Source organism: Lithobates pipiens, unplaced genomic scaffold (assembly GCF_037356315.1).
Source record: "Lithobates pipiens isolate NorthernLeopardFrog02 unplaced genomic scaffold, aLitPip1_a1.2 Scaffold_13, whole genome shotgun sequence".
NCBI lineage: Eukaryota > Metazoa > Chordata > Amphibia > Anura > Ranidae > Lithobates > Lithobates pipiens.
The window spans coordinates 361,931,906-362,220,263 of NW_027507718.1; the positions used below are offsets into that span (position 1 = coordinate 361,931,906).

At 42.9% G+C, this 288,358-nt stretch overlaps 2 pseudogenes; one reads left to right on the forward strand and one right to left on the reverse strand.

Moving 5' to 3' along the window:
- The first annotated feature begins 2,473 nt into the window (after positions 1-2,473).
- On the forward strand, positions 2,474-2,985 carry LOC143976125 (transcription initiation factor TFIID subunit 13 pseudogene; annotated as a pseudogene).
- Positions 2,986-166,854: 163,869 nt separating this feature from the next.
- On the reverse strand, positions 166,855-166,973 carry LOC143979387 (5S ribosomal RNA; annotated as a pseudogene).
- Between the last annotated feature and the right edge of the window lie 121,385 nt (positions 166,974-288,358).

The following is a 288,358-nucleotide window of genomic DNA, read 5'->3' on the forward strand; positions in this document are numbered from 1 at the left end:
TTGTAGATGTGACAACTTTTGCGCAAACCAATAAATATACAGTTATTGACTTTTTTTTTACCAAAGACATGTGGCTGAATACATTTTGGCCTAAATGTATGACTAAAATTGAGTTTATTGGATTTTTCTAATAACAAAAAGTAGAAAATATCATTTTTTTTCAAAATTTGCGGTCTTTTTACGTTTATATCGCAAAAAATAAAAATCGCAGAGGCAATCAAATACCATCAAAAGAAAGCTCTATTTGTGGGAAGAAAAGGACGCAAATTTTGTTTGGGTACAACATTGCATGACCGCGCAATTACCAGTTAAAGCAGCGCAGTGCCAAATTGTAAAAAGACCTCTGGTCATTGACCAGCAAAATGGTCCGGTCTGAAAGTGGTTAAGCGGTAATAAACCGTCAGCTTTATTTTTAAACCTCCGAGGCAAAGGCTTCCATCTTCACGCGGTCTTCCTTATGGGTTGGCGGGGTCTGGTCCTTTGATTGGGCGAGCCGTGATGACGCACGGAGGCACTGTTCACAGCACAGCACAGTGGGTATACTGTTCCTTAAGAGCTTCCCAAGTGCATGTTTAGGAGATATTTACTGTACCTATAGGTAAACCTTGTTATAGGCTTACCTATATGTAAAAATCAACCAAGGGAGTTTACTCCCACTTTAAGGTATTGTCATGTGTAAGTTTGGAAAGTAGGCTACCTATTTTCCGACTTTTAGAAAGTCGGAATTAGCATAAGCAATTAGAAAACTGAAAGAATGCACTGTTTTGAAAATACTACTGTACCTGTGTCAGTGAAATTAGGCTGTACGCAGAGCACACAGTAAAATATCATGTCTCTAATAATAAACACATTCCATCTAATGATATAATGCATCTTACCTAAAAACCCACTCATCTAAGTAAACAGCCATGCCCATCCTTAAGTTCTCAGCTCCGTCAGCATCCCTGACTCATACTAGCCAGCTTGACCTTTTATTATCACAAAAGCTTTCACAAACAGTAAGTGATGGCTCCAGCAACCTTCAGCATCACATCTTACATCGGAAGTGACATCACAGGATGTGATGTCCACAGAATAAATTACCATATAAGCATGTGACAATATAGGGAACCCTTACAACAGGGTTCATTAATACAAACAACAACACGAGTAATAAAAGACGGTGGTATCTTTTGTATTCTTTCAAAAGAACCAATAGCAGACATGTATACATTCAAATAGACTAGCAGTGACGTTTGCAAATGATCAGGTGCAGAGCCATGCTTTCTGTGAGACAAATGCCGCGTACACACGTAGTCAACTATCCGGTGAACTTAGTCTGGCGGACTTCCCGCCGGACTGTCCGCTGGACTTTCTGAATGAGCTACTTGCCCACACACGGCACTTTTTCAGTGGACTAATACGGCATACTAAGTCCGCCGGACTATCCGCCGTACTTTTGAAAGGAACGGACTCGCCCACACATGCGGAGGAAAGTCCACTCATTTTGAGCGCATCTCCAGGTATGGAGTTAAAGGGTAATCCCTATGCTGAAAAATTGGCGTGAGGGTCCCCCCTAGGTCCACAACAGACCCTTATCCGAGCACGCTAGAGACGATTCAGTTCGCATTGTGCGCTATACAAGTATTTCATTCATTCATTCATTCACGCTACCCGGCCGGCCAGGGAAGGGGGTGGGGTCGAGAGAGCGCCCCCCTCCTGAGCCGTGCCAGGCCGCATGCCCTCAACATGGGGGGTGCCTTGGGGAAAGGGGGGGCACGCGGCCCCCCCACCCCAAAGCACCTTGTCCCCATGTTGATGAGGACAAGGGCCTCTTCCTGACAACCCTGGCCGTTGGTTGTGGGGTCTGCGGGCGGGGTGCTTATCTGAATCCGGGAGCCCCCTTTAATAAGGGGGCCCCGAATACTGGCCCCCCACCCTATGTGAATGAGTATGGGGTACAATGTACCCCTACCCATTCACCTGTAAAAAAAAAGTAAAAAAAACACAACACACAAGGGTTAAAATAGTTTATTGCACAGCTCCGAGGGTCTTCTGTCCATCTTCGGGGGTCTTCTCGCCGGACTCCTCCGCTATCTTCTGCTCTTTTGCTAGCTCTTTCACTAGCCTGGCTTTCTTCTTCGCCGCCGCCCTCTTCTTCCGACTTCGGGGGTCTTGTCCCCCTCTTCGGTTCTTCTTGCTGGGCCACCGCGCCTTCTTCTAGCTCTTTTACAAGCGGTGGCCCCGTCTTCTGTCGCTGCTGTCGCCGTCTTCTGTTTTTCTCTTCTCTTCTTCTCTTCAGATGTTGCCTCGTTGCTGTCTCCACTCACAATGACAGGGACGCGGCACGCGGCGACTTATATAGGGACATCACCGGATGATGTCCCCACCCATTATGATGTCACAGTCCCAATGAATCCTGGGACTGTGACATCATAATGGGCGGGGACATCATCCGGTGATGTCCCTATATAAGTCGCCGTGAGCCATGTACACCCGGAAGTAGGCGAGCGAAGGAGCTGTGGGAAGAAAGTAACGATGGCGGATGAGGATGAAGATCAGACGTTTGAGGAGGAGAGCGAGGAAACGTCGGGAGGAGCGGAAGGAGGACTCGGCAGGAGGAAGAGGCTCTTCACTAAAGAGTTGCGCTGTATGATGTATGGATTCGGAGACGATCAGAACCCGTATACAGAGTCTGTGGATATTCTGGAGGATCTGGTGATATAATTCCTCACTGAAATGACACACAAGGCCATGTCCATCGGGTGTCAGGGGCGGTTCCAGGTGGAGGATATTGTGTTTCTGATCCAGAAGGACCCGCGGAAGTTCGCCAGAGTGAAGGATCTGCTGACCATGAATGAGGAACTGAAACGCACCAGGAAGGCGTTCGATGAGGCCAACTACGGTTCCTGAGCAACCATTATGGTGCATTCGATTTATCGCATGTTTGAACAGTGTGTTCCCAGTGTGGGGTATGGGTAGGATTTTTTTTTTTTAAGTACATATTGTTACAAGGTAAACCCAATGAACATATTTTTATTTGTCTTTTTATTATTTATTTGTTTTTTTTAAGTAATTCCATTTACATTTATTTAAAGCCGAAGTGCGCCCATAAAAAAAAAAAAAAAAGTCGCCGCGTGCCACGTCCCTGTCATTGTGAGTGGAGACAGCGACGAGGCAACATCTGAAGAGAAGAAGAGAAGAACAGAAGACGGCGACAGCGGCGACAGAAGACCAGGCCACCACTTGTAAAAGAGCTAGAAGAAGGCGCGGTGGCCCGGCAAGAAGAACCGAAGAGGGGGACAAGACCCCCGAAGTCGGAAGAAGAGGGCGGCGGCGAAGAAGAAAGCCGGGCTCCTCCGCTACTGAAAGAGCTAGCAAAAGAGCAGAAGATAGCGGAGGAGTCCGGCGAGAAGACCCCCGAAGACGGACAGAAGATCCCCGGAGCTGTGCAATAAACTATTTTAACCCTTGTTTGTTTGTTTTTGTACATTTTTTTCACAGGTGAATGGGTAGGGGTACATTGTACCCTATACTCATTCACATAGGGTGGGGGGGCGGTATCTGGGGCCCCCTTATTAAAGGGGCTCCCGGATTCCGATAAGCCCCCCGCCCACAGACCCGACAACCAACGCCAGGTTTGTGGGGAAGAGGTCCTTGTCCTCATCAACATGGGGAGAAGGTGCTTTGGGGTGGGGGGTTCGCTCGTCCCCACCCCCTTTCCTGGCCGGCCAGGTAGCGTGCTCGAATAAGGGTCTGATGTGGACCTGGGGGGGGACCCCACGCCGATTTTTCGGCGTAGGGATTCCCCTTTAACTCCATACAAGGTGACAGGGCCAGCGACGCCTCCTTCGCTGGCCCCGGCTACCTGGAGACGCGCTCAAAGTGAGCGGACTTTTCTCCGCGCAGGAAAAGTCCGCTCATTTCAAAAGTATGGCGGACTAGCACACACATGGCCGTACTGTCCGCCGAAAAGCGAGTCCGGCAGACAGATTGGAGTGCAAAAATACTTTCTTAGTCCACCAGACTTTTGGGTAAAAAAAAGTCCGCCGGAGGCTACACACGGGTGGATTGTCTGGCGGACTTGAGTTTGCCTGACTTTTCCACCGGATTGTTTGATCGCGTGTACGCAGCAAAAGGAACACTAGAAAGATGTCTCTGCACAAGACCGTTTGCAAACTGACTAAATGCTTTCAATGATGTGAACCATACAAAACTAATAATAATATACTACTACTAATAATAATTTTCATATAGTTATGCTATAGTTCCCATGTATGCAGATCTGTTTGCTCAGAGTCCTTAATGAAGTCGCCAATAAGTGGCCAGTATCTTGGTGAGGCATAAACGAACATCCTTAAATACTAAATAAACATATCTTCAGTGTCCACAGGAAGGTTTTTCGCGGCCAATGGTCTTCCGCTGATGTCTGTATGTGTGAATATGCTCGCATGAGCACATTACAGGAAAACTGACACTGGGGGACATCTAACAACATACATTTCTAAGAATTTCCACAATGCCTGTAAGCATCACAAGGTTGCATGATCTCAGCTCTAAGCTTTGTAGTTCTTTAGACTAAATGCAGGTTAACTTTTATTTGCAACATCACCCTATTTTTTTTTATGTGTTTACGTTTTATCTTTAGCACCCAAATGCTTATTGGCCCAAAAACAAACCAAAAAAATTAAATAAAAGAGTGTAGCCTATCATGATATAAAAGGATATATTTTAAAATATGGCTAAAATGACCTTCATACAAAACATAAAAGGCAGCAGGCTGTTGGCTTCAAACCCTACTGCTGGTAAGGCGATCAGGCTTGCACGATGTCGTCACTGTACCTTGTGCATATCTGATGTTCCTTGTCACAAAATAAATCAACTGTTTGTATTTTCTTGAATCCTTTTTCATACCACCAAAACTGGTTTGAAAACACATTCAGTCTTGGTTACGCTTGCTTCAAAACATGGCTTCAGACAGGCTTTTCACTAAATAAAATGGTTAGCTTACAGTCCTGTTTACACCTTGCTTTTGCTTTGCTATGCTTCAAAAATTATACCCCATGTTACTTTAATGGTGCTGCAAAGTATCTTCAAAGCCTCCATAGAAGTCTATGGCAAAGCTTGCTTGAAGCACCTGCAGCCTTTGAGAGGCTTTAAGGCTCCATTCACACTAATGTGTTTTTGATGTATTTTGCAGAAATGCATGGAAATTTTTTAATATGGGTTACCATGGATCATGCTCACATCAATGCATTTTTGTGAATCTGCATTTTTTGAACGGGTCAGGGACTTTTTCCCACAAAATGCAGCATTTTGCATGTAATATACTTCAATGTACCCACATCCAAAACGCAAGTACCATGATTTTGATGCGATTTACGTTTTGTGGTTTGTTTGTTTTTTTAGCTGTACATTCACTGTATATTACTGGTTGCTAAGGAGGGGGCCGGGAGGCCAGCCGCTGCATCCTTAGCAACTGATGAGTCATGCCTGAGTCAGGCTTCCCCGCTAAATGTAAAGAAAAGAGTTGGCGGCAAAAAAAAATTGTGAAAAAATGGCAACGGCCCCCTCAGGTCCATACCAGGCCCTTGGGTCTAGTATAGATTTGGAGGGGACCCTCCATGCCAAAATGTAAAAAAAAATTATGTGAGGTCCACCCCAAAATCCATACCAGACCCTTATCCAAGCATGCAGCCTGGCAGGACAGGAGCGAGACCCCCCCTTCCTGAATCATATCAGGCCGCATGCACTCAACATGGGGGATGGGTGTTTTGGGGCGGGGGGGCTCTGCAACTCCTCTACCCCAAAGCACCTTGCCCCCGTGTTGATGGAAACAAGGGCCTCTTCCCGACAACCCTTGCTCGGTGGTTGTAGGGGTCTTCGGGAGGGGGGCTTATAGAAATCTGGAAGCCCCCTCTATGTGAATGAGTATTGGGTACATTGTACCCCTACCCATTCATCAAAAAATAGTAGTGTGAAAAAATACAGTAGACAGTTTTTGGCAAGTCTTTTATTAAAAATATCTTCTTCTTCCCTACTTCTTCCTCCGGTCTTCCTCCATCTTCTCCCGCATCTTCCTCCTCCGGGCTTCCACTTCTTCTTCCTCTCTTCTTCTTTCTCCTGTCTTCTTGTTCGATGTACTTTTTCCTCTGCTGCCGCTCCTGACGACAACCCTCCTCCGATGCTGTGTCTCACTGATCTGGACATGCATGTGTTAGATAATGATGGGGAAAGTGACCATCAGATGATGTTTGGTAGGGCATGGTTCAGGAGGGGGGCACTCGTCCCTTACCTTTCCTGAACTGCAGGGCTGCATGCTCGGATAAGGGTCTGGTATGGATTTTTGGGGGACCCCACTCCATTTAAAAAAAAAATGGTGTGGGGGTTCCCTGAATCCATACTAGACGCAAGGCTTTAGTATGGACCTGGGGGGACCCCACCAGTGGCCGCCCATGCATTGTGCCCATGTGCCTGGTCCCTTTTAGCACGCCAGACGCATGGGCTCCTATGGTGAGGTGGGAGGGGATGTTTTTTAAGCACCTGCTTAGAGCCAGAGGCTCTAATAGGCTTCAAAATTGGGTGGACTTGGGGTGCAGAGAAGGATCCCACTCAATTGTGTGACCATAGCGAATTAATTTTCGCTTTGCTGTGGTCACATAATTGAGTGGGATCATTCTCCTAAATTCTCGCTATTTTCACACTGCAGGGCCTCGCCGCCAATCAGGAGGCAGGTCAGTGAGACTTGTTTCCCAATTGACCAAAGCACTGGGAGGTCCTATTGGATGCTCAGCGCTTAGGAAGAGGAGACAAGCTGCTGTCTGCTGCCCGCACTCTTGAGGAGACACAGGAGGAGAGGACACCACAGCCCTGTAAGTGAAGGGTCAGACCTCCTTCAGAGTACCATGAGTACCTCGAGTCCTGCGAGCCTCGCAAGGGGGGTGGTTGCTTTCATAGTATCGTGAGTACCGCGAGCACAGCAGCAGGGGATGGTTGCTTTCAGAGTACCACGAGCCCTACGGGGGGTTGCTCTTAGTGCCACAAACCCCCAGCTGCCCCTGTTCAACCAAGTCCTGTGTGTTGTTACCAGATGAGCTCTGCACAGGGACAAGGAGCATATACATCTACACAGGAGAGATTGATTGTAAACTGCTGGGATGAGGTGACATGAGCATGGCGACAGGTGACTGGAGCAATTTGATCGGCACACCACTCATCTCATCCACAGTGTTCAAGCACACAGGGCTGGTAGGATCATACAACCACACTAGTCTGATCATAGAACCACACCACTGCAAGTGTCTTTTCTAAGTCTGATCACCAGAGCTGTACAACCTGGTCTGTAATTCTGAGCTATATACCATGATCTGCTAGGCTCGCTATATATCATGATCTGTAAAGCTGCGATATATACCATGATCTGTGAGGCTGCAATATATACCATGATCTGTGATGCTGAGCTAAATACCCTGGTCTGTGAGGCTGTGCTATATACCATGATCTGTGAGGCTGAGCTATATACCATGATCTGCAAGGATGCACTATATACTATTATCTGCGAGGCTGCTCTATATACCATGATCTGTGAGGCTGAGCTATATTCTCCGTCCTGTGATGCTGACCTATATACCCTGATCTGCGAGGCTAAGCTATATACCCTGATCTGTGATGTTGAGCTATTTACTCTGTCCTGTGATGCTAAGCTATATACTCTTTGCTGTGATACTGGGGCTGTATACTATGTCCTGTAATTCTGGGGCTGTATACTCTGCCCTGTGATGCAGGGGCTGTATACTCTGTCTTGTGATGCTGGGGCTGTATACTCTGTCTTGTGATGCTGGGGCTGTATACTCTGTCCTGTGATGCTGGGGCTATAATGAGTGGATAATATAAGGGGTGGGGCTTATGAGAAGTGGGAGGGGTCCAAAAGGAAAGGCAGGGTCTAGTGCCCCATCCTAAAACTTCACCAGCCTCCTATGGACCCCACGCTGTTTTGCTTTTTTTACTTTTTTTTGCCAGCAATTCTTTTTTCATTTTCATTGGGGAAGCCTTCTGACAGCTGATGACTCATGGGTTGTGGCAGCCGGCAACCAGCTATATACAGTGTTAAAAAAATGCAAATTGCCGTAAAACGCGTGTCCAAAAAATGTGGCAAGCACCACAAAAAGCACTGCAGAAACGCTCAAAAGCAACATGCATAGATGTGAATTGAGCCTAATTCAGCTTTAGTTTCTCTTTGTTTTGGAGAATTTGCAAGTATGAAATATCCACACACACAGGGCATCTTCCAAGCTTCATTAAAGCTTCAAAAAAGCACCACCGAAGCGCCACCGAAGTGGAAACAGAAATGTTTTTTTATAATCTACAACCTGTGAAAAATCGGATTCAGTTAAAAACAAAATTCAGTTGGAGTGTCACAAAGCTTCAATATACATTCAGTCATGACTCAGGCCACTTTACATAAAAGACTATTTATTCTAAACATTCCTGTAGACATTCTGGGGCAAACATAGCCACAGAAACAACAATTTTCTATTATTTGCCTTAAAGTGGTTGTAAACCCTTACAATACACTTTTACCTACAGGTAAGCCTATATTAAGGCTTACCTGTAGGTCCAAGAAATAGCTTCTAACCCTATACGGTTTAGGAGATATTTGCCTGAAGACAGAGGCGCGCAGGCGCACTGTCGGCTCCCGTGCGCATGTATGGGAGTGCCGTCATCGTGGCTTCGCCAAATGACAGCGGCGGAGCTGCGAGACCCCACCGAGAAGATGGATGCGCCGGACTACAGGGGACAGCGGTGACTTCGCTGGCTCCTGTGTCAGGTAAGTGACACATAATGAACTACTATGCGATGCATAGTAGTCCATTATGCTTTGCCTTTGCAGGGAATGAAAGAGGAAGTAAACTCATCAGGGTTTACTTCCTCTTTAACAGAGGGCATGTAATGTAAGCCTTCAAGTTTGTAAAAGTTACCTTGGCTTTCAAGTGAGAATGAACAGTAACCCAGCCACAAAAACTTCACTAAGATCCCTTTCACATACAGACCGCCCGAGCGTTAGCGGTAAAGCACTGCTAGTTTTAGCGGTGCTTTACCAGCGCTGTGCGGGCAGGAGCGGGCACTTTTAACCCCAAAGAAGGGGCTATCAAGGTGTTAAAAGAGCCTGAAAAAGAGCCACCCATTGATTTCAGTGGCAGGGGTGATTTAGGAGTGCTGTATACACTGCCTCTGCACCGTCCTTGCTTGCAGGACTTTTCTTTCCCTTCCTGTAAGCACACCGCCCCAGTGTGAAAGCACTTAGACTTTCACACTGGGGAGGCTTGAGAGGCGCTTTCAGGTGCTTTACAGGCACTATTTTTAGCGCTAAAATGCCTGCAAAGCACTATCAGTGTGAAAGGGGTGTAAAGTTTGCACAGGCAGTGACTAATATTATCTTGGTTCCTTTAAGGCTGTATTAAACCGAAAAACAAATGTGTAATATATTGCAGTTTACCAATCATTAGATGTGGTGTCTGGATACGTTTTCTTTTTCTAGGCTTTATTTTCTCTGTTTTCACCCAGTGATCTGGTCAGTAACACACCTCCTTTATTAGAATGTACCAACCTCTGGATTAAGGAGTACAGGGGCACCTTTGGACAGCAACATTGGTAATCTGGGTAGAGGGGAATGCTAGAAGCACTAGCAGATTCAAATACACTAACAATTTGAGGCCAAACTCAAGCTATCACTTTTTAAGCAGTTACAGCAGCATTTTTTTTTTTTTTTTTTAAAGGTTTTGCATAAATGAATAAAAGCTGACCATTGTAAGCACCCCTGGCAGTGTTAAATGTTTGCCTCACACCTGCTACATCTACAGGCTATCTTGGTCTGTTGAATAACAAAAGACTTACTGGCAGGATGACCTGGTTAAAATAAAATAAATAAATCTTAAAAAAGAAAATGAATGCAGTCATCACATCTAAGAATTGGTAGGCCGCAATATAATAAATATGTGGTTTTGGATTTAATACCAATTTAATGTATGTACTTTGTAACATAACTTTCTATAATGTCTTCAAACTTGGAGGTTTTGACCTAAGATATATTTCATTTGAAACTATTTATTTTATGAAAGGAAAATTACTTTGTGTTTTTATTTGACTGTCAATGGTATTTCATACATGTAATCAATCCAACAGTTATACTTCAATTTTAAAAAAGGTCATCACTGTAATTAATAGTATAAGTAAGATAATGAAAAGAAAATAATGTTACTGTAAAACATTGAGAAATGTTTCCCAAGGGTAATATACTGGATTCAAAGAAGTTAAGTTTCCAGAGACAGGCATACTTTATGATATGAGTAAGTGATCCTATAACCACACTAAGAAGGTATGTAAGCAGATGTCTGATCAACTACTTATGGTGGACAAATTGATATGAAGTCAACTGAAGCTTTTTTTTTGCATTCAGCATAATTTAAAGTTCCTACGGCCTCACTTTCTGCTCTTGTAACACTATCAAGACAAACTGGACTGCAGCACATCTTTAATAAATTAGGACAGTCAGCTTTCCATTATTAATGGCATAGTTAATATGACAACATCAGCCAGTTATTCGGGAATAAAGTGGAGGGAGCTTGAACTACTAGCTACATATTTAATAAGTTCCTTGGACAAATGGCTGTAATAGATTACCTAAGGAGACTGAGGTTTGAAAAGTGAAGGAAAGTAACAAATGTAATAAATGACTGCAGCTTAATTGCTTATGTATAAAAAGACTTCTGTTAGGGCATTGCTACTCCAGCCTTTATACAATAAATGACAAGGCAACAACTTTCCAACTCTGGCTGTAAATATTTGTATAATGTTTGGTAGAATCGTTTTATAATTATATATAATATATCATATTATTTGTTCTGCATATTACACCTACTCATTACTCAAACTCCAATTCCAGCTAACTCATTTTTGGTAGATGGTAATATTATTGTCAATTTGTAGCGTGCCAACAACCTTGTGCCCCACCAGCAGCATTCTGAAAATCCCCAAATCCATCAAATGTTTCCCCTGAAATGGCCTTGCACATTGTTCCTATGTTTTTTGTTCATTGTGTTGTATAACGAATATTTCTGGGATAAAATTTTCCATCACTGTATAGTGTTCCCAGTCCCTTTCTATATATACACTATATTACATAAAAGTATTCAGACGCCTGCCTTTAAACGCACATGAACTTTAATGGCATTCCAGTCTTAAGCCTTGTACACACGATCAGATTTTCTGAAGACAAAGCGCCAGACTTTTGTCCGAAGGGCATGTGCTGTGAACTTGTCCTGCATTCCTGCATACAAACGGTACACAATTGTCAGCCAACAAACACAAACATAGGGATGTACTAAATGGAATTTCAGCCTTTGAGTGCCTTCTGCAAATGTCGTGTTTGGTGAGCATTGATTCAGAGCATGCGTGTTTGTACTTTGGACTTTTGTGTGATGGACTTGTGTACACACGATGCGAAAATCTGACAACAGACCGTTGTCTGCCAAGAATTTATTAGCCTGTCATCCAACATTTGTTGGCAGAAAGTTGGCCAGCAATTGTCTGATGGAGTGTACTAATGGTCAGATTTTAGGCAAAGTCATTTTAGTCTGTCATCACACAATTCCTGGGTTAAAATCCGATCGTTTGTACGATGCTTTAGTCCGTAGGGCTCAATATTGAGCCAGTTTGGGGGGGGGGGACTTGACCAGCCTGCACAGAGCCCTGGCCTCAACCCAATAGAACACCTTTGGGATGAATTAGAGCGGAGACTGTGAGAAAGGCCTTCCCATACACATCAGTGCCTGACCTCACAAATGCACTTCTGGAAGAATGGTCAAACATTCCCGTAGACACACTCCTAAACCTTGTGGACAGCCTTTCCAGAAGAGTTGAAGATGTAATAACTGCAAAGGGTGGGCCAACTCAATATTGAACCCTACAGACTAAGACTGGAATGTCATTAAAGTTCATGTGCTTGTAAAGGCAGGCGTCCTAATCCCCTCAAAATAACTCAACACACAGCTGTTAATATTTAAACCCCTGGCAACAAAAGTTAGTACACACCTAAGTGAAAATGTCCAAATAGGGCTCAAAGTGTCAATATTTTGTATGGCCACCATTATTTTCCAGCACTGAGCTGGTGGATATTAGAGACCTTGCGCTCCTCCACCTTGCATTTGAGGATGCCCCACAGATGCTCAACAGGGTTTAGGTCTGGAGACATGCTTGGCTAGTTCATCACCTTTACCCTCAGATTCTTTAGCAGGGCAGTGGTCATCTTGGAGGTGTGTTTGGGGTCGTTATCATGTTGGAATACTGACCCGTGGCCCAGTCTCCAAAGGGAGGGTATCATAGAAGAGCGAAGGTTAAACTTGGGCGGCTAAACTGTAATGTTAGAAGCCTCATTAACCCCCCGGCGGTATTCCCGAGTCTGGCTTGGGGTGGAGATTTTGTACCAAAAGCGGCATTCCCCGAGCCAGACTCGGGACCGCATCGCTGAATGCAGGGAGAGGTTTACTTACCTTTTCCCCTGGATCCAGCGATGTCCCCCCGCTGTACGAGCAGGTCGTCCTCCGCTCGATGTATCACGGAGCCGATCTCCATTCCCTGCGACCGCTGCGACGCACAGGGATGGAGAACGGCGCCAAATTCAAAAAGTAAAACACACACAGTATACATACAGTATAATGTAATCTTACAGATTACATTGCTGTATGTAATTATTTCACATACCCTTTGTCCCTAGTGTTCTGTACAGTGTCCTGCATGCAGTTTTATAATATAAAAACTGTTCTTTATGCCTGGAAACTGGAGATTGTCCATAGCAACCAAAACTGTCCCTTTACATCAAAAATGGTTTTAGACCAGCTAGAAAACAGCGATAATAAATTAGAATCACTTGCAGAATTGAGCGATAGCGATTTGTGGGGAGATCCATCATCAAATATTGAAAAGTAATGACAGCGACAATTGTGCAACTGAGCAAATTTCTGTGTTTTTGATTTGATTACATTATTGAATAATTTGTATTATTGTTATATTATTATTCGGTATAATTATTTATAGTTATTTATTATATTATAATTTATGATTTCATTTTTCAAACTTTATCATACCCGGGATGTCTGCTAGACTCTGGTTTGGACAGATTTAAGTGAGTTATTCCTAAGAATTACAGGACTACAATATAAAACACCAAATTTTCCTTGTTAAATCTTTTTATTGAATTTCAAGAAAAAAAAAGGGGGGAAGTTTACAGATCATAACGAGGATCATATCATGAGTATCGTAAATTAACAATATAGTTATAATCAGGTATTGATCACATAGATTAGGTATGTTATAAGTGAAAGTATAAGTAACATAGAGATTGTATACTATAATATTATAAGTACTGAACTAAATTAGGAACGAACTATATGAGAGAATTAATGAAATATGCCTCCAGACCACCTGTCCACCCCAAATGGGTTCAAGCTGTAAAACACCAAATTTTCATGCAAAATAATTGTACCGCTTTCAGCACCTAAAATCTGAAATAATCATACCGCCAGGGAGGTTAAAGAGAAAAAAATGGCCTTTAAAAAAATATAAAGGGGATGGGTCATCATCAGCATTCAAACACTATAAGGAATTCAATAAGAGGAGCAAGAACGCAATAAGGGAGGCCAAAAAAGATTATGAGAGACATATAATGGAGGAGAGTAAAAAAAAATCCAAAGACATTTTTTAGATACATTAACAGTAAAAAGGCAAAATCAGAGCATCTTGCCCACAAAAAGGATGAGGATGACACAGAGAAAGCAACTGTACTAAATGACTTCTTCTCCTAAGTTTTTACACAGGAAAGGCAGGGGTATAACGACCATGGAAGTACTGTTGGCGAGTGGTGACACATCACAAGGCATACCCTTGAGGCTAACAGAGGCCGGAGTGGAAAGGAAAGACTAGGTAAGCTTAATACAAATAAATCACCAGGACCAGATGTTTTACACCCGGGAGTCCTCAGAGAACTCGGTCAGGTTATAGCCAAACCACTGTTCCTAATCTTTTTGGACAGCATACTGAAAGGATTGGTACCAGCTGATTGGAGAAAAGCCAATGTGGTACCAATATTCAAAAAAGGACAGAGACAAATCCCTGGAAACTTCAGGCCAGTTAGCTTAACATCAATCGTTGGTAAATTATTGGAGGGGATGATAAGGGACTATATCCAAGAATTTACTGAGGAAAAAAATATCCTAAGTAGTCATCAGCATGGGTTTAGGAAAGGTCGTTCTTGCCAGACCAATCTGTCAACATTCTACAAGGAAGTGAGCTGCCATCTAGACAGGGTGAAGGCCCATGGATTTAATGTATCTGAATTCGATACAGTCCCCCATAAGTGCTTAATCTACAAGCTGAGATCTGCAGGCCTGGACCTTAATGTTTGTTCTTGGGTTAAAAACTGGTTATAGGGGTGTGTCCAAAGGGTAGTGATAAATAATGTGTATTCAGACTGGTCTGGAGTGGTAAGTGGGGTGCCCCAGTGTTCTGTCTTGGGACCAATTCTATTCAATTTATTCATAAAAGATATAGAGAATGGGATAGACAGCGCAATCTCAGTTTTTGCGGACGACACAAAATTAAGCAAAGAAATAACTTCACATCAGCATGTAGAAATCTTACAGAAAGACCTGAACAAGATAAGGGAGTGGGCAGCTACATGGCAAATGAGGTTTAATGTGGAGAAATGTAAAGTAATGCACTTGGGGGATAAAAGCATAAATGGAGACTACTCACTAGGGGGAATCAAGCATAGAGAAAGATCTGGGGATCCTAGTAGATAACAGATTGAGTAAGGGTCCATTCACACAGGGGCAACTCAGATCCGACTTCAAGTTGCCCCAAGTCACCTCAGGTCGCACAACATGTAGAAATCAATGTAAGTGAATGAGAGCCGTCTTAATGCACACTACTGAAGTTGCTCCGACTTCAAAAAAGGTTCCTGTACTACTTCAATCCGACTTGTAGGCGACTGGTACCCATTGATTTCAATGGAGGTCGCCTCCAAGTCGGATCTCCATCTATACGGAGGCGACTCTCAGAGAATTATCAGTTCTCAAAAGGGAACTCCACACCAAATTTATTAAAAAATTTGGCGCGGGTTCCCCCTTCCGAAACCATACCAGGCCCTTAGGTCTGGTATGGACTTGAAGGGGAACCCTCTACACCAAAAAAAACGGCGTGGGGGCCCCCCCAGACCCATACCAGACCCTTATCCGAGCACGCTACCCGGCCGGCCAGGAAAGGGGGTGGGGACGAGTGAGCACCCCCCTCCTGAGCCGTACCAGGCCGCCTGCCCTCAACATGGGGGGGTGCCTTGGTGAAGGGGGGCCGCGCGCCCCCCACCCCAAAGCACCTTGTCCCCATGTTGATGAGGACAAGGGCCTCTTCCCGACAACCCTGGCCGTTGGTTGTCGGGGTCTACGGGCGGGGGGCTTATCCGAATCCACGAGCCCCCTTTAATAGGGGGGCCCCCGGAACCCGTCCCCCCACCCTATGTGAATGAGTATGGGGTACAATGGACCCCTACCCATTCACCTGTGAAAAAAATGTACAAAAAACAAACAAACAAGGGTTAAAATAGTTTATTGCACAGCTCCGGGGGTCTTCTTCCATCTTCGGGGGTCTTCTCGCCGCACTCCTCCGCTAACTTCTGCTCTTTTTCTAGCTCTTTCACTAGCGGAGGAGCCCGGCTTTCTTCTTCGCCACCGCCCTCTTCTTCTGACTTCAGGGGTCTTGTCCCCCTTTTCAGGGGTCTTGTCCCCCTCTTCGGTTCTTCTTGCCGGGCCACCGCGCCTTCTTCTAGCTCTTTTACTGGCGGTGGCCCGGTCTTCTGTCGCCGCTGTCTTCTGTTCTTCTCTTTTCTGCTGGAGATGATGCCTCGTCGCTGTCTCTGGACCAATGACAGGACACGCGGTGTGCGGCGACTAATATAGGGACATCACCGGATGATGTCACCGCCCATTATGATGTCACAGTCTGTATCCACACCTCCAGAGAGGGAGTCACGCTGTACCCGCACCACCAGAGAGGGAGCTACGCTGTACCCACACCACCAGAGAGGGAGCCATGCTGTACCTGCACCACCAGAGAGGGAGCCACGCTGTACCTGCACCACCAGAGAGGGAGCCACGCTGAAGATATAATAAAATATTTACAAAAATGTGAGGAGTGTATTCACTTTTGTGAGATATTGTATATTTTAAACATTTTTGGCTCCACGTAATAAAGTTAGTATCATAAGCGCACTGTATAAATAATTTCACTGCTGTACGATGTATTAATGAGGGGAAAGAGGACACACTGAACACTTCATGCTGCTACATTTGCTGACTGGAGGAAAACATCAACGTTTGCTTTATAAAGATTTATTTCATATCATTTTATTAATTTGTATCAAGACTGCTGCTCATGCTTGTCTCAGTATTTTCTTGTCAAGTATTTTACTAACATAAACATGTTATAGCTAGGTTCTGCTCTGTTTGTATGATTGTTAGATCAGGTACATAATAGGACATGGATACTGTAAAATGGCACTAATAAAGAAAAATATATTTTATGCGTTTCAGAAAGACATACATTAAGAGGATACACCAAGGGCGGACTGACCCATCGGTGATTCGGTCACCGCCCGAGGGCCCGGAGCCATTAGGGGCCCGTGCCCGGCCCAAAGGGGGGGCCCCTTAAAGCTGCTGTAATAATACCGCTAATGGCGTGCTGCTCCCCGTCCCCGTGCAAGCCTTGCGCTGTATCAGCTTGGATTCTAGGATGGACGAGAGGAGAGGAGGGGCCGGCGGGGAGCAACGTGCCGTTAGCGGTATTATCACAGGTACTTCACTCACCCGATGCCTGTAATAATACCGCTAACGGCGCATTGCTCAGTGCCGGCCCCTCCTCTCCTCTCATCCGTCCTGGACTCCTAGGTGATACAGTGCAAGGCTTGCACGGGGCCGGCAGAGAGCAGCGAGCGCCGTTAGCGGTATTATTACAGGCATTGGGTGAGTGAAATTCTTTTTTACTGGACGGTCGCCATCGGAGGGAGGGGTAGTACAGATGAATGGGGCCCGGGCCACACTTCAGTGTGCTCTCCCCCCTCCCCACACTGTCCCCCCTGTATTCTCTCCCCCCACACTGCCCCCCTGTATACTCTCCACCCCACACTATCCCTCCTGTATACTCTCCCTCCCACATTGTCCCCCCTGTATACTCTCCCCCCTCACCGCCCCCCTGTATACTCTCCCTCTCACACCTTCCCCCCTGTATACTCCCCCCTCACACCGCCCCCCTGTATACTCTCCCCCCACACCGCCCCCCTGTATACTCTCCCCCCAAACCACCCCCCTGTATACTTTCCCCCCTCACCTTCCCCTCTGTATACTCTCCCCCCACACCTTCCCCCCTCTATACTCTCCCCCCCACACCATCCCCTGTATACTCTCCCCCCACACCTTCCCCCCTGTATACTCTCCCCCCACACCTTCCTCATTGTATACTCTCCCCCCCCACACTGTCCCCTGTATATTCTCCCCCCCACACTGTCCCCCCTGTATATTCTCCCCCCACACTGTCCCCCCTGTATACACTTCCCCCCACACTGTCCCCCCTGTATACTCCCCCCCCACACTGCCCCCCTGTATACTATCCCCCCACACTGTCCCCCCTGTATACTCTCCCCCCACACTGCCCCCCTGTATACTCTCCCCCCACACTGTACCCCCTGTATACTCTCCCCCCACACTGTCCCCCATATCCTCTCCCCCCACACTGTCCCCCTGTATACTCTCCCCCCACACTATCCCTCCTGTATACTCTCCCTCCCACACTGTCCCCCTGTATACTCTCCCCCCACACCGCCCCCTGTATACTCTCCCCCCTCACCGCCCCCCCGTATACCCCCCACACCGCCCCCCTGTATACTCTCCCCCCAAACCGTCCCCCCTGCATACTCTCCCCCCACACCTCCCCCCCTGTATACTCTCCCCCCACACTGTACCCCCTGTATACTCTCCCCCCACACTGTCCCCCATATCCTCTCCCCCCACACTGTCCCCCTGTATACTCTCCCCCCACACTATCCCTCCTGTATACTATCCCTCCCACACTGTCCCACCTGTATACTCTCCCCCCACACTGTCCCCCCTGTATACTCTCCCCCCTCACCATCCCCCCTGTATACTCTCCCCCCCACACCTTCCCCCTGTATACCCCCCCACACCACCCCCCTGTATACTCTCCCCCCACAACTTCACCCCTGTATACTCTCCCCCCACACCATCCCCCTGTATACTCTCCCCCCACACCATCCCCCTGTATACTCTCCCCCCACACCTTCCCCATTGTATACTCTCCCCCCACACTGTCCCCCCTGTATATTCTGCCCCCACACTGTCCCCCCTGTATACTCTCCCCCTACACTGTCCCACCTGTATACTCTCCCCCCACACTGTCCCCTCTGTATACTCTCCCCCCACACTGCCCCCCTATATACTCTCCCCTCATACTGTACCCCCTGTATACTCTCCCCCCCACACTGCCCCCCTGTATACTCTCCCCCAACACTGTCCCCCCGTATACTCTACCCCCACACTGTCCCCCCTGTATACTCTCCCCCCATACTGTACCCCCCGGAATACTCTGCCCTCACACTGCCCCCCCACACTGTCCCCCTGTATACTCTCCCCCACACTGTCCCACCTGTATACTCTCCCCCACACTGTCCCCCCTGTATGCTCCCCCCAGTGTCTCCCTGTGTGCTCCCCCCATGTCCCCCGGTGCAGGTGTGGCTTCGGATGCAGGGGGCCCCATGATCTTCTTTTGCCAGGGGGCCCCATCAGTTGTCAGTCCGCCCCTGGGATACACTATGATGTCTGTATTCACTCTCACTTTGCCCATTTTTGGCAAAGTGCAGTTTCTCCTGATAACCCCCCCCAGCAAAGTAGACTCATTGATCAACACTCATGTGCCACCTGCCTGCCACAGAATTTCACCCTGGGCATGTTCTGATCTCAGTTTGTGTTGGCACTTAAGTGGGTGAGTTACATCACTGACAGTGAGAGTGTTCCATCTGCCTAGCCTCCTCGCTCTATTAGCTAGAAGCGATGTGGCACTTTATTTATGTATAACAAACCTGGGGCTCTGGGCTTGTGATAATGTTAGTTTCCTGGTGCCTGTACCTTGTGCCTTGCTTTGTCTCTAATTGCATCTACTACTGAGCCTTGCCTGATAATGGATATCCTCCTGATTGCTACCTGCCCTAACCCTTGCCTGGATATAGATTACATTACAGATTTCAGCTTGCCATGACCCTTGCCTACATAGAGATTACATTACTAATTGCTGTCTGCCCTCAACCAGGCTTTGATAATGGACCCTGTTATTGCCTACTGTCTGTCTGGACCCCTGTGTACTTGGCATCTAGCCAGTCACCAGTCCTGGTTGTTTCTGCATACTATGCTTATCTTAAACCACTCCACATCCTGAAGATATCTTACATGGTACATGTAATCTCTCACTGGGGTTACTCTGGGGCATGCCAGTTCTGCAAATATACCACTGCACCCTCAGTCTTGGCATCATTTAACTACAGGTAAGTATACTAGTCTTAAGGGAAAGAGGGTACATTGGGTGAAACCACAATCACTTTTCACTATTATCCCTACTGTTCAGATGATACTACACATACGTTAATCGTAATGTGAGCTGTGGACTAAGTAATTGATTGAAGGTAAGAGATGTCTTCCTATTTCAAAAAGCAATATAAAATCATAATATAAAATAATGGATTGGAAAAGGAGTCCAGTTTTATTGTTCCCCCTTAATCCTAGTATAAAGCCCTGCATTAGGTGCAGCTTGAACCACTAACAATATTGTATCACCACTAAAGGTTGCGTCTCCTGGTACTCTCCTACAATCCGAGTGGGCTTGATTCATCCATAATGATGACTAGGTAGCTATAATAACCTTTTAAGGCTAGGTTTACCTTATTGCATTGCAGTAATGCACATGTTACTGCAACGCATGTTACTTGGGATGTTGTGATGTAGTGCTCATTCTAAATGGTATCCCAATGCACCTTGCTGGTGGACATGCAGTGCACTGCCAGAAAAGGTACATGCCTGTTTGCAGCATTAGGTGGAAAGCCCCTTCCCTCTGCTGTGCTTCAGTACTATATCTGTTCCACTGTCAATAGTTATTTGAAGCTAATGTAGCACCCCTCCTGAATGGGGAGAGTGACAGTGGGCTCATCTCCTGCTCTGGTTCACAGGAAGAGAGGGTTAGGGTTAAGTCTCCAGTAGCAACCAGGCTTCCAGGCTCCATTACTTGAAGACAGGGAGAGGCATTATCCCAGAGCAGACACTCTGTTCACCTCTAGAAGACATAATTTGGGCTCTACTGTACCACTACTGTACCAATGTGCACCCTCCTTGGCCAGACAGGGCTTCCCAGCTAAAGCTGTGTTGGGTCCATAGGGCTCAGGCCTGCACAGCACAATCTCCAAACACATCCTCCCCAGGCCTTGGCCTGGGGGAGAGGGAGTGCACCAAGCCACTCTCTGAGCGTGTATAACCTCTTCTACCTAAACCACTGTAGAAAGTCTACTAGTGGAAGCCAGAAGGAACATAAAGATTTAATAGCAAAATACTCACTGAGCCCCATAACTATAGCTCTAGGCATTAGTGACACCTGGCGCCAACAGTACTCCAGTAATTCTGAAACATCAGAGAGAAACCAAATGTGCAGCTAGCAGTTGTTCCAGGTTAGTTACCACCCAGGAAAGATGTATTTAGACACCCACTTCAATAAATTAAAATGTAGGGTGGATACACTAAAAAAAAAAAAAACAGGGATATTGTCAGGGGAAGGCCCCCTCAAAGCAAACTGTCCCTGGCAACCATAGAGTTATATCTTGAAGTGGTTTCCTTCACTGTAGGGCCAACCAATGAGGAGACACCCTTGGTAAGTTACTGTTGTGTACTAACAACTATATATGTTAGAACCAAATCAGGAGAACCAAGGTTCAGATTCAGATTCTGCAGATTAGAGAGGTACATACATATTTCATTTTTAGTTGAATCCTCTACAAACTCTGAATGAGCTCAACAATTCTGGTGGTCAGCTTCTAGCTGATATCCAGGTTAAAATGTTATGCTAGCAGGAGTATTGAGTTTTATTTTTGCTAAAGACCTTGACACATGGGTTACTACAAACCTTTGTTGTCCAAGTATAGCTTACTACATTCATTCATGGTTGTAGGGCAACAGCTTTAGGCAAAATAACTTGAATTTTTGGTCAAATGATGACATCTACTGGACTCAGCATTTTAATACACTTCCGAATTATATTGAGCTTTTTGTCAGGGATCTCTTGAAGGAGAATGGATTCTAGCAGAAACTGTGAAATTGACAGAGGCAGCTCTGATTCAAGATTTTTCTGATAAACAGAAGGAGGGAGAAGACACATTGACAAAATATCAAGCTACTGTTTTTGGCATACACCAATACCAGTGGTCTTATTTGGTGTGCCTTAGATGATATTTGTGATTACATTTTTGCAAAAAATTATTTAGGATTTGCATTTATAAAATATCATTGGTTATGGGATTTTGTATTTATTTTATAGCTGATCTCCAGAGTTGGAACTAACATCTTGCCTTTACTCCTTTTAGTGTTACTTCACATGTCTATCACTTGTTTAATGACATGAGTTACAATAATATCATAAATCAATATACCGTTTATTTAAATAATTTTCTCACAAGATTCTTGCAACTTTCTACCAAGATTCACATATTTGTGTAATTGGATTCAGTTGGAAAAACATGTGAAAGTTGTGTGACTCTTGGATGAGAACATTTATAAATTGAATCTATCTTCTAAATTATCTTCAAGTGATGTAATTTCAGCCTTTGTAATGCAAACTGTATGCAAATAAAAAAAAAATGGAAAATTTGAAAATGATAACTGTTGTTCATTTACATTTATTATTCTGTGTAGTCTAAATCTATGTCTACAAAGACAGAATTTCATGACCTTTGGTAACACATCTATTGCATAGGAACTTGGTTTTTGCCAGGAGCTTTAACCACTTTCAGACCGGACCATTTTGCTGGTAAATGACCAGAGGTCTTTTTACACTTTGGCACTGCGCTGCTTTAACTGGTAATTGCGCGGTCATGCAATGTTGTACCCAAACGAAATTTGCGTCCTTTTCTTCCCACAAATAGAGCTTTCTTTTAAAGGTATTTGACTGCCTCTGCGATTTTTATTTTTTGCTATATAAACGTAAAAAGACCGCAAATTTTGAAAAAAAATGATATTTTCTACTTTTTGTTATTAGAAAAATCCAATAAACTCAATTTTAGTCATACATTTAGGCCAAAATTTATTCAGCCACATGTCTTTGGTAAAAAAAAGTAAATAACTGTATATTTATTGGTTTGCGCAAAAGTTGTCACATCTACAAACTAAGGTACGTTTTCTGGAATTTACGCAGCTTTTAGTTTACGACTAAGTTTTGCCTATCTCATTTCTTGAGGTGCTAAAATGGCAGGGCAGTACAAAACCGCCCCAAATGACCCCATTTTGGAAAGTAGACCCCCTAAGGAAATTGATAAGTGGCATGTTGAGCCCATTGAATATTTTATTTTTTTGCCTCAAGCGATTGAATAATGACTTTTTTACACAAAGTTGTCACTAAATGATATATTGCTCACACATGCTATGGGCATATGTGAAATGACACCCCAAAATAAATTCTGCTGCTTCTCCTGAGTACGGGGATACCACATACGTGGGACTTTTTGGGAGCCTAGCCGCGTACGGGGCCCCGAAAACCAAGCACCGCCTTCAGGCTTTCTAAGGGCGTAAATTTTTGATTTCACTTCTCACTACCTTCTACAGTTTTGAAGGCCATAAAATGCCAAGATGGCACAAAATCCCCACAAATGACCCCATTTTAGAAAGTAGACACCCCAAGCTATTTGCTGAGAGGCATGTTGAGTCCATGGAATATTTTATATTTTGCCACAAGTTGCGGGAAAATTACAAACTTTTTTTTTTTTCACAAAGTTGTCACTAAATGATATATTGCTCACGCATGCCATGGGCATATGTGAAATGACACCCCAAAATAAATTCTGCTGCTTCTCCTGAGTAGGGGGATACCACATATGTGGGACTTTTTGGGAGCCTAGCCACGTACGGGGCCCCGAAAACCAAGCACCGCCTTCAGGCTTTCTAAGGGCGTTACAGTTTTGAAGGCCATAAAATGCCAAGATGGCACAAACCCCCCCAAATGACCCCATTTTGGAAAGTAGACACCCCTAAATTTAGGGATACACTAGTGAGACTAGGTAATAAATGGCGGGTGCCCTGAAACTATAAAAAAATAACTAACCAACCAGCGTCACCTGTAACAGTTATATGGTGATCACTGGTGAAAGGGTTAACTAGGGGGCAATCAGGGGGCTTTATGCGGTAGTATATGGGGGTCCCTGGCGCTATAAAAAGCTGCAGCGAACCTAAATACCTACCTGCCTAACTAGCGTCACCTGTGACACTAATACAGCGATCAGAAAAACGATCGCTTATTAGGCTGGGTTCACACTGGAGCGATGCGGGAACGCCACGAATCCGCGGCGGGTTCCCGCATCGCATGCCTCCCGGCGGCAGTTCACACTGCCCTATGCGAACTGCTGGGAGTGTCAGTGAAATGTTAATGACACCCCCAGATCAGTTCGCATATCGCAGTGCGATCTGCAAACTCGGATCGCATGGTGTGAACACCCATGCGATCCGATTCTGCTGCGGACCAAAAAAAGGGTCCCGTGCGAGTTTGCGGCGGGTGCGGCGGGTGCAACGCAAATTCAGCCATACTATCTGTATGGCTGAACTCGAATCGCACAGAGATCAGATGTTATTTGCACTGCAGTGCGGTGCGAATCACATCCGTTCTCATAAACCGCTGCAATGTGAACCCAGCCTTAGTGACACTGGCGACGGGGGGTGATCACGGGGTTAAACCTTTATTGGGGGGGTTAGGGGGGTACCTTAGAACTAAAGGGGGGTAACCCTAACTGCCCTAACAGTTATTACAGTCACAAATGACACCCGCCGGGTGATCAGGGGGTTAAACCTTTATTAGGTAATAAATGGCGGGTGCCCTGAAACTATAAAAAAATAACTAACCAACCAGCGTCACCTGTAACAGTTATATGGTGATCACTGGTGAAAGGGTTAACTAGGGGGCAATCAGGGGGCTTTATGCGGTAGTATATGGGGGTCCCTGGCGCTATAAAAAGCTGCGGCGAACCTAAATACCTACCTGCCTAACTAGCGTCACCTGTGACACTAATACAGCGATCAGAAAAACGATCGCTTATTAGGCTGGGTTCACACTGGAGCGATGCGGGAACGCCACAAATCCGCGGCGGGTTCCCGCATCGCATGCCTCCCGGCGGCAGTTCACACTGCCCTATGCGAACTGCTGGGAGTGTCAGTGAAATGTTAATGACACCCCCAGATCAGTTCGCATATCGCAGTGCGATCTGCAAACTCGGATCGCATGGTGTGAACACCCATGCGATCCGATTCTGCTGCGGACCAAAAAAAGGGTCCCGTGCGAATTTGCGGCGGGTGCGGCGGGTGCGGCGAATGGCTGAACTCGAATCGCAGAGATTGGATGTGATTTGCACTGCAGTGCGGTGCGAATCACATCCGTTCTCATAAACCGCTGCAATGTGAACCCAGCCTTAGTGACACTGGCGACGGGGCGTGATCACGGGGTTAAACCTTTATTGGGGGGGGTTAGGGGGGTACATTAGAACTAAAGGGGGCTAACCCTAACTGCCCTAACAGTTATTACAGTCACAAATGACACCAATGCAAAAAAAAAAAAAATGCATTGGTGTCACTGTGACTGGGGGGGCAGGGGTAATTGGGGGGGGTGATCGGGGGGGTAAAGGGGGGGTGTGAGTGTGCCTGGCATGTTCTACTGTGAAGTGTCGTGTTGGTGCAACTCACCGATCCTCTCTCCTCGGTGTCGGAACGAAAAATACCGACACGGAGGAGAGATTACATCACTTCCTCTCCTGTGTTTACATTACAGGAGAGGAAGTGATGTCACAAAGGATTTCCATTCGTCGGGAGCGATCGCGAGGGGTGGCCATGAATGAATGGCCGCCCCCTCATCCCGGATCGCTCCCGAACGAATACCGACCGCCGCAGGCACCGGGGGGGGGCCAGATCGGGCCCCCCACCCGCGGGAAGGCAGGGACGTACAGGTACGCCCATATGCCTGCCCGTGCCATTCTGTCGACGTACATCGTCGTGCGGCGGTCGGCAAGTGGTTAAGAGGGCTGTGCTGCTGCTTAAAGAGGAGATAAACTTAAAGAAAGAAGAAACTTTCTACCTGCCTGTCAGTGTTTGTGTATACTAAACTGTTCATGCGTAGCTAAGCTTAGATTTGAAAATATGATGGGAGTGACATCAATGTGGCCCAGCCAACTAAGTGGCTGGCGAGTTGGAACCCACAAGGAAGACAGGGAAAATATGGTAGTGTCCATGAAGGGAATCACTATCCAGGTAAGTCTGCCATAATGTGCATACTAGCACATCATAACTAAAAATCCTGATTAACCAGCAGTAATCGAGTATCCAGATAGCTGCCCTAGTATGGTGCCTCTCCCTCACCTTCTCATGACTGACAATGAAACATTTGCAAACACTCCCTAATTTTGTGCTCACCTCCAACCAATCCTGCCTAATATTATCATAAGCTGTAAAGGCCAAAACAAGGTACCTTACCGCTTTTGCAATACACTCTCCTGCTTTGGAGAGTATGTGTGTATACAGGTAATATATATATATATATATATATATATATATATATATATATATATATATACACACATATATATATATATATATATATATATATATATATATATATATATATATATTGTGGCAGCACGCAGGTAAAATCACCTGGTTGTATTCAGGATGGTAAATATGTGTGTCCTAGATTCAGGCTTTATGCAGACTTTTACAATTAGAGGGGAAGAGTTAATGAGCCCAGCTGAAGTAAGTGGGCTCATTAAGGCCTCTACAAAAAACCCCAGCATGCATAGGGAGATGCTCCATCCTGGAACCAGTTTTGTGTGTATAGACTGGGGAGTCTGAGATCTGTTCTGTGCGGTGAGTTAACGCCTGTGTGGCAAACCCCTACAATAGAGACAGGGACTGGGGCAGCACAAGGCTGCACCCAGTTGTTAGACAGGGAGTCTACGTGTGTAGTTAGAGGTCAAGCTGACCAGGATTTATTTTCTTGTTTTATTTTGTTTGGCTGTTATATGTATCACTGCATGTAGCCTAAATAAACCGGATCTTTTGTTTTTTTGCACCTACACCGCTGTCTGCTGTGCCTGACTTTGTGTTGTGAACCCATCCAGGGGGTCACACACACCCGCTACCGAGCGAACCCCTCACAATATATATATATATATATATATATATATATATACACATATATATATATACCAGGTAGGAAATGTTTGTTATTCAAGGATAAATTAAATGTTCTTTTTTAAAGGGGACAACACGAGTTCAGATTGACATTTCCTTCCTTTCAGCAGATATTGCTGTATATGACCAAATGTCTACCCCTCTATTGCTTAAATTTATTCATCTCACAGTATGACTTTTCACATATAATAAAAGATGATAATTGAATATACAGTAGGCCTGCTTTTAAAAGGGTGCTGATCTTCTAAATAAGAAACTGGCCCAAAAGCACTTTATTTAAATTTGCCAGACCTGACAGCCAACAAATACAGATTCCCGTACTTTTTATGTTCTAACACAAAAACTTTGTTTTTCAAACCCATATCTTTGGAATTCCAGAAAGCAGTAATAAAAAATATACTGTGTAGTGTTTGATATGTAGCAAGATGCAGTGTAACAGTCAATCAGCCACTTACTCTCACATGCAAGACCTTGCATTACTGTTTTTGTCAGCCAACAGATACCAACCAGACATTCTTCATGTACTAACTTAAAAATGAAGAGTGCTATGAACACATTAATTTTATCCTTAAGATAAGAAAAATATTAGGCAATTTCAGTAGTGTTTTAGTTACATATACATAGTTACATAGTAGGTGAGGTTGATAAAAGACACAAGTCCATCAAGTCCAACCTATGTGTGTGATTATATGTCAGTATTACATTGTATATCCCTGTATGTTGTGGTCGTTCAGGTGCTTACCTAATAGTTTTTTTAAACTATTGATACTCCCCGCTGAGACCACCGCCTGTAGAAGGGAATTCCACATCCTTGCCGCTCTTACAGTAAAGAACCCCCTCTCTACGTAGTTTAAGGTTAAACCTCTTTTCTTCTAAGTTTAACCACTTCAGGACCGCCGTATTGCCAATGTACGTCAGCACAATGGCACAGGCAGGCAGAATCACGTACATCTACGTGATTGCCTTCCAGCGGGTGGGGGGTCCGATCGGACCCCCTCCCGCTGGTTACGGCGGTCCGATTCGGTCCAGGAGCGCTCCGTGATGAGGGGATGGCCGTTGGTTTTCGGCCACCCCTTCTGGATCGCTCCTGGCCAATGAGAAGCTTCCTCCCCTGTGTATTGTTTACACAGGAAGGAGGAAGTGATGTCATTCTCCTCGGGGCGGTCTTTTTGACCGGACTACGAGGAGAAGAGTAAAAGTAAGTGTGCACCAACACTACACTGACATGTAGGTACACACAGGCACACAAACCCCCCCCGATCCCCCCCCCGCCCCCCCTCCCCCCCCAGTCACAGTGTCACTGATTGCATTGATCATTTCTTTACTGATCAATGCATTCAGTGTCAGTTGTGACAGTAAAAACTGTCAGGACAGTTAGTGTTAGGTCCAGGGTAGCCCCCTATCACCCCTCAATAAAGATTTTACCCCCTGATTGCCCCTAGAGTTAACCCTTTCACCCCCTTTTGCCAGTGTCACTAAGCGATCATTTTTCTGATCGCTGCATGTGTCGCTAGGTAGCTAGTTATTTTTTTAGGTTCACCGCCAGGTTTTTATATCGCTAGGTACCCCGATATACTACCCAATAATGGGTTTAACCCCCTGATTGCCGCTAGTTAACCCTTTCACCCCCTTTTGCCAGTGTCACTAAGCGATCGTTTTTCTGATCGCTGCATTAGTGTCGCTACAGTCGCTAGGTAGCTAGTTATTTTTTTAGGTTCACCGCCAGGTTTTTATAGCGCTAGGTACCCCGATATACTACCCAATAATGGTTTTAACCCCCTGATTTCCGCTAGTTAACCCTTTCACCCCCTTTTGCCAGTGTCACTAAACGATAATTTTTCTGAACGCTGCATCAGTGTCGCTAGTGTCGCTAGGTAGCTAGTTATTTTTTTAGGTTCACCGCCAGGTTTTTATAGCGCTAGGTACCCCGATATACTACCCAATAATGGTTTTAACCCCCTGATTGCTGCTAGTTAACCCTTTCACCCCCTTTCACCAGCGATCACAGTATAAGTGTCACTGGTGACGCTGGTTAGCCAGTTAGTTATTTAGGTTCCCCGTCAGGTTTTTATATAGCGCAGGGGACCCCCATATACTACCTAATAAAAATTTGAACCCCCTGATTGCTCCTAGTTAACCCTTTCACCACTGATCACCGTATAAGTGTTACGGGTGACTCTGGTTAGTTTGTTTTTTATAGCATCAGGGCACCCACCATTTATTACCCAATAAAGGTTTAACCCCCTGATCACCCGGCGGGTGATATCAATTAGGTTTTAGGGTCAGGGTCTGCGTCGCCCCAGGCAGCGCTAGGTTAGTGCCAGTACCGCTAACACCCACACGCAAAGCATACACCTCCCGTAGTGGTATAGAATCTGAACAGATCAATATCTGATCTGATCAGATCTATACTAGCGTCCCCAGCAGTTTAGGGTTCCAAAAAAACGCATTGTTAGCGGGATCAGCCCAAATACCTGCTGGCACCTGCGTTTTGCCCCTCTGCCCAGCCCACCCAAGTGCAGTATCGATCGATCACTGTCACTTACAAAACACTAAACACATAACTGCAGCGATCGCAGAGTCAGGCCTGATCCCTGCCATCGCTAACAGGTTTTTTGGTAGCATTTTATATTCAAATCCGGAAGGCAGTGCTTGGTTTTCGGGGTCCCGTACGTGGCTAGGCTCCCAAAAAGTCCCCCACATGTGGTATCCCCGTACTCGGGAGAAGCAGCAGAATTTATTTTGGGGTGTAATTTGACTTCTGCCCATAGCATGTGTGAGCAATATATCATTTAGTGACAACTTTGTGCAAAAAAAAAAAAAGTTTGTAATATTCCCGCAACTTTTGGCAAAATATAAAATATTCCATGGACTCAACATGCCTCTCAGTAAATAGCTTGGGGTGTCTACTTTCCAAAATGGGGTCATTTGGGGGGGTTTTGTGCTATTTTGGCATTTTATGGACTTCGAAACTGTGATAGGTAGTGAGGAGTTAAATCAAAAATTTGCACCCTTAGAAATCCTGACGGTGGTGATTGGTTTTCGGGGTGCCGTGCGCGACTAGACTCCCAAAAAGTCCCACACATGTGGTATCCCCGTACTCAGGAGAAGCAGCAGAATGTATTTTGGGGTGTCATTTCACATATGCCCATAGCATGTGTGAGCAATATATCATTTAGTGACAACTTGGTGCAAAAAAAAAAAAGTTTGTAATATTCCCGCAACTTGTGGCAAAATATAAAATATTCCATGGACTCAACATGCCTCTCAGTAAATAGCTTGGGGTGTCTACTTTCCAAAATGGGGTCATTTTGGGGGGTTTTGTGCTATTTTGGCATTTTATGGCCTTCGAAACTGTGATAGGTAGTGAGGAGTTAAATCAAAAATTTGCACCCTTAGAAATCTTGAAGGTGGTGATTGGATTTCGGGGTGCCGTGCGCGACTAGACTCCCAAAAAGTCCCACACATGTGGTATCCCCATACTCGGGAGAAGTAGCGGAATATATTTTGGGGTGCAATTCCACATATAACCATGGCATGTGTGAGCAATATATCATTTAGTGACAACTTTTTGTAAAAAAAAATATTTTTTTTTTTTTTTGTCATTATTCAATCCCTTAGGACAAAAAAAATAAATATTCAATGGGCTCAACATACCCATCAGCAATTTCCTTGGGGTGTCTACTTTCCAAAATGGGGTCATTTGGGGGGGATTTGTACTGCCCTGCCATTTTAGCACCTCAAGAAATGAGATCGGCAGTCATAAATTAAAAGCTGTGTAAATTCCAGAAAATGTACTCTAGTTTGTAGACGCTATAACTTTTGCGCAAACCAAAAAATATACGCTTATTGACATTTTTTTTACTAAAGACATGTGGCTGAATAAATTTTGCCCTCAATGTATGACTAAAATTTAGTTTATTCGATTTTTCTTATAACAAAAAGAAGAAAATATCTTTTTTTTTCGAAATTTTCGCTCTTTTTCCATTTATATCGCAAAAAAAAAAAAAATCGCAGAGGCAATCAAATACCATCAAAAGAAAGCTCTATTTGTGGGAAGAAAAGGACGCAAATTTCGTTTGGGTGCAATATTGCATGACCGCGCAATTACCAGTTAAAGCAGCGCAGTGCGAAATTGCAAAAAGACCTCTGGTCCTTAAGGTATTTATTGGTCCGGAGCTGAAGTGGTTAATGAGTGGTCACATGTCTTATTAAACTCCTGTCATGGTTATGCAGTGATCTTCCTGTGTTTGCTTACCTCCCCTCATGTGTTCAGACTAAGAGGTCAGCCACTTCCACCTGGTGGTTTTTATAACCTCTCCTCTAAACATGGCTCCACCCCAGGCCCTATCAGGGAGCCCTATATTAACCTGTGCACTGCAGGCCATCAGTGCTGATCAACCATTGTGTATACCTTTGTGTGTTAGCTTCCTGTTACCTGCCGTGTGCTCTTCTACTGTGTTCCGTTCCCGACTTTGGCGTGTCTTCGACTATCCCTGTTTGCCTGTGATCCTGACCTTTTGGCGTGTCCCTGACTATTCTTGTCTGCTTGTGACCCCGACCTTGGCTTTGCTGAAATTCAGCCAGTTCAACAAAGACCAGCTGGATTTCGATCAATGTGTGGCCATCCCTACTTAACAGTAGTTAAACATTTGATGACTTCTGTCAAAGGAACATGTTGGAAAATGTTCCTTGATCAGTGGCTGCTGGTGGGGGGGGTATTCCTTTGTATTGTTTTTTTGTTTGTTGTTTAGCCCGCTGGCTGAATGAAAAAAAATAACCATGTATGGCCACCTTAAGTCATCTTGTGTCCTTACCACTGCACCAATTGATCAGTCTTGTTTGTTTGCACCTGTTGCAGGCTCAAGACAGCAAGGTAACCTGCAAGTTCAAGACAGATTTTAAGCAGGCAAAAGTCCAATATTATGTTAGCCTTCTCTAAATTTCAGCTTCAGCCCAGAGACTTGACTTATTCTTTTGAGACCCCTTTCATCTAAAATGACAGCTATCATCAATGAGCTAATCAATGATTGCGTTAAAGTCAAACATAAAATGTAAACTTGTAAGATATGGCCGATTAACTTTAAAAAATGTTATATTGTTTGTAACTCTTTAAAATAAAAGCATTTTATATGAGGTCGCTGGCTCCTTTAGACAAGAGAGGAAATTACATAAAAGCCATGGGCACCACAATTTGTATTATACAGTCTGTATATTATTGCCCAGTTTACTACAGCAGCAATTAGACGGCACTGCTGGGTAAAGTGAAGTATTAACAGGATATTTAGAATCAAAATAAGAAATTTTAAAGATTTGATAGTGCCCCACAGAGTTATTGAGATGAAAGTACAATATAAAATATGTTTACACTCTGTTTTATTATTATACTGAAAACTAAGTTATGTTTCCTAAGGAAGAGAACAAAAGGTCAAAGTTGAAAATTGTACAAATAGTCATACAAAATGCAGTATATAATGCGCACTTCCAAGAAACAGTAAGGCTTTGTGCTGCAAAATAACTATCTAGTGTAAAAAACAAAACAAAAAACATATATAGAGAGAGAGAGAGAGAGAGAGAGAGATTGCCTTCTTTTTTTTTTTTGGATAATCAACCTATTGTTATAAGAAAAAAACATTATAAACTATTTTTTAAATGCGGATGAGACACAGTCAGGGGAATTCATAAAGTTTGTGTAAGAACTCTGACATGCCACCACATGACAAATATCAGTGTGTACAACAGATTTATGTACCAGTTGTAGATAGAGTGTGAAGAGCAACTGTGCTTCCACACCTGTCATCAGACAACGCAGCAACAGGAAGTTTTGTATCTGGGGTGAACAGCCTGGATGTGATTCACAGACACTAGTTTCCCATCAGTTCCACTCTCATTGTGATTGACAGCAGGTAGTAGGTGGGTCTTAGCTAACAGACAGCCTGCTATTGGCTTTAGAATCTGCCCACTGCCTACTATCAATTATAAGGCAAAAGTGGACCTGATGAGGAACTAGTGTCTCAGCTACCTTATCTGGCTCCACCCAGTGCAGAATTACTGGTTGCTGTGAAGCTGACAGCATCTTTAACAACCAGGGATGGGTAGAGGGCAGTGGCAACAAATATGCTGCTCTTCTACACTGTGTACAGGGACAGGCACTCTGCCTGTCTCTGTACACCCAGTTAGAGTAGGTCTTAAAGCGGGAGTCCACCGGGACTCCGCGTTTTTTTTTTTTTTTTAAAAGCCAGCAGCTACAAATACTGCAGCTGCTGACTTTTAAAATAGTGACACTTACCTGTCCAGCGCGCCCGCGATGTCGGCACCCGAAGCCGATCACTAGGTCGTCTGTCGGGTCCTGCCGCCGCCATCTTGGGTATGGGAATCAGGAAATGGAGCCTTTCGGCTTCATTTCCCGGTTCCCTACTGCGCATGCGCGAATTGCGCTGCACAATAAGGATGCTCCCCGCTGCCTCTGAGAGCTGTGTGTTTCCCAGCAGGCAGCGGGGCACTTGCGGGAAGGGCGGGCACTTGCGGAAAGGGGCGTAAGTTACGCCCATTTCCGCAGAGAGCTGTCCCGGAAGTGGGTGCAGTTACCTGGATTATCCAGGTAACTGCACCCCCCTCCCCCCTGAAAGGTGCCGATTGTGGCACCGGAGGGGGGGAGGGTTCCGATGAGCGGAAGGTCCACTTTAGGGTGGACCTCCGCTTTAATTACCTTCAGTTTCACGATTAGGGATGAGCCGAACACCCCCCTGTTCGGTTCGCACCAGAACCTGCGAACAGACCTAAACTTCGTGTGAACTTTAGAACCCTATTAAAGTCTATGGGACTCGAACGTTCACAATCTAAAGTGCTCATTTTAAAGGGTAATATGAAAGTTACTGTCCTAAAAAGTGTTTGGGGACCTGGGTCCTGCCCCAGGGGACATGGATCAATGCAAAAAAAAGTTTTAAAAACGGCCGTTTTTTCAGGAGCAGTGATTTTAATAATGATTAAAGTGAAACAATAAAAGTGTAATATTCCTTTAAATTTCGTAGCTGGGGGGTATCTATAGTATGCCTGTGAAGGGGCGCATGTTTCTGGTGCTTAGAACTGTCGCTGCACAAAGTGTCATTTGTGCAGGAAAAAAAGTCTTTTAAAATCACTTGCGGCTAAATTGTCGGGTCTCCGTAATACAGAGAACACTCAATGAGTGTTCTCTGTATTAGCCGACAATTCATTCATTCATTGATTAAAAAAAAAAAAAAAAAAAAAAAAAGCGTGGGGGTTCCCCTAAATTCAATCAAAAGGCCCTTCAGGTCTGACATGGATATTAAGGGGAACCCCGTGTCAAATTAAAAAAAAAAATTGACGTGGGGGTCCCCCCAAATATCCATACCAGACCCTTCAGGTCTGATATGGATATTAAGGGGAACCCCACATCAAATTTTAAAAAAAAATTGACGTGGGGGTCCCCCTAAATATCCATACCAGACCCTTTATCCGTGCACGCAACCTGGCAGGCCGCAGGAAAAGAGGGGGGAGGAGAGAGCGGCCCCCCCTCCCTCCTGAACCATACCAGGCCACATACCCTCAACATTGGGAGGATGCTTTGGGGGTCTGTGACCCCTCAAAGCACCTTGTCCCCATGTTGATAAGGACAAGGGCCTCATCCTCACAACCCTGGCCGTTGGTTGTGAGGGTCTGCGGGCGGGGGGCTTATCAGAATCTGGAAGCCCCCTTTAACAAGGGGACCCCCAGATCCCGCCCCCCCCCTGTTTGAAATGGTAAGGGGGTACAAAAGTACCCCTACCATTTCACAAAGAAAGTGTCAAAATGGTTAAATAAGACAAACACACTTTTGAAAAATTCCTTTATTAAAAATAAAAAAAATAAAAAAAAAATTCCAGCGGTGCTAATCCACTCTTGCTATCCAGCGACGGGTCTCCGGGGTCCAGCGATGGATGATCATATCCAGCGACGGGGGATCTCTCAGTCCAGCGCTGTCCATACCTCCTTCTTCTGTCTCCACTGCGGAGACACTGCAGAGAGCCGAGCGCTGACATTTCTTATATTGGGAGGGCGGGGCCACCCGTCACCTGACCCCCGCCCCTCTGACGCAGGAGAGGGAAGCCAGGGGTTCCCCAGTGACGTGTGGGTGACCCCGCCCCCTCTGATGTAACGGAAACCTGCGTTACATCAGAGGGGGCGGGGTCACCCACACGTCACTGGGGAACCCCTGGCTTCCCTCTCCTGCGTCAGAGGGGCGGGGGTCAGGTGACGGGTGGCCCCGCCCTCCCAATATAAGAAATGTCAGCGCTCGGCTCTCTGCAGTGTCTCCGCAGTGGAGACAGAAGAAGGAGGTATGGACAGCGCTGGACTGAGAGATCCCCCGTCGCTGGATATGATCATCCATCGCTGGACCCCGGAGACCCGTCGCTGGATAGCAAGAGTGGATTAGCACCGCTGGAATTTTTTTTTTATTTTTTTTATTTTTAATAAAGGAATTTTTCAAAAGTGTGTTTGTCTTATTTAACCATTTTGACACTTTCTTTGTGAAATGGTAGGGGTACTTTTGTACCCCCTTACCATTTCAAACAGGGGGGGGGCCGGGATCTGGGGGTCCCCTTGTTAAAGGGGGCTTCCAGATTCTGATAAGCCCCCCGCCCGCAGACCCTCACAACCAACGGCCAGGGTTGTGAGGATGAGGCCCTTGTCCTTATCAACATGGGGACAAGGTGCTTTGAGGGGTCACAGACCCCCAAAGCATCCTCCCAATGTTGAGGGTATGTGGCCTGGTACGGTTCAGGAGGGAGGGGGGGCCGCTCTCTCCTCCCCCCCTCTTTTCCTGCGGCCTGCCAGGTTGCGTGCTCGGATAAAGGGTCTGGTATGGATATTTAGGGGGACCCCCACGTCAATTTTTTTTAAAAATTTGATGTGGGGTTCCCCTTAATATCCATATCAGACCTGAAGGGTCTGGTATGGATATTTGGGGGGACCCCCTCGTCAATTTTTTTTTTAAATTTGACACGGGGTTCCCCTTAATATCCATGTCAGACCTGAAGGGCCTTTTGATTGAATTTAGGGGAACCCCCACGCTTTTTTTTTTTTTTAATCAATGAATGAATGAATTGTCGGCTAATACAGAGAACACTCATTGAGTGTTCTCTGTATTACGGAGACCCGACAATTTAGCCGCAAGTGATTTTAAAAGACTTTTTTTCCTGCACAAATGACACTTTGTGCAGCGACAGTTCTAAGCACCAGAAACATGCGCCCCTTCACAGGCATACTATAGATACCCCCCAGCTACGAAATTTAAAGGAATATTACACTTTTATTGTTTCACTTTAATCATTATTAAAATCACTGCTCCTGAAAAAACGGCCGTTTTTAAAACTTTTTTTTGCATTGATCCATGTCCCCTGGGGCAGGACCCAGGTCCCCAAACACTTTTTAGGACAGTAACCTGCATATTACCCTTTAAAATGAGCACTTTAGATTTCTCCCATAGACTTGTATAGGGTGTTCCGGCTTTTCGAATTTGCTGCGAACAGCCCAAATTGTTCACTGTTCGCTGAACAGGCGAACAGGCAATGTTCGAGTAGAACATGAGATCGACTCGAACTCGAAGCTCATCCCTATTCACGATCTACAAACTGGAAGTAAGTATTTTTGGATCTGGTGCAATAATAGCACCACTTTGTAAAAGCAGTGCTATTAAGAACTACCTGAATCTTCCGCACGTATCGGTAAAGTTACCAAAATGGGTCTACAAAATTTTTGAATTTGCTGCAGTCTATTTGAATGGGCCATAGCACCTGAAAACTGTTGGTAATGCTTTATTGAATTACCCTAAATATGTTTCCTCTGCATTCAAGTTTCTTACTTGCCTGTCCACACTGTATATTGAGCTGCATACACACAGCTCAGTGCACAAATGCAGCATCTGTCAAGTGAAGGAAAACATCTGAAGATTGATACCTGGCCGAAAGATGCCAGTGGCTGGTAAAGAAGCTCCTGGACATCACAGGATTGGAGTGGAGGTGTGTAAAGTTCCACTTTAAATACAAGCTTATATGCTGTTTTTGCATAGCATCGGACATACATACAGTAAACATAAAGTGGCTGCAATGAGGTTGCAGATCAGCAGCACTAAGATGTGACAAAAAGTGAAAGCCACAAAGAAAATGGAAATGTGGCAGGCACTGCAAAATAACATTGGATTTCTGGTAAGGAGGATCATGTGACCTCCATAATGCAATGCTTGCGTCTAGGCCAGAACACTGTCACATGACAAACATCATCTGACATCGAGTATAGCAGCAGGTGAGTGTAAGGTGGTAATTGGGGTGCTTTACACAGACACTGTTACCTTTTTTCTTTAATGGTCTAGGGGGCAATGATGGACTGAATTAAGCTGGTTTGAATGCAGAACACCCTCTAGTGGTTAAACTATTAATTTCTTTATTTGGTACATTACCAAAAATATAGCAAAGCAGACATTTAAAACTGTAAAAACCACATCAAAATGACATTATGGTAAAAACTACAATAATAACCTAACATATGTTTTCTCTATAAATAAACTACACTTTCACTTTAATAGAGTTTTAACATTGTAACTTTTTAATCTTGAGTTTACCAAATCATGTTCATTCAGACGTTTCATCTCTCAAATTCTTCAAATAAAATACTTTTCCTCCTGTTTAAATCCATTAAAGGCAAGGGAGGTTTTTCTTTTCAAAAATTGCAATTTAAGCTGCATACAAGAATGCCCATTGTGACTTTATACACAAATCTATTATGCTGCAGCATCTGTTCCATTGTAATACATACAATCACATTACATTTTCACCATTTTCTATTGAACATGAAGCTTTTCTTTCTCTTTTCACTCCTTACTGATGACATAAAAAAGAAACACAGATCTCCCCCTTGCATCTGGTTGTATAATTAAATATTGAAAAAGGTGAGCATGATCTGAATTAGTGAAACACTAACATGTTGTCTAAAGGCATTCATACAATTCACATTTTTCAGCACAGGAAATGCTTACTATCATTTTGCATAGCTAAATGGAAAAATGAAATATTTCATCATCCATGAAAGTCTTTGCTGTGAAAGAAAAACGTGTTTCCTCATTTATAAATCAAGAGTAAGACAAAATGAATTAACAGATGGATTATTTTCTTTTTTATTCTCTACCTATTTACAAAATGTCACCTTATTCTGCAGCCAGGAATAATGAAAAAACATACAAGCCAACAATTCCAGCAGTGTTACCGCATGTAACGCAAAGTAAAAAGGTGATAAATTATAAAATATCAAGGTGAAAGAAAACGAAGGCAGTCAGCAAAAGATTCCTAAAGCTGCCAAACTTTCTGGTGGTCTGGAAGATAACAAAAAACCATTGGCCTCTGTTTTAAAATCAAACTGGGGACTTCTCAAATCTCACTCATACATTTTTCAAAGCATTGTTCAATCCGTAGGCCGATAAAAGAGGTTATAGTTTGTTCTCTATAAAAAATAAAAAAAAACAAGAAAAAAAAAACATCTAGCATTCCTTTGTAGAAAAGAATGATGTGACTGTTCAATGTACTCTTAAAAAACATGGTGTAGTTTCTTAAAACCGTATACAAATGGGAAATAAAACAGAAATGTTATCTTCTCTCTTTTTCTGCAGCAAAGACTATGACTGGTGCCACAATCTACTGTACTCTGGTAAACTCATAGCCTTTTAAAAAATTGAAACATTTAAAGCTGGTATATTCGAAATATGTTTTTTTCTTTTTTTTTTATCATTTGACATCTTTGAACACATTTATAATATTTATAAGGTCATCATGTTCATAGTACAAGTCTTGTCATTCTCTAGAGACTGTAAACAAACAGTAAGTGCTTGTAAGCTGTTAGAAACCAGCTAAAATCTGACTTTAGATTTCAGAAAGGTCTCCGTTTTGATCTTTGAGACTAACGTACTTCACAGTGCATGCAGCAACAAAGGTCATTGAGGGCTTGTTTTAAAGCTATTTCACTAGAATAAGTAAACACTTTTATGTTCATAGTCTAAGCACAGGTGCACCTAAAGAAGCAAGCTTTCTTAATACTTCCTTTGTTGAATACTAACAATGTTCAAGCCAAAACAGGGCTTTAAAATTTAGCATGCCACTTTATGATACTATTGTAAACCAGTTGGCTTCCAGTTGGCTGTCAAATTGGTGGGGGAAGCTCAGAAATTAAGATGACACTTAGCAGGCTCTCCAATGCCAATCCTTCTCTGTCTATTCCCACCATTTATTAACCAGTTCCCTACCACCGTATTGTAAAATGACGATGGCAGGAACTGTTCCTCCATCCGGGTGGGCGTCATATGATGTCCTCTGCTTCCGGGCATTGTGGAAAGTGCGCGTGCGGCGCCAGGGGGTGCCCACGCTTGCCCCATCGCTGGGGACCCGGTGCGTGTGCCCGACAGCCACAATGTCTGCCGGGGCACCCGCGATTGCCCGGTAACAGAGCCAGGACGTGGATCTGTGTGTGTAAGCACACAGATCCATGTCCTGTCAGGAGAACTGATCGGATGATCCTTGTACAGAGAAACACTGATTGGTCTCCTCCCCTCATCAGTCTCCACCCCCCACAGTTAGATTCACTCCCTAGGACACACATTTAACCACTGCAGCGCCCCAAAGCGTTAACTCTTCCCTGAAGGTCACATTTATACAGTAATCAGTGCATTTTTTTATAGCACCAATCGCTTTTTTAAATGTGAATGGTCCCAAAATAGTGTCAAAAGTGTCTGAATTGTCCGTCGCAATGTCACAGTCATGATAAAAATTGCAGATTGCTGCCATTAGTAGTAAAAAAAAATAATAATAATAAAGATGACAAATCTATCCCCCACTTTGTAGGCACTATAACTTTTGCAAAAACCAATCAATATACGCTTATTGGGATTTTTTTTACCAAAAATATGTAGAAGAATACATATCGGCCTAAACTGAGGGAAACTTTTTTGTTAAATGGGATATTTATTATAGAAAAAAGTAATAAATATATATATATATATATATATATATTTTAAACTACGCTCTTTTTTGTTCATAGCGCAAAAAATAAAAACTGCAGAGGTGATCAAATGCCATCAAAAGAAAGCTCTATTTGTGGGGAAAATAATGATCAAAATTAATTTGGGTACAACGTCGCATGACCATACAATTGTCATTCAAACAGAGCTGGTGCAAAGATTTTTGACACCCTAGGCGAAACCTAATTTTGACGCTCTACCCACTTTGCACTGCCATGTATACCCCACCTTTTTAATGCAGCGCCCATCAAATGCAGCCCACCGGCACTCATCAAATGTAGCCTCACCAGTGCCCATCAAATAAAGCCTCGCCAGCACCCATCAAATGCATCCTCACCAGCGCTTATCAAATGAAGCCTCAGCAGCGCCCATCAAATGCAGCCTCACCAGCACCCATCAAATGCAGCCCCACCAGCATCCATCAAACGAAGCCTCAATAGCACCCATCAAATATAGCCTCACCAGCGCCCCATCAAATGTAGCCTCACCAGTGCCCATCAAATGCAGCCTCACCAGTGCCCATCAAATGAAGCCTCACCACCCCCTGACTCCACTCACTTTGCCCTGCCCATGTATACCCCACCTTTTTAATGAAGCTCACATCAAATGCAGCCCATCAGTGCCCATCAAATGCAGCCTCACCAGCGCCCATCAAATAAAGCCTCAAAAGCGCCCATCAAATGCAGCCTCACCAGCGCCCATCAAATGCAGCCTCACCAGCTCCCATCAAATGCAGCCTAAAATATCACAACCTAAATGTGTGAATGTTCATGAGTTATTCACCAAAGGGGTTCTGCTAACTCCCAATTTTGCAGAATTAGTTTCCTAGATTGAAACAGGGATCTTAATACAGCTGCTCTGGTAGCCTCATTTGATTTTATCATTCCTTATACCAGTATTGACCATGATACAAAGCCAACCTTCCTGTCCTACTTGTATTAGGCCTCATTCACTTGTATGTTTAGAGCCGACTATAATTTCCTGCAGGAGACAGTGGAGTTTCCTGTGAACAGCTCCTGGCAGTAAGTCCCATTCAAAACAATGAGAGGCTGACAGCTCCCACAGGCATCTGTGGCTATTTGCATGTACCAAAAATGCAATGATCACCTGTGGATGATTGACCCTCAATGCAAACAGTCTGTATCCATGGCCGATCATCGACAGGCAATTGCTTCATATCTGACTACATGCAAATACTTGTAGGCATTGCCAGTCTCTCCTTATTCTGAGTGAATCTTCCCACCAGCCGTTGTTCACAGGAAACCCTGCCGAGTTTCCTGCAGGAAATCATAGTTGGCCACAAATGCATATATGAAAAAGGCCTTAGGCTGCAATGCCAAAATGCATTGGTAGTATCTCAGTCAGTGAAAAAATCCCCAGAGCATACTTTGCATAATACAAGTGAAAGACAATTAATTGTTGTTGTTGTTGAGCACAGCTACCACCCATATTCTTCTTAGGTTTTTCTGAAAGTCAGCATTTTATTCCATACCTTTTAGATCACCCTCAGTAAAGGCTTTTCTTGTAGTGCCTGAGTCATTCAAAAGATGTACAGTAAGTCTTCAAAACACACTTTGCTAAGCAAACGAAACAGAAAAGTGTAGAATAATTGTGCTTTGCTATTGTTGGTTAACAAATATCTTTAATGTGTCTTTTTTTTTTCTTAATGTAAAAGTGTTCTGTTCTACACTAAGTAGGCCAAGTAACAGGAATATAATTGCTACAGCGTTTCAGGCAATCAGAGTGTAAATCAAACCAAAATGTACAATATTTTATTGCTGATGTTTTTGGGCATAAAATATCAACCAGCACTGAGACATTGCCGGTAGGGACATAAAGCTTTAAAATAAATCTCACTTGGTCTAAACTGTTCTAAAGTAAAATAGTGCAAAAGTGCAGTTACCCGGCTAAGAGTGTTGATTGGGGGCCAATCAGCAGACTTTTTTCGGTCATGCCCCTTCGACCTCTTGTACACATGGGCCAAATGTTGGCTGGTTTCTTTTGAACCAGCCAATGTCGCCCATGTGTCCTAGGCTTTACATCAAAGGTACAGGTCTTCACATCGAATCTTGTGTTCCTGTGGAGCACCTGGCATTGGGTGTCAACTTCTGTCCAAGATGAGATTAAACCTCAACCCCTCCTGATACCCAGTACTTGTTTTTAAGTTTTCAGTAACTGTCATATCCAGTTACATTATAGCATTTGACAACAGGTTGACAGACCAGGACTGAGTGTCTGTCAGCCAGGAATAGAAAACCATATTAGCTATGATGTCCATGTATTGGTACTATCATAATAATACACTGGTGTATTTGCATCTGAATACACATACAGACCACTAAAATCCAAAATAAAAATCTAGATATTTCTATAAAAACTAAATACACATTTATATTGCTTTGTTATGTATCCCAATGCTCTAAGTAAGCTGCCACTCAAAACAAAACAATTACAAGAAAATGACACATGAGGGTGTTATTCTTTTGAATTATGGCACACGACTATGTGTTGGAAAATATCATTCCGTGTTATGTCACCTTGATTTTAAATATCTTCTTTTCCTAAAACCTTCTGAAACTTCAGAAAACAGCTTATTTCACCTAAAGTGATTGTAAAGGTTTGTTTTTTTCCTATAAAAATAACAAACATCTTATACTTACCTGCTCTTTTTGCAGTGGATTTGCACAGAGCAGTCCAGATCCTCTTCTGCTTGGGTCCCTCTTCTGTGATCATGGCCCCTTCCTCCTGTTCAGTGCCCCCACAGCAAGCAGCTTGTGAAGGGGGCACCTGAGCTGTCACAGCTTCCTATGTCCATTCAGACATGGAGCCCAGCATTAAGATAAAAAAACCTTCTGCCTTTACAACCCCTTTAAGATAATAGCTCTAGAAAAAACAGAGCTGCTTATCCACAGTACATGGCAATTGTGAACCATTTGGAAGGGATGCTCTGCTAGAGTTATTTATTTCTAAATAGAATAAATTCCATATCATATAGGCAGATTGGTGAACATATCGAACAGTGACTATAATTAGCTATGATTGTTAAATAGTGACTACAGTATAGTGATAGTTGCATTTTTTTTATAAACAGTGTGGCTACCAAAACTATGAACGTTAAAAAAACACGGTTAAAATAACCCAAAAAAGTGGCAATTTTGTAGCCTGGGAATTTATATTGTTAAATAAAGACACCAAAATTAAATAAGAAATGTAAAAAAGTTTTAAATCACTGCAGTATCAGCAAATACATAGCTTATGGGAACACAGTTTTTAGAAAAACAAGGAACCAATATGGGTAAATAGGACTGTTTTATATATGATAAGGCATAAAAGCAAAGTATTTAAATTCCCAAAGGTTGAGGAAAGTAACCACGCATAAGAAAGTATAAGGAATATAATTCAAAATTCTGAAAATAATGAGTAAAGCTGAAAAACTGATTGTAATGTTAAGTTAAATCCCAGGAGGTTTTATAAGTAAACAAAATCTAACAGAAAGGAATAACAAAGGCCCCCTAACATATACATGAGAAAATATAATTGTAGAAGGCATAGCAAAGGATGGGATACATATTTTTTGTGCTTTCTCAAAGTTTTCAAATCTACATAGTAGGGCGCAGAGAGACAACAGGGTTGATTTACTTAAGTCAAATATGCTGTTCAATTTGCAAGGCAATATGCACTTTGCAAAGGAATTTACATTTACATTTGTAAATGTGGCGAAAATTCACTTGCAACAAAATCCAATCATGTGCAAGGAAAATAAAGACTAGATGATGGAAGTAAGAGGAGCTTCACCTCATTCATTAGGTTAAAGGAAAATGTGTGTGCAAAGTAAACAGCCCATTTACCTTTAGTAGATCAACCCCAATGTTTCTAAATAAAATCAAACTGGATAGAATGTTGAGTCTAGGTTGCATCCTTTTCCACATCATAAGAGTTAAGTTTAGGAACTGATGGACCACTAAATCTGATTTTGTTTCACAGGGTCACTTCCAGAACATTTGGATCAACAATCAGTTCATTAAGAAAACTCCTAATCACTGTTGCCTTTTCAATGTATTAAAAAAATACTTCCTCTACCCAACTATAATCAACATTTTAAAATACTATAATTATCTGCCTAAATGGCTGACTATACATTTGCAGATAAACAAAAACAAGATACATGACCATCTTCACACACGTATTGGAATCTGCTGTGATCCTTGCTTGACCACGGCAGCAATGTGCATGGTATTATTTCTGTTCTGCTATTCTTTCAACTAGAAAGGTAAACAATTGGGAAACATTCACAAGGAGATTTCCAATATAATTGTAAAGGAGTTTAATGTGATAACAGTACGTGAAAACAAACACAGCAAATGATAAAGCAGGTGTAACACAGCAAACAACAAATAAGCAATGAATAGAACACAAATGACTAACTACACCACAGTACAAAAGCACAAATAATAACATGAAATTCTATAAAACATAAACCATTCCAAAATAATAATGCATACAAGCAAGGCATAAACAAGGCATAACTGGAGATTGCCAACCCAAAACCAGACTAGCAGAGCAGATCAACTGTACGAAATGTCAAGGAAAAATATAACATCACAGGGAAACCAAGGGGCCAGAAAAAGGCATCCAACTGCTGAATAAGTTACATACTCCCAGCCTCCCAGTAGCTAACTTAGTTTTAGATTAAAGTATATACTTGGACAAAACTTTTATTAAAGTGGTTGTAAAGGCAGAAGGCCTTTTACCTTCATGCATTCTATGCAACAAAAATATTTTGTTTTAGGCTGCATAGTTAAAACAATTTAATTTTTTGGGTGTTTTTTTTTTTTTTATGGCTAGCATGAAAGTGTGCTGGGGGGTCCCTTTTTTTTGTTTTGTATATACCTTACCAATGTGCACATTTCTGTTCTTCACTAGTAGGGATGAGCCGAACACCCCCCGGTTCGGTTCACACCAGAACTTTCGAACGGACCGAAAATTTGTGTGAACTTTAGTACCCCATTGAAGTCTATGGGACTCTAACGTTCAAAATAAAAAGTGCTAATTTTAATGGCTAATATGCAAGATATTGTCCTAAAAAGGGTTTGGGGACCTGGCTCCTGCCCCAGGGGACATGGGTCAATGCCAATTTTTTTTTTAAAACGGAAATTTTTTAGGGAGCACTGATTTTAAAGTGAAAAAAAGTGAAATATTCCTTTAAATATCGTGCCCGGGGGGTGTCTATAGTATGCCTGTGAAGTGGCATGTGTTTCCATTGTTTAGAACAGTCCCTGCACAAATTGACATTTAACAGAAAAAAAGTAATTTAAAACTGCTTGCGGTTTTAATGTAATATCTGGTTCCGGCAATATGGATGAAAATAATTGAGAAAAATGGCATGGGTAGCCCTCCCTGCCCATTACCAGCCCCTTTTGGTCTTGTACGGATATTAAGGTGAACCCGTACCCAAATTAAAAACAGGAAAGGCGTGGGGCCCCCAGGCCCTATATACTCAGAACAGCAGTATACAGGCGGTGCAAACAAGACAGGGACCATGTAGGTTTGTTGTGTTAAGTAGAATCTGCTTGTAATTTTGAACTGGTACATTTTTAAAGTATGGCTCCAGTCAAAAAATCAATTTTTAAGATTTTTGGAAAACATAGGGAAGGGTTATCACCCCTGTATAATTAATTTTTGCCATACATCTTTTTTCATCTCACTTCCTGTTGTCTTCTTCCGTTTGCAAGTTGGAGACGTTTGTAAGTTGGATGTTTAAAAGTAGGGGCCTGGAGGAGCAACGTGATGACGTAGTGTGCATCACGGAGGGAGGAGCCTGAGGGAGCTGGCCCCGACACGAGCCTCCTGGATCTCCCCATCGTAGCACTGCACCTGCAGCACGGTAGGTGAGGGGGAGTGAGAGCCCCCAGATGACAGGATCTCCTTTCCCGATGGTCAGCTTGGTGGAGGTAAGCAGTGTGAGAGACAAGGGAGAAGAGTTACATAGTTACATAGTTACATAGTTAGTCAGGTTGAAAAAAGACACAAGTCCATCCAGTTCAACCTTAAAAACAAATAAATAAAATAAAAAATAATCGTACAATCCAGATACCCAATTTTATGCCCACAATTGATCCAGAGGAAGGCGAAAAAAAAACCCAGCAGAGCATGCTCCAATTTGCTACAGCAGGGGAAAAAAATTCCTTCCTGATCCCCCAATAGGCGATCGGATTTTCCCTGGATCAACTTTACCTATGTTAGTACCTAGTTATATTATGTACCATCAGGAAAGTATCCAAGCCTTTCTTAAAGCAGTCTACTGAACTGGCCAGAACCACCTCTGGCGGGAGTCTATTCCACATTTTCACAGCTCTAACTGTGAAGAAACCTTTCCGTACTTGAAGATGAAATCTCTTTTCCTCTAGACGTAAAGAGTGCCCCCGTGTCCTCTGGGTTGACCGTACAGAGAACAACTCAACACCAAGTTCACTATATGGACCCCTAATGTATTTGAACATGTTGATCATATCCCCCCTTAATCTCCTCTTCTCAAGAGTGAATAAATTTAGTTCCTCTAATCTCTCCTCATAGCTGAGTTCCTCCATGCCTCTTATCAGTTTGGTTGCCCTTCTCTGCACTTTCTCCAGATCCCCGATATCCTTTTTGAGAACTGGTGCCCAAAACTGAACGGCATATTCCAGGTGAGGTCTTACTAATGATTTGAACAGGGGCAAAATTATATCTCTTTCTCTGGAGTCCATACCTCTCTTAATACAAGAAAGGACTTTGCTCGCTTTGCAAACAGCAGCTTGGCATTGCATGTTGTTATTGAGCTTATGGTCTACCAAAACCCCCAGATCCTTCTCCACTATGGATTCCCCCAGTTGTACTCCCCCTAGCATGTATGATGCATGCATATTCTTAGGCCCCAAGTGCATAACTTTACATTTATCAACATTAAACCTCATCTGCCACATAGTCGCCCAATTAGACAGTGTATTGAGGTCGGCTTGTAAATTGGAGACATCCTGTAAAGACGTTATTCCACTGCATATCTTGGTGTCATCTGCAAAGACAGAAATATTACTTTTGATCCCAGACCCAATATCATTTATAAAGATGTTAAAAAGTAAGGGTCCCAGCACTGAACCTTGGGGTACACCACTGATAACCTTAGACCATTCAGAGTAAGATTCATTAACCACTACTCTCTGAATTCTGTCTTCTAGCCAATTTTCTATCCATTTACAAACTGATATTTCCAAACCTGTAGACTTTACCTTACACATGAGCCGTGTGTGGGGAACTGTATCGAATGCTTTTGCAAAATCCAAGTATACCACGTCCACCGCCACCCCTCTGTCCAAGGTTTTACTTACCTCCTCATAAAAAGAAATCAGATTTGTCTGACAACTTCTGTCTTTCATGAATCCATGTTGTCTGTTGCTTAAAGTGTTTTTGTTCAGCAAGAACTCGTCGATGTGGTCTTTTATTAAACGCTCCAGTATCTTCCCAGCTATAGAAGTTAAGCTAACAGGTCTATAGTTACTTGGTAAAGACTTTGATCCCTTTTTAAATATAGGCACCACGTTCGCCCTGCGCCAATCCAGTGGGACTATTCCCGTCATTAATGAGTCCCTAAAAATTAGATACAATGGCTCTGAAATTACAGAGCTCAATTCTTTTAGGATCCGTGGGTGGATGCCATCAGGGCCAGGTGCTTTATCCACCTTTATTCTGTCTAAGTATTTCTGGACCATATCACTTTTGAGCCATTGTGGATCATTTGGGGCTGTGTCACTATCACCCCCATTATGGACATGCGCTCCCCCATGCTCTTTTGTGTACACAGAGCTGAAGAAAGTGTTTAATAAATTAGCCTTCTCTTTGTCCCCAGTCACCAACTCTAGATTGTTTTGTAAAGGGCCTACATGCTCAGACTTGACCTTTTTACTATTAATATATTTGAAGAATTTTTTGGGGTTTGTCCTACTATCTTTTGCAATCTGTCGTTCGTTTTGAATTTTTGCATCCTTGATTTCCTTTTTACATATTCTGTTAATTTCTTTGTAACATTTAAATGACACTAGTGATCCTTCATTTTTATATTTTTTAAAAGCTCTTCTCTTACAGTTTATAGCTTTTTTAACTTTGGCCGTGAGCCACATAGGTTTTGTTTTTAGCCTTTTAAACTTATTGCCCATGGGAATATACTTTGCAGTGAGGTCCCCAACAGTCTTTTTGAAGAATTCCCATTTCTGTTCTGTGCCCATTGAAGCGAATATTCTCTCCCAGTCTAAGTCCTGGAGAGTAGCCCTCATCCTCGGAAAATTAGCTCTCTTGAAGTTAAGTGTTTTTATCTTACCCGTATGTATTTCTTGTTTAGCGCTAACATCAAAGGAAATCATGTTATGATCACTGCTACCCAGGTGTTCCTTTATCTGGACATTAGTAATAAGCTCTGCATGGTTTGAGATTACAGATTCACACAGATTCACGGAGAGACCTCCGCTCCCCCTCCCCTGGGTTTTTCTCTGCACTAAGAGGACTCTGAAGCAAAACTTACAAACGTGAGTACGATGGGCAGAGAAAACTGCTGACTGAGACCTGACAGAGACAGGTAATCATATGAAACTGTCAGTGATTTAAGTTTATCTCGCCTGGGAATGTCTGCAGTTTTTTTGGAATCACATATTTAAAGTGGAAGTAAACTCCCCTATCGTTTTCAGCCAAGAAAGCTGCCATCTTTGCCTCTGTTTAATCTTCAACTGCTATGGTGCTGCACATGTGATTTGTTATGACACCAGCCATTGGATGGTTTGATAGTTTGGCTGAGAGCACAGCCAATGGGCAGTTAGCATTCCCGGCATGCCTTTTTTTTTTAACTGTTTAAATCAATGGGTTTACTTCCACTTTAAACAGTAACCAGCATAAGCACAAACGTCAGAGAAGTGTGTCTGAAAGTTACCTTAATCATCCTTGATTAGTGTAAGTGGTGGTAGAACAAGAGAGGAGTGAATTCAGAGGACTGTGAAAGATCCGAGCTTCCCCCTCCCCCTCTTACTGCCTTTCACTGTACAAGGAGGGCTTTGGAATAAAACCTATAAAACCCACAAGTGTGAGAAAACTGCAGGCTGAGCACTGACAGAGGATGGTAATTATAGTAATGACCTGTGATTAAAGTACATCCCCCTGAAAGCGCCTGAAAATATTTGAAACTATATAGGTACTCGAATAATCATTAAAAATAAAAATAACACTTGAGAAGAGTATTCGGAATGCAATAAAAAGGAGCTACTTTATTCATCTTGGATTGCGGAGCACAGACTCCCTTGCATTGAAAAGACTACTGACCCTACCCCACCAGATTAGGAAGTGGGGGATAAGATCAGAACCTCTATATGGTACTTCTTTATCTCTGGTTTTCTTCTTTTTTTTTTGCCCGTGCTGATAGTCTGCTTATACCCTCCTGAGTTACTAGAGTTGCTGTGAACTTAAAGAACTACATAAGACTGTAAGAAGCAGCAAAACATAAGATTGTATGAGACTCATACACATATGGAGGGGAAGCAAGAGCAGCATGAGTGAGGGGTAAGGTGAGGGAGGGAAGTGAGAGTAAGGCACATTATCGGAGGAAAAGAGGAAAAGAGTTGGCGACGGCCAACTTATCAACACGGTTCCCCTATACTGTCCTCTGCCCTTTCTCTCTTCTCTTCCTCCCTCTTTTTCTCATTTTTTTCCTGCCCCCCCTCCCCCTCCCGGGTATTAATACCGGGCTCTCTGGGCTTGACACATACCTGTCAAAGGCAATAACGGCCCCCCTCCCTCCTCAGGAATCGCCACGCAAAGATACTAAAAGCATCTGAGATCGATTAATAAGGGTGAAGGGAAGGATCATAACACAGAAAGACATACACTATAGGAGCTAAATGGGGAGTAAAGGACCAAAGCGGGGTGGAAGCAAGACCCCAAAGGCAGCAACAAGTACGATACAAATGTATATGACCCAGGGTGACACTCCTCAAACCAGCGGCCTGGGGAAGCAGCAAAGGGAGAGATCAGATAAGAAAAAGGGGTCAGACAAGAAGATAAGGGAAACACCGGATCAGTCAGCGGAAGATATTTTAACAGAAAGTGAAGTGGACTGTTGCAGGGCAGAGGACTTAGACGTCTCGGCTGCAATTTTAACTAAAGGGGATATTCAAGAAATGTTTACAGGTCTAGAGAAAATTATTAAATGTGAGATGAATCTGTTGCGAACAGACCTGGGACACCTGCTGACTAGAGTGGAAGCAGCAGAGGAGGGAGTGGAGAAACATGTCCAGGTTAAGGGAGCAACTGAAAATAGCTCAACAAAATCAAAGAAATATCCTGTATAGATTAGAAGATCAGGTTCGAGACAGAAGGTCTAATCTGAGAATACGTGCAGTCTATGAAGAAAAGAGAGAAGACCTGAAGGAAATTATAAAAAATATTTTCAATCCCCTGTTAGAGAGAGAACCAAGAGATTTTCCTAGGATTGAAAGAGTTCACCGGGTAGGAAAGATGACTAATATAGGAGGAGCCAGACCGAGAGATATCATCGTTCGGTTTAGATTTTTCGAAGACAAAGCAGAAATCTGGGCCAAATTGAGAGGAAAACCCCCATTACAGTATCAGGGAACATACGTCCAGATATTTGCAGACCTGGCGTCTGAAACTCTGACAAGAAGAAGACTGTTGAAACCCCTTTTGATTAAGATGCAAGAACAAAATATAAAGTATATGTGGGGGTTTCCAGCATGCTTGATCGGAATAAAGGAGGGGAGATCGGCTAGATTGAGATTCCCGGAGGACCTACCGGACTTCTGTGATAAATTTGACATTGAGCCCCCTGAACTACAGGGTTGGAGAGAAGAGTAGGTGGAAACTAAAGAAATAGACTAGGATATTATAGCAATCCAGAGTAACTAAAATAAGGGAAGGGGGGGCGGGCGGGCGGGGGAGGTGATGTGGTGATGCGGTGCTGCGGGGGGAAGGGAGGGGGGTTGGTGCAGGAGGCCGGTTGACCCCTACCTTCGTTTTAGGGGGGGACGTCCCGGGCTCCACCTTAGGCTAAGGGACTGTGGTTTGACATGATATCATGGGAGACCATGGGCCCAGGGGCCCATTTGGGGCCAAGGCGGGGTAGGGGAGGGGGGGAGGGGTGGGGGGAGAGGGGTGGGGGAGGAGGAGAGGGATAGAACTATTGGGGCTAGGGAGGAGATGGGGGGAGGGGGAGGGGTTGGGTCAAGGGAGGGGAAGAGAAATGTCAGTAGAAAAAACTTGCGGTATAAATAAAATAAAAAAAAAGAGGTCTGGGTAGAAAGCTCAGACAATAAAAACAATGGCTATTAATTTTTTATCATATAATGTGAAGGGGTTGAATAGTTCAAATAAGAGATTAAAAATTGTAAAAGAACTAAAACAATATGAGGCGGAGGTAATATTTTTACAAGAAACACATATCACCCACCATTCAAAGATTAGACTCTACTCCAAAGAATACCCGAGTTGGTTCTATGGAGATACAATAACAAATAGAGGGAGGGGAGTAGCAATTGGATTCGCAAAGAACATCCGCTTTGCCCTAGAGGATAGAAAGATGGACCCGGAGGGAAGATATCTCTTCCTAAAGGGAAAATTGGGTAATATAAGATGTACATTAGCTAACATATACTCACCGAATAAGAACCCAATAAAATACCTAATGGGAATTTTAGCTAAACTACAGGAATTTAGGGAAGGCCAGGTAATTGTGATGGGGGATATTAATTTTTGTTTAGATCCGAAACTAGATAGTACGTCAGGTACACAGGGGACGAGTAATTTACAATTAAAAAAGATAAAACAAAGATTAAAGAACTGTCAGCTGGTAGATGTTTGGAGGGTCCAACCTCTGGAAGAGGCGGACTATACGTATTACTCCCCTGTGCGCGGGTCGTATTCTAGGATTGATTATATTTTTGTAGAACATAGAGCATTGGAAAGTGTTGTAGAAACTAGTATAGAAATAACCACATTATCTGATCACGCCCCTGTAAAGATGAAAATGTCGATCTCAGGTCTATATAGACAAGCCCTCCCATGGCACTTAAATGAAGAATTAATTCAGGACAAAGAAGGGTACGAAATAGTACATAAAGAACTAGAACAGTATTATTCAGTAAACTGCACAGATGAGATCTCAGGACAAGCCCTGTGGGATGCCCATAAGGCATACATCCGAGGGATCTTGATAGCCTTAGGGTCAAGGAAAATAAAAGAACGAAATATTCAGAAACAAAAACTGAGAGATTAAATTTTTAATATGGAGCAACAACATAAAAATAGTCCCATTGATAAAAAACTGTTTCAACAATTAGTGACCAAAAGGGAAGAATTACGAGAGCTAATGGAACAGGAAACCAAAAGAATCTATAATCAATTGGCCAAAGAAAGAAACCAGGAAGGTAACAAACCCACTAAGTATTTAGCTAAAATGCTTCAAAAGAAAAAAGCTATTAATTATATAGAGAAAATCCAAACAGAACACGGGGCAATGGTATATACAACAAAAGAAATAGCAGAATCATTTAGAATCTATTATAATTGACTCTATGCAGTAAAAAATAAGGAAAAGGAAAGGGAAATAAGAGGAAAAAAAAAAAGGAAAATAGACGAATAATTAATTAATGCTAGATTACCTACGATTACTGAAAATGAAAAAGAAAACGTAGAAAGTCCCATTACGGAGGAGGAAATAAATAAAGCATTGATAGACTCAGCCCCCGGGAAAAGCCCTGGACCTGATGGACTAACAATTTACTACTACAAAAAATTTAAAGATATTCTGATTCCTAGACTTTGTAAATACATGAATGGGTTAGGGCTAAAATATGAAATGAGCAAAGTGGCACTGACAGCCTCAATTACTGTAATCCAAAAAGAGGGAAAGGACAAGACTATGTGTTCCAGCTACAGACCGATATCGCTGTTGAATGCAGACACTAAATTATTTGCTAAAATATTAGCAGGAAGAATGAAAACATTGATGAATTCACTGGTTCATCCGGACCAGGTCGGGTTCGTAGCTGGGAGGGAAGGCAAGGACAATGGGGTGAGAACTCTCCTGTTGCTATCTCAGAGGGAGGAGACAGAATCCCCGGTCCTTATACTGTCGACGGATGCTCAAAAGGCCTTCGACAGGGTGGACTGGGGATTTATGTTCCAGACATTGGAAAAAATGGGAATTGGACCAAGGATGATCCAATGGATCGAAACATTATATTATCACCCTACAGCAACTATAAAGATAAATGGGTCTCTCTCCTTGCCCTTTGAGATGGAAAATGGGACTAGACAGGGGTGCCCTCCTTCCCCATTTTATTTGTATTATCATTAGAGCCATTACTTTCTACGATTCGAAATAACCCGGAAATTACAGGAATTGAAGTGGGGAAAGAGGTACATAAATTGGCTGCCTTTGCAGACGACGTATTGTTCTATATTAGCAACCCTAAGAACACATTACCTAAGATAAATAAGGCCCTGGAATATTATGGGGAATTGTCGAATTTTAAAATTAACCAAATAAAATCTGAAATTTTAAACATCAACCTTAGTAAACAAGAAGTACAACAGATCCAAAAGAATGCAAATATATATGGAGTAAAGAGTTGAAATACCTAGGTATAAAACTGGCAAATTCCTTAAAGAAGATATATCAACTAAATTACATCCCACTATTAAACAAAATTAAAAAAGAACTTGGAAGACTTGGTAATAGTCCATTATCATGGCTGGGACGAATAAACGCATTAAAGATGTTTATCCTCCCAAAGATCTTATACAAATTCCAGATGATGCCGATTGAAATCCCTGCTGGTTATTTTTCAAAGTTGAAATCCTTATTGCTTAAGTTTATATGGAAGAATAAAAAACCAAGGATTTCTTATTCAATATTAAAACAGGGAAAAAAGCGAGGGGGGCTTGCAGTCCCAGGATATATACAACTATTATAAGGCAATAGTGCTGTCTAGAATTGTCGAATGGGTGGGTGAGACAGGAAATGAGAAAAGGTGGATACACCTAGAATACACATATAGTAAGGCACATTTAGATAAAATAGTATGGAACCCTCCAAAATTTAGGGTTTTGGATGCAAACACAAATGAGCTGACACGAATAGCATTTAAAATTTGGGATGGGGTTTACAAAAAATTAAATGGGCACTTTAATTCACCGTTTATAGCACTGAAGGAAAATTAGTTTTTTTCCCCCGGGGAAAAAGGAAATAGGAGGTAATTGGATAAAAAAATAAAAAATACAAATAAAAGATATTATAAAAGAAGGGAAACTCATAACACTTAGGGAATTAGCCCATAAGGGCTTAATGGTAATGTGTGAATGGCGGTATCTCCAGCTGCCCATTTTATTGGAAGCTTACCTCAACCAATAAGATCTGGAGAGGAGCTGACCATGTTGGAGCGACTCTGTACAACAGACAACTCTAAAGGAATCGTATCCAGGATGTATGGACTGTTGACGTCGGTGGGAGAGCTGGAGACCCAGCTATATATCAAAAAGTGGGAAAAGGAATTAGGAACACAGAGGGATAAAGACACAATAAGCAAAATATTTCGATTAACACATTGCTCGGCAATAGACAGTAAAACAGCCGAAATGAACTATAAGTGCCTAACTAGATGGTACAACACGCCGGATAAGACTGCAAAATACCAACAGGGAAGATCAGCAGAATGTTGGAGGGGCTGTAAAACCACAGGAACAATGGCACATCTATGGTGGAGATGCCCAAAAATCAAAATCTATTGGGGAAAGATCTTGCAAAAGATAAGAGAAATAACTAAAATAAGCATGAAGGCGGATCCTTGGATTGTACTTTTCCACGGAACATAGAGTAACGAAAAACAATATCAAGAAACTATCATCCCACACCTCCTTAACGCAGCGAAGAAATTGATCCCTAAAAAGTGGCAGGAGGTGGAAAGTCCAACGATGTGGGAGTGGGTAGATGCAGTTGAAGAAGTGTATAAGATGGAAAAGTTGAGTAGTGGAGAAGATAATAAAAGAGAAGCAGTAATAAAAAAATGGAAATGTTGGAAAGATTTTAAGAAGGATTGGAGACGCAGAATATTTAAGACCATAATAGACCAATATGGGAGGAGGATAAGAGGAGACGGGAAAACGCTGACATTTAGCTTGGGAAAGGAGGGGGGGATGGGTAATGGGAAGGGGAATAATAAAGAGGTGTATGATGAATAAAAGATACGAAATTAATAAGGGAAAAATACTTAATTTAATTGTTATTGATATTTTCTGATATATAATGAGATGCTACAATGATGTGAAGACGAAAGGACATATTTACGGAATACACTGGATAAGATAATAAAAACTCACATTTTGTTATGTACACAGAGCGGTGTAAAAACGAGCACAGAGCTCGTGTCTGGGCGTCTATTCCGGTGTCTGATTTGCCTCTGGAGACCGCTCTGTGTACATAACAAAATGTGAGTTTTTATTATCTTATCCAAAAAAAATTGTATACCCTCTTTCAAAATACTACACCATGGTGGGCCTCTTTTATCTTTTTTAATACATTGAGCACCTTAATGATTTGAGCGATCCAAGACATCTAAACGCCCAGTGGAAAGAAAGGAAAAAAGGAAAGGACCATCCCTCCCCCCCTGGCTTCACTTCATATAGTGTACGAACGCCTAGGAAAGGATCGATCTGAAGGGACCCCTTCCCCCCATAAATATCCGGCTACATGCTGTTTACCTTACAGCAGTAAGGTAATCATTCATTATAACCACAGGTATCAGTGACACTGAAGATCAACCTTTTTTGCACTTAAAGGCACAGTATCACCAAAATGTCAAGATAGCAGCACACAGTGTTCCAGTGAAACACTTGCACACCTGCACTACTATTGCACATTGGACCAAGGAATAACGTCCAATATTGCACTAAAAACTTGTTACACTTAGTTTGTTAAAAGCATTTTTTATTTAATTATCCGTTTTTCATTTACTTAATTTTTTCTTTGCCAAAACAAGTCACTTTATGAACTATTCACTCTTTGTGTATGTTGCACAGTTTTAGAATCGCTTGCAGTTACACTTTATATCATATTTTTATTTTTTTGCAGTATTGCATATGTTTGATATATATTTTATATTTGTTTTTTGCACAGTAGAAAAATTATTATGTCTCTTTTAACATATATGCCATTTAATTCAGGATATTATTTCATCTGCACTTTTGCACTTTATTGATGACCCTGATAAATGTTTGCTAGTTTGAAGCATAGTTAAATATTTTATTAATTTATTATAAGAAAAATATATATATTTTTTAAGGAGCGCAACACCACTCCCCTCTTTTTACAACTATACACAAATTTGGACACGAGTTTGGTCCTTGCGGTGGATGCAGCACCTATTGTTTGAATATATTATAAATTCCTTTTAGCGCAGGAGTACTTACCTTACAACTTTTAGATACAGGTGTATACTGTGCTGGAGGCACACAACACCCACTAACTACTGCAGATGCCTGTATGAGAGAACACCAGCAATAAAGGGTAGATACAGGTGTATACTGTGCTCTGCTGGAGGCACACAACACCCACTAACTCCTACAGCTGCCTTTATTATAGAACACCAGCAATAAAGGTTAGATACAGGTGTATACTGTGCTAGAGGAACACAACACCCACTTACTCCTGCAGATGGCTGTATCAGAGAATACCAGCAATAAATGGTAGATACAGATGTATACTGTGCTGTGCTGGAGACACACAACACCCACTAACTCCTGCAGATGGCTGTATTAGAGAACACCAGCAATACAGGGTAGATACAGTGTATATTGTGCTGTGCTGGAGGCACACAACACCCACTAACTCTATCAGATGCCTTTATTATAGAACACCAGCAATACAGGGTAGATACAGGTGTATACTGCACTGGAGGCACACAACACCCACTAACTCCTGCAGATGGCTGTATTAGAGAACAACAGCAATAAAGGGTAGATACAGGTGTACATTGTGCTGTTCTGGAGGCACAAAACACCCACTAACTACTGCAGATGGCTGTATTGGAGAACAACAGCAATAAAGGGTAGATACAGGTGTATACTGCACTGGAGGCACACAACACCCACTAACTCCTGCAGATGGCTGTATTAGAGAACAACAGCAATAAAGGTTAGATACAGGTGTACATTGTGCTGTTCTGGAGGCACACAACACCCACTAACTCCTGCAGATGGCTGTATTGGAGAACAACAGCAATAAAGGGTAGATACAGGTGTATACTGCGCTGGAGGCACACAGCACCCACTAACTCCTGCAGATGGCTGTATTAGAGAACAACAGCAACAAAGGGTAGATACAGGTGTATACTGCGCTGGAGGCACACAACACCCACTAACTCCTGCAGATGCCTGAGAAAAGAACAAACTGTCCCTGTCTATCCTTCTCTCCCTGCACGCCGGAACACACTACACAAGACCAATGCGCTGGCAGCCTTATATAGTGTGGGGCGTGTATTAAACCCCCTGAGCTACAATTGGCCACAGGCATCCTGCCTGTGGCCAATTATGGCTTACCTTGCTGCCGGCGCTGTGATTGGTCAAGCATGCGGGGTCACAGTGCATGCTTGGCCAATCATGAGCTAGCAATGCACTGCGATGGCGCCGTGTATTGTGGGCCGTGAGCGCCACACGAATTTGGCGCGAACGGCCCATAACATTTGGTATTCGCCGAATGCGTGAACAGCCAATATTCGAGTCGGACACACGTTCGACTCGAACACCAAGCTCATCCCTATTTTCTAGTATCAGACCAACCTGAGTGGCTGCCATTGTTGTATTTTTGCACAGTTGAAAGTTCTGCTTTTACCGGACACCTTTTCTGCGTTCAGCAAACAAGTTATAAAGGTATGCTGCTGTAAATAAAAATCTAAACTTCTAAACATCTTGTGTTTTTGCCACTATTGGTACATCTAAAGGATCTTCTACAATTAGATTGTAAGATGTGTGGTGAGCTTTAGAGAAGGATTCATTTTAGGAGATTCCCTCTAACTAACTGTTGCATCTCTAGAACAGGAAGTGAAGGGAAATTTCACCTATAGACAGCCACCAAAATAGAAAGATAACTGATTACACACACACACACAGCAAAAATATCCTGGCAAGGTTTTTAAAGCTTCTATACTCTATACAAAACAAAAAAATGAGTGGCTCATACATATGCTCTAAGAGGTCCACAGGGAGGCATATGCTGGTGGTATAGGCCATTTGAAACACAAACTGCCCAATGCTAAAGCATACTGCACCTGCAGGTAAAACGTGAAAACATTCTTAAAAACATGATATCACATGCAAAGCCTTCTGACAACGACGCCGTTATACCATTGCTTGCTACTAGTCCATTGATGACAACTCAGCACAGCCATAATAAATTGAATACCACTTTTTATGCATTGCCAAGCTAATGAATGAGACTTTTCATACAAAGCAAGGCTAGTGAGCACATAAGTATAATTTATCTACAAAAGCACTTTTATTGTACATCACAGTTTAATTTCACGTTGTTTACTCCCAACAAGCCATCTAAATTATTATTCTTTTTGCTGCTATCAGAACAGTCAGATATACATGGACCATCTAATTAAAGATCACACAAGTTGCAATTTAATTATCCAGTGGAATGCATAAGTCATTTAGTTCACCTTGTCATGTTCATATTTCTCTAGGATTCAGTTTATTTATGTATATGCAATTTTAGCTTCTGAAATACACAGTTAATATATTACTTTTCTTGGCAATGCTTTCTCCATTATAAAAGTAATTTGTCTCAAAGCACTAATGATTCATACCAGCTCACTCCACCATACCTTTAGATGTTATTCATTTATTTAGATTACTCTGAGTCAGGTAAATTGGTTTAAAATAACACTATTCTGTTTACCTAAAAGCAGTGCCATCTCATACTACATTTTGCACCAATAAAACGATTATCATAGTTATACAATATATTTGCCTTATGAGGTTAAAACTACTATGGATAATGTAGAATATTTTTTAAAATTAGATGAAATGTGATTAGTTTGTTGTTGGACAATGCAGGGTGTGGTGAGTTTTTTTCCTGGGGAAAGGTTCAGCCTTGGGTACCTAGAGGAAAACAATTAGGTGGCACGCTATACATGTTGGGTACCCCGTGTCTATGGATGCAAATACTGGACTCTGGAGAGCGACCGCAATGTAACCCCCAGGGAGAGCACTTCTTCCAGGGGGTTAACCGATGGAAGGAGGAGCCGTGAGAGCCGCCGGGGGACCCCAGAAGAGGAGGATCAGGGCCACACTGTGCAAAACAAACTGCACAGTTGAGGTAAGTATGATATGTTTGTTATTTAAAAAAAAAAATGAAGGTTTACAATCACTTTAATTACTGTGCCTAAAGAACACGTACAAACTTCAGCACAATCATTAGTAAAGAATGCCAGTCTTCCATTAGATATGTTTTCTGCGTGCAGCCTACCTTAAAGAAAATGTCCATATAAATAGGCAGTGATTACTTAGCCACCAGCAACTATTGTACAATATAAAGTGTGCAGTGGTCAGAGATGTGAAATACACAGCATTGTGTATATAGTACACAATGCTGTGTATTGTGTATATAGTACAGAAATCAGGTGTGTTATAATGTGACCTGACACAACCTAATCATAGCAGTGGCAAATCTCCACCCCTAATATATGTTTAAACAAAAAAGGAAGAGGAAAGAATGGGACTTAGTATATGAGGCATGCTACTTAATAAATATCTAGTTTATATTGATCATTAAATTGTTTATTAATTCCAAATCAAGTTAAAAAGTATCAATCTTTGGTAAAAGACATGATACAGTATACTGTAAATAACAGTTCACTCATATACACATACAATTATTATACAAAGTAAAATACAACATGATTAGCAGTACAATTTCATAGATCATTCATTGATTAATAATAAACATAAACAATCGCTCTTAGTGAGCCAAACTTGTCTGGGCATCAGTTCAAAGTGTACTCGATGCACATTTCATGGCTCACGCCACTCATCAGCAGTGAAATGCTCTGGAATTAAATCAATAACATATCTCTAAAAATAGGATACCCTTTAAAAAGAGAACCATCTCTCAAAAAAGGGGGTCTATAACTTACAAAATGGTACAATAGCGATGCCCAACCTATATCCAAGGGAAGAAGGGGGACAGGGATGATGTTCTCCTCTAGGGCTGAGGTGAGGAACCCCATCCAAACTGGGGACAGCAGCCAGGTGAAGTCCAGAAGACCATATCACAACCTATCCTGGGGAAAGGTTCAGCCTTGGGTACCCAAAGGAAAACAATTAGGTGGCATGCTGCACAAGCTGAATAGAATTGTGGATACTTTAAAATTGCACCAAAAATGGTAGGGGCTTAAAACTTGAGCCTACTTACTATGTACATGCCACAGCCCTCGTACCAAAAAAAAAAAATGCTTTAATTACTGTGCCTAAAAGACACATACAAACTTCAGAACAATCATTGGTAAAGAATGGCAGTCTTCCATTAGAAATGTTTTTGGCATGCAGCCTACCTTAAAGAAAATGTTCATATAAATAGTCAGTGATTACTTAACAACCAGCAACTATTATGTAATATAAAGTGTGCAGTGGTCAGGAGTAGTGATGGCCGAACAGTTCGCCCGGCGGTCGTTTCGTGGCGAATTTCGGCTGTTCGCGATTCACCCGATCGGCGGACTATTGCCGTCGTTCGTCCGGCGGACTTCTGTGTTTTCTGTGAAAAAGAACTTTGACCTATGATGACACATCCATCATGGGGTACAGGACAGCCAATTGAGACATTACAGCACATGGACACTTGGACATTCCCCCTAACTTATAAATACACCCGATCCGGCGGCCATTTTACATTCTTTCTTCTGTCACTATAGGGAGAGGTTGCTGTATGGAGCAGGGAGAGATTGCAGTGACCCAAATCGCTAGCTATTTGGTACACAAAAGTTCTTTTCAGGACTGGTATAGGTGTTAGGTGTATATAGGTTTGCTGTGCTACTGATTGTTGCAGCAGCCTGAGTGTCTTTTGTCAGTTTAGAGAAAGGGACAGGATGCTGTGTGCTGCAGTGTGGAGAGTCAGTTTAATCATTAGCTGTTACTATCAGGTCCACAAAAGTGCTATTCCAGTAACCAGTTATTGTTCCAGCTGCCTCTGTTTTGTCAGTTTATATAGGGACAGGCAGGAAGCAGTGTGTGAGGCAGTGAGGGTCAGTTTAATCAGTAGCTGTTACTATCAGGTCCACAAAAGTGCTATTCCAGTAACCAGTTATTGTTCCAGCAGCCTCTGTTTTGTCAGTTTATATAGGGACAGGCAGGAAGCAGTGTGTGAGGCAGTGAGGGTCAGTTTAATCAGTAGCTGTTACTATCAGGTCCACAAAAGTGCTATTCCAGTAACCAGTTATTGTTCCAGCAGCCTCTGTTTTGTCAGTTTATATAGGGACAGGCAGGAAGCAGTGTGTGAGGCAGTGAGGGTCAGTTTAATCAGTAGCCGTTACTATATTAGGTCCACAAAGGTTCTTTTCAGGTCTGGTATCAGTGGTATGGTAATAGGCTTGTACACGTATATTATTCTTTCTTCCAAATATAGAAAGAATATTATACTTGACTGCTGCCCTTCTGCTGCAGTCTGCTAATCAGTCACAATACATAGGGTTGAGGTGCACTACTGCTGACCGCTGCCCTATACTGCAGCAGTCCTTTATCAGTATAGGGACTGACGTACAGTCTGCTAATCATTCACAACCTACTTGTTCCACAAAGGTCCTTATAAGGACTGGTAACCTGGTGTAGGGTGCTACAATACATAGGGTTGAATGAGGTACAGTCTGCTATTCTATAAGGACTGGTATAGGTCCACAATACATAGGGTTGAGGTGCACTACTGCTGACCGCTGCCCTATACTGCAGCAGTCCTTCATCAGTATAGGGACTGACGTACAGTCTGCTAATCAGTCACACACAACCTACTTGTTCCACAAAGGTCCTTATAAGGACTGGTAACCTGGTGTAGGGTGCTACAGTACATAGGGTTGAGTGAGGTACAGTCTGCTATTCTGTAAGGACTGGTATAGGTCCACAATACATAGGGTTGAGGTGCACTACTGCTGACCGCTGCCCTATACTGCAGCAGTCCTTTATCAGTATAGGGACTGACATACAGTCTGCTAATCAGTCACAACCTACTTGTTCCACAAAGGTCCTTATAAGGACTGGTAAGGTATAGGGTACTACAGTACATAGGGTTGAGTGAGGTACAGTCTGCTATTCTATAAGGACTGGTATAGGTCCACAATACATAGGGTTGAGGTGCACTACTGCTGACCGCTGCCCTATACTGCAGCAGTCCTTCATCAGTATAGGGACTGACGTACAGTCTGCTAATCATTCACAAGCTACTTGTTCCACAAAGGTCCTTATAAGGACTGGTAAGGTATAGGGTACTACAGTACATAGGGTTGAGTGAGGTACAGTCTGCTATTCCTTAAGGACTGGTATAGGTCCACAATACATAGGGTTGAGGTGCACTACTGCTGACTGCTGCCCTTAACTGCAGCAGTCCTTTATCAGTATAGGGACTGAGGTACAGTCTGCTAATCACAACCTACTAGTTCCACAAAGGTCCTTATAAGGACTGGTAAGGTATAGTGTACTACAGTATATAGGGTTGAGTGAGGTACAGTCTGCTAATCACAACCTAACAAGCACACCGTACTATATGCCCATACCCTCCTGTTTGAAGAGGTTGAGCGGTGTCATATTTTTGGGGCCCAGCAGCAAGTTGCTGGTATCAGTGCTGCTGTTAGTGCTCTCTATCTTGGTGCTGGTGTCAGTGCACTCTATCACGGTGCAGGTGTCAGTGCTGTATATCACGGTGCTGGTGCTGGTGATCATCTCCTGCACCCTCTTCTTTGCCTACCCTGACCTTTCCTCGCCTCCTGTTAGGTTTTCGGATGGTGAGTCTGACTTGGTGGAAGGAGACCTCTCTTACGACTCTGGTTCAAGTCTCTCTGAAGTGGGAACAAAGGGACAGGAGCAAAGCGGGGTAGGAGCGTCTGGCCAGATGCAGCAGCAGGAGCTGGTAAAGGTGAAGATCTTCAGATGCAGGAGCTCTCTACAGCAGAAGGCAGCCGATAATGGTTGGCAAACAGGCTGTGGTATCAGACCGGGTAGTGCACGGATCTGGAGAGGCAGAAGCAGGCCCGGAAGGATCTCTGAGCAGGAGAGCAGCAGAATCAGCAGCAAGCAGGAGCCAGCAGAAGAATCAGACAACAAGCAGGGGTTCGGCAACAGGTATCAGTCCAAGAAGGGTCAAACAAGCCGGGGTCGGAGCAGGAGAAGACAGCAGAGTCAAACGGGAGCCGGGTCAGGTATCAGGTAGGATTCAGGCAGAATAACGGGTTGCTTCAGATACTAGCTGCAGACGAACAGCACAGAACATCTGCAGCTGTACCTTTAAAAAGGGCCACTGGCGCCAATCGCGCTAGCGCGCACACGTGCGCGTGTGTGCCGCGCGCATATACGAACGGCGTGCACCTGCGCGCGTCTGGCGATGGGCGTGCCCACAACGACCCGCGGCACGAACGCGCATACGCGAACGGAGACCCGATCGCACGGAACGGACGGATTCCTGACATTGCCCCCCCACAAGGGGCAACCTCCGGGTGCCCCTAGCGACTCTTTTTTCCGGGTGTGCAGAAAAAAAGGCCTGAATTAATCTATCAGCATGCAGGTTAACAGCAGGTTCCCATGAATTATTCTCCGGGCCATAGCCCTTCCATTTAATCAAAAACTGACCTTGTCCCTGTCGTCTTCTGAAGTCCAAAATGGCCTCTACTTCATATTCCTCATTGCCATCAATCAGCACAGGGTCAGGTGGTCTTGTTCCTCTACCGGGGAAGGTATCAGGTACAGCAGGTTTAAGCAAAGCTACATGGAAGACTGGGTGTATTTTCATGGAATCAGGTAAGGACAGTTCATATGACACTTTGTTAATCCTCCTCTTAACTGGAAATGGCCCCAAAAATTTGGGTGCCAACTTCTTAGAGGGACAAGCTAATTTCAAGTTAGAAGTAGAAAGCCATACCTGATCCCCGACTTGAAGAATCAATTCTCCTCTTCTTCCTTGATCGAAGTTCCTCTTACTGTCCGCCTGAGCCTCAGCTATGGCCTCCTGTAGGGTCCGGTTATTACGCTGGAGAAACATGTACCGCTGGAACATGGGATTCTGAAAGGATATCAGGAAGAAAGGACAGATTAAAACCATAGTTAGCAAAAAACGGGGATTGCCCAGTGGTAGCATGGCTGGCATTGTTATAGGCCAATTCCGCCAGGGGTAAAAGGGAAACCCAATTGTCCTGAACAAAGGATGAAAAGCATCTAATGTACTGCTCGAGGGTTTGGTTGGTACGTTCCGTTTGCCCATTGGTCTGAGGGTGGTAGGCGGAGGACAAGGCCAATTCTTTTTTCAAGGCCTCACATAGGGCTCTCCAAAAACGAGAGGTGAACTGGACCCCCCTATCGGATACGATATTGGTGGGTACCCCGTGAAGCCTGATTATCTCCCTTATGAAGATGTGAGCCGTCTCAGATGCGGAGGGGGTTCCCTTCAAGGGTAGGAAATGGGCCATTTTAGACAAGCGGTCACAAACCACAAAGATGGCTGTACAGTTTTCAGAAGGAGGGAGTTCTACAATAAAATCCATAGTAATCATCCGCCAGAGTCGATCAAGTGCGGGGAGTGGTTTAAGCAGACCCCAGGCCCGGTTTCTGGGAACCTTACTCCGACTACACACGGGGCAAGAATTCACATATTGCTTGCAGTATTCCCTCATGCCTGGCCACCAGAAGGTGCGCTGTACAAGCTCTAATGTTTTGCGGACACCAAAGTGCCCTGCGAGGGGATGATCATGAAGGAGACCCAGGATCCTTATTCGGACGTCTTCAGGAACGAAGATTAAATTGTCCTTCTAAAGCAGCCCCTCTCTGGATACCAATGAAATTCCTGGGGGACAGGAGGATATGAGGGAAGCTCTTCTTAACTGGGACAATAGGTCTGGCTGGACGAGCAAAAAGGTGTTAGCAGGGAGGATGGTATCTGGAGGTGTGATGTCCTTGGAGCTATCAAACATGCGAGAAAGCGCATCCGGCTTCACATTTCTTGAACCAGGACGATAGGTAATGTGAAAGCAGAACCGAGAGAAGAAGAGGGCCCAGCGGGCCTGCCGAGGTTTCAAACGTTTAGCGGTACGGAGGTACTCAAGGTTCTTGTGATCCATGTAGATGAGTACGGGGTGTACCGCCCCCTCCAGTAAATATCTCCACTCCTCCAAAGCAGGCTTGATGGCAAGTAACTCTCGGTCCCCCACATCATAGTTCCTCTCTGCCGGAGAGAGTTTTCGAGAAACCTTGGCGCTGGGAAACCACCGCCCCTACTGCTACCTCAGAAGCATCTACCTCCAGGATATAGGGTCTTGATGGATCCGGATGGCTGAGAATGGGGGCAGAGGTGAACAAGTTCTTGAGTTTCTCGAAGGCAGCCTGTGCTTCAGGACCCCAATGGAAACGTATGTTTTGCTTAGTGAGCTGGGTGATGGGAGAGATAATGGCCGAGAACCCCTTAATAAACTTTCTATAAAAATTGGCGAAGCCCACAAAGCGCTGGATCCCCTTTTTATCGGTGGGAGCTGGCCATTCAAGAACAGCGGAAACCTTTTGCGGGTCCATTTTGATACCTGCTGGGGAGATTTCAAGGCCAAGAAATTGGATATTCTGCTGCTCAAATTTGCATTTTTCGGCCTTAGCGTATAGTCCGTGTTGTCCGAGCCGAAGCAGCACTCTGCCGACGTGCCCACGATGCTGTTCCAGAGACCCGGAGAAAATCAGAATGTCGTCTAAGTATACAATGACGAAAATGTCCAGAAAGTCCCGGAAAACATCATTAATCAGATGCTGGAAAGTGGCTGGGGTGTTACAAAGCCCAAAAGGCATAACTAAGTACTCGTAGTGCCCAAAACGAGTTCGGAAAGCAATCTTCCACTCGTCGCCCGCTCGTATACGGACCAGATTATAAGCTCCCCTCAAGTCCAACTTGGTGAAAACAGTAGCCGACCTCAGTTTTTGAAAAAGTTCCGGAATCAGGGGTAGGGGATAACAATTTTTAATTGTAATTCTGTTCAGCTCCCGGTAATCCACACAGGGTCGAAGTGTCTGATCTTTCTTTGTGACGAAAAAAATATTCCGGCACCGGCAGGAGATGTGGAGTGGCGGATGAACCCCTTCTTGAGGTTCTCGGAGATATAGACCTTCAGGGCTTCTTTCTCTTTCTCAGACAGAGGGAAGACACGTCCGAACGGGATCTCTGCCCCAGGAAGGAGCTCAATGGGGCAATCGTAAGGGCGATGCGGGGGAAGGGAATCAGCCCCCCGTTTACTTAAAACGTCCAGAAACTCGTGGTAAGGTTCGGGAACTGACTGACACAAGTCCAGGTCTGGGTCCAGACAGAGGAGCGTTCTGGGCTGGACAGGAACCCCAGGAAGGCAGTGATCCCGGCAGTAAGGGGAGAGAAACCTCACTTCCCCGGAGGACCAATCAACGGAGGGATTATGTGCCTGCAGCCATGGCATGCCTAGGATCACAGGGAAAAGTGGTGATCAGATGACGTCAAGTGTTAACAGTTCCGTATGTTGGCAGGAGGTGGTAGCTAGTAGTGGAAGGGTCTCCTGGGTGACTCGGCCGGATTTAATTTGTGAACCATCGGCCAAGAAGATGGAAAGTTCATGAGACTTTTTCCGAAGAGGAATGGAGTGCAAGTTGGTGAAGGCAGCGTCAATGAAACAACCGCAGGCCCCGGAATCAAGGATAGCGTTGACGTGAACCGTTCTTTCCTGCAGCTGAAATGAGAGTAGAAGGGCAACATGGAAAGTGTTGGAAGGCAAGGTTACGGAACTGTGAGACACAGAAGAGAGGCACTTACGTGTCTTAACAGGGCAGTTGGTCACATAATGTCCGGAACCGCCACAATACAGGCATAAGTTCATCTGTCGGCGACGGGCTCGCTCTTCAGGTGACAGGGTTGGCCGGAGTAATCCGAGCTGCATGGGCTCCTCAGTAGCTTGAGCAACACTGGCAGGCCCCCCTTAAGGGGAAGGAGTGAAGAAAGGTGCTGGAGTAGGGGTTCTAGCGGTCATCCAGGCTGGTCTTTGGGGTTGAGAGGAGCGTTCGGCCCTACGCTCACGAAGTCTCCGATCAATCCGAATGGCCAAGGCAATTAAGTCTACCAGAGAGTCTGGGGTACCAACACGGGCCAATTCATCCTTAAGGCCCTCAGACAGACCCATGCGGAATTGATGTCTTAGGGCCGACTCGTTCCACTGGGTATCTGCGCTCCAGCGTCTAAAGTCCGAAACGTAGTCCTCAGCCGTCCTACGGCCCTGCTGGAGCGCAGTTAATGCAGATTCCGCGGTGGCAGACCGCTGGGGATCGTCATAGAGTTGAGCCATTCCTTCGAAGAAGGAAGAGAGGGTCTGGGTAAGGGGGTTGTCATTTTCCAGAAGGTGATGGGCCCAGGACTGGGGTTCTCCTTGCAGAAGGGAAATAACAAAACCCACTTTAGTTGCCTCCAGAGAGAAGGTCCTAGGCTGAAGGGCAAAATACAACTGGCAGGCTTTGCGAAAGGCCCGGAATTTGGAGCGGTCCCCTGCAAACCTCTCCGGAATTGGAACCCTTGGTTCAGGTGGAAGCATCATAACGGCTGAATGGGTAGCTGGCTGAGCAGGAGGAGGCTGAGGTGCTGTGACTGATGGACTGGAAGTAGATAGATGCTGAACACGCTCTTCTAACCTGGTGTAACCATCCTGAAGGGATTTCACGGCCTGAGTGAGAGCCGCAAGGTGCGAGCAGATCTCCTTCATGGCGGAGGCCCCTTCCGCAGACTCAGTCATGGCGCACATACGAACGGCGTGCACCCGCGCGCTTCTGGCAACGCGCGTGCCCGCGACGACCCGCGGCACGAACACGCGTGCGCGAACGGAGACCCGATCGCACGGAACGGACGGATTCCTGACACCTCCATTGTCTCAAGAGTCCTGAATTGTCAGAATTTCACATATAAAAAAAGAATGCTTGTAGTTGTCGATCCCAGATTCACCTCATACATGTGTTCTGTCATTGACCATGTGGTGGGACTATGTGTGCACAGCTAGTAATTATTTTGTGGCTGCAAATATGACCTGTAGGTTTGTAAAGTTCACCATCCCTGTGCTATGCTGACTTCCTCCTGGGGCTGCTTATTATGAGGGGCTCCCACCATCCCTGTGCTGTGCTGACTTCCTCCTGGGGCTGCTTATTATGAGGGGCTCCCACCATCCCTGTGCTGTGCTGACTTCCTCCTGGGGCTGTACCTCTGCTGTGCATATTATGAGGGGCTCCCACCATCCCTGTGCTGTGCTCATTATGAGGGGCTCCCACCATCCCTGTGCTATGCTCATTATGAGGGGCTCCCATATCCCCGTGCTATGCTCATCATGAGAGGGCTCCCACCATCCCTGTGGTATTCTCATTATGAGGGGCTCCCACCATCCCTGTGCTATGCTGACTTCCTCCTGGGGCTGCTTACGGTGCAGGTGTCAGTGCTGTATATCACTGTGCTGGTGTTAGTGCTTTACGTCACGCTGCTGATGTCAGTGCTCTCTATCACGGTGCTGTTGTCAGTGCTCTCTATCACTGTGCAGGTGTCATTGCTGTATGTCACGCTGCTGATGTCAGTGCTCTCTATCACGGTGCTGGTGTCAGATGACTCTATCACGGTGCAGGTGTCATTGCTGTATGTCACGCTGCTGGTGATCATCTCCTGCACCCTCTTCTTTGCCTACCCTGGTCCCTGACCTTCCCTCTCCTCCATTGCCTTCATGCGCTCCACAGTCCTGAATTGTCACAACAATTTCCCATATAAAAAAAGAATGCTTGTAGTTGTCGATCCCAGATTCACCTCATACATGTGTTATGTCATTGGCCATGTGGTGGGACTATGTTTGCACAGCTATTAATTATTTTGTGGCAGCAAATTTGACCTGTAGGTTTGCAAAGTTCGCCTCCCATTGAAGTCAATGGGGCCCGCTGCAAACGTTCCGGTTCGCAAACTATCGGTCCGCGTTCGCGAAACGTCCCATCGGAAGTTCGTCCATCACTAGTCAGGAGTGTGAAATACACAGCATTGTGTATACAGTGCAGATATCAGGTGTGTTTGGCACACAGAGCATATGGTTGATGAGTGTGTAATGCACAGAGTGCAGGAGTCAGGGATGCACAAGATACAGAATGCCGGGTCAGGGGGTGTAGTACACAGAATGCAGGAGCCAAGAGTGCATAAGACACTCTTGGTCACATGGGTTGATGTCACATGGCGACAGTCCCAGCATCCTCCAGGACTGTGACATCATAAGGGGGCGGGGTCACCATGTGACTCCAACCCATGTGACATAAACCCATGTGACACCGCCCCTTGTCCTTATATAAGTGGCAGCGCAGCGCGTCCCTGGCATTGCGGCCGGAGAGATCGTCGAGTCAACATCTCCTGGAGAAGAAGAAGAAGAAGAACGGAAGGCGGCGGTGGCGGCGGTGGCGGCGGCGGCGGCGGCGACAGAAGACCGGGCCACCGCCTGTAAAAGAGCTATAAGAAGGCGCGGTGGCCCGGCAGAAGAACCAAAGAGGGGGACAAGACCCCAGAAGTCGGAAGAAGAGGCCGGCGGCGAGGAAGAAAGCCGGACTCCTCCGCTAGCAAAAGAGATACAAGAAGATAGCGGAGGAGTCCGGCGAGAAGACCCCCGAAGACGGAAGACCCCCGGAGCTGTGCAATAAAGTATTTTATCTCATGTGTTGTGTTTTTTTGTACTTTTATTGTACAGGTGAATGGGTAGGGGTACATTGTACCCCATACTCATTCACATAGGGTGGGGGGCCGGTATCCGGGGGCCCCCTTATTAAAGGGGGCTCCCGGATTCCGATAAGCCCCCGCCCGCAGACTCCGACAACCAACGGCCATGGTTGTCGGGAAGAGGCCCTTGTCCTCATCAACATGGGGACAAGGTGCTTTGGGGTGGGGGGGCCACGTGGCCCCCCTTCCCTAAGGCACCCCCCATGTTGAGGGCATGCGGCCTGGTACGGCTCGGGGGGGCGCTCGCTCGCCCCCCCCTTTCCTGGCTGGTCGGGTAGCGTGCTCGGACAAGGGTCTGTTGTGGACTTGGGGGGGACCCCCACGCCGATTTTTTTCGGCGTTGGGGTTCCCCTTTAAGTCCATACCAGGCCGCGGGCCAGCGACGTCTCCTTCGCGGGCCCCGCCTACCTGGAGACACGCTCGAAATGGGCGGACTTTTCTCCGGGCGGGAAAAGTCCGCTCATTTCAAAAGTACGGCGGACTGGCATACACACGGCCGGATTGTCCGCTGAAATGCGAGTCCGGCGGGAAGATTGGTGTGCAACACGGCATTCTAAGTCCGCCGTACTTTCGGGTCAAAAAAGTATGCCGGAGGCTACACACGGGGGGATTGTTTGGCGGACTTGAGTTTGCCGGACTTTTCCACCGGATTGTTTGATCGTGTGTACGCGGCATAAGTGTAATTCATGGTTAGGTTAAATGTGTGTGTTTATGGGAGGGTTGGGGTTGTTGACCAGTTAATGTCACACTAAAACTCACATTTTTTATAAAGTACAATAAATGCAATATTTTAAATATGAGTAGAATGTGCCTTCTATCTCTCTCTCTTCCTTTGTTTCACCTCACAAATGCAAGTTTTTGTTTGTTATCTTCACACATCTATCTTCACACATGAGCTTTAGAGGGGGATTAATTTGGGACATTTTCTGTAACTTACTATTACATCTCTAGAACAGGAATTGAAGGGAAATTTCACCTATAGACAGCTACCTAAATAGAATGATAACCGATTACATACACAGCAAAAATATTCTGGCAAGGTTTTTAAAACTTCTATACGCTACCAAAAACAAAAAAAAATTGTTGTTGATATATATGCTTTAACCACTTGACCACTGGGCACTTAAACACCCTTAATAACCAGACCAATTTTCAGCTTTCAGTGCTCTCACATTTTGATTGACAATTACTCAGTCATGCAACACTGGACCTATATGAAATTTTTGTCCTTTTTTTCACACAAATGGAGCTTTCTTTTGGTGGTATTTAATCACTGCTGGGTTTTTTATTTTTTTTGCTATAAAAGAAAAAATACAGAAAATTCTGTGAAAAAATGAATTTTTCTTCGTTTCTGTTATAAAATTTAGCAGATTAGTAATTTTTTCTTCATAAATTTTGGCCAAAATTTATACCACTACATATCTTTGGTAAAAATAAGTACAAATTGGTGGATATTATTTGGTCTTTGTGAAAGTTATAGAGTCCACAAGCTATGGTGCCAATATCTGAAAATTGATCACACCTGAAGTACTGACGGCCTATTTGAATTCTTGAGACCCTAACATGCCAGAAAAGTACAAATACCCCCCAAATGACCCCTTTTTGGAAAGAAGACATTTCAAGGTATTTAGTAAGAGGCATGATGAGTTTTTTGAAGTTGTCATTTTTTCCCACAATTCTTTGCAATATCAAGATTTTTTTTACTTTTTTTTTTCACAAAATTCTGACATTTCTCTCCTACATGTAAAAATCATCATTTATTTGCTAGAAAATTACATAGAATCCCAAAACATTATATATGTTTTTTTAGCAAACACCCTGGAGAATATAATGGTGGTCGTTGCAACTTTTTATCTCGCACGGTATTTGCGCAGTAATTTTTCGAATGCTTTTTTTTGGAAAAAAAACAGTTTTGTGCTTAAAAAAAATAAATAAATAAATAAAGTTAACCCAATTTTTGCATAATGTGAAAGATGAAGTTACACCGAGTAAATCGATACCTAACATGTCACTCTTCAAAATTGCACAGGCTCGTGGAATGGCGCCAAACGTCGCTACTTAAAAATCCCCATAGGCGACGATTTAAATTTTTTTTTACTGGTTATATGTTTTGAGTTACAGAGGAGGTCTAGGGCTAGAATTATTGCTCTCGCTCTAACGTTCGCAGCAATACCTCACATGTGTGGTTTGAACACCGTTTTCATATGTAGGCGGGACTTACGCATGCGTTCGCTTCTGCATGCGAGCACATGGGGACAGGGGCGCTTTAAAAAAAAATAAAAAAATGTATTGTTCATTTTACTTTATTTATTTTAGTTTGACATTTTTTTCCCCAAAAATACATTTTTTGATCACTTTTATTCCTATTACAAGGAATGTAAACATCCCTTGTAATAGGAATATGGCATGACAGGTCCTCTTTACAGTGAGATATGGGGTCAATAAGACCCCGCATCTCATCTCTAAGCTGGGAAGCCTGAAAAAAAAAAAAGATTCTGCATTTGATCGTATTGGCGAGTCGGTAGAAGCACCGGAGGGTGGCGGGAGGGGGGGGGTGTCTATGGCTGGGTATTGCAGGGTATCACCGACTATGGCTGGGTATGGCTGGGTATCTCAGAGTATGGCTGGGTATCTCAGAGTATGGCGTTGCAGAGTATTGCGTTGCAGAGCATTGCAGGATATTGGAGGGTGTTGCAGAGAATTGCAGAGTGTTGCACGGTATTGGCGGGTGTTGCAGAGCATTGCAGAGTGTTGCAGGGTATTGGTGGGTTTTGCAGAGCATTGCAGAGTGTTGCAGAGCATTGCAGAGTGTTGCAGGGTATTGGCGGGTGTTGCAGAGCGTTGCAGGGTATTGCAGAGTGTTGCAGAGTATTGCAGGGTATTGCAGAGTAATGCAGAGTATTGCAGGGTATTGCAGAGTATTGCAGAGTATTGCAGAGTAATGCAGTGTAATGCAGAGTATTGCAGTGTAATGCAGAGTATTGCAGAGTATTGCAGAGTAATGCAGAGTATTGCAGGGTATTGCATAGTAATGCAGAGTATTGCAGAGTAATGCAGAGTATTGCAGGGTATTGCAGAGTAATGCAGGGTATTGCAGAGTATTGCAGGGTATTGCAGAGTAATGCAGAGTAATGGCAGGGTATTGCAGAGTATTTGCAGGGAATTGAGGGGTTAATTTTCGGTGAGCAGCGTTGTGGGCACTGCAGATGCAGCCCACATCGCTGCTGACACCGATCTCTTCCCCCTCCGCTGTTCCGATCGGTACAGAGAGGGGGAGGGAGGAACCGGCGTCATAACATGACGCCGGTTTGTTTACAAATGATCACTCCGTCATTTGACGGAGCGATCACGTGGTAAACGCCCGCTATGAGCGGGCGTTTACCGTGATCCATGATGCGCCGGGTCCATGATGCTCTCGAGTGCGCGCCCCAGGGGGCGCGCGAGAGCGGAATTATGGGAGGACGTCATATGATGGCCTCCCAGAGTTAAGAAACCGCCCTGTAGCTGTCATTCGGCTATAGGGCGGTTATTAAGTGGTTAAGAGGTCCCCAGGAAGGTATACTGGTCATCTGAAAGGCAAGCTACCCAATGCTAAAGCATACTGCAGCTGCAGGTGAAATTCCAAAAAACATTCCTAGAATGTGACCAGAAATAACAGCACTACTCGTTCACTACTAGTGGTGGGGTGCATCCGTGGAGGATAGTGAGCATGCACAAAAAAAGAAGCACAAAAACCATGGTTAGAGAGGTAAGAAACAAAGTAACTGACATGTATCATTCTGGAAATGGTTACAAATCCATGTCTAAGGCTTTAGGACTCCAGTGAACTGTGGTGAGAACAGTTATCCACAAACAGAGAAAATTTGGAACAGTGGTGAATCTTCCCAGGAGTGGCTGGCCTACCAAACTCAATCCAAGAGCACAATGATGACTCCTCCAGGAGGTCATAAAATAACCCAGAACAAAATCTAAAGAACTGCAGGCCTCACTTGCCTCAGGTAATATCAGTGTTCATGATTTAACAATGAGAAAGACACTGGGAAAAAATGGCATCCATGGGAGAGTTCCAAGGCAAACGCCACTGCCGACCAAAAAGAACACAAAGGCACGTCTCACATTTACCAACAAAAATCTTAATTTTTCCCAAAGCCTTTAGGCAAAAATTCTGTGGACTGATGAGACAAAAATTAAACTTTTTGTAAAGTGTGCGTCCCATTACATCTGGCATAAAACTATTACAGCATTTCATAACAAGAACATCATACCAACGGTCAGACATGGTGGTGGTAGTGTGATGGTCTGGGGCTGCTTTGCAGCTGCAGGATCTGGACGACTTATCATAATTGATGGAACCATGAATTCTGAGCTCTACCAGAAAATCCTAAAGGAGAATACGCGGCCATCTGTTTGTGACCTCAAGTTCCAGTGCACTTGGGTTATGCAGCATGACAATGATCCCAAACACAACAGCAAGTCCACCTCCAAATGGTTCAAACAAAGCAAAATTGTGGTTTTGGAGGGGCCTAGTCAAAGCCTTAAATACAGTTGGGATGCTGTGACCTTACACAGGCCGTTCATGCTGGAAAACCCTGCAATGTGGCTGAATTAAAACAATTCTGCAAAGAAGAGTTGGCCAAAATTGCTCCACAGCAATGTGAAAGACTCATTGACAATTATTGCAAAGGCATGCTTCCAGTTATTAGGTTTAGGGGGCAATTACTTTTAACATAAAGCCAGGCAGGTTAGGACAGCTTTTTTGCCTTAATAAATTAAACCATCATTTAAAAACTACATTTTGTATTCACTTGGGTTAACTTTGTGTAATAACATCTGTTTGATGATCTGAGTCATTTAAGTTTGACAAATATGCAAAAAAAATAAAATTCGGAAAGGGGGCAACTACTTTTTCACAGCATTGTATATGCTTCTAACCTGGCTATTATAATACTCTGTTGTATTGATATGAGCATTTTACATTTAATCTATGTCTTGTTATTCACTATGTTCTTCTGTTGTTTATCCCTGTGACTTTTATCACTAGCCCTTTGGGAGACTAGGAATCCCTGTTTACCTATGAGGAGAACTAAGCCTGTTTGTTTACATTCCTCCTCTTGATAATTGATAACCAGTGGCAGCTGTTGATGTTTTAGGATAGGGGGATGCCAGAACCCGCCCTTCCTTTTTGACCCCTCCCACTTGGTTAAAATGGGCTTGGTTTCAGCAAAATAGTGGTCATAGTGGTCATGGTAGTGTGGTTAGCGTCTGAGATGAATGAGGGATGGAGGGAGAGGTAGAGAAGGATGGAGAGACAGCAGGCCCAGATCCTACACAACAACAGATATATGTGTATTCTAGAAAGTTTAACAATCAGCAGATAAAGATATTCCAAACACCTGGTGTCCTGGTTTTCCTGGATTGCTATATTCAGCGATCCTTTTTGTGTGTGTTTGTAGATATTGCCCAAGTTTTCATCAGTGTCAGTTGTAAGTCCTTTTCCCAGGATATATGCAAAGCATCCTTTTGTTTGGTGGTGGAGAGTCTTCTTGGAGTATGGAGTATATGTATACATATATATGTATATGAGATGTCTTTTTGGTGAGTTCCGTGAGCACAGGGATTCGAATGATGTAGGTTGCCTGTTCCAAGTAGTGATTTTGTGAAGTTGTGATGCAAGAAAACTTCTCAACTGTCTATATGACCAGAAGGGAAACGATTTAGTGCATGATGTAGACACTAGGTCCTCAAAGGTACGTATGTGTCCTTTACCATAAAATTGGTGCGCCCATATGTCCCTGTGGGGCCATTCTTGTTGTAGAAATATGTTTGATATCCCAGGGGGAACTCAAGGTTTTCAGTTTTACAACTGCTCAATGTAATAGTAATTTCATGATTGTGTTTCAGTGTTCAAAATATACAAGACTACAAGTTGTAAATTACCTGCAAATAAAATAAAATCAAACAATGTGGAAACCACTTTACGTGATTCCCTGAGTGTCTCTTTTATGGGAACTTGTTCGTCCTTGTTTATTTAATTTTTTTACCAGAAAAGTTTATTAAGAATAACATAGTACAATCATAGTATGCAGGTGTACAAAATAGAAGAGATGCGTACACATGGATCAGAAAATTTTCGAAAACATATATCTCAATCTGTATTAAATTAACATGAGATTGGAAGAGGAAAGAAAAAACAGACCCTCTCTAGTGGGAGGGCACAAAATAGGAAAACAGAAGAATAAACTACTTCAAGAAACCTGGAGTCTAACGCATATAATCATTTATAAGTTGATAATATAAACCCAGGATAAGATTTGAAGAGAGTCCTTGGGTAATCTAGACATTTAAGCACTAGCATCTCAGCACTATAACTCGCCTCAATATGTGCGGCACATGAAGTTCTGGGAGAACACCCAGCCTTATAGTGTAAAGAAATGTGCTAAGATTGTAGAACGTGTTTACAAGAGGCCAATATAATCCTGAGCAGGTCTCCATCGTAACCATCCACCCCTAATGGGAACTCACTGTGGATGGGCGAGAACCGATGACTAAGTGCCATACTTGCGGAGACCCGACCAGGATCACTGTACATGTCAAATGCTATTTCTAAAAATGAACATACAAAAGTATCCCTAGATGAAAGTGAGGGGTAAATGTGGGTAAGCAAGGGTGGGGGGAGGAAGAGTGTCAGGACAGAGTCCGACAGGTAGTGTAAATGTGAGGAGTGGAGTGGCCAAGTTGCACTGTGTAGAGTCTAGGGTAATGATATGAGAGGAGAGGTGGAAAAGGTGGGTAGAGAGACAACGGTCCTTAATGTAATCAGGAGGTCAGTTAACCCAATAGCATATCAAGGTGGGTTAGAGGAGTGAGTATTGGTAAGGATCTTGGAATCTCGGAATTGTATCCAACATGTCCATATTTGTGTAAATTTAACCCAATAGCATATCAAGGTGGGTTAGAGGAGTGAGTATTGGTAAGGATCTTGGAATCTCGGAATTGTATCCAACATGTCCATATTTGTGTAAATTTGTCCTGCCTGTCATGTGCTTGATGAATTAATCTTTCCATCTCTGCGGTCCGGTCAATTTGTCAATACCATTCCTCAACAGTTGGCTCGTCCTTGTTTATTAACCATTTCATTATTATCATTCATTATTATTATGATTATTATTAGTATATCAGTAGCAGTAATGCATGTGTGGATGTCCTTAGATCTTCCTTTTAAAGGTAACCTGACTTTGTCCGATTGTGTGTAGAGAATTCCGATCGGACAAAGTGCCACGCATGCTCAGATCAAATTCCTAGACCATATCTATTGGCTACTAGCCTGAACGTTGTCCCGTTGTAACGAAATAACGTCATCACGTTACGTAGGATTGGATTTTCCGCCAACTTTGTCCGACCGTATGTATGCAACACAAATTTCGGACAAAATCCGTCGGACAAAATCCGACGTATTTTGTTGTCGGAATGTCCGACCGTGTGTACAAGGGCTTACAGATACACTAAGTGCACTGCTTAGCTTCCTCGCCAACAATAATGATAAACTTCTTCATCATAAGTAAGGATGAGCCAAACAAGGCCCCCCCCCACCCAGTTCAGTTCGCACCAGAACCTGCGAACAGGCCAAAAATTTGGACGAACACAAAAACACCTTTAAAGTCTATGGGACACAAACATGAAAAATCTCAAATCAAAAGTGCTAATTTTAAAGGCTTATATGCAAGTTATTGTCATAAAAGGTGCTTAGTGTCCTGGGTCCAGCCCCAAGGGACATGTATCAACGCAAAAAAAAGTTTTAAAAAGGGCCGTTTTTTCGGGAGCAGTTATTTTAATAATGCTTAAAGTGAAACAATAATAATTCTTAAAGTGAAACAATAAAAATTAAATATTCCTTTAAATAGCGTGCCTGGGAGATGTCTATAGTACGCCCATAAAGTGGTGCAGTTTTCCCATGTTTAGAATAGTACCAAAGCAAAACTGAGGGGGTCCACCACAAAATCCATACCAGAACCTTCAAGTCTGGTATGGATTTTAAGGAGAAACCTGCACCAAAATTAAAAAAAATGGTGTAGGGCTCTCCCCAAAATCCATTCCAGACCCTAATCTGAGCACACGACCTGGCAGGCCACATGAAAAGTGGGGGGGGGGTATGAGAGAGAGCCCCCCCTCCTGAACCGTACCAGGCCACATACCTTCAACATGGGGAGAATGCTTTGGAGTAGCCCCCCAAAGCATTGTTGATGGGGAAAAGGCTCTCATCCCCACAACTCTTGCCCGATGGTTGTGGGAATCTGGAATCCCCCTTTAACAAGGGGACCCCCAGATCCCAGCCCCCCATGTGAATTGGTAATGGGTAAATTTTACCCCTACCATTTCACAAAAAATTTGCAAAAATAGTAAAAAAAACAGGAGACACTTTGGGAGAAGTTTTTATTTAAAAAAAAATGTCTTGCAATGCAGATCCTTCTCGCGCCGCTCAACGGATCAAAAAAAGAAAAGAAAAAGCCGCAACAGCTCCACCTCCATGGGAGGCTCCCACTGAGTAACGCTTCTTCTCAGTGACAGTTGTTATATAGCTGAGGGCGGGGTCCCCGTTTACATCACCAGGTGGCCCCACCCTCTGACATCATGTGACGCTATGGGGGCACTCGATGGGGGGTTAAAGCCAGGAGCACTGGCAGGGAACCCTAGAGGAGGAGGATTGGGGCTGCTCTGTGCAAAGCCATTGCCCAGAGCAGGTAAAAAATGAAGCCTTATGCCGTGTACACACGAGCGGAATGTCCAACAAAAAAAGTCAGAGGGAGCTTTTCATTGTATATTCATCGTATATTCCGATCATGTGTATGACCCATCGGACTTTTTACGTCGAAAATTCTGACAGACCTAGAAATAAAACATGTTCTAAATATTTTCGAAGGAACCAATTCCTATTGGGAAAATCGATGTTCCGACGGACCAAAAACGGCGCATGTTCTGAAGTAAGTACGAGACGGAAGCGCTCGGTGTGGAAAAACTAGCATTCGTAATGGAGCTACCACATTCCTCACGCAGCATATTCTGTGATCTTTTAATGCAGCTTCTTTTAATGTTAGAATAATGAAGTTGTTTTGCTGCTCATATTCACACAGAGTTCTCACAAACTTATTTCTTGATTATTTCTCTTGATCTCATGAATAATCTTTTTTCATAGTCTTTTTTTTTTATAGTCTTTTATTTTCATCAAGATCTCCTTTTTTTGGATTATTGAACAATTATTTTCAAGTGATCCCCATATATAATTTTATTTTTTTGTGTGTTAAGTTACCACAATAACATTATAATCTTGTATTTTTTGACCTCAAGGTTGGTGTCCCTTGTTAATTTGACATTGTCTTTTAGAAATGTACCTGCCTACTCACAAACAAACTGTCCTTTTTGTAGAAAAACACATAGGCAAGTATTTTGAGAAAATAAAATCTCCATTTATTCTGGCTGATAACAAAATAAAGTGGAAGGCAATGTTGGAGTAACTTTTGGAATTTGCGAAGCCTTTTGGTCCCTAGGGTACACATCAAGTCTGTGGAAAATAAAATATAATATAATATAATTTGGAGCACAATCTGGTCCAGGAATCCCAGAGATTAGGACCAGCAGCAGATAACATATCTATCCCCAGGCTGGTGTACTACACCAGCCTTCGTCTTCTGTCAGACCAGACTGAAGTTAGGTCATCACTTTCTTCTCTTCCCTGCACCCTTCCCTGCAGCCTTTCTTGTAGGCTCTGCCTCTGACGGTGGACTTGTGGCAGGAGAAGGAGGAGGATGGGCGAGCTCATATAGGTGGTTGTTCTCAGTCAGCTGGCCCCTCAACCCCTTCTGAAGGGCCTCACCAATAATTCCCTCACAGAGGAGGCATTGGCCCTCCTCCAATTTCAACATTCTTGTGGCTAGATAGGCTCTTAGACTCTTCAGCGTTGGGGGGCTTCTGAGGACATCACTTGCTTCCCTAATGAGGCCCAGTGCTGCCTCCTCCGTCATCATCCCCTTCCTGGGCCTTTTTGTTGTAAGACGGAGGGGAGGCACTTGGGATTGGGTGAGGCTCCTACTGGGCCCGCCCACATCCTGGCTGACACTGGGCACAGCCTCCTCCTGGCTTACACTGGGCACAGCCTCCTCCTGGCTGACACTAGGCACGGCCTCCTCCTGGCTGGCACTTTGCAGACCCTCCTCCTAGCTGAGCTCATCCTGTGTATAAAAAAGGGACATCGTTTTAGTTTTTGCTTTATCAATCACACACAATTTTCAGCTTATGAGTTGTAAACTGAATGTTATTAAATAGAAAAGACTATTATTCTGACCTCAGCATTTTTCATTCTTGTCCCAAACATGTTTGGCAACTACGGTCTATTGATATGTAAATCTCTTTGTTTTAAATCATTAATTTGTTATCAATTATAACATCTAGTTAACGTCATTAATATTAGGACAATAAATATGTCTAAATATAATATACCTGGCTCCAGTTGGGCACATCCACTTCTTCCAGGATGGAAGGCCCAGGTTGTTCCTCATCAGTATCTGCTGGGGTTGAGGGAAGGGTGGAGGGAAATGTGTAAATATATTACTAAATATAAACTCGTGCTGATGAAACAACTAAGTGGTAAAGAAATGCAGCTGCTGTAGACAAGGTGCTAATCACTTGGATAAATGTGTATAGAAAAATATAGTGCTCGCAACACACAATATAAGCGAAATCAACAAAAAAGTCCAAATAAAAATCCAAATAAATGCAACTGAAGTGTTAGTCCACAATGCAGTAGATGCAAAAAATGCTCCACAAACTTGCAGGAGCACAGTGCCCCTCCCTTTTTGCATCCCCACTCACCAGAACAGAACGACCCCCAGCTTTGCAGTCCAGGGGTCAATTCAGGCTTGTTATGTTCATTCTGTTCTGGTGAGTAGGGATGCAAAAGGGGGTGTCACTGTACTCCTGCAAGTTTGTGAAGCATTTTTTGCACCTACTGCATTGTGGACTAACACTTCAGTTGCATTTATTTGAATTTTTATTTGAAATTTTTTGTTGATTTCACTTATATTGTGTGTTGTGAGCGCAGTTTTTTTTTTATCCACAAGGGTGGAGGGAAGGCTGCAGGGAGGGGTAGAAAGTGATTCCCTGGTTGTCTAGAAACTAGACATGTGCGCATTGAAATATTTTGTTTTCGTCCGAAAAATAAATAGATTTAGTTACTCCCAAAATTTGTTTTTATTTGCTTTGTTTCGTTAAGAAATGCATTCGTCTGAAAATCCGAAATAATTAAGGTCGAATCTGTCACTGAAGGCTTATGGTGTCTGTCGAGTGTTCTAAGAAGATTTGACTGAATAGCTGGGGGCGGAAGATTTGACGGAGCAGTTAAACTGTATGATGCTGCAAACGTACATTTCCGGTTGACTGTTCCGCCTGCAAACTATAGTAGAATTCTAATGTTGTATGACACTAGTAATAATAATAATAATAATCAGTCAACCAACATTAGAATTCTTCTATAGCCTATGGGCGGACCATTTGTCTATAAATGTCTACTCGCATCGACTGCTTCGTCAAATCTTCATGTCGAATCCTTTCTCTCTATGTCAAATAATCTTGGACTAATAGAGTTAGGTTAGGCACTTCGACCTTTTTTGCTATTGTCTTTATAATGTCGAAAATTTTCTCTCTATGTCAAATCTTTTCTCTCTATGTCGAATCCTTTCTCTCTATTTAGAATAATCTTGGACTAATAAAGCTAAGGTTAGGCACATTCGACCACAGGTTTGATGGACACAGATTGCTATTGTCAGCGTCATGTCGAATCTCTTATCTATATTGTACTGTTGTCACAACGAAAATGAAAAATATAGCATTTGTTTATGTCGGCTCTTTCGGTTTTCGGATTCTGCATGTGTCAGGGCTGGCTTAGCCCTTCCTTCTCTGGGCTGGCTGCTCAGCTGTCGGCTAATTGCCAGCTCTCATCTCTCTCCACTGTCACCAGCTGTTCCTGATCATGCTCGTCTGACCTAACTACTTAAAGCTGTCCAGCTCACTTCACCTCTGCCTTCACCTTGGTCACATCACAGGAAACCATCTCCTGCGGTTCTGTTTAAAGACTGGCTTGCTGACATCCCTTCTGGCTCCTTATCCTGCTTGCTGATGCTCTATTTGGATCCCTGACTTCTGGTCTGGCTGATTACCCAATCTGGTTATTGAACTCTGGTGTCGCTGACTACTCTATCCGGTTACTGGACTCTGGCTATGCTTTGATTACGCTTTTTCTATTTACCTTTTTATTTTTATTTAATAAACAAGTGTGATTTAATTGTACTTCTGTCTCAGTCTGATTCATGGTTTCTGACAGTAGGCGAAGGCCATGAATTCAGAACATACAGTCAATTCCCTTGTTGGTAATATTTTTTCCAGATTGGATGAGCAAGATCACCGCCTGGATCAGTTTGCCATGGCGTTACAAATGCTCCTGTGTCACACATCTAACCTGGAATCCCCCACGATGGCTGCTCCGGTACAACCTGAGTCGCAGGCCATCCCTTCTGCTGCGCCAGTCTCTGTGCAGGCACCCGCCTCAAATATTACCTCTATAAGAGGTATGTCTGGTTCCGCTCAGCTTCCCCAGCGATTTGGGGGTGATCCAGTTCAATGCAGAGGGTTTCTCAATGAGGTTGAGATATACTTCGAGATGCTGCCCCAGGCATTTCCCAGGGACAGAAGCAAAGTAGGTTTTGTGATATCTTTGCTTTCTGAGAGAGCCTTGGCCTGGGCTAACCCTCTATGGGAGACTCAAAAACCTGTTGTCTTGAGTTACCCTCAGTTTGTGGCCTCCTTTAAAAGGGTATTTAACGTTCCCGCATGCTCCGCTTCTGCTGCCATTGCCTCATGTCCATCAAACAGAGTACAAGAACTGGTGCCGACTACGCCATTGAATTCCTTACTCTGGCAGCAGAGGTTGTTTGCAACAATGAGGCCCTCGTGGCTGCTTTTTCTTATGGTCTCTTGGATTCCATCAAGGATGAGATAGCAGCCCAAGATATACCCACTGAGCTGGAGAGCTTGATCTCTGAGCTTTGTAGTCCCACCCATGCCTCCCTCACCCCACATGCCTCCTGGTACCGAGTCGGTCAGTGAAGATGAACCCATGCACCTGGGCTTCACGCGTCTCTGTGTGGATGAGAGAGCCTTTAGGAGGAGGGAGAGATTGTGCCTTTATTGTGGCCAGACAGGTCACTTTTTGAAGTCTTGTCCTATCCATCCAGGGAACGCCCGAACCTTGAGGTCCCCTCATGGACAGACCTTAGGTGGTGTTGTTTCGTCCCCAGTTATCCAGAAGGATAAGCCCCGTGTTTCGGTCACCCTTTCTTGGGCTGAGTCGTCCATCGAGATACAGGTTCTAATCAACTCTGGGGCTGCAGGCCTGTTCATTGATGCTGTATTTGTTTCGCAGCACTCGATTCCGGTGCAGCTGCGTGCCACTCCACTTGCCATTGAGGCTCTTGAGGGGAGACCTTTGCAGCCTGCCCATGTGACTCATGAGACGGTCCCATTGTCCATGGCCGTAGGGGCTCTTCACCATGAGATAATCCAATTCCAAGTTATTTCCTCACCCAGATTTCCGTTGGTTATTGATTATCCTTGGTTACAGAGGCACAACCCCTTTTTTGATTGGCTCTCTGCTGAGGTTCTCTCCTGGTCACCACAATGCCGTGAGATATGCTTCCTGAAGGTATCCAAGGTCCTGTGCACCTCTTCACTCCCCTCCCTGCCAGAGGAGTACCGTGATTCTAGTGATGTCTTTGATAAAGGTCAAGCCATTAGTTTGTTTCCACACAGGTCTTATCCCCTGTACACACGGTCGGAGATTCCGGCAACCAAATCCGTTGGATTAATTCCGATGGATTTAGTCCGGAAGAGGTCCGGAAGTAATGTTGCATACACATGGTCGGACTCAGTTGTCGGAATTTCCGGTTGCCAAGAACGTGGGGATGTAAGCCACGTACGGCGGCACTAGAAAAAGGAAGTTCAGCACCACGTCCGGCACCCTTTGGGCTCCTTCTGCTGATCTCGTGTCTATCGCGTGTTAGTAGAAGTTTGGTGAGAGACGATTCGCGCTTTTCAGATTTGTGCTTCAGTTCGGTACTGCTCTTCAGTTTCTGCTTGTCTTTGCGTATCTGATTATCAGTGTGTGTAGTCAGTAAGCATTTGTTTCTCATTGTGGACTATATCTTGGTATAATACGCTTTGATTTGCATTGTTTATTGCAAAAGTTCACCTGAAACTGCACTTGGATTGCAAAGTGGAGTTGCCTTTAGTAAATAACACCCATTGTCACCGAAAACAACAATTTTACTCCAAATACTGCTTTTGCGCATTGAAAAAGGAAGCCACACATTGTTGATAATTTAACTTTTTAATCAAAGCACATTCACATGTGCGTTTAGAAAAGGGTTTTACAACAAACCAACATATTGGGTGTATTAAAAACATTATTTAAGGTAATTTTCTGGTAACTTGGTGTTTTTGTGTAAACAGGCATGTATCAAAGCGTAACATACAGAACACAGGAACTTACAAAGTTCAACTTTGAAAAGTGAAGACAATATCAGACATGAGTATGTACAAACTGGGCTGATATTGCCTTCATCACATGGGGTGTCACTCCTGGAAAAGCCAAATTTGGAAGATGCACACAGTGTGTCAACATGTGCTATCTCAATTCATGGGGGATCAATGTACATGTTTTGGGGCTGCAACCCCTTCAACTCAGCCACTTTCCACAAAACACGTACATTGATCCCCCATGATGGGAGATAGCGCATGTTGACACACTCTGTGCATCTTCCAAATTTGGCTTTTCGTAAAATACAAAAGTTGTTGTTTCAAAACATAAAAATAAAACCCTAGCTAGTTTTGGGTGTTTCACACTCTCCCCAAAACATCAATAATGTTCTTCATTTTATTTTGAACATCATTGATGTTTTGCTGTATATTTTCTAAATCCTGATTGCACCCCATTATCTCCCCAGTTAGGATCTGGGCACTTTCACTGGTAAAATGTGATTCTTCTTCCACATCACCTACAAAAAAAGCAAAAAAAAACACACCATGTATTATAAATATGCCGACATACATTGATTAGCTTACCGGAAGCTGTGGTCTCCGACACTCCGACACACCTGTTGTGGTGACAATTTGTCCAACTTCAACGATCTCTCCTTCCTCCTCCTCCTGCTCCTCTGCTTCTGGTGTTGGAGCGGTGGGGTCCCTGGTGTCCTCAGACTTCCCGAGTCTTCTCTCCCCTATGAGAATGTAAAAAAGGAATACTTAGCACACAGAGGGCAGAAATAGGAATATGAAACATTGCTTGGAAGTGTGGTACAATTGTGTTTTTTGGCCGAGTTCAAAGGGGAGAACATTATTGTGGACACTTTGTTAAGCTGGAATACTTACCTGCAGAACGATATTTCTTACGAACGATTGAAACCATGAACTTGAAAGTGGCCATTTTAAACTGTACAACATGAAATCAAAGCACATGGAGCAGTATGCAAGCAAGAATAATCATATGAACACACGACAACTACTTACTTTTTTGAAGAACACGCTTGATCCTTCTGTACTGATCGTGCTCCCTCAGTTTCAGGTCTGACCAGCATTTTCTCAGTTGATCCTTGAAGACTCTTCACAACTTTAGTCATGATCTTGGCCTTTCTGATATTTGGGTTTGGGTAAGGTTCATACTTCCCATCATAGTCGGTCCTGTTCAATATGTCCACCATCTCCAACATCTCTACAAAAGACATATTTGAGGCCTTAAATCTTCTCTTCCAGGATCGGGACGTTTCAGGCTCCGGGCTTTCCTCGCCCTCCTCCTCATTGTGGAACTCTGATTGCGCACCTGTGTTCTCTCCGCCATGTGCTCTCCCCACTGCTCCGAAAGAGAAGGGGTGGGGAATAGTCTAGAAAGAACGTCAGGGGCGGGCAGAGTTTCAAGCATGCGCACTGTATATAAAACGCAACACGGATGTGTCGTACGTACGATCTGTGAGTAGAGGAAGGAGGAACTGAAACTCTGATCATTCAAACAAAGGTACAATTTTAACTTGGTACATCACTAGCCTATACTGCTTCTAGATTGAGGCCTATATTGGCACAAGATTATAGAGAGTTTAGCCTGAAATTATTAGGTTTTGTCTTTTGTGTTGTGTCTTGCAGACAAGATGGATCCCTTCAAGGAACCTCATTTTCTAGAAATTATCATTGATATGCTCAAGGAGCTCCCCTGCCTGTGGCAAATGAAAACCCCCTTTCTAAGGACCGAAGAAAGAGGAAGGCAGCGCTGGAGAAAGTGCTTGGTTTCGTTAAGATCATACTTCCCATGGCAGACATGACCTATGTGATGGCCAAAATTGGTGTACTTATCTCAGGGAGCACAAGAAGTTCCAGGATTCCCTGAGATCAGGAGATCCAGATGCCATTTATATCCCCAGGATGTTGTACTATGAGAGGCTGCATTTTCTGGCAGACCAGGGGGAACCCAGGCCACCACTCTCCAGTCTTCCTTAAAGGCTTCCTTCACCCCCAGCTGAGGCTTCCGATGTCCAACCTGGGCCTTCCAGGCAACAACATGTGGAGGGGCCCAGCTTGAGACAGGTATAGTGATGTTAACTAGATGTTATTATTGATTAGTAAGTTGTGATTTAACAAAGCGGTTTACATCTCAATAGACAGTAGTGACCAAAAATGATTGGGACATAATGAAAAATGCTGGGCTCAGAATGATAGTCTGTTCTATTTGGTAAAATTCAATTTGCAACAGTCGTGAGCACAAAATGGTGTGATTGATGAGCAAAAAACTAAAACGATGTCCCATTTTCATACACAGGAAGACCTCAGCCAGGGGGAGGCTGTGGCAAGTGGCAGCCAGGAGGTCGACCATCGCCCTCCTCCTCCTCCTGCCACAACTACAGGAGCCCAGCCACAGCCTGGAAGGAAGCCTGGCGGGAAGTGCCTAAGGAAGATGAGAGAGTGATGGCCTGGGTTCAGTCTGGTCTGACAGAAGATGTAGCCTCTTGAAGAACCACATCCTGGGGACATAGATGGCATCTGCTTTCCTGATCTCTAGGACTTATGGACCAGAATCAGCTTGGAACTCTGCCCAAAACCGATGTGGAAACATTAGCTACCTATGTGATGGCATGTTTACTGTGACAGGTTCCCTTTAATGAGTCATTAGTGCTCTATCACCTTGTTGGCTACAGCAGCCAAAGAAAGTGTAAGTGACAATATCCTCATCACTTCCAGGTTCTTACTAACTAGGGGAGATCAGTGAATGGACATTCTCTGGTCTTCCTCCCCTCTACCAAGCAATACCAGTCAAGGGAGCCCTGGAGTCTGCGAATAAGATAACAGAGACCAATAATAATGGTGGTGATGTCACATGGGGGTGTATGGACTAAATACTGGCTGTGTAGCTTGATTTCTTCCACCTAAAAGTTAGCTTATCAGATTTATATGCATTCCCAGCTACTGTGCACCATACATTAGTGGCAGTAAAAGAATAACCTTGTTCAGTGCAGGGAGGAAGATTCTGTTCCCCTGACCTTATTTTCACACATCGACCACCTGAATTTTATTAAAGGTTTTGTGGGAGGAATAAATCTTTTGTACAGGGGTAGATATTGATAATGAAGAAGAATAAAGCATTGAGCCCAGGTGGGAAACAGTAGACTGCTTCTGCAGAGATTCAGATGCAACAGAAACAGCTGCAGACAACAGCACGGGGATCAATGAGAAAAATCCTCTTTAAAATAGAGACCAATGGGGAGAATGGCAACCTTTCAGAATACTCAAAAGATCATTGGTGTCAGTGGCTACTCTGAGATACAAGAGGCTCTACTGGTACCACTTTGCAAGCTCTGCCCAAGAACAATCCAGACACCATCAAGATGGGAGGTCAGTCCACCATGGCACTAAAGTTCCAATTCATTTGTCATCTATACATAAGGTAGTCTGTAGTAACCATTTTTAACCCACTCACTGTACAACTCTTATCCGAATCAGCTAAAACTGTGCCCTTAAAGTGGAACTTCACTCTCCCAATTAACGTGGACAATTTATAATCCGTATTCAGCTAGCATTAGTAATTACATAGAAAAAATATATCATATTTTCTTGTTTTAAACATTTTTTAACATTTCTTCAGTTACTTCCTGGTTTCCATGCCTAGGCAAATGATGTCATACATTCCAGGAGTATTCAGGAGGGGAGGAGAGGTTTTCTAAGCAAAGCACACTACCTTGCATACATGTCTGAGCTAAGGACAAAATGGATTCCAGGAAGTAAATGCTATATGAATCATTTGCCCTCACTCAAGATAGCCATGGCTAGAAATTCTAGGGGGGTGCTTTTTACAGTGATTTTACAACAAAATAAAGCATGAAGACATGGATGAATGGATGAGTTTGCTTTGAATATTAAAAAAAATATTTAAATAGTGTTTTTGGTTTGTAGGTTTCAGATAGTTTAACTTTAACCACTTCCCGCCCCGCCTATAGCAGATTGATGGCCGGGAAGTGGTTCTGTTATCCTATCTGCGTGTCATATGATGTCCAGCAGGATAATATGCCAGCAGTGCGGTGATCGCGAGTGCGGCATGTCAGTCTGACACTCTGAAGCTCCGATCATGGTAAGGAGCCTGTGACAGAGGCTTCTTACCACGTGATCAGCTGTGACCACTCACAGCTGATCATTGCATGAACCAGGAAGTGCTGGTAAACGGCATTACTTGGTTCATGCTGACAAAGAGAGCTGATCGGCCAGTCGGTGGTTCTCCCTGTCAGAGGGGGGTCTGTGCTGTTAATAAGTGCATTGATTATCAGCACAGCCTTCATCGGATGTGCTCATCACCTGTCAGTCATTGCCCAACAGCTGCCAGTCAATGCCCCCTCAAAAAAATCCCTCAGTGCTCACCCCAGTGCCAATCAGAGCCCACCACAGTGCCAATCAGAGCCCACCACAGTGCCAAACAGTGCCCATCACAGGGACAATCAGTGCCCAGCAGTAACACCTGTCAGTACTTCATCATCAGTGCTGCTCATCAGTGCTATCTATTAGTGTCCATCAGTGCCATCTGTCAGTGTCAATCAGTGCCGTCTATCAGTGCCAACCAGTGCCCATTAATGCCACCAGTCAGTGCCCATCAGTGCAGCCTGTCAGTGCCCATTAGTGCCACCTGTCAGTGCCCACCAGTGCCACCTGTCCATGCCCATCAGTACCACCTATCGGTGCCCATCAGTGCCACCTATCAGTGCCCATCAGTGCTGCATATCAGTGCCACCTATCGGTGCTCATCAGTGATGCATATCAGTGCTGCCTATCAGTGCCCATCAATTCTACATATCAGTGCCTCCTAATCAGTGCCCATCAGTGTCACCTCATGAGCGCCCGTTAGTGAAGGAGAAAACAAAATTTTATGACAGAAACTAAGAAGAACTTTTTTTTTAAAAATGTTGGTCTTTTTTTAGTTTGTTTAGCAAAAAATAAAAACCCCAGAGCTAATCAGATACCACCAAAAGAAAGCTCTATTTGTTTCATGACCGCGCAAGTGTCATTCAAAGTGCAACATCGCTGAAAGCTGAAAATTGTCCTGGGCAGGAAGGGGTGAAAATGCTTGGTATTAAAGTGGTTAAGTACCGTGATTATTAATTCACCTGCATGCATACATCACAAAATAATGAACACAGATTAAAACAAAAGTGAACATTGTTTTGGGCAAGTCTGTCAATCTAGTCATGTTTACAGTCTACAATGATTTCCTATCTGAAGTTATTTTCCATATTATGGATTTGTTTATTCTTTGTCAATGAAGGTGATCATGCCTCAAATTTGTAATTAAAATCAACAGCGTAAAACAGGTTACCTAATTTCAAGCTTCTATGCACACAAGTTGTATGTTGGCTTACACAAAGGTTGTGTCAGTGCAATCCAGAGGTTACAGTACATATTATATTATATATATATATATATATATATATATATATATATATATATACATATACACAGTAGCTCACAAAAGTGAGTACACCCCTCGCATTTTTGTAAATATTTTATTATATCTTTCCATGTGACAACACTGAAGAAATTACACTTTGCTACAATGTAAAGTAGTGAGTGTACAGCTTGTATAACAGTGTAAATTTGCTGTCCCCTCAAAATAACTCAACACACAGCCATTAATGTCTAAACCGCTGGCAAAAAAATTTAGTACACTAAGTGAAAATGTCCAAATTGTGCCCAATTAGCCATTTTTCCTCCCCGGTGTCATGTGACTCGTTAGTGTTACAAGGTCTCAGGTGTGAATGGGGAGCAGGTGTGTTAAATTTGGTGTTATTCACTCACTCTCTCATACTGCTTACTGGAAGTTCAACATGCCACCTCATGGCAAAGAACTCTCTGAGGATCTGAAAAAAAGAATTGTTGCTCTACATAAAGATGGTCTAGGCTACAAGAAGATTGCCAAGACCTTAAAACTGAGCTGCAGCATGGTTGCCAAGACCATACAGTGGTTTAACAGGACAGGTTGCACTCATAAAAGGCTTCGCCATGGTCAACCAAAGAAGTTGAGTCCACGTCCTCAGCATCATATCCAGAGGTTGTCTTTGGGAAATAGACATATGAGTGCAGCCAGAATTGCTGCAGAGGTTGAAGGGGTGGGGGGTCAGCCTGTCAGTGCAGACCATACACTGCACACTGCATTAAATGTTTTTGCATAGCTGTCATCCCAGGTGGAAGCCTCTCCTAAAGATGATGCACAAGAAAGCCTGCAAACAGTTTGCTGAAAACAAGCAGACTAAGGACATGGATTACTGGAACCATGTCCTGTGGACTGATGAGACCATGAAAAGATATAATAAAATATTTACAAAAATGTGAGGGGTGTACTCACTTTTGTGAGATACTGTATATATATAGGAATGAATGACTTTGGGTTTGATCATGGTTAGGTTTGTAAAATCCTGTGGATATTTTTAAGGGAGAAGAGTTAAAGGGCCGCAGAGCCCTAATTCAGACTTTACAGGCAAAATGGACAATGATATAGTACAAAAATATATTTTTATTAACAATAAGCCATATCAAACAGGTCAAGTAAAAATTATTAAAAAACATGATAGGCATATGATCGTAATGAGTATCTAGTGTAAACAAGTGAGTTGACGCCAAATAAATGACAGTGAGCCCCTGTGCGTCAATGCGTTTTGCTGTTTTGCTTCATCAGGTCACACTTATCCTCTCTATTACTCTGCCCTTTAATTATTTGGATACTCATGGTGTATCTCCTTCTTCCCTCGGTGAACCATATGAGTTTATATTCATATCTATATATCCTTACACCATCAGATATGTCTTTTGTATACTATCACCTATTTTAATGTTCAATTTGGCTGCTTTTTTTTGTCATTTCTATGTTGACAAGGTAGCTATTTGTATCTGATATGCGTATGTCCTCTGGATATAGCAATGTTTGAAAGTGTTTTATTATATGTTATTGAAGTACAATGTCTGATGGATTTATTTTATCTTTTGATAGTGAGACCTATGCCTTTCAACTACACCAAGTGTGTCCTGACAAAGAAAACAGCAAAACGCATTGACGCACAGGGGATCACTGTTGTTTATTTGATGATGAAACTTTTGTCACTCACCTTTTAAAACTATACCAATAAATCAATAAGCCCCAGCACAAAAAGTGACCAACTTGGTACAATTGTATAAATATGAGAGTGCTATGCTCACCACATAATTAAAGAATAAATAAATGTTGCTAAATCAAAAGCACATACTTATTATAACAAACAATATTTATTATAACATCATACTTAATCAGTTCCTTTTTCTTTAAAGTTCTTGTTAGTATATGTGAGGATCAAGGTATAAGAAAACCAAGATGGTTGACAGTATGTTTCACTAAATGCTTATCTCATCTGTTTTATTCTCAGTAACTTAAAGACACATCATCCTTAAGTCCGGGTGGGTGCAGTCACGTACACATAAGAGGAAACCTTATCTTAAGGACCATCTGCCACATCAGCTCTAAAAGCAGAAGACGCCTAGAGAATTGCCTTTTATGGAAATTGTTGTTGTGTTTCAACATTCCTGAAGCCTGTCTTTTGTGTATATAAGAGACCTGTGTTAATAAAGAGTCTCAGAGTTGGGTGCAGTCTTCTGAGCAGAAATACTGAGAACTTCTTTCCGTGTCTCTTTGCTTAGATAAGAACTCTAATAATAATTGGGAAACGGTAACATAACTTGATGAGTAGGTGACTTGCTGTAGTCACACCTAACAATTTTGGCGCCCGAACAGGGACTCGCTGAAGAAACTACAAGAGGCGAACGAACATAAGGACGGAACGAAGAGGTCGGGCACATCAGGAACCACAGACAAAACCTGCGCAGGTAAGAAAAGCTTTATTTTCTTATAAACTCTGTGCTTCTTAGATTTGTGCCCACCTGATCTGTCTGAATTGTTCTTCAGGTAAAACCAACCTCTGTAGTAAGCGAGTCTTGAATTTAATATTTGACTTATGTTACCGTTGTTTCTTGTCTGTCTCCTTGTCATCTGTCTGTTGTGACTGAGATAAGCCCTGTTTGTATGGTGTGAATTGAAACATATATCATCCCAATGAGTAACGGAATGCGCCCTTAACTCGTAAGAGTACTTTGGGGGTCCGACACTTAAGTTTGATATACGCTTTTTGATTCATGAGCCTAAAAACGGGTTGAAAGTATAAGTCCTGACTGCCTCGATAAAGCAGGAATAAGAAACGAATGCTGAGAGATTCCATGGTAATGGGAAGGGAATAAGGTCTCCACAAAGTCCGGAGATCTAGTTATATGTGTTTGGCCACCAAAAGGAATGCTTGTATATGTTGTAGCCGTCAGTCTGGTCATAATATTTGTCAGTTGGCTAGCATATAAAGTAATTTGATTTCAGAAATCTCATCCAGGAGAGGTTTTTAGTATTTTGGCACCCTAGGAGGAGAAGGCAACGAGACACTTAGTAAGTGATCCAAACGTCACCTAGGCAAGACTGTCAAAATGGGCCAGACACATGGTAAACCCCAGGAGGAATCTCAGAAATGTTATGCTGTTAAAGACATAATTACAATGTTGTATGGGAAGGACAAGGCACAGGGCACGAATAGAGTTCTCAAGAAATTTGGAATGGATGGAGAAAATGGGCTAAGTGTAGAAGGTTGGGAGAATATAAAGAGAGACAGACAGGGAGAGGTCCTGCAGAACAGATGGGTATCACAAATACAATGTTTAATTAAGGTTTCCAACAGGGCTAAAGAGGAGGGATGGAAGTATTGTCATGAACAGGGTGGATGGGACATGAAGGTCCGACGCAAGAGTCTCCCTTCAGCTCCCGAGGATGGAGTAGAAACGGAAGGTACTCCACCTCCTTATAGCACTACCAAACCGGGTAATGAAAGACCAAAACTTTATCCTTCCTTAAGAGGAAGAGGATGGGTATGCCGAGTATGCGGTACCCAGAATACAGACTGGGCACAGGAATGTGTACATTGCGGAGCTCAAAGACCAGAGCCCGTAGCTCCAGTCCACAGTCGGACTAGGGTAATACAAGTAAATAATCCAAATGCGGGTCAAGCAGGACAGCCACCTACAGTGACTCAACAAGTCGTTCTGAGGACATGGACACCTTGGTCGGCTGACACTCTTATGGCATTAATACAGAATGCTCCTGATCCCGTAGCAAAACCTGCCGCATTCTGTAGATTCGTGACACAATTACTAGACACACATGAAGCAGCTTGGCAAGATGGGGAAGATTTGTGTAGACATAAAATGACACTGACGATGTTTAATCAATTTATGAATGAAATTGCTCCACATAGACCACAAGGGGATCCAGCGGCAGATCCACCAGGAATACACCCCCGTCACATAGACTCTAGACCCCTGTTTATTAATCAGTTACGAGAATTTTGCCAAGGGAAACAGCAGGAAAGGGGTTAGACAGCGCCCATAAAACAGGCCCCAGGTCAGACTGTTACAGAATTTTACCTCAACATGGAAAGCATGATGGCTGACGAAGGTCTAGATTTAGCCTTACCCGTCACCATTAGGGCTTTCAATCGACAGTTTATGGAAGGACTAGTACCCCAAATAGGTGACAAATTGAAGGCATGTACTCCCGAATGGAGAGCCATACGGGACAGAGGAACATTGTTGCAGAAAGCACAAGGCATAGAGGCTGATTTAGCAGAAGCTAAACACAGAAGGACACCGGGAGTTAACACTGTTGCCCGGGTCAATGAAGGAGGGAATTCCTCCCGTAAACCTCTTACCTGTTATTACTGCAACAAGGTGGGACATATAAAAAGAAACTGTAGGAAAAGAATAAAGGACGAACAGGAAGGAAATACGGACAGAGACACGAGGGACAACAGACAGAGGCGTACCAACGATAGGGACGATCCGACAGCATGACTTGCCCCAGTCCTAGCTGAATCAGAGAATAAAATGCTCCACATGTTGATGAAGGTGGAAGGTAAACATATTCCTTGTTTAGTTGACACGGGAGCATCACGCAGCTTATTATCTGATTCAGTAGTCCCTCCACACATGACATCCCGTGACACCATACCCATAAGTGGTTATGACGGTCTTTTGTCCGATGCCCCACTGACTAAACCTTTAAAAGTAAAAATAGGGAATGGCAACCACCTGACACTTGTGTATTGTTGCAATATGTAGATGACCTATTGTTATGTTGTCCGGATAACGATACTTGTTTAAAAGCCACTCTATCATTGTTACAATTCCTGGCTGAAAAAGGGTGCAAAGTGAATAGAACTAAGTTACAGGTATGCCAGAAAAAGGTTGTCTTTTTGGGCCACTGTATATCCCAGGGGACTCGACACCTCACTGAAGAACGAGTCCAGGCCATAAGACAAATGAATGTCCCAGGCAACTTTAACCACTTTCAGACCGGACCATTTTGCTGGTAAATGACCAGAGGTCTTTTTACACTTTGGCACTGCGCTGCTTTAACTGGTAATTGCGCGGTCATGCAATGTTGTACCCAAACAAAATTTGCGTCCTTTTCTTCCCACAAATAGAGCTTTCTTTTGATGGTATTTGATTGCCTCTGCGATTTTTATTTTTTGCGATATAAACGTAAAAAGACCGCAAATTTTGAAAAAAAATGATATTTTCTACTTTTTGTTATTAGAAAAATCCAATAAACTCAATTTTAGTCATACATTTAGGCCAAAATGTATTCAGCCACATGTCTTTGGTAAAAAAAAAGTCAATAATTGTATATTTATTGGTTTGCGCAAAAGTTGTCACATCTACAAACTAAGGTACGTTTTCTGGAATTTACGCAGCTTTTAGTTTACGACTGCCTATCTCATTTCTTGAGGTGCTAAAATGGCAGGGCAGTACAAAACCCCCCCAAATGACCCCATTTTGGAAAGTAGACCCCCTAAGGAAATTGATAAGAGGCATGTTGAGCCCATTGAATATTTTATTTTTTTGCCTCAAGCGATTGAATAATGACAAAAAAAAAAATTTTTTTTTTTTTTACACAAAGTTGTCACTAAATGATATATTGCTCACACATGCTATGGGCGTATGTGAAATGACACCCCAAAATAAATTCTGCTGCTTCTCCTGAGTATGGGGATACCACATATGTGGGACTTTTTGGGAGCCTAGCCGCGTATGGGGCCCCGAAAACCAAGCACCGCCTTCAGGCTTTCTAAGGGCGTAAATTTTTGAGTTCACTTCTCACTACCTATTACAGTTTTGAAGGCCATAAAATGCCAAGATGGCACAAAACCCCCACAAATGACCCCATTTTAGAAAGTAGACACCCCAAGCTATTTGCTGAGAGGCATGTTGAGTTCATGGAATATTTTATATTTTGCCACAAGTTGCGGGAAAATTACAAACTTTTTTTTTTTTATTTTTTTTTTAACAAAGTTGTCACTAAATGATATATTGCTCATGCATGCCATGGGCATATGTGAAATGACACCCCAAAATAAATTCTGCTGCTTCTCCTGAGTACGGGGATACCACATATGTGGGACTTTTTGGGAGCCTAGCCGCGTACGGGGCCCCGAAAACCAAGCACCGCCTTCAGGCTTTCTAAGGGCGTAATTTTTTGATTTCACTCCTCACTACCTATTACAGTTTTGAAGGCCATAAAATGCCAAGATGGCACAAAACCCCCACAAATGACCCCATTTTAGAAAGTAGACACCCCAAGCTATTTGCTGAGAGGCATGTTGAGTCCATGGAATATTTTATATTTTGCCACAAGTTGCGGGAAAATTACAAACTTTTTTTTTTTTTTTTTTTTTTTAACAAAGTTGTCACTAAATGATATATTGCTCACGCATGCCATGGGCATATGTGAAATGACACCCCAAAATAAATTCTGCTGCTTCTCCTGAGTATGGGGATACCACATATGTGGGACTTTTTGGGAGCCTAGCCGCGTACGGGGCCCCGAAAACCAAGCACCGCCTTCAGGCTTTCTAAGGGCGTTACAGTTTTGAAGGCCATAAAATGCCAAGATGGCACAAACCCCCCCCAAATGACCCCATTTTGGAAAGTAGACACCCCTAAATTTAGGGGTACACTAGTGAGACTAGGTAATAAATGGCGGGTGCCCTGAAACTATAAAAAAATAACTAACCAACCAGCGTCACCTGTAACAGTTATATGGTGATCACTGGTGAAAGGGTTAACTAGGGGGCAATTAGGGGGCTTTATGCGGTAGTATATGGGGGTCCCTGGCGCTATAAAAAGCTGCAGCGAACCTAAATACCTACCTGCCTAACTAGCGTCACCTGTGACACTAATACAGCGATCAGAAAAACGATCGCTTATTAGGCTGGGTTCACACTGGAGCGATGCGGGAACGCCACGAATGCGCGGCGGGTTCCCGCATCGCATGCCTCCCGGCGGCAGTTCACACTGCCCTATGCGAACTGCTGGGAGTGTCAGTGAAATGTTACTGACACCCCCAGATCAGTTCGCATATCGCAGTGCGATCTGCAAACTCGGATCGCATGGTGTGAACACCCATGCGATCCGATTCTGCTGCGGGCCAAAAAAAGGGTCCCGTGCGAATTTGCGGCGGGTGCGGCGAATGGCTGAACTCGAATCGCACAGAGATCGGATGTGATTTGCACTGCAGTGCGGTGCGAATCACATCCGTTCTCATAAACCGCTGCAATGTGAACCCAGCCTTAGTGACACTGGCGACGGGGGGTGATCACGGGGTTAAACCTTTATTGGGGGGGTTAGGGGGGTACCTTAGAACTAAAGGGGGCTAACCCTAACTGCCCTAACAGTTATTAGTCACAAATGACACCCGCCGGGTGATCAGGGGGTTAAACCTTTATTAGGTAATAAATGGCGGGTGCCCTGAAACTATAAAAAAATAACTAACCAACCAGCGTCACCTGTAACAGTTATATGGTGATCACTGGTGAAAGGGTTAACTAGGGGGCAATCAGGGGGCTTTATGCGGTAGTATATGGGGGTCCCTGGCGCTATAAAAAGCTGCGGCGAACCTAAATACCTACCTGCCTAACTAGCGTCACCTGTGACACTAATACGGCGATCAGAAAAATGATCGCTTATTAGGCTGGGTTCACACTGGAGCGATGCGGAAACGCCGCGAATCCGCGGCGGGTTCCCGCATCGCATGCCTCCCGGCGGCAGTTCACACTGCCCTATGCGAACTGCTGGGAGTGTCAGTGAAATGTTACTGACACCCCCAGATCAGTTCGCATATCGCAGTGCGATCTGCAAACTCGGATCGCATGGTGTGAACACCCATGCGATCCGATTCTGCTGCGGGCCAAAAAAAGGGTCCCGTGCGAATTTGCGGCGGGTGCGGCGGGTGTGGCGGGTGCGGCGGGTGCGGCGAATGGCAGAACTCGAATCGCACAGAGATCGGATGTGATTTGCACTGCAGTGCGGTGCGAATCACATTCGTTCTCATAAACCGCTGCAATGTGAACCCAGCCTTAGTGACACTGGCGACGGGGGGTGATCACGGGGTTAAACCTTTATTGGGGGGGTTAGGGGGGTACATTAGAACTAAAGGGGGCTAACTCTAACTGCCCTAACAGTTATTACAGTCACAAATGACACCAATGCAAAAAAAAAAAAAAAAAAAAAAAAATGACATTGGTGTCACTGTGACTGGGGGGCAGGGGTAATTGGGGGGGTGATCGGGGGGTAAAGGGGGGGTGTGAGTGTGCCTGGCATGTTCTACTGTGTGTGTGAGTGTTGGTGCAACTTACTGATCCGCTCTCCTCCGTGTCGGAACGAAAAATACCGACACGGAGGAGAGAATACATCACTTCCTCTCCTGTGTTTACATTACAGGAGAGGAAGTGATGTCACCGGGGATTTCTATTCGTCGGGAGCGATCGCGAGGGGGTGGCCATGAATGAATGGCCGTCCCCTCGTCCGGGATCGCTCCCGAACGAATACCGACCGCCGCAGGCACCGGGCGGGGGCCCGATCGGGCCCCCGACCCGCGGGAGGCAAGGGACGTACATGTATGTCCTTATGCCTGCCCGTGCCATTGTACCGACGTACATCGGCGTGCGGCGGTCGGCAACTGGTTAAGCAACTTCGTATGTTTCTGGGAATAGTGTCATATTGTAGACAATGGATACCACATGCCAGTTCTCTGATGCAGCCATTATATGATTGCTTGAAAATAGTACCCTATGTACTCACAGAAGCAGGTCATAAATCTTTTAGCACCTTAAAAAAGTTACTAATTTCGGCACCTGCGATCGGGATTCCTGACTATACCAAAACATTTCATTTGTACATTGCTGAAATCACGGGACACGCAACAGGGGTGTTGACACAACAACACATCAAACAAAGGCCGGTAGCATACTTCTCAGCGGCTCTCGATCCTGTCTCTAGAGGATCACCGTCTTGTGTACGAGCAGTCGCAGCAGTGTCAATTATCATTGACAAATCCTCAGAAATTGTCTTAGACAATCCTGTAGTGGTACATACCACACATGACATACACGCCATCTTGTCACAGGTTCAGCCAAAACACATATCAATGGCGAGGCAGCTGCGTCTGCAATGCACCTTGCTCCTACCTCCCAATGTTACCTTCCAGCGATGCACTTCTTTTAACTTAGCACAACTTTTACCCTTACAGACAGATTTGACAGGGGGGAGTAATGGTGAAGGCACAGCACAAGAAACTCAGGATTCTGACACACTTTCATTTCATGACATAACATCTGATGAACACGATTGTTTTCAACTTATGGAACAAGAGACCACGGGGTTCCCACATGTCACAGACACACCCATTGCAAATGCAGAACACACACTGTACATAGATGGTAGTAGATTTGCCGATGACAAAGGTAAATATCACACAGGTTATGCTGTGGTAACGGACACACAGGTAATTGAGGCAAAGTCACTACCAGCACACATGTCTGCACAAGAAGCGGAACTAACAGCTTTAGAAAAAGCCTTAGAACACTTAGAGGGACAAGAAGGGAACGTTTACACTGATTCTGCATACGCCTACGGTGTGGCACATGATTATGGCCACATATGGAAAGCTAGAGGTTACCTTACAGCAGCAGGCACACCTGTTAAACATGGTGAAGGAATCAAAAGAGTCCTGAACAATCTTCAAAAAGTTAGAAGAGTAGCCATTATGAAGATAGCGGCACACACGAGCGCAAAAACAACTGAGGCAAAAGGAAACGCATTTGCAGATTTAGCTGCAAAGAAGGCAGCTCTAGGGGAAGTAAGCCCTGAGACCTTAGCCACGGTACAGGTGAGTATGCCCGAAACCACATGGCAGCAGCTGATCGAACTACAGGAACAAGCAGGGACTACTGAGAAGGACCGTTGGGTTAAGGAGGGAGCTGCACCAGGCCTTGACAATGTATGGAGAGAGGGAGACAAAATATGTCTACCCGCCTCTCTATACCCCGCAATGGCAGCGGCTGTCCACTTGCCCACTCATGTCAGCTCCAATTCTATGTATAGGATTGTAAGCCAAGGATGGCTAGCCCCTGGATTCAGTAGTACTGCAAGGAACTACTGTGCTGCATGCCAAATCTGTCTGTTAAATAACCCAGGACAGAGAGTGAAAACCCCACGTAAACATCAGGTCCGGGCCCAATATCCCTTTCAGAGACTGCAAATTGACTACATACAAATGCCCAAGAGCGGCCCTTTTGAATTTGTTCTCGTGTGCATCTGCCTATTTTCAGGCTGGCCAGAAAGTTATCCTGTGAAATCAGCTACGGCAAAAGCCACCGCCAAGAAACTGATTACTGAGCTGATACCTAGGTTTGGTCTCCCAGAAACAATAGAATCGGATAGGGGGACACATTTCACGGGAGAAATAATGCAAAATGTGATGGCAATGTTAGGGGTTCAACAAAGTTTTCACACCCCTTACCACCCACAGAGTTCAGGATCAGTAGAAAGAGTAAATGGGACAATAAAGCTAAAAATACAAAAAGCCATGCAAGAGTTAAATAAACCATGGCCTGAGTGTCTACCCTTAGCTTTGTTCTCTATTAGGTACACTCCAACAGGAAAAACCGGGTTATCCCCATATGAAATACTTTTTGGGAGTGTACCCAGATTAGGTTTATATTTTCCTCAAAGTATGCAATTGCAATGTGATAGTTTAACTACATATGTGATACAATTGCAACAGCGTCTAACTAAAATCCACAAGAGTGTGTATTCTTCTCTTCCAGACCCTAATTCTGTCACAGGTACTCACAACTTACAACCGGGAGACTATGTGTATGTAAAGAAACATACCAGGAAGACACTGGAACCAAGGTTCGAGGGTCCTTTCCAGGTGCTATTGACTACAGCAACCTCAGTGAAATTGGAAGGGAAACCTACCTGGATCCACGCTTCACACTGTAAAAAGGAGCCAGTTGGCAAATGACAACATGTATCTTTTTATTCTTTTTGTTTCAGTAATCCTGACCAATAGTTTGGTTACCTCACAGAATGAAATTCACAAGGATGAAGGATTTTCTAAAAAAATGTTATTACTGAAGTTTAAATATGCTTATGCTCGGAAGTCAGGATATGAGAAATGTTGGGTTTGCAGTAAATTACACCCCAGCACGGCTAAAATACCACTGATGGCAGTTCCTATAAATTATACTGATCTTGCTAACAGTAGCATTAACATAATTGGAACAAATACCAGCAAGACCATAATGTTTAAATCAAATGGCCTCGCCTTTCCCCCTGATTGGTGTTTCAACCTAGGGAACACAACGGGAGGAAATAGAGAATGCCAAGACAGCAAGTTTAACTTGTCCATTGTCGTATTAAATGGAAGCTTCTACCCCAGTAATACCAGTACACACCAGACATTATCTGACTTCCTCACTAACATTGTGGATAATAAGGTTAGGTGGTTAGTGTCCAACCTTTCCCTCTATGGATACACCTCTCGTTATAGACGTAATATCAGTTCAAGTCCAGTAGCCTTACGAAACAAAATATACATCTGTTGTGGGGATAAGTGTTATACCTGGATACCTAGAAGGGCTCAGGGATGGTGCTACCTCGCAAGTTTGGTACCAGTAATGGGAGTAGTGGGTGATGAACGAGGTGATCACCTACTAGAAGCTAGTATGCACCCCAGATATCCCCTCAGATATCGTAGCAAAAGAGAAATATTTTTAGAGCAGGACATGGCATGGGCTTGGTTCCCATCCTGGACAGGGTGGGGTATAGACTTAATGAAGCGACTAAATAACTATACTGGAATAATTAATGATATTTTGGAGAAAAACTCTGATGACATTACTAAGTTAAATCTAGAGACCAGAGCCATCACAAAACAAATAGAATTACATGAGTTAGCGATTGAAAGTATGAGTGCAGCATTAACAGGACTCTGTGAGACCACAGAAGACTATGAATGTTGTACTTGGATACATAACACCAGCATCGAAGTACCCGATTATTATGACATCATTGCACAACACCGCACGGAAGTAAAGGATCTACAGGAGAAGGCCCGTAATATTGGCCGTGACTGGGATCCTTTTGGTGGAACTTTTAGTTTCTCAGGGTTATTTTCTTGGTTCAAGAAGGCAGCAATGACGATTATAGTAGTGCTTATATTCATATTTCTCATTTATTTGTGTTTTAAGTTGTTTATGTGTTTTTGCAAGAAAGCCAAGGTAAATGCTGTAGAAAAGATGGAACTTTTGTAAGTTGATAAGTTGGATAAGATAGATGGATTTAGTTCCTTGACATCACCCATCTTTCAGAAAGGCCACTCTTCCTGAATTTTAGATGTTGGTACTATCCAGGGGGATGGGTGTATACCCCTCTGACAACTCGCGGTCAGGGAGAGTACTTTGGACATAGGCCGACTAGAACTTGTTCAGGTGGACCCAGGGTAAGAGGGAAGGGTGATGTCAAAGGGGGAAATTGTGAGGATCAAGGTATAAGAAAACCAAGATGGTTGACAGTATGTTTCACTAAATGCTTATCTCATCTGTTTTATTCTCAGTAACTTAAAGACACATCATCCTTAAGTCCGGGTGGGTGCAGTCACGTACACATAAGAGGAAACCTTATCTTAAGGACCATCTGCCACATCAGCTCTAAAAGCAGAAGACGCCTAGAGAATTGCCTTTTATGGAAATTGTTGTTGTGTTTCAACATTCCTGAAGCCTGTCTTTTGTGTATATAAGAGACCTGTGTTAATAAAGAGTCTCAGAGTTGGGTGCAGTCTTCTGAGCAGAAATACTGAGAACTTCTTTCCGTGTCTCTTTGCTTAGATAAGAACTCTAATAATAATTGGGAAACGGTAACATAACTTGATGAGTAGGTGACTTGCTGTAGTCACACCTAACATATATATGCAATAAAATGTAACTATAATGAATAATCCATTCATGGGCCGGTTTAAGTACATAAGCCTATTAAGACTCGGGTGGCGAAAGCCCAGCTAAGTCCATACGTTCCGGTAAGCCTCCTCCTTAATCATGGTGGTGGTGGTGGTTCCTTTATTTCTAAGCCCCTGTACACACGGTCGGAGATTCTGCCAACCAAATCCATTAGATTTTGTCCGTCGGATTTAGTCCGACGGATTGTGTCCGAAACTGTTGCATACACACGGTCGGACCAAGTTGTCTGATTTAGCGGTTGCCAAGAATGGGGTGACGTAAGCCGTGTACGGCGGGACTAGAAAAAGGAAGTTCAGCACCAGGTCCGGCACCCTTTGGGCTCCTTCTGCTGATCTCGTGTTTTAGTAGAAGTTTGGTGAGAGAAGATTAGTGATTCAGATCGCTACCGCTCTTCAGTTTGTGCTTGTCTTGCGTATCTGATAATCAGTGCGTGCAGTCATTAAGTATTTGCTTCTCATTGTGGACTATATCTTGGTATAGTACTCTTTGAAAGGCATTTTTTATTGTCTGCTTGCTTCTGCTATTCAGGTCGTCCTTTCAGGCCTTGCTGTTTATCGGTGCTTTCTGGTGTCCGTTCTGACCAGCCAACCGTTTTCCAAACATGTTTCGTCTACGTACTCATCGTACAGTTTGTGCTGTGCAGGGGCTTCGTGTTGGGGTTCTTACTTTGACTTTGACACATGCCCGGTTCATGAACAGGGAGGGGAGGCATTTGTGGACCAAGAATTGGTTGCGCTAGCGTCACCAGTTCTCCCACATGCCTTTGCTCCGTGAGATCCGCGAGAATAATCCTGATCATTTCTGGATTTTTCTCAGGATGACGGACCCCGTTTTTCACCGTCTGCTGGCTTTGCTGACCCCTTATATCACCAGGCAGGATACCTGCATGCGGCAAGCCATCACTCCGGAGCAGAGGCTCGTCGCCATGTTGCGCTACTTGGCGACAGGGAGAAGTCTTCTGGACCTCAAGTTCTCTACAGGCATCTCCCCCCAGGCTCTGGGGATCATTATTCCAGAGACCTGTTCTGCCATCATTCAGCTCCTGCAGAAGGACTATATTATGCTAATTTTTATCCTTAAACATCACATTCTATGTATTTCATGATTGCTAATGTCTTGCATTTCTTTCCTCATTCCCTAATTACCATCATTGCAATATGCTCTAATTCATATGCTCTGCCCCTTTGTCCTCATGCATATTTGCCTCACTAACTTCCCCACCATGCTCTTCTTGGCCCCTAAAACTATAGTCTAGTCATTTAACAATGTCTTTTGGCAGCTCCATAGTATTGCTTTCCCCTAAACACCCCCTAAAATCTCAACAAATGTGATGTGTGTGCTTCAATTCATGCAAAGTGACCTTTTTTTTGATTTTTGGAGTTGTGCCAAACTCATTAGTAACCCCCCTCTCCCCAACTGCTACCTCAGCTGATAGCAATCCTCTATCTGATGACTTGACCCAACCCAATACACACTCTAAATACCTTTTTCATGATTTATGGACAAATTCACCAAAGCATGTAGTGTAAGGGCCTGCCTCAATACTTTCAAATGCTATTTTTATTTTTTAACACATTAATTTTCTTGCTATGTAATAGCAGAATGTCAAAATGTGCTTCCATTTTGTTATTATGACACTTCTTACCTGTCCGGGTGGGCTGCCAATAGTGTAACTAAGGAGGGGCTTCCCAAAGTATCACACATTATTTAGGCATTCAGCTCTCAATCAAGTGGAGAGGGTTACCTGTCCTAAACATCCCCCCTCATTTTTTAGCAAGGGCCCATCAGATGGGGGGGATGGGGGGGGGGGTTATGACTCTCATAAAGGGACCTTATACTTTAGGCTTTAAATACTCAGTTAAAAAAATGTTATACTAATTTTGCCAAAAAATTTTGGTGTCTAATCTGCATGCAATGTTGATTTGTCAAATTACTCGTTTTTGTTCTTGTTTCACTACACAGTGTCCTTCAACGCCACAGGAATGGCAGACTTTGCCAGTTTTATTAAAGTTGTGCCTTTTTCACCAACAGTGCAAACCCAAGTTCAGAGCGAGATGAGGGGACAGTCTCTTCTTCAGATAATCTTATTATGTTGTGGGTCTTCTTTTTGTTAACTAATGTATGTAGTGCATTACTGATCAAAATCCTGCTCATTTTCAGCACCATGGCAGGAAAATGGCATGATTGTCCAAATTTACACCTCACTCTGGGTGCTTTTTACTAAAGGCACATCCACTATGCACTACAAGTGCACTGCAAAAGTACACCTGAAACTGCACTTGGAGTGCAAAGTGGAGTTGCCTTTAGTAAATCGTACTCCTTCTCAGCACAAACTCAAATTTGACTACAAATACATTTTATGCCCAATGAAAAAGGAAGCCACACATTGTTGAGAATTCAACTTTTTAATACAAGCACATTCATATGTGCATTTATTAAAGGTTTTTACAACAAACCAAGAGATTTTGTGTATCCAAAACAGAGTTTAATCATATATTTTTTTACTTGTTTTTTTTGTGTAAACAGGCATGTATCAAACCGTAAAATACAGAACACAGGAACTTACAAAGTTCAACTTTGAAAAGTGAAGACAATATCAGACATGAGTATGTACAAACTGGGCTGATATTGCCTTCATCACATGGGGTGTGACCCCTGAAAAAAACACATTTGGAAGATGCACACAGTGTGTCAACATGTGCTATCTCCCATCATGGGGGATCAATGTACATGCTTTGGGGCTGCAACCCCTTCATCTCAGACACTTTACACAAAACATGTACATTGATCCCCCATGATGGGAGATGTTTACACACTCTGTGCATCTTCCAAATTTTTAATTTTGCAAAATACAACATTTTTATGTTAAAAATAAAAAATAAAACCCTATCTAGCTTTTTAGTTTTCACACTCTCCCCAAAACATCAATGATGTTCTTCATTTTATTTTTAATATCATTGATGTTTTGTTGTACAATTTCCAAATCCCGTTTGCACCCCATTATCTCCCCTATCAAGATCTGGGCACTTTCACTGGTAAAACGGGAATCTTCTTCCACATCACCTACAAAACAAAGCAAACAAACACACCATATAATCCAAATATGGTGATATACATTGATGAGCTTACCGAAACCTGTGTTCTCCGACACTCACCTGTTGTGGTGACAATTTGTCCAACCTCCACAATCTCTCCTTCCTCCTCCTCCTCCTGCTCCTGCTCCTGCTCCTGCTCCTGCCCCTCTGTTTCTGCTTTTGGAAGTTGGCCTTCTTTGGGAGGGGTGTGGTCCCTGGTGTCCTCATACTTGCCGAGCCTTCTCTCCCCTATGAGAATGTAAACAAAGATTAATTAGCACACAGAGGGCAGAAATAGGAATATGAAACATTGCTTGGAAGTGTTGTACAATTGTGTTTTTGGGCCGAGTTACAAGGTGAGAACATTATTGGGGACACTTTGTTAAGCTGGAATACTTCCCTGCAGAACGATGTTTCATACGAACGAACGAAACCATGACCTTGAAAGTGGCCATTTTAAAATGCACAACAAGAAATCAAAGCACATGGAGCATGTATGCAAGCAAGAATAATCATATGAACACACGACAACTACTTACTTTTTTTAAGAACACGCTTGATCCTTAGGTACTGCTCGTGCTCCCTCAGGTCTGACCAGCGTTTTCTCAGTGGATCCTTGGATCGGTGTACCCCAAAATTCTTCAGAAGACTCTTCACAACTTTATTCATGATCTTGGCCTTTCTGATATTTGGGTTTGGGTAAGGTCCATACTTCCCATCATAGTCGGTCCTGTTCAATATGTCGACCATCTCCAACATCTCTCCAAAAGACATATTTGAGGCCTTAAATCTTGTCTTCCTGGATCGGGACGTTTCAGACTCCGGGCTTTCCTCACCCTCCTCCTCGTTAGAGGAACTATTAGTGCGCACCTGCGTTCACTCCGCCATGTGCTCTCCCCACTGGGCGGGAAGCGAAGGGGCGGGGAATAGTCTGGAAAGAACGTCAGGGGCGGGCGGAGTTTCACGCATGCGCACTGTATATAAAGCGCAACACGTGTGTATCGTCCGTAAGTTCTGGGAGGAGAGTGTGAGGCACGGACACGACGAATGTGGAAACGAAGGTAACATTTTTAACTTGGTGCTTCACTAGACTAGACAGCTTCTATCTAGGCCGATATTGGGACAAGATTAGGAGGGATTTTAATTGCATTATTAGTATTTGAGGGTTTGTCTTGTGTTGTGTCTTGCAGACAATATGGATCCATTCACAAATGCCAACTTTATGGGGCTATTCATAGAACTGTACATGGAGATGCCCTGCCTGTGGCAGTTCCACAACAAGTTTTATACTGACAGATCAAAGAGGAACGCAGCACTGGAGAAACTGCTTGCTTTGTTGCGGATCATGGTCCCCACGGCATACATGACCTATCTGAATCGCAAAATTGTGGCCATGAAGATGACATATCTCAGGGAGAGAAAGAAGCACCTGGAGTCCTTGAGAGCAGGAGATACAGATACTGTTTATTACCCCAGGATGGTGCACTTTGACATGCTGCATTTTCTGGTAGACCAAGGGGTACCCAGGCCACCACTCAGGCCACCACTCTCCAGGCTTCCTCCAAGGCATCCTTCACCCCCAGCTGAGGCTTCTGATGTCCAACCTGGGCCTTCCAGGCAGCAACATGTGGTGGGGCCCAGCTTGAGACAGGTATTGCATTGTTGAACATATTTCTTGTGTTACATTTAATGATGTTAACTAGATGTTCTTATTGATCAGTAAGTTGTGATTTCTCAAAGTGGTTTACATCTCAAGAGACAGTAGTGACCAAAAATGATTAGGACGGGAAAGAAAAATGCTGGTGTCAGAATGATAGTCTGTTCTATTTGGTAACATTCAATTAGCAAAAGCCAGGAGCACAAAATGGTGTGATTGATGATCAAAAAACTAAAACTATGTCCCCTTTTCATACACAGGATGACCTCAGTCGGGGGGAGGCTGTGGCAAGTGGCAGCCAGGAGGTTGACCAACGCCCTCCTTCTCCTGCCCCAGCTACAGGAGCCCAGCCACAGCCTGGAAGGATGCCTGGTGGGAAGTCCCGAAGGAAGACCAGAGAGTGATGGCCTGGGTTGAGTCTGGTGTGCCAGAAGATGCAGCCTCTTGAAGATCCACATCCTGGGGACAGAAATGGCATCTGAATTTCCTGCTCTCTAGGACTTCGGGACCAGACTTCTCTCCCTGAGATATCTACTCCTCAGGCCACCAATTTTTTAATATCTAATTTAGTCATGTCTGCCCTGGGTGCCAAAGGCTGCACCAAAGTTAAGAAGTTTCTCCAGTGCTGCATTCCTATTTTTAGTTTCTAGCGAACAAAATAAATTTTTTTTTGTTTGATGAAATCCTTGTGTAATGTGTTTTCCTTCAAAAAGTACAGTTTATTTGTAAGCAGGCAGGTACATTTCAAAAATACAAAGTGAACTAAATAACAAGGAGTAACAACACTAAACAACCTCCTGTAGATAAAAAAAGAAAATATAAAAAATACAATAATGTTGTTGTAAGTTTACACACAAAAAAAAAATTAAAAAAAATAAGGAGAAATGAGCAAACTGTCTTTAAAGGAGATTTTTAGGGAATCCCCCCCAAAAACATCCAAAAAAGAAAAAACCTAATCTAAAATTGTGTAGATGTGACAAAACTAAAATTGTATTGCTGAAATGGTTAAAAAAGAGTAATGAAATCCATTCGGGAGAAGTGTGCTTGACTATGAGCATCAAAAGAAGTTCGTTCTTGCAGCATTGTAAAGAACAAGAGAATGCGCTTGATGAAAGAATTTTTAACATTGCAGCGTGACGAATGTGCTATATCGCTTACGAGCAGTAGTTTTACCTGAACGAGCACTTCCGTGTCGGAATTTGAATGTGAGCATGCGTGGCACTTGGTCCGATCAAAATTCTCTACACATGATCGGATTAGGTCCGACCGGCCCAGGTGGTTGGGAAATATTTCCAACATGTTGGAAAATTGGGTCCGACGGAGATTCGGACGGAATCAGTCCGATGCATACCACACACAGTCGGATTATCCGACGACACGGTCCTATAGGACACATTCCGACGGATTCTCCGACCGTGTGTACAAGGCTTTAGAGTTCACCCAAGAGTGGGATTCCTACACGTACTCATCGGAATTATTTTTCACCCGGACTGTTATTGGTTTACACCTTGGAGAGTGCTTATGGACAAGTCATCATAATATTTCTATTGAATTTTCTTTTCATTTTCCGTTTGGTTCACTTATTACATACAGTTGAAACCAGCACGTTATATACATTTATGTCTGACATATAGTACAGACCAAAAGTTTGGACACACCTTCTTTCAAAGACTTTTCTTTATTTTTATGACTATGGAAATTGTAGATTCACACTGAAGGCCTCAAAACTATGAATTCACACATGTGGAATTATATACTGAACAAAAAAGTGTGAAACAACTGAAAATATTTCTTATATTCTAGGTTCTTCAAAGTAGCCACCTTTTGCTTTGATTACTGCTCCGCACACTCTGGGCATTCTGTTGATGAGCTTCAAGAGGTAGTCACCTGAAATGGTTTTCACTTCACAGGTGTGCCCTGTCAGGTTTAATAAGTGGGATTCCAAGCCTTATAAATGGGGTTGGGACCATCAGTTGTGTTGTGCAGGAGGTGGATACAGTACACAGCTGATGAATAGACTGTTAGAATTTGTATTATGGCAAGAAAAAAACAGCTAAGTAAAGAAAAACGAGTGGCCATCATTACTTTAAGAAATGAAGGTCAGTCAGTCCGAACAATTGGGAAAACTTTGAAAGTGTCCCCAAGTGCAGTGGCAAAAACCATCAAGCGCTACAAAGAAACTGTCTCACATGAGGACCGCCCCAGGAAAGGAAGACCAAGAGTCACCTCTGCTGCGGACGATAAGTTCATCCGAGTCACCAGCCTCAGAAATCGCAGGTTAACAGCAGCTCAGATTAGAGAACAGGTCACACAGAGTTCTAGCAGCAGACACATCTCTAGAACAACTGTTAAGAGGAGACTGTGTGATTCAGGCATTCATGGTAAAATAGCTGCTAGGAAACCACTGTTGAGGACAGGCAACAAGCAGAAGAGACTTGTTTGGGCTAAAGAACACAAGGAATGGACATTAGACCAGTGGAAATCTGTGCTTTGGTCTGATGAGTTCAAGTTTGAGACCTTTGGTTCCAACCACCGTGTCTTTTTGCGACGCAGAAGAGGTGAATGGATGGACTCTACATGCCTGGTTCCCACCGTGAAGCATGGAGGAGGAGGTGTGATGGTGTGGGGGTGCTTTGCTGGTGACACTGTTGGGGATTTATTCAAATTTGAAGGCATACTGAACCAGCATGGCTACCACAGCATCTTGCAGCGGCATGCTATTCCATCCGGTTTGCTTTTAGTTGGACCATCATTTATTTTTCAACAGGACAATGACCCCAAACACACCTCCAGGCTGTGCAAGGGCTATTTGACCAAGAAAGAGAGTGATGGGGTGCTGCGCCAGATGACCTGGCCTCCACAGTCACTGGACCTGAACCCAATCGAGATGGTTTGGGGTGAGCTGAACCGCAGAGTGAAGGCAAATGGGCCAACAAGTGCTAAGAATCTCTGGGAACTCCTTCAAGACTGTTGGAAAGCCATTTCAGGTGACTACCTCTTGAAGCTCATAAACAGAATGCCAAGAGTGTGCAGAGCAGTAATCAAAGCAAAAGGTGGCTACTTTGAAGAACCTAGAATATAAGACATATTTTCAGTTGTTTCACACTTTTTTGTTCAGTATATAATTCCACATGTGTTAATTCATAGTTTTGATGCCTTCAGTGTGAATCTGCAATTTCCATAGTCATGAAAATAAAGAAAACTCTTTGAATGAGAAGGTGTGTCCAAACTTTTGGTCTGTACTGTATATTTGTATTTATACATTGCAACATAGCGCTACACTTTTTTGGTTCCTTGTATATTTATGCTTTTTTTTTCAAATATAAGGTTATTTATGAAGACTGTGCCCAACATGGGCATGTGCAAAACATTAGACACCCAATTTTGAAAACATAAGGGGAAACATGGGAAATACAATGTAGGTTCATCATACATATGGAAGGAGAGGCAGATATGTTATATATCACATACTTAACACAGATCAAGTGGGTAAGCCAGCTCAAGTTATAACCTGCCAGTCAAAGGCCAGCTCGTATAAGATCCTTCATCAAAGAGCAGGATGTATGTTATCATCATTCTACGTCTCTGCTGCCGTTCGTTTCCCTCTCCCCCAGTTCCTCTTCTCTCCTGGCGAGGTCTCATGGCCAGGAGCTGTTGGTTTACACAAATGTCATGGAAAGACATGTAGGGAGGGAAGAAGGAAGGGGAAATAGAGAGAGAGAGAGAGAAAAAAAAGGGGGGGAGAGGAGAAGAGATTACTGGTTGATTCAGAACAACCCCCAACCATTCTCCACCCCCCTCGTTCTCCAAGTCATTAATAACCTTACCTTGTTCTAAGGGCTACACCTTCAGAGGAGAGGATGAACTGGTGCCAAAGAGCCCAGGTTTTCTCAAATTTTTCCTGTTGTTGTCTCCCGGAGAGTACCAGGTCTTCCATTTTACTAATGTCCTCTACCTTACGAATCCATGATGCCACTGATGGTGGTGTTTGGTTTTTCCAGTGAAGTGGGACACAGGCTCTGGCTGCGTTTACTAGGTGACACACTATAGATTTCTTATACTTTTTGGTGGACATTGTGTTTACATGCAATAAAAAGAAGGCCGGATCATCTGTATATTTATGCTTTTGTCTACAACAGTGTTGGCAGAAATAGAGTGAGAGAAATGCAAAATAGTGACAAATCTTCTTTTGAACTCCCAAAATCACAATTCACCATATATGTGAAGAGAAGTCCACCACCAAGAATCATAAGATGGCTGCTCACCTTAAAACATGGACCCTTAAATATTTCGTTAAATGTGTGTTTTTTTTTTTAATATAATACTTGAGGGAAAAACACCTTTAACTGTGACAATAGTCCACCACCTGCTGTCACAATGGTGGCTCACCTTCAGATCTGGACCCTCGGTATCAAATGTCAAATACACATTATTTTCCTTTAACAGCCAGGATAAGCCAGAGATGACAGGCACATTTTGCAAAACTTTGCTGCTGTCCCAGGAATAGTGATGGAAGTACAGCTCATAAAAACAGAAGTAATAGTGCTCTCTTTCTGTATAAGTGTGAACCAATGATTTAAAATAATAAACACTCACAGAGGCTCACCGCACTCCCCTAGTTTTCCATTGGCAGGTCCGACACTGTTAGATCGTGCTGCAGCTGCTGGTGGTAGTGAGAGAGACAGTGCGGAAGACTCAGCCCTATGCAATGGTTTGGATTGTTTCTCTCATTAGCCTTGGGCTAATGTTGCAACTAGGGATGAGCCGAACACCCCCCGGTTCGGTTTGCACCAGAACTTTCGAACGGACCCCAAATTCGAACGAACTTTAGAACCCCATTGAAGTCTATGGGACTCGAACGTTCGAAAATAAAAGTGCTAATTTTAACGGCTAATATGCAAGATACTGTCCTAAAAAGGGTTTGGGGACCTGGCTCCTGCCCCAGGGGACATGGGTCAATGCCTAAAATGTTTTTAAAAATGGCCGTTTTGGCGGGAGCACTGATTTTAATGACGATTAAAGTGAAAAAAAAAGTGAAATATTCCTTTAAATATGGTGCCTGGGGGTGTCTGTAGTATGCCTGTGAGGTGCCACGTGTTTCCCGTGTTTAGAACAGTCCCTGCACAAAATTACATTAAACGGACATAACACCATTTAAAACTGCTTGCGGTTTTAATGTTATATCTGGTTCCTGCAATATGGTTGAAAATTGAGAAAATGGCATGGGTAGCCCTCCCTGCCCATTACCAGCCTATTTGGGTCTTGTACGCATATTAAGGGGAACCCTGTACCCATATTAAAAAAAGGAAATGCGTGTGGCCCCCAGGCCCTATATACTCAGAACAGCAGTATTCAGGTGGTGCAAACAAGACAGGGACTGTGTAGGTTTGTTGTGTTAAGTTGAATCTGTTTGTAATTTTCAACTGGTACATTTTTAAAGTGTAGCTCCAGTCAAAAAAACTTTTTTTAAGCTTTTTGGAAAACATAGGGAAGGGTTATCACCCCTGTATAATTTGTTTTGTCGTCCATCTTTTTTCATCTCACTTGCTGTTGTCTCCTTCCGTTTGCAAGTAGGAGATGTTTGTAAATTGGATGTTTGAAAGTAGGGGCCTGCCCTATATGCTCTGCAGAAATGGCGGAACAAGGTGTTGGTTTTGCCACAACATTGTAAGCCCTCAAAGTGACTCTTGGTGGGCGCTGGAGCGCCCTGCTGTGAACGATTATATCAAGAATTGTAATTACATGCCATTGTTGAACAGTGGTATAAAAATTTACCTTTGGTGGTTGTGGTGCTGGTGCCACAACACTATAAGTCCTCACCGTTACTCTGGGTGGGCACAGGAAGGGGCCCTCCTGTGAAATATTATATCAAGAATTGTAATTACATGTCCCTGTTAAACAGGGGCAGAAAAATTTGGCCTTAGGCACTGCTGCTGGTGCCACCACACTGCAACCTCTCCCATATACTCTTGTTTGATTGCAGGAATTAGCCCTGCTGCAAAGCATTGCATCAAAAATTGTACTTAAACTCCCCTGTTAAACAGGGGCAGAAAAATTGGGCTGATGGCATCACCCAGAACCAGAAATGTTCTTCCAACATATCAGCGGAGGAGGAAGAGGATAGACAATCAACATAACAGTCAATCATGACAGTCACTCAGCATCAGCATAGGCAGTCTTGAAGGGATGTGATATTTCCAAAAAAATTATTCTGTTACATCAGCTTCAGGTGCTTGGTAGCTGTGGGTGATCCAAGACTGATTCATCTTGATGAAGGTCAGTCGATTAACTGATTCGGTGGACAGGCGCACCCTGTGATCGGTAACAAAGCCACCAGCAGCACTGAAGGTGCGTTCCGAAAGAACGCTGGATGCAGGACAGGCCAGTAGCTCAATTGCATACTGTGCAAGCTCTGGCCAGTGATCCATCCTCAAGACCCAGTAAGCCAGAGGATTTTCGGTGGGAAAGGTGTCCAAGTCTGACCTTGCCCCTAGGTATTCCTGCACCATGTAAATCAGACGCTGGCGATGGGTGCTGGAACCGATCATACCTTGGGGCTGCGGACTAAAAAATTGTCTGAAAGCATCAGTCAGACGGCCACCTTCTCCACCGCTCCTTCTGACCGATGCCTCAGCAACACGTTGTCCAGGACCAGGAGTTTGTAACCTCCCAGTCTCTGGGAACGCGTTGCACAGACCTTTCTGCAAGGCCTCCCGGAGATGTCTCATCCTCTGCTCCCTCTGTAATGGCAAGATAAGGTCGGCAACCTTACCCTTGTACCGTGGATCAAGGAGAGTGGCCAGCCAGTAATAGTCCCTCTCCTTGATCCGAAGAATACGAGGATCCTTCCGCAGGCTTTGCAGGATCAGGGAGGCCATGCAGCGTAGGTTAGCTGAGGCATTCGGTCCGGAGTCCTCTGGGTCACTAAGGACAACATGATCCGCAGCTACCTCCTCCCAGCCACGTACAAGTCCATGTGTTTCTTGGGACTGTAAATCATCCCTACAAGACTGCTGCTGCTGCTGCTGCTGCTGATGCTGAGTGCCAGCCTCCACCTCCATGCTGACACAATCATCCTCCTCCTCCTCTTCCTCCTCCTCATCCTCTTTCTGTGTGATGGGTGGCACAGCAGGAACACTGTCTGGATAAAGGGGGCCTTGAGAGGCAAGGAAGTCCTCCTCTTCCTGCCTCTGTTCTGCCTCAAGTGCCCTGTCCATTATTCCACGCAGTGTATGCTCCAAGAGGTGGACAAGAGGTACAGTGTCACTGATGCATGCACTGTCACTGCTCACCATCCTTGTGGCCTCTTCAAACGGTGACAGGACAGTGCATGCATCCCTGATCATGCCCCACTGGCGTGGTGAGAAAAACCGAGCTCCCCTGACCCTGTCCTGGTGCCGTAGTCGCACAGGTACTCATTGATGGCCCTCTGCTGCGTGTGCAGCCGCTGCAGCATGGCCAACGTTGAGTTCCACCTGGTGGGCATGTCACATATAAGGCGGTTCTTGGGCAGGTTCAACTCCTTTTGGAGCTCAGCCAGCCGAGCACAGGCATTAAATGATCAGCGGAAATGCACACAGACTTTCCTGGCCTGCTTCAGGACATCCTGTAAGCCGGGGTACCTGCCCAAGAACCGCTGCACCACCAGGTTAAGGACGTGAGCTACACAGGGCACATGGGTCAGTTGTCCCTGTCGGAGGGCGGAGAGGAGGTTGGTGCCATTGTCACAAACCACCATTCCTGGCTTAAGCTGGCGTGGCGTCAACCACCTCTCGGCCTGCCCCTGTAGAGCTGCCAAAACATCCGCCCCAGTGTGGCTCCTGTCCCCCAAACAAACCAGCGCAAGCACGGCATGGCATAGTTTTGCCTACGTACTTGCGTAGCCCCTGGAACGCCTACGAAGCACTGCTGGTTCTGAGGACAGAGCACTGGAAGAGGCCATGGAGGAAGAAGAAGAGGAGGGGGTGGAGGAGAGAGGTGTGTCACAACCAATAGTAGCATTTTGGAGGCGTGGTGGCGGAATAACCTCCAACACTAATGCACCTTGTCCTGCATCCTTCCCAGCTGCCAGAAGAGTGACCCAATGGGCCGTGAAAGACAGGTAACGTCCCTGTCCATGCCTGCTGGACCATGAGTCAGCGGTAATATGCACCTTACCGCTGACCGCCCTGTCCGGCGAGGCAAGGACATTGCCTTCCACATGCCGGTAGAGAGCCAGAATCGCCTTCCGTGAGAAAAAGTGGCGTTTGGGGACCTGCCACTGAGGAACCGCACATTGTACAAACTCACGGAAGGGGGCCGAGTCTACCAACTGAAAAGGCAGCAGTTGAAGTGCTAGCAATTTAGCCAAGCTAGCATTCAACCGCTGGGCATGTGGATGGCTGGGAGTGAACTTCTTTCGCCGGTCCAGCAGCTGGGGCAGGGACATTTTCCTGCTATAATCGGACGTGGGTGTACCGCTAGCAAAGTTCCCGGAAGCACTTGGCTGTGACACACCTAATTCTACACCTTCATTCCTCTCAGAGCAGGTTTCAGAGAGGACTGAAGGTCTAGTGGGGTTGGAGATGCCAGCTGATGAGGAGCAAGGAGAGGTCCGCTTTGTTCTTTGGTGTGGGTCTTTGAGGTACGCTTGCCAACGAGCTGCATGGCAGGTCAACATATGTCTGGTCAAGCATGTGGTGCCCAAGCGGCTGATGTTTTGGCCACGCGAGATACGCTTGAGACATATGTTGCAAATAGCAGCAGTGCGATCTGATGCACTCGTCTCAAAAAAGGCCCACACCAAAGAACTTTTAGAATAACGCGCAGAGGCAGCGCCCTGCACAGGCGGAGCTCTGCGGTGTGATTCAGTCGGTGTGCTGCCCCTAAGCTGGCCCCCGGAGGGCATCCTGCCTCGGACATGTGCCTCCTCCTCCTCCTCCTCCTCCTCTCTCCTTCCAGGCACCCACGTGGAGTCAGTGCCCTCATCATCCCCTCCCTCTTCATCGCTGTAGCAAACCTGGCAATATGCTGCAGCTTGTGGAACATGACTGCCAGATTGCTGTCCTTCTTGAGCATCCCCTCTCTCTGCGCTCACGCTACTGCCTTCCTCTAGCTGAGTGTCATCATCAGAGCCCACAAAACACTGGGCATCCTCCTGGAGCATGTACCCAACACTGTGCTCAAAGAGTTCAGGAGACTCCTCAGGAGGACGTGGTGGGTCTAGGGAAGGAGTCACTGATGATGACATTGAGAGGAGGGAAGACGATGCATTGGCAGCTGCTTTGCTAGTACCCTGAGACTGGGTGAGAGAGGATGAGGAGGATGAAGAGGGCTAGGTCATCCACTCTACCAAGTCGTTGACATGTTGCGGCTCAACATGTCCAGCTGCCGAAAAGAAGGACAAGCGTGTCCCATGGCCACGTGCTGATGACAATGCACCGCGTCCACAACCAGCACTGTTGTCTCTTTTATCGGCTCGCGCCTGTCTGCCTCTCCTTGCTGGCCTTCCAGACATGGTAATGGCCTGAAGGGAGTTGGGTAAAAAAGCAGTTGGGTAGTGTATATTGTGCTAGAGGCACACAACACCCACTAACTCCTGCAGATGCCTTTATTATAGAACACCAGAGATAAAGGGGTATATATAGATGTATACTGTGCTGTGCTGGAGGCACACACAACTTCCAATAACTCCTGCAGATGGCAAGTGGTCTCAAATAGAGAAGAGCTATGTAGGTGGATATAGCGGTATGTACTGGGTACAGAGCACGCACTAGCTCCTAACACTACTGACTGCAAGCTCTATTATAAAAGATAGATCACTAGCTATATAGGTGAGGTGAATATAGCGGTGTATACTGCGGTCAGGGCACGCAGACAACAACCACTACACAACAGCAAGATCGAAAATCGGCCGAAAACGATCGGTGTGTACTGTGTTGAAGGTACACAGAACACCCACTGCTTCAGATGCCAACACACTACACAAGGCCTGAGCTATGATTGGCCACAGGCATCCTGCCTGTGGCCAATCATGGCTCTCCTCGCTGCTGGCGCTGCGATTGGCCAAGCATGCGGGGTCACAGTGCATGCTTGGCCAATCATGAGCCAGCAATGCACTGCGCCATTGCAGTGCATTGTGGGCCGTGAGCGCCACACGAATTTGGCGCGAACGGACCAAAATGTTCGGACTTCGCCGAACGGACGAACAGCCGATGTTCGAGTCGAACGTATGTTCGACTCGAACACGAAGCTCATCCCTAGTTGCAACTCAGGTTAAAGGGTTTTTTTAAATAGAAAAAATTTCACATTAACTACTTCAGCCCCGGACCAATTGTCAGCCTAAGGACCAGAGGTCTTTTTACAATTTCGCACTGCACTGCTTTAACTGGTAATTGCGTGGTCATGCAATGCTGTACCCAAACGAAATTTGCGTCCTTTTCTTCCCACAAATAGAGCTTTCTTTTGATGGTATTTGATTGCCTCTGCGATTTTTATTTTTTGCAATATAAATGGAAAAAGACCGAAAATTTTGAAAAAAAAAGATATTTTCTTCTGTTTGTTATAAGAAAAATCGAATAAACTAAATTTTAGTCATACATTTAGGGTAAAATGTATTCAGCCACATGTCTTTAGTAAAAAAAGTCAATAAGCGTATATTTATTGGTTTGCGCAAAAGTTATAGCGTCTACAAACTAGAGTACATTTTCTGGAATTTACACAGCTTTTTGATTTATGACTGCCTATCTAATTTCTTGAGGTGCTAAAATGGCAGGGCAGTACAAACCCCCCCCCCCCCAATGACCCCATTTTGGAAAGTAGACACCCCAAGGAAATTGCTGAGGGGTATGTTGAGCCCATTGAATATTTATTTTTTTTGTCCTAAGGAATTGAATAATGACAAAAAAAATGTTTTTACAAAATGTTGTCACTAAATGATATATTGCTCACACATGCCATGGTTATATGTGGAATTGCACCCCAAAATATATTCTGCTACTTCTCCCGAGTATGGGGATACCATGTGTAGGACTTTTTGGGAGCCTAGTCGTGCACTGCACCCCAAAAACCAATCACCACCTTCAGGATTTCTAAGGGTGAAAATTTTTGATTTCATTCCTCACTACCTATCACAGTTTCGAAGGCCATAAAATGCCAAAATAGCACAAACCCCCCAAAATGACCCCATTTTGGAAAGTAGACACCCCAAGCTATTAACTGAGAGGCATGTTGAGTCCATGGAATATTTTATATTTTGCCACAAGTTGCGGGAATATTACAAACTTGTTTTTTTGCTCAAAGTTGTCACTAAATGATATATTGCTCACACATGCTATGGGCATATGTGAAATTACACCCCAAAATACATTCTGCTGCTTCTCCTGAGTACGGGGATAACACATGTGTGGGACTTTTTGGGAGCCTAGCCGCGTACGGGACCCCGAAATCCAAGCACCTCCTTCAGGATTTCTAAGAGCATTCATTTTTTATTTTACTCCTCACTACCTATCACTACCTATCACAGTTTTGAAGGCCATAAAATGCCAAGATGGCACAAAACACCCCAAGCTATTTGCTGAGGGGCATGTTGAGACCATTGAATATTTATATTTTTGTCCCAAGGGATTAAATAATGACAAAAATTAAAATAATTTTTTTTTTACAAAAAGTTGTCACTAAATTATATATTGCTCACACATGCCATGGTTATATGTGGAATTGCACCCCAAAATACATTCTGCTGCTTCTCCTAAGTACAGGGATACCACATGTGTGGGACTTTTTGGGAGCCTAGCCGCTGAAATGGATATTTTGATGATAGGCAACTCCTATCCTCATATTGATTAGTGGTTCCAAATTAATAACTACTGCAGTAGGGAACAGACACAAAAGATACGCTCAGCATCTTTCCAAATAACCGTTCTCCTTTATTATGACGCATGTGAAAGTTTTTATACACATGATTACGTAGGTATCACATTAATATTACAAATTGTACGTTTATGGTAACAAGGGACGTTACATAGGCAGGCTAATTCTAATCAAGACTCGAAAGAATGCAAAACATGTACTGAAAACATTATTAGTGCCGTGTGCACGGTGAGGGCATTGTGCAATACATATAAAATAGAATACAATTATATACAGAACCTATAAATTTCCATTACAGTCTCCTCTCTTTTGATCAATATTTTGATCACTAACCATACCCGCTATCACCTTTAACCTGGAACCTCCACACGCTTAGGTGGAGGTAGTCCTGGCCAAAGAGGCAAAAACTCCATTGTGGAGAAAATAATAGCTGAGCAGCTTTTTTCATTATAAAATGGCATTTCACTGTGAAAAACAAATGATTGATAAGACATATTTACAGAGTACTGGCTGTACACTCCTGTGGCCAGAATGGCCTTCTAGCTTAATTGCTGGTATGCTGACTTATCAGCATATGTAAACACAGACAATTCTACATAAAATGGAAGAGGTACAAAAGACAAATATGACTTCAACATGGCTAAACTACTTTTCAAATATATATATATCCCTTACAATTAAAGTAATTGAATCAAAAAGTACCCTAGACTGTTATCACAAGAGGGAAACAAATCAAACATAGAGATTTCTTTCATTTAGTCATTTTTGCAGTGTCTGGTGTAAATCCAGGTGACTTTTCTTTCAAGTTTTGCAAAACTGTACATGAAATAGATGCTGTATTGAGTCTCCAAACATTTCCTTATATATAAATGTCTCTTAACAATCCACAAGTCAACTGGCTTTAGTTTTAGATCCCTCCAAACTTTTAGGATCTGGAATTGGGGAGAAAACACATAAATAATTTTGTCAAAAACCTTAAAAAATCAGCACCATTCTCTGTGAGATCCGAATGGAGGACTTCAGCTGCTGAGACAAAATATAAGTGCGTAACACACTCCCAAACCAAATCCCATAGGGAAAGAGTCCAACATCCCCCTACGGGCTTGATAAAATATAATAAAACATTCGGGCAAAGGTTTTCTAGTTTCTTACTCTACTTTGTCCACTACATTGTAGACAGCAGGGGGTGTAAAAAATAAAACCTCAAAACTTCTAAGGACTCTCCTATAAAAATGATTTCCTCTGTTACTCTCTGTAGATTCTGCACTCTGTACTTACAAACTACTTCTGATAACGCTTTTTTACTGTGGCCTTTGCAGTAGCATTTGCCACTGGACATCCATAAAACATGTCCATACAAACAAAATACATACTCGTAAGATCCTGACTTGGGCATCTGGATATATCTTTTTGTTATCTCTGGAAGGGATGTTCAGCTTTTGGTAACACCTTTGGTAACAGGTAAAACAAGAAGGGGTATGTTATAAAAACAACTGTGGAGAACCCTGGCTCTATCCCACGCTCATTTACTAAGGCAGCCATAACTACTTGTGACTGATGACATGGTCCATGTGTCAAGCTGAAGGGAAAAGAGTGTCTGGCAGACATAAATGATCACCTTTTCCAAAGTCTTGTTTCGTAAGAAGTTGCCCTCTGTGGACCACTTGTGCTTCTCGTTCTGGGGTCCTTAAAGTTGAATTATTAATCCCAGCTGGGGCTGTAAATGCAGCATTCTTAGAGTCGCCTGGTCTGCTTCCATATGTGAGTTTTACTGTTATTATGGCTACCTCAGCAAGAACCTGGAAGGCTGAAAACAGCCAATCAAATTAACTTGGCATGCTTGATTGGTTTACCTGCCGAAGTAAAAACAAACTTCCGGCCCTTCAAATGGAACCAAAGCTCTTGACTATCTATATAAATATCTACTCTTTTTATAGCTCACAGGCTTTTCTAAAACATGGAGCTCTGCTTCTTGAGCTGGGGAAAAAGGATCCAATGACTCTGAATACAGGGAATCCTTCTGGGTGATAAACTTCATCCTCGGTATAAAACCAGGAATAACATTACAAAAAAGTAAATACTCGGGTCTTCAGGGAGTGTGTCCTGCACTGGGCTCACAGCAGCTGATTCCCACACCATCAATTTAACGCATATGCTTTTTCTTTGTCTCCAGCCTCCTCCAATAGAGGCAATAAGGTGGCTGGATTCAAATGTACACATTTTTCATTGTTAGCTTTGTACATAAACAAAACAAATTCATATTTTGAACCTTTCATTAGACAAACACTTAGCTATACATTTGCTGTGCAGAATGTCAGACTATTAAAAATTAAATATTCAACCAAAATAATGTCTGTAACTTTGTCTAATAGCAACTTTCCATAAAGTTACAGCTCTGATACATCTGAGTGAACCCTTGATTACTGGGTCCAGCTTGCATAAATATAACAATGGCTTGTTTTCTATCATGCTGTTTGTGTAAGAACTCCAGTTTCATGTTTCAAAAAGACAACTTTTTCCTGGCAATATTATAATAAATTATAAGAATACCCTGCAGTCATGCAGAGATGTCCATAAATCCAAAACATTCTTCTACTTATACCCACTGCACTTACAAGGAAAAGGGGCACACCATTTCACAATCCACACATTCTGCTTTGGATTTCAAAAATAAAAATACATAAAAACAAAAGGACCAACAATATGTATGACGGACCAGAAAGCATTTGGCCATCAAAAACTATAAACCAACTGGCTGCAAGGCAGCATCTATCCTAACAGGATGTGTGGACTTGATGTGATAGGTCTGTTATATTTACATTTTATTTATTATTACTCTCACATCATGGACCGCGCATCAAGTTATTATCAGACTTTAAGATTTCATTTCTGTAGAAAAACTTCCTTATGTATCCCATCCATCTTGGCTTTGTTAAACATTATTGCAGCTGTATTTTTTTCCACTCAATAAATGTAAAATTACAAAATTGTTTTCTTTATATAAACTAATCCCATTTTTACCAATTTCCCCATTAACCTTGATTTCATTTCCAACCAAAGGTTGTCTAAACCAGTTTCAATATATCTATATTTATTATTAAAATTGTTAAACTCATATTAGAAATGAATAGTCATATGATAATTTCAATATCACACACTAATATATATGCACAGATAAATGTCCTTAAAGGGGGACATATTACTTCATTTTACTCAATTTCTCTCTTTTTTTTTTTAATGCACTGTTTCCACTATCACAGGATATTAAGTTTGTGTAAGACACGGTTAATTTGTAACCTTCATTTTACCATGTTTGGAAAACAGATTCAAAAATAATTGAGATCACATTGTTTATCATTAGATTCGTTAACCCGGCACATTTTGTTATAAATGTTTTGTCTAAAAAACTGAAATTGGCATGGAGTCCTTCCAGCTTATCACCAACCTCTCATGCCAGCCACATTCTTTCAGGAGGTCACAAAGGAGGGGGTCACATCTGCGTACATGACACAAGCGATAGAACTAAAGGTTCCAGCATTCACAAACATACTCAAATATATCTCTAAAATTGCTTACATTATTCCCATTTGTACACAACACATACATATCATTCTCTCACTTTCGTTTTAACGCTTTTTAATACTTTGTTGCTTAAATTTCTGCTTTCTTTATTTTTTTCTGATATCCTTTGCATCCAATGTATTGTAATTCCATACTTCACATACTGTACCTTCTATGATCAGACGGGCAGCCATAGTGCTCATCCCATCTTCCCTCTCTGACAACATATAAAGCATTCTGTTTTAACTCTCATTACTGTTTCTTGACTTTACTAGTTGTAGTGCCTGACCCCAAATTCATCCCACAACTTAACATCAAAAAGTCCCTTTCTGTGTAGTGTTAATGTCACTCTTGATCCATCCTGCTCACATAGATAGCTGTTTCTCTAGCTGTATACTCTGCATGATTCTTTATCCCTGTGGACTTTGGTGGTAACCCAGTTACCCTTCGTGGATCCCTGTCCACTTTAACCATTAATCTAGGGGCTCAGTATAGGCGGAACCGCACCTTCGGTTCATATATAGCGCTTCTCTTGCTTTGGGCATTTTTGAGGGTCTCTTACCCTTCATTCCCTTACTTAATTTAATGCCCATAATGACTGGCCAGTCTTCTCTACGTGTGCCTATACCCTTTTGCCTCTAAACTGCTTTATCTAGCAGATGTACTACATATACCTGTGAACAGCACTATTCTTCCCTTTCTTATATCTAACACTCCGATGGACAGTAGACAGTGACAACATAACATATAACCACCAATCAATACAGTTCAATTAAGGGGAGTAAAATATGTACCCTTTGTCCCGAAAATGCCTTACCGATCAAGGAAGTCTGATAACTCAAAATGTAAGCAAAAGGTTTACCTCAGCCGGCTGATTATCAGAAATTCCCGGATCGTCTCAAGCTCCTCGTTTCGGATACTCAGGGTCACCTGATAACCCCACCTGGCTGGCTTCGCCACCTGAAATGGATATTTTGATGATAGGCAACTCCTATCCTCATATTGATTAGTGGTTCCAAATTAATAACTACTGCAGTAGGGAACAGACACAAAAGATACGCTCAGCATCTTTCCAAATAACCGTTCTCCTTTATTATGATGCATGTGAAGATTTTTATACACGTGATTACGTAGGTATCACATTAATATTACAAATTGTACGTTTATGGTAACAAGGGGCGTTACATAGGCAGGCTAATTCTAATCAAGACTCGAAAGAATGCAAAACATGTACTGAAAACATTATTAGTGCCGTGTGCACAGTGAGGGCATTGTGCAATACATATAAAATAGAATACAATTATATACAGAACCTACAAAATTTCCATTACACCGCGTACGGAACCCTGAAATCCAAGCACCGCCTTCAGGATTTCTAAGGGCATTCATTTTTTATTTTACTCCTCACTACCTATCACAGTTTTGAAGGCCATAAAATGCCAAGATGGCACAAAACCCCCCCCCAAATGACCCCATTTTGGAAAGTAGATACCCCAAGCTATTTGCTGAGGGGCATGTTGAGCCCATTGAATATTTTTTTTTTGTCCCAAGGGATTGAATAATGACAAAAAATAAAAATATATATTTTTTTTACAAAAACCAATATCCACCTTCTGGATTTCTAAGGGCGCAAATTTTTGATTTCACTCCTCACTACCTATTACAGTTTCGAAGGCCATAAAATGCCAAAATAGCACAAACCCCCCCCCCCCCCCCAAATGATCCCATTTTGGAGATTAGACACCCCAAGCTATTTGCTGAGAGTCATGTTGGCTGAAAGAAAAAAAAGAGATTGATCAGTGGGTATGCCCACCATTAGAATACCCCCCTTCATCCACCCACTTCTAATGATGGACATACATGCACCATTTATATATGCCGAAGCATGGGGGCATCCTCCCACAAAAAAGTTATGCCACAAACACACGGTCAAACTTTTCCACGGGCAAGCCCTCCGTTGGAATTTTGACTGTATATACGCGGTATTATGAGCTCCTCTGCCCCTGCTGCCCCCATGCTTCGGCATATATGCTCTTTTTTTTAAACTGAAGTGGTGAAATCACCTCCTACAGCGTTGGAGTCACGGCTTTATGTATCGTGGGAGCAAACGCTGTTGCTGTCAAGATAAATAAATCCGCGCTGCAACTGAATGGCATACCTGCTAAGCAAATTATGGTTAACATTAAAACAAAGTAACATTACAATATAACAGTAAAACCTTACCATACCATACCTGCAAAGCAAATGCCAAAAAAAACTGTAAAAAATAAAACATTTTTTAACACAGCCTGTGCCTAAAATATATATATGCGGAAGCATGGGGGCATCCTCCCGCAAAAAAAGTTATGCCGCGTACACACAGTCAAACTTCTCCACGGGCAAGCCCTCTGTTGGAATTTCGACCGTATGTACGCGGCATTAGGAGCAAAATCGCTCCTCCTCCCCTGCTGCCCCTCTGCTTCAGCATATATGCTCTTTTTTTTTAAACTGTGGTGGGGAAATCACCTCCTACAGCACTGGAGTCACGGCTTTATGTATCGTGGGAGCAAACGCTATTGCTGTCAAGATAAATAAATCCATGCTGCAGCTGAATGGCGTACCTGAAAGCAAAAAAAATGGTTAACAATAAAACACAGTAAACAGTAAAGTATAAAAAATTAGAGAGAAGAGAGAGAGAGAGAACAATAAAAACGACAACTATTTTTTTTTTTTATATTTTATATATATATATATATTTTTTTTTTACTTTTTTTTTTACACTTTTTTTTTGAACTGTAAACTGTAACAACTGTAATGGTTCGGGTCTCTCAAAATGTGATGGCATCTTGGGAGACCCTGTGTTAGTGTGCCTAGCCTGTGAAATGCTGTACCCTACGCTAATACTTCACTAGTGAATGGTAGCGTTCAAAACACTCACCAAGGCAAAGACCAGGATTGCCAGGACAGCATGGACAATAACAATGGGTGTCACGCCTATATCCACGCTTGGTACAGACACGACATCTTCTTTGGGGGGCTCGTTGGGTAGGGGTACTCGGGAGGGCATAAGCATAATGCCTCTCATGCAGCCGGCTTACTGCATTTGGTTTGGAATGGTGAGGTGCAGAACCATCTGGATACAGAAGGTCTGTGACAACCTCTCTCTGGAAGAAAAGAAAGGTTAAAGTCCCGCCTGAAGCTTTGTATAGCACATAAGCATTCAGCAAAGCCAATTGAAATAAGTAAACAGACACTTTTTGTACCAGCGTCTGGCCTTACGGGCAACTAGATATGGTGCCAACAACTGGTCATTGAGGTCCACCCCTCCCATATTTTTGTTATATTCGTGGACACAGAGGGGTTTCTCCGCAATACCAGTCGCCATATGAATTTGGACCGTCATGTCTGCATGAAGGGAGGTAAGAACGAAAACATTCTTATTATTCCTCCACTTCATAGCGAGCAAATTATTACACCGATAGCAGGCTCTCTCCCCCAGCCTAAGACGGGAATCTACAAGCCACTGGGGAAAGCCCCGCTGATTAGGTCGCACGGTGCCACATGCTCCAATCTGATGATCAAACAAGTGACTAAACAGTGGCACGCTCGTGTAATAATTGTCCACGTACAAGTGGTACCCCCTTCCGAACAAGGGTGACACCAAGTTCCACACTATCTTGCCAGCGCTTCCTATGTAGTCAGGGCAGTTCTCCGTCTCTACGTGACTATCTTTACCCTCATAAACCATAAAGCTCCATGTATAGCCTGTGGCCCTGTCACAGAACTTATAGAGCTTGACCCCGTATCTGGTACGCTTGTTGGGAATGTGGTTTATGAGGGGCCGAATTTTGTAGAGCCGATCGTATTCAGGGTCTCCACGAGGACGAAAAAGTTAATTGTCATTGAAGTGCATGAACCGCAAGATCTGCTCGAATCGTTTAATGAACATGGAGTTAGAGAACACGGGTATGTGGTCAGTCGGATGCGTGGACCAATAAGCCCACAACGTCATGAATTTATGTGTGCCCATGTTGAGGGAAAGGCCCAGAAAGGTCTTAAATTCAGAAACCGTAACTGGTTTCCAATCTCTGGCAAGGGAAGGCAACTGGGGATTAGCGGCGATGTGTTGACCAGCATATAAATTAGTTTGGTCCACAATAGATCTATAAAGATCTTCCGTGAAATACAGCGAATAAAAATCAAGTGGCCTAAAATCAGCTGTATCCACCTGAATACCGGGTTGGCCAGTGAATGGGGGAAGTACTGGTGCTGCAGAAGTGGTGGGCACCCAATCAGGATTGGCGAATTCTGCAGGAGGGGCACTATGGGAACGACGGGCCTGCCTTTGTCTACTTCTTGGTGGCAGTGGGACACTACTTGTGCTTGAAACCTCGCCAGCTTGAACTGCACTTATGGGACTCGCCACGTCACCACGTGATACTGCAGTGCTGGATGTACGTCCAGGGTGTACTAGGCCGCTGGTGCTTGCCAGTTCACCAGAAGGATGAGCGGCTCTAGTACTTCTCTGCTCCATACGAGGGACCTGCGATTCTTGCACCTCAACAACATCAGAAGATCGGGGTCGGGTACACCTGACGTTAGCAGGGACCTCATCTTCGTCGTCAGAGCTATCTGTCATGGAGCCGCTGTCCTCTACAGGTTCGTATTCTGAGCCTGAAACTGACAGATCAGTGTCTTCCTCTTCACTATCTGTCATGCTCAGAAACGTGTAGGCCTCTTCATTAGTGTACCTTCGCTTTGCCATTTTGGGCTCTAAATTTAGGGGTACACTAGTGAGACTCACAGGTAAAAACGCATCTTGGCTGTCATCGACTGTATAAAACGCTACCACAAAAACTGTTAGCGATTGCAGGGATCAGGCCTGACTCTGCGAACGCTGCAGTTATGTGTGTTGTGTTTTGTAAGTGACAGTGATCGATCGATACTGCACTTGGGTGGGCTGGGCGGAGGGGCAAAACGCAGGTATCTGGATTGATCCCGCTAACAATGCGTTTTTTTGGAACCCTAAACTGCTGGGCACGCTAGTATAGATCTGATCAGATCAGATATTGATCTGTTCAGATTCTATACCATTAAGGGAGGTGTATGCTTTGCGCGTGGGTGTTAGCGGTACTGGCACTAACCTAGCACTGCCTGGGGCGACGCAGACCCTATCTGACCCTAAAACCTAATTGATATCACCCGCCGGGTGATCAGGGGGTTAAACCTTTATTAGGTAATAAATGGCGGGTGCCCTGATGCTATAAAAAGCAAACTACCTAACCAGCGTCACCTGTAACACTTATACGGTGATCACTGGTGAAAGGGTTAACTAGGGGCAATCAGGGGGTTAAAACCTTTATTGGGTATTTATATGGGGGTACCTGACGCTATATAAAAACCTGACGGGCGAAACGGACCACTGCATCCAGCGGGAGGGGGTCCGACCCCCCACCCGCTGGAAGGCAAGCACGTACATGTACATGCTTGTGCCTGTCGGTGCCATTCTGCCGACGTTCATTGCCATGCGGCGGTCCTTAAGTGGTTAACCAATGTTTTCTTAAAATACCCAATTAGAATTACAGGTAGTTTATTCATTTATCTTAATTTCACTAAATCTGATTTCTATTGACGTCAATATAGTCTACTCTGGAGTGAAACATTTTTCTTTAGAAAATCATGCCTTGGAATATGAAAGTAGTGTCCTGTACACAACCTAAAATATTCTTATGCTTTATAACAGATTTTCATATATCAACATATCCCATACGTGACCTCAGAGAAGATGTATATCTTCAATATAAGAAAGGCAGTAGGATCCAGAATACTTGAGCTGTTGATTATCAAATAGTTATGCATTATATTCTATAATAGCTGTTTGAAGCTTTCATTCCATTATTGTTACTGTTGTTTGTTTGACCATTTGTTACATTTGCAAAAATGCTATCTGCTGAGGAAATGTCTGGTTTGGCAATTTTGTTTTCTTCTATAACACATGTAGCATAAACATTTCTTATATTAAATATAACAAGCCATCACTGTATACTTGTTCAGTTGAAGATTCTTATATTATTTTTCAAGGTAAATCTGTCCATCTTTCCTTAAGTATTTGACTCAATTTAAAGAAAAAGAAAACTAAAACTGTGAAATGTTGTCTAATATATTGGTTGTAGTGTTTGTGAGTCATAATATCAATATGGTTCACTATTTCTGTTATCTTTTCCTAAGCCTATAGTCTAGGCTCATAATGTAACATACTCAAGCATTTCTCTGTATCCCCTGCTTGATATCCAAAAATAAGAGTTTAGTTGCCTTGCTCCTTTTCACTGATATTTCATTTTAGTAGACCTTGTAATGTAATGTAACGTTTTCACAGCAGCTGCAGCTGGAAGGGGACCAAGCTAGGCACCTCACATGTCTGCCATTTGCTGTAGGTTCCTGAAGTTATTTTCCAGTGTCTTTGTAGAGAACATCTAGTTTGATCTGTTATAGGGAAGTAATAAAATGCAATAGAAAGCTAGCTATCTTCTCTTTGTGTCTTTTGCTTTTTAGCAGCTGTTCTCTTTCACCTTTTATTATGCTTTCTCTACTACCGCTACCTCTCTATATACAGTATGTCTTCCTTATATCCTCTATATATCCATCTGTTTCTTAAATAATTTTTTCTGTATTTCAAAGTCCTTTTGTTGTAAAGTACTATGCTTCAGGCTTAACACTGACCATACAATTATACTTACTGTACATGGTACAAATGGCTATGATCAAGATGAAAATTCAAATCAATTCTATTTCTTTATCCTTTTGTATTTAACTTTCCATTCTTATACTACAATCATTATTAATGACAATTCTTCTATTTTCTCTGATCCTTTCCATATAATTAGGATGTTATCCACAAACCTCAAGAAGGTCATAACCTTATCAATCTTCTTAAAAAAGTATCATTGAGGGAATATATCTCATTATCTGATACTGTAAGTACTACTAGAGCCCCCATGACTTTACCTGGCATTTGATATTACCAGGTTTAATCACATTTGAAGACTGTGTAGGTTAATAATAACAGAAGACTTTTACTCATAAATAATACTGTATATCATTCTCATCTTTCCCACTAATAATATGATATTCAGGTGTATAAATTTACACAACAAAAGCTTTTTTTTTTGTTTTTTGTTTTAAACAGGAGAAAGGTTAGAGAGATTTTGCCTCATGTCTTGTTAAAACAAAATTATAAAATAAAACTATCAAATACTTTTCAAGAAATGTACAAAAATGGCAGGACTTTTCAGGCACTGTATAACACCAGATTTTACATAAAACGTAGTATTTTACTTCAAAGTTTCAATAGTATTAAAATCATGACTCCCGTGACATTATCTATCACCTACTCAGAATAGTATAGCTTAAATAAGTATTGAATATACCTATATCTATATAGGTATGGGGTATACAGGTACCCATACCTATACCCATAATGTTTACAAATTCTCTTGATGCAGATGTAATTGCATGTTGCAAAGCACCACACATTTCTCAGATTTTGTATTTCTGCTTCAGCAGGAGTAAGAAAATGCGGTCTACAAACTCTTATCCATTTAGGAAGTTAGGGAATCCAGGCTCAAATCTGGGTAGGGGTCTGGGGGGACAATGTAACCCCAAAAGATCAGGCTCAGCCACAAACAAAACCAGCATAGTTTCAGTATAACAAACTCGTTTTCCATAATAGATGGGTTACAGCGATACATCTTAGGGTACAGCAATTATATTCTCCCAACTCCCAAATATGGAGTGGTACTACAATATTTTACCCTTAGAAATGACTCACGCACTTAATGTGCCAAAACTTGTACCCAACTTGTGCCCAAGGTGCTCTCAAGACTGCAGCATAAAAAAGGAAGTGATGGGAAACCTCTCATGTTTTTATTAGAATGTGGATTGTTAAGGCTTCAAGTACATGGAACATTTGTTACAACCTCTCCTGAATGATTTATCTTGACAGATAGTAACCCACATTTAAAATGTCTGTTTTGTCGCATTTAGTGGCATTTAGCTGCGTTTTACCACTTTTTTTCAAAGTAGCCAAAAAGGAAATGCGACTAAATGCGAGTTACCAAGTTTAGCCACGTTTAGACGAGTTTGGCACTTGAAATGCCTCTAAACTCAGCTTCTGAATCCATTTTTTTGCGTTCCAAAAAAAGTCTCTAAACTCCACTGCCTAGAAACGACTGTAAACGTGTACATGTACTGATAACATAAAATAGAGGAGAGTTCAGGAGCAGTTGAAAAAAATGCCCAACTGCTCCTAAACATCTGTTTAGCAGCAGCAGTGTACATGAGGCCTTAGAACTCCTGAAAATGTTTATTGCTGTCTGTGGTCCTCCTCTTCCTCCTTCACTTTTTGTCCCAATGTTGTTTGGGGCAGGAAGTAAAGATGGCCATAGATAAACAGAACAGAAAATAATGCTTTCAACTGATTCCTCCATCTACATTATTGAGGTGGATGGAGGAATCTTTCCTGTTAGTACATTGTACTCACAGCGGGGCTCTCTGATGTCGACATCATTTTTCCAATGTGACAAAAGGACAAACGACTTCTGTCGAATGGGGATGGCCACACACTGATGGAAATTCAATTCAGTCGAATCAGCAAGGAATTTCAATTAGTCTATGGCCAGCTTAAAAGAAAATCTCTCTAATGAGGTTGCAGGCAGAAATAAAACTTCACAGAAATGTTAACTCTCCTATCCAAAACTGAAAATTAAAAAGAAATTATAGCTGGAACTAAAAATTATCACCTAAATAGGTGTCCCCATTTTAATATTTCTCCTCATCTTCTGTTCTGGTAACAACTGTAAAATTGTGTTTTTTCAAAGCTTTCAACACCAGTGTCAATAGGTACCAGAACAAACAGATGGGTGAATTTCTCCAATGATGATACAGGAAACAATAAAAATCTAAACATTTTAATAAAAGATTATCTAAAATATGTTTTTTTCTTGTGCTGCTGATGATATAACTTTACTAGTATCATAGTCTGGAGTTCAGTATTATAATTGGTGCTAATAGAATTTCAATTTAGTGATGTAAATTGTCTAAAAGTGATGCTAATCATTTGCATTAGAATCCATATCACCACATCAACATATGATGGTTAATGCATTTGAGTTAAATAAGTGTTCCTGTTACTTAATCAAAACTTTCTGATAACTGATCATTTTAAGCATTTTAACAATTGCTTCATACCACGCTCCATCTACCAGGGTTTTAATAGAGTTTAATTACTATGCACTGGAAGCTAAAGGCAAAAATGTTGCTCTTCAGAGATACATTCAGTTTATAGTTTAAATGATACATCTACATTGAATTTTAATCAAGTATATGTATATGTTAGGCAGAATTATAGGCAATTATAAATTTAGACATCTCATTAGCAATTTATTTTCACTACAGATCAAAAGTTGGAAGCTATAAATTAACCAAATATACTTTTGTTCTAAGATAAATGTATATGTACAGCATATGCTTAATTTATAGCAACATGTTCTAGCATCTCAGCTACATAAAACATCCTTCCTGCACAGAACAAACAGTAAACATTCTGCGATTGGCCTTCTTCAAACTATAGTTATAACTTACACTTTTGAAAATAAGTATTTTGCTCTGTTATTATAAAGGGAAATTATTAGTTAGTGTTAAACGTGCATGATTGATCATTTATTTATGGCTATATTCTGGCCAGTCACATGACATGCAGGATTCTCTTTCTCCTTGTCAAGCATCTGGTGGTCCTGCATGATGCAAAGATCATTGCTAATGTAATGATGACAGCCTCATTGTCTGCATCATTGTACTGTGAACATATTGTACAGTGATCACACTGGGTCCTTGATGCCCTGCACTCACATGAAGTAGGTTAAAGAGGAGTTCCAGTATTTTTCAAAAAGTGTGGCTGCTGACTTTCAATGAACAGACACTCCCCTCTCCTCGATCCAGCGATGCGGCCACCCGAAGCTTCACTCCTCTCCCCCTCCTCTCTGCGGCACCGTCATTGCAACTGTGGGTGCCCGGCTGTGACAGCTTGTGGCTTCACAGCTGGGAACGCACTGCACATGCGCGAGTCACGTTGCTCTCTCCTAGTGGCCAGGCAATCTTCCTGTGATGTGTCCCAGAAGATTGCAGAGGGGGGGCGCCTAGGGGGAGAGGAGGAGTCGCCTAGGTGATCAAGCGATGGAAGGAGGAAGTGGGACAGGAAGTACCTGTTAAAACCAGGTACCCGCTCCCCCCCAAAATAATTACATGCCATATGTAGCATGTAAGGGGCTGAGGAGTGCTTAAAGCAGAAGTTCCACTTTTGGGTAGAACTCCACTTTAGAGGATTGGTTGATTCAGCACTTAAAGGGAGGTAAGTACTGGAACCAAAATCTGATAAATACTTCCAACATACCTAAACAACTCCAGTACCAGGACACTGTCTCCTGCAGTTTGCTGATACAATTGTTCTCATTTCATACACTTGTAGATTCGATTTAGAACAGCTATAGAATGCGTTTAATAAATTAAACTGGAATTAGGCTTTTAAGCAGAACAGTGACCATGCTACGAATGTGATAAGTATCCCACTGCTGGAGACCAGAATTTTATATATTACATATATTACACACCAGGCCTCCTCCTGTTCAGAAATTTTCCTGTGATCATGGGGGAGTCACCAATATGTTTTAATGGCAACAGACACCATTCACTGCATCTGCTGCTGCAGTTCTAACATTTTAAAATAAAAATATCTCTGTCACTAGCTGCCATGACCCATTCACTTTGCTCCCAGAGAAGCAACGGGGGACAACCCCCCTCCAGCCACCTGTAAGAACGATAAAGAGGCTGAACTGATGCTCTGATTGTTCTTATGGTGCACAGAATCGCCGACTCTAAAAGCAGGCGTCATTCAGATATCCTCACTGGAAGTCAAAGATGTCATATGATGTCCTTGGGCTGGAACTGGTTAAGGGGAGATATGATCGACATGTATAAATGCATAAGTGGTCCATATAGTGAACTTGGTGTTGAGTTATTCCTGTTAAGGTCATCACAGAGGACAAGGGGGCACTCTTTACATCTGGGGGAAAAGCGATTTAATCTCTGAATATGGAAAGGCTTCCTCATAGTAATAGCTGTGTAAATGTGGAATAGACTTCCTCAAGAGCTGGTTCTGGCCACCTCAGTAGCTGCAAGTAAGAAAAAGCAAAAGTGCAGTAGAAAGCCTTAATTTAGCGACAATGTGCTAAAATACATTTATTTTTTACATAAGCTGTAAATAAATCTAGCTCACTGAGTCACAGGCAATGATGGCATCTAAAGGTTGTACACAAAAAAATATTCAGACAAAAAAAAGTTAAAGGTGAGTTTACATATGCGTTACAACTGATAATAACATAGTAGACAAGCGATATTTAAATAAACTAACAGGACTTAATGAAAGAGAATGAAGAAAAATGTAAAGGAAGTACAGAAAACAGGAAATGAGTAGGGATGAGTCCACGGTTCACATCGGGTGTTCCACTGTTTGCCGAATACAGAACATTATGGGGCGTTCATGGGAAATTTGAGTGCCCGCGGAACGCGCCATAATGAATGATGAGACCGTCAATGCACTGTGGGATCACAGTGCATTGACGGCTTCTGATTGGCCAAAGCATGCACCTGACCTGCATGCTTTGGCCAATCACAGTGCGCTCTGCTGAACCCTGAGGCAATTTTTTTCTTAAAATGGCGTAGGGGTCCCTACTAATATACCTACCCTTATCTGAGCATGCAACCTGGCAAGCAGTGGGGGGAGGGGACGAGAGAGCAATATAGATAAAACTCATTGAAAAAAAGAGCGTGGGATCCCCCCAGTCCATTACCAGGCCCCCTGAACCAAAATTAAAAAATGACATGTGGCCCACTAAAATCCATACCGGGTCTGATATGGAAATTAAAGTGAACCCTGTGCCAATTTTTTTTTTTAAATGGCGTAGGGGTCCCCCCAAAATCCATATCAGACCCTTCAGGTCTGGTATGGGTTTTAAGGTGAACCTGCCCCCTTCTGACATCATGTGAAATCCCATGAAATCCCATGATGTCAGAGGGGGGGCAGGGTCACCCGTTTACGTCACTGGGTGGCCCTGCCCTCAGCTATATAACAGCTGTCAATGCAGAAAGCCTGCAGTCAGTGGGAGCCTCCCATGGAGGCAGAGCTTTTTCTGTTTTTTTTTTTTTCTCGGTCCATGTGATCGAAGATGTGATCGAAGATGAAAGGACATCGTGGGACACTTTTTATTTTATTAAGGTCTTGTCCCAAATTGTCTACTGTAATTTTTACCATTTTGACACTTTTTGTTGGTGAATGTGTAGGGGTTCAAGGTACCCGATACCCATTCACATGGCAGGATCTGGGGTACCCTTGTTAAAGGGGGCTGCCAGATTCTGATAAGACCCCTGCCTGCAGACCCCCACAACCACCAAGGCAAGGGTTGTGGGGATGAAACCCTTGTCCTCATCAACATGGGGACAAGATGTTTTATGGCAGACCCCAAAACATCCTCCTCATGTTGAGGGAATGTTGCCTGATACAGTTCAGGACCCTTTTCCTGCGGCCTGCCAGGTTGCGTGCTCGGATAAGGGTCTGGTATGGAATTTAGGGGGGCTCCTACCAGACCTGAAGGGCCTGGTTTGGATTTTGAGGGGGACCCTCACACAATTTCTTTTTACAATTTGGTGTGAGGTTCCCCTTAATAGCTATACAAGACCAAAGGGCCTGGTATTGGACTGGGTGGAACCCATGCTGTTTTTTTTTCAATGATTTTTATCTATACTGTCAGAACCCTACATTACAGCAGCGAGCAGTTTTGAATGAATTTTTTTCCTTTAGAAGTGTAATTTTTCTGTGGTACTGTTCTGAACATTGGAAAGATGCACGACTTTACAGGCATACTAACGACATCCCCAGACACGATATTTAAAGGAACATTTATTTTTTATTGTTTAACTTTAAACATTCTTAACCACTTAACAACCGCCCATTGCCGATTAACAGCTTCAGGGCGGTTGTTTAACTCTGAGAGGCCGTTAATTAATGGCCTCCCAGAATTCTGCTCTCGCGTGCCCCTTGGGGCGCGCACACGAGATCATCCGTGATCACGGTAAACGGCCGCTCGTCGCAGCCGTTTACCACGTGATCACTCCGTCGAATGACGGAATGATCACTTGTAAACAAACCGGCGTCATGTTATGACGCCGGTTCCTCCCTCCCCCTCTCTGTACCAATCGGTACAGCGGAGGGGAAAGAGATCGGTGTTACCAGTGATGTGGGCTGCATCTGCAGTGCCCACATCGCTGCTCACCGAATTTAACCCCTCAGTTCCCTGCAAATACACTGCAATACCCTGCAAATACTCTGCAATACCAGCCATTACTCTGCAGTACCCCCCCCATTACTCTGCAGTACCCCCCATTACTCTGCAATACCCTGCCATTACTCTGCAGTACCTGCCTTTACTCTGCAGTACCCCCCATTACTCTGCAGTACCCCCCATTACTCTGCAATACCCTGCCATTACTCTGCAGTACCCCCCATTACTCTGCAGTACCCCCCATTACTCTGCAATACCCTGCCATTACTCTGCAGTACCTGCCATTACTCTGCAGTACCCCCCATTACTCTGCAGTACCCCCCATTACTCTGCAATACCCTGCCATTACTCTGCAGTACCTGCCATTACTCTGCAGTACCCCCCAATACTCTGCAGTACCCCCAATACTCTGCAGTACCCTGTAATTAGTCTGCAGTACCCCCCAATACTCTGCAGTACCCCCCAATACTCGGCAATACCCCCCAATACCCCCCAATACTCTGCAATACCTGTCAATACTCTGCAATACCCCCCAATACCCTGCCAATACCTGCCAATACCTGCCAATACCCCGCCAATACTCTGCAATACCCTGCCATAAATTGACATACCCAGCCATACTTGGAGATACCCTGCAATACCCAGCCATACTCGGAGATACCCTGCAATACCCGGTGATACCCTGCAATACCCAGCCATAGACGCCCCCCCCCCACCCCTCACCACCCTCCGGTGCTTCTACCAACTCGCCAATACGATCAAAGACAGAATCTTTTTTTTTAATTATTTCAGGCTTCCCAGCCTAGAGGTGAGATGTGGGGTCATATTGACCCCCAGATTTCACTGTAAAGAGGACCTGTCATCCCATATTCCTATTACAAGGGATGTTTACATTCCTTGTAATAGGAATAAAAGTGATCAAAACATTTTTTTTGGGGAAAAAATGTCAAACTAAAATAAATAAAGTAGGGGTCGAACCTTCAGGTCGACCCTCAAACCCTACTATTGAGCCATTTGGCAGACGTTGAGGGGGACAGGTACTGTAAACTGTGCCTTACCTTCACATTGTATTATGCCAGACGCGAGATTCTATTGAAATGGAAACTCGAGGACCCTCCTACCCCGGCCTTGTGGAGGAAATCAGTGAACCTGGTGCTCCCCCTGTATAAGTTGACCTATGAAAGTAGACAATGCCCGGGGAAATTTGATAAAATTTGGTCATCCTGGATAGATGCGTCCGCTGATCTTGGTTCCCCCTCCCCCTAACTTTGAGTTGAGCTGAGACGGTGGTGATCCCCCCCCCCCCCCCGGTTGACCGCCCTGTCCTCTCTCTCCTGACCATTTCCTCCCTGGCCTCCCCCTTCCGCAGGCTCGCGCAAATGTCAGGTACCTGCATGATGGCTGTGAAGTTCACCTGGGGATGTCCTGCATTTATGATAGAGTAATGGACACTCCTGTTATCTGTACTGCTGGATTATTGATTTCAGAATGGTTACTGGATGAAGGTGTTTGTTTTTCTTTCCTTTCTACAACTGTGTAATATCGGTTCTACTGTACTTTGCAATGTAATGCTGATTTGTCTAATAAAAATTTTCTGTTAAAAAAAAAAAAAAAAATAAAGTAAAATGAACAATAAAAAAAATAAAAATTTTAAAGCGCCCCTGTCCCCATGTGCTCGCATGCAGGAGAGAACACATACGTAAGCCCCGCCCACATATGAAAACGGTGTTCAAACCACACATGTGAGGTATCACCGTGAACGTTAGAGCGAGAGCAATAATTCTAGCCCTAGACCTCTGTAACTCAAAACATGTAACCAGTAAAAAAAAAAATTAAAGCGTCGCCTATGGCGATTTTAAAGTAGCAACGTTTGCCGCCATTCCACGGGCATGTGCAATTTTGAAGAGTGACATGTTCGATATCTATTTACTCAGCATAACTTCATCTTGCACATTATGCAAAAATTGGGCTAACTTTACTGTTTTTTTTTTTTTTTTAAGCACAAAACTGTTTTTTCCCCCAAAAAAACGCGTTCGAAAAAAATTGCTGCGCAAATACCGTGTGAGATAAAAATTTGCAACGACCAACATTGTATTCTCCAGGGTCTTTGCTAAAAAAAACATATATAATGTTTTGGGATTTGATGCAATTTTCTAGCAAATAAATGATGATTTTTACATGTAGGAGAGAAATGTCAGAATTGTCCTGGGTGCTCCAGAACGCCTGATGGCGCTCCCTGCATTTTGGGCCTCTGTATGTGGCCAGGCTGTGTAAAAGTCTCACACATGTGGTATCGCCGTACTCGGGAGTAATAGCAGAATGTGTTTTGGGGTGTAATTTGTGGTATGCATATGCTGTGTGTGAGAAATAACCTGATAATATGACAATTTTGTGGAAAAAAAAAAAAGGAAAAAAAATCTTGATTTTGCAAAGAATTGTGGGAAAAAATGACAACTTCAAAAAACTCATCATGCCTCTTACTAAATACCTTGGAATGTCTTCTTTCCAAAAAGGGGTCATTTGGGGGGTATTTGTACTTTTCTGGCATGTTAGGGTCTCAAGAATTGAAATAGGCCATCAGTACTTCAGGTGTGATCAATTTTCAGATATTGGCGCCATAGCTTGTGGACTCTATAACTTTCACAAAGACCAAATAATATCCACCAATTTGTACTTATTTTTACCAAAGATATGTAGTAGTATAAATTTTGGCCAAAATTTATGAAGAAAAAATTACTAATCTGCTAAATTTTATAACAGAAACGAAGAAAAATTCATTTTTTCACAGAATTTTCTGTCTTTTTTCTTTTATAGCACAAAAAATAAAAAACTGAGAGGTGATTAAATACCACCAAAAGAAAGCTCTATTTGTGTGAAAAAAAGGACAAAAATTTCATATGGGTACAGTGTTGCATGACTGAGTAATTGTCATTCAAAATGTGAGAGCACCAAAAGCTGAAAATTGGTCTGGTTATTAAGGGTGTTTAAGTGCCCAGTGGTCAAGTGGTTAAAATGACTGCTCTTGAAAAAACAGCCATTTTTAAAACTTTGCATTGATACATGTCCCCTGGGGCAGGACCCGGGTCCCAAAACACTTTTTATGGCAATAACTTGCATATAAGACTTTAAAATTAACATTTTAGATTTTTCCTGTTTGTGTCCCATAGACTTTAAAAGTGTTTGCGTGTTCGTACAATTTTGTTGCCTATTCGCAAGTTCTGGTATCACCCCTAGAAATGAGGTTTAGCTATTTAAAAAGAAAGGTAAACAAGTGGGTACTGAATACTATGTAAAAAGGGAGTTCAATACAGCAAACACAGGATACTGGGAACATACTCTGGATATTCTGAGCTCATTATAATCCACTCAGATGATAAAATACAGAGCAACTGCATAGATCCCTCACAGAAAGCTAATAATCAAATCACTAAATTGCATTTATATTTATATGTATGTATTATTTTATATCACAGTTATTTTCTAGTAAGTTTGTTCACCTTACAATCATCAAGTTAACATAGCAGTGAAAACATTATTTTTCGCATGAAAGCCTCTGGCTCTCACAAATTTTTGTTTCATCTCATAAAACACTGTTTTATCTTCACCTGAAATGGTTTCTTTTCTTGCTGTTCTCAATAGATACCTCATAGAACCTCACACTTATTTCTAGACAGAAGCTGGTGTCATTTTATGCCTGTGAGATACATTTTGGGAACTGATTTTTTTAAATACATGTTTATGGCAGTAAGTGTTAACGTGGTTTTAAAGGCTAGGGTTTTTTTTTTTACCTAAATGCATTCTATGCATTAAGGTAAAAAAAAAAAAAAAAAACTGTGTTTCCCCCAGCCTGATTGATAGCAGTGGGAGCCAATCTGTGATGAGTGAGCTGAGGGTGGGGCCGAGCCACCCTGTCTATGTGTCAATGAATGCAGACATGGCGGCTGAGAAGTTAACTCATGGATCCCTTCCCTGATGCCCACTAATCCACCACATCAGCCTGAGCCTCCCATGACATTCATACACCCTCCCCTCCATAATTCACATACTATACCACACACAGGAAACCTCTTTTGACACACAAACATCAGAGACTTAACTTTGCACCCACCATCCCACCCAATCCATTCACTCTTTTTGTGGATATAAATAAATTCATTAGGAACCTCATTGTGAGACGCCTTTAAAACATACAAGCAGCCAAAAAAGGAGCTAATGATACTGATGTCCATACACCTCCGAAACCAAAAACCAAACGATGACATAGAAAGAAATATCACCTTCTCAGATGACATGGCACTAGCCTGCCTAGAGGAGCTTTACAGTGATAACAATGAGAATTATTTTACATACCTCACACAACATATGTCCAATTCACCTCCAGTTAAACATACCAACTTTCGACCTAAATCAATTTTTATTCCCACACATGCCAAAGGTCCCTATGTTCAAAGTTTTTACCAGGTGGTCCATTCAGTAGTGTTACGCGTGCCAAAATACCAAAAAAACCTTTGCTCCAATCTCACTCCATCAGACACAGAGTCCCTCCACCAACTATCTCACAATTTCAATCTTATTATAAAACCTGCAGATAAAGGGGGAGCCATCATAGTAAAGGACAAGTCCGATTACCTTGAAGAATCCACACGACTTTTATCCAACCGGAAAACATATAATTACTTTGGAGTGATCTGTTACCACATTTTAAAATAGAGGCCAACTCTCTTATCAACTGAGCATCAAATGAGGGTATTATCAACACTATGGAGAAGGCTTTCCTAAAAGAGAATTTTGTAAAGGTATTTATAACTATCTCCTCAAAATCCATAAGGACCCTAGCCATCCACCAGGATGCCCAATAGTGGTTGCTATGGAGAGTGTCTCCAGCTATTTCTTTATCTATATAGACCACTTCTTACAACCCCTACGGCAAAATCTCCCATCCTACGTCCGTGGTAGCCTCCACCTGTTAGATATGCTTAAAAATTACATCTGGGACACTACCTATATATGGCTCTCATTGGATGTGAGCTCATTGCATACCTCAATACCCCATGACATTGGGCTGAGAGCAGTTGCACAATTTCTCGCTGACAACCCCTCCATCAATCCCCACCAGGCAGAGTTTAGCATGGAGGCGACAGAAATGTGCTTAATGCATAACTACTTTGAGTTTGACAGAGAGTACTATCTGCAGAACCAATGGGGGTGATGGCAACTCTTATCTCAATTATCAGAGCTGCCATCACCCTCATTGGGTGAACCACATACTACACATACATACAAAGAGTCAGTTCTGTCGCTTCAAGCACAATTGCACCAACAAAGAGGATTATATTTAACTTAGCCATATACTTAAAACAAAGTTCCTGGAGAAGAGGTACCCTGAGGCATAAATTAATAACAGAAAAAAATATATAACCTTAGCACCTTTGGATAAAAGAACTAATAATCAGACACCAGCTGCAGTAAAAAAACTTGCTAAAAGGCAAATAGCAAAAAAGCAAAGAACAAATGTAAAAACAGTTTGTTGCGCTTAGGGTTGATCAAATACATATATACATGCAGAATACACGGAAAAACAAATAAAGTCGCATTAGGTAAAAATACAAAGTGCTTGTGCTTAAATTGACATCTCCTGTGCAATGGTGCTCAGATTGGGTGCCCCACATAGATGTGCACTCACCCTGGATGTTTACCAAGTATCGCTAGTATGGTCTCTTAAGCATGTGGGGATACCCTTAGGGAGCCTGTTGAAATGAAGTCTAATGCAAAAATACACCACATAGGGATGGATGGAAATGACAAAGGAAAACCTTCATTGCGCAATGCCATTAAAATGGGTTTATTCAATACACAAATTAAAATAATTCCACTCACATTTATAAGTGCCTTATAGTCCTGGCACCCAGCATATATAGCAGGTGATTGTTAAGGGTAATCAGCCCTGGCATGGAAAGCTGCCGCTCATGGTGTTCTGCTCAGTTCCCGGGTAGTTTTGAATGGGCAGAAGTGACGCGATGACGTGGTTTAACCTTCGATGTTTCGGCCTATCACCAAGTCATCATCAGGAAGTGGACCACGCTTTAAGCGTCTCTGCGAGAGGGAAACCTTCTGTATCTATTCCTTGGATACTTTGACGCTAGGGGGCTTGAATAAAGATCTAGAATAGAGGTCAATATAATCTTAAAATAATTCTCCGATCATAACCACTGCCACCTTTATAACCACTCACACATAGGTATCTTTAATTTTATTTTTATTTTTTTCTTGGTCTTTTTATGTTTATTTTTATATTTGTTTTTTTTTTCTCTCTTTTTTTTTTATATTTTCTTTTTTATACTTATCTTATTATGGTTTGAGTTCATCTGTATACAATCTTTATAATATCAATATGAGAATCATCACAATAGTAAGTACCATATAGCCATACATGAGTTTGTGTCTATTCTTCTCGTCATTGTTTTGTCTTTCTTTGTATATATACAGTATCTCACAAAAGTGAGTACACCCCTCACATTTTTGTAAATATTTTATTATATCTTTTCATGTGACAACACTGAAGAATTGACACTTTGCTACAATATAAAGTAGTGAGTGTACAGCTTATATAACAGTGTCAATTTGCTGTCCCCTCAAAATAACTAAACACACAGCCATTAATGTCTAAACTGCTAGCAACAAAAGTGACTACACCCCTAAGTGAAAATGTCCAAATTGGGCCAACTTATCCATTTCCTCTCCCCGGTGTCATGTGACTCATTAATGTTACAAGGTCTCAGGTGTGAATAGGGAGCAGGTATGTTAAATGTGGTGTTATCGCTCTCCCTCTCTCATACTGGTCACTGGAAGTTCAACATGGCACCTTATGGCAAAGAACTCTCTGAGGATCTGAAAAAAAGGAATTGTTTCTCTGCATAAAGATGGCCTAGTCTATATAAAGATTACCAAGACCCTGGAACTGAGCTGCAGTACGGTTTCCAAGACCATACAGTGGTTTAACAGGACAGGTTCCACTCAGGACAGGCCTCGCCTTTGTTGATCAAAGAAGATCAGTGCACATGCTCAGTGTCATAACCAGCGGTTGTCTTTGGGAAATAGACGTATGAGTGCTGCCAGCATTGCTGCAGAGGTTGAAGGGGTGGGGGGGTCAACCTGTCAGTGTTCAGACCATACGCCGCACACTGCATCAAATTGGTCTGCATGGATATTGTCCCAGAAGGAATCCTCTTCTAAAGAAGATGCACAAGAAAGCCTGCAAACAGTTTGCTGAAGTCATGCAGACTAAGGACATGGATTACTGGAAAAAAAATTTGAAAAAGGATATTCCTGCGCCAAAATGGGAAAAATATTATTGGTGGAATAGGGTACTGCTGCACTCACTGGAGGGAAATGTCTGAACCCGAAGAGAAAGATTGATAAAGAAATAGTGGTGCGCTGTACTAGAGGATATATAGATCTATAATAGTTGTGTATTGTATAAACTTGTGTAGATAAAATTCAAGTAAAACCAACAAGAGTGAGTATAATGAATGAAAGAAGAAAAGCGTATATACAGGTAAGTGGATAACAGCTAATAATAAATCTAATATATGACAGAAATAAAATGTAATAATCGTATAAAACATTGGGTCAGTGATTTAGCATACACATCAATACACAGAGGTAAAAAATAATTCATAACAATTAATGATATTATAATAGAAGGGGCAACAGTTAATAAAAGATACTTAAAAAATATATATTAATAAAATTAGTTGAAAAATAAACAACAAAGTGCAATAGTGCTGAAGGCTGAATTCAAGTGAAAAGAGCACGATTTGAACAATCGTCTAAATTGACGGAAAAATATGTATATCAAATGTCCATATAAAGGTGCATATAGTGGAATACAGTGTGTGGTAGTACGGAATCTCCAATCCTGGGACCGGGTTTTGGGAACAGCCAGCAGTCTGGCTGGATGATTGCACAGGTGGGTCTTGGGCTTAAAACAAAGCCAACACCATGGTTCTGGGCTCCACCCTCCCGAGGAGTCCAGGCGTGTAAGGGAGAAGAAGTGTGCATGTCTGCACAGGTCGGTCTGTCAGAGCAGACAGAGGGTCCAAGCTTGTGGGCTGAAAAAAAGAAGCTAGTAAAGAGTGCTGAGGTACTGGGTGTACAGGAACTCTGTTAAAGAGCCAAGAGGGCTGCAGCCGAAGTCTGAGCAGCAGTGCTGCTAAAGAGAGCCAGGTGGCTTGGTATTTTTGGTTCTACGTACATTATTGCTGTGGAAAGCTGAAACCCCTGTGTGGGCAACTATTTTGTTATTGGACTTTTCTTTCTTTAATAAAAGTGGGCCTACAAGCCTTTAAAACGGCATATCTGGCGTGGACTCAGCTCACTGGTAAGCTCTACCTTTAAGCTAAAATAACCCCCAAATATTACAAGTGCTAACTATATGAAATTGCATAAGGTGCAAATGAGTTGTGTAGCGACTATAACAAAAGTCGCATAAAGCATAAGTGAACTTAGAATCAAAAAAATTGCATAAAGTAAACTACAGGTGTAAATAACGTGCTAAGTGTTCTTTTAAAACAATGGGTGATGGTTAGGGTGATCCAACGGAGTTCAGTGTGATCCTAGGTGGTCAATTTATGGATGTCCCCTTACCTTACTGCTGTAAGGTTACAGCATATATTAAGTATGTCTTTAGGTGTTCCTGGTGGTCTTTTCCCTTTATGGATCCTAATACGGCAATTCCATGAGACTACCTACGGCGAATACCCCAAAGTGACTCTTAAAGAGGCCACGCACCATATAGGGAGTAGGAGAGGGACGCCAAACAGGAATTGCCGTATTAGGATCTCACTCTTGTTGGTTTTACTTGAATTTTATCTACACAAGTTTATACAATACACAACTATTATAGATCTATATATCCTCTAGTACAGCGCACCACTATTTCTTTATCAATCTTTCTCTTCGGGTTCAGACATTTCCCTCCACTGAGTACTGGAACAATGTCCTGTGGTCCGATGAGACTAAGATAAACTTATTTGGTTCAGATGGTGTCAAGCGTGCGTGGCGGCAACCAGGTGAGGAGTACAAAGACACATGTGTCTTGCCTACAGTCAAGCATGGTGGTGGGAGTGTCATGATCTGGGGCTGCATGAGTGCTGCCGGCACTGGGGAGCTACAGTTCATTGAGGGAACCATGAATACCAACATGTACTGTGACATACTGAAGCAGAGCATGATCCCCTCCCTTCGGAGACTGGGCCGCAGGTCAGAATTCCAACATAACGACCCCAAACACACCTCCAAGACGACCACTGCCTTGCTAAAGAATCTGAGGGTAAAGGTGATGGACTGGCAAAGTATGTCTCTAGACCTAAACCCTATTGAGCATCTGTGGGACATCCTCAAACGGAAGGTGGACAAGTGCAAGGTCTCCAACATCCACTAGCTCCATGATGTCGTCAAGAAGGAGTGGAAGAGGACTCCAGTGGCAACCTGTGAAGCTCTGGTGAACTCCATGCCCAAGAGGGTTAAGGCAATGCTGGAAAATAATGGTGGCCACACAAAAAATTTGCACTTTGGGCCCAATTTGGACATTTTCACTTAGGGGTGTGCTCACTTTTGTTGCCAGCGGTTTAGACATTAATGGCTGTGTGTTGAGTTATTTTAAGGGGACAATAAATTTACACTGTTATACAAGCTGTATACTGACTACTTTACATTGTAGCAAAGTATAATTTCTTCAGTGCTGTCACATGAAAAGATATAATAAAATATTTACACAAATGTGGTGGGGGGGTTATACCATGCTGATGAACTATTAAACTAAATGAAATAAGTGGAAGAACAGCATTGGCTCAACTGTAAGAAACATACAGGAATATAAAATAAATAAAAATGAGCTGTTGCAAATGTAGCGGTTACCTCCGCTTGGCTTGTTCTTCCGCGTCTAGGGGTTTCCATGGTTAGTAACCAACAACCAACAGAGATTATGGCAGTCAGCACTTTGATCCAGAACTTACAAAGTCTCTGACCTTGAATAAAGCTTGCAACCGAAAATGAACAGGAACCTTTTCTCAGTACCTGGAACATTCTCTGTCTCCTTGCAGTACTGGAAAAGCGTGTATTCATTAGTGTCCTTGACAACCCAGCAACCAGGCACTTCTTGGGATGTCAGCTTGTTGGCCCTCCTCCGAAGAGTCCTCCCCCGGTCGCTTACACGAGTTGCAGTGCCCCTCCAAGTTGAAAGCACACCCGGGTGCCTTGAATCCTCCCTCAGTTACTGCGCCTCGGACCCGCCAGTTCCGAGACTCGGCAACAGATAGATCCTTACCCCAGACCATGCGGGTCTAATTGGGCTAGTCAAACCGACCAAACGTAATCGGGACCCCTCGCAGGGCTAACCCTGTCCAGATCCAGGAAAAGGCAGCTATGGCCTCACGAACGAACCCTGGACACATGACTTCAACATCTTAAGTACCCTTCCCCAGACTCCTCAGTGGGGCCAGACGCACCCAATGATTGGCTCTGGGGAACGCTGATACCTAAAGCGTCCAACCAGGCCTGGTTCTGGGCCTGTCCCGTGCACCTAACGGCAATGGGTCAGAAGAGCTTGTAATCCCTAGGGATTGTACTCCAGCCTCTGGAGAAAAAGGGTCACAATATGGAATCCTCTCTGGAACATCCACAATCCCAAATGAAGATAGGTGAATCGAATGGTTACCGACCAGTAGTTCCCATATTGAGGGGTGAAGGTACCTCAAGAACCAAATGTATCCCACTTCCAATTCAGGGGTTCATGCAGGTAGCATATAACAGAAAAAAAGGGCTCCGGATGGTGTAGGTCAAAAAACCAATAGGTTTTAATAAAAAATACGTATTATACAAATATAAAAAGTGATCACGAGAAAAACACATGAACTAGAAACAAAGCAATATGGGGTGCTTGCTAATTAGCACACCAGCTTTCCCCTTGTTGAGTATAGGTCACTTATACTTGCTCAACAAAGAAGGCTTTTTTCTTTTTGAGTTTAATGTCGGTTTAGCGCTACATTTTTGTTTTCACATTTATTATAACTTTGTATGTTTGAATGTTAGCTTTCAATTTAAGTAGTGCAGTGTTTTGCATTTTTTTTACATTATCTACCCCACAGTCCTTGTAATTTGCAGAAAGTTATCGCAAAAACAAAAGACACAAAGAAGTTCTTTTTGCGAAAAATTCAAAGACTTGATTCCAGGAGCAGTTCACCAATAAAACCGTGGATCGGGCAAAACTAGGTATTTTCCTTGTGCATCTACAGTAGTGATAATGTATATAGCACTTTCTTTATCCAGTCTGCATATCACAACTTTGTCACGATAGATATGCCGACCATAGCTCCAATACAATAGACATCCCTGGAATCGGTCATAAAGCTCCGGTGAAAAGGTATTTTTCCGGAGCGGCTTTGGCACTTTTAAGTAGCTCCAAACATCGTCCTCGTCCCAAGCCTCATGGTTCTCTTCAATAACAGTCATAATGTCCCTTGGAACATAGGGAAACTCCAACCCGTACTCATTAGCTACTCTCTTATGAAGAAGTCTCTGTGACCTTACAAGTCTCGGTAATGCACGGGGCACTTCCTTTCCCAGGCGGCATACAGGAGTTTGGGGACCGCTGCACCAACGTGGCAGAATCCCCTTTCAGTGTGGGCAAACTCACGTGTTTAGGAAGAGTCACATTTACCATGGTGGGATATTCTGCACTCGGTGTGCCATCCCCTGAGGTTAAATTCAGCCAATCGGAAACATCTGTACAAGTGGTGGCTACATCATCCCCTCCAGTCCACAGCAACTCCTCTGACAATACCCCCAGAATGTCCTCATCTTCCATATCCGACAGGGTCTCTAGCTCTGAATCTCTGTATTCCTCTGCCGGTAAATAGTTAGTCAAGGGTGTACTCACGGTCGGACTCTTTTCTGAAGCAACCCTCTTCCGCCGATTGGATCCAGCCAGACTTGGTGGCGGAACTTTGCGTTGCCTCTGGGAAGACTTTGTATGCCTCACTTTCTCTAGTGAAGGCATAGTGATCTCCGTAATGGTGGTAGAAACAGGATCCATCTGCTCCAGAGTGGTCTCCTCAGCAGTCTCAGTAACAGACATAGCAACATCTCCCTCTGGGATGTCAGCAACGACAGGGGTCACAGCAGTGGAAGGTTTTACCGAAGGGGCGAAAATGGCCAGCTCCTCGGTTATCATGCCCGTTGCCCAGTCCATGCGGTAAGCCCTTGGTGGTGCGACTGACTGCTCCACTTTGAAAGTGTACTCTCCACACTTCCTGCACCTGGAAAATGGCAGAGGGTTGGCGACCAGACCGTCGCACTTTCGACACCTGGTGAACGGCCGAGGGTTTGCGACCAACCCATCACATCTTCCGCACAACACTCCAAGGGCCTCGACATCCCCGATGTTGCACAGAATAAACCGCCCCCTGCGGCAGCAAACGAATGCCCATGATTACTGTGCCAGGCATCTGCACACTTGCTGGACCCCTCACTGTAGGTATCCTGGGTCCGGGTGCTGGCTGCACGTGCGGAAGCCGGTGCATTCTGAAAAAAAAATTCCTTCAAGCTCCGAGGCAGTGCGTACAACCCTAGTACTCCTTTCCAGACTTAGGTTATGTAGCACACTCAAGACTAATTATAAACACAACCAGACTGTGGGTACACAGCAAGATGTAAAAAATATAAAAACATTAGTAAATAAATATATTCACTGGAAAAACAAACAACACAAAACACGTACAATATCTATGTACAAGTAAAAAAATAACTATTTAGCCCCGGAAAAAAAAAAAAGCAAAGGGGCGAGTAGCACTTCAATTCATATATCCAGTAAGTCTCAAGTCTTGAGACCCCACGTACACAAGAATCCCCACACCATTGAGGTACAAATTTATCTTTAATCTGGAACTGAGTACCCGTTGGGTCCTTATTGTGGTGTTCTAGGTAATGGCATGGGACACTATGTTTGGTACACCCCTTTTTGATTTTAGCTAGGTGAACTCAATATTTTTTTCAGTGAATCTTTATATATTCTTCCAGTGAATATATTTATTTACCAATGTTTCCATATTTTTTACATCTTATTGTGTGTCCCCAGTCCGGTTATGTCTTTGGGCCACTTAGGTGAACTTGATATTTTACAAGACTGTCCAATCCTGAACGCTTTTTATCTGGAGACCAAACATACCTTGCTGACACCTTCTTTTTAAAGCCTTTTTGTCTATTTTTCGTTGGCTCTTGGAGGTCATGTGTCTAATGATGCCTGGACGTTGTTGCACTGTTGTCGTGATAGCGTAATGATGCATGGACGCGGACGCTGGCACCGGAATAGACTTGGGTCGCGTCCTACATCCAGGTTGGAGGAACGCATACACGTTCTAGTGGAGCTGTTATGCAGCGTCATAGTGGTGCCACGCTCCCGTGTGGTGAAGTGTGGACACGCATCACATGCCTCTGACACGCCCACTGAGCGCTGGCTATGCCCGATGGCCATGTTTGTAAAGTTTGTGTATACACACATGTGGCTTAGACACATGAGCCGCCATTTTTTTAGCTATTGCATTTTTTAGCTACTGCAATTTGGATTGGCTTTTTGAGTGACCTTGCACATGCTTCTGAAAGGGTCATATCCTTTGGCAAGAAGTGTTCCCATTGGCTATGGTTCATGATTGGATAGCTGGTATTTGCATACATGGATTTACATATGGAATATTTTTTGTGTTGAATACACTGAGCATTTATTTTATTTAAGGTTATAAGAAAAATTATGCTGTCTCCACTTCCGGTCATGCACTGTAGAGGGTGGGGCCATTTGGTTTCCTTCATGATCGTTTTTAGTCTATAAATACTTTGGCAATGTGGGGGAGGTTGAGATATGCCCCAGTCGATGACCTATTGTGTTGAAATGCATCGGGATACGCTTATCTTATGCTTCCCACATTGCTTTTATATATATTTTTTGTCACATCTCTTTTGATGTAAGATGTGAATAAAGTTTTAGTCATTTTTGACCTGCACCATTGGCGTTCTTTATTTTTTATTTCCTATACTGTATGGGATTTTTTTGAGCCATGCCATCGCATGGTATTTGGATTCCTGTTGAGATATTCCATCGCAAGATCTTTGGCAAGGACAGGTGCTGCCCTCCCTGATGGCCGCCTTGTAGTCTTGATTGCCCGGATTCAGCTTGGCTCTTCTTTCCCTTTCCCTTTGTGCTAGTGGTTCTAGCGTTTCAAGCTCTTATGATACATTGCCATATGGTACTTGTATCCAACACATCTGGTAAGAGTGTTTTATCTTTCCATCTGATTTCTACTTGTGAAGTTTTGAGATCCATTCAAGATTTATTTTGACTACATCCTCCTGGCAATTGAGTTATTGATTACTTTATTGGACTATCCATTGTGTGGGACTTTGTAACATTTTTGTGGGTGATATCCTACAAGGTTCAAGCACGTATATTCTTTTATTCACATTTTTCACAGATTTTGTCATCACCTTCACGGTTGCTTTTTAGATTTATATATTGCCACTGTTTGAGTACACTGATAATTTTTGCAGTAATTAGGGCTACACTATTTTGCTTTATTTATAAGCAATCGGCATGATATCCGATGTGGACAGGAGATCCAGGTAAACGCGTCCGTCTGTCCAACCAATCACAGAACAGCCAAATCTCCTCTCACGTCACTGGTTGCCCTAGTAACTGCTGCAAATCTAGTAAACAAGTCATGTGTTCTGTCACACGAGATAACAGCTGATCGTAAACTCAGCTGTTCTGTGGTCCCGTGCGTTGCATGCGCAGTTCCACCTTGCCCTATTCGATAGCTTGATAGAATCTAACATGTATTGTGCAGCTGCCGCTTATACTTCCTCATCAACTGTTCCTTTTCAGAGATTTTCGGGGTTTCCTTTTTCATCCTTACTTTGCTATCGAGGCGCAGTAGGGAGCGGACACTATCCGATGGGGGGACAGTTTTTGGCAGAACACTGGCCTATGGACCCACTTTGTATCTGCTGACTTTTAATGCCAACCATTTCAGGACTATATACGTATATCTACTATGGATATTACCCCCCCCCCCCCCTCCCACTGAGAGACACAATATTGGAGATTAAAGCTTTCTCCTCTTGTTTTTAAACTGGTTTTAAAGTGTTTTTAAAGTGTTTTGTACTATCCCCATATTAATCTCTATACTATTATGAGGGGGTCAAGTAGATTGTATCCTCTGGGCCCCTTGCCCAAATATGAGCATAGAGTGTTTTTCCTGTTTGCCCCCCCCCATGGGAAGCGGCTTCCTATGGTACTCGCTGAAGACAAGGAGCCAGGAACGGAGGATCGGGCTGCTCTGTACAATACCACTGCACAGAGCCGGTAAGTATTACATATTTATTATTTTAAAGGAAAACAAAGGTTTCATTTTACTTTAGGCTACTGCATGCTTTGGTAACTACTGCAAGAAACTCTGCATGCAGTTTTCACATTGATTTAGTGTAAAAATGTTGTAAAGTATCTAATGCGATATTTGTAAATTATTTAGAAAATAACTCCCCCAAAACACTGGAGGCATCAGGCTTACAGAAGTGGAAATATCAAACTATCAAGCTGTAATGCCGTGTACACACGACCAGACTTTTTGATGGACTTGGTCCGTCGGACTGGAATCCGTCGGACAATTCGATCGTGTGTGGGCTCCAGCAGACTTTTTCTTCCCAAAAATCTGGCGGACCTAGAAATAAAACTTGCTTCAAATCTTTCCAATGGACTCGAGTCCGGTCGAAAAAATCCAGTCGTCTGTGTGCTAGTCCGACGCTAGGGCAACTATTGGCTACTGGCTATGAACTTCCTTATTCTACGTCATCACATTCGAATCTGTCAGACTTTTGGAGTGATTGTGTGTGGCCAAGTCCATTAGTTTGAAAGTCCTGCGGACCTCAGCTGCAAAGTCTGTCGGATTGTCCGCCAGACCAAGTGCGTCAAAGTTCGGTCGTGTGTACGCGGCATAAGGTCCTACACACACCATTGTGCTGTACATGCAGTATTATTACAATCTATGCTAGCAAAGCAAACACAGTTTAATGTGCCAAGATGAAATGGCCCCCCAAGGCATCAATAGAATGCACATGTACTACAGCCCACCACAGACCACTACAATGTACATTGTGATAGTATACTGCTGTAAAAAAAAAAAGAAAAAGAAAAAAGAAATTAAACAGGATTGATTTTTCCTATGTCAGTGCCAATTCAAAATAAATAGGCTGTGCTTAGTGTAGTGCGATACACAATAAACAGACCGTGATGTGAATGGGCTCTAAGGAGGTTCTGTATGCTCAGTTCTAAAGCTGACAACAGGGCAAGTAGTGCAGTGCAAACCTGCAGCCCTGACAATAAGCAGTAAAAATATGGTTCATGTATTTATACACCAGTCATTTTAAATGTATTATTTTTTTACTGCTATGTTTATGATCTAAACTAAAGCACTATTTCCTGAAGAGTCTTTAATGCTTACTAGAACTATGAGTAATTACTTTGTAAACAGTTAAACAGTTAACACTTTTATTGTTTAGAACATTTTTATTTCTAAGTACTAAAGTTGTCTTCTTTTAATCCAGGCTGTGACAAGGACATCCTGATGAATATTCCTACCCAAGTGAGCTAGTGCACAACAAATTATGACTGCAGAAGCCTATGGGAATTTGCATGGCAGGGTACAAAATGTCTAAATATGTTTTACACATTTAAAAAATTAAATCTACTTTGACATGTGAGTGCTACTTCTGAGGTAGAGTACAGTTTATAAGGAGATATAATTCATCAGGTTGCTGGATTATTAATTTGCCAGATTCACAGAGTAGGAAGTGGAATCACAAAGTTCTGAAAGATTCTCCGACATTTAATTCAAAATCATGTAGGCATATGACAAATGATCAGCAATTGGAAGTCTTAACTCAATTGATGATCAGCTGTCATAGCTGCTTATGCAGTTTTTGACATGTTAGGGTTGTTTATTTAGAGAGATAGTTTATGTAGCTATTCACAGAAAAAGAAAGAATGGAAAAAGAAGGAAGACATATTTTCAGAAAATGCACATTTTAATTAGTTATTGTAACACTAACATTATGGACATTGTTTATGTGACTTGCGCATTTTACATTCTGGCATGTTTTGATCATTTTAGTGCAGATGCAGCTTTGTGTGGGTTCTGACTCTGGTCAGAACTCTCCTGGTGGAGGAAGGCAGGGGAGGACTGATAACTCATGGGGCCCCCGGGCAATAGGAGATTTTGGGGCCCCCAGGCAATCAGAGATTATGAGGCCACACAGTAGACACAAACACACACACACAGTATACAATCACACAGTATACACAGACATGTTTCTATTGGCTGGGACGGTACTGGAGAGGTGGGGCAGCTATGATCTCAGGATTTTTAGACCGAAAGGATGTCAGTAAGGGACATTTCAGAGACAGATGTAAAAAAAATGGAGGCTGGCAACCCTGATGGGGCCCCCTAGTGGCATGGGTCCCTCGGGCAGTGCCCGAGTGGCCCAATGGTCACCCCTGGAGGAAGGGTCAGTTCACCACCCTAACAACTACTTGGATAAAAATCTTAGCCATAACTAGAATTCTTTGTCTTCATTGAATTGCATTAAATTGAATTGAATTGCAAAAAGAACTGTTTCACAACATTATCAATCAGGAAGCAGAGCTTGCAAATATATTTAAGAAATATGGATTTCCCCCATATTCACATATAATTACAAACTATACATAGAAACAATTTTATTTTTATTTTATTAACCACTTCAGCCCCGGACCATTTTACTGGTCAAAGACCAGACCACTTTTTGCACTGCGTCGCTCTAACTGACAATTGTGCGGTCGTGCGACGTGGCTCCCAAACAAAATTGACCTTCTTTTTTTTCCCACAAATAGAGCTTTCTTTTGGTGGTATTTGATCACATCTGCGATTTTTATTTTTCGTGCTATAAACAAAAATAGAGTGACAATTTTGAAAAAAACACATTCTTTTTTACTTTTTGTTATAATAAATATCCCCCAAAAATATATAAAAAAATATTTTTTCCCTCAGTTTAGGCCGATGTGCATTCTTCTACATATTTTTGGTAAAAAAATTACAATAAGCGATTATTGATTGGTTTGCGCAAAAGTTATAGCGTTTACAAAATTGGGGATAGTTTTATGGCATTTTTATTAATATTTTTTTTTTTTTACTAGTAAAGTAACCCATACAACAAAACCGTGGATTTTTGTTCGAAGGATGTTGGCTCCAATTTGTCTTGCATACACACAGTCACACAAATGTTGGCCAACCATTACAAACATAGTGACGTACAAGACGTATGTGATATCTCCAACCATTATGAACGCTAGTTATATCTATGGCTCATACTTGATTCCGAGCATGCGTTTATTTTTGTCCGGACTTGTGTACACGTGATCGGAAAGTCTGACAACAAACATTTGTTGGAGGAAAATTTGAGAACCTGCTAGCCAACATTTGTTGGCAGAAAGTCCAACAACAATTGTTCGATGGAGCATACACACAGTCAAACTTTCCGTCAACAAGCTCACATCCAACATTTGTTCCGTGTGTACGGGGCATTATGTGAATCCTGTGGCTTCAGTTCTTTCCAGGTTACTGACCCAGAGCAAGTTTGCCAATTAGGAGTTCTGACCTCATTATGATTTTGCTAAACTGTGTGCTTGTTCCAAATTAGCATTTGAATGCATTAAAGTAAAATAAAAATAATTTTGCCCAATGTATTTCTCTTAGTACAGGTTTTACTAAACATGTGTTGTGACAGACTGATCATTTGATGTAAATCTAAAATAAAACATTTTAATCGTTTTAATTGTGTCAGACCCTGTCTTAACCGTTTCCTTTCATATTCTCTTATTTACTTAAAATAAATAATAATATGGTAAGCATGGTTTATCATCAGAAAAGACAGAAAGATATAATATTCTCTATAATTATTATATAATGCCCTATACAATTCACAATTCAATGCAACTAACTACTACTAGCTCTTGTATAATATAATATATTATATAGCACATTTTACCAAATTGCAATACATTTAATAAATTACAAATTTAATGCCCTGTGTTTATTATCCTAAATTCTGGGTTTAATTCTACTGGTATTGTATATTTTGTGTGCAAGGGTCTCCTTTAAGTGAACGCGTTTCTTCCCAGATTGCAAAGCAAAGTGTCTGTTTAAATGTGTCATTGTATGAGTGAAGCTGTAGGAATTACATGATGATATAAACTCCACTGGAAATCAGGTTAATGTTGAAGTCTCGCGCCTCATTAGATTTTCCTTGTTTCCATCTTAAATGCAACTCATCCCTTAAGAATTGTTTTAAATGTGCAGTTGACTGAACTAGTCCCCTTCTTATGGCTGGTTATCAGAATCACACTGTTGACAGGCCAGCAGGAGTTATGTCATCATGTCAGGAGCTATGTTATCCAGATTATAGTAACAATTGTTAAGGGATAATATGCATTGTTTTCAAGATCCAAAATAACTGGAATTATGCAGTAGAAAAAAACTCTTTCGTGGATGAATGTTCACTGTAACCCACTGTGAAAAAGTTGCTAATTTGTAAATAAGGTTTCATGAGAGGTTATATGGCTTTGGCTACTGTCCACACATGTAAAAACCAGGATACTAGGGTCTCATCAATTCTAAAGTGATTATAAACCCTTAGGCCGCGTACACACGAGAGGATTGTCCGTCCAACTTAGTCCGCTGAAACGTGTTTCAGCGGACAGTCCGCTCGTGTGTGGGCTTCAGCGGACTTTTTCAGCGGACAGTCTGGCGGACTAAGTCTTTTTCGGAATTTCCGTAATACAGTCCGTCCAACTTTGGTTTCAGCGGACAGTCCGCTCGTGAGTAGGCTAGTTGGACGGACTAAGTATGGCGCATGCTCAGAAAGGATTTACACGGCCGAAGGTTGCATTGCAGTGTACTGGACGTCGTATTTCTAGTCCCGTCGTACGTGCTGTACACGTCATCGCGCAAGCTTTCAGCGGACTGTCTGTTCATCGTGTGTGGTCAAGTCCGTTCATTCAAAAGTAGGACGGACTGTCTGTCGGATTGTCTGACGGACTAAGTTGGCCAGACAATCCTCTCGTGTGTACGCGGCCTTAGTTTTGTAAAATAAAATAAAAAAGAGGTTTATACTTACCTGCTCAATGGTATTGCAGAGATAGGATGCTTACCTCCTCTTCTGAGGTTCTCCACCTGAGCTGTCCACTTCTCCTCTGACATGTGTGGCCCCATAGTGAGCTGCTTGGTTTGGGGGCACACATGTGGGCTTACTCCTAAACCAGGCTGTGTGCATCCAAAGACACACGCAGCATGCCCCCCCCCCCCCCACTCTCTTCTCACAGGATTTGACTGACAGGAGCAAGAGCCAATGGCTCTCACTTCTCTGAGCAAGGCCTGTGAGAACAGAGAGACAGGAGAAAAGCTAGTCACAGCGCTGGGTCAATACATGACACAGGTAAGTGTTAGGGAGAGGAGGGGGGGGGGACTAGTATTGAATGGGTTTTACTTTAATGCAGAGAAAACGTTAAGGTTAAAAACCTTTATAGTTTAGAAGCATTTACAAAGTAAAATCACCCCATCCAGATTCAGTTTGAGATTTAAATATACTGCACCCGCTATGAAACATTTTGCACAGTGACAGCTATCTGTCATATTGTATCAGATGCAATTTTCTTATTCTGACAGTGTTAAATCTTGCCTGTGAGATTTTCATGTTCAGAGATGATCATTTTGTCTTCCCATGCCTCTTTTCGCAAGTTAACCTGTTCCTCATAACCTTATTATGTATTTTTATGACACACAAATGCTGCCACTTATAAAGAACGTTATGGCCATGAAAGAGAAAATAGAGAAGTGACCCCATGGGATTGTCACCCCATCACCCATTTGATTTTAAAATTAATTATATTCCTGATGGAGGGCTTTGGTGACTGTTACGTTCATGTCTCTCTAGGGCTGCTTTGCACGTTCTTTCTGTTTTTGTATTTCATTTGACAAGCTGCCTGCTGTCGATGGGAAGATTTATCTCAGCTGCTGGGCAGATCTTTAGTCAGCTTAGTACTGCATCATTGAAAACTCTTTTGGCAGGAAACAGTTGACCAATGAGCGTAACTTTTCACTTTTATATCATCTCCTGTCACTGGATGGGGTCAGCATTTACCTCAGGTCTGTCATCTGGACTCACCTCTGGATTATCTTCAGCCTTGCTTTTGGATCTTCTGACCTACTCCCCTGCCCACTCTTCCCGTTGTTACTTTTGTTTGTCGCGGTCCAGCTTTATGGGGTAATATCGTAAACTTTGTGGGTAGTAAGATATTGCTGCTTGAGTCTTTGTGGCTAAGCATGTTGGTTGGGTAATGGTTATACAGTTCTGTTTGCTGGAGTAAAGTTTATTTCATAATTAAAACTGATTTACACCCAATGAAGGGGACGCACCCTAAACTTCCCACATTTCTTGTGTGTTAACTGTATTATTATTTATTATTATTATATGTTGTTCTGGTATGTTAAATATTAAAGGGGTGTATTTGCATATGGGATAAAAATCAGGGTAAGTCAACCATTAGCATGTGATGAATGGTGATTTTAGGAAGAACAGTAAGGTGCACCAAACTAAGTGCAGCATGTAAAATCCAGCAAAGGTTTGTTAAAAGCATCAGCCAAATGGCTACTCACAAAATATATAATAAAAATGGGTATGTAAAAAGGGAGAGTCCATGGTCGAGCATAAGTTTGGGCCGAACTTTGGTTGTACAGATGTTTTAAGAACACCGAGCAATATGCGGTGTTCAGGGCAAATTCGAAAGCCACCAGAACACTGTTAAAAAGTGTTTGGGGACCTGGGTCCTGCCCCAGGGGACATGTATCAATGCAAACATTTTTTTTTTAAAACCGTGTTTTTTTTGGGAGCAGTGATTTTTTTTAATGCTTAAAGTGAAACAATAAAAATGAAATATTAATTTAAATATTGTGCCGGGGGGGGGGGGGGGTATGCCTGTAAAGTGGCGCATATTTTCTGTGTTTAGAACAGTACCACAGAAAATGACATTACTAAAGGAAAAATTGTCATTTAAAACTGATTGCAGCTGTAATGAATTGTCGGGTCTTGGCAATATAGATAAAACTCATTGAAAAAAAGAGCATGGGATTCCCCCCTAGTCCATTACCAGTCCCTTTGGGTCTGGTATAAATATTAAGGGGAATCCCAAACCAAAATTTAAAAGAAAAAATTGCATGGGGGTCCCCCTAAAATCCATACCAGATCTGATATGGAAATTAAGGGGAACCCTGCGCCATTTTTTTTAAAAGATGGCGTAGGGCCCCCAAAAATCCCTACCAGACCCTTATCCGAGCGTGCAACCTGGCAGGCCGCTGGAAAAAGAGGGGGGATGAGAGAACGCCCCCCTCCTCCTGAACCGTTACCAGGCCACATGCCCTCAACATGGGCCTATCCCCACAACCCTTGCCTGGTGGTTGTGGGGGTCTGCGGGCGGGGGGCTTATCGGAATATGGAAGCCCCCTTTAACAAAGGGACCCCCAGATCCTGGCCTCCCCCTGTATGAAATGGTAACGGGGTACTTACCCCTACCATTTCACCAAAAAAGTGTCAAAATGTTAAAAACGGCAAAACACAGCTTGGGACAAGTCCTTTATTAAAAAATAAAAATTTCCCACGATGTCCATTCATCTTGTTCTATCATGCCACTGGGACTGAAAAAGGGAAAAAAATCTGCAACTGACCCCGAGTCTACGGGAGGCTTCCACCGTCTGACGTGTCTTGGCTTGTGACAGCTCTTATATAACTGAGGGATGGGCCACCGGTGATGTAACCGGGTGACCCCGCCCCCCTCTAATGCATGGAGAATTCCCCATGGCTTCCCTGTGGCGTCAGAGGGGGTGGGGAAACCCGGTTACATAAGCGGGTGACATGGAGACGGGTCAGTTGCAGATTTTTTTTTCCTTTTCGATCCAGGTGGCGTGATAGAAGATGAATGGACATCGTGGGACATTTTTATTTTTTTTACTTTTTAATAAAGGACTTGTCCAGAGCAGAGTTGCAGATTTTTTTTTTTTCCTTTTCGGTCCAGGTGGCATGATAGAAGATGAATGGACATTGTGGGACATTTTTATTTTTTTTATTTTTTAATAAAGGACTTGTCCAAAGCAGAGTTTTGTCATTTTTAAAATTTTGACACTTTTTTGTGAAATGGTAGGGGTACATTTGTACCCTGTTACCATTTCACATAGGGGGAGGCTGGGATCTGGGAGGTCCCCTTGTTAAAGGGTGCTTCCATATTCCAATAAGCCCTCCGCCCATAGACCCCCACAACCACTGGGCAAAGTTGTGGGGATGAGGCCCTTGTCCCCATCAACATGGGGACAAGGTGCTTTGGGGGGCTACCCCAAAGCACCCTCCCCTTGTTGAAGGCATGTGGCCTGGTACAGTTTAGGAGAGGGGTGGTCTCTCGCCCCCCCTCTTTTTCTGTGGCCTGCCAGGTGCTTGGATAAGGGTCTGGTATGGATCATGAGGGACCCCTATGCCATTTTTTTTTCAATTTTGGCGCAGGGTTCCCCTTAAAATCCATACCAAACATGAAGGGTCTGGTATGGATTTTGGGGGGACCCTCCACCGTTTTTTTTTTTAAATTGGTGCAGGGTTCCCCTTAATTTCCATATCAGACCCAAAGGGCCTGGTATGTATTTTAGGGGGACCCCCACACAATTCTTTCTTTTAATTTTTGTTCGGGGTTCCCTTTAATATTCATACCAGACCCAAAGGGACTGGTAATGGACTGGGGGGATCCCATGCTCTTTTTTTCAATGAGTTTTATCTATATTGCTGAGACCCGACAATTCATTACAGCCGCGATCAGTTTTAAATGGCAATTTTTCCTTTAGAAATGTAATTTTGCTGTGGTACTGTTCTAAACATGGGAAAAATGCACCACTCTACAGGCATACTATAGACACCCCCAGGCACGATAGGTAAAGGAATATTTTAAAAAAATGTTTGCATTGATACAGTACATGTCCCCTGGGGCAGGACCCAGGTCTCCAGGTCCCCAAGTCCCCAAACACTTTTTATGACAATAACTTGCATATCAGCCTTTAGCCACTTCAGCCCTGGAAGGATTTACCCCTTCGCACTTTTTGCAATTTGGCACTGCGTCGATTTAACTGAAAATTGCGTGGTCCTGCGATGTTGTACCCAAAAAAAATTGATGTCATTTTTTCCCACAAATAGAGCTTTCTTTTGGTTGTATTTGATCCCCTCTGCGTTTTTAATTTTTGTGCATAAAAAAGAGCGACAATTTTGAAAAAAATGCATTACTTTTTATTTTTTGCGATAATGAATATCCTCAAAAAATATTCCTCAGTTTAGGCCGATGTGTATTCTTCGACATATTTTTGTTAAAAAAAAATCGCAATAAGCGTTTATTGATTGGTTTATGCAAAAGTTATAGCTATAGTTATATCTACAAAATAGGGGATAGATTTATGGCATTTTTATTAATATTTTTTTTTTACTAGTAATGGTGGAGATCAGCGATTTTTTTTATCATGACTGCGACATTATGGTGGACACATCGGACAATTTTAAAATAAAATGGCATTGATTACTGCAAAAATGTCACTGGCAGTGAAGGTGTTAACCACTAGGGGGCGGGGAGGCGTTAAGTGTGTCCTGGGGTGTGTTTCTAACTGTCTGGAGGATGGACTAGCAGTGACATGACACTGATTGCTTCTCCCGATGACAGGGAGCAGACGATCGGTGTCCTGTCACTAGGCAGAACGGGGAGATGCTGTGTTTACATTGGTATCTCCCCGTTCTTCAGCTCCGTGATACGATCACTGGTATCCCCGCGGACATCGAGCCCGCGGGCACGGTCACGGAGCTTGCGGCAGGTGCACGCACGGCAGGAAATTCAAGGTAATGTACGGGTACGTTATTTTGCCCAGCCGTGCCATTCTGCCGACGTAAATATACAGGCGGCGGTCGGCAAGTGGTTAAAATTAGCACTTTTGATTATTCATGTTTGTGTCTCATAGACTTTAACGGTGTTTGTGCATTCTGCCGAATTTTTTGCCTGTTCGCATGTTCTGCTGCGAAATAAGCAGGAGGGTGTTCGGCTCATCCCTTAAGCTGGCAAGTCATATAACTATTCCAAGCATTTAAAAAATTTGTGCAGATTATGTCTAAGTGCAGAGATTGGCAATTGCGCACTGAACCGCTGGAATGAGGGATTTTTGGCTCCTTAGAGAGAGACAATAGAAACCTGAATACTGAGAATTGTGGGTTACTACGTTCAATGTTTTCTTTCAACCAGATAATTTGCCTATTAAGCTGTGTTATATTTCTTGGTGTATATGCACAGCATACAAAATATGAAGATCAAACACATAAGATCAAAAGCAAACGACTGTTACAGAAACCTAAAAAACACATGAAAGAGTAAAATGTATACATTAAAATTTGAAGAGTTATGGATGAGAATTACATGTACTACATTCCTAATATGGTTCATAAGAGCATGTTAAGCATTATTCATATGATCCTTAATGAATATAATATTTACAAGAGGTATCCCTCTTGTGAATCTGAGTCATCAGTTAATTTTAAAGAGGAACTTTATTGGTTTTGCATCACTTTTTTTCCTAAATATTATGTTTTATACAATGTACTGTTTTCCTTTATATGTATGTAAAACTTAAAGTATAAAACTATTTGTTTTTAGTTTTGGACAGAGTGCAGAGGGGTTAGAACCCTTATCAGTTTTTATTGCTGTCTTTGCCCTGTTAAGGAGACTCGCTATTTGTCCTGTTTACCATTATCATTGAAATTGAAAGTAAAAAAAAAAACACAAATTTTGAGCTGTCCCCTTAAAAATAATATCAGGGATTGCAGGGATTTCCTCTGACTTCCTGTCTGGCTATGGGACAAGAAGTGAAGGGCAATTTCAACAACGGGACACAGGTGGCAAAAAAAATCTGACAGGGGTTACAACCTTTTCCTTCCAAAATGAAAACAAAGTTTTGTCTATAATTCTACTTTAACCACTTCAATATAGGGCATTTACACCCCCTTCCTGCCCAGGCCAATTTTCAGCTTTCAGACCTGTAAAATTTTGAATGACAATTGCATGGCCATGCAACACTGTACCCAAATTTAATTATTTATCATTTTTTTCCACACAAATAGAGCTTTCTTTTGGTGGTATTTGATCACCTCTGCGGTGCTTATTTTTTGTGCTATAAACAAAAAAAGAGCGACAGTTTTGAAAAAAACACAATAATTTTAACTTTTTGCTTAAATAAATATCCTCAATTTAAAAACAAAAAACAATTTTTTTCTCAGTTTAGTCCGCTATGTATTCTTCTACATATTTTTGGTAAAAAACAATTGCAATAAGTGTATGTTGAGTGGTGTGCGCAAAGGTTATAGCACCTACGAATAGGTTATTGATTTATGGCATTTCTACTTTTTTTACTAGTAATGGTGGTAATCTCGATTTTTATCATTGCTGTGACATTACAGCAGACATATTGGACACTTTTGACACTATTTTGGGACCATATGCACTAATTACTGTATAAATGACACTGGCAGGGAAGGAGTTAACGCTAGGGGTGATCAAGTGGTTAAATGTGCCACCTGGGGAGTTATTCCAACTGTGGGGGGATGGGACTGACTAGGTGATCTTATATACTAGAAACACACGCTCTGTCTCCTCTCCCCTGACAGGACGTGAATCTGTGTGTTTTTTAGACACACAGATCCAGGTTCCTGCTCTGTCACAAGCGATCTCAGGTGCTCGGTGGACATTGCGGCTGCCGGGCACATGCATCGGCTCCTCCATGACATGGTGGGCACACGCGCTCGCCTCTGTTGGCACGCGTGCCCCCTATACCGCCTGGAAGCCGAGGACATAATGTGATGTCCGCCCCCGGATGGGAGATTCCATCTGAAGACGTCATATGACTATGGGCAGGGAAGGAATGGGTTAAAGAATATGTAAACCCACATTTCATATTCCTGATACGTGCTTGCAGCCATGTACTATGAAATAAATGCCCTGTTCTCTTTGTAATGCTTTCCTTATGTGAAATTCCTGGTGATTCTGCCAGTCCCTCTCCTTTCCTATTAAAAACGGACCAAACTAAGCAGGAGAGCACAACATGGTTAGTTCTCTGATTGAGAACTCAGACAGTTCTCCTTCAATGATCAAACTTGTCCTCACACCCCCCACCTTTTTTTCACCTGCACAACCATTCATTGGGAAGATCAGTGTCCTGCTGTTTCTCATACCCCAGCTCTCTGAGATCCTTATGCAGCTGAGTGATGATTTATAAAAAAGAGAACATTTTTTTTATTTATAATGTTTTTCGATGTACATACAAATGTTTTGCCTTTAATTTCTATTTTAAACTGAATGGATTGTCTTACAAGGTGAGGGTTTACATATACAGTACTTTGATTTTACGTGATTTTTAAGTAAGCATTCAATGCAAGGTTTTGTAATTCAGAGCAATATGTTTTTTTTCTAAGGAAAATAGCAGTAGTTTTTTCTCTTCCAGACTGTAAATGCTTAACTAAAACTTTGCATGGAATAATACAGCACAGATGGGGAAGAGGAAAGAGAACAGGAATGATTTACTCCTCTGGCTTATTTAGCAGGGTGTGTAAAGTGAGCTTCAGCTATCTCCCTAAATAAGCATTTTTCAAACAGCCAGATACATAAAATAGGATTTTTGTAAAATCCTTTTCTTTGAGGTACATCACGGGACACAGAGCCATAGTAATTACTATGTGGGTTATAGGCCACCTTCAGGTGATGGACACTGGCACACCCCAAGGCAGGAAGTCCATTCCCTATATAACCCCTCCCACTACTGAGAGTACCTCAGTTTTTGTAGCAAAGCAATACACGTGTACACCAGAAAGAGGGGAAGGACCTGTGTTCCATGATGTACTTAAAAAAAAAAGGATTTTACAGGTAAGCTGTTATAAAAATCCTATTTTCTTAATTGTACATCACGGGCAAAAGTAATTACTATGTGGGATCTCCCAGAGCAATGCCAACTGAGAGGAGGGAGACACAACAGAATTAGGGCAACATGAGACTAGAGGACTTATATTGCTTCCTGCAGCACACTACGCCCAAAGGCAAAATCCTCATGCCTTTTTACATTCAACTGATAAAATCTGGTAAATTTATGGACTGAAGACCAAGTTGAAGCCTTGCAGATTTAGCCCATGGAAGCTTGGTGATGAACTCCCATGAAGCACTTTGAAGCTTTTGATTTGAGAGGGTGGAATTCTCCTCTTTAAACCATAAGCTTAAACAGTTATTTGAAGAATCCATTTAGAAATAGTAGATTTTGATGCTACCTGTCCTTTTTCTAGGGCCTTCAGGCAATACAACAAAACATCAGTTTTTAGAATCTGAGCAGTTGCCTTCAAGTAGACCTTGAGTGCTCTCACCACATCAAGGGAATCTAGTAATTTCCCTTCCGTAGAACAGAGTTCTGGCAAAAATTAAGGTAGGACAATATCCTGGTTTGGATAAAAATTAGACACTACCTTTGGTAGAAAGTTAGGATGAGGACGCAATACTACCTTATCCTTGAGAATAATTAAATATGGCTCCTTACAAGAAAGAGCAGCCAAGTCTGATAACCTTCTTGCAGAAGATATGGCTACCAGAAAATTAGTTTCCTTGTCAAAAGGACCAAGGGAATATGCTGTATCGGCTCAAAAAGGCTGTTTCAGCCAACAGAACTAAATTCAAGTCCCAAGGGTACGAACCAAAGAATGGGAAGCAAGTGGTTGTTGAAATAATACTGATAAGGCCGAAACCTTGCCTTTGATAGTATGCAAGGCCAGCTTCATCTACAGAAGTCAAGAATTCTACCTATGACATACTTCCTGGTTTGCCAACCCATGGATTCACACCAGGAAACATATATGCTTTCTCGACTCTATAATCTATGATTCTGGAAGCCACTTCTCTGTATTAACCAAGGTAAATACCACTGGACCTGACAGCCTACGCTTCTTTAGAATGTGGGTCTCAATAGCTAAACCATTAAATTTAACGTTTGTAAGGTAGGATGGAATACCAGACCTTGCGAGAGAAGGTCTGGACATGGTGGTAGCCGGTGTTCCCTTACCACCATCTTTATGATCTCTGCATACCAAGATCTTCTGGGCCATGGCTGGGCCACAAAAATCACAAATTTCCCTTCCTGCTTGATCCTGTGAAGCAGTAGAATAGTAGAAAAGGTAACATTCCCCAGGGAACAACTGCTGGCAACTCAAGTAGTCCGCCTTCCAATTTTCTATTCCCGGAATGAAGACTGCCAATAGGCAAGGTACATTGTTAGTATGATTCACCTCTCTCACCTCTCTCTGGAACACACAACTTCTCATGCCCCCCTTGGTGATTAATATAGGCCACTGCTGTGGCATTGTCGGATTGGATCCTGACAGGACAATTCCGTAACCTTAACGTCCAGGCCCTCCTGGCCAAGCATGCTGTCCGGATCTCTAGAATGTTGATGGGCAAGGTCATTGTTACCATCTTCCAGGTAACTGGTAGGAAAGATTTTCCCTTCTGCATATTCTTGGTTATCAACCACGAACTGAGGCTCGGCGCACCCTGGAGACAGATACATTGGGAAATCTAGAGCTTGGATCTTCTTGTTCCAAGCCGATAAGATGCTGTTTTGCAGCAGCCTCAAATGAAACTGAGCATAAGGAATGGCTTTGAATGAAGCCACCATCTTTCCCAACAACCTCAAGCAAAGTCGAATAGAAAGATTCTTCTTTGTCTTGACCACCTGAATCAGTTCCTTTATGGCCCTGATCTTTGCCTGGGGAAAGAATACCCTTTTTTGGGCTGTATCAATAATCAAACCCGGATATTCTAATCTCCTTGATAGTTTTTTTAAGGAGGATTTCTCTAGGTTGAGAATCCAACTTGGGTATTCCAGATAGTTGATTGTGGATCATACTTTGGTCTAAGTGGGTTACGGACTAGTCTATCAAGAGCAGATCATCTAGGTAAGCTATAATTGTTATACCTTTGGCCTTTAATCCAGCTACAGGGTGGACCAGGACCTTTGTAAATACTGAAGGTGCAGTAGCTAGACCGAAAGGCAGAGCTACAAACTGAAAAGAAAGATTTTCTACTTTGAAGCGTAGATATTTCTGGTGAGCGGGAAATATAGGTACGTGGAGGTATGCATCCCTGATGTCTATTGATGCCAGTAGTTCTCCACCTTGTAGGATGGAGACCACTGATCGTATTGACTCCATGCGAAAAGAGTGGATATTCAGAAACCAGTTTAGATCTTTGAGATCTAGAATGGGTCTGACATACCCATTTGGATTTGGTACCATGAAAAGGTTTAAATAAAACCGCAATCCCTTTGGAGACTTTCAGAACACTTTCAGAACACAAGCTTGTACCCTAGAGTTATTGAGGAATTTACCCATCTGCAGCCTACGGCACCTGGTATTCCCAGGTAGTCCACCATCCAGGTACTGACCAGGCCCGACCCTGCTTAGCCTCTGGGATCAGACAAGATCGGGCGATTTCAGGGTGATGTGGCCGTAGGCTCCTGACACTCTTCCTACAAGACCCATGAGAACTGCAGAAGTCTTCCCCCACTTCGAGCGAGCAGGGGCGCCCCCTCATAAGGAGGCTCCATTTCCCCTCTTGAACTTGACGGTGGAGGCCGTTGTGACTGCCTGGAGACAGATGCTCCTGACACCGGAGAAGGAGCTTGGTTAAAGGGTACTTTTTCCACTAGAATTTTTATGGATGTATTTATCCAAATCATCTTCAAACTTTTTTTATAATAGGAATTCCAACTTCTTATCCGTTGGATCCCTAAGCATATGAGCATTGTCTACTGGACAAGTCAAACTTTCATTCACAGAGGATGTAGCAGAGACAATTGCTGGTATCGCCCACTTCTTAGTGAATTTTTCCGCCATAGGATAAATTGTTATAGGAGGAAAAAATGCTTATCTGGCTGATCTCACTCAAATTACATAAGCCTTTCCATCAATGAATGGACAGGAAAGGCATGTGCAGCTTGGGGAGGCTTTAGTGAACCCAAAAAAAGAGTGAGCATATCAACCAACTCAATGAAGAGTAGCAAAAATGCACCATCAATATTTCAGATTGTGAAGCTAATCTCCATGGATTTGATCTCTCAGAAGAGGATTCATCAGCCTCTCCACGGTCCCCTGAGGGAACTTCATTGTCTCCCACCCCCAGATTCTCAGTTTGAGGGTACTGGGTAATGGATAATAATGGGTAATGGACCTGTCGCATTTTATCCCATTCTGGGATGCGATTAAAGCCGCTAGCCAATCCTATTATGGCTTGAGGAAAAAACCCTCTCCAGTAATATAGACAAGGGCTGCAGTATTGAAAACAAATATTGCAATATTTGATAGCCCTGATGGCTCACTCTGACCGGCCACCCCCTCTAAGGGGAGGATGCCATTGTAGAGATGAGCTTAGGCTGTTTAGAGCTTGAAGGAGTTCCTTTTGAGGTGTTTCTACCTCCCCTTCTGTTCATAGCCCAATGCACAAATGCAGAGGTACTACCAAAAGAAATCACATTTACTGCTTGAGCAAATAATCCAGTAACTGTCGCTGCTATTAACGCTCAGGCAGTAAACTCATAACCTCCGACTCCGTGTTCTCTTATGGAAACTGGCACTGCGGTATATTGGGTCTTTCTGTATTCTGCACAGGATCAATCCAGTGGCCTACGCTTTAGATCTGCCATCCATCATGCACATTTCTAATGTATTCCATGTTTCATTATTAAAACCTTTGGTGTGCAAATGCTTCACATCTTCAGTACCATGTCCTCGCCCAGTTCAGGTTGAGAACCATGAGGAGTATGAGATACAGTTTATCATTGACTCCTGTATGTTCTGTGGGCGCATACAGGACCTTGTTTATTGGAAAGGTTATGGTCCGGAGGAACGCTTTTGGGTCTCATACTCAGACGTACATGCTCCTGTCCTCCTTGTGCTTTCCATAAATGTTTACCCTCCAACCTGGTGCCCCTCCGAGGGGGAGGGATTGTTGAGGAGGGGGTACTGTCAGGACTGGGCTCTCAGCAGCTCTCTTCACTGTGCTCAGGCATCTTAGCTGATGGATAATTGTGAGCACCCATGGTTTCCACAGTGGCTCACCTGGTGATCATTACCTGCCCATCAGTCCCTCCTACAGCTAGCTGCTTTTGGCTTTTTAAACTGCCTTGTTCATTCCTTTCCTGCTTTTTCCTTGGTCAATATATCTGGAGATTTTCTGCTGTGTTCCTGTAAAAGCCTTTGCCCAGCTGATGTCCCTTCTGGTTCCTGATCCTGTTCTTCTGCCTCTGACTACGCTGATCTCTGCTTTCCTGATTACTGGCTTATCTGACTACCCGCATTGGCTTCCAATTCTGGCTTATTTTTTGACTACGTTTACTGAGCTGAACCATTTTCACCATTACAATAAAAGGTGTGATTTTTACTGCATTTTCAGTTCCTGACACAGTGATATACATGTTTGATAATATTCTCACCAAACTCAAGTTAGTAAAGTATTTTGTTGCTGGTTTCATCTAATTTGTATCTTAAGGTTCTTTTGTTAAAGAAATCCTGGTGTACAAGAGCCATGACATAGCAAAAGGTTTGGAGAATACTAGAGAATCAGATAACAATGTGAGCAAATCCATAGGGTTAAAGCACTTTCATGTGATTTCTGAGCTACTTCAAGGATCTAGAAACTCTGGATCGATAAAGGACATAGGTGAGCATTGGGGGGGGGGGGGGGGGGGGCACAATAGAAGAATTTTTTTATCTTAATGCAGAAAATGCATTAAGGTAAAAAAAAAACTTAAGAATTTAAAACCAGACCAAGCCCCCTAATTTGAATATATTTTTAATGAAAATGTACTGTAGATTTTATAAACAGTAGCATTAATATAATATAACTATAATTGCAACTATCTTTTTTTTTGATTAGTCCTTTCATAAAATATATAATGTTTTGGGTTTTTTGCATGTTTTCATGTAAAAAATGTGAATTTTAACATGTGTGTGAACATTTTTAAAAACATAACCCTGTGAAGCAAAAGTGTTAAACTAAGAAAGAAAGGTTAATTTGCACCAATAGACTACATTTTGTCAAAATGAGACACACTGAGAATCTTTACTCTATCCACTTGCCACGTCTTCTTATAACAATAAAAATAGCAATGTGGACATTTTTAATTTGCTGTACAAATTACCTCTCATTAGCACACCTCTCAACCAAAAAAATGGCATTGGGAAATAATTTAAAAGCATGAATATAGTTTCCTTTAAAAATGCAGCACACTAAAAATGCATCATCCTTATTGCACTAAAAGTCATTTAAATATGCATTACAATGTACTGTATATTCTAACAAAAGTAGAGCTGTGAACAATGCAGACTTATTTCACCCAAAGGAAATTTGTTTAGTATGTTTTCAATAGCCTAATAGCTCAATAAAGCTCTGCATTGCCTAAGGAAACATTCACACTGGTGCTAGCTTCTGCTTGACAGTTGTAAATGCCAGTATCTTGATACTCTCCAAAGTTAAAATTTTTTACTGCAGGTAGTTGCGCTGTTTAAGAGGTGTGTTTAAAAGTGCCTGCGCTTCACTGCTGTTTTTCTTGCACCCCCTGAAAGCATTTTTTTTATTATCCATGATGCTTTCACACTACCCATGATCCCCACACCTCTTTCTCTTTGTGGGTAATTTTCTAAGCAAGGAGAGTATGCTGTAAATGGGGCCAAATGGAGTACAGAGTAAAGCTCTTATTTACAATTATATGACTGTTTCAGAGGAAAAAAAATTTATGCAGAGGGCTAGAGAGGTTCGGTGAAGATGTTGAGGAAACTAGATACATCCTCTAACATCCCAGCACCTACCTAGCACATACTTTGTCCTTATATATGAGGAAATTAGAAGATATCCTGACATATTCTTTAACTTTACCTGAAAGTGTGCACCTTTGACAGTTTGCTCATAATTGTTAGACCACATCTCAAAAAAATAATACCAACATAAGGACTTGTGTACTACCTTAGAAAGGTCACAGCTGACATTGAAGTATTTTTTCTTTTTTTTATATAGTAGTGTTATTTAATTTGAATATAATTTTCAGGAAAGGCTACTAATATTGTGTTCACCTTTTGTTTTGTTTGTTTGTTTTTTCAAATTTCTTGGTATTGGGACTTCATTTCCATCTCATTTCTTCCTGTTTGCCATGTCTCCTCTGTGTGCAGTTATGCATGACACATGTCTAGCTAAGTTGGAAGAATTAAAGAAACAAGTAACAACTGAGACAACTGCACAGTTATTGGATGACATCTCCAAAGAATTCTAGGAAAACAAATTTTCCTAATTGTATAAGCACATTGGACAGCAAACACTTGAGACTCATAAAGCCACCCAATTTGATCTCATTGGACTTTGAGATGCCAACATGTCCTTCATCACAGGAGGTGTGGGAACAGGAGTTCATCTGAATCTCAGATTTTCAGATGTTCAAATATGGACAGAAGGTTCAACATTAGGAACACTTTTAACATTCCAGTTGGAAGGCATTCTGCCTGGAAAGTCTAGTCCCAAATTACCACTGGTTGTTGAAGTTGATAAAGCCTTTGGCTTATCACAACAACTATTGGGGCTCTACAGCGTGAATATAATTACTAAACTGTAATTGGTAGGGGTGGGTGTGTAAGCAGGCAAGCAGTGATGTGGAAATATGAATATGCTAACATTATGAATATGTTACCAATGTATTTTTATCAATCACCCTGTCTTAATGATACATGTTTAAAACAAACTGCTTCTGGTTCTCAGAAAATGTTTTTATTGTGACTGACATTACAGATTTTTATAAGTTTAATAAGGCAATGTGTAAAAGGGAGTTAGAGAAGGTTGGTGTGAAAAACGAATTGGTGATAGAGTTTTGGAAAAATCTTGTTTCTTTGCTATGGACAGGAGGTCCTATGTTTTGGAACATATTGGATGGAGCAGATATATGTGAAGCTATTGGAGGGGAAGGACTATACCTCAATGATTTACATTCTGGAGTGGATCCAGTGCTACTTGGTATTGCAAAGCCATGCTCCCAGCGCTGGAAGTGTGGATAAGGTCATCCCTGTTGAGAAGTGGATACAATGTATATGGTATAGGCACATAATGTAAGTTACACTTACCTATGTACGCTTCTCAGGAAGAATATTCCTCACAGGAGAGAGTGATCAGGTTTAAACAGAATATGAGGAACAAAAGCTCCTCTGAATGAGAGTTGGGCCTTTGCACTGCTTCTCCATTCTTAACCCTCTTCATCTCTGCAATCACATACTCAAGTAATTTGTCCCTCAGTGACCTCCATTTGCTTTATTGTCATGCTTGAAATATATATATATATATATATATATATATATATATATATATATATATATATATATATATATATATATATATAATATGGAAAAAGTCAGTTTGTGAAAAACTTCTTCCCTGTAAAATTTGGCCTAGTCAAATTTGGTAACACTGAAAAGTGCATCCAACCATGAAGTGGATGACCGTGCAAAGGTGTATAGTGCATAGATAGTGTATTTACAATGCTTATAATTTTCACCTCCCACGGCAGAAGAATGCATTGAGCAGACAAAGCACAGATGATTATTTTTCAAAAGATAAAACAGTGGATGAAAAATGCATAAAAAGATAGAAAATAAAGCTTCTCATTCACATTGACTGTGACTTTGTGGGGGCTATTTACTAAAGGCAAATCCACTTTGCACTGTAAGTTCACTTATAAGTGCTCTGAAAGTGCACTTGGAAGTGCAGTTGCTGTAGATCTGAAGGGGACATGCAAGGAAAATAAAAAAACTGCCTTTTAGCTTGCACATGATTGGATGATAAAATCAGCAGAGCTTCCCATCATTTTAGATCTTTCCCTCATATCTACAGTGACTGCACTTCCAAGTGCACTTTCAAGTGCAATGTGGACTTGGTTTAGTAAATCAACCACTATGTGTCCTCATTGCAGATGCAGCTCTAGTCCTCTTTAGCTTATAGGTTTTGCAAAAATCAATTAAATGACCCTGAGAAATTGCTCAGCCTTTTATAAATTTAGAGTATACAGACCAGTAAAAGATTTTTTCTATAATTTTTGTAGTTGTGCATTTCTTGTATCTTCTCTGCGCTTAACTTTTTATGTGATATCTTAAAGTTTGTTATTGCATGTTATAGGATATTTACTGTATATGGAATATTGTGCACGATTCTTCATTGTGATTGTGCGCTGATAATTTCATTGCTTTAGATATTTGATTAAATGGTTTGCATGCACATAAAGGATGTTTTATAAAATACACATGTGACCTTTAAAATAATATGCAAGCAATTGTTTCTCTTCTGAAATATGGCAGTAATCTGGCCCAAAATCTTCATTATGGTACCTCAGGGCAATTTAGAGATGTTTTAATAAATCTGGAACAGGTATTTTGCGCTGGCTTGCTTATATTATAAATGTATTAACAAAAACCAGGATACATTCAAAGCAAGAAACATATGGATCACTAAGTAAATCTGAAAAATAATGTTTCTATATTACATAGAAACATTTACAGGCAACACAACTGAAACTAGCAAAATGGTTTGTAACTCCTTAGTCCTATTATACTACCTTTCCATGACTTCCATAGTTCAGGGGATGATATCACCAAGATCCTGGGGAATGGTGACCATTCCAAATCTCGCTAATTTAAACTGAAGACTAGTGAACTAGAAGACATTGTAGTAAAATGCTGAGAGCATTTTTTCACCTTCGCCTAGGCGCCAAGGTTGGAAACCAGGACAAAGGTGAGTATGTTATCTAACTTTTTTCCATACACTATTTTCAGCAGTTCAGCAATGTGAAGTTTACAATGTATAGTACACTGTAAAGTAAATGTGCAATACAGTGACCATAGTGGAACAGTGTGAAGTCTATAATCTACTGCAAAGCATAGTATACATAGTGGAGGGGTGTAAATTATATAATGAACAGTGCAGAGTATTCACAAACTGTGTACAAGAATCAGAGTGTATATAACCTACAATACAGTGTACAGTTTTGAGCCATGTGTAGAATGTAATGTACAGCATCGCAAGCAGATTGGAGTGATGTGGAATATCTATAATATACTGCACAGGTAACAGAGAAGTGCAGCCTGTGGAAGATAAAATATTTAACAGTCTGTGTGCAGTTAAACAAAGCAAAGTATGTAATGTGTAGCACAGCATACAGAGTGGACCATTGTAAGGTGTGTAATGCACAGCAGTGCATGGATAATTGTTAAGTATATATTGTACTGCACAGCATAGTTTGTGTTTATATCAATGTCCTTTAACCCTGTGTGATTTGCAGTCCTAAGTTCCGTGACTTTTACAGGGGAGTCAAGTGATGTCTGAGTTCTCAGCCATGCTGTATATCATACACATTGAGAGTAGGTATCCTCATGCTATTCAAGCATTCATAAATCAACCTTTAACGTCTTGTCACCAACAAAATGCATGTAGTGTGCTAAAAGTGCGCTCACTACATGCTCCAAGCACAGCGACCAAGTTATCAAAGACAACTCTTGGTCTCTATTAACCACTTCAGCCCCGGACCAATTATCAGCCTAAGGACCAGAGGTCTTTTTACAATTTCGCACTGCACTGCTTTAACTGGTAATTGCGCGGTCATGCAATGTTGTACCCAAACGAAATCTGCGTCCTTTTCTTCCCACAAATAGAGCTTTCTTTTGATGGTATTTAGGAAAAAAGGGTGGGTTGCGCTACAAAAAAACGACTAAACAAAAAATACACCTACGTGAGAAAAACTCCAAAAACTTTAACTTGATAACTTATCTATCCTATGCGGAAAAGTTTTAAGTGCAAAGAAATTTAAATGATTATATAAAGATAAAAGGTGCTATGAAGACAACAAATATACCTTGATATTATTCATACAAACACCAACATGATAATGGATACTCAAATGAATGTGAAAATTTGAGAAAAGGGTGAGCTGCACAAAAAATAAAATTAATATTTATAAGCGGAAAAACCCCTACATAAAGATGTAATAAACTCTAAAGAATAGCTATTAGGTTAATAACTATACCCGAAGGTGGAATTATACTGGGTATAAATAGCAAATATGTACCAATATTATCAATAAGGATTCCTTAAATAATAATATAAATTATCATAATGTGATGTGAACCTACAAAAAAACAATGTATCATCCAATAGCCAGTTACCCTAAACATTAATAAAACATTGATATATGTGGCAAAAAAATTATAACATAAAATATTGGAGTGTTCATAAAGTCCATAGAAAGTCTCTATTTGCAAAGTATTCCACAGTGATATAGTGACAACATAGGTATCCAAAATGAACATGACCCGTGTACAACCTCCACCATAGATATTACTGCCGCTTACCGAAGGTGTATGGTTCCTTATTACAGAGAACCATGCAGAGCGGATGACTGATTCCCCCAGTCCAGGGTTTTCACAGATGGATGCGAAGGAACTCTGGAACCCGTTCGCCTCTCAATACACTCCCGCTCACAGGTTTACATAAAAAGTAATAAAACTCACAATAGTGTAAAACCCAAATAAATTTTAATCGAACGTAAGAGACAAATGCGCACTTACAGAAATGAAGATTAAAACGATCGTTAAGCAAATCGGAGCCGGCCGGTCTCGATTCACGCCCAATACTTCCGCAAACAAACAACACGAGATGGTGGCGTCAGGACGTCGCTCCTCCTCCCTACGTGTTTCGTCACTATAGGACGTGGTCACTGGGTATGGGCGGCGTCCTGACGCACCGCTTAAATAATACAAGCAATAAACCAAGCCTCGGCTTGACCCCAGAGCTGAGGCGAAAAACGCCATCTTGGTTTAGGGAAAAAACACTAACTAGTGCTGCCGAAAATGGCCATCATATTGAGTAGATGAATTTAACATAAAATAAAAACAATAAAAATATAAGATTTTAACTTAAACATCTCTGTAATCAAACGGGAAATGTACATACCATAAAAAGAGGGGAAAAAATAGAAAAAATCTTTGCCCCTAAAGGTATATATATTAAAAACAAAAATATACTGATTCTCTGTATGGTCACATTAAAGAGACCAAAAAAATACCTAAATAAAAACTTGAAAAGGCTCCATTTAAACTTAATTGGATCAGGTGAGCCGTCTAGATGAATTAACCACATGTGTGATCCCCTCAATCCCGAGGGTCAAACCGTACAAGTACAGCTCATATAAAACAATTTTAACCTCAAATAATAATAATAAATTGGAACAAAAATATACTACATCTATAATTACGTCCCAATGGCAGAACCATAGATATATGTGCGGACACTAGAGCCATGCATAGCCCCAAAAAGAACTACGATATATATATATAGAGACCTAAGCAGACCCCCTAGATAAATTTAACCCCATGTATAATCCCATACCAAAAAGTCAGACCATAGATATCTGTTAAATTTAATGAATGGCCATAATGGAATTAGAGTAAAGTTGCACTACATCGGTTGTTACATCACAATGGTCGACTAGAAACTATGCCATACTACACTCATGATCGTAAAAATATGAGGGACATAGGGCCATGCATGACTCCTAAAAATGGTACATAAGAGTTCAGATATATAGAACACAAATATGAAAATTAAATCCAAATATCGGAAAAATATTTTTAGTAGACAGAGAAAATAAGAAAATATGCAGTATTAAGAGTTGTCAATAAAACAATTGACATCAACGTCAATGTTTAACCCAATAGATCTCCTCGATTGGTGCCAATAACCTGACACAGGCGGAGATCCTCACTAAGAGGTTTTTGGATAAGGTATACAGTTCTGAATTCCTTAAAGACGCTTTAGATCAGGTTATTGGCACCAATCGAGGAGATCTATTGGAGGCCAAAGAGAGAAATGAGGGTGGAGTCGGTTCTTATAGATGCCCTTTTATCACTACTTTTTCGCGCCAACATTTTAACGTGAAGAATATTATGAATAAATATTGGCACATTTTGAAGAGTGATAGGGTTTTAGGCGCCATTTTACCTGATAAGCCAAAGGTTGTCTTTAGAGGTGTGCCTAACCTCATAGACAAATTGGCCCCTAATGTCGTAAACCCCTGTCAGGAACTTACCAGCAATGGACAGGCACAGCTGCGTTCACACAGGCGTCGACGCGTGTTTCCTGCGCGTTCGTGTACGCGTTCGTTTACGCGTTAGTATGCACGTTCGTGAGTGGCGTTCGTGCGCGCGCTCGTTCGCGTGGTCGTGAGTGGCGTTCGTGCGCTACTTCCCGCCACTGAACGTTTAAAGGTTCCTCAAGTGCGTCGGTGCGGCGCTGTTTCGTCTCAGCTCCTGTGTACCTGAATACCTGATTCTGAACCTGATCACCTGCTATCGTTACCGACCCGGCTTGCTTGACTTCTCTGCCTTCTCCAAACCCAACCCGGCCCGCCTGACCTCGCTACCTCTCCTGCCTACGATTCCGTTGCCGACCTCTGCCAGTTTTACCGACCCCTCTTGCCTCCTGTTACCACCTGCCTACTTACCTTGACCCGGACCGTCTGACTCTGCTCCAGCCTGCTGCCTGTTCAGCCCTCGGCTTCTGAAGCTACTGTCTGCATTTCTCAGCCTTCCAGCAACCTCCAGTCGCTCAGCCTTCCAGAGGAACCTCCGCTCTGTTACCAGCTCCAGCGGTCCTATCCAGCAGGCACTCCTACCCACTGTGCTCTCGAGACCGCTGTCTCCATTCCAGCGGCTCCTGAACCAGCGTTGTAAGAGAGGTCTCCTCCTACAAGTCGGGCTTCCACACCTGGACCCTAACAACCCCCCTAGAGAGAGAACAAATTTGTTCTCCGAGTTAAAGGGATACTATCAATGTAGAAGATGCCAGGTGTGCCAACTCAACCGATGCACTACGAGAAGGACCACCAGTTTTTCTTCTACCTGTACTTCTAAGACTTTCCCCATAGATTCTTTTATCACTTGCTCGACTACCGGTGTTTACTTGCTCCAATGTCCGTGCGGCCTGCAATATGTGGGCCGGACTAAGAGACCCCTCCAGGTCCGGATCAATGAGCACATAGGCAACATCAGGAAAGGGTTTACTAAGCATTCCGTTTCCAAGCACTATTTAACTGTTCATAACAGGGATCCTTCAAATACGTTGTTCCTCGGCATAGATAAATATAGGCCGAACTGGAGGGGTAGTTGCTTGGTTCGCAGTATTTCCAGGTTGGAGATGGCCTGGGTACATATATTAAAGAGTTATACCCCTTTTGGGTTAAACATTGACGTTGATGTCAATTGTTTTATTGACAACTCTTAATACTGCATATTTTCTTATTTTCTCTGTCTACTAAAAATATTTTTCCGATATTTGGATTTAATTTTCATATTTGTGTTCTTTATATCTGAACACTTATGTACCATTTTTAGGAGTCATGCATGGCCCTATGTCCCTCATATTTTTACGATCATGAGTGTAGTATGGCATAGTTTCTAGTCGACCATTGTGATGTAACAACCGATGTAGTGCAACTTTACTCTAATTCCATTATGGCCATTCATTAAATTTAACAGATATCTATGGTCTGACCTTTTGGTATGGGATTATACATGGGGTTAAATTTATCTAGGGGGTCTGCTTAGGTCTCCATATATATATATCGTAGTTCTTTTTGGGGCTATGCATGGCTCTAGTGTCCGCACATATATCTATGGTTCTGCCATTGGGACGTAATTATAGATGTAGTATATTTTAGTTCCAATTTATTATTATTATTTGAGGTTAAAATTGTTTTATATGAGCTGTACTTGTACGGTTTGACCCTTGGGATTGAGGGGATCACACATGTGGTTAATTCATCTAGACGGCTCACCTGATCCAATTAAGTTTAAATGGAGCCTTTTCAAGTTTTTATTTAGGTATTTTTTTGGTCTCTTTAATGTGACCATACAGAGAATCAGTATATTTTTGTTTTTAATATATATACCTTTAGGGGCAAAGATTTTTTCTATTTTTTCCCCTCTTTTTATGGTATGTACATTTCCTGTTTGATTACAGAGATGTTTAAGTTAAAATCTTATATTTTTATTGTTTTTATTTTATGTTAAATTCATCTACTCAATATGATGGCCATTTTCGGCAGCACTAGTTAGTGTTTTTTCCCTAAACCAAGATGGCGTTTTTCGCCTCAGCTCTGGGGTCAAGCCGAGGCTTGGTTTATTGCTTGTATTATTTAAGCGGTGCGTCAGGACGCCGCCCATACCCCGTGACCACGTCCTATAGTGACGAAACGCGTAGGGAGGAGGAGCGACGTCCTGACGCCACCATCTCGTGTTGTTTGTTTGCGGAAGTATTGGGCGCGAATCGAGACCGGCCGGCTCCGATTTGCTTAACGATCGTTTTAATCTTCATTTCTGTAAGTGCGCATTTGTCTCTTACCTTCGATTAAAATTTATTTTGGTTTTACACTATTGTGAGTTTTATTACTTTTTATGTAAACCTGTGAGCGGGAGTGTATTGAGAGGCGAACGGGTTCCAGAGTTCCTTCGCATCCATCTGTGAAAACCCTGGACTGGGGGAATCAGTCATCCGCTCTGCATGGTTCTCTGTAATAAGGAACCATACACCTTCGGTAAGCGGCAGTAATATCTATGGTGGAGGTTGTACACGGGTCACGTTCGTTTTGGATACCTATGTTGTCACTATATCACTGTGGAATACTTTGCAAATAGAGACTTTCTATGGACTTTATGAACACTCCAATATTTTATGTTATAATTTTTTGCCACATATAACGATGTTTTATTAATGTTTAGGGTAACTGGCTATTGGATGATGCATTGTTTTTTTGTAGGTTCACATCACATTATGATCATTTATATTATTATTTAAGGAATCCTTATTGATAATATTGGTACATATTTGCTATTTATACCCAGTATAATTCCACCTTCGGGTATAGTTATTAACCTAATAGCTATTCTTTAGAGTTTATTACATCTTTATGTCGGGGTTTTTCCGCTTATAAATATTAATTTTATTTTTTGTGCAGCTCACCCTTTTTCTCAAATTTTCACATTCATTTGAGTATCCATTATCATGTTGGTGTTTGTATGAATAATATCAAGGTATATTTGCTGTCTTCATAGCACCTTTTATCTTTATATAATCATTTAAATTTCTTTGCACTTAAAACTTTTCCGCATAGGATAGATAAGTTATCAAGTTAAAGTTTTTGGAGTTTTTCTCACGTAGGTGTATTTTTTGTTTAGTAGTTTTTTTGTAGCGCAACCCACCCTTTTTTCCTTTATGCCAAATGTAGTATAACATTTGGGTTGCTGCTTCCTTCTAGTTTTTTATTTGATAAGCGCGGCTTTTCCTCTTTTTTTCTATTTTGATGGTATTTGATTGCCTCTGCGATTTTTATTTTTTGCGATATAAATGGAAAAAGACCGAAAATTTTGAGAAAAAAATATATTTTCTACTTTTTGTTATAAGAAAAATCGAATAAACTCAATTTTAGTCATACATTTAGGGCAAAATTTATTCAGCCACATGTCTTTAGTAAAAAAAATGTCAATAAGCGTATATTTATTGGTTTGCGCAAAAGTTATAGCGTCTACAAACTAGAGTACATTTTCTGGAATTTACACAGCTTTTAATTTATGACTGCCTATCTAATTTCTTGAGGTGCTAAAATGGCAGGGCAGTACAAACCCCCCCCCCCCAAATGACCCCATTTTGGAAAGTAGACACCCCAAGGAAATTGCTGAGGGGCATGTTGAGCCCATTGAATATTTTTTTTTGTCCCAAATGATTGAATAGTGACACAAAAAAAATAAAACTTTACAAAAAGTTGTCACTAAATGATATATTGCTCACACATGCCATAGTTATATGTGGAATTGCACCCCAAAATATATTCTGCTGCTTCTCCTGAATATGGGGATACCACATATGTGGGACTTTTTGGGAGTCTAGCTGCGTACGGCACCCCGAAAACCAATCATTGCCTTCAGGGTTTCTAAGGGTGCAAATTTTTGATTTCACTCCTCACTACCTATCACAGTTTCGAAGGCCATAAAATGCCAAAATAGCACAAAACCCCCCCAAATGACCCCATTTTGAAAAGTAGACACCCCAAGCTATTTACTTACAGGCCTGTTGAGTCCATGAAATATTTTATATTTTGCCACCAGTTGCAGGAATATTACAATTTTTTTTGTTTTGCACACAGTTGTCACTAAATGATATATTGCTCACACATGCTATGGGCATAAGTTAAATTACACCCCAAAATAAATTCTGCTGCTTCTCCCGAGTACGGGGATACCACATGTGGGGGACTTTTTGGGAGCCTAGCCACATACGGGACCCCGAAAACAAAGCACTGCCTTCCGGATTTAAATATAAAGCGCTACCAAAAAAAACTGTTAGCGATCGCAGGGATCAGGCCTGACTCTGCGATCGCTGTAGTTATGTGTTTAGTGTTTTGTAAGTGACAGTGATCGATCGATACTGCACTTGGGTGGGCTGGGCGGAGGGGCAAAACGCAGGTGCTAGCAGGTATCTGGGCTGATCCTGCTAACAATGCATTCTTTTGGAACCCTAAACTGCTGGGGACGCTAGTATAGATCTGATCAGATCAGATATTGATTTGTTCAGATTCTATACCACTACGGGAGGTGTATGCTTTTCCATTGGGTGTTAGCGGTACTGGCACTAACCTAGCGCTGCCTGGGGCGACGCAGACCCTGACCCTAAAACCTAATTTATATCACCTGCTGGGTGATCAGGGGGTTAAACCTTTATTGGGTAATAAATGGTGGGTGCCCTGATGCTATAAAAAGCAAACTAACTAACCAGAGTCACCCGTAACACTTATACAGTGATCACTGGTGAAAGGGTTAACTAGGGGCAATCAGGGGGTTCAAATTTTTATTAGGTAGTATATGGGGGTCCCTGGCGCTATATATAAACCTGACGGGGAACCTAAATAACTAACTGGCTAACCAGCGTCACCAGTGACACTTAAACAGTGATCGCTGGTGAAAGGGTTAACTAGGGGCAATCAGGGGGTTAAAACCATTATTGGGTAGTATATGGGGGTACCTAGTGCTATAAAAACCTGGCGGTGAACCTAAAAAAATAACTTGCTACCTAGCGACACTAGTGACACTAATGTAGCAATCAGAAAAACGATCGCTTAGTGATACTGGCAAAAGGGGGTGAAAGGGTTAACTAGGGGCAATCAGGGGGTTAAAACCATTATTGGGTAGTATATGGGGGTACCTAGCGCTATAAAAACCTGGCGGTGAACCTAAAAAAATAACTAGCTACTCTGCAACACCTGTGACACTAATGCAGCGATCAGAAAAACGATCGCTTTGTGACACTGGCAAAAGGGGGTGAAAGGGTTAACTAGGGGCAATCAGGGGGTTAAAAACATTATTGGGTAATATATCGGGGTACCTAGCGCTATAAAAACCTGGCGGTGAACCTAAAAAAATAACTAGCTACCTAGCGACACTAGTGACACTAATGCAGCGATCAGAAAAATGATCTCTTAGTGACACTGGCAAAAGGGGGTGAAAGGGTTAACTAGGGGCAATCAGGGGGTTAAAACCATTATTGGGTAGTATATTGGGATACCTAGCGCTATAAAAACCTGGCGGTGAACCTAAAAAAATAACTAGCTACTTAGCGGCACCAGTGACACTAATGCAGCGATCAGAAAAATGATCGCTTAGTGACACTGGCAAAAGGGGGTGAAAGGGTTAACTCTAAGGGCAATCAGGGGGTTAAACCTTTATTGGGGGGTGGTAGGGGGCTACCCTGGACCTAACACTAACTTTCCTGACACTTTTTACTGTCACAACTGACACTGAATGCAGTGATCAGTAAATAAATGATCACTGCAATCAGTGACACTGTGACTGGGAGGAGGGCGGGGGGGATCGGAGGGCGATCGGGGGGGTGATCAGGGTGGATTTGTGTGCCTATGTGTGCCTACATGTTAGTGTAGTGTTTGGTGCACTTACTTTCAGTCTTCTCCTCGTAGTCTGGTCAAAAAGACCGCCCCGAGGAGAATGACATCACTTCCTCCCTGCCTGTGTTTACTATACACAGTGGGGGAAGCTTCTCATTCGCCAGGAGCGATCGAGAGGGGATGGCAAAACCAACGGCCACCAACGGCCACCCCCTCATCCCGGATCGCTCCTGAAGCTAAACGGACCGCCTCATCCAGCGGGAGGGGGTCTGATCGGACCCCCCACCCGCTGGAAGACAAGCACGTACATGTACGTGCTTGTGCCTGTACATGCCATTCTGATGATGTACATTGGCATGCGGCGGTCCTTAAGTGGTTAACCTCCCTGGTGGTATGATTTTTTCAGATTTTTGGTGCTGAAAGCGGTACAATTATTTTGCACAGAAATTTGGCATTTTATATTGTAGGCCTGTAACTCTGAGGCCGCGTACACACGCGGGGACTGTTCGCCCAACTTTGTCCGCTGAACAGTATTTCGGCGGACAGTCCGCTCGTGTGTGGGCTTTCAGCGGACAGTTTCAGCGAACAGTCCGCTGAACAAGGTTTTTCGGAAATTCCGTAAAACTGTCCGCTGAAACTTTGTTTCAGCGAACAGTCCCCTCGTGTGTAGGCTTGTTCGTCAAACTAAGTTCCGCGCATGCTCAGAAAGGATTTACACGCCAAAAGTTATAATGCAGTGTATAGGACGTTGTATTTTCCGTCCCGTCGTACGTGCCGTTCACGTCATCGCGCACGGTTTCAGTAAACTGTTCGTTCGTCGTGTGTGGGCAAGTCCGTCCATGCTAATTTTGAGCGGACTGTTTGCTGAAACTGTTTGACGGACAAAGTTGGGCGAACAGTCCCCGCGTGTGTACGCGGCCTTAGGAATAACTCACTTAAATCTTTGCAAACCAGAGTCTAGTAGACATCCCGGGTATGTTAAAGTTTGAAAAATGAATCATAAATTATAATATAATAAATAACTATAAATAATTATAACAAATAATAATATAATCATAATAAAAATTATTCAATAATATTATCTAATCAAAACACAGAAACTTGCTCAGTTGCAGAATTGTCGCTGTGATCAGCCCTTGTACACACGGTCGGACATTCTGACAACCAAATCCATTGGATTTTGTCCGAAGGATTGTGTCCGACGGATTTTGTCCGAAAATGTTGCATACACATGTTCGGACAAAGTTGTCGGAAAATCCGATTGTACACAACGTGATGACTTTATTTCGTTACGACGGGACTACGTTCAGGCTAGTAGCCAATAGCTTTGGTCTAGGAATTTGATCTGAGCACGCGTGGCACTTTGTCCGTCAGAGTAGGCTATACATGATCGGAGTATGTCCGATCGGAGCATGTTGTCGGAAAATTTTATAGACAAGTTGGAAAACTTGGTCAGTCGGATATTCCGACAGAAACAGTCCGATGGAGACCACACACAGTCGGATTATCTGACAATACGGTCCGATCGGACACATTCCGTCGGAATCTCCGACCGTGTGTACAAGGGCTTAGATTTAGTATTTGATGCCAAATTTCCCCACAAATCATTATCGCTCAATTCTGTAAGTGATTCTAATATATTATCATTTTTTTCTAGCTGGTCTAAAATCCCTTTTGACATAAAGGGACATTTTTTTGGTTGCTATAGCCAATCTACAAATTCCAGGCAGAAAAAAACAGTATTTATAATATAGAAGTGCATGCAGGGCACTGGACAGACCACTAGGGACAAAGGGGATGAGTAAATTTTTTTATACAGTACTGTAATCTGTAAGATTACAGTGTACTGTATATGTACTGTGTCTTTACTTTTTTGAATTTGGCGCCGTTCTCTGTCCCCATGCGCCACAGCATCGCAGGGAACTCGGCACTATGTGAATCGAGCGAGGAGACAGCTCTCACACACAGCGGGGAGACATCGCAGGATCCAGGGGACAAGGTAAGTAACTTTCCCTGTATCTTGCGATGCGATCCCGAGTCTGGATCGAGGTTACTGCTAATGGTACTGAAATTCCACCCCGAGCCAGACTTGTTTTTCCAAGAGATCAGTCTTATTGTGATTGCTACAATGTGTAGTACCTCACAAGTATTCTAATCATAACCCATTATAGTATATGTGACTAATGAAATGAGAGGTACCCACAGGCTTTAGGAGTGAATGGAGACGTTCCCCATTCCCAACTTTATTAGTATCCCAATGAGGAAAATGGCAGCGGGAATTGTAGTTAGTTGAACTAAGCTTCAATACAACACAAAGGCCCTTATTTGCTACTGCCAAATTTGCCAAGACTGTGCTAACTCACAGAAGCCTAAATAGACACCTTTATGAAGTGTTACTTGAAGCTCTATATGGCTGTTACTAATACGAGTTAACAGCACAGCATTGGAACATCAGATTTATGAGAGCAGTTCAGAATGTATTGTCTATGGCTTCTAAAAAAAATCACCAGCCAAGTAGGAGGGGTCCATCTTTTGAAACTGGGTTTGTATGGAGACTGGTTGCTTTTCTAGCAGAAGATTGATAGCAGTAATTATCAGGGTGGTATACATCTCATAAATACAAATTACTGTATGTTTTAGCTTGAAAACATAATTAACAGACCTGAATGGAATAGACTTTCCCAAGCTGGAGATTTGTAATAAAAAAAATTTAAAAATGCTTTTTTAAAGTTTGTGCTGTTGTTACATGATTAATTGATTGTGTACCCTAGATATACCTAGTGGGTAGACCTTTGCACAGGGCATTTAATTCATGTGCAGACGTTTTGAAGTTTATTTACTAAAGGCAAATAAGCTGTTCATTTTGAAACAAATGTTGTATTTTGCAAGTGAACTTTGCTAGAGCTTGTGACTGTTGTATAATTTCAGTTTGTAAACAAAATCCAATCACTTGCAAGGAAAATAAAAATAAAAAACATTTGCTTTCACATGAATGGATGATGGAAGTCAGCAGAGCCTCACTTCACTAACTAAGCTTTGGGGAAAATTCCCTTGCAAAGCGCAACTTCCCTTGTAAAGTGAACAGTCTGCTTGCCTTTACTAAATAAATCCCTTTGTCACCTAGTGTTATGATGGCTACTTCCAGCATCTTCTAGTCATGGGTAAAGAGCTGTTATGTGTTGTACGTATACAGTACCGTATTAAAAATATGGTAACACAAGGTAATGCATATACATCAAAAGTTTTTATTTATTCATGGTAACATAACCTTACATATTACAAAAGAAAAAAGGTAACAATAGCTATTACAGAACTATTGCAGTACCTGACTCTATTGAGGAATACAGGATCTGAACAGATCACCGAAGACAGTAAGGGAATACGGTACCTCTTCCATCGCCTTACACTAACAACCCGCCATGTGCCGAAGTTTAGAACAAGATATTTCAAGTACACTGCTGATTTGATTATTTGTTGTGAATATATGTAATATGCAAGCATCATTCATATTTTAGAGTCAAAGATTTACAGAAGTCCTTCTTTGTCTCCTACCAAATTTATAAGACTTCATTGCTTACGTTTATAAGCATTAACAAAACAAATTAATTTATATAAATATATAATTTATATTTATTGAAATATAATTTTAGAGACCCTCACATTTTGCCTCTAGATATGTATACAAATACATGCACATATGCCTAAACATATATAGGTGCCCATGACTCTACAGCTATGTGAACAGTACATTGAAATGACTTTCAGAATAATATTGTGTATCCGTACATAGAAGATTCTGTTATATAAATGCAATTTCCTCTTGGGATTATGATATACTCTATTATTCTGCAAGTTGCTTGAGGGCGAATGTATTACTGTAAAAAAGACATTGTACATAAATGCTACTGCTTCTGTTCTACAGCAGTTTTATCTTCTTTTGAGCTGCTTATTGTCCACAGTGTTACCATGGAGAGAAAAAAAAAATATAATATATATATATATATATATATATATATATATATATATATATATATATATATATATATGCACTTTGGTTAGTTATTTAAAAGTCAAAGAAAAATGTTTTTTTTTTTTAAACATTTCTGAGATGGAACGCAAATAGTATACTCCCTCCAGTGTGCTAACCTCATTTATTCGAACTGACTAATAACATCTCCAGTTCAATAAATATTAAATTATTAGCTGCTTAACTAGGATTTATTAGATTACTACATGTTCTAAGCAGATGTAAAAACATACATGTATCAATGCAGTTGGCATAAAAATCTATTAAATATATAAAATGTTAAATACAAAAACATATAAATATATTTTAAAAGCGGGGAAGGATTACAAGCCAATTAGACTTTGTAGCTTGCACATGACTGCAATGATAATGATAATGCATGACAGACAGACAGAATAGAGAAATAGCTTCATCATGTAAATCAAATGATATCTTCAATTCAAATGAAAAGCTCCCAGTGTAGCAAAAGTAGGAGGGTTTCACAACCTACAGAAACTGAACCCACTGCTATCTAGGCCCACTACATAAGAGTCTTTACAAAGACTTACTGATACGCCTATATGCAATTATTTGTGACAAAACATGTTATGTTGCTATAATATTTCAGCTTTGTGAAGCAAACAAATCCTTCCAGGTCCACACTCACCAGAGCTGCCATAGCTCCCCTGATACTTGGCAGCTTCCGTGTTAACTCAATCTTCTTTCCAGGGTTCCAAACCTGCAGCCTCCCTATTGACCTGGATGAGAAGCTAGAAACCTGGAAGTGATGCAATGGAGAATATTGATTGGCTAAAATCAAAAGTGGGAGGGTTTGAGCGCAGTGCTCTCCACCTTGAGGGCCACCTAAGACAAGCCAATTAGAGCCTCAGGCTCAAATCACATGCTTGTCAAAATTGATGGGCCTAATAGACAGTCATTAGTCCAGTGCCCAGCACAGTGCATACATAGAACTATTTATTTTTAAATAAATAATAACATGGCTAACATTTTTTAACTTTAAGATGTTAAACAGTGATAGTCATTTTATTATTTATTTAAACATAAATTGTTCTATAATTACCTTGTCTATTTGGCAAAACATTGGGGAGGGTTGGTGTCCCTTATGGACCAGCCGCCACTGATCTCATATATAAAATCTGTGTAATTTTAACGTAAATTGTTAGAAAGTGGCAATTTGTTTTGTTGCAGGTAGGGCCGAAACACCCCCCTGTTTGGTTCGCATCCAGAACATGCAAAAAATTTGATTGAACACACAAACACCATTAAAATCTATGGGACACGAACATGAAAAATCAAAAGTGCTAATTTGAAAGGTTAATATGCAAGTTATTGTCATAAAAAGTGTTTTGGGACCCGGGGATGTATCAAATAGTTTCCCCCATCAGATAGTGTCCGCCCTGTACTGCGCTTGCACAGTACAGAGGACAAGGAGAAGCCGAACATCTCTGAAGATAAACGGTGTCTGCGCAGTGAGTCCAGGTTGAAGCCCCACCATCCAAGTTGACATAGTGTTAGAATAAAAAATAGCCAAGCGAAGTGAGGCCGTGCCCGAAGCGTGGCGAAGGGCCCTGTTACTATGAGCAACCGTATGTCCACTTGGATGGTGGGACTTCAACCTGGACTCAGTGTGCAGGTGCCGTTCTTCTTCGGACACTTTCAGAGTCTCCTTCTCCTCCAGCGCTTGCGCAGTACGGGGCAGACACTATTCGATGGCCGGACACTTTTTGACAGAACACTGGGTCCTGCCCCCAAAAGTTTTAAAAACTGACTTTTTTTGGGAGCAGTGATTTTAATAATGCTTAAAGTGAAACAATAAAAGAGAAATATTCCTTTAAATTTTGTAGCTGGGGGGTGTTGATAGTATGCCTGTAAAGTAGCGCATGTTTCCCGTGTTTATAACAGTTCGAGAGCAAAATTACATTTCTAAAGGAAAAAAAGTAATTTATAGTACTAGCTCTAGTGCCGGCTATTAAGGAATTGTCAGTCCCGACAATTCACATAAAAGTCATTGAAAGTCATTGAAAAATAAAAAAAATGTGTGGGGGTCCCCAAAATTCCATTACCAAGCCCTTCAGGTCTGGTATGGATATTAAGGGAAACTCTGCGGCAAAAAAATGGCGTGGGGTTCCCCCCAAAAATCCATGCCAGACTCCTCAAGTCTGGTAAAGATTTTTTTTTTTTTTTTTTTTTTTTTAAATATTTTTTATTGAAATTTTCAAGAATAAGTACAAAAAGATTTGTTGAAAAACAAAGTAAATTACAAAAGAAAGTAGACATTTCGGTCGCCTAATATGTATACATAACTCAGACAACGGAGTCATACAACGTCTGCTAATTATACACGCAAGTTATACAACGGAACATACATTCCTAAAGAGACCATTGCGCCAATCATAGATCAACATAAACATTAGCATAACCAAGAGTACTATCATTGTTAGTACAAACATAAATTTTCATAAACAGAAATCTCTGAAATAAATGAACACACTCATTAATCAGAGTAAAGCCAGAAAACGACTTATAGACTAAATTTAGTTAGTTTTCTTATATTTATCCCAAAGGGACCATTGGTCAAGGACCTTCCTGTGATTGCCCTCCTTCCACGCCATTGTTTTTTCATAAGCACACGAGTCCGTGACCAACTGTAAAACCTCTTTGATCAGTGGGGGAGTTGTGGATTTCCAATGGCGGGCTATAACCAGCCGTGCCGCACATAGAATGTGTAAGACTATAAGGCGGCAGCTTCCCGGGTAAATGTCAAGACCAACACTTAAAAGGGCTTGTGCGGCTGTCAGTTTATTTAATATACCTGTTACCCCAGCTATTAGGTTTGAAACTACCGCCCAGAAGCTTCTTAAAGATAAACAAGACCAGGCCATATGCTCCAGGTTACCTACTAGACCACACCCTCTCCAACAAAGGTTATTCTGCTTTTTATCAAATTTTGCGATTATGTACGGAGTTTTATACCATCTAAGCATTAGTTTTTGTGTGGTTTCTTTATAATTAGCGCATTTTGTAAGTTTATTGTTGTATCTTATGGCTTGAAGCCATTGTTCTCGTGAAACGCTGATTTTCAAGTCCGATTCCCATTGAAGATACTGTCTAGGGATTTCTAAAAATTTTTTACTGTTGAGCAGGGTGTAGAAGCAAGAGATACCCTTTTTTCTAAGGGGACCAGCTGCCCAAAGTTTATGTACTTCCCATGGAATATTAGTTACAAAAGAAGAAGTCGATCTCAGAGCATGTGAGATTCTAGCAAAAGTCAAAAATTCTGCGGATGGTAAAAAATATTCAGCTTGCAGGTGCGAAAAGGATTTCAGAGATTGCTTAACATATAGGTCTGTTATAAAGAGAATCCCTGCTTTCTCCCAATTCTGAAGGTTCAGGTCTGGCATGCCTAAAAGCAAAGAACTAATGGGGATCTTTGGCGTAACATGTTTGACATAGGGATTTTTAACTTTCAGGAAGTAGACCCATGCGTTATGCGTAGCCTGAATCAAGGGGTGACTGTCACATCTAGGTAAGTGTGAAATTGTTGTGGACCCCAAAAGATTATGTATTACTCCCCTTTGCACATAAGTTTGTTCAGCCCTGCACCAATGCATTGTGTCAGAAGAGTCGTACCATGCCGCGGCTTGCGATAGGATAGCCGCCATGTGGTAGTCCTTTAATAACGGGACTCCCATACCTCCTGCTTCTCTATGTTTTATAAGTAAATTTCGATGACATCTAGCCTTTTTTCCATCCCACAAAAAATGAGACAAAGCAGTTTGCATTTTAGAATAGAATGAGGCTGGCACTTGGATAGGAAGTGTTCTAAAATAATACAATAATTTAGGAAGTAAGATCATCTTGTATGTCGCTAATCTTCCTGACCAAGATAGATAAAAACGTTTTAGTTTCCCCATTTCTTGCGTAAATTCTGCAATTAAAGGTTCAAAATTGGCATGGTATAATTGGGAAACATGTTTTGTAATAGAAATGCCCAAATACTGAAAAGAGTACTCCACCCACGTAAATGGAAGTGAGTTTTTCAGTGCGAGTTCCAACTCTTGGGGCAAAGCCAAACCCAGAATATTGGATTTAGATTCGTTCACTTTATAATAGGAAATCGCATTGAATTGAGAGAGAAGGTCTTGGGTATATGTGAGTGATTGCATTGGATTGGACAATGAGAGTATGATATCGTCCGCAAACAATGTAATTGTATGTTCTTCCCTACCTATAAATATACCGCTGATTTGTGGATGCTGTCTAATTGCTTCCGCTAACGGTTCCATCATTAGTACAAAAATTAAAGGCGACAGGGGGCAACCCTGCCGCGTACCATTGGTTAATGGAAATGATTCAGAGAAGACTCCCTCTGTGTATACCATGGCTGACGGATTTGAGTACAATGCATTGATGGCTGACTTGATTTGCCCCTTAACACCAAATTTATCGAGCACATTTGACATATACCCCCAATGAATCCTGTCAAATGCCTTTTCGGCATCTAATGACAAGAGGACAGAGGGCTGACTGGAAACATTTGCACTGTGTATAATATTAAGAATACGTCTCGTAGCGTCTGTGGATTGTCTGCCTTCTATAAAACCCACCTGATCCTGTTTGATAAGATATGGGAGAACCTTTGCCACTCTATTAGCTATAAGTTTTGCATACAGCTTAACATCCGTATTTAGTAGTGATATGGGCCTGAAGTTTTGGGCACAGTTCGGTTCCTTTCCTGGTTTTGGTAAAGTAATAATTGTGGCCTGCAACATCTCTTCAGGAAAGGAGGCTAAGGAGGCAGCTTCCTGGAAGACCCTCTGAAGGTATGGGACCAATGTATCTTTGAATTGTTTATAGTATTCGGGAGAGTAACCGTCTGGTCCCGGTGATTTGCCATTTGGGAGTCTAGCTATAGCGTCTTTGATCTCTAGCTCGGTAAATGGTGAATTCAGTATTTCCAAATCCTCAGGCCGAACAACCGGGAGTGAGATGTCTGTCAGAAATGAATTAATTGAGTTCAGAGACGGTTGAGCAACACTAGGGTTTTTACCAATATTATATAAGGCCTCATAGTAATCTTTGAAAGCGTCAGCTATGTCTTTAGGGTTGATGTGTTTAGTCCTAGTTTTATGATGAATTATAAAGGGAATTTTTTGTCTGACAATTTTATCCTTCAGTTGATTAGCTAGTAATTTGCCTGCTTTGTTACCATGCATATAAAAGTTTGCTCTAATTTTGTGTAGAGTTTTGGTATGATGGGAAATCAATAAGTTTCTGAGCTCTTCTCTCACCGTATAAAGCTTAGAGCTAGTGTCCGCAGAAGGTGACAATTTGTTTAGAGAATCTAAACGCTTAATTTCACTCAGTAGTTCTTCCAGTCTATGCCTCCTTTTCCTCCGCAAATCTGCGCTATGTTTTAGCAAGATACCTCTCATAAATGCCTTATGTGATAACCATAGGGTGAATGGGTTAACTTTGGATTTGTCGTTGAAATTAAAAAACTCTTTGATGGAGTTCTCCAAGTCCGATGCAAGCGCCGGGTCTGCAAACAGTAGGGTGTCATTACGCCATCTATTTGCTCTGGTAGTAAACTGTTGGGTGCCCACCGTCACAGAAACCGGCGCGTGATCGGACCAGGAGATTTGACCTATGTCTGAACGGGATATTTTTTGTAATAAAAATTTATCCACTAGAAAAGTATCTATTCTAGAATATGACAAATGAACTTTCGAATAAAAGGAAAAATCTTTTTCATTGGAGTGCTGACATCTCCAGACATCATACAAGTTGTTTTTACACATGAAGTCACTCAAGGAGGATCTAACCGCCCCCCCGCCCCCAGACCTAGACACATCCATCTGGGGGTCGGCAACGACGTTCAGATCCCCGCAAAGTATCAGATGACCATACAGGTGAAGTTTCACTTTTTTCCATAGTTTGTTCAAAAAAGCTAGCTGATGACAGTTAGGTGCATATGCATTAACAATAGTATAGGCAACCCCCCCTATCTCACATGTTAAGATAATATACCTGCCCTCTATATCACTGTAATGAGCTTTATATTTAAATTCTACTGATTGTTTTATTAAAATAGCTACACCTTTTGATTTTGATTTCGCACAGGCTAGATAACAAATGGGAAATTGGCTATGAGACAGGAGGGGATGCCCTCCCTCTTTAAGATGAGTCTCTTGTAGACATAAAATATCACACTTTTGGTGTCGCGCTTCCCTCCACAACATATGCCGTTTAAAGGGGATATTTAATCCATTAACGTTAAGGGATGTGATTTTAAACGCCATTTTCGTACACAGGGTAACAATACAAGTAAGGTAGTGAGCCTCTTAGTATACAGGAAGGAAATATTAGGGTTAAATTGAAACCAGTAATACCGTAGATAAAGCGAAATAAACGATATTAGTGTGGTAAAACAATAAGTCCCACCACTCTAACAAGAGGAGTGGCAATCTCAGGGGTAGGATGAACCTACTCACGTTAGTCCAAAAAATTGTACCTTATGATTAGTCTGTCGGTGAATGGCTTAGTAAACCAGAGATCACGATCCAGAAATGTCTGAAAAGGTAAAGATGAGAAATAAAAGAAAAACTGAAAAACAGATCAAACATACAAATGTGCTTTGGCACTTAGAATAAAAAGATGCGATTTCTTACGAAATCTGAACAGGTATACGCCTGCTATTCTCGGGGAAACAATGAACTTGACCATAACGCCGGTACAACCCTCCGGAGCAGGGAAATGAATCAAAATTACGGGCACCAACTTGAAGAAAGTTCAGGAGTGCTGATCACGGGTGCGCTTACCGTCCATTACCTCTTGTTGATTTTCGTTTTGGCGAGGAACAATGTTCCATTTTTCCAGCAACAGGATGCCTTCTTCCAGATTTGTAATCGTGTAGTCGCGGTCTCCTCTCATCACCACCAATTTCGCCGGGTAGCTCCAACGGTATGGAATTTTGTGATTCCTCAAAGGTTTAGTGATCGTCACCAGATTACGTCTGCGTTGCATTGTGTGGGCAGAAAGATCTGCAAAGAAAGAAAGTCCTTGCATGGTGTCAGGCAGTTGAGTTGCATTTCTTGTCACTGCCATAAATTTTTCTTTAACATGAAAGTAATGAATACGGGCTATAGTATCTCTTGGAAGTTGTTCAGGAATGTGACGAGGTTTCGGTAGTCTATGGATCCTATCAATTATCAGCTCTTCCTCAGTTAAATCTGGCAGCGCATCTTTTAACACTTTACATAAGAAGGAAACGAGCTCCTGCGGTTTAACTGTTTCGGGGATCCCCCTTATCTTCATATTATTCCTTCTAGAGCGGTCCTCGAGGTCCGCGACCTTTGATTTCAGCCACTGAATATCTTCATCATGGTCATTGTGTGCATCTACCATTGCATTGAAAGTTTCAGTGAATTCGCCCATTTTATTCTCGATGTGAGATACTCTGCTGCTGACCCTTTTAACGTCTGATTTGCACTGTTTGACCAGTTGCAGCATGTCTGTGTGTATTGCGCCTCTCAGGGTTAACAACATCTCCTTCATAGTAGAATCTATAACTGGGGCGTTATTAGTGGGGAAGGCCGCAATGGCGTCTTTAAACTCTAAGGTATCATCAAGTGTTGCATCTTTACCTTCAGAGTCTGAGCCTGCAGGGGATACATCCGTCAATTTCTGCCTGGCTTTAGCTGGGCTATTTGAGGCTGATGAAGCTCTAGAATCCGGGGTTTGCTGACTCCGCTCTGCCTCTGGTGATCCATCTCCTCTCCATCCCCCTCTGGCCTGCGGGGAGGACGGACGTGCAGCGCTGGAACTGTGGCCGGCGCCATCTTGGCTAACGGCGCGGCCTGCACGGGCGAAGAAATTAGTAAGTTTACCGGGTTCCCTCCGGTCTTTTCTTTTCCGCGGCATGTTCGATGTGGTCAGCGGTACCTCGGTAGGCTGATTGTGTGGAAATTCGGTGCCCCACGTCGCTAGATTTCGCTCCGGAAGGTAGACACGGCGGGAGCTGTACGCTTACACAGCCATTCACTCCGCCGGCCGGCTCCGCCCCCCTCTGGTAAAGATTTTAAGGGGAACTCCACGCCAAAAAAAAAAAAATGGTGTGGGGTTCCCCCAAAAATCCACACCAGACCCTTAGCCGAGCACACAACCTGGCAGGACACAGAAAAAGAGGGGGGGCGAGAGAGTGCACCCCCTCCTGAACCGTACCAGGTCACATGCCCTCAACATGGGGAGGATGTCCCCATGTTGATGGGGACAAGGGCCTCATCCCCACAACCCTTGCCTGGTGGTTGCGGGGGTCTGCGGGCGGGGGGCTTATCAGAATCTGGAAGCCCCCTTTATCAAGGGAACCCCCAGATCCCAGCCCTCCATTTGAAATGGTAACGGGTACGTTGTACCCCTACCATTTCACAAAAAGAAAGTGTCAAAATGGTAAAAAAAATACAACACACACCTTGGGAAAAGTCCTTTATTAAAAATAAAAATAAATAAAAAATAAAAAAGAGATTCCAGCGATGTAATCCAATAAATTCATGCTCCTACTCCAGCGATGTAGTTCAATTTTCGATCTCCAGTGATGGATGATCTCCAGTGATGGATGATCTCCAGCGACTCCAGCGAATCCAGCTCTCTGACTGTTATAAACACGGGAAACATGCGCTACTTTACAGGCATACTATACACACCCCCCTGGTACGAAATTTAAAGGAATATTTCACTTTTATTGTTTCACTTTAAGCATTATTAAAATCACTGCTCCTGAAAAAACGTCAGCTTCTAAAACTTTTTTTTGCATTGATACATGTCCCTTGGGGCAAGACCTGGGTCCCCAAACACTTTTTATGACAATAACTTGCATATTAACTTTAGCACTTTAGATTTCTCCCATAGACTTTTAAAGGGTGTTCTGCGGCTTTTCAAATTTGTCGCGAACACCCCAAATTGTTCGCTGTTCGCCGAACTGGTGAACAGCCAATGTTCGAGTTAAACTCATGTTTGGCTCGGACAGATAGCCCATCCCTAGTTGCAGGCTACTAGCTAGTAAGTGTGCTAGGGAATCTTTTGTTTGTTTGAGCTGTGCAATGTCCTTCTATTTGCAGCTTATTTCAAAAGCTAGTACTAAATTTTGAGGTTTGCATTTTTGTATAGCTTGCTCATTTATTTTGGTGGGGGGACACACTGGATACCTTCAGCTGCCATTGTGCTCTTGCTGGGCTTCTAGAGTGTCCCTGCACCTTTAGGGAGCTCCCTCCAAGCATATCTGTCCTAATTTATAGGCTGCTATATATTCTCCAACTAGGACTGCACTTTACATAGGAGCCTTGGTGAGGCAGTGGGGCTTTTTTACTAAAGGCAAATCTGCTGAGCACTTCCAAGTGCACTGCAAGTCGCTGTAGATCTGAAGGGGACATGCACGGAAAATAAAAAATAGTATTTTTGCTTGTACATGATTGGATGAAAAAAATCAGGTGCAGAATGGATTTGCCTTTAGTAAATCAACCCCAGTGTGTTTTCCACATGTATTTTTTTGACAAAGGGTCTTCCACATATATTTGCAGATGTGCAACTAAAAACCCTGTTTTACCATAAATTGTTTGACAGTGCCATTTTTTTTTTAGTCTAGCTGGTAAATGTGCTGGGAATTTTTTTTTTTTTTTTTTTTTTTTTTGAGCTGTGAATTTCTGATTCAATACTGGATATTTACTCTTTTGCTCAGTTACTATTAGACATGTGCAGTTCATTTCGTTCCGAATTAAAATTCGGACAAATTTTAATTTTTCAGAAATTCAGATGTCTCTGAATGTCCAAATTACTATAGTAGCGAATTTAAATGAATCCGAAATAACAAAAAAATTGGAAGAAATTCAAATTTGAATAGTTTTCAAGTAAAACAAAACAAAATAGAATACAAAAAAAAACAACAGAATAGACTAGAATATAATTAATAGAAACAAATAGAATAAAATAACATAGGAAGAATATAACCATCTTGTGAAACTCGAATTTCAAATAGAACACATTTGAATTTGAATACATAAGAAAATAATAGAATAGAAGAGTATAGAATAGAAAAAAAGAATAGAATAGACCCTAATAGAATAGAAAATAACAGAATAAAAAAATAGAATGGAAGAGATATAACCATTTCCCAAAATTCAAGTAGAATCAATTCGAATTTGAATAAAATAGAAAAGAATAGATTAGAATAGAATAGAAAATAACAGAATAGTATAGAAAAAAAAACAACTGAATATAATAGAATAAAATAGAATGTGAATCTTCTGAAATTAGAATTTTGAATAGACTAAATTTGAATTTAAATAGAAAATAATAGAATAGAAAATAAACGAATAGAATAGAAAATAATAGAATTGAATAAAAAAAATAGAATAGATTAGAATAGTAAAGTGGTTATATTCATTATGTTCTATTCTGTTGTTTTTTCCTATACTATTGTGTTATTTTCTATTCTATTCTTTTCTGTTCTATTCAAATTTGAATTGATTCTATTTGAATTTTGAAAAATAGTTATATTATTTTCTGTTATATTCTTTTCTATTCGATTGTATTTTTTTTCTATTCTATTCCTTTATAATCTAGCCTTTTATTCTCTTTGGAAATTGAAAAACTATTCAAGTGCAAAGACTTTTTGAATTTTGAAAACTATTCACATTCAAAAACTATTCAAAATTGATTTAAAAACTTTTTGAATCTATCCAAATTAAAAAAATTTGAATCAATTTGAAAATGAATAAACAAAACGAATTCCCTAAATGAATGAAACAAATCAAACAAATTTAACTAAATACATTTAATTAAATAACAAATTGAAATGAGACTAAACAAATTTTTTCGTTCTGCGCATGTCTGGTTATTATCTTATCAGTTTGGGATTCAAAAAAGTGACAAGCCTCATTGTTTTTACTAGACCATAAGAGGTTGATTTACTTATAATGGAAAGTGCAAATTCTGGTGCAGCTGAGCATGGTAGCCAATCAGCTTCTAACTTCAGCTTATTCAATTAAGCTTTGACAAAGAAAAAAAATGGAAGCTGATTGATTTCTATACAGAGCTGCAACAGATTTTTCACTCTCCAGATTTAGTAAAACTACCCCATTGTGTACTATTTCTGTCCTTGCTAATTTGTAAGACCTCCCTATTCATTTAGGCCTGGTCCCCACTGGTGTGACATGCGCTCCAACTTTGAGAGCATAACTCTCATAACATTTCCAATTCAATTTTTCCCCATGGGAGCTGTCTTAACTGCTCTGACACAAGTCGGTCCGACTTTAGAAAATGTTCCCGCATAACTTTGTTCTGACTTGGGTGCAGTTTCAGCCCATAGAATCCAAGTCAGATCAGCATCTTAACTGATCCGACATGTGACAAGCGACATGTGCTCAGAGGTCAAATTTCCCAGAAGATCTCCTGCTCCTGTAGCCCCTCCTGTTGTGTGTTGTACTGAGGAGGAGGAAGAGCCCTACTGTGACCTATCATTTTTATCCAGACCTGTACTTATTTTTTGACAAATGGCACCCAGAAAGAAAAAAGGGTAGTCAAACTAGGCTGGATAATGAGGAGCTGATTCGACTGGTGTGGGCACATCCAGTGCTATAAGATACTAAAAATGCCAACTATAATGACCAGTACAAGAAGGAGAGAGCCCAGATTTAAATCTGTAAAAATGTATCTTGAGTACTGGCATTCTTTGTCAGACAGAGTGTGTGATGATAAATGTATGTTTTTCTTTTTAATTTTTCAAACTCTCTGCTGTGTGTGTTGCAATGTTAGCAACACAAATCCATACCAGGCCCTTTATCCGAACATGCATCTACAGGTCAGGAAAGGGAGGGAAGGAGCAAGCGCCCCTCCTCCTGAACCTTACCAGGCCACATGCCCTTAACATGGGAGGGGTGCTCTGCCCCACCAACCCAAAGCACCTTGCCCCCATGTTGATGGGGACAAGGACCTCTTCCCCACAACCCTGGGCGGTGGTTGTGGGGGTCTGCGGGCTTATTGGAATCTGGAAGCCCCTTTAACAAGAAGGTCACCAGATCCCGTACTCATTCCCCCAAAAAGTGTAAAAAATTTAATAAAAACACACAAACGGTTTTTGACAGAGACCCCTGCCCCAAAGCACCCCCCCCCCCCCATGTTGAGGGCATGTGGCCTGGTATGGAGGGGGGACTTTTCAGTTCTGGTATGGATTTTAAGAGGAACCCCACACCAAAATAAAAAAAATGGGATGGGGTTCCGCTTAAAATCCATACCAGACCTAAAAGGACCTGGTATAGATTGGGTGGCCTCCCACACTGTTTTTTTTTTTTTAATCAAATTTAACATCACACATGCTCTCACCTGGCTTTGGACATGCGTGTATAATTTAAGAACTTGTCCTCATGTCCACTGAAATCCTCATAGATAACCTAGAACTCTCCACTTTGTTCTCTGTTCGCGATGATGGGATGGACCCAGTATTGACGCCTCTTCTTCCTACTCCTCTCTTTCTCCTGTTGTGCTTCCATCAACACTGACACACATTATGGCTGACAACACCCAGGAAATAGGAAGAGGGAATACAGCAGCAAGAAAATGAATTCATGTCACAACCGGTATTGTTTTGATTGGTCAAAGGACAAGTCACACTCATCTCCAAGCCGATGCAAAGCAGTTAAATTTTGCATATGGGGACTTGAAAAGCCACACAAACTTGAATAGCATACACGAGATTCACCAAAAAATAATTTTTTTTTGTGGTTTTGTTTACAAAGATTTATGGCCCTTTCTTTTTTGAGGGAAACATTGTTACAAGACATACAGTGGTGTGAAAAAGTGTTTGCCCCCTTCCTCATTTCCTGTTCCTTTGCATGTTTGTCACACTTAAGTGTTTCGGAACATCAAACCAATTTAAACAATAGTCAAGGACAACACAAGTAAACACAAAATGCAATTTGTAAATGAAGGTGTTTATTATTAAAGGTGAAAAAAAATCCAAACCATCATGGCCCTGTGTGAAAAAGTGATTACCCCCTAAACCTAATAACTGGTTGGGCCACCCTTAGCAGCAACAACTGCAACCAAGCGTTTGCGATAACGTGCAATGAGGCTTTTACAGCGTCCTGGAGGATATTTGGCCCACTCATCTTTGCAGAATTGTCCTAATTCAGTTACATTAGAGGGTTTTCGAGCATGAACGGCCTTTTTAAGGTCATACCACAACATCTCAATAGGATTCAGGTCAGGACTTTGGCTAGGCCACTCCAAAGTCTTCATTTTGTTTTTCTTCAGCCATTCGGTGGTGGACTTGCTGGTGTGTTTAGGATCATTGTCCTGCTGCAGAACCCAAGTTCGTTTCAGCTTGAGTACACGAACAGATGGTCGGACATTCTCCTTCAGGATCTCTTGGTAGACAGCAGAATTCATAGTTCCTTTTATCACGGCAAGTCTTCCAGGTCCTGAAGCAGCAAAACAGCCCCAGACCATCACACTACCACCACCATATTTTACTGTTGGTATAATGTTCTTTTTATGAAATGCAGTGTTCCTTCTACGCCAGATATACTTGGACACACACCTTCCAAAGAGTTCCACTTTTGTCTCATCGGTCCACAGAATGTTGTCCCAAAAGTCTTGGGGATCATCAAGATGTGTTGTGGAGAAATTGAGACGAGCTTTGATGTTCTTTTTGCTCAGCAGTAGTTTTCTCCTTGGAACTCTGCCATGCAGGCCATTTTTGCCCAGTCTTTTCCTGATGGTGGAGGCATGAACGCTGGCCTTAACTGAGGCAAGTGAGGCCTGCAGTTCCTTGGACGTTGTTGTGGGGTCTTTTGTGACCTCTTGGATGAGTCGTCGCTGCGCTCTTGGGGTAATTTTGGGCGGCCGGCCACTCCTGGGAAGGTTCACCACTGTTCCATGTCTTCGCCATTTGTGGATAATGGCTCTCACTGTGGTTCGCTGGATTCCCAAAGCTTTGGAAATGGCTTTATAACCCTTTCCAGACTGATAGATCTCAATTACTTTCTTTCTCAATTGTTCCTGAATTTCTTTGGGTCTCGGCATGATGTGTAGCTTTTAACCACTTGCCGACCGCCGCACGACGATGTACGTCGACAGAATGGCACGGGCAGGCATAAGGGCTTACATGTACGTCCTTGCCTGCCCGCGGGTCGGGGGCCCGATCGGGCCCCCGCCCGGTGCCTGCGGCGGTCGGTATTCATTCGGGAGCGATCCCGGACGAGGGGACGGCCATTCATTCATGGCCACCCCCTCGCGATCGCTCCCGGCGAATGAAAATGTCCGGTGACATCACTTCCTCTCCTGTAATGTAAACACAGGAGAGGAAGTGATGTATTCTCTCCTCCGTGTCGGTATTTTTCGTTCCGGCACCGAGGAGAGAGCATCGGTGAGTTGCACAAGCACTACACTACACAGTAGAACATGCCAGGCACACTCACACCCCCCCTTTACCCCCCGATCACCCCCCAATTACCCCTGCCCCCCCAGTCACAGTGACACCAATTGCTTTTTTTTTTTTTTTTTTGCATTGGTGTCATTTGTGACTGTAATAACTGTTAGGGCAGTTAGGGTTAGCCCCCTTTAGTTCTAATGTGCCCCCCTAACCCCCCAATAAAGGTTTAACCCCGTGATCACCCCCCCTCGCCAGTGTCACTAAGGCTGGGTTCACATTGCAGCGGTTTATGAGAACGAATGTGATTCGCACCGCACTGCAGTGCAAATCACATCCGATCTCTGTGCGATTCGAGTTCAGCCATACAGATAGTATGGCTGAATTCGTGTCGCACCCGCCGCACCCGCCGCAAATTCGCACGGGACCCTTTTTTGGCCCGCAGCAGAATCGGATCGCATGGGTGTTCACACCATGCGATCCGAGTTTGCAGATCGCACTGCGATATGCGAACTGATCTGGGGGCGTCATTAACATTTCACTGACATTTCCAGCAGTTCGCATAGGGCAGTGTGAACTGCCGCCGGGAGGCATGCGATGCGGGAACCCGCCGCGGATTCATGGCGTTCCCGCATCGCTCCAGTGTGAACCCAGCCTAATAAGCGATCATTTTTCTGATCGCTGTATTAGTGTCACAGGTGACGCTAGTTAGGCAGGTAGGTATTTAGGTTCGCCGCAGCTTTTTATAGCGCCAGGGACCCCCATATACTACCGCATAAAGCCCCTGATTTCCCCCTAGTTAACCCTTTCACCAGTGATCACCATATAACTGTTACAGGTGACGCTGGTTGGTTAGTTATTTTTTTATAGTTTCAGGGCACCCGCCATTTATTACCTAATAAAGGTTTAACCCCCTGATCACCCGGCGGGTGTCATTTGTGACTGTAATAACTGTTAGGGCAGTTAGGGTTAGCCCCCTTTAGTTCTAAGGTACCCCCCTAACCCCCCCAATAAAGGTTTAACCCCGTGATCACCCCCGTCGCCAGTGTCACTAAGGCAGGGTTCACATTGCAGCGGTTTATGAGAACGGATGTGATTCGCACCGCACTGCAGTGCAAATCACATCCGATCTCTGTGCGATTCGAGTTCAGCCATACAGATAGTATGGCTGAATTCGTGTCGCACCCGCCGCAAACTCGCACGGGACCCTTTTTTTGGTCCGCAGCAGAATCAGATCGCATGGGTGTTCACACCATGCGATCCGAGTTTGCAGATCGCACTGCGATATGCAAACTGATCTGGGGGTGTCATTAACATTTCACTGACACTCCCAGCAGTTCGCATAGGGCAGTGTGAACTGCCGCCGGGAGGCATGTGATGCGGGAACCCGCCGCGCATTCGTGGCGTTCCCACATCGCTCCAGTGTGAACCCAGCCTAATAAGCGATCGTTTTTCTGATCACTGTATTAGTGTCACAGGTGACGCTAGTTAGGCAGGTAGGTATTTAGGTTCGCCACAGCTTTTTATAGCGCCAGGGACCCCCATATACTACCACATAAAGCCCCCTGATTGCCCCCTAGTTAACCCTTTCACCAGTGATCACCATATAACTGTTACAGGTGACGCTGGTTGGTTAGTTATTTTTTTTATAGTTTCAGGGCACCCGCCATTTATTACCTAGTCTCACTAGTGTACCCCTAAATTTAGGGGTGTCTACTTTCCAAAATGGGGTCATTTGGGGGGGGTTTGTGCCATCTTGGCATTTTATGGCCTTCAAAACTGTAACGCCCTTAGAAAGCCTGAAGGCGGTGCTTGGTTTTCGGGGCCCCGTACGCGGCTAGGCTCCCAAAAAGTCCCACATATGTGGTATCCCCGTACTCAGGAGAAGCAGCAGAATTTATTTTGGGGTGTCATTTCACATATGCCCATAGCATGCGTGAGCAATATATCATTTAGTGACAACTTTGTGAAAAAAAAAAAAAAAAAAAAAAGTTTGTAATTTTCCCGCAACTTGTAGCAAAATATAAAATATTCCATGGACTCAACATGCCTCTCAGCAAATAGCTTGGGGTGTCTACTTTCTAAAATGGGGTCATTTGTGGGGGTTTTGTGCCATCTTGGCATTTTATGGCCTTCAAAACTGTAATAGGTAGGGAGGAGTGAAGTCAAATATTTACGCCCTTAGAAAACCTAAAAGGTGGTTCTTGGTTTTCGGGGCCTCGTACGTGGCTAGGCTCCCAAAAAGTCCCACATATGTGGTATCCCCGTACTCAGGAGAAGCAGCAGAATTAATTTTGGGGTGTCATTTCACATATGCCCATAGCATGTGTGAGCAATATATCATTTAGTGACAACTTTGTGAAAAAAAAATAAAAAAAAATTTAAGTTTGTAATATTCCCGCAACTTGTGGCAAAATATAAAATATTCCATGGACTCAAAATGCCTCTCAGCAAATATCTTGGGGTGTCTACTTTCTAAAATGGGGTCATTTGTGGGGGTTTTGTGCCATCTTGGCATTTTATGGCCTTCAAAACTGTAATAGGTAGTGAGAAGTGAAATCAAAAATTTACGCCCTTAGAAAGCCTGAAGGCGGTGCTTGGTTTTCGGGGCCCCGTACGCGGCTAGGCTCCCAAAAAGTCCCACATATGTGGTATCCCCGTACTCAGGAGAAGCAGCAGAATTTATTTTGGGGTGTCATTTCACATATGCCCATAGCATGTGTGAGCAATATATCATTTAGTGACAACTTTGTGTAAAAAAAAAAAAATATATATTTTTTGTCATTATTCAATCGCTTGAGGCAAAAAAATAAAATATTCAATGGGCTCAACATGCCACTTATCAATTTCCTTAGGGTGTCTACTTTCCAAAATGGGGTCATTTGGGGGGTTTTGTACTGCCCTGCCATTTTAGCACCTCAAGAAATGAGAGGCAGTCGTAAACTAAAAGCTGCGTAAATTCCAGAAAACGTACCTTAGTTTGTAGATGTGACAACTTTTGCGCAAACCAATAAATATACAATTATTGACTTTTTTTTTACCAAAGACATGTGGCTGAATACATTTTGGCCTAAAATTGAGTTTATTGGATTTTTCTAATAACAAAAAGTAGAAAATATCATTTTTTTTCAAAATTTGCGGTCTTTTTACGTTTATATCGCAAAAAATAAAAATCGCAGAGGCAATCAAATACCATCAAAAGAAAGCTCTATTTGTGGGAAGAAAAGGACGCAAATTTTGTTTGGGTACAACATTGCATGACCGAGCAATTAACAGTTAAAGCAGCGCAGTGCCAAATTGTAAAAAGACCTCTGGTCATTTACCAGCAAAATGGTCTGGTCTGAAGGTGGTTAAGGATCTTCTGGTGGACCTTACTGTGTCAAGCAGCTCCTATTTAAGTGATGCCTTGATTGTGAACAGGTGTAGCAATAATCAGGCCTGGGTGTGGCTAGAGAAATTGAACTCAGGTGTGGACAACCACAGTTATAGTATGTTTTAACAAGGGGGGCAATCACTTTTTCACACAGGGCCATGGTGGTTTGGATTTTTTTTTCACCTTTAATAATAAACACCTTCATTTACAAATTGCATTTTGTGTTTACTTGTGTTGTCCTTGACTATTGTTTAAATTGGTTTGATGTTCCGAAACACTTAAGTGTGACAAACATGCAAAGGAACAGGAAATGAGGAAGGGGGCAAACACTTTTTCACACCACTGTATCTATCTTGAAAGGCTAAAGTACTGTATTTTCCCACAACTTAATGAATACTATGAAGGTTTCATTTTGCAGCAAGACGGAGCACCACCACATTGACAACCACGTTTTTTGGTTTCTAATTGAAACATTGCCTCAACTTTGGATAGGTCAAAGGGCAACCCAAGATTTGGCATTATACTCATAATATCTCCAACTTTATAACCTGTGACTTTTTTTCGTGGGGATATGTAAAACAAACTGTTTATTTTCCACCATTACCCGCTGACTTGGGTAAGCTCAAAAACAGAATCATGGCTGCAGTAAATTTCATGGAAAAGACACTCTCAGATGCATTAGGGACAAATTCAGCTACCATCTTGATGTTATCCGTGCAGCAGGTGGAGGGCACATAGAGCATTTATAACATTGTGAGTGAAAGTTGAGGACTTGCTTAATAGTTTGTAATTTGTTATGTAACTGTAACACATTTTTATTATTAAATATAACTATTTGAAGTTGGGGCCTTCTTTTTGAAACACACTGTAGTTGTGTTTTGCTTACTTATATCATTTTACTCTCTGTACATCAGTATAATCAGTAATTATGTATTCTGTAGTATTATTCTCTAGGTAGTATTTTCATAAAATGATCAATTGTAAGTGTCAAAACCAATCTATATACCATACTAATATCAAAAGCTAAAAATGATTAAATTTAAAGACTTCTAGGACAAAGGCATAGCTTGAAGCTTGTGGACTCAGATGCAAAAATTGATCTGGGACCCCCCACTACCCCCTGCCTCTTCCACTGCATGCCAAGATACTCCCACCACTCGGCAGGATTCTCCAAGAGGATAAGAGATATTCAGATCTTTATTTAAATAGAGTGTCATTCAAAAGATTTTGGAGAAACTGTCCACATTATAATATACCTTTCCAATTCTTTTGAATACCCTGGGACAAGGGTAGGCACCCTTTGAAAGTTTGAGATCTAACTGAACGATGTGAAAGAGATCAAAGATCACTGGGGTTCAGCACCATTTTTTGGGTTTTTTTTGTTATTTTTTTTTTTTAATTAACTAGCAATCCATCTGGCTTGCCTTTGGGCTGCCTTTAGTTTTTAAACCTGCCTATAGCTACATTTCAAGCCAATTGCTGAGTGGAGGTCCACTATAAACTTTTTTATTTCTTCAATTGGCATCCTGGTGGCCTCAGCTTGAGGATGACACGTAGGTCTAAGAAGGATCTGGGGAACGTGGATCGTGTTGGGGACCAGTCCATATCTGAAAGTATTTCACAAAACAGTATAGAAAAGAAAACACAGAATACTGTGAGGCCGCGTACACACGGGCGGACTGTCCGCCCAACTAGGTTCGTCAAACAGTTTGACAAACAGTCCGTTCAAAATTAGCATGAACGGACTTGACCACACACGACGAACGAACAGTCCGCTGAAAACTTGCGCGATGACGTGAACGGCATGTACGACGGGACGAGAAATTCGAAGTCCAATACACTGCAATGCAACCTTCGCCGTGTAAATTCTTTCTGAGCATGCGCGAGACTTAGTTTTTCGAACAAGCCTACACACGAGCGGACTGTCCGCTCAAACCAAGTTTCAGCGGACAGTCTTACGGAAATTCCGAAAAACTTTGTTCATCAGACTGTCTGCTGAAACTGTCCGCTGAAGCCCACACACGAGCGGACTGTCCGCTGAAACACTGTTCAGCGGATAAAGTTGGGCGAACAGTCCACCCGTGTGTACGCGGCCTGAAGGATAAACCGCAAAACATTGCTACTCATCTCTAGAAATTTGCACAGAGACAGGTAAAGAAGAAACCGTGTCTGCAGTTTCTACCTCACTACAGGGAGCAGGTATAGAGTTGATGGTAAAGATAAATCCCAGGGTATGGATGGAGAAGGAGCAATAATCCAACAGGAACACTGGGAAGAAATAAGAGGAATGGAATCCCAGGAAATGCTTTACGTGACAAGTCTTCCAAATCCTTAAATATAATGAATACTTTAGAGACAGAGCATGCAATTACGCTCACAGATATACTGAAAGCTGTCACCACATGCAGCAGCTCTGTGAATATTCTCTCCAGTAATTTGGAAGGAATGAGGGAGGATTTAACTTCAATTAAACAAGATATGCAATTTTTTTTATGAAAGAATGCCATTTTGTTATAAAATTTTAAAACAGGTAATTTTTCTCCTTCATTGATGTACGCTGATGAGGTGGCACTGATGGGCCCCGATAGGTGGCAGTGATGGGCATTGATGGATGGCAGTGATAGGCACTGATGGGTGGCAATAATGGGTACTGATCAGTTACACTGATAGGCAGCACTGCTAGGTGCAACTGATTGGCACCACTGGTGGGCATTGATAGGTGGCAATTTTGGGCATTGATAGGTGGCACTCATGGGCATTGATAGGTGGCACTGGTGGGCACTATGGGCACTGGCAGCTGGCAATGGCAGATGGCACTGGCAGGGGACACTAGTGTGCACAGATGAGGCATAATTGCCTCTTCTTCTTGGGGTACCGATGTCCCTTGCAGATAAGCTGGTGGTATGCTTTTTTTTCTCCTCACGCTGTCAGCTTTTGTTCACATCATGTGATCAGCTGTCATTGGCTGACTGCAGTTGTTACTACTTTTCTATTGGTGTACACAATACAGTGCAGCCATAGTGCAGTTGCTGCTACTTTTCTAGTGGTGTACACAGTACACACTACAGTGCAACCATAGTGCAGTTGCTATTACACTTCTGGTGGTGTACAAGGTGCAGCTGTAGTGCAGTTGTAGTGCAGTTGCTACTACTTTTCTGGTGGCGTACACAGTACACAATATAGTGCAATCATAGTGCAGTTGCTACTACTTTTCTGGTGGTGTACACAGTACACAATACAGTACAGCCATAGTGCAGTTGCTACTACTTTCCTGGGGGTGTACACAGTACACAATACAGTGCAACTGTAGTGCAGTTGCTACTACTTTTTTGGTGGTGTACGAGGTACACAATACAGTGCAGCAAAAGTGCAGTTGCTACTACTTTCCTGGTGGTGTACACAGTACACAATACAGTGCAGTTGCTACTTCTATTCTGGTGATGTACACAGTACACTACACAATACAGTACAGTACAACCCTAGAGTCCCTGGGAGACTCCACTACCTACCCCTGACCATTCCGAATAAATAGAAAGATCCCCTAACAAGGAGATCACAGTACCCCCCGGTACAGCGGGACTTTAAGGCAGACCAAAATATGAGTAAAAAATATATTACAAATTTATTCACAAAAATGATACACAAAATCTTTTTACAGAACTGTATAAAGATCCATACATATATCAATGCGTGGAATCATACATATAAATACATAGTCTGCACAACATCAAAGGCTTCATATAAGGGAAGGGCAAACATTCCCTTCTTCAGAGGCATATCTAAGGAGAACAAATAGCTGTAGACATTTATTTGTAAATGAACAAAACAACTGAGAATAAATCTTATATCAAGAGTAAATAGTTGTGTGTGAGTATATATATAAATGTATATCAAAGATGTTATCTGCCAGAATTATTGATAGATCGCCCCACAGAGATGCACAGCCAGAAAGTGCTAGTGACCCATAGGTGGCCCGCATCAAACCCGCACATAGGTCTTATATTATGCTGTTGGGGAACAAACAATCTCCACATGTGGTGTCTAGGCAGTTGACCATTCCGAGTACTCCCCATTTATCACCACCCTCTGAACTCGCCCTTGTAGCCAGTTTTCAATCCATGAACTCACCCTATGGTCCATGCCAACGGACCTTATTTTGTACAGCAAAATCCGGATACACCACGTCTACGGGCCTTCCATTATCTAGCTGACAACTCACCTCCTCATAGAATGTTAGTAGATTGGTTTGGCAAGAACGAATCTTCATGAATCCATGCTGATTACTGCTAATGATACAGTTCTCATTACTAAAATATTGTATATAATCCCTTATCACCCCTCCAATACTATAGATATTAGGCTAACTGGTCTGTAATTCCCAGGGATGTATTTTGGGCCCTTTTTAAATATTGTCTTTTCTCCAATCAGCTGGTACCATTCTAGTCAGTAGACTGTCAGTAAAAATTAGGAACACTGGTCTGGCATTTACTTGACTGAGTTCCCTAAGTACCCTCGGGTGCAAGCCATCTGGTCCCGGTGATTTATTAAAGTTAAGTTTCCCAAGTCTAATTTTAATTCTGTCCTCTGTTAACCATGGAGGTGCTTCCTATTATGTGTCATGAGGATAAACACTGCAGTTTTGGTTACTGAATCTCCCAGATTCCCTTGTGAAGACTGAGAAGATGAATACATTCAATACCTTCACCATCTCCCCATCCTTTGTAACCAGATGTCCTTCCTCATTTGTTATGACCCCTCCCTTTTTTACTGTTTACATACTTAAAGAATTTCTTGGGATTTTTTTGCTCTCCTCCGAAATGCGTCTTTCCTGTTCTATCTTAGCCGTCCTTATTGCACCCTTACATTTCTTGTTGCATTCTTTTTAAAGTCTGAATGCTGATGATGATCCCTCAACCTTGTATTTTTTGAAGGCCTTCTTCTTTGCTTTTATATGCATTTTTACATTGGATTTAAGCCATAAAGGACTTTTGTTCGCTCTTTTAAATTTATTACCCAATGGGATGCATTGGCTAATACCCTTAATATGCAAACCCATCTCTCCTCCGCATTCTTTGTTCCTAAGATTTTATCCCAATTTATGCCTTCTAGAAAGGTTCGTAGTTTAGGGAAGTTTGCTCTTTTGAAATTCAATGTTTTTGTATTCTCCTTATGTTTCCTATTTGTGTGATTTTATATGGAAGCCAATTGACCTGTGATTGCTGCTCCCTAAACTGCTCCGTATTTCCACATCCGTGATCAGGTATGTATTGTTGGTAATCAGTAGATCCAGTAACGCTTTATTTCTAACTGGTGCCTCCACCATCTGACCCATAAAATTGTCCTGCAAGACATTTAGGAACTGGCGAGCTTTCACCCAGTCTATGTCTGGATAATTAAAATCCCTCATTATGATAGCATGTCCCATCCTTGCTGCTAATCTAAATTGTGATAGGAGACTTGTCTCCCCTTCCTCCCTCAGGTTAGGGGGCCTATAGTATACCCCCAGTATTATTTTCCCCTTAGCTTCCTCCCTTTGGAGCTCTACCCATAAGGATTCCACCTCCTCCCTAGCTCTCTTAGTGATGTCATCTCTCACATTCACTTGTACATTATTCTTGATATATAGCCATTCCCCTCCCACTTTTTTACCCTCTCTATGCTTGCAATAAAGGGTATACCCCTGAATGTTTGCCAGACAATCATGAGAGCTGTTGAACCAGGTCTCTGAAACCCCCACAAAATCCAAATCCTCCTCGTACAATAGTATCTCTAGTTCACCCATCTTGTCCTCCAGGCTCCTGGCATTGGTGAACATGCCACGTAGTTTAGTCTCATATTATCATCTTATTGGGTGTTCCGAGATTGCAACTAGGACTTGCTACTATACTGATCTTGTGTTTATTTGCTTTGGTCAACCTACCACTAATGCCCCCAATACTATCCTCTGGAATATGTTCCGGACTGATGATCTCTACCTCTGGACCCCCCATCGCCTAGTTTAAAAACCCCTCTAACTTTTTGGTCATCTTCATTCCCAGCTGATCTGCACCTTCCTCATTTAGGTGCAGTCCATCCATCCTATAGTATCGGTTATCGACTGAGAAGTTGGCCCAGTCCTCCAGGAACCCAAACCCCAAACCCCTCCTTACTACACCAGCTCTTCAGCCACTTGTTTACTTCCCTAATCTCCCTCTGCCTTTCTGGTGTGGCTCGATGTACCGGCAGTATTCCTGAGAATACTACCTTGCAGGTCCTTTTCCTCAATTTAGCTCCTAAGTCCCTAAAATCATTCTTTAGGACACTCCATCTGCCTCTGACTTTGTCATTGGTGCCAACGTGCACCATGACAGCTGGGTCTTCCCCAGCCCTTCCCAGTAATCTGTCCACCAGATCCATGATGTGCCGAACCCGAGCGCCCGGTAGACAACATACTGTTCAGCGCTTCAGGTCTTTGTTACAGATTGGCCTCTCTGTCCTTCTAAGAATTGAGTCCCCACCATCAGAATCTGTCTTTCCTTTCCCTTCGCTTCCCCCTCACTCTCACTGGAGGAGTTCTTCCCCCGGCAGCTAGGAGAGTCCCTCAGCTCCAGCAGTGCTTGTCCCTGACTGGTTTCACCAATGTCACTCAATGGAGTGTACTTATTGGGATGCTCCAGCCCTGGATCAGCCTCCCTGGCGCTTTCCCCTCTACCCTTCCTGTCTGTAACCCATCTACTCTTTGCTAGTGCCTGCAACTCTTTGTCTCCACTCACCTCTGTGCTGGCCCCTGCCAGCACCTGATGTGTACGATCCTGGCTCTCCTTTAGTATGGAGGTGTCAGAAACCATGAACCAGACCTAGACAGAAGTACACTTAAATCACACTTGTTTATTAATAAATAATAAAAAGGTAAATAGAGTAAGCGTAGCCAAAGCATAGCCAGAGTCCAGTAACCGGATCGAGTAGTCAGCCAGTCCAGAGTTCAATAACCAGATCCGGTAATCAGCCAGGCCAGAAGTCAGGGATCCAAGTGGAGCAACAGTAAGCAGGGTAAGGAGCCAGAAGGGATGTCAGAAAGCCAGTATTTAAACAGAACCACAGGAGATGGTTTCTTGTGATGTGACGAAGGCAAAGGCAGAGATAAAGTGAGCTGGACAGATTTAAGTAGGCAGATCAGACGAGTAGGATTAGGAACAGCTGGGTGACTGTGGAGAGAGATGAGAGCTGGCAATTAGCCAACAGCTGAGCAGCCAGCCCAGAGAAGGAAGGGCTAAGCCAGCCCTGACTGGAGGGACTTCTCAGTGCTGACAGTTGCTTCCCCAGATTCAGAACCTGGGCTTCCAGGGAAACAATGCGCTTACATTTTGCACAGCAGTATTCACTCTCGATCGGATGATCAAGGAACATATACATGCCGCAAGATGTACAACAAGTTGCCTCTCCACACCCGCCGAGCATTGTACATTTAATGAGGATTGGGGATTATACCCTGTCCAATTTACCTAACAACTATAACAACTAGCTTCCTGATACTAATACTCAAGACAATGCACAGGTACTCAACAAGACAATACACAGGTACTCGCAGACCTACATGCACTCAAAGACCACTCGCAGAACTACGTGCACTTGAAGACCTATGTGCACTCGCAGAACTATGTGCCCTCGCAGAACTACTTGCACTCGCAGACCACTCGCTGAACTACGTGCACTCGTAAAACTACGTGCACTCGCAGACCACTCGCAGAACTACGCCCACTCGCAGACCACTTGCAGAACTACATGCACTCGCGGAACTACGTGCACTCACAGGACAACATGCACTTCCAGACCACTCGCAGAACTACGTAGCTCAATTGCATATTGCGCAAGTTCTGGCCAGTGGCCCATCCTCAAGACCCAGTAACCCAGTGGATGGTCTGTTGGAAAGGTCTCCAAGTCTGCTCTTGCCCCTAGATATTCCTGCACCATGTAATGCAGACAATGGCGTTGGTTGCTTGAACCAATCAGACCTTGGCGCTGAGGACTGAAAAATTGTCTAAAGGCATCGGTCAGCTGGCCACCTTCTCCACCACTCTTCCTCTGACTGAACGAAGCCTCAGCAACACATTGTCCAGCACCAGGAAATTGTAACCTCCCAGGGTCTGGAAATGCATTGCACAAACCCTTCTTCAAGGCTGTTAAGGCAGGAAGAGTTCTACAACCTTACCTTTGTAATGGGATAAAGACGCGTTGCCAGCCAGTAATGATCCCTCTCCTTGATACCACAAATCCTAGGGTCCTTTCACAGGCCCTGCAGAATCAGGGAGGCCATGCAGCAGAAGTTTGCAGAGGCATTCGATTCTGAGTCCTCTGGGTCACTAAGGATCACATGATCCATAACTGCAACTGCACTACAGCTGCACTGTATTGTGTACTGTGTATATCACCAGAAAAGTAGTAGCAACTGCACTACAGCTTCACTGTATTGTGTACTGTACTGTACTGTTCAACATACAGGGATATACAATGTAATACTGGCATATAATCACACACATAGGTTGGACTTGTGTCTTTTTTCAACCTCACCTACTATGTAACTACTATGTACTGGCCTGTCCTGCACCCAGCGTTTTTCTGAACACACATTCAGTGCTGCTGGAGGGTTTGTAACGGATCATAGAGTGCGCCTGTCCACAGACTCCATTAATATGCTCACATGAAAATGAATCAGTCTTGGGTCAGCAGCTATCAAGCACCTGATGCTGATGTAACTGATTGATTTTTCTATGGAAATGGGATCCCTGGAAGACTGCCTATGCTGAGTTACTATCCTATTCCTCCTCAATCTTGATGATGCTAGCTTCCAACAATATGTTTGGTTTAGGGCACCACCACCACTGCCTAAAACCCAATTTTTCTGCCCCTGTTTAACAGGGGCATGTAATTACAATTTTTGATCTAATATTTCACAGCATGGCCCATTGCTGCGCCAAACAAGAGTATCTGTGAGGGGTTACAGTGTTGTGGCACCACCGACACCACCCAAGGCCTAGGTTTTCTGCCCCTGTTTAACAGGGGCATGTAATTACAATTCTTGATCTAATATTTCACAGTAGGGCCTGTTCCAGCACCTGCCAAGAGTAACTGTGAGGGATTACAGTGTTTTGGCACCACATCCACCAAAGGCCCAATTTTTCTGCCCTGTTTAACAGGGGCATGTAATTACAATTTTTGAGCTAACATTTCACAGCAGGGCCTGTTCCTGCGCCCAACAAAAGTATTTGTGAGGGGGTACAGTGTTGTGGCACCACTACCACCACTCAAGGCCCAATTTTCTGCAGAGTATATAGGACAGGCCGTATAGTATATATACTTCTGTTCAGAGTATATAGTGCCTGGGGGCCCCCCACGCCATTTTTTTTTTTATTTGGGTGCAGGGTTCCCCTTAATATCCATACTAGACTCAAAGAGCCTGGTAATGGGCTGGGGGGAGGCACCCATGCCATTTTTCTCAGTGATTTTCATCTATATTGCTGGGATCCACTTCTAGCTTTTACCAGCACATTGATTTCTATGCAGAAGTGAGACTGAGGTTGCACTTTCTAACTTTAGTAAATAAACTCCATTGTGTACTTAAAAGTGGGGTATGCCTGTATAATATTTCTGCACCAGTTATATGAAGGGGATGTTTTACTCCCTTTTAATATATTAAAAGATCAATCAGTTAACAAATCAAATATTTTACCAGTACCTTCAAATACGTCATGCATTACAAATCTAAAGCTCAAAAATTAAATTGCACTACGAATATTCAAAATATTAACAAAGGCAACAACAGTTGCCCGTACAAAATGAGGATTAATAGGAGATCTTTATTCTAATTGACAAATAATTGAGACCACTGAAAAACATAAAAATAGTTTTGCCTGGTGGCAAGGAGACATTGAGAATTTAGATGAGGAGGACTAGACACATGCCTTGGAAATACTTCCTAGGACATCTCTCTTGCCCTCTCAAAGGTTATCCCAGGTTTTTATTCTACATAGGGCTCATTACACTCCACAAAAACATTATACTTGGGGAAAATTTGTAACACTGCTGTGCCCAAGATTATTTAATGGCTCTTTATTTAATGGTTCTCTTATCCACATACTTTGGTGATGTCCAAAGCTTCACCGTTATTGGAACAAAATATTTACAATTCTGAATTAATTGTGCTCCACTTGCACTACTGGGTATAATACCTGATGGAGCACTACCAGCAGATATGCATATTATGTGGATCAGATCCCTATATTTAGCACGTAAAGTTATTCTACAAAAATGGGCATCTGCCACTCCCCCAACCTATAAACAATAGGTTCAGAAACTTAATTATATACTTAAAGGAGAAAAATTAACACAAAAGCATAGAGGTGTACCCCAAAGGTTTGGTAAAATATGGTCACGTTGGATAGAATCTAGTAATGTAATAAATTATTATTTACCTATTGGAGAGGAGTTAAGGTAGAGGAGATAGATGAGAGTAAAGGGCTGGGGTAGAAGGGCAAGAAGTAGAAGAATGATGGGAAAAGATAAATTGAACACACTTGGAGGAAGTCACCATAGACTGATGATTGATAATGAAGGAGTCTATGATGTTGTGCAGAATGTATTTATGTTTCTATTATGTTTCCCTTATCATATGTTATTTTATTATAGTCAGAGAGGTGCAAGGTTTGTTTGTTTTGTGTCCTTTCTTACTTTATGATTCCTTATGGATTAATTTGATATAATATTTATTTATATGTATCACAATAATAATGCATTATGAATTAACTTGATATTATTTGTTTATATGCATTACAACAAAAATATCTTATGGATACATTTGATATATCTTGTTTATATGTATTGTAACAAAAAATATATATTTGATTTAAAAAAAAAAAACTAGCAAGGCCTAACTAAATAGTAAGGAAAATGTAGAAAAATATAATAAAACAAATGTTACTGTAAAATTATAGACTTAGTCTACCTTATAAAATGGACAGTGTCAGTTAGTAGAGTAGTGGACATTGTCAGTAGGGCAGTGGACAGTGTATGAGCTGAGCAGTGTCGATAGGGCAGTGGAGGGCGCCAGTAGGGTAGGAAATGGTCTCAGTAGGGCAGTGGATGGTGTCAGTCAGTAGAGCAGTGGACATTGTCAGTCATAGGCCAGTGGACATTATCAGTAGGGCAGTGGATGGTGTCAATCAATAGGGCAGTGGACAGTGTCAGTCATAGGGCAGTGGACAGTGTCAGTCATAGAGCAGTGGACGGTGTCCACATGGCAGTGGACTTTGTCAGCATGGCAGAGGACAGTGTCAGTAGAGCAGTGGATGGTGTCAAAAGGGCATCACACATGCATGTCCCCTACAGCCAGCTAACCAGAGCCAGAATGGAGCACTGTCCACAAACAAAATCACTGTGATTTAGTGCTGGGGCAGTGTGACCTAACTCTGAGTTGTTTTCCTTTTTTCCACCACTTTTTTGCATTCTCCGTAACATAAAACACATTATAATCTAACACAGAGAGCAGGAAATCCTTTGTTAGGGCCATAACAGACGTGCAGGTCTGGAAATCAAATTGCAGAAGTCTTTCCACTGGAGTCAAAAGCTCATCCATAGTACTGCACATTAGAGTAAGGAAAGATTTTCCATGTGCTTTGCTGACACCTGGTGGTAAATAACTACATTTTAAAAACATTTCAACAGTTCCAATGCATAATTACAAAGGGAATTAATAATTCATTTTGCAGTCTTCACAAAAATTCATTAGGTTTTCTTGTCATGACAAAGGTTTGCTTATTCAATCAAATCTGCAGTACAGAATAACATGTAAGCTCATCTTCATAGCTCACAAAGATGACAAATATTGTTTGAAACCCTTGTGTACTGATATATGTGTTACACTTAAATTTTAATATCTAAATCAACTGATATTGACTGTGTAATAAATAATAAGTATAATAAATGAAACGCAGAATCTTAGGATATCTTCTCCGACCTTTACTATCTATTGTAAGTACGGTACTTAACAAAAATAATAATGCAATAGTATTAAGCACAGATTGTTCTTTCCTGAATGTCACAACAGGAAGAGAGACAATAAGAGAGCCTGGATATGAAGGCCATTTCCACCCAGATCTGCCATTCATAGAAGCTGTACTACAGCTTCTATGAATGGAACACAATCTATAAATGGATAGGGTAAAGCTATAAATTATCCACCATTCATAGATTACTTTCCATTCATGGAAGCTGTAGTACAACTTCTAAGACCCCATACACACTGTTAGATTTTCTGCAGATTTTTTTCTTCTGATTTACCAAAACTATGTAGTGTAAGGGCCTGCCTGATTGCTAACATCTAAGGCTTCACGCTCACTTAAAAATTGCACTTTTAAGTGCGTTTGACATTGTTTTTCTCACCCCCCCCTATGTTAACCTATGTGTCCTCACACACTTCTGCAGGGGTTTAGAGGCAGGAGCGTTTAGAGGCAGGAAAAAATCTCCCTGCCAGAGCCCAATATTCAGGAGAGGAGCGTTTTGCCATAAAAAAAATGCCCAATGCACTTAAATATGTGTAAGCAGTAGGGCAATAAATATTCTGGCTAGTGGAATGAATGAATGCTCAAATGCTTGACGTGCCTAAACACTTCTAAATGAGGTTTTAAGCGTGTTTTTAACACTGCTTTTTCCTTTCCTGGAGCACAGGTGTCCAAGAGCCTAAGGGAGTCTAATGGAGCTTGTAGCTGGGAAGTGAGTGAGGAAGGACAAGTAACAACTGCTGAGTGCCACAAGGGAATGAGCCTATGCCTTTTGACTTTAAGCCAGTATTTGCAGTGTAATCATGCCATAAAATGAACTGTTCTGTTTCATTTCCTAATCAAACAGGTAAAATAAGTTTCTTGTTTACTGTAGGCCTCTGCATGAATATTTAATGGGAGAAGGCGCTTATACCTGGGGAATGGAGGTGTGTGATACTGGTGCAAACCTGACCATCTGGGCACTGGAAGCCGACGCATGGACAGGTGGGTGAGCATAGCTCCCAACTGTCCCTGATTTTGAGGGACTGTCCCTCATTTGGAACAAAGTCCCTCTGTCCCTCTTTCCTCCTCATTTGTCCCTCATTTCGGTCTGATTTATATAGTTCATCCAATTTCTAAATTGCTGCATCTGTCAATTCCAAAAGCCAATATAAAGGTATGGTAGTGGTAAAAAATTACTTGTGGGTTTAACCAATTATAATTTTTTTACAATTCTCCTTTAAGGGAGACGAGGGGGGGGGGGGGGTGTCCTATGCCTACATACATTTGATATCAGGTGTCCCTCATTGGCATCTCAGAAATTTGGGAGGTATGGTGTGAGTACTCTCAAGGAAAAAGGGGGTTAATGGTACAAGAATGTAAAACGCAGAGAGCTCAGGATGTTTGTTAATCTGGTAAACTTTTTAATGATAAAAAGTAGCAAATATATACACTCATATGTAAACTCTTAAAGGTGTATGCAGTGTTGTCTCAAAACATTCTTAGTCGGCTAAGCATACATGCTCTTCAAAAGCCATAGCTGACACACATGGCTTAGAGCAGGCAGTGAGGAAGCGATACACTTTCTCCGTATCACCTGTCAAATGTTCCCTGAAGAATGAATGGTGCTAGCCGTAAACAAAAAACAAAAAGCCCCCCAACCAATCAGTGCATAGCACAGTAAACCCTTCTTAGAATGTAGGTATTTGCGTGTTTCATTCCATCATATATCTCAAAACTAAAAGAATTATTCCCTATTTCAGGACAGTTAGTGGAGCCATGGAAATCATTACTTTGTGCTGCATCAGTCAGATGCACACCCAGAACTATTGAAGACTGGTTTTAAAAACGTTTAAGAACTTTTTATTATACGAGTACAGTAAGTAGTTTGTCAGAACAATACTTTTAAAGGAGAAGTGTAGGCAACGCTTTTTTGGCCCTATTTTTCCTTTGGATCACAGGAGTGCAGTCCATTCTGCACTCCTGGTGAGAAATGACACTCAGCCAATTTAGGCTCTGGATCAATCTTGACTTTATAATCAGGATCCACCCAGAGCAGAGGGGAGAACTGAGTGATCAGCGCTGTTTGATCGTTCAGTTCACAGTGCAGAGCCAATGGAGGATAGATGCAGCATCAGACTGAAATGTAATAAATGTTTATTTTTTTTATAAACCCAAACTTCTCTTTTAGCTTAGGTTCAGACTAGTGAGATCTCAGACATCGCTTGTGATTTGCACCCACACCGCAGATTCCGATCACATGGGATGTCTGAGCAATGCGAGTTCAGCCATACAGTTGTATGGCTGAACTCGCATTGGATTCGCACAGAAAAAGGTGCAGGGATTTGTTGTTCCCCACACTGGAATTGGAATTGCATGGGTATTCTCACCCATGCGATTTGATTCCTGTATGAATCCACAGTTTGCACTGTGATCTGTGAACCATTTTGGAGGTGTCATTATCATTGTATTGACACCCGCAGTGGTTCATAGAGGGCAGTATGAACTGCCTGCAGAAGAGAAGCGACGCAGGAACAGGTACTGGAATCGTGCTGGTTCCCGAATTGCACTAGTCTGAACCTAGGCTTAATGTACTGAGAGAAGAATTGGTAGTTATACTTAACATATGTGTTTTTTATTTTTCTTGATAATTTATGACCCTTTCCTAACACAGTAATACCTTGATTTACGCGTAACGTGGTATAAGAGCGTTTTGAAAGACGAGCAACATTTTTTATTTATTTTTTTGTCTTGATATACGAGTGCTGTCTTGATATACGAGCAGTAGTTTTACTGTAAAAACAAAATAATTACACTCACAATGTTAAGGAATCTGGTGTTCCATGTAAAGCCGCTGTGTAAATGTACAGTAAAGCTGTCGAAGACACCCAGTGACACTCCCAGTTGGGTGGGGAGGGCGTAATCTGCGTTCGGAGCACCCGGAAGTGAAGTGAAGAGTTTCCGAGTGTCTCCAAGTTCTCCAGGAAGCACTGGGAGCCACCATCGCCCCCGAACCTCTGGCCACATATAGTGCTGTATACTGTACACCAGCAGTTTTACTGTAATTTACACAGCGACTTTACATGGATGAGCTCCAGACTCCTTAACATTGTGAGTGTCATTTTTTTTTTTACATTAAAACTGTGATTCTTCTTTTTTTTTCAACACAGAGGTACAGTGCAGTACAGTATTCCTACTACAGTAATGTACAGTATTAATATGAGCTTTTGCTCATATTTTGATAATTTGTATATGAATAAATGGTTGTGGAACGAATTATGAGTTTCCATTATTTCTTATGGGAAAATTTGCTTTGATATGAGTGCTTTGGATTACAAGCATGCTTCTGGAATGAATTATGCTCGCAAACCAAGTGGCTGTAGTTTTAATCTTGAATATAGGAAGGATAGGTACCCTCTGTAACTTTTAAGTTATTTTTTAAGGATTTTTGTTATAAGGGTTTTCCAGTGCCGGTTGTTTTAGATATTGAGTTGTAAGGTATTCACTGAAGTGATGTGAACTGGCTGGCTGCAAGGAAGTCCAATGCGTGGAGACATTGTTTATATTTGAACACACCCAGAACTGCTTATATTTAGTGCAAGTGAAGCCTAATTTTATAGAGTCATTAAATCCAAACTGTATATAGCTGTTTCAGGCTTTTTTTGCCACCATCAATGCAGTATATAGAACTATGACTTCTTTGGTGTAGGGCTTGGAACCCAACAGCACAACCATTAGGGCCAGTTCACACCAGATGCAGTTCCTTTCAGTTCCATGCGCTTTTTTTCTGCACTAAAAATGCATGCAGTGTTTTCCATGTATTTCAATGGCTCTAGTTCACACCATGCAGTCAGTTTCTGGTCAGTTTCCGGTGTGGAAACTGACCGAAACTGACTGTATTGGTGCAGAAAAAACAGAACTGAACGGAACTGCATGGAACTGCATCTGGTGTGAACTGGCCCTTAGGCCGCGTACACACGCAGGAACTGTTCGCCCAACTTTGTCCATCAAACAGTTTCAGCAAACAGTCCGCTCAAAATTAGCATGGACGGACATGGCCACACACGACGAACGAACAGTTTGCTGAAACCGTGCGCGATGACGTGAACGGCACGTACGACGGGACGAAAAATACGACGTCCTATACACTGCATTATAACTTTCGGCGTGTAAATCCTTTCTGAGCATGCGCGGAACTTAGTTTGACGAACAAGCCTACACACGAGGGGACTGTTCGCTGAAACAAAGTTTCAGCGGACAGTTTTTCGGAAATTCCGAAAAACCTTGTTCAGCGGACTGTTCGCTGAAACTGTCCGCTGAAAGCCCACACACGAGCGGACTGTCCGCCGAAACACTGTTCAGCGGACAAAGTTGGGCGAACAGTCCCCGCATGTGTACGCGGCCTTAGGGTTATGGTGAGAAGGGACAAAATGATTCAGAAACCCCTCCAACCTGAATTAGTGCACATGCCAGTAAATCCTTCTTAGAACAGAAGTCATTCTAATATCTCATTCCTTCACATATACCAAAAATAAGAGGGTTGTTTCTATATATGAGTAGTGGGTAGAGCCATGCAAATAATTTCATTATGACCCATTAGCCAGATGTACATCAAGAGCCACTGATGTATAGACCAATTATAGCCTAATATTACAGAACCATTTATTTCAAACTGTATACAGCTGTTTCAGGTGTTTTATCCATCATTAGTGCACTGTATGGAAAGCATGATTTCTATGGAGTAGGGCATGGCCAAAAAGCTGTATGTTTGCTGCCATATACATTGAAAAGTAAGAGTGTATACGCTTTACTAATACAAAAAAAAGAAAAACCCTGTCATTTGGAAAAGCTCTTTTAGCTGTGTTAATTAGAACTACTTACCTTATATTTAGAGAGTACTACATTACCTCTATTTCTCTATGTGAACAAAGAAAAAAATGTAGAACTCTGAGGGCAAAATAGAAACACATGGTTTTCAAGCTCTACGAGTGTCTGCATTGTTTATTATCAGTGCTTCAGATACCATATGGCACATTTCAGACACTGAAGTCATATAAAGATTTATAGATTTCCTTTTGTGTCTTTCTCCACTATAAACTATTCAGTTATGGTAAATTTTAGCCAGAAGGGGTAATAATACTATATGGACATTTTGCTGATTTGCAACTCTTCAGATAACGTTCAATGTCAAATGCTATTACAACAGCAGATTTCACTTTTGTTTTTCATCTGATTTGGTGAGATTTTGCAGCAAACAGGGCATCCAAATGCCTTTATGACTTTTTATATAGAAAGATATGCTACAAAGGATATTAAAATCTACAATGCATATGGCGGAGTGTTGGTAATTTCATCTGAATGACTGCACATTATATAGCAGTTCTGAAGTGGTGTTAAATGAGCAAGTGCCGCGCTAAGAATAAGCAGTGTATTATGTTTAGGATTGTTCCTATAAAATCTTTTATTTTTCAAGGAATCCAGGGACTGGGGGCTTATTTTATCTGTATATTGACTTGATTGAGTCATATTCACTACTACCCCCATTCTTCTAAGTGAAATTCAAATCGCAGTAACATTTTCCAGTGCCATTCTCTTTTAAACATTTATTTTTTTAATATTAATTAATTTTATTTGATTAAAAAGTAGGCTAGGAGCACATGGGTATGCCATTAAAATCAGTAGAGATTAATTGCTAGTAGTAAGGATCAGTCCTTATACATTTGGAGCCAATGACTCCCTCTGTAGTGAGGTACACAAGTGTGCAGTAGCAAATAATTGCTAATTATTCCACAATGCTCCAAATGTGTGAAAGTATTCACCAACTTCAAGCTACTATATGCTACTTGTGTGCTCTATGCTGTAGGGAGCAGTGGCTGCAAGTCAATAAGGTCGAAAAGGTTAAAAAACTGTTAGTCATATATATTATCATTTATTTAAAAAAAAAAAATAATTATTTCATTCATGAAGTGTGTGCAGGGGCGCCAGACTAATGGGTGTCTATTAGGTCCTTAAACTTTTGAAAAACATGTGAATTGAGGCTGAGCTCTAATTAGCTTGCTTCAGCAGTGCACCCCGAACCCTCTCACTTTTGATTTTAGCAAATCAATATTGTTTTTATGTATTTGGTCTCATGTGATTGGACAGTTCTCTATACGTAGGGTGGGGCTTTGGGCTTCATCGTGTTACATTTGGTTTCCAGCTTCTCGTTCCGTGGAATGAAAGGTGGCCTGGGCACACTGCGTATTGCATGCAAATGTTCTTCTACATCCACGTAAGAGAGTTTTTTGTTTTGTTTTTAAAGAAAATTTCTACAAATGGATTCACACTATGAGATGCCTTTTTTGTTCAACCATTTTCATATGAACACATCTTTTGCGTGTACACTGTGAAGTGGACTTTTGAGCACTCCAAAATTCTTTTAGCACCAGCCGGCACTTGTAGGGGGCCATATGTTCCAAATATTTTGTGATCAACGGGACAAGTTACAATGCTTTATATTTATAATCTATTGAATTGCTAATATTGATAACATTATGTGGTAAAGTGTAAATGACTTTCTCTTTAAAAGATCTGGACACGTTTCACTACATTGCCAGCACTGAGCTAGCTGCATATGAAGTAATATTATCTAATACATTGTGACCATTTTTCCATTGAGAGCTTCTACAAGAGGCATCACTAAATGGCAGACCATGGTCTAGATCCAAATCGCCACAACCACACCACTTAGCAACTTAGGACCTCTTTCTACTGGATCACTGTTAGTCTTGCAATTTTGATCAATTCTGTATCATAATTTACTTTTATTATGTCTCTGTTACAGATCATATCTATTACTATTCCTCCTGAAGAAGCGGAATTGTCTGCGAAACGTAGTGAACTCACTGTTCATTGAGGATTTATTACATCCTTCACTTTAGAAAAGTGAAGTGAGGGTAGTATATCATCAGCGTATTTCACTTTAATGTGTTCACCAATATAAGTTTTGAATGTACCTGGATACTTGATTTTTATATTATTTTGATTATTATAGCAATACAAATCTACTTTTTATCATGTATTTGGTAATTGTTTGGGTCCCAAGATAGTCCATTCTTCTTTTTTATCTTGGGATTCAGTGCAGATTATCTCCAGTATCTCATTATAACAAGGTATATGGAATGAGGAGTTATTGAGTAGAGAATGTACATCATGGCATAAAGTTAAAGGCAGAATAGGCAACGTACAACATGGCATACAGTATATAATAAGCCAGCCCTAAAAAATTCCACTCACCGGCTCGCATTTTGTGAGTGGATTTTGAGGGCTGGTGAACTATGGATGCCTTGGACTGAGTAGTTGAGCACCGCCGGCAGCCTGGGTTGAATAGGAGTCCTTCTCTCAGCAATCATGGAGGGGAAGAGAGAAGGAAACCACCCAGATGATCAGAGCGCAGAGAACACAGCAATAACAGCTTAAATTTCACATTGCCATGTTCCCCGGCGCTCGCTGTCACATACAGCCGCTCCTCCTGGTCCTTGACATTGATAGACAGATCACTTGTCTGTCAATCAAAGTTCCCCGGCCAGGGGACAGGGCTGTATGTGATGTTGAGCGTCAGGAACACAGCAATTTAAATGAAAGCTGTTATCGCTCTGATCATCTAGGAGGCTCTCCTGTTCCTCTCCTCCCCTGCACAGGTAGGCTGCATGGTGGACAGAGGCTGCATGGTGGACAAAGGCTGTAAAGTCGGAAGAGGCTACATGATTGGCAGAGACTTCATGGTGGACACAGGCTCCATGGTGGAAACAGGCTCCATGGTGGGCAGAGGCTGCATGGTGGACACAGGCTGTATGGTGGACACAGGCTGCATGGTGGGCAGAGGCTGCATGGTGGACATAGGCTGCATTGTGGTCACAGGCTGCATGGTGGACATAGGCTGCATGGTGGGCAGAGGCTGCATGGTGCCTTAAGTAGCCCAATCAAATGAATATGCTGTCTTTACTCGATACACATCAACATGTAGCATAATGTTCATTACCAAATGTGCACCAACAGTGGAATAGTGTAAATGGGGCCTAATAGAAATACCTTGCAGTTGTTTAGGCTGAGACTTGCCCTGTCCAATCCACTCTTCCAAATTAATGAGATGCAGTAACATCCAGGCCCAGGGAAGAGGAGTAGTGGGTGTCTCTGTTGTTAAATCCCTCCCCATTCTGATTTCCATTAGTCTGGTCCTGCAGATGCAGTGACAGCTTAACCAATCACTTTAAACAATGAGCAGGCAAAGGAAGCAAGTAGTGGAAGCTTTCCTCTGCTGGCTGTTTGCTTACATGTAACAGCAGCAATCACCTGAGCTTCATGCTGATGGAGGTGTGAATTTGGAAAGATTTACCTAAAGAAGCACTTCTCCTCAACCCTGAGGTTCTGACCAGGCCCACTCTAGATCAGGGGCCCAAAACAGTTGTTTAGACTGCTATGACAGTTGTTTTGCCAGTGCTGGCTACATAGCTATGTACAGTTATTGCAATGTCCATGAATTTAATAAAAAGGAGATAAATGCTTTTAACAATCATAGTGTAGTATAAAGCTGGGTCAGCAACCAGTAGACCACTGACAGGTGGCTGGTAGATTGTGGTCTGGGCTTGCTGGCCCGCCATCCCAGAGCATCAGAGTTCAATGCAAAGGGACTACTTGTAAAAGTTGGAGCTGTAGTGGGGAGCAAGAGCCACATAAGCTGATGCATCCTCCGTAGTGCCAGCTCCTGTCTCACGTGAAGTGAGCGGTCTCCAGAGTGGTGCCAGCAGCAGGAAAGAAGAGATCTTCAGGTCAGTGTGAAACAATACACTGGGCATAATAGTATGAGGCTGCTTTCACACTGAAGTGCTGAAGATTACTCACAACATGGGTGCAGTACAGTGTACCTGCAGCTTTTCTGTGGGTTTGCTGCATTTAGCTATAGATTTTTATTATATCCTGCGGGTTTGGTGCACTTTCTCAAAGCGTTGTTTGACAGATGCTGAGGAGGCAATATGTTGCCTCCTTACCACCTTATTTAAACCCATGGTTGCAATGGATGCGATTGTGGCACAGTAGTACGGCAATCAGAGGTGATGAGGCGACACTGTGCCCGGTAATCTCTAATGTTGTCCAGGTAGATCTCCACCTCTTTAAGGTTACCTAATCCTGGTGTAAAGGCTCCCAAATGTTTGCTTTATAATGACGGTCAGTCAGTCAGCAGTGTATAATCTGGTAAGAGGATTTATCCACAACCCTTTTCCAGCCTAATGTCAGCTGTGTTGCTCTTATACAATAGAAATGGGAATGATATGGAGAGCAAAATGTGACTGAATATTTAACCATTTCATAGACTCTTGACTAATCAGCTAACCCAGGCCCCCAATACCCTTGAGCTGCATTGTATTGCCCCCTATGTTTACAAATTCTAGGATACTAACTTCTTGGTTACTTTTGGGTAACAGGTTATATATACATAGAGGCAAAGTTCATTGAGATTTATTAAATTAAAAAGACCCAATCATCAACTTAAAATCGGCAGGTAAATGCACAGAAAAATCAAATATTTTAAATCCTTACTTGCAGCACTTTTCCTTTCCGTAAGCATTTTTTATTGACTTGCAAAGTGCCTATTATACAATTTCTTGTTGTCGTTGTTTCATGATGACAGAAATACAGATGTGTGATCTTTTCACAAATAACTGCAGTGTCACACAAGTAAGACACTGATATACAGTATCATAAAGGAAACATAGAAAACACCATACTATACAATACAGTATATCACTGTCTGACAAAGTGTAAGCACCATGAATGCAAATATTACTTTGACCAGGAGGTGGAGACAAAGCATTACTCTAGAAATGCTTTCAGATTTGAATAGTGTGGCACATTTACTGGTATGCTTTGTCCAACAAGTTTATATATAGATACTTTAAAGGCTAAGTTTAGTGTTTGTAAAAATAAAATAATATATGCACATGATTTTGCAGGTAAAAAAATTGCATTTAATACTTTTTACACTGCAGCATGCAAAGCATTCCACACACTATTAGTGGGTTGGGAGTGAACTGTCAGGCTCCTGCAGACACTCAGTACAGCTGTTTACCTATTCATTCACAGATTGCTGTGAATTAATGACATGGCTATGTGGGTGGCGCTCTACACAGCGACACTGTTTTTAAAATATGACCATGTGTGTGGGTAGAAGAACCCACAACCCACTGTCACAAGGAAAGGGGGAAAGGTTGACTGCTGCACAGTAACATGGTACACCCTAAATAACATGTAACATACACCTAGGGAGGCTCTCCATTATGGAGCAGCTGAGAGAATTATTCGGGTAACTAGAATGTTTCAGGTGACCCTCTTCCCCTATGTTTATGTCGACAGTCCACTTGTGATATGATGTGTATCTCAGATGTAACTACACTGGTTTATTTATGTTTGATGTTACATCTGGATGATGTGTTCCATGGTTCTCTGTCCTTTTAATAAATAGTAGTTCAAACATTGCTCTTAAAATGCTTACAAAACTGCATCCAGTGACTAATGCAGACAGGTCAATGCTCTAGCTGCAAAAACCATATTGTTGAAAAGGAGGAACAAAAAATGACCACTCTAATTTAAACAAGAAGATGTCTAAGCTCAAGAGCCCCACACCTTATCACTGGAATTTCCACACCAACAGCCATGTAGCTACAATTAAGTGGACCTAGCCCCAGAAATAAATTTCAAGTTAAAGTGGTAATAAATAGTGATGGACGAAATTCCAACGGAAAGTTTCACGAACGCGAACAGCAAACGTGGCTAAAAGTTTGCGAACTGCAAGGTTCGCGGTGGGCCCCATTGACTTTAATAGCAGGCGAACCTAAAAACCTCCAGGTCATATTTTCAGCCAAAAAATACTTACTAGCTGTGCACACATAGTCCCACAACATGGACACTGACATAACAAAAGTATTAAGTGAATCTGGGATCGACAACGACAAGCATTCTTTTTTTATCTGTGAAATTTTGACAATTCAGGAGCGTATGAAGGCCATGGAGGAGAGGCAAGGTCAGCCCAGGCAATGAAGGGGGTGCAGGAGATGATCAGTGCCACAGTCAGAGCAGCGCAGTCCTGTGCCAGTGTCCCAGTGTGCCAACCTGTGCTTGAGCCCTCCCTCTGCCCGGCCCTTACCCCCACCTATGTAGGTCTCCACTACAGTGGTCCGGAGGTGCCAGTCCAGTGCTGATCCTCAGCCATGGTGCTGGCACTGCCTGCTCATTGGCTTCTCCACTGCTATCTCCCTCACTGTCTGAAACCAGCACCGTGATAGAGACTGAGCACTGACACCAGCACTGTGATAGAGAGCACTGACACCAAGACCATGATAGAGAGCACTGACACCAACACCGAGATAGAGAGCACTGACACCAGCACCGAGATAGAAAGCACTGATACCAGCACCAAGATAGAGAGCACTGACACCAGCACCATGATAGAGAGTGCTGAGACCACACCAGCACCGAGATAGAGAGCACTGACAGCACACCAGCACCGAGAAAGAGAGCACTGACACAAGCACCGAGATAGAGAGCACTGAGACCACACCAGCACCGAGATAGCACTGACACCATACCAGCACTGTGATAGAGAGCACTGACACCACATCAGCACCGAGATAGAGAGCACTGACACCACTCCAGCACCGTGATAGAGAGCACTGACACCACACCAGCACCAAGATAGATAGCACTAACACCAGCACTGATACCAGCAACTTGCTGCGGTACCCAAAAATATGACACCGCTCAACCTCTTCAAACAGGAGGGTACGGGCATATAGTACGGTGTGCTTTTTTTGTACAAGTGAGCCAAAGGTAGAAAAAAGGTCCGTGTGCTAGATTAAATAAATCATTTATAGAGTTATGCATATACATGGTCTACTGGTCACATGTGTTGAATTCCTCCGAGATCCATGCCTCATTCATTTTTATAAATGTGAGGTAGTCAACACTGTCGTGAGCTAGGCGAGTGCGCTTATCGGTCACGATCACCCCTGCTGCGCTGAACGTACTTTCGGACAGGACACTAGACGAGGGGCAAGCCAACAGTTCCATTACAAATTGGGCAAGCTCTGGCCAGAGGTCAAGCCTACCCACCCAGTAGTCCAGGGGTTCATCACTTCTCAGAGCGTCCACATCGGCCGATGTAGTCGGACACCTGTTGGTGTAGGCGTTCCCTGATGCTGGATCCGGATGAGACCTGTCGATGGGTCTGCTGAAAGAATGACCTCATAACAGAAGTCACCAACACATCTTCAAACCGCCCTCTTCTTGCAGGCACTGTTGGATTGGTACCCGCAACTCTTTCTCTGGGAGTGGGAATTCCTCCTCTGCCAGCACACGCAAAAGCAGAATGCAGCATTCCTCTGTGATGGTGGTAACATTTCCGCCATTTTGTGTTTGTACCGGGGGTCTAAGTACGTTACCACACAGTACTGGTCCTTGACCTTTATGCTTTTTATATGGGGGTCTCTGTTAAAACACTGGAGCATGAAGGCCCCCATTTGCACTAATCTTCCTGCTCCTGCTCCTCCATGGCTTGATCAATGACACAACACAATGCATGCTCCATAAAGAAGGCATAAGGTACGATGTCACTGATGGCGCCATGGCTGCAACTAACCAGTTTGGTGATCTCATCAAATGGCCGCAGAAGTCTGCATGCGTCGCGCATGAGCAGCCACTGGCATGGTGAAAAAAAACCAAGCTCCCCAGAACCTGTTCTGCCGCAGAGTTCGTACAAGTAGTCGTTAACTACACGTTTCTGCTGGAGCAGCCTATCAAGCATATAGAATGTTGAGTTTCATCACGTCGGGCAATCGCAAATAAGACGTCTGACCGGCAGATTGTGTCGCTCTGAATGTCAGCAAGGCGAGCCATGGCCGTGCAAGATCTTCTGAAATGGGCCGAGATTTTCCTTGCCTGCCGCAAGATGTCCTGGACCCCAGGGTATTTGACAACGAGTCGCTGCATGACCAAGTTTAAGATGTGTGCCATGCATGGCACGTGTGTAATTTTGCCCTGTTTCAATGCGCTAAGCAGATTGGCACCATTGTCACACACCACTTTACCAACTGTCAAATTGAGCAGTCTTAGCCACTGATCTGCCTGTAAACGCAAAGCTGAAAGGAGTGCAGGGCCAGTGTGGCTCTTGGCTTCCAGGCACAACAGACGCAGCACAGCATGGCAACGTCTCACCTGGCATTTTGAATAGGTTCTGGGGATCTTGGGCGGCGCAGCGGAAGAGACGCTAGCAACGGAAAAGGAGGAGTCAGCTGAGGAGGAGAGGGAGGAGGATAGAGTAGGAGGAGGAGAATAATAGGCAGGCCTGCATGCAATGCGTGGTGGTAAAACCAAATCTACACGGGTGCCACAGGTTACATGCTTGACGGCCATCAGAAGGTTCACCCAGTGGGCAGTAAAAGTTATATACCTTCCCTGCCCGTGTTTGCTAGACCACGTGTCTGTGGTCAGATGTATCTTGGCACCGGCACTGTGTGCCAGAGATACATTCACTTGCCGCTGAACATGGCCATATAGCTCTGGGATGCCCTTCTGTGAGAAATACTTTGTTCCTGGGACCTTCCATTGTGGTGTTCCAATGGCCACAAATTTTCGAAAGGCCTCCAAGTCCACCAGTTTATATGGCAGTAGTTGGCAGGCTATCAGTTCTGACAAGCCAGCGGTTAACCATTGGGCAAGAGGGTTATCTGGCGTCATCATTTTTTTACACTCAAACATTTGGCCCACAGAAGCCTGCCTTTTTCCAGAAAAACGTGAGGACGGCATGATGGAAGGTGGAGTGGAGGACAATTGTGAGGAGAGAGGAGAAGGAGAAATAGTAGATGAGGCTGGACGGTGAGAGCCTGGAGTGTGGCTTTGTGGGTTCCATTGCTCCCACTGGGCTCTGTGATGGCAGCTCATGTGCCTTCTTCAGGCGGTCATCCATAGGTGAGTGTTGGGCTTACCGCGACTAGGGATGAGCCGAACACCCCCCTGTTCGGTTCGCACCAGAACCTGCGAACAGACCTAAACTTCGTGTGAACTTTAGAACCCTATTAAAGTCTATGGGACTCGAACGTTCACAATCTAAAGTGCTCATTTTAAAGGGTAATATGCAGGTTACTGTCCTAAAAAGTGTTTGGGGACCCGGGTCCTGCCCCAGGGGACATGGATCAATGCAAAAAAAGTTTTAAAAACGGCCGTTTTTTCAGGAGCAGTGATTTTAATAATGATTAAAGTGAAACAATAAAAGTGTAATATTCCTTTAAATTTCGTAGCTGGGGGGTATCTATAGTATGCCTGTAAAGGGGCGCATGTTTCTGGTGCTTAGAACTGTCCCTGCACAAAGTGTCATTTGTGCAGGAAAAAAAGTCTTTTAAAATCACTTGCGGCTAAATTGTCGGGTCTCCGTAATACAGAGAACACTCAATGAGTGTTTTCTGTATTAGCCGACAATTCATTCATTCATTGATTAAAAAAAAAAAAAAAAAAGCGTGGGGGTTCCCCTAAATTCAATTACCAGGCCCTTCAGGTCTGATATGGATATTAAGGGGAACCCCGCATCAAATTAAAAAAAAAATTGACGTGGGGGTCCCCCTAAAAATCCATATCAGACCCTTTATCTGAGCACGCAACCTGGCAGGCCGCAGGAAAAGAGGGGGGGACGAGAGAGCGGCCCCCCCTCCCTCCTGAACCGTACCAGGCCACATACCCTCAACATTGGGAGGATGCTTTGGGGGTCTGTGACCCCTCAAAGCACCTTGTCCCCATGTTGATGAGGACAAGGGCCTCATCCTCACAACCCTGGCCGTTGGTTGTGAGGGTCTGCGGGCGGGGGGCTTATCAGAATCTGGAAGCCCCCTTTAACAAGGGGACCCCCAGATCACGCCCCCCCCTGTTTGAAATGGTAAGGGGGTACAAAAGTACCCCTACCATTTCACAAAGAAAGTGTCAAAATGGTTAAATAAGACAAACACACTTTTGAAAAATTCCTTTATTAAAAATGAAAAAAATAAAAAAAAGATTCCAGCGGTGCTAATCCACTCTTGCTATCCAGCGACGGATCTCCGGGGTCCAGCGATGGATGATCATATCCAGCGACGGGGGATCTCTCAGTCCAGCGCTGTCCATACATCCTTCTTCTGTCTCCACTCCGGAGACAATGCAGAGAGCCCAGCGCTGACGTTTCTTATATTAGGAGGGCGGGGCCACCCGTCACCTGACCCCGCCCCCTCTGACGCTGGTGAAGGGAGCCAGGGGTTCCCCAGTGACGTGTGGGTGACCCCGCCCCCTCTGATGTAACGGAAACCTGCGTTACATCAGAGGGGGCGGGGTCACCCACACGTCACTGGGGAACCCCTGGCTTCCCTCTCCAGCGTCAGAGGGGGCGGGGTCAGGTGACGGGTGGCCCCGCCCTCCTAATATAAGAAACGTCAGCGCTGGGCTCTCTGCATTGTCTCCGGAGTGGAGACAGAAGAAGGATGTATGGACAGCGCTGGACTGAGAGATCCCCCGTCGCTGGATATGATCATCCATCGCTGGACCCCGGAGACCCGTCGCTGGATAGCAAGAGTGGATTAGCACCGCTGGAATCTTTTTTAATTTTTTTTATTTTTAATAAAGGAGTTTTTCAAAAGTGTGTTTGTCTTATTTAACCATTTTGACACTTTCTTTGTGAAATGGTAGGGGTACTTTTGTACCCCCTTAACATTTCAAACAGGGGGGGGGGCGGATCTGGGGGTCCCCTTGTTAAAGGGGGCTTCCAGATTCTGATAAGCCCCCCGCCCGCAGACCCTCACAACCAACGGCCAGGGTTGTGAGGATGAGGCCCTTGTCCTTATCAACATGGGGACAAGGTGCTTTGAGGGGTCACAGACCCCCAAAGCATCCTCCCAATGTTGAGGGTATGTGGCCTGGTACGGTTCAGGAGGGAGGGGGGGCCGCTCTCTCGTCCCCCCCTCTTTTCCTGCGGCCTGCCAGCTTGCGTGCTCGGATAAAGGGTCTGATATGGATTTTTAGGGGGACCCCCACGTCAATTTTTTTTTTTAATTTGATGCGGGGTTCCCCTTAATATCCATATCAGACCTGAAGGGTCTGGTATGGATATTTGGGGGGACCCCCACGTCAATTTTTTTTTAATTTGACACGGGGTTCCCCTTAATATCCATGTCAGACCTGAAGGGCCTGGTAATTGAATTTAGGGGAACCCCCACGCTTTTTTTTTTTTTTTTTTTTAATCAATGAATGAATGAATTGTCGGCTAATACAGAGAAAACTCATTGAGTGTTCTCTGTATTACGGAGACCCGACAATTTAGCCGCAAGTGATTTTAAAAGACTTTTTTTCCTGCACAAATGACACTTTGTGCAGGGACAGTTCTAAGCACCAGAAACATGTGCCCCTTTACAGGCATACTATAGATACCCCCCAGCTACGAAATTTAAAGAAATATTACACTTTTGTTTCACTTTAATCATTATTAAAATCACTGCTCCTCAAAAAAATGGCCGTTTTTAAAACTTTTTTTTGCATTGATCCATGTCCCCTGGGGCAGGACCCGGGTCCCCTAACACTTTTTAGGACAGTAACCTGCATATTACCCTTTAAAATTAGCACTTTAGATTTCTCCCATAGACTTGTATAGGGTGTTCCGGCTTTTCGAATTTGCTGCGAACAGCCCAAATTGTTCACTGTTCGCTGAACAGGCGAACAGGCAATGTTCGAGTAGAACATGAGTTCGACTCGAACTCGAAGCTCATCCCTAACCGCGACTTATGCGTTGACTGCAAAGGCTGCAGATGGCAACACTATTGTCAGCAGCGGACACGTTAAAAAAAGCCCACACTGCGGAGCCATGTGACGGCATCCTGGGAGCACCAGATGTGACCGTACATGGTTGATGCCTCGCTCCTGATACATTAGCAGTCTGGTTTGTCCCTCCTGTGCAATCTAAGTTCCGCCTGCTTCTCCTCCCTATCTGCTGGTCCATATCTCCCTCTGAACTCCCCTCCTCTTCCTCTCTTGTGGGCGCCCACGTGACATCACTAGACACATCATCATCGATGTCACCTTCCCCACCGCTATAATTAGAGATCTCGGAGTAGGCAGCAACACCGGGGACCAACCTCCTCCTTGGGCTGATCTGGGTACTGTCGTCAGACTGCTGAGTGGCGGTTGTTGCTACCTCCTCTCCCTGATCCAATGCCAAGAGTGGCTGCGCATCGCCAATGTCTTGTGATGGATCGGAAAATAATTCCTGTGACTCAAGCAGAGGGTATATGCTGGTGGTGGTGTTGGTGGAAGTGTCTTTGGGGGTGCACACAGCAGAGAGTGAAGAAGAGGGTGCAGATCGAGAGAAGGAGAAGGGTGCAGAAGAGTAAGGCTGAGTGAGCCACTCAACCAAGTCTGGTGCGTCCTTTGACATAATCAAATGCACCTTCTGCAATTTCCCACTTTGGCACAAGCCTGTTGCTCCTGCCCTACCCCTACCACCCCTGCGGAAGGGCCTGCCTCTTCCTCTGCCTGTCATTTTTTAAATGACCCTGTGACAAAAGTCTCTAGAGAAGTGCAGTATATGTGGAAGAAGGTATATAACACCCTGCTTCAGTCTGTCGTTTTGGGGGGCCATTGGTCTATCACACCAGTTATATTAATTTTTTCTAATTGCATTTGTCACTCTTTGTAGTATCACTGCAGAACCGCTCAGCAGTCACAATGCTGCATTGTGGAAATGCACTATACTTTTCTTTCTATATTTGAAAGTATTTTATACGTGTATTACACCCCTATGTACTGCACACCAAATAGTACACCTATACCAGTCCTTTAAAGGACCTTTGTGGACCTAGTAGTAGCTAGCTAGTAGCTAGTGAATTGCAGACTGTCCCTGCTCCAAACACCAAACTGTCCCTCCCTACACTGAGATACGACAGCTGCAGAATCGGTCAGCAGCACAGCAGTGCAGTATAATATGCTTTCTATATATGAAAGAAATTATATTATACGTGTATTACAACCCTATATACTGTACACCTATATCAGTCCTTAAAAGGACCTTTGTGGACCTAGTAGCTAGTGAATTGCAGACTGTCCCTGCTCCAAACACCAAACTGTCCCTCCCTACACTGAGAAAAGACAGCTGCAGAATCGGTCAGCACTCAGCTCAGCAGCACAGCAGTAAAGTATAATATGCTTTCTATATTTGAAAGAAAGTATATTATACGTGTACAACCCTATATTCTGTACACCTATACCAGTCCTTAAAAGGACCTTTGTGGACCTAGTAGCTAGTCAATTGCAGACTGTCCCTGCTCCAAACACCAAACTGTCCCTCCCTACACTGATAAAAGACAGCTGAAAAATCGATCAGCACTCAGCAGCACAGCAGTGCACCATAATATACTTTCTATATTTGAAAGAAAGTATATTATAAGTGTATTACAACCCTATATACTGTACACCTATACCAGTCCTTAAAAGGACTTTTGTGGACTTAATAGTAATAGCTAGTGATTACATTGACTGTCCCTGCTCCACACAGCATCCTTTCCCTACACTGACAAAAGACAGAATGTAAAATGGCCGCCAGATCAGGTCTATTTATAAGGTAGGGGGAATGTCCAATTGTCCATGTGCTGAAATGTCTCAATTGGCTGTCCTGTACCCCATGATGGATGTATCATGGGTCAAAGTTCTTCATAATGTAAACGCATATGTCTGCTGCGCGAACAGCGGCAGAAGTTCACCGGTTTGGCGAATTGCGAACGAGCAAAATTCGCCGCTAACTGACCGTCGGGCGAACCGCAAGGCCATCTCTAGTAATAAACCTGTGACAGACCGGGACAGGGGCTTTTGGAGGGGACCAGGAGTTAGCCTCCTACCCACTGATTATGGCCCTGGAGGAGTCTGAAGACTTTGTCTTCTTCTCTCGGTCAGAGCATAGGAAAGAGCTGAGTCTGGAAATCCCTTGACTAACCAGGATTATGTGGCCAGGAAGTCCCCAGAACAGTGGTGAGTCTTTGAGAACATTGTATCAGATAGTTTGTGCAGACACACCTTCAGTAGCCATGGATACAAAACTCTCCTTGAGCATATTTCTTTTCTTTCCCAGCTGGGCCTCAAGAGGTGCATAATGCAGCATTTTCCCATTTTGCCCCAGCAAAATAACAGACTGCACTTGGAGATTTCAAATTTGAACACAATTATAAGTGCCTGTTCACACCTGAGCTTGAGCAGGGCCAATCCTAGGGTTACAGACGTCTGGGTGCAGAAATATATCTGGTGCCCCCAGATGGGCGTGGTCATCTTACTAACTTCTCCCCTTTACAAATATTTCTATGGCAATGACTCAATCTCCCATACATGTGGCTTTTTAGAGCTGTTTTATACAATGTCTTGAAAAAGTATTCATACCCCTTGAAATTTTCAAAATTTTGTCATATTACAACCAAAAACGTAAATGTATTTTATTGGGATTTTGTGCGATAGACCAACACAAAGTTGCACATAATTGTGAAGTGGAAAGAATATGATAAATGGATTTCAAATTGTTTTACAAATACATAGGTGTGGCGTGCATTTGTATTCAGCAACCTGAGTTAATATTTTGTAGAACCACCTTTCACTGCAATTACAGCTGCAAGTCTTTTTGGGTATGTCTCTACCAGCTTTGCATATCTAGAGAGTGTTATTTTTGCCCATTCTTCTTTGTAAAATAGCTCAAGCTTTGTCAGATTAGATGGAGAGCATCTGTGAACAGCAATTTTCCAGTCTTGCCACAGATTCTTAGTTGGATTTAGGTCTGGACTTTGAATTGGGTCATTCTAACACATGAATATGCTTTGAGCTAAACCATTCCATTGTAGCTCTGGCTGTATGTTTGGGGTCATTGTCCTGCTGGAAGGTGAACCTCCGCCCCAGTCTCAAGTCTTTTGCAGAGTCTAACGGGGTTTCTTCTAAGATTGCCCTGTATTTGGCTCCATCCATCTTCCCATCAACTCTGACCAGCTTCCCTGTTCCTGCTGAAGAAAAGCATCCCCATAACATAATTTTACCTCCACCATGTTTCATGGAGGGGATGGTGTGTTCAGGGTGATGTGCAGTATTAGTTTTCCGCCAAAAAGTTAAATTTTGGTCTCATCTGACCAGAGCACCTTCTTCCACATGTTTACTGTGTCACGTGGCATTTTGCAAATTGCAAACAGAACTTATTATGGCTTTCTTTCAACAATGGCTTTATTCTTACCACTCTTCCATAAAGGCCAGATTTGTGGAGTGCACGACGATTAGTTGTCCTGTGGACAGATTCTCACACCTGAGCTGTGGATCTCTGCAGCTCCTCCAGAGTTACCATGGGCCTCTTGGTTGCTTCTCTGATTAATGCTCTCCTTATCTGGCCTGTCAGTTTGGGTGGACGGTCATGTCTTGGTAAGTTTGCAGTTGTGCCATACTCTTTCCATTTTTGGATGATAGATTGAACAGTGGTCTGTGAGATGTTCTTGGGATAATTTTTTTTATATAACCTAATCCTGTTTTAAACTTCTCCACAAGTTTATCTCTGACCTGTCTGGTGTGTTCCTTGGCCTTCGTGATGCTGTTTGTTCACTAAGGTTCTCTATTAAACTTCTGAGGGCTTCACAAAACAGCTGTATTTTTAATGAGATTAAAATTTTGAAAACCATTTATCATTTTCCTTCCAGTTCACAATTATGTGACACTTTGTGTTGGTTTATCACATAAATCCCAATAAAATACATTACATTTTTTTGTTGTAAAATGACAAAATGTGGAAAATTTCAAGGGATTTGAATATTTTTTCAAGGCACTGTATATGCCTTTTTCCATGGGTCCCCCTTTTTTTTCTTTCTTTTGGGTTCATGCCCTCCGGCTGTCTGATTGGCCGCATGCGCACGGGAGTCACGGACCGCGGCACTGAAGGAACGGCGGGTAAACTGTCCCTTCAGAGAGCAAGCGTCGGTGATGTCACTGGCTGCATGTCACTGGCTGCATGAAGTGTGAATATCTCCTAAACCGTGAAAGTTTAGGAGATATTCATAGTACCTACAGGTAAGCTTTATTATAGGCTTACCTGTAGGTACAAACCTAAAGAATAGGTTTACATCCACTTTAATAATAACATAAAACAACAGCATGAAACAATAAGAAGGAAGAGAGAAGTGTTCATAGTGTAAAACCTTTTTTTTTTCTTTATTAAAAAAAACATTCACTTACATTTTTCCTGTCCCCCCCACACAGCCACTTGTCCATCCCCCTCCTGTGGTCAGGCTGGGGAGTGTAGTATCAGGGATTGCTATGGGACCACTAGTGATAGGGACTACATAGCCCAAGATGCTTTGCAGCTGCTGAAGTCCTGGCTGGTGAAGGGCTACCTCCCCCTGCCAATGAAGAAATAAGGAAGGGAACAGAGCAGGCAGCCAGTCTCTGCGAGGCTCTGTGCCACTTGAGCTTGCATCAAACATGTGGGAGATTGGAGGTCATATATTAGTTTGCATTGTTTAGGATAATGTTGATCAAGCTCTTATCTGATTTTGTGTGGTATAAATTCTGTGTGAATTTATAATAAAGTTAGTTCCTGTTTGCACCTAAGTTAGTGTTATCTAGTTCTTGGGTGCAATTCTCAGCTATAATACCTTGTCCTGTCCCTGTATTCCAGCATCAAGGAAGCAGCTCTTTGGCAGAGGCATCCAGCTGAGGTGCCAGGTAGTCCATTACAAAGCCCTTACATAAAACTTTAATGACTAGCCTCAGGTCGCAAACAATGAATCAAATCCTCTCACATAAGTTGTACCTTTTTATATGCATTCCTCCATGGTCCAGAGCACTCTAAATTACACAGATTGGGTCCTATTTCTAAGCTTCCAGAAGGCAGGTGAAGAATTGACTGTCACGCTTACCCCTAACGCAAGTGGTTAAACACTATAGCTGGCTTCTGTGTTCTTCATCTATAGCAGCCCCCTTTCCCATAAGGCAAGCATGCCTACCAGTACTTGGTTGCCCCCCAGGACTATAGCACAATGCTATAGTGCCTGCCTACTACATCAGGGGAGACGCAATCTTCATCAGACAGGCAGAGTGGTTCAATGACAGTCCAGGTACAAGGCAGGCAAGGTTCAGAATAGTCTAGGTCAAATCTGAAGTTAAAAGTTAGAGAGTTCAGAGAGTAGTCGATATACACTCCGAGATCATCAATGAGGTAATCCAATTTAGCAGAGCAAGGCAGACAAACAGGGAGCATCGAATACATGTGATAAAAACAATATCACAAGCATGCGACTGCAGGCTTAGCTGGCTTAAATCAGGTTTGGTCTCCACCCAGAGACTGGCCACATCAATCACCTTGCAGGTGGACAGAGAGACAGGGATGTATCATAGCCTAAACCAGGCTGCTGAGACCAGCAGCTATGAAAGGACAGGAGCGTTTACAAGCTTCTGATACTGATATCACATACTGTACAGCAAAGGGCAGAGCTGAGCGTAATCTGACACCTGATTGGAGGGAATGGACACTCCCCAAAAACAGCCTTACTGAGAAACATGCACATTATTAGTTCAGTGAATCTGTCAAACACTTGCTGTGTTCTGGGGGGGGGGGGGGGGGGGTCACTATAGATTGCCTGGTGTCAGACAAAATTGCCAGAAGTGATGCATGCAGATTGGAGAAAAAGGGGAAGGAGAGAGCAGCCAGGATTCACATTAGATGCTAGAGGTTTAGATAAGTGCACAGAATATGAGGCTATACTTTGTTAATTTTGCATTTCAAAAGTTTAGGCGCATGCTTGCTACATATAATGTAATTAATATACTTGCAGATATTATAATATTTTAAATAAATCACATTACTTCTCAATAGCTGCACTCTCCTATTGTCCCCATGAGTGGGCATTCCCTCCTCTGCCCACCATAAGCTCCAGTAGCATTTCTGAGCTGGAGCACTCCACCAGCTTACAACCTGTCACTCTCCTTGGTGACTCTGTATACACATACTTGTTCCACTATTTTGTCCCAGAAACCTTAGCACTGTGTTTCTTCTGCTCGAGGCCTCTTACCCCATGACTGCCAGGCCAGGTTCCTAGGAAGCCCCGTACCATAGCTGGACCCAAGTTGGGATATTGACCACTAGGAAAGGAATTCAAGTGTACTGATCCCTTCACTACGTGGACCTCCATCACCCTTGCATATTCACTCATCTGTCGATCAGCTGGCTCCTATATTGTCTGTATCTCTAACCCACAAAAGTTCTCTAGCTGTGACACCTCCATAAGGGTTAACTCAGCCTTACATTTGTGTATAGATTTTGTGCATAGATATTCTTCTCCAAGCCAAAATGTTTTGTGTGATCTCTCTCCCCAGAGGATGCTGCTTAATATACTTTGCACACACCACTATGCATTCTTGAGTAAACTTGGACCAGGCAAAGCTCTTCACCAACTGAATTATTTTAATGAAATAATTATTTACATGTAACAGCATGACATGTCTTTATATTCTCATCAGCCAGTGACATTGCCCCAGTGTCCCTAGTGCCCCTTCCAAGTGGTTTCCATAGTAACCATACTTTGGTTAGATCAATTCCATTTCAAGAACTAAAGTCCAATTCCTGGAACCCTGACGAGTTCCCACCAAGGGGCAATATAATAACAATCACATAGCAGCACAAGTCCTCCTGACTCTTTCCATACACAGGCTGTCACGTACCTTACAGTGGAGTCAGACTGCTGAGGGTGGCCTCTCGCACGGTTCCGGTCACCACGCCCCTGAAGATGGGAACAGGGAGCGTGAGGACACGAAAGGGTGCAGGTGCCTGCAGATGGAAGTAGAAGGCCTTGGAGATGCTGGGTCCTCACGGTAGAAGAGGTGTAGACTGGTTACGTAGGTAGGCACCGGAAGATCAGCAGGTGTGCAGGGAGCACTACGTGTCTGGAACAGGCAGAATCGGCAACTGGCAGGCAATGCGGTACAATAACAAGAGACAGGTGCGTAATCAGGAACAAGCAAGGGGTCTGGTAACGTGCAAGCAAACGAGGTACAGAATCAGGAGACAAGCCAAAGTCGAAAGTTCAAGCCGGGGTCAGAGGTAGTCCAGGAGATAGCAACAAGGGGAATCCAAGAGTGGGTATCAGGAACGGGTCACAGGAACAAGGATCACAGGAGCAAGAACACAGGAGCAAGGTCTCAGGAGCAAGGTAACAGGAGCAACGATCAGGTCTTGCAGGAACAGCTGAAGACGATCCAGCACTGGTGTCAGGCCAGGACCCTGTTTATATAGAGGGAAGTGAGCCAGGATTGGTGGAAGTGGCCGTCCGTGCGTGAAGACGTACATCCGTTCAGTTTGCGCGGGTGTTTTCGCGTGTTCGGATTGGCGTACATCCACGTGTTCGGTTTAGCATACGTCTGTTCGTCCTGGAATTCGTACGCCTCTGACGGAGACACCGCGCATGGCGCCTGGAACGAACGGGAACTGCTGCTATACGGGGACGGGTGTACGTACGGTGAGTTCCCTGACAGTGCCCCCCCCTTAAGGGCAGCCTCCGGGTGCCCCTTTGAACCGACCTTTGAGAGCGATGAAAAGCCCGTATAAGCCTCTGGGCGTGAAGATTCGCTTCGGGTTCCCAGGAATTTTCTTCGGGGCCAAAGCCTTTCCACTTAATCAAGTATTGGTTTTGTCCTTGGCGCTTCCTGTAATCCAGAATGGCTTCGATCTCAAACTCCTCCTCCCCATCTATCAATATAGCTTCTGGAGAGCATAACTCCCGGTCTGGAAAGGAATTGGGTACATCAGGTTTAAGTAGAGAAGTGTGAAATACAGGATGGATTTTAAATGAGCCGGGAAGTTCAAGTTCATAGGCTACCGAATACATTTTCTTCTTAACTGGAAAAGGCCCCAAATATCTGGGTCCCAATTTTTTAGAGGGACACGCCAGTTTCAGGTTTGCGGTTGACAGCCATACACGATCACCGATTTTTAAATCCAATTCTCCCCTTCTCTTCTTGTCAAAAATTTTTTTATCGTCCTCCTGAGCCTTAGAAAGGGTTTCTTTAAGTACCTGATTGTTGATAACAAAGAAATTCAGCCTATCCTGAACAGCTGGTACAGGAGAATCCGGTAAGGATGTTGGCAAGAAGGAGGGATGGAAACCATAGTTAGAATAAAATGGTGACTGGTTTGTGGCAGAATGAGTAGAGTTATTAAATGCAAATTCTGCTAAGGGTAGTAACGAAGCCCAATCCTCCTGAGAAAAAGAAGTGAAACAACGTAAATATTGTTCCAAGGTTTGATTAGTGCGTTCGGTCTGCCCGTTTGTTTGGGGATGGTAAGCTGAAGAGAAATTTAACTTGATACCCAGAGTTTCACACAATGATTTCCAAAATTTTGACGTGAATTGGACTCCACGATCAGAGACAATATCACCGGGAATTCCATGGAGTCTGACAATTTCTCTAATGAATACTCTGGCTGTCTCGGTTGCAGATGGAGTTCCCTTCATGGGAATAAAGTGTGCCATTTTGGAAAAGCGATCCACCACCACGAAAATAGAGGAAAATCCTTCAGAGGGGGGAAGCTCAACAATAAAGTCCATTGCGATCTTATCCCATGGTTTTTCAGGGATAGGTAATGGCCTCAATAATCCCCAGGCTTTATTTTTGCTGTTTTTATTCCGGAGGCAGGTTGAACAAGAGCTAACATAGTTCCTGCAGTCTTTCGCGAGGTTTGGCCACCAGAAATGCCTTTGAACTAAATTTGTCGTTTTGTGACCCCCGAAGTGACCCGCCAGGGGATAGTCATGACAAACCTGTAGAACGGAGGTGCGAAGGTTTTGAGGGATGAATAATTTGCTTCCTCGCCAGAAAAGACCGTCTTTTTCTTGGAGGTTCATATCTGGAGGGACTGATGCACCTCGAGACGACTGCCGAACCTGTGATAGAAAACTGGTTTGTGTTAATAGGAAGTTTCCAGCTTGTAAAATAGTGTCTGGAGGGGATGAGGCTTCAGTTTCAGAGAACATGCGGGATAATGCGTCGGGTTTACTGTTCTTGGATCCTGGTCTGTAGGTTATGTGAAAATTAAAACAGGAGAAGAAAAGAGCCCATCTTGCCTGCCGGGGCCTGAGATGCTTAGCTGTTCTGAGATATTCCAAATTTTTATGTTCTGTAAAAATCAATACTGGATGTGTTGCCCCCTCAAGAAGGTACCGCCATTCTTCTAAAGCCAGTTTGATTGCTAGAAGTTCCCGATCTCCCACATCGTAGTTCCTTTCTGATGTATTTAGTTTTTTGGAAAAGAACGCTACAGGATGCATTAATGATTTAGGCCCTTGGCGTTGGGACAGAATGGCGTCTACAGCGCTCTCTGAGGCGTCCACTTCCAGAGTGTAAGGTAGAGCAGGATCAGGGTGTTTGAGTATTGGGGCCGATGTGAATAATCTTTTTAGTTTATCGAACGCAGCTTGGGCCTCGGTGGACCATCGAAAACGGTTTTGTTTGCTGGTGAGTTGCGTGATGGGGGCTATAACACTGGAAAAGTTTTTGATAAACTTCCTGTAAAAATTAGAGAATCCAATGAAGCGCTGTACCCCTTTTTTATCAGTGGGAGGTGGCCAGGATAAAATGGCTGAAACCTTTTGAGGATCCATCTCTATTCCCTCTGTTGATATTACCAGACCCAGGAAGTGAATGGTCTGCCGTTCGAATTCGCACTTCTCGGCCTTGGCGTAGAGCCCATGTTGCCTTAATCTCAGGAGAACTTGTTTCACATGGTCACGATGGGTTTCTAGAGAGTCTGAAAATACCAAAATATCATCCAAATAAACAATTACAAATAAATCCAAAAAGTCCCTGAAAATGTCATTAACAAAATGTTGAAAAGTGGCTGGGGCGTTGCAGAGTCCAAATGGCATGACCAGATATTCAAAGTGGCCAAAACATGTCCGAAAAGCCGTTTTCCATTCGTCCCCCTTACGGATTCTGATTAGGTTATAGGCCCCTCGTAAATCCAGCTTTGTAAATATTTTGGCTGATCGAAGTCTCTGGAATAATTCTGGAATTAATGGAAGGGGGTAGCGATTTTTAATCGTCACTTTATTTAAATCCCTGTAATCCACACATGGGCGGAGCGAATGGTCCTTTTTTTCAACGAAAAATATTCCAGCACCGGCTGGAGAAGATGAATGTCGGATAAATCCTTTCTTGAGGTTCTCATCGATGTATTCTTTGAGGACCAGGAGTTCAGGTTCCGATAGAGGGAATATCCTCCCGAATGGAATTTCGGCTCCAGGCAATAACTCGATTGGGCAATCGTAGACCCGATGAGGAGGTAGCGTGTCCGCCTGTCTTTTGTCAAACACGTCCAGGAATTTGTGGTATGTGGTTGGGACCAACCCCTGGAGCTCAGATGTAGGACCCGAACAGGCAATGACCGGAACCAGGTGGTTTGAGGTCCTGACACAATTTTGGAGGCAATAAGTGGACCGAAACACTACCTCACCGGTTATCCAGTTTATTTGGGGATTATGGGCTTGTAACCATGGCATTCCCAAAATGATTGGGAAGAGTGGTGAAGAAATGACATCCAAGCAGATTAATTCTTGGTGACCGGATAGAATGTTGGCGAGCAGTGGTTGAGTCTCATGGGTAATGGGACCTGATCTGATGTTGGATCCATCTGCTAACCGTATAGAAAGTTGGCGTTGCTTGAGTGCCAATGGAATGTTGTGTTGCAGAACGAGAGTATGGTCAATGAAGCAACTACAGGCGCCCGAATCAATTATAGCTTGGACCTGGAGTGTTCCTCCTGGAAGCTGTAAGGAAAAGGGAACAGCTATATGAATTGATTTCGTCAGAGGTAATGCATTGGATACAAGAGGTGAGTCTTTGAACTTACGAATTTTATTTGGGCATGTATTCGCATAGTGACCAGCTTCCCCACAGTAGAGGCAAAGGTTGTTCTGGCGCCGGCATAGCTTCTCCTCAGAAGACAATGGTGAGCGAAGTAATCCTAGTTGCATTGGCTCTGGAGCTTCGGAGATGGGAGCAGGTGTGGAGGTAGGAGGATAATTAGGAACCTTGGGTAACATCCAAGTGGGGCGAAACTGACCAACTCTTTCGGGTCTCCGTTCCCTAAGACGGCGGTCAATTTGGATTGACACCTGTATGAGGTCTTCCAAAGAACTGGGGACTTCGATGCGGGCTAATTCGTCCTTTAATTGTTCGGACAGTCCAATGCGGAATTGGTAACGTAGGGCGGCGTCATTCCATTGAGTGTCAGAACTCCCCCGCCTAAAGTCCGTCACGTAATCCTCTACAGGTCTGCGACCCTGTCGCAGAGCATGGAGACTGGCCTCAGCAGTGGTGGCACGCTGAGGATCGTCGTATAATTTAGCCATCTCATTCAGAAAAGAGTCCGTAGTGTCAAGTAGAGGGCTGGCCTGTTCCAAGAGGCGATGGGCCCAGGTCTGAGGTTCCCCCAGAAGCAAGGAGACGATGAACCCAACTTTTGTGCTTTCCAAGGAGAAGGTGCGAGGCTGTAGCAGGAAGTATAATTGACATGCATTACGAAAAGCACGGAATTTGCTGCGATCTCCGGAAAACCGCTCTGGGGTAGGAACTCGAGGCTCCGGGGATGGCACCACTATTGCAGGCATGGATGCTGGAGTTGCCGGACCGGCGGACCGAGATGCTGTAGCCCCTTGGGAGGCGGTAGTGTTTGGAGTTAATGACTCCACCCTCTGCTCGAGTTGATGGTAACCGTCTTGCAGGCCTTGAACTGCTTGGGTAAGGGCAGAGATCTGTTGGCACAAAGTTTCCAGAGGTGAGGCCCCCCTGTCTGACTCCATGTGTGGCTGGATCGTACTGTCACGTACCTTACAGCGGAGTCAGACTGCTGAGGGTGGCCTCTCGCACGGTTCCGGTCACCACGCCCCTGAAGATGGGAACAGGGAGTGTGAGGACACGAAAGGGTGCAGGTGCCTGCAGATGGAAGTAGAAGGCCTTGGAGATGCTGGGTCCTCACGGTAGAAGAGGTGTAGACTGGTTATGTAGGTAGGCACCGGAAGATCAGCAGATGTGCAGGGAGCACTACGTGTCTGGAACAGGCAGGATCGGCAACTGGCAGGCAATGCGGTACAATAACAAGAGACAGGTGCGTAATCAGGAACAAGCAAGGGGTCTGGTAACGTGCAAGCAAACGAGGTACAGAATCAGGAGACAAGCCAAAGTCGAAAGTTCAAGCCGGGGTCAGAGGTAGTCCAGGAGATAGCAACAAGGGGAATCCAAGAGTGGGTATCAGGAACGGGTCACAGGAACAAGGATCACAGGAGCAAGAACACAGGAGCAAGGTCTCAGGAGCAAGGTAACAGGAGCAACGATCAGGTCTTGCAGGAACAGCTGAAGACGATCCAGCACTGGTGTCAGGCCAGGATCCTGTTCATATAGAGGGAAGTGAGCCAGGATTGGTGGAAGTGGCCGTCTGTGCGTGAAGATGTACATCCGTTCAGTTTGCGCGGGTGTTTTCGCGTGTTCGGATTGGCGTACATCCACATGTTCGGTTTAGCATACGTCCGTTCGTCCTGGAATTCGTACGCCTCTGACGGAGACACCGCGCATGGCGCCTGGAACGAACGGGAACTGCTGCTATACGGGGACGGGCGTTCGTACGGTGAGTTCCCTGACACAGGCCGATTAGGATGACTGTCTCCCCTGGTATTTACAGTGGGGAAATTAATTATTTGATCCCCTGCAAATTTTGTAAGTTTGCCCATGAAGGGTATGAAGGGTCTAGAATTTTTTATCATAGGTGTATTTTAAATGATAGAGATATCAACCAAAAATCTAGAAAAACATGATACAAATGTTATAATCTGAATTGTTTGTTCAGTGAGTAAAATAAGTACTTGATCCCCTATCAACCAACAATAATTCTGGCTCCCAAAGACTGGCTACAGTATGTGCTCACATGGTACACAGATTAGTCCTCGTTATTTACATAAAAGACACCTGTCCACAGAATCTCTTTCTTCCATTCAAACCCACCATCATGGGCAAGGCCAAAGAGCTGTCAAATGAAGTCAGGGACAAGATTGTAGACCGCAACAAGGCTGCTCTAATGGGCTACAAGACCATCAGCAAGAACTTTTGGAGTGATTACTCACAAAAGGAAGAAATACAAATGAACGATCAATTTCCCTCAGTCTGGAACTCCATTTAAGATTTGGACTCATGGGGTATGGATGATCATGAGAAAAGTGAGGTATCAGCCTAGAACTACACAGGAGGAGCTTGTTAATGATCTCAAGGCAGTTGAGACCGCAGTCACCAAACAAACCAATGGTAACACAATACGCCACCATGGATTAAAATCCTGACGCACCCTCAAGGTCTCCCTCCTCAAGAAAGCACATGTACAGGCACATCTGACGCTTGCCAATGAACATCTAAATGATTCAGAGAAGGATTGTGAGAAAGTGCTGTGGTTAACCCGGAGAAAGAATGATGGAGAAACACCCTAGAACAGGAGACATGGGGCGTGAGGAAATTGGATAAAGAACTTTATAGTCAGGATGCTTACCAAGTATGAACAATAAATGTAAGCCATGGGACTTAATTTTGCTGTAATCCTCTGCGTGGTGAATTTATTTCACAACTGCAAGACACCCATCCTTGTGAATGTTTTGATGAAAAAAAACAGTCCAGGTAGCCACAAACTTTCAAAGCACTGTTAAGACATCTGTGCTCTTTATTTTTACGCTCAGTGTTTGTTATTTCAGCGTAGTTTGGCAGAGTTCTAAAAATCCAAAGTTTGTGTCCCATTGAGTCAGTTTTTGTCAGTCTGGAACAACCATAACAGGGTTGGGAGTCTTCAACACCATCAGCCTTACACATAAAATGCCATTTTAGCATCTCTGTTCCAGGCAATTTAACAAAAAAACATACCTTCAGCTATGTAAATTGAAGGAATAACACTTATGCAGACTTCCCGATACCAGGGGTTTGGGGTTATGTAACTAAAATAAGGTGGTTTTACAACTTTCACACCTCTCATCTTGTTATTGGACATTCAACATCTGCCTTGACACATTCCATGGAGATTAATGTGACTGTTACCTGTGTGGATATAAATTCCAGGGTATGTTCCTGACGCTCATTAAACGTGAAGAAGTGATATAAGTGATAGGGATAAACTGCAAACATTACAAAGTCCAGTTAAATCTAACAACCCCCTACTAGCTTTAGCATGGCCTAAATAAATGAGAACCTTCACATAGACAAAGAATACTGGTATCTCAGAAGTTTTTTTTGCAAGTTTGTAGCTACCCAGATTGTTTTTTTTATTAAAACAGCTCCAAGGTGAAGCTAAAAAAAAAAAACATGTTTAAACAGAGGGGAGAAGCAGTACAAAGTAAAAAGTCATCTGCTATGTGTCTGGATTGTCAGAAAAGCAATCATTTCACCCTTGAGTCCTTAGATGTGGTTGCTGCACTAGTTTCCCTTTGTATACATTTTTCATTTATTTGTATCTGCTGATTCTACAAATAATGCATTCCTACGCTAGTATCACAACACTCAGTCATTGTACTGTATATACATATAGAGATGCAGCATTGTCACCCTAGACTGCTCTCCTCATTTGGACTTCAAACACCTCCTCCATTCCTGAGATCCCTAATGCCCAGCAGGGCCGTTTTTAAGGCAGGGCAAAAAGGGCAGCTGCCCTGGGCCCTGTCATTGTTGTGGGGCTCAAAGCAGCTGCCTCATACTGGCCAACTATCCTGGTTTAAATTCCCTCATCCCTTGAGGTTTTAGTGCCGTGCTGTGTTCCAATATCTCAGTGTGAAGTGCTGATACTAATGCTGCCCAGCTCTGCCCTATTGTTGTGTACAGATAACTCACCTGCAGACTCTGTGTTTACATGACAATTAGCGGCATTCATATGTAAATAGCAACAGCATTCATATGTAAATAGTGGCGGCCGGCGGCATTGATATGTATATCATGCCCCCCTGAGGTCATATCCACAGTAATCTCTAGCAACCTAGCAACAAGCAGAAATCATGTGCTGTAACCTCTAGCGAACTGTAATGTGTGCTGTAACCTCTAGCAACCAGTCAGTGAGCGGTAATGATACACTGTAACCTCTAGCAACCAGTCAGTGAGTGGTAATGATACACTGTAACCTCTGGCAACCAATCGCAAATGCTGCCTGATCTAATTCAGTAGCTAGCTTAGAATGATTTCACTGCATTTTACAGTACTTCCCCCCATTTTTACACTTTATAAATCTGACTATGTCCTAATGTTGGATTTTCAGATAGATTTAAAGTTGAATTGCAGTAAGCAGTAGAAAAAACTAACTATGTAGCTGCCTCCCCAACCATTTCCCCCTTCCATTTTTGGGCAGCGGCAATACTTTTCTAATGGATGGAGTTTCTTCAAACAAAACTCTGCAGCTTAGAAAAATACAGACTGTCGTTGCTATTATAACAAAAAATCTAGTTACCCTAGATTTATTATTTTCTGAGAGATTTTCTTCAGTAATTTTTACCGAAAATATTGAACAAGTTAGGTAAAAAATCCTAATTTGCTAAATTGTTCTTAGTCAGTGACTTAAGAGTATTGGATTCCCGTGAATTGCAGCCATAAAAGCTATCAGCTTTTAAATTATTTGTATCAACTTGTTTTCTTGTTCTTTCCTTGTACGTCACTGGTTTCTGCGTAGTCAAATGAAAGCTGTATTGACTGAAAAAAATGACGTGAAAATTGCCATACTGACATTGAGTTCATGACTTTATATTTTTGAGTGTAATAAATAAATATAAAAATAGATTGTAAACAGTAGCAAAATCAACCAAATGTCTTGCAGAATGCAGTAATATGAATAAACGTTATTGTAAACAATCAATATTAAAAGATCACCAATGCACTGAAGATGCATGTATGTATATAAGCCTATATGCAAAAGATGTTATGCCTCATAAACAGTAATACACATTTATAAATTTGTACAAACATCTGTTTTTATAAAGTGCTCAGAATTATTTTCTAATTGCAGGAATGGTCTTAGTGGTCAGAGCAATACACGTGATCGCGTAAAAGATATTCTATGCAATTTGCGTAATAAATAGTGAATAATAAAAATGATAAAGTCAATTGCATTTTAATTATGTTGTCGGTATATAAATGCAGTATATTAAAAATCAAATATAAAATAAGTATATTCCTTTATATAAAAAAAAATTGTAAAGCTTTTAAATCTAGCTATAGAAAGAGTTACAAGTATATCTATATTTCAGTTTAGAATTACACCTAATTTTCACAATGCTTCTAAATGTTCTGCTCAGATGCTTAGTAGACAGATCTCAGTGGATGAGATTTGGATGGAAAGGAGGGAGGGAGGAACAGTAAACATAGTCCTGATTTATGGTAAAGAGTCATCCTACAAAATACACTGAGACTGTGAATGTGTGAATTAATACATCTCTAACTGAGTTTCCATCCCACATACTTGTGGAATGGCAATTCAGATTCACTTTAGGTCTTCTTGCTTTCGCACTTGAAGTCCCTCATTACATTTTCAATCTGAGATGTACAAGACTATTAAAGAGCATTAAACTGTTATATTTTGTCATTTTTGCTTGCAAACCAATAAAACATCTTATTGAACTGGACCTAGTGACATAACTACAAATCACAAAATCTCATAGGAAAATATTTATGGTTCTTGCACAACCTACCCATACACAAACACTACTTGCTCTTCTTTCCCATGAAATCCCTGTAGCACCTTGTACTTTACACCCCTAATAACAGGATGCTGTTTGCTTTCCGATAGTGTCTTATTTTTGCCCTTTTTTCATTGAAGGTCAGTGTAAATGCCACCCAACCACCCCCAAGAAAAGTCATTGGTGACCAGTAAAAATGACAGGCCCCACTAAATGCCATTTACAGTGATAATGAATATAAATGCTCCCACGTGAACTACTAATATGGTAATTCTGCTCCTTACTCAGATAAAATCAGTGTATTTGTGTGCGTTTCTGTTTTTTTATAGCAATATCATTGCCTTGTTGATAGGAAAATCCAAAGTTATTGTTTTTTTTTACTCATCTTTCAAAGAATAGCACCTTTGTGCATTTTAGTACTACAATCAATTTTAGGGTAATATATTTAAAATGTAGCTATAGTTAAAAGTTGAAAGATATACAGTACATGGAGGGTCTTACGTCCAGCAAATTACAAAAATTGCTATTATTTCTGCCTTCAGGAGCCTGAAGTGCTGGTGTCAAAGAAAAGAGAATGTAATAACGTATGATGATGCTAACAATATAGGGGAACCCCAATACTGCCCCCATGTGAATTATCAAGAATACATGTTACTTACTCCCCTACTAATTCACCCAAAAGAGTAAAGTGTAAGTAAACACATACACAGAAAGTTTTTGACATGTCATTCGGGAACGGGGGGGGGGGGGGCAATTTCCCAAGGCTCAGTGTGGGAGGCGCTGGATTGAAAGCATGCAGAAGAATCTGTCCACAAAATACTCTGGCTATTAGACCCACCACCCTATGCCCCAACCTCTATTGCCCCTACAGCCTGCCAAAAGGGAGCAGAGTATGCACTTGTACCCATTGCTTGCCTCCTCTCTATGGCAGCCCCTTCCAGAAAAGAGAAGAATGCTCTCTCCTGCTCTTTCCTGCTCTTTCACTGGATGAAGGCTATGACAGTAAAAGCAGCATTACAGGTGGGGTGGATGAAGAAGAGAACATTACATTGCAGCACTGACCACTGCTTCCCAACCCATGTCAGAATCAGGGGCGGATCCAGAGCCTAGTCTTGGGAGGGGCACTGCTAGAAAATATGTTTTTTTGGGGGCAATTTATCGGGGAAATGGCTGGTATTGTCGCTTCAATCATCACGGCACCATGGTTGTTATGGTGTCAGGATGATTGAAGCGTATTATTTCTATTATTACATTGTAATATAAAAAGAAATGGTTCAACTCACCATAATGCAGAATCAGTGGGAGCCCTGAGGGTGTCACTTTCCACATCACTTGCCACACACTGTACATTGTCACTTGTCACCAAATGCGTATTGTCACTTGCCACGTCACCTGCCACACATTGCGGATTGTCACTTGCCACATGTTGCAGATTGTCACTTGCCACGTCGCCTGCCACACATTGTGGATTGTCACTTGCCACGTCGCCTGCCACACATTGTGGATTGTCACTTGCCACATAGCGGATTGCCACTTGCCACATAGCCTGCCACACATTTCAGATTGTCACTTGCCCCATAGCCTGCCACACGTTGCGGATTGTCACTTGCCACGTAGCCTGCCACACATTGCGGATTGTCACTTGCCACATAGCGGATTTCCACTTGCCACATAGCCTGCTACACATTGCGGATTGTCACTTGCCACATAGCCTGCCACACATTGCGGATTGCCACTTGCCACATAGCCTGTCACACGTTGCGGATTGTCACTTGCCACATAGCCTGCCACACATTGCGGATTGTCACTTGCCACATAGCCTGCCACACATTGCGGATTGCCACTTGCCACTAAGCCTGCCACACATTTCAGATTGTCACTTGCCATGTCGCCTGCCACACGTTGCGGATTGTCACTTGCCATGTCGCCTGCCACACGTTGCGGATTGTCACTTGCCACGTCACCTGCCACACATTGTGGATTGTCACTTGCCACGTAGCCTGCCACATATTGTGGATTGTCACTTACCACGTAGCCTGCCACACATTGTGGATTGCCACTTGCCACTAAGCCTGCCACACGTTGCGGATTGTCACTTGCCATGTCACCTGCTACACGTTGCGGATTGTCACATGCCATGTCCCTTGCCACACGTTGCGGATTGTCACTTGCCATGTCACCTGCCACACATTGCGGATTGTTCCCAGAGTGAAATTAGGCAGCAGAGAGATAATGTAATCTCTCTGCTGCCCACTGCTTCCCGCACAGTGAGGGCGGAACTGCAGAGATGCAGGGAAGTGAGAGATGATGTCATCTCCCTGCTCCCCTGCTCGAACACTGAGCCGCCCAGCTGTCCCAACCTCACCTGCCCACGCTGTCACCCGCGGAGCCTCCCGCCCGGAACTACACCCGCGGAACCTCCCGCGGGCTGTCACCCGCGGATCTGAACGCCCGATCACCCGCATTCTCTGAGGGGGCAATTGCCCTGTTGCCCCCCTGGATCCGCCCCTGGTCAGAATGAAGATGTCAGAAAGGTGGGACTTGCTCTGCTTTTCAAACTGTATCATGTTGTGCTGTTACCCTGCCCTGCACCTTGCAGTGCAAGTTTACTGAAAGAGAAAATAAAATATTGAATAGGTTAGGAATTGTTGGCAGTTTTTAGGTGCTACATAAACTATATTACCAAAAGTATTGGGACACCTGCCTTTACACACATACATGAACTGATCCCAGACTTAGTCCATAGGGTTCAATATTGGGTTGGCCCACCCTTTGCAGTTATAAGGTTTAGGAGGTTTAGGAGTGTTTCTATTGGAATGTTTGGCCATTCTTCCAGAAGCGTATATGTATGGTCAGGCATTGATGTGGACGAGAAGGCCTGGCTCACAGACTCCGCTCTAATTAATCCCAAAGATGTTCCTCTTGGGTTGAGGTCAGGACTCTGTGCAGGCCAGTCAAGTTCCTCCCTACCAAACTCACTCATTCATATCTTTATGGACCTTGCTGAGGTTGGACTTGGCTCCTTAGTTCCAGTGAAGGGATCTCTTAAGGCATTAGCATACCAAGACATTTTGGACAATTTTATGCACCCAACTTTGTGTGAACAGTTTGGGGATGGCCCCTTCCTGTATCAATATGACTATGCACCAGTACAAAAGCAAGGTCCATAAAAACAGGGACACTGGCAGTTGGTGCTCAATTTTCTTGGGGGAGCCAGCCAGCCACACCCCCCCATGCCCCCTGCCGTCCTTTGCACTTACCCCATCCAGATTGTGGCTTCCCCCTTCATCTCCCCCTGAGTCCCGGCAGTCTCTTCTCCTCCCAGCCAATCAGGACTTAGGATCTATGGGCAATCAAGACTTAGGAAGTAGGTCCTGAGACCCGATTGGCTGGGAGGAGAAACAGGAAGACATTAGCGAATATTATTCACTAATGTCACACAACTGGGTGCTCCCAGAGCCCACCCTTTTTGAAGCCAATTAGAGCCTCTGGCCCATTAGAATCCATGTGTCTAGCACCCTGCATGTAGATTAGGGGCCGAATGCATGGATTAGGGGGGCGGCTCCCCTGGGTCCTGCATGAGCGGCTGCCACTGGACATGCATAAGCAAGTTGGGGGTGGAGGAACTTGACTGGTCTAACCTCAACCCAATAGAACATCTTTGGGATGAATTAGAGTGGAGACTATGAGCCAGGCCTTGTCCACATCAGTGCCTGGCCATACATATGTGCAAAGGGTGGGCCAACTCAGTATTGAACCCTACGAAGTAAGACTGAGATGCTATTAAAGTTCATGTGCGTGTAAAGGTGTCCCAATACTTTTGGTAATAGAATGTAGATGTAATCCACATACGCATTATACCTTATTAAAAGTCCTTCTCTTTAATAAGATATGATGTACTTGTGGAGTACATCTATGTAGCACCTAATAAGGTTGGAGTGTTATCAGAGCCAGTGACAACTTACACAGAAGCTGCGAGTGTGAAACTCCTCATAGGCAGTAGTCCTATATATATGTTCCTGGTCTAATTAGTTTACCCACCCTTTACTCCTGCATATTACATACACCTTACCTCTGCACTCTGTACATTTGTTTTGCTCCTGACCCTTGCACTTTGTAATTGATCTAATCCTGACCTCTGCACTTTATACATAGGTACAATGATCAAGTGTGCTTATCAGGCATAAGTAAGATGATTGGTCAATGCAAAACACAGGATAGAGCTGGGCAGTATGGCATGTTCGCCCTGGACACTGGATGACTTTTTCCTGGCATTGCTTCCAGTTATCTGGCTTAATACAAAATCTATAGGTATCCAAAATATATGAAAAAAGCTAAGGGGGTACCTCATCCTAAATAGCATAAGCAAAAAAAGGGGGAAGAAGAAGAGAATGGATTATACCGGTACCTGAACAAGATATAACAAACAATTTGTAATACATTTTTAATTTTATTGATACAAAGTCCACACTATACAAATATAAAATTCATTAAAAAAACATATGTTCTAATATACTTTTGTAGTCAAAATCATAGATACTGGTTGACACAGAGGTATATAAGTCAAATCCTTCAAGTATAGATTCGAAATATTACACTATATGTACATTATCAATAAAATTATCAGTAGTAAAATTATGATGGAATATTTATTGATAATGTACATATAGTGTAATATTTAGAATCTATACTTGAAGGATTTGACTTATATACCTCTACTCTCCCATTTTTGTTCCTCCTAGGTTCTATAGTCATATTTACCTGCTTCTGAGGAAGCCATCGGCGAAACGCATCAACCAGTATTTATGATTTTGACTACAAAAGTATATTAGAACATTTTTGTAAATGAATTTTATATTTGTATAGTGTGGACTTTGTATCAATAAAATTAAAAATGTATTACAAATTGCTTGTTATATCTTGTTCAGGTACCGGTATAGTCCGTTCTCTCCTTCCTCCCCCTTTTTTTGCTTACAAAATCAATAAGATTAAACAAGTTTATAATTATTATGTATATTATAATATATTGTTGTGCTAAAGCCCTAAAGAAAAAATGTAATGCTTCCAGTCAATCAGATTCCATTCGTCATTTTTTTAATGCGTGTTATGCCCCGTACACACGAGAGGACTTATGTCCGACAGACTTCCAAAGGAGTTCCGCCGGAATTCCGCCGGAGTTCCAACGGAGTTCTGACAGACTTTTCGGCCGAACGGACTTGGCCACACACGATCACACTAAACTCCGACGGATTCGAACGTGATGACGTACGACCTGACTCGAATAAGGAAGTTCATAGCCAGTAGCCAATAGCTGCCCTAGCGTCGGTTTTAGTCCGTCGGAGTAGCATACACACGAGCGGAGTTTTCGAAGGGGACCGGGTCCGGCGGAGTTCCTTCGGGAAAATTTGAAGCATGCTTCATTTCTAAAGTCCGTCAGACTTTGGCGAATCAAAAGTCCGTTGCAGCCCACACACGATCGGATAGTCTGACGGACTCGGTCCTTCGGACTTTGGATGTTGAAAAGTCCGCTCGTGTGTACGGGGCATTAGAGAATACATCCATGCAGCTGGATTTCCTTTTTTTTTACTACTGTATATAGGATATTTGGGTAATAACCACCGCTTCTAGCTTCATGTATATTTTTTGTTTTGTTTTCATTAAAGGCTGCCATAAATAACCTACAATACTGTGTACTACAGTACTGAAGTCTGAGTCCATCATTACTGAATAACTGAAATGCAGTAAGTGAATAATATACCAATCTCTGTATGAATTTAGCCCGAAAGAGAACATTATTGCATCCCAGAGAATTTTAAATAAGTAATTAATGAATCAAAATAGAAAAATATGTTTATATATATTACTTATCATAAAAAAAGGTTTTAACAGAAAATGTATAAACACTAAAGCAGCTCGAGAGAATGTGCAGTTTTGTGTGCACTTACAATACACTGTGTTGACATGTGCTCTCTTGCATATACATTTTGCAGAGGTGTGAGTTAATGCAGACTAGGATCAATCTTTTTGTGGCCTCTGGCTTTATACAACAAAGAAGAATGTGATTATGCTTATGAACTGTTGAGATGAAAATCAGAAATGATGGATGAATTTCTCAAACTTTAAAACACTAAAATAAAAACTCTTCTATATTAAATTTGCTCTTTCTCTGCTAAAAAGTTGAGTCGTATAGCTGGCCAGGCTGGGCCAAGGGAATACCTGCATTCTTGAACCCAATCCTGCCTGCATAGGTTGGCCCCCAGGCTCACTGAGGTGCTATGGGCATGGGATCCTCCCCTAGGCCCAAGGACAGAGGCATCCCCTGAGAGGCCCTCGGACTGACTTGTTCCATACCTTCCAAAGGCCTTACAGCTGTGGACCTCAGCAGCAGTCCTTCTAGTACAGGTTGTGTTTCCAGAAAATGTTCCCATTAGAAATTTGCAGAAGAAAGAGTTCATACAACAAAGTCTTTTAACTGATTTACTGGAACACAGTTAACTACATAATTACATGCATTCATCTTAGATAGTGGCAGCACAATTCTTCAGTTGCAAACAGATAACAGTCAAACAGAGAGCAGAGTAGCAGAGCAGTCCATACCTTTAGGGGACTACTGACTACAGATTGATTGAAATTCCCTGATGAAGCAACTGAACTTCAATCCATCTCTGGATCTAATGATTGGCATCTCTTAAATGGAAATGGATATTTTTTTAATTCGCAAATTCATACAGTAGCATAGCAGGGAGCATTCTTTGATCCCTCTCAAATCTCTAGATGAGGGAATCAGTTTCTTTTTTCAGTTGGCTGACAAAAAAAAAAACAATCCCTCTATGGCTCATTTAAGAGATGTGAGTAGTCCAATCGTGTGGCATCTTTCTTTTTTTTTTAATCCCCCTCCCCCAATAAGAGTTAGCTCCCAGCAGAAGCTAAATCCTCAGGATTTTCATATTTTTAATCAAATTGTTGTTACCTTATTTATCGGCGTATAACACGCGGCGGCATATAACACGCACCCCAAGTTTAGGAGGGAATTTTAAGGAAAAAACTTTTAGGAGGGAAATTTAAGGGAAAAAAACTTACATTTAAATGCCCATCAATGCAGCCTCATCAGTGTCCATCTGAAGCCCTGTCAGCGTCATTTGCAGCCTTGTCATGCAGCCTGTCCTCATTTCAGCCTTGTCATGCAGCCTGTCCTCATTGCAGCCTTGTCATGCAGCCATGTCCATCATTGATGTCAGCTAATGTTTTTAAAAATGGCGCCGCCGAGATGTCCTGTGTATCTCGGCGGCGCCCGGGAGTTCTTATCAGCTTTCGGCCGCTCACGGACCTTCTCGGCGGCTTTCGGCCGCCTTGGCCCTTCTCAGCGGCTTTCGGCAGCTCTCAGCCCTTCTCGGCGGTTTTCGGCTGCCGAGAAGGGCCGAAGCGGGCAAAAGCCGCGAGAAGGCCCGAAGGCGGCTGAAAGCCGCCGAAAAGGTCCGAGAGCGGCCGAAAGCCGCCGAGAAGGTCCGAGAACGGGCGAAGGCCCAAAAATCTGAACGGGCGAAGGCCCAAAAATCGCGGCGGATCAGCGTATAACACGCACCCGTGATTTTCCCCTGATTTTAAGGGGAAAAAAGTGTGTGTTATACGCCCGATAAATATTGTATATCTGTGGCACAATAAAAATCCAGCTTTTCCAGTTCTCTCTATACATTTCTAAATAGGGATGAGGGTGCCTTTGATATCCTGACTTAGTATGACTAATACACCTTGAGTTCTAGTCGAAAGGTCCTACTCACAATGTCCAGAGCTAGCTCCCCAACCAGTTTTCCCGAGAGCTACCATGTGACACTCTTCAGGGAAAGGGGTCCTTTTCCAGTCCAGCCTCCTAAAGTAGTGTCTTACAGAAAATGTCTTTAAGTCCAAATTCCTGCAGACTCTCAGCAAAGCACATGCTGAGGCCTAACAGCAATAGCTCTGCAATAACACAGGCTGCCTCCCAAAGGGACAGGCCCCAGGAGAGAGAGCTCAAATCAGACCTTCCCAAACATTTATCTTCTTCCCAGCTACACCATCCTTGGGATTGGCTAGAGTTCAAAATATATTCATAGCCCAAGGATCAATCCTCCCACACTATTTTTGGAACCTTCTTCCCAAGGCAGGCAGGAGTGATCAACTCCCATGTTTAGGGATAGATCTGATTGCTGAAAAGAAGAGTAGCAAAGGTGGTGCCTGCTTTGGTGAGTTATTTTAAACCACAGCTACTAGGCCCAGCAGCACCACATGATTGAGTATATTGGGTCCAGGGCTGAGGCAGACACTCTTGAAAGTTAGGGCCTTATGTCTATACTATTGGGTGTCCAGGCTGGACCACTGACCAAAGCTTAAACAGTATGTGCTGAAGCTTTTGGCTTGCCCTGCAAACAATATGCTGTTTGAGAGGACAGTTTTTTTTTGTCTTGTTTTTTAAAAAGAGGCAAATTTACCCGTTGATCAGCTTACCTTAATTAAAATAAACCAGTCAAATTACCAATAATCATGTAGGATATCCGCACTAAAACATATAAATTACAAATGAGCAACTGCTTAAACAATCTGTGACACTAGATGCAAGAATTGTGATAAATATATGAAGCAGTGCTAAAAAATGTAACTCAATATTGTGAAAACACAAAAATGAATCAATATAATGACATCAAACTTATTAGGTGAAAAAACATGTATAAAGAAATCACACAAATATGTAAATAAGTGTCCATAAGATCCCATTCACAAGGGCTAAAAAGGAAAAATATATGTGAAACAAGTCCAAAGGAAACAAATAATCCATGATTCATTTGCTGCACCAGTGTCCCCATAATCACAATTCGTAGTGCTTCCACCACCAGGTAACACCAAGTATTAAAGCCTCTTACCAGATCCTGTGGACCATCATATAGTATGGTCAAATGTGTATGTTACATCTCCTTATGAAGGGAAACTCCAAAACGCCAAACGTGATCCAGTCAGGGTTGGTTGATCAGCAGGTTGAAAAATAAAAAGCATATAAACCCATAGTGTAACCTATAAAAAACATTTATTCAAAAAAATAACAGTGAAACTTGCAAAGAGAATCACACTAAGCAAATCCTTGGGCAATAGTTTTAAAAAGTTGTATATAGCAATAAAAACAGATAAAATTACTGTCCCAAAAAGCAGCAGGCTGTGTGGCTGCATTGGACTATTTCGCCGGTCAGCAAATGTGCGTGATGATGAAGCCTCGTAGCCACACCCAACTAATTTAGTCAAAGAGGTGAATTCGTTAGGGAGACTGGCTTACCAATGAAAATTTACCAATGACTACAAAAGCCCTGCTCCTTTTCTCTATTCTAGTTTACACGTTGAGTAATATTGTGTTTTGTATTTGTATTACACCCTATGTGTCCCCGTCTCACAAAATAAATAAAGTGATGCCTGCCACCATTACCATTTTTTCTACCATATCTCACCCCAGATGATGACCGGTTGGTCGAAACGCGTCGGGAGGACTCCGCTACTGCCACTTCTTTCTCTCTGACATGCTTTATTGTCCATCTTGGAAATGTGAGTTTTAGCAAAAAATTTTTATTAAAGGTTTTTTTTAAAAAAAGTTATTATGCCATGTTGGCTTTGTTTCTTCATCTTCCATGCCTGAGTCGTTGTCGGATTTGTATATGCACATGAGGAATGGTGACTACATCTAGTCGTTTGTTGGGACCGTATATGCCATGATTGATACATCCAATCCTTGAGACCATTTTAGCTGGGATCACAAGCTTTGATTGACCCCTGAGGCGTATGTCTGCTAGGGTCATATAGATCCGGTAAGCCTGTACCCTATACGGTGGTGGGATCGTCACAGGGTGAAATATTGTCTTCTTCGGTCACAACATCACAGAATCCTGGCTGTTATTACAACACGTTCAGATTGACACTTTGCACGTTTTTTGGACTATACATCCAGTTTTTGGACTATACATCCAGTTTATGGACTCTATCACTGTGATCATTTTTATATAAATTTATAGTCACTTTTTTTTCCTTTGGGATAAAATATTCATACAGTCACTTATTTTTGGTTTATATATATATGTATAAGTCACCTTGTATATTTTTATATATTTTTTCTCATTTTCTATAATAGAGCATTATCCCCTTTTCTTCGGGGTAATTTTATATATATTTTGAGAGCACATATCATTTTGTAGCACTATAAGAAATATATATAAGTTGAGCGCTTACACTATACTTTTGACATTTTACCATATCTCCTGACCTGTTCTGGTGTTCTGGAACTGTAAAGGTGCTACACAACGTTTCCTCAGCTCCAACACAGCTAAAAAATATCCTAATGTACGTGGAATCCTGTGTTTGCTGCCTATTCTAGTATTTCAGCACTGCAAATGTGGCCCAAAGTTTCTGCAGCTCGTCCACAGCTGCACAATTTCTAATGTTTGCTGCAAGTACAATTCTGTGTTCTTTCTCCGAATTTTCAGCCTTTTCCAATTCTCTAGCAGTCAAAAAAATGTTTGGCTATCGTTTCCCAGATAATACACTCTAATGTTTTTTTAACATAAAACATGGCTCATCTCTCTCTTTTAAATGGCGATTTAACCAAGCTGCATGCATATTTGTCAAGCCACTGTACAATACCTGTGATTATAGTCTTGCACATAATATTAACCTCCTTAGAGGTCTTCCTGAGTGTGGCTCGGGGTGAATTTTAAATACCAAAAGCAGTAACCCTGTGCCACACTCAGGATCGCATCGCAGGATCCAGGCAACGTTACATACCTTGTTCCCAGGATCCTGTCCGCTGTGTGTGGGAGCCGTGTCCTCTGCCGGATCTATCCAAGTGCCGTTCTATGCGGGCCAAATTCAAAAAGTAAAAAATACAAAACACATACAGTACACTGTAATCTTACAGATTACATTACTGTATCAAATCATTTCACATGCCTTTTTTCCCAGTTTGTCCAGTGCCCTGCATGCAGTTTTATATTATAAATACTGTTCTTTCTGCCTGGAAAAAGGAGATTGTCCATAGCAACCAAAAAGTGTCCCTTTACATGAAAAGCAGTGTTATGCCGTGTAAACACGATCAGACTATCCTGCATGACTTAGTCTGGCGGACAAACCGCAAGAAAGTCCGCTGGAATTTCCGAACGAGCGGACCTGCCCACACACAACCAGACTTTTCCAGCGGACTATGGCAGGAGTCCGCCGTACTTTTGAAATCAACGGACTTGCCCGCACACGGAGGAAAGTCCATTAATTTTGAACGTGGCTCCAGGTAGCCGGGACTAGCGAAGGAAGTCAATGTCGCCGCCTTTGGCGTCGAGATTGACACCTCGCTAGCCCCGTCACCTGGTATGGACTTAAAGAGGAAGCCCTACGCCAAAAAACGGCGTGGGGGTCCCCCCCAAGGTCCATAAAAGACCCTTATCTGATGATGCAACCCGGCCAGTCAGGAAAGGGGGTGGGGACGAGCGAGCGCCCCCCTCCTGGGCTGTACCAGGCCACGTGCCCTCAATATGGGGGGGTGCTTTGGGGCAGGGGGGCCCTGCGAATGTACCCCTACCCATTCACCTGGGGAAAAAAATGTAAATAAAACACAACACAAGGTTTTAAAATAATTTATTGCACAGCTCCAGGGGTCTTCTTCTGTCTTGGGGGGTCTTCTTGCCGGACTAGCGGAGGAGCCCGGCTTTCTTCTCCGTCGGCATTCAGGGGTCTTCTTCTGACTTCGGGGGTCTTGTCCCCCTCTTCGGTTCTTCTTGCCGGGCCTCCCCTTTCTTCCTATAGCTCTTTTACTAGCGGTGGCCTGGTCTTCTGTCGCCGCCTCCTCTTCTTCCGACTTCGGGAGTCTTGTTCCCCTCTTTGGTTCTTCTTGCCGGGCCTCTGCTCCTTCTTCCAGCTCTTTTACTAGTGGTGGCCCGGGCTTCTGTTGTCGCAGCCACTACCGCCGCCTCTTCTCTTCTTCTTCTCTTCTTCTTCCTTGAGATGTTGACTCAACGCTCTCTCTGGCCATAATGAAAGGGTTGCGTTGTGCGGCGACTTATATATGGACAATGGGCGGGGTCACCGAGTGATGACCCCACCCCTTATGATGTCACAGTCCCAGCATCCTCTGGATAGCCTGATCATGTGTACGCGGCATTAGACTAGCTAGAAAACAGTGATAATGGGGGGCGTCGTCTGGACATGGCCGAGTAAGGATGTGTGCCCGTGGAGTTCCTGGTCTGTCCCGGCCTACCCAGCCAAAATCCAGTACATAAACCCAGCTACTCCCCGGCAGGACCTGATACCCCCTTGTCACACACCTCTAACCTTGAGGGCAGATGCGGAATTGAGGGTACTGCTGCAGGCCCTGCCGACAAGATCCGACATTAAGGCACTCGTCAGCAGGCTAGAGGCATCACACCACAGGGAAAGAGCGGTGGGCTGCAAGGACATCAACATACTTTCAGACCGGATAGGGTCAGGGGAGTCTGCAGTAACAGAAATCTGCCTACGCCCCAAACCAGGAAACTTTTGGGCAGTTGCTGGCCTCACCATTATTTTATTCAGCCGGCCTCTTTGTTCTGAGGCTGCACCCCATTTACTGTGCCATACAGCAGCAGGAGATTAGCAACCCACAAGCAAGGATTCTGGGTTCTGTGGAGGAATGTAACTAATTGATGTTTGTTTTTTACAGGCTGATGTAACCCCTGAGTATAGAGGTTGATTACCTATTTTGCTAGGTCTGGACATCTTGGGGGAGCACCGCGACATATATAACTTATCCCACTCAGAACAGGCTTTAGGACCTTAAGATTCCCCACCCATGCCTCTCCCCTTCATACTATTGTATGGAAGGGCCGAATAGGTCTGTGTAACCAATATAATACACTTGCCCTCGGTTCTCCCCCACAGTGAATCAGACTGACGGGGACTGGGGGGGGGGTATGACTGGGGGGCGTGGACTCCTGCTACTGGGTGGCAAACTGTATATGGGGACAGGCCATAGACTCCCCCTCATGTACAGGGAACTCCGGGGCAACTTATCATTACCACACATGCCACCGGATTGGAGGGATAGTGGCACATGAGAGATAGGGGAACAATGTTGGGAAAATGGCTACACCACCTTTTATTGGTTATCTTTAATGTGGTCTGCAATTAACAGTTTTCAGAGTTTTTTCGGGGCACTAGAAATGCACTCAGAGTTCGTTTAATACTCTCTCATTTTGGAGTAAATGTCAAATTAGGTTTCATGGCTGGGGAGTCTAGATGAGACCAGGAAGACTCCGCTCGGTCAAATCTAACCTCCTCCCCATTAGGCCAACGCACCTCACCCGGTGGTAGCCGGTGTGTGTGTCCTAGCATTGAGCTACAAAATTTGTTTACCATTATTTAGGAACAGGAGGGACAGCTTTTGCGGTCCATCTCCACCTCTTTAGTTGTAAACTTGCTCCTCTTTTTCATCCCTTTCTTTCCTCTATAACCCTCCCCCCCCACACCCTCCTATCCCTACTTATCCACCGCCCCATCCCCTTCCCTAGACCTGGGTACAATGGAGTCTATCAACATTTTTTTGTTGAATACCAAGGAACTAAATGTGCCATAAAACATTGTATGCTACTAAATGATATTAAAAGAGCCTTTGCTGATGTGGCATTCATACAGGAAACACATTTCAGATCGGATGCCCCTCCATGCCCTAAGAATCGCTATTCCCCTGTAACCTATTATGCAACTAATGCAGTGGCCAAAAACAAAGGAGTATCTATGCTCCTCTCAGAGAAGATGCCCTGGACATGTAGGGACACTCTGGTGGACACCGAGGGCCGTTACTGATAAACATTAGGGAAGGCCAATTGATTGTAGGGGAAGACTTTAATGTACCTCTAACCCCTTCGATAGACACCTCGTCAGGCCTATCTTCACTTCGCACCAGCGTTCACAAGCGCATCGCGCGGGATCTGCATGAAGCTCAACTGATTGATGTGTGGAGACTTCACCACTCTGGGGAGCGAGATTATACTTTCTTCTCATCCCCACACAAAACATATTCACGAGTCGATTACTTCCTAGTACCCCACGGTCAACTAGAGGCAGCACATGACCCAGTGATAGGCAATATCACTTGGTTGGACCATACACCTATCACTATGCATTACACCCTCTCGCCATCCTTAACAACCAGATCAAAGTTTTGGCAGTTGAACAAAAACTTATGGAGGCCATCGGCTGTCCTGACTGATGTAACATATCAGTTAAAACATTACTTCCAAACGAACGACATTACAGACTGTGACCCAGGTATACTTTGGGAAGTCCACAAGACTGTAATAAGAGGGGTACTAATTAAACATGGGGCACAAATCAAAAGAGAACGGGATCTGCAACTACTTCTACTTCTTCATAAGATATATGAAGTAGAAGCAAAACATAAACACTCCCCGATAGCCTCGTTGGAAACAGAACTACTGTCACTTAGGAAACAAACAGTAGACTTATTGCATTATAAGGCTAAAGTGGCATTACAATTGTGCCATAAACTTACCTACGAATCCGGCAGCAAATGTGGTAATCTATTGGCTAAAGCGATCAGACAACACAGACTACAGCCTTATATACCTCAAATCATTTCTCCTGCGGTACGCAAACAGGTAATGCCCATTCAGATTGCGTGGGAATTTAAAGACTACTACTCGTAAAAATAGGGGGGCGTGGCCGGGTTGGTGGACTGAGCAGAAGTGTTGTTTGAGCTCTGCTGGAGGATAATCCGCTCAGATATCCGGAATTGGCTGTAATTGTACCAGAAGCCCGTGTATGCCTTCTAGAAGCTCGGGGGGTCCAAGGCGGGCCAAGAAGCTCAAATTTTTATCGCCCGCTGAAGCTCTGGAAGACCCTGACCGGCGGCCTGCTTCCGCATGCCTCAGCAACATGGCGTCGCAAACTGACCGTGAGGAGGATGCCCCGCCTGGGATCCCGGAGGTGATGGCGGCTATTACGGCGAGCCAGGCGGCCCTTATCAACAAAATTGAGGCCGTGCAGCTCAACGTCGGGCTGCTGCGGCAAGATCTTGACAAAATCCGCTCCAGAATTTCGGTGGCGGAACAGCAGATAGGCGACGCGGGCGCTCCAAACGAAGGTCAGGGCGCTGGAGTATTGGGCGGAAGACGCAGAGAACAGAAGCCGGAGGAACAACCTCCGTATCGTTGTACTCCCGGAGGGAGTGGAGGGCAGAAATCCCACTGTCTTCACTGAAGACCTGTTGCGGTCGATCCTACCTGCCGCACAGTTGTCCTCGTATTTCACGGTGGAGAGGGCCCATCGTGTTCCACCGTGGCCTGGACCAGAGGGTGCACCCCCGCGCACGCTGATCCTCCGGTTGCTGAATTTCGGCAACCGGGATGAACTCCTCCGTGCAGCCAGAGTGGCGGGAGACATTCCATATCGCAACGCTAAACTGATGCTGTTCCCTGACTACACCCTGGAGACACAGCAGCAGCGCAGGTCATTTGACGCGGTCAAGGCCGCGCTTCGGGTCAAGAACATACGCTACAGCATCCTGTTCCCGGCCAAGCTGCGAGTGGTGGACGGGGAGACTGTGCGGATCTTTACCAGCCCCAAGGATGCCAGCGCCTGGTTGGAATCACTGCCCCACGGATAAGATCTGGCTTCTGCAGACCTGGAGGTGCTCCTAATTGTGTGGGATTCTACTTGGAGGGCGGCTGTGTGTGGGGTTACCTTGTGGGGCACTTTGGTTCTGACTTGAGCCCTCTTTCCCCCGACCTATGCCATGGGGTGCCCTGCCTTCCCTCTCCTGTGGAGCCAGCGTTTTGGCCTAGTAGCCACCCCTTGTTGCCGTGATGATGTGCCATCCGTGCAGACTCGGCCGTAGGGGCCCTCCTCATTTTATCAGCCCGTGACTTTTTTTTTTCTTTTTACCCCTGATGCTAATGGGATATTCCTGTTTATGTTTCCTTGGGCTTTTTCTTGCAATTTTTTCTTTAGTTTTTTTATTAGACGATGATCCAGCATCTCATTGCAGAGACATTGACTGTTTGCCTTATTGTACCCTACTGTTGTGCGGGTGAGAGTGTAGAAGAGGTCCCGAGTGGTTGCGAGTCCGCTGCCATTCTCCCCCTCTGAACATTGTTCATACCTGTTTTGGTGAATCATGTGCCCTCCATTGTTAGGAGGAGCACGGGGTGGGGGAGGGGGGCTGGGTGCCTGTTGCGACCCATGGGTTTTTTGTTATGTGGTTTGTTAGTTTTTTCTTAGTAGAATTGGTTGGTCTGAGAGGGTTTTTGTTACCTGTGTACGCGGGCTGCCCATCCGGGGGCGCGCAGAGCTCGAGCCGCGGGTGTGTAAGGGGCCCGGAGGGGCTGGAGCGGCTGGAGGTCTGTGTGCCTCAGGTTGCGCAGGGGTGGTGCTGGGTTGCCCAGTTGGGCCTCCACATTTGGTTTGACTGACTTGTGGCGACACTTCCACCCCTCTGATGCACAGTTCACCTGCCTGTCCGCGACGTACAGGACGTTGTCCAGGTTGGATATGGCCTTTGCATCCTCTGATATGCTCCGGGAGATGGTCTCTGCTGAGATTCTCTCCTGAGGCATATCGGATCATGCTCCCTTGTTGGTGTCGGTTGGGGTGGGGGAGTCTACGGGTTGGGGGGTGTGAAGACTGTCAATTGTATATCCTTGTTTATATTTATTTTTGTTTATTTTTTTATATATATTCATACGATTGTATAACTATATTAACTATTAATAGGTAAGCATTGTCTAATGTATATCCAATTTTTAGATCTCCTCCAGATGAAGCGGAAAATTCCGTGAAACTAGTCGAGGAACTCCTCACTTGTACCCCTAGAATGGAACTCCACCATGAGTAACTGTACATACGAATCTGGGGTGTACGAGCTTTTTAATATGATATGTCTTTGTGTAATAATTTTTCCTTCTTCGTGTTGTAAATTTGCTTTAATTTTTGTATTAAAATTTATATGAAATTCTACTATATATTTTCTGATCTTTATGTATCCAATTTAGTACCGGTATAGTCCAACATTTCCTTTTTGGTATTTTGGTTTGGGTATTGGTATAAGGAGATTTATTTGTACAGCTCCCTTCCCATTCCCACAACTTCCAAATTACCTTTCCTCTTCTCGAATTACTACTGGATGATGGTACACTGTATATTAACAATTATCTCTTATTGAGGCTATACTTCAAAAAATTCTTCTGCTACACAGGTATGGACTTATCTGGGTTCCTGGATCGGGTGAATTTCTCGTGTTTAGAACTGGCTCAGCGGGAGGACCTGGATAGGGATATTTCTCTTGAGGAAGTGCAGGTGGCCATGGGTTGTATGCAGGCAGGCAAGGCCCCCGGGACCTGATGGTATCCCAATCGAGTTCTACTCGACCCATCAGGAGCTGCTGGCCCCCAGGCTGGTCTCCCTCCTGTCCCAATTTGCCAACTCAGATTCCCTTCCGGATTCTATGACTGAGCCGGTGGTGGTGCTGCTGCCCAAACCTGGCAAGGACCCCGAGGACTGTGCCGCTTATAGGCCTATTTCGCTGCTTAATGCGGACGCTAAATTAATAGCGAAGGTCTTGGCACTCCGCTTGGTGAAGGTGATTGAGGACCTGGTACACCAGGACCAGACGGGGTTAATGCCGGGGAAGGGCACCGACATCAACATTCGGAGGTTATTTCTTAACATGGATGTGCCTCTTGACAACATGGGTACCAGAGTTATAGCTTCCCTGGACGCAGAAAAAGCCTTTGATTCTGTAGAGTGGGGCTATCTCTGGGAGGTGCTCCGAAGATTTGGGGTCGGCCCTAGGTTCCTGAGCTAGCTGCGAATGTTGTATGGGGCCCCTAAGGCCAGGATTCGTACCAATAATACCCTTTCCGAGTTTTTTCTCCTCCAGAGGGGCACCAGGCAGGGGTGCCCGTTGTCACCCAGCCTCTTTGCGTTGGCCCTTGAGCCGTTGGCGATTCTGATTCGGGGGTCGGCTGCGGTTCGGGGGCTTAGGGTGGGTCCTCTGGAGGAGAAAATCTCGCTGTATGCGGACGATGCCCTGCTGTACTTGCAGGATGCAGGAGCCTCGTTGCAAGCAGCTTTAAATATCTTTACTGAATGTGGTAAATACTCAGGAATTCAAATTAATTGGGCTAAATCCATCCTCTTCCCTTTGGATCCCCGGGCCCGTGCGTCGCAGACACCAACTCCACTGATTTGGGTGGAGGAGTTTAAATATCTGGGGGTTGTGATAACGAGGGATCTCCGGGCCTTCGGTCGTCTCAATCTCCAGCCCATGGTCGGGAAGCTTAGGGAGCACTGCACTCGATGGAGGGATCTACCACTATCCCTGCTGGGGCGGGTTAACATCCTCAAAATTATGTTTATCCCGCGGTTCCTCTACCTGTTCCGCAACTGCCCGGTATGGCTCCCTGGCTCCTTCTTTAGGGAGCTGGAGGGGCACATGGACACATTTCTGTGGGGCGCCAATCCCCCAGACTGGCCAGGGCTACCCTTCAGCTGCCGGTTTGGTGCGAGGGTCTGGCTATGCCAAATCTGCAGATTTATTATTGGGCGGCAATATTAGTTACAGTGAGATGGTGGTTTGAGCAATCTAGGACCAACGCAGAGGTGGCCCTGGAGGCAGCGGTTCTGGGTTCCATGAGGGAGCTTAGTAACTTGGTGTACAGGGGTCCCAGAGCGTACCGGTCCCTTTCGTCCCCTACTAAAACTACCTTGCGGGTATGGGCGGTGGCCAGGAAGAGATTTATCCAGGGAGCCCAGCATTCACCCTTTACCCCGCTATGGGGAAATCCATATGTTCCTCATTTCCAGACAATACCGGACCTGCAGTTGTGGGCCCGCTATGGTATTAGGATTCTCCAGGATATCTATAGGGAAGGTTCATTGCTCCCCTTTGGGAGCCTGGTGGAGGGGTTGGGTCTCTCTGGAGGCATGCTTTTCAGATACTATAAGTTGAGGCATGCGGTTAGGGCTCAGTTTCCTAGACCTATTACTCTGCAGGCAGACCCAGTTGAGGCCACCCTGGCGCAGGAGTCCCTTAAAAAGACCCTTACTACGTTGTATCAGGTCCTGTTGAGATCTGATTCTCCCAGGATGAACACCCTCTGGGACAAGTGGCACGCGGACATCCTTAATCTGGATAGGCAAACTTGGGAGGAATGTTTTGAGGATGGGTCTAGGTTGTTGATTTCCTCCAGGGATAGGTTGATCCATACTAAATTCTTGCACCGAGTGTACTATACGCCGTAGAGACTGCACAGAATTTATCCCCATAGGTCTCCGGAGTGCCCCAGGTGTCACTACCCTATTGGTACTTTCCTACATATGTTCTGGGAATGCCCCCGCATTGAAAGATTCTGGTTGGCCGTCTTTGAATGTATTAATATTCGTCTCCAATTAAGAGTGCCTATGTCACCTGAGTTGGCCCTTCTGGGGATTCAGGATGATAACCAGCAACCGAGATACACCAAGCTGTTACTTTCACTCCTGGTGTTTTACGCCAGGAAGGAAATCCTTTGGCATTGGATATCGCCTTCACCCCCCACGGTGGAGTCATGGGATGCCACGGTTAATGCAGTCCCCCCCTTATATAAATTGACCTACATGGCTAGAGGGTGCCTGCAGAAGTTTGACGAGTGTGGTTACCTTGGTTGGAACAGTTCTGAGAACTTGATGTATTGGATGTGGGAGTTTGACAAATCCGCAAAAATGGGGGTTAATATGACACCAAAGGACCTAAACTCCCTAAAAGCCCAATTTAAATTGAAATGGTCAGACAACTCCCTTAAATATCTGGGAACCCTCATCCTGAGTAACTTGTCCCACAGCTTTGAACTGAATTTCCCACCCCTATTGACTAAGACAAGAACGCTGCTAGAGGAATGGAACATGGCACTTTGACAGATGTGATTCTCCCGAAGTTCCTATACCTGTTTCAAGCATTACCGATCAAGATCCTACCCCTATATTTTAAACAAGCACACTCCCTCTTTATTAAATTTATATGGTCGCACATATAACCAAGACTGCACAGACGGTATCTTACACTACCAAAATACTATGGAAGACTAGCCCTCCCAGACCTAAAGAATTATTACCTAGCGGTGCACTTAGGGAGAATTATAGACTGGAACCGACAAGAAAAAAAATTAACTATGGACGCAATTGGAGGGTGCCCAGGTGGGGGTCCCTCTAAAAGGGGTGACATGGTGCTACGACCAACTTCCTTCTTCTTTGACATTTCATCCTATCATAGGCACCACATTCCACATAGGCTTGACAATCATACGTATGACCTCTCTTTCCTCCAGCCAGTCCCCTCTACTCCCTATCTTAGGCAACCCAGCATTCCCCCCTGGACTCGATCACTTGGAATATAAGACGCTTCTATCGTCAGGGAGAGACTGTGCCATGCATTTCTTGGAAGGGACCCACTGGCCCTCAATTCAAGCACTGACAAGTGCTACAGGACATTTCCAGCTTCTATTTTGGAAAGCAATCAGGCCATACCACTTCCTACACTCAATTGCTAACCCAGCACAATTTGACCATACCTTTATGATATTTGAGGAGTACTGTAGGGATACAGGTGACATATCTCAAGTACTGTCAAAAACATATACCTTACTTAACACCCCACAGAAACAACCAGTCTTGATATTCCTGCAGAAATGGGAAACTGACTTACAGCATTCTTTCACAAATACTCATGTAGTGCCGGCTCCTGAAGAGCACACGCTATGTGTTTTTATCCATTTAAAGTTCCTAAAACCACTGTTGGGTTTTAGGGTTAATTGTACCAAATTGTGGTTTTGGTGCCAGTCTAGCTGGATTGCACTGGGTTCTCCTTGGCCATAGGTGTCGCTGTCACCGCTGGCATGTGTAGGAACGCAGTTTGGCTATGCGTATTGAATGCCGTTTTCTCCGAACCAGCCCAATGGGTGTGTCATCCTGCTGTGCATTTTGGGAAAGGGTATTTAAGGTACCAACATCATGTGCTGGCTAGCCTGAGGCAAAGTAACTGAGAGGAGGATTCAAGGGTGGTCCGATGCTGTCCCATCTGTGGAGAGGCCCAGAAACTGGAGAAGCAACCAGGGGAGGACTCTTTGGGAGAAGGCCACGCATAAGGCTGGCTTCTCAGAAGGAGCCTGGAGGCTCAGTTGAAAGGACACTAAGTGAATCTACACTCATACGGTATCGCCGGACCGGCTGCGAGATACTGGTATCATATGATTAGCTCTCTAAATTTGCCTACATCCCTCAGTTACATCCAAGTCTGTGGCAAAGCCTTTATTCACAAGTGTTCTACATCCAAGTCTGTGGCAGAGACTGTGTTCTAGTTAAACACTCTATCAGCTGCTAGGCCTAGTGAGAGGAGGTCTATCCGGTAGCTGTGAGAATCTGGTTGTGAACAGTAATTCTCTGGATTTCTATAGTGAGAAACCTCCTATTTTTGCAGTTCCAAGAGTACCTGAACTTCCTACCTAACCCTCTACCCTTTATTGAGAGACTATGTTTGTCTACTTTTCTCAAATAAAAATCCCAAAAGCGGATCCAGTGTCAGTTTCTACAATTCTTTGGGCTATCTACCTCGGAAAACCCTAGACGCACAGGAGGTCAAGAAGGTAATGGTAAGCCCAACGAAATCAGCAGCTCCTTTCTTGGGTCAGTGCTACACTCAGAAACAAAATATTATCAGGTTTTCTTTAAAGTCTTCTATTTGTATGAAAATACAAGAAACTAGCTATACGATCCTGACTAGGTGGTACTATACACCTCAGTTACTACACCAATACTTCCCCACCACCTCAGACAGATGCTGGAGATGCCAGACAGATAGGGGGATGATACTCCATATCTTTTGGTCCTGCCCATTATAACAATATTTCTGGGCAACAGTTAGGACAGTCACTCAGAAATTCACCGAATACAAGATTCAGGATGACTCTTCTGCTTCACGCCACCACAGTCCCGACACAGAGATACAACAAATCTATAGTTCAATATCTACTTAATGCAGCTAAATCATGTAACCCGGTTATGTGGAATAAAAACACTGCACCGATGGTTGGGATGTGGTTGCGTAGATTGGAGGAGATTAAAAAAAGGAAGACTTAGTGCTTATGGCACAACACAAACAGGAAAGACATTCTAAGGCATGGAAGCTATGGAATATGTTCATTGTATCTGAGGAAGGGACCTCCCTTCTTAACTTCTGAAAAACAACACAGTATGGAGATACTGAAAAATTATAGAATCAATCCCTTTCAACCTTACCCCCCCCCCCCCCCCTTTTCTCCGATCCTTTCTCCTTCTTTGAATTACGCCCTTAGCACCTTGGTGCTTTCCGTCTTCTTCTTATTCTTTGACTATTCAATAATCCTAGTGGCCAGAGACCAGACAGTCCACAAGAATACTGGACTGGGAGGTCAATGAGATACCTCCCACCCATTTACGCAAGGCGAAAATGTCAGGTGTTTAACAATGTTACAGTAAAGTAATGTATGAACCATGATTATTCATAATATTGTACGGTGTTCCATGACATGATGGTTCTTATTGATGTTGTCACCCGAGTACATTTTTTGTTATATGTTATAAACATAATGTGTACTGTACCCCTCCCGGACCTCTCCTTCTTTAAAAGCCAATAAAAATGTATATTTACAAAAAAGAAAACAGCGATAATAAATTAGAATCACTTGCAGAATTGAGCTTATAGTGATTTGTGGGGAAATCCATCATCAAAAACTGAAAGTAATGACAGCGACAATTCTGCAACTGAGCAAATTTCAGTGTTTTTGATTTGATTACACTGAATAATTTTTAGTATTATAATATTATTTGTTATAATTATTTATAGTTATTTATTATATTATAATTTATGATTTTGTGTTTCAAACGTTATCATACCTGGGATGTCTACTAGACTCTTGTTTGGACAGATTTAAATGTGTTATTCCTAAGAATTACAGGCCTACAATATAAAACGCCAAATTTCCATGCAAAACATTGTACCGCTTTGTGCATCAAAAATCTGAAATGATCATACCGCCAGGGAGGTTAGGACCCCTTTCACACTAAGGCACTTTTCAGGCATTTTAGCTCTAAAAATAGCACCTGTAAAGCACCTGAAAAGCGCCTCTCATGCCTCCCCAGTGTGAAAATCCAAGTGCTTTCACACTGGGGTGGTGCGCTTGCGGGACGGGAAAAAAAAGTCCTGCAAACAGCATTTTTGTGATGTGTATACACTGCTCCCAAAATGCCCTGCCCATTGAAATGAATGGGCAGCACTGCTGAAGTGCCTGCATCGCAACATGGCCGATTTTAACCCTTTCTTTCGGCCACTAGCGGGGGTTAATAGCCGCCAGAAAAACGCTGCTAAAATGACTCCAACACCCCCCCCCCCCCTTCCCAGTTTGAAAGTACCCTTATTGTTGCCCTTTCTATTTTCTTGATATCTGTTCAAATGCCCATGTACTGTCCAAATGCTGGCAATTTTCTACCAATCTGAATATTAGGGAAATAATTGGGGATATGGTTTTGTGGTTGTGACTTTTAAAGCTTTTTTGTGCACTCTATTTGGACATTTTATTCAACTTTTAAGACAATGTATTGTGGTACTGTGAAAAATGAATCTCACAATCTAAACTTTTTCAAACTTTTTAGACCTGCTGATTGCCTACCCCTCTGGCCAATAGGCAAGCATGCGCCTACAGAAAGCCGTGTACGAGCCCAACGTACACCTACAGCGATTTGCGCTGCTGAGCCAACCTGCCGCAGTATAACTGTGATGGCTGGTCGGCAAGCAGTTAAAGACATCTCCAAAGCATTTTTTTTTACTAGCAATGGCAGTGATCTGCAATTTTTAGCAGGACTGCGATATTGTGGCAGACAGATCGGACACATAACTGAAATTTTTTACACTTTTTTTGGGAACCAGTGACATTATTACAGCATCAGTGCTAAAAAGATGCACTGACATTGTACTAATGACACTGGCAGAGGAGTTAACATCAGGGGCGATCAAGGGGTTAAATGTGTTCCCTGGGTGTGTTTATTAACTGTATGGGGGGTGGGCTGCCTGGGACAACACAAAGATCCGTCTTCCTGTATAGAAAGACAGGATCTCTGTGTCATCTCCTGACAGAACGGAGATCTGCCTTGTTAACTTTGGCAGATTCCCGTTCTGTCTCTGCGAGGAATGATCACAGGTGGCCAGCAGACATTGAGTTCGCCGGATCCGCTGATTGGCTCCAATGGGCACATGTGCACCTACAGAAAGCCGCGTACAAGCCCAACGTACACCTACGGCGATTTGGGCAGCTGAGCCAATCTGCCGCAGTATAACTGCGACAGCTGGTCGGCAAGCGGTTAAAGACATCTCCAAAGCATGTATTTTACAGGTAGACATGTGCAGTTTGCTTCGTTCTGAATCGAAATTGAGACAAATGTTTTCGTTATTCGGAAATTTGGATGTATCCAAACTTCTGAATTACAATAGAAACACAAACGAAATTTTTAAATAATATATTACAAACTAATTTAAACAAATCCGAAAAAACGAAACAAAGTTTTGGAAGAATGTCGAATTCAATTTGAATCAAATTTGAAATGATTTCGAATTAGATTCAAATCATTTTCAAAATCTATTTGAATTAGAATATCTGAATAGAATAAAATAGAACAGAAAATAAATAAATAAAAGAGAAAATAATAGAACAGAATAGAATAGAATAAAAATAGAATAGAAAATTAAATAAAAGGGCAAAATAAAATAGAATAGAAGATAAAGGAATAGAAAAGAAAAAATAGTATTAAATAGAAAGAATATAACCATCTTCTGAAATCTGAATTTCAAATAGCATAAATTCAAATTGGAATACAATAGAAAAGAATAGAAAAGACTAGAGTAGAATAGAAAAAAAACATAGACTGGAGTAAAATAGAATACAACCATCTTCCAAAGTTTTAGTTTTGAATAGAATCGAATGTAATAAATTTGAATTTGAATAAAATAGAAAATATTAAAGTAGAATAGAAAAAACAATAGAATAAAATCAAATAGATTAGAATAGAAATAATATAACAATTTCTCCAAATTTTACAATACGTTTGAATTGAAATAGAATCGAAAATAATAGATTACAATAGAATAGAAAATACAAGAATAGATAAGTATAGAATAGAAAAAATAATAGAACAGAAAGAATGTAACCATCTTCCAAAATTCAAATTTTAATAGAATAGAATATAAAAAAAGAATAGATTAAAATAGAAAATAATAGGATAGAATAGTAATAAACAATAGAATAAAATAAAATAGAAAGAATATAACATCTTTTGAAATTCGCATTTCGAATAGAATAAATTCTAATAAAATCAATTCAAATTCAAGTAGAATAGAAAAGAATAGAAAAGAAAAGAATAGAATAGAAAAAAATAGAATAGATTAGAAAGAATATAACCATCTCTAAAATTCAACTTTCAAATGAATAAATTTGAATTGGAATACAATAGAAAAGAATAGAATAGGGAAGAAAAAATAATACAATAGAATAGATTGGAATAGACAGAATATACCATCTTCCAAATTTGAATTTTGAATAAAATAAATTCCATTAGAATTTTCTGAATTTGGTCAAGTTAAGTTCATTTCGACCCAATTTCCGAAAATTCTAATCAAATTGAATAAACAAAATGAATTCCAAAAACAAATTAAATGAAGTTAACTAATATAACTAAATGAGGAGTATATCCGACTCTGAATTTTGGTGTTCCTCTTGTCCCATTTGGAGCTGCAGCAATTGATTATTCTCAGATCCTTTTCACACTGGGGCAGTTTTCAGGTGCTTTAGTGCTGGAAATAGCCTCTGCTAAGCACCTGAAAACCATCTCTCATTCATTCAAGTGCGACTTTTTACACTGGGGTGGTGCGCTTGTGGGGTGTTCAGAAGTCCTGCAAACAGCATCTTTGGGGTGGTTTGAGAGAGCTGTATTTAGTACTCCCAAAAGTCCCTGCCCCTTAGAATGAATGGGCACACTTCCGAAGCACCTGAAAAGCCCTTCGGAAGCGCCGCAGCATGAGAGTTTTTAACCCCTTCTTTGGGTTTAAAAGCTCCCTGCTAGCCAGCGAAAAAAAGGCACCACTTAAATAGTGCTAAAGGACAGCTTAAACGAGCGGCGCTTTAGCGCTAACGTGGCCTCGGTCCCAGTGTAAAAGGGGTCTCAATGTATCTACACATTTGGAGAGCATACATGTTTCATTCCTTTTTTTTGGTTTGTTTTGTTTTGTGTTGGCTTGTAAATTATGGTAGTATTATAATTGTGAAATATTATTTACTATGTCATGAAATGATGATTCTGTAGATATCTAAATTCCCTGTGGAAGCAGATCAAGTCCTAGAAGCACATTGGAACCATTTATCTGGAATCTTCTATCTCAATGCAGTATATACTGTATACCAGGGATATGCAATTAGTGGACCTCCAGCTGTTGCAAAACTACAAGTCCCAACATGCCTCTGTCTCTGGGCGTCATGCTTGTGACTGTCAGAATCTTGCTATGCCTCATGGGACTTGTAGTTCTGCAACAGCTGGAGGTCCGCTAATTACATTTTCCTGCTGTATACCATCAATTGTGATCTGTTTTACATGCACAATGTGATATTTTTAAAGTTTGTGTGGTGTTTTTTTTAACCTTATTCATGTTTTTATTAATTTTGTCATAAAGCGTTACTTGATTTTATTATATGAACTCTACTCTGTTGCCTCCCTGACTAAAAAATCCTAAATAACAGATAGGAGGCCTAGTGTCCCCTATATGTTCCGCCTCTTTTCCTTAACTAAACAAATTTATGTAAATAACAAATTGAAACAAAACACTTTTTTTGTTCTGCACATGTCTATTTAAAGGAATAGTTTTCCTCCATATTGTCCCTTAATGCTATATTAACCACTTAATGACCTTAAGGGCAGCCCTTCTGCGTGAAATCATGTATAGGTACGTGATTTCATGCAGTGGGTCTGGGGCATGTGCGCATGTTGACCTGCTTCCACTGTGATTGGACACAGCGGGATCCAATCACGGGTCTGTCACCCGCGATGGCCGCCGTCACCCCGCAATTGTTTTCACAGGAGAGACAAAATGGTGGTCTGTTTATGTAAGCAAAGCAGAACGCCGTTCTGTGAGGTAGGAAGATGGAGATCTTGTGTTTCTCAAGTCACAGCATCCCCCTCCCAGTTAAAAAGCACCCCCTAGGAGCACACTCAACCCTTTGATTGCCTGTGATGTTAACCCCTTCCCTGCCAGTGTCACTAGTACAGTGAAAGTGCATATTATTTAGCACTGATCACTGAATTAGTGTCACTAGTCCCAAAAATGTTTTAAATGTGTCAGTTAGGTGTCCGATTTATCCACTGCAATATCGCAGTCCCGCTAAAAATTGCTGATCACAGCCATTACTAGTAAAAATAAATAAAAATTCCATAAAAATATTCCCTTGTTTGTAGACGCTATAACTTTTGACCAAACCAATTGTAAAATGTGCTCAGTTTGGGGTGTCTGGATTCCACTGAAGGATAACTAATTCTTAAATAAGGGTTGGATTTATTTACAGTACGGATAAAACAACATTACAATTGCAGATAAGGAAATGGGGAAGAAGAAGCAGATGGGACAGGGAAAAAAGAAGGGGGGGTTCCCATCTATTATACACACATCCTCACTGAAGCTCTCAGGTCAGGGTCCTTTTTGACCAGACTTGAGGCCCCACACCCCAGCTGGGGGGTTGGTAATCACAGTCATTGAAGATAATTGAACCAAAAGTCATTAAAAGTGTGTTCCTCTCCCAGGCTCATCTTTCAATTCTTTTGAGGAAATAATCACACAGGATGTCCATCCAATTCATCACTCCTCAGGCACCATGCTGGCCAGGTATGAGGGGGCAGTTAGATATCCTCATGAGTACCACCAGTTAGATGATAACAACCTTTTTCATTGTTCTAGCCCTGTTTACTGCAGTCTGGCTGTGGACACTGTCATTTGCTTCACATCAAAGTCTTTTCAAAGCTATGTTGTACAAGCCATATTGTTCTCATGTCCCATCTGTATTAATACGTCTTTTTTTCCAGTATTACACCAATCAATATACACTTATTGGTATTTTTTTTACCAAAAATATGTAGCGGAATATATACAGATGAAAAAATTAGATTTTTTTTATTTTTTTATTGGATATGTTTTATAGCAGAAAGTAAAAAAAAATTTTTTCAATATTTTTGGTCTTTTTTTGTTTATAGCTCAAAAAATAAAAACCACGGAGATGATCAAATGCCACCAAAAGAAAGCTCTATTTGTGGGAAAAAAAGGACATCAATTTTATTTGGGTACAGCGCTGTCCAATTGTCAATTAAAATAACGCAGTGCTGTATGGTGAAAAACGGCCTGGTCATGAAGGGGTGGGTAAACCTTTCAAGGCTGAAGTGGTTAAAGGGACCCGCTCCCCGCTCTACAGTATTTAAAAAAAGCTGTTTCTTTGTGAAATGCCTTCCATGCCAAATGATCCTAATGAAATTTTTTTCCAATAGTTTGCTTTTTAGCCTTTAAAATGGCCACCTCCTCCCCCAGAATTGAATTGGATTTGCTGAACTTTGATCCAGATTCAGCAGGTTCTCCCTTCACTACGCTGCCTACGCTGCCTTTTTACAATCAAAGGCTACTGGAAATAATAAAGCTTGTCAAGTCAACACAGACCTCTCCTCTTCTAGCCCCATTGCAGACTAGGGAAGGCTAAGGGAGGAAATATGGAGCTCGTGGTTATAAAACAGCAGCGGCACCCTGCAGACTATTTGGAGAAAAGGCCCTCTAATATATTTTGTCTGTAAATGATGGAAGTATTTCATGCCCACAGGATTGGATTGTCTAAGGCTGGATTCACACCTATGCATTTTAGTGCTCTTTTGCATTTTGCAGATTTGCACTACAGTCCATTTAACATGGTTTCCTATGGAACATTTTCTGTAGTGCAAATCTGCAAAATGCAAAAAGCACTAAAAATGTGTAGCTCCGGCTCCTGAAGAGCACACGCTATGTGTTTTTCAAATTGAAGGTTACACCTGAACTGCAGTTTGGTTTGGGTACAATTGTCTAAATTTGGACTTCAGCATCAGTCTGACTGGACTATGAGATGTTCAGCCTGACCACAGGGGGCACTGTCTCTTCTGGCAGGCATGGAACTATGATTTGGTCGGGTGCTTAAGTTACTCTTTCTCAGAACCCACCCAGTGGGAGTGGCGCTCTTGCTGTGCCTCCTGGGAGAGGATATTTAAGATGCGGATGTTACGTGGTTTGGGGTTCTGGTCCAGAAGGATGCACTGACTTCATGGTCCTGGTAACCACGCATATGCACACTACAGACCACATCACACACCCTGTTTAGTATTGCCCAGTTTATTTCAGTATGAAAACAAGCTGATGTCACCATACCTTGTTCAATTTATACTGATGGGAGCAAAAAAGATGTTTTGGCAACTAAATCAAATTAGACGGTGCTGCTGGGCAAAATAAAGCATTTGCAGGAAGCCTAAAACAAAAGATATGTAATGAAAATTTCAGAGATGTAATAGAGTCCCAGAGTTATTTAAATTATATTTAAATTGAGTTTAGAGTACAATCCAAAATATCTTTACACTTTTCTTTATTATTTCACTGAAAATAAAGTTATGTTCCTCAAGGAAAAGTACAAAATGTCAAAGTTTAAAATTGTCTATTCAAGAATGGAAATAGAAATATTTAATGCAGTATAATGTATATTTCAAGCAAACAGGAAATTAGCTTGTGTGCTGCTAACACAATTACTGTCTAGTGAAGATATATGCAATTTGTACTGTGTAAATCCAAATCTTCTTTTAAGTCTCTGCAATTTTGAAAAAAAATAATATGCCTATTCAAATGAATTGTAACGTTTACATCCCCAAAATAATAGGAGGTTTCTAAAAATAATTGTCCTGCTGTCACACTAAGTATTCTTTTAGAATAAAATGTGTTATTGATGCAGAAGGATCTTCATAAATCACATAACAATTAAAGCTTTCAAAAAGTTAATATACATCTATTATGCCTTTTTTTGTAGAAGGAAAACATGTCAGTTACCCAGAATATTCAGTGTTAAATGTGATGTATGAATGTAGGATATTCTGAATGTGCCTGGGTTTAATTTGTGGAACATTGGCCAAAATTATCAAAAAATATGAGAATTACAAACATTGATGCAAACGTTATTGAAGTCAGTAAGAGTCAAATCTTGAAATAAATTTTTCTATTTTCAAAGCTAATAGGCAAGGGATTGTCATACAAAGGGCATTGGGAGCTGGACACTGCCAAGGTGGGCATATACTGATGCATAAAAAAAGTTTGAAAAAATACAGTTAGATGCAAAGAATCCATTTTAATAATGCTTAAAGTGAAAGCTAAAAAGCTCAATTCTCTAGCCCTGCTTGTGATGTGGCACACTTGTATGATGCACTGCAGAAAAAGTAGAAAAATAACATTTAAATTGCCAACTGCTAAAATACATTTCTGCTGTCTTCCTTCTGTTTGTAAACAAAGTGCATTGCCTTCAGGAAGCAGCATACATGGGAAAGACCAATGTGTGTGCTGGAGGAGGGATACAAGGGAAAGACTAATGTGTGCTGAAGGAAGAATACAGAAAAAAAAAATCTGTGTGCCGGAGATGTGATACAGGGGAAAGACTAACGTGTGTGTGCTGGAGATGGGATACAGGGGAAAGACTAATGTGTGCTGGAGAGGGGATACGGGGGAAAGACAAATGTGTGTGCTGGAAGTGGGATACAGGGGAAAGATAAATGTGTGTCCTGGAGAAGAGATACAGGGGAAAGACAAATGTGTGTACTGGAGATGGGATATAGGGAAAAGACTAATGTGTGTGCTGGAGAAGAGATAGAGGGGAAAGACTAATGTGTGTGCTGGAGGTGAGATACAGGGGAAAGACAAATGTGTGTGCTGGAGATGGGATTTAGGGGAACGACTAAGGTGTGTGCTGGAGAAGAGATACAGGGGAAAGACTAATGTGTGTGCTGGAGATGGGATACAGGGGAAAGACTAATGTGTGTGCTGGAGATGGGATACAGGGGAAAGACAAATGTGTCTGCTGGAGATGGGATACAGGGGAAAGACTAATGTGTGTGCTGGAGAAGGGATAAAGGGGAAAGACAAATGTGTTTGTGCTGGAGAAAGGATACAAGGGGAAGACTAATGCGTGTGCTGGAAGTGGGATACAGGGGAAAGACAAATGTGTGTGCTGGAGGTGGGATATAGGGAAAAGACTAATGTGTGTGCTGGAGAAGAGATACAGGGGAAAGACTAATGTGTGTGCTGGAGGTGAGATACAGGGGAAAGACAAATGTGTGTGCTGGAGATGGGATTTAGGGGAACGACTAATGTGTGTGCTGGAGAAGAGATACAGGGGAAAGACTAATGTGTCTGCTGGAGATAGGATACAGGGGAAAGACTAATATGTGTGCTGGAGAAGGGATAAAGGGGAAAGACAAATGTGTTTGTGCTGGAGAAAGGATACAAGGGGAAAACTAATGTGTGTGCTGGAAGTGGGATACAGGGGAAAGACAAATGTGTGTGCTGGAGGTGGGATACAGGGGAAAGATAAATGTGTGTGCTGGAGATGGGATACAGGGGAAAGACTAATGTGTGCGCTGGAGGTGGGATACATGGGAAATGCTAATGTGTGTGCTGGAGAAGGGATACAGGGGAAAGACAAATGTGTGTGCTGGAGATGGGATACAGGGGAAAGACTAATGTGTGTGCTGGAGAAGGGATACAGTGGAAAGACTAATGTGTGTGCTGGAGATGGGATACAGGGGAAAGACAAACATGTGTCTGCTGGAAAAGGGATACAGGGGGAAGACCAATGTGTGTGTTGGAGAAGTGATACAGGGGAATAAACAATGCATGTGCTGAAGAAGGGATCCAGGGGAAAGACTAATGTGTGTGTTGGAGATGGGATACAGGGGAAAGACAAATGTGTGTGTGTTGGAGAAGGGATACAGAGGGAAGACCAATGTGTGTGCTGAAGGAGGGATACATGCAGTGGTGTACCAACTGGGGGGCGGGGGTGTGGTCTGCCCTGGGTGCCACACACTGCAGGGGGTGTCAGGCTGGTAACCCCCCGCGAGTGAAGCGGTGACAGCAGTGCAGTGGCGTGGTGACAAGGCAGCTAGGGAGAGCTCATCTGTAAAAGGGTGTGGGGGTGCCCGAGCCGGGTGTGGAATGTACCACTATCCGGCTGACATCCAGAGTCAGCCGAATAGTGCAGGATAAAGAAGACACTCTCTCTCCTCCTATACCGCAGAAGGAGAGAGAGACAGTGACCAGTGCTTAATAGAGGAACTGCTGGAGTTAACTTTTTAATTAGCTTGCTAATATGAAAAATAACTTCAGCAGTTCCCACCCTCTGTTCTGCTGCTGTGTCTCTCCCTCTGGTTGGAAGATTAAGGTAGGAAGGGGAGCTGTCTATGTAACATGCAGGGAGCCCAGAGGTGCAGGGTGCTGTGTAATGTAAAGACGTCCAGAGGTGCAGGGTGCTGTGTAATATAAAGGGCTCCAGAGGTGCAGGGTGCTCTGTAAAGGGACCCAGAAGTGCAGGGTAATGTGTAATGTAAAGGGGTACAGAGGTGCAGGGTACTGTGTAATGGGGTCCAGAGGTGCAGGGTACTGTGTAATGGGATCCAGAGGTGCAGGGTGCTGTGTAAAGGGGTCCAGAAGTGCAGGGCGCTGTGTACTGTAAAGGAGTCCAGAGGTCCAGGGTACTGTGTGAAGGAGTCCAGAGGTGCATTGTGTAATGTAAAGGAGTCCAATGGTGCAGGGTGCTGTGTAATTTAAAGGGGTCCAGAGGTGCAGGGTGCTGTGTGATTTAAAGGGGTCCAGAGGTGCAGGGTGCTGTGTGATGTAAAGGGGTCCAGAGGTACAGGGTGCTGTGTGATGTAAAGGGGTGCAGAAGAGCAGGGTGCTGTGTGTAGCTCTTACCCCCGAAGGAGCTGCTGATTAAATGTGGGCTTACCGTTACCTTCTTGGCCTCATGTGTGTCTAGGGGTTTCCCGAGGTAGATGGCCCAAACTGTAGAGACTGACACTGGATCCCCCTTAGGGATTTTTATTCGTAAAATGGTAGACAAAACACAGTCTCTCAATAAAGGATAGTGAGAATAGGTAGGAAGCTCAGGTACTCTCGGAACTGAATAATTCTCTCACCATAGCAGAGAATAGCCATTCGCAACTGGATATTACAGCCATCTCCTCTCAGCAGATTTAGCAACCAATAGATGGTTCAGATAAAGAAAAGTCTCTGCCACAGACTTGGTTGTAGAACTTGTAAATGCAAAGTCTCTGCCACAGACTTGGTTGTAGAACTGAAGGATATTCAAAGGGTATAGAATCCTTGTACAGTACAAGTATCTTACAGCCAGTCCGGTGATACCATACAAGTGTGGATTCATCTGGTGTCTGTCAACTTAACTTCCCATCTCTTACCGAGCAGCCAGCCTCCAGCATGGCCCTCTTCTGAAGAGTCCTCCACTGGTTGCTTTCTCAGTTGCTGGGCCTCTCCATAGACGAGACGGCACTGGACCACCTTGGAATCCTCCTTCCAGTTACTGCACCTCAGGCTAGCCAGCCCCAAGACTCGGAAATGGACGGATCCGCACCCCAGGCCATAATAGCCCCTGAGAGCTGGTCAGGAGGACCAGGACCAAGAAGACGGAACAATCCTCTGGACCGGAACCCCATATCATGTGACCTCAGCACCTTAAGTACCCTCTCCCAGAATGCACAGTAAGGTGGCACACCCACTGGTTGGTTGCGAGAGAGATTGGCACCCAATGCATCCAACCGGACAGCGTTCTTATGCTTGCCAGAGGTGACACCGACACCTATAGCCAAGCAGAACACAGTGCAATCCAGCCAAACTGGTACTAAGAACATAATTTAGAACAATTAACCCCAAAACACAACTGTGGTTTTAGGAACACTTAAATTTACAAAACAAATAGCGCGTGCTCATTTGGAGCCCGGCGCTACATGTGTAATGTAAAGGGTTCCAGAGATGCAGTTGTAGAGAGGGGGTACACAGTGATAAAGAGATATTAGGGGATGCAGAGGTATGCAGGGGGCATAGTGGGGTCAGGGGTGTTTTTACATTTTAACGTGGGGGGTGATGCCAGATATAGGATCTGCCCCGGGTGCCAAATGCTCTAGGTACGCCCCTGAATACAGGAGAAAAAACAGTGTGTGTGCTGGAGAAGGGATACAGGGGAAAGAATAACGGGTGTGCTGGAGAAAGGATACACAAGGGAAAGACTAATCTCTGCGTAGGAGGTGTGTGTTGCACTATAGTAGGCATTTTGATGCTGATTCGTTGCCTAGGACCACTTTTCTTTCTATGGCAGTGTTTCTGACTCCTGTTTCTAGACTCACCCCCTGATAACACTATCAATGTAATCCAATAATCAAGGCAGGAGTTGCCAATGCATTCTTATCAAATGTCAAATGACTTTTGAAAGGCTACAAATATGATGTGAAAAGATTTGCTCTGCTAGCTGTGTGCCCAATATTACCTCCTGATTGATTAATTGACAGATTCAATTCACACCCAACACAGTATAAAAACAAGGCCTTCTTTACGGGGGAACACATACAGGGGGCTGCACATACAGGGGTTCTTCCAAAGAAGTGGGGTTCTTTAAATAAGTGGCACTTCTGCTCTTGCACTTCAGTGATTTGCACAAAGCAATCCACAGCAGACTGCAGGTGACCTCAAATTATCTAACCTTCCTCTCTGAAACATGCACTCTTTACCTCTCCTCCTTTTCACATTTGCAGCCTCACTCCTCAAACTCCCTTTTCTTCACCCCCCTGCTCCACTCCACAATCTGTACATATCGCCATCACTTCTCCCCTTTGCTTACTACTGCACTCATCACCTCTTTCTAACTCTAAGCCTCTGTACACACGGTCGGACATTCTGCCAACCAAATCCGTCGGATTTTGTCCGTCGGATTGTGTCCGACGGATTGTGTCCGAAACTGTTGCATACACACGGTCGGGCCAAGTTGTCTGATTTAGCGGTTGCCAAGAACGCGGTGATGTAAGCCGTGTACGGCGGGACTAGAAAAGGGAAGTTCAGCTCCAAGTCCGGCACCCCTTTGGGCTCCTTCTGCTGATCTCGTGTCTATCGCGTGTTTTAGTAGAAGTTTGGTGAGAGACGATTTGCGCTTTTCAGATTAGTGATTCAGATCGCTACCGCTCTTCAGTTTGTGCTTGTCTTTGCGTATCTGATAATCAGTGCGTGCAGTCATTAAGTATTTGCTTCTCATTGTGGACTATATCTTGGTATAGTACGCTTTGAAAGGCATTTCTTATTGTCTGCTTGCTTCTGCTATTCAGGTCGTTCTTTCAGGCCTTGCTGTTTATCGGTGCTTTCTGGTGTCCGTTCTGACCAGCCGACCGTTTTCAAAACATGTTTCGTCTACGTACTCATCGTACAGTTTGTGCTGTGCAGGGGCTTCGTGTTGGGGTTCTTACTTTGACACAAGCCCGGTCCATGAACAGGGAGGGGAGGCGTTTGTGGACCAAGAATTGGTTGCGTCAGCGTCACCAGTTCTCGCACATGCCTTTGCTCTGTGAGATCCGCGAGAATAATCCTGATCATTTCTGGATTTTTCTCAGGATGACAGACCCCGTTTTTCCCCGTCTGCTGGCTTTGCTGACCCCTTATATCACCAGGCAGGATACCTGCATGTGGCAAGCCATCACTCCGGAGCAGAGGCTCATCGCCACGTTGCGCTACTTGGCGACTGGGAGAAGTCTTCAGGACCTCAAGTTCTCTACAGGCATCTCCCCTCAGGCTCTGGGGATCATTATTCCAGAGACCTGTTCTGCCATCATTCAGGTCCTGCAGAAGGACTATATTATGCTAAATTTTATCCTTAAACATCACATTCTATGTATTTCACGATTGCTAATGTCTTGCATTTCTTTCCTCATTCCCTAATTACCATCATTGCAATATGCACTAATTCATATACTCTGTCCCTTTGTCCTCATGCATATTTGCCTCACTAACTTCCCCACCATGCTCTTCTTGGCCCATAAAACTATAGTCTACTCCCTTAACAATGTCTTTTGGAAGCTCCATAGTATTGCTTTCCCCTAAACACCTCCTAAAATGTCTACAAATGTGATGTGTGTGCTTCAATTCATACAAAGTGACCTTTTTTTATTTTTGGAGTTGTGCCAAACTCATTAGTAACCCCCCCCCCCCCCTCCCCAACTGCTACCTCAGCTGATAGCAATCTTCTATCTGATGACTTGACCCAACCCAATACACACTATACCTACCTTTTTGATGATCACATTTATGGACGAATTCACCAACGCATGTAGTGTAAGGGCCTGCTTCAATACTTTCAAATGCTATTATTATTTTTTTAACACATTAATTTTCTTGCTATGTACTAGCAGAATGTCAAAATGTGCTTCCATTGAGTTATTATGACACTTCTTACTAGGGATGAGCTTCGTGTTCGAGTCGAACGTACGTTCGGCTCGAACATTGGCTGTTCGGCCGTTCGGCGAATTCCGAACGTTTGGGCCGTTCGCGTCAAAATTTGAGTGACGCGCGCGCGGACCACAATGCACTGCGGTGGCGCAGTGCATTGCTGCCCCATGATTGGCCAAGCATGCACTGTGACCCCGCATGCTTGGCCAATCGCAGCGCCGGCAGCGAGGAGAGCCATGATTGGCCACAGGCATCCTGCCTGTGGCCAATTATAGCTCAGGCTGTGTAGTGCACGCCCCACACTATATAAGGCCGCCTTTGAGGCGGCTTCGTGTAGTGTGTTACTTAGCATCTGAAGCAGTGGGTGTTCTGTGTACCTTCAACACAGTACACACCAATCGTTTTTGGCTGATTTCCTATCTTGCTGCTGTGTAGTGGTTGTTGTCTGTGCCCTGACTGCATTATACACCACTATATTCACCTCACCTATATAGCTAGTGATCTAGCTTTAACCACTTAACAACTGCCCATTGCCGAATGCCGATTAACGGCTTCAGGGCGGTTGTTTAACTCTGAGAGGCCGTTAATTAACGGCCTCCCAGAATTCTGCTCTCGCGTGCCCCGAGGTGTGCGCACTCGAGAGCATCCGTGACCGCCGGGTCGCATCACGGATCACGGTAAACGGCCGCTCATAGCGGCCGTTTACCACGTGATTGCTCCGTCAAATGACGGAGTGATCACTTGGAAACAAACCGGCGTCATGTTATGACGCCTGTTCCTCCCTCCCCTCTCTGTACCGATCGGTACAGCGGAGGGGAAAGAGATCGGTGTCAGCAGCGATGTGGGCTGCATCTGCAGTGCCCACATCGCTGCTCACCGAATTTAACCCCTCAATTCCCTGCCAATACTCTGCAATACCAGTGCATACTCTGCAGTACCCTGCCATTACTCTGCAGTACCCCGCCATTACTCTGCAGTGCAGTACCCCGCCATTACTCTGCAGTGCAGTACCCTGCCATTACTCTGCAGTACCCCCCATTACTCTGCAGTAACCCCCATTACTCTGCAGTACCCGCCATTACTCTGCAGTACCCGCCATTACTCTGCAGTACCCCCAATACTCTGCAGTACCCTGCCATTACTCTGCAGTGCAGTACCCTGCCATTACTCTGCAGTAACCCCCATTACTCTGCAGTACCCCCCATTACTCTGCAGTACCCCCCAATACTCTGCAGTACCTGCCATTACTCTGCAGTACCCGCCATTACTCTGCAGTACCCCCAATACTCTGCAGTACCCTGCCATTACTCTGTAGTACCCCCCAATACTCTGCAGTACCCTGCTATTACTCTGTAGTACCCCGCCAATACCCCGCCAATACTCTGTAATACCCTGCCATAAATTGCCATACCCAGCCATACTCAGAGATACCCAGCCATACTCGGTGATACCCTGAAATACCCAGCCATAGACGCCCCCCACCCCTCACCGCCCTCCGGTGCTTCTACCAACTCGCCAGTACGAGCAAAGCCAGAATCTTTTTTTTATTTTTTATTTCAGGCTTCCCAGCCTAGAGGTGAGATGTGGGGTCATATTGACCCCCCAGATTTCACTGTAAAGAGGACCT